At 38.8% G+C, this 288,358-nt stretch overlaps 15 protein-coding genes, 6 non-coding genes and 2 pseudogenes across 22 annotated transcripts; 15 read left to right on the forward strand and 8 right to left on the reverse strand.

The window, feature by feature from the left end:
- Positions 1–13,781: 13,781 nt before the first annotated feature.
- LOC149024662 (cytochrome P450 736A117-like) lies at positions 13,782–17,106 on the forward strand. Its single transcript, XM_089142977.1, has 2 exons — positions 13,782–14,732; positions 16,486–17,106. The coding sequence occupies exons 1-2, from the start codon at positions 13,800–13,802 to the stop codon at positions 17,104–17,106; spliced, it is 1,554 nt and encodes a 517-aa protein (XP_088999103.1). The 5' UTR covers positions 13,782–13,799.
- Positions 17,107–19,862: 2,756 nt separating this feature from the next.
- Positions 19,863–65,983, forward strand: LOC149024663 (Nucleotidylyl transferase superfamily protein). Its single transcript, XM_089144887.1, has 13 exons — positions 19,863–20,011; positions 20,638–20,813; positions 20,917–21,015; positions 21,234–21,318; positions 22,906–22,975; positions 32,850–32,910; positions 32,993–33,046; positions 35,363–35,519; positions 35,664–35,760; positions 59,125–59,234; positions 63,895–64,001; positions 64,917–65,027; positions 65,155–65,983. The coding sequence occupies exons 1-13, from the start codon at positions 19,870–19,872 to the stop codon at positions 65,269–65,271; spliced, it is 1,386 nt and encodes a 461-aa protein (XP_089001013.1). The 5' UTR covers positions 19,863–19,869; the 3' UTR covers positions 65,272–65,983.
- A 12,784-nt stretch (positions 65,984–78,767) lies between these two features.
- On the forward strand, positions 78,768–79,451 carry LOC149024664 (non-specific lipid-transfer protein 2-like). Its single transcript, XM_089142978.1, has one exon. It carries the CDS (start codon positions 78,868–78,870, stop codon positions 79,153–79,155), a length of 288 nt encoding a protein of 95 aa, XP_088999104.1. The 5' UTR covers positions 78,768–78,867; the 3' UTR covers positions 79,156–79,451.
- Positions 79,452–87,926: 8,475 nt separating this feature from the next.
- On the forward strand, positions 87,927–88,589 carry LOC149024665 (non-specific lipid-transfer protein 2 pseudogene; annotated as a pseudogene).
- Positions 88,590–88,765: 176 nt separating this feature from the next.
- Positions 88,766–90,662, reverse strand: LOC149024666 (aerobic coproporphyrinogen-III oxidase (DUF1218)). The gene is made up of 3 exons (XM_089144888.1): positions 90,473–90,662; positions 90,053–90,258; positions 88,766–89,473 (listed from the first exon to the last, which is right to left on the reverse strand). Exons 1-3 carry the CDS (start codon positions 90,563–90,565, stop codon positions 89,119–89,121), a joined length of 654 nt encoding a protein of 217 aa, XP_089001014.1. The 5' UTR covers positions 90,566–90,662; the 3' UTR covers positions 88,766–89,118.
- A 3,814-nt stretch (positions 90,663–94,476) lies between these two features.
- Positions 94,477–96,568, forward strand: LOC149024667 (putative glutamine amidotransferase GAT1_2.1). Its single transcript, XM_089142979.1, has 4 exons — positions 94,477–94,905; positions 95,026–95,759; positions 95,876–96,079; positions 96,181–96,568. The coding sequence occupies exons 1-4, from the start codon at positions 94,818–94,820 to the stop codon at positions 96,427–96,429; spliced, it is 1,275 nt and encodes a 424-aa protein (XP_088999105.1). The 5' UTR covers positions 94,477–94,817; the 3' UTR covers positions 96,430–96,568.
- A 1,197-nt stretch (positions 96,569–97,765) lies between these two features.
- LOC149024668 (kinesin-like protein NACK1) lies at positions 97,766–104,178 on the reverse strand. Its single transcript, XM_089144889.1, has 15 exons — positions 103,942–104,178; positions 102,785–103,146; positions 102,583–102,669; positions 102,387–102,487; positions 102,153–102,269; positions 101,955–102,036; positions 101,782–101,849; positions 101,627–101,686; positions 101,421–101,545; positions 100,270–100,468; positions 100,008–100,118; positions 99,837–99,917; positions 98,760–99,713; positions 98,335–98,657; positions 97,766–98,238 (listed from the first exon to the last, which is right to left on the reverse strand). Exons 2-15 carry the CDS (start codon positions 103,056–103,058, stop codon positions 97,908–97,910), a joined length of 2,913 nt encoding a protein of 970 aa, XP_089001015.1. The 5' UTR covers positions 103,059–103,146; positions 103,942–104,178; the 3' UTR covers positions 97,766–97,907.
- A 5,116-nt stretch (positions 104,179–109,294) lies between these two features.
- LOC149024669 (uncharacterized) lies at positions 109,295–113,396 on the reverse strand. Of its 2 annotated transcripts, XM_089144891.1 has the most exons (7): positions 113,261–113,396; positions 112,596–113,166; positions 112,260–112,468; positions 110,553–110,844; positions 110,365–110,450; positions 110,173–110,264; positions 109,295–109,870 (listed from the first exon to the last, which is right to left on the reverse strand). In XM_089144891.1, exons 2-7 carry the CDS (start codon positions 112,947–112,949, stop codon positions 109,620–109,622), a joined length of 1,284 nt encoding a protein of 427 aa, XP_089001017.1. In that variant the 5' UTR covers positions 112,950–113,166; positions 113,261–113,396; the 3' UTR covers positions 109,295–109,619. The 2 variants fall into 2 exon arrangements, with proteins under 2 accessions (XP_089001017.1, XP_089001016.1); XM_089144890.1 differs by having other exon boundaries at positions 112,596–113,396.
- A 5,528-nt stretch (positions 113,397–118,924) lies between these two features.
- Positions 118,925–119,494, reverse strand: LOC149024670 (uncharacterized). The gene is made up of 2 exons (XM_089143514.1): positions 119,287–119,494; positions 118,925–119,202 (listed from the first exon to the last, which is right to left on the reverse strand). The coding sequence occupies exons 1-2, from the start codon at positions 119,492–119,494 to the stop codon at positions 118,925–118,927; spliced, it is 486 nt and encodes a 161-aa protein (XP_088999640.1).
- Positions 119,495–157,494: 38,000 nt separating this feature from the next.
- On the forward strand, positions 157,495–158,265 carry LOC149024671 (LEAF RUST 10 DISEASE-RESISTANCE LOCUS RECEPTOR-LIKE PROTEIN KINASE-like 1.2). Its single transcript, XM_089143515.1, has one exon. It carries the CDS (start codon positions 157,495–157,497, stop codon positions 158,263–158,265), a length of 771 nt encoding a protein of 256 aa, XP_088999641.1.
- A 1,361-nt stretch (positions 158,266–159,626) lies between these two features.
- On the forward strand, positions 159,627–160,421 carry LOC149024672 (LEAF RUST 10 DISEASE-RESISTANCE LOCUS RECEPTOR-LIKE PROTEIN KINASE-like 2.7). The gene has a single exon (XM_089143516.1). The coding sequence runs from the start codon at positions 159,627–159,629 to the stop codon at positions 160,419–160,421; it is 795 nt and encodes a 264-aa protein (XP_088999642.1).
- Positions 160,422–161,974: 1,553 nt separating this feature from the next.
- Positions 161,975–170,691, forward strand: LOC149024673 (LEAF RUST 10 DISEASE-RESISTANCE LOCUS RECEPTOR-LIKE PROTEIN KINASE-like 1.2). The gene is given in 5 exon segments (XM_089144892.1): positions 161,975–162,839; positions 162,841–162,931; positions 168,963–168,998; positions 169,180–169,473; positions 169,605–170,691. Coding segments are annotated over 5 exon segments (2,028 nt in total). The 5' UTR covers positions 161,975–162,155; the 3' UTR covers positions 170,528–170,691.
- Positions 170,692–176,508: 5,817 nt separating this feature from the next.
- Positions 176,509–177,015, forward strand: LOC149024674 (uncharacterized). The gene has a single exon (XM_089143517.1). The coding sequence runs from the start codon at positions 176,509–176,511 to the stop codon at positions 177,013–177,015; it is 507 nt and encodes a 168-aa protein (XP_088999643.1).
- A 44,878-nt stretch (positions 177,016–221,893) lies between these two features.
- Positions 221,894–222,000, forward strand: LOC149024675 (small nucleolar RNA R71). The gene has a single exon (XR_016171904.1). It is a non-coding gene; the product is annotated as a small nucleolar RNA R71 (small nucleolar RNA).
- Positions 222,001–229,011: 7,011 nt separating this feature from the next.
- LOC149024676 (small nucleolar RNA R71) lies at positions 229,012–229,118 on the forward strand. The gene has a single exon (XR_016171883.1). It is a non-coding gene; the product is annotated as a small nucleolar RNA R71 (small nucleolar RNA).
- A 6,424-nt stretch (positions 229,119–235,542) lies between these two features.
- On the reverse strand, positions 235,543–237,874 carry LOC149024677 (exopolygalacturonase-like). Its single transcript, XM_089143518.1, has 4 exons — positions 237,293–237,874; positions 237,154–237,212; positions 236,150–236,375; positions 235,543–235,761 (listed from the first exon to the last, which is right to left on the reverse strand). The coding sequence occupies exons 1-4, from the start codon at positions 237,872–237,874 to the stop codon at positions 235,543–235,545; spliced, it is 1,086 nt and encodes a 361-aa protein (XP_088999644.1).
- Positions 237,875–242,613: 4,739 nt separating this feature from the next.
- On the forward strand, positions 242,614–242,720 carry LOC149024678 (small nucleolar RNA R71). Its single transcript, XR_016171898.1, has one exon. It is a non-coding gene; the product is annotated as a small nucleolar RNA R71 (small nucleolar RNA).
- A 4,405-nt stretch (positions 242,721–247,125) lies between these two features.
- LOC149024679 (exopolygalacturonase-like) lies at positions 247,126–249,457 on the reverse strand. The gene is made up of 4 exons (XM_089143519.1): positions 248,876–249,457; positions 248,506–248,795; positions 247,733–247,958; positions 247,126–247,344 (listed from the first exon to the last, which is right to left on the reverse strand). Exons 1-4 carry the CDS (start codon positions 249,455–249,457, stop codon positions 247,126–247,128), a joined length of 1,317 nt encoding a protein of 438 aa, XP_088999645.1.
- Positions 249,458–254,275: 4,818 nt separating this feature from the next.
- Positions 254,276–254,382, forward strand: LOC149024680 (small nucleolar RNA R71). Its single transcript, XR_016171881.1, has one exon. It is a non-coding gene; the product is annotated as a small nucleolar RNA R71 (small nucleolar RNA).
- A 6,401-nt stretch (positions 254,383–260,783) lies between these two features.
- On the reverse strand, positions 260,784–263,118 carry LOC149024681 (exopolygalacturonase-like; annotated as a pseudogene).
- Positions 263,119–269,948: 6,830 nt separating this feature from the next.
- On the forward strand, positions 269,949–270,055 carry LOC149024682 (small nucleolar RNA R71). The gene has a single exon (XR_016171916.1). It is a non-coding gene; the product is annotated as a small nucleolar RNA R71 (small nucleolar RNA).
- A 6,447-nt stretch (positions 270,056–276,502) lies between these two features.
- LOC149024683 (exopolygalacturonase-like) lies at positions 276,503–282,839 on the reverse strand. The gene is made up of 5 exons (XM_089143521.1): positions 282,824–282,839; positions 278,253–278,824; positions 277,883–278,172; positions 277,110–277,335; positions 276,503–276,721 (listed from the first exon to the last, which is right to left on the reverse strand). The coding sequence occupies exons 1-5, from the start codon at positions 282,837–282,839 to the stop codon at positions 276,503–276,505; spliced, it is 1,323 nt and encodes a 440-aa protein (XP_088999647.1).
- Positions 282,840–283,973: 1,134 nt separating this feature from the next.
- On the forward strand, positions 283,974–284,078 carry LOC149024684 (small nucleolar RNA R71). Its single transcript, XR_016171936.1, has one exon. It is a non-coding gene; the product is annotated as a small nucleolar RNA R71 (small nucleolar RNA).
- The last annotated feature ends 4,280 nt before the right edge of the window (positions 284,079–288,358 follow it).

Genomic DNA, 288,358 nt, shown 5'->3' on the forward strand with positions numbered 1-288,358 from the left:
CCAACTCTTTGGCTTTTTACCCCTCCATCTAGTCTCTTGGATGCAAGCTACATTAATTTTTCTCCTCATAACATCTATCAATTCTAAGCTCTTACGTTAAAGATCCTATGTTCAAGATGCAATCTAATCCTACGATGGACTAGTCTTTACCACATGAGGGGAACGTACTATCACGATCCGGGGGATGCGACGGGAGGGGAGCCAGCTAACCTGCCACATCACTACACCGGGATAGTGTAGGGTGTTTGGGGGAAGCTAGCATAGCTTTATCATATAAGGTCAAACCATGAAAAAGGTTTGGTAGTTTTCGGTGGGGGATGGAAACCCTCTCCTTCGGGGGGGGGGGGGGGGGAGGGAGGGGGGGGGGGGGGGGGGGGGGCCCGCCAATTAGAAGGAGGGAGAGGGGGGGGGGGGGGGGGGGGGGGGGGGGGGGGGGGGGGGCCGGGGGGGGGGGGGGGTGGGGGTGTGGGGGGGGGGGGGGGGGGGGGGGAAAGAAGAAGGGGGGGGGGGGGAGGGGGGGGGGTGGGGTTGGTGTGATGTGGGTGGGGGGTGGGTTTTGTGTGTTGTGGTGGGGGGGGGGGTAGGTGGTGAGGGGGTGGGGGGGGGGGGGGGGGGGGGGGGGGGGGGGGGGGGGGGGGGGGGGGTGGTGTGGGGGGGGTGGGAGGGAGGAGGGGGGACAAAGAAAGGCGGGGGGGGGGGGGGGGGGGGGGGTGGGGTGTGGGGGGGGGGTTGAACTACATAGTGAAGACTTCCAGTGTGATGACTGTGCATGTCAGGATTAGTCCAAACCTAGAACTAGAGTATCCAGTGCTAGAGATGGAGACCCTGAAGTACAGACATTAGATTTTGAACTAGGACACATATTTGAATAGTTGTAATCTATTTCTTTCTTTCTTTTAACGGGTTGTAATAGCTTTAGAATAATTTAGAGATTAGATCTACCTTCCGCATTGGTCCATAGAGTTATCTTCCGCTATACTCTACAGTTATCTCTTTGATTTGTATCTTCTATTCCTCACTCTGATATTCTTTTATGATCCTTCTGAGATCCTATACTTGATTGTTTCTTAATTTACTTGAATAAAATGATTTGTTCTTACTCTTGATTATATTATTGTGCTATGTGGGTATATGATTGCCCTAAACTTGATCTTCGAGGCTGTGGATTACACCTCCGGGTATTCCAAATAGGGTACTGGCTGGGGGATGTGACACTTTGTCGGTCTTAGACTATCAACAAAAGTTTGAGGAACTATTCTTCTTCGCTCCGGCGTTCATGAAAGCTGATATGGAGAAGGCTAAGAAGTTCTTGAAAGGCTTGAGACCTACCATTAGGACTTACATGGCCATACAACCCATTGTGAGTTATGCTCAAGTTGTGCAATCGGCGAAGAAGATAGAGGAAGGAGAAAGAGAAACATATCAACTGCAAAGAAGTTTGGCCAACAAGGGGCCCAACACTTATGTGAAAGAAATCAAGGAAGGTTTGGTAGGCCTACATCTTACCCCACTCCTTAGTTCCAACCAAGAGAAGCAGGGTTTGGTCATGGAATGAGTGGTGCCCCAACGCACTCAGTTGGAGTCTCATAGCCATCAAGACCTGTCTATTTAAATCCCCGTCCTGTCAATGGTCCTAGGCCAGCAGCTCCACCCACAACAGTTCGAGGTCTAGGGGAACTTATTTGTTTCAGAAAGGGAACCAACCTACTACCACTTTTAGGCCAACTCAGTATCCTCAAGCAAGAAAAGTCTACAGTTTGATAGGGACTGAGATGGACCAGAGTCACGAAGTGGTGACAGGTACACTTCTTATTGCTTCAGTTCTTGTATGTGTTATTTGACACTGGAGCCTCGCATTCATTCATTGCATCGTCATTTATGAGGCGTATTTATTGACCATCTAATAAGCTGAGTCATGAGTTAGTGGTTAGTACACCCAGTCGGTCCATAGTAAAACTTGATGAGGTAGTTGGACCATGTCTTGTAACTATATAAGGGAAGAACCTAGATGCCGAACTTGTGAAGTTAGACATGAAAGACTTTGATGCAATTTTGGGCATGGATTGGCTGGCAACTCACAAGATAGTCATCTCATATTTTGAGAAGAAAGTCCAATTCCATCCTGTTGGAGCCCCTGTTTAGAATTCCAAGGTGATTTAGGAAAGCATTGTGAGAAGACCATAGTGGTGGCTCTTCAAGTCAGGGAGCTAGTTGGAGGTGCTAAACTATGTTCTTCCATAGAAGTTAAGAAAGAAGTGAAACCTATTGAAGACCTTGAGGTAGTGAAGAAACTTCAAGGATGTTTTTCCAATGAATTACCCGGAATACCCCTAGAAAGAGAGTTAGAGTTTGCCATTGAGTTGGTACCTAGAGCTGCGCCTGTATCCAAAGCACCATACAGGATGGCACCTATGGAGTTGAAAGAGCTACAAGACCAACTAAACGAGTTGGAGCTGCACCTGTATCCAAAGCACCATACATGATGGCACCCATGGAGTTGAAAGAGCTACAAGACCAACTAAATGAGTTGCTAGGGAGAGGTTTCATCCAAACTAGTGTATCTCCTTGGGGAGCTTCGGTGTTGTTCATGAAGAAGAAGGATGGAGGCATGAGGCTATGTAACGACTATAGAGAGTTGAACAAGCTCACCATCAAGAATAGGGATCCTCTACCGAGAATTGGTGATTTGTTTGACCAATTGAAGGGAGCTTCGATATTCTCCAAAATTGACTTGAGGTCGGGATACCATCAACTAAGAGTGAAAGCAAGCGACACTTGCAAAATAACTTTTAGGACTAGATATGTTTATTACAAATTCAAGGTGATGCCATTCGGTGTTATTAATGCACCCGCCACTTTCATGGACTTGATGAATAGGATATTTCATGATGCCTTAGATAAATTTATAATAGTCTTTATTAATAACATCTAGATCTATTCTAAGGATGAGAAGGAGCATGCCGAACACTTGAGGTTTGCTTTGCAAAGATTAAGAGAGAAGAAGCAATTTGCAAAATTTTCCAAGTGTGAGTTTTGGCTTTCACAAGTATTCTTGGAACATGTATCTGTGGACGAAATCAAGGTAGACCCAAATAAAGTTAGGACAATGGCGGATAGGGACCAACCCAAGTCTATTACCAAAATTAGAAGTTTCTTGGGACTTGTAAGTTATTTTAGAATGTTCATTGAGAACTTTTTAGGTTATCCACCCCAATGACAAGGTTGACAAGGAAAGTTGGGAAGTTCATGTGGAGTGAATCATGTGAAAAGAACTTCCCAGAGTTGAAGATGAGATTGGCCAATGCACCGATGTTGACTGTGCCTGGTAACTCTGGAGGCTTGACCGTTTGCACTGATGCATTGAAGATCAGTCTTGGTTGTGTCTTGATGCAGCATGGAAAGTGGTTGCTTATGCGTTAAGGCAACTCAAGGAGCATGGGCACAATTATCCCACTTATGACCTTGAGTCGGCAGCGGTGGTCTTTGCTTTGAGGATATGTCGTCATTACCTTTATGGAGAGAAGATAGCCATATACACAGACCATAAAAGCTTGAAGTACTTCTTCACTCAAAAGGAGTTGAATATGAGACAATGTCGGTGGTTGGAGCTAGTAAAGGACTACGATTATGATATTCAGTACCATTCGGGTAAAGCAAATGTAGTGGCTAATGCTTTGAGTAGGAAGAGCACCCGAGAAGTGATTGATCTTAATGCACTCAGCAAGCCTTTGTTGAACTCCATCATGGAGTTGGAGTAAGAGAGTGTTGGACGGTTCCGATGTGATCCTTGCCACTTTGACAGCAAGGCCTACCCTAAGAGACAGGATCATTACCTCACAACCTTTGGATCCATTGTTACAAAAGAAGCTAGATAATATTTCTTTAGATCCTCAAGAGGTAATCAATTTCTCCTTATCTTCTGATAGTGCTTTAATGTATAGGGGAATAATGTGTGTACCGGCGAATGAAGATCCTAGGCATGAAATCTTGGTTGAGGCATATCACTCCGTATTCACCGTGCATCCCAGTAGCACCAAAATGTACAAAGATTTGAAAGAGCATTATTGGTTGGTTGGTTTAAAAAAAAAATGATGTTGGGGAAGCCTTGTGGGAAAAAGAAAATGAAATGCGAGCAAAGTATCCTACCCTCTTTGGTGCCTCAGGTGCATCAAACTCGAGGACGAAATTTCTTTTAAGGGAGGGAAAATGTGAAATCCCTTGGATTTCTAACCCTTTAACCCATGGTTTCATGACCGCGAACCCAAAACTTAGGTGGGCCACAATTGTGGGCCATTCAAGTCGAGCCCGAAGGTTCGGAAGTGGACCTAATGTTGGTGGATGGCCCTAGTGATGACTCGACACCTCTCCTAGAATATAAAAGGAGAGAGAAGGTAAGTTATGAAGGAATTAAAAGACGACTTTGGCACGTCCGTAGACCAACGATTGAGAGTTCGATCAACAAGGTAAATATACCAACCGAAGATGATCGAAAGACCTTTCTTTCAAGCCAAGAATCACTAGAATCGGACCTCGGATGGGGGTCCAAACATGGACGGGTTGAGTGACTGGTTGGGTGACTTGACCGCCTTGACCCAACTGCCCCTCCCCAATGACAGGGTAGAATTAGGATTTTGTGTTTTAAAACCCTATTTTAAGCTCCTATTCACTCATACACTCATTTTATAATGCTAGTATGAGGCTGAGGCTAGGAGAGGAGGAAAAACCAAGGAGAAGAGCGGATTTCATCCACCTGAAGGCGCTTTGTGCCCGGATCGTCGCGAGAACGTTGGAAAAGGTAAGTATCCTTCAAACCCTTTCTTCACTTTGAATGTTGGATTCAATAGTTGAAGCATTTTAGGTGTATTGAATGTTCATAAATAGTTGTATTTGTGCTTCCCTCTAGTTTATGAGTAGTTTGTGCAAATTGTTGCAAACAATTTCGTGTTTTTTTTTTTTTTTTTTTTTTTTTGTGTCTGAGGTTTATCAGGGACTGCTTGCACGCACCTCGATTACATCCTTAGAGGGAGCTTTGTTATCCACAAGGGTCGAACCCATGACCTCTCCACTGAGAAGTATGGATCTTACCACTCTAACAACCCTGCATTGACAATGATTTTGTGTTTTGGCTCTCAAAGATGCCCGTGGGCACTCGTAAGAGCCAAATTTGGGCCTTTTTGATTTAGAACGAATTGGGTCAAACTGATGGTACCTTTAGGACCCTATTGCTGCCAATTAGACATTCCGAAAGTTTTGTTTCCATTTGATTTCGAATCGGTGGCGAAATAAGGACTTTTCACTAAAACTAGGTTGAGAACGGCGGGTTTGAACCCATATGGTAGATTTGGTTTTTGTGGGATGATTTTGGGATATGTTTTGAAACCCAATTGACTTCTAATTAATGTCTATTAATTATCTTACATGATTAGGATTATTGTGAGTATAACCACCGACTCTTGTTGACGAATTTGTTACTTTGTGGAACTTTGGAGAGTTTATACTAACTAGAAAGGTGAGGAATATACTTAACCTTATCTTGCATGTTTAATGACATTAATTAATTTTCATTCTTTATATCTTGCCTTGCTTTAGTATTTATTATCTTGTGATTATGTGTGTGAGCACGAATAAAAGGTAAGAAAGTATGTTTGCATCTATTTTTCAATATTCTTTGAATGATGATATGAGAATGTATGTGAGATTGATTTTGAGACATAGATTCTCTTATATCTATTTACCAACAAGGGTTGTGGGTTCGCCCATTACCCTAGTGAACTTACATGAGTATGCATTTAGACCTAAGTACATGAATGCTAGGTGTTTAGAAGTGTTTGGCTAGATAACCTCATGAGTACTACTATCTTTCCGATAAGGGTATTGAAACCGGTTAACCCATGATGTCAGTGGATGGGTCCTGTGAGTATCAAGCAGGCGCACTACCATCATGAGATGGTAGGGTTGCATATAATAGATAAGGGCTCATGGGCACTCAAGACCAGTAACCAACCCGTGAGAGGATGTGGAGAGTATCCTGTCCATTAGATGTGGATGATTATAGGGTTGAAAAATGGAATCCAACAGATGCCTCCCATTGAGGATCCCATTTCTAGGTGGAAAAGGATACTGAACCGAGTTGGTTGGTGCCATAGGGGAAGTTTATGGACCATATATAGTACAAGACCATATGACCTTGCATTAGGCCTAGAGTAATCCTTGACATGCGCCAGTTCTAATGCCAAACGATGATGTAAGAGAGTGGTGACTTATACCTTAGCCATGGATTGATGTGACTTGACCCAACAACTGCGGAGAACCCAATAGAGGTCTCTTGTTGAAGGAGAGTGAATGAGACTGCCTAAACGAGACTGGTGTACGACTTAATGCGTGTCTACCATAGAGACTTCATGATAGAGTTAGGAGCATAATATCATTATTATTCATATATCATATCATTATCATATTAATTATATTATCGATATTAATGTTATATGTGTGGTGTGAGATCTTGTGAATGAATGTATGATATGATGTTGAGTTGACATCACTGAGTTCTGTTGAACTCATTTATTTTATATGTCTGTTTTTATTAGAATATACCGCAGGTTATGATGACTCCTTCCAAATGGAAAATTCATCGCTGGTAGACTTTTTTGAAGTAGTGACTAAAGAAGATATAAACTCACATGGAGCTTCATGCCCGTGTCAGGACTGTGCTTATGGGGTTGGATTCCATTAGAGAATCAGTTTAGCTTAAATTCCACTACAAACAAATTGTACTTCCTTTAAACTCTGATATCAAATTTTGATTAACTTTAGATAATGGATGATTGTAATATATTGATAATTCAGATTTGAAAACTTTATACTTGAACTTGATTTATTCTTGTCTTTTTAATTATGATATATCATATGTTGTATGGATATGTCATTGAACCTAGGTCTTGCGGTGTATCACCCCCACACGTATTACGGTATGACCAGATCCAATTGGGTGGGGTGTGACAAAGAGCATCTTTTTTGGATTATCACCATCGCTGGGGTTTAGGTCACCACTCTCTCACCACACCATTGGCATGAGAATGGGCACGTGTCAAGGATAAGCTTAACCCAATGCAAGTCATCTACTTAGTCACATCATACTAGGTCCAAATGCCTCCTCTCATGCTTTTCGCCTTCTTGGTTCAGTATCCTTCCCTATCTAGAGTCAACATTTTCTTCTCGGACTATGCTTTCCCTTAACTCTATTGGTCATCCACATATAATGGGCAAGGAGCTCTTATGTCCCCTCATGCTTTTCGCCTTCTTGGGCACGCATGAGCCTAAGCCTATTATATGCAACCCTACAAATGAATGGCCCCACGGCAATGTTGTGTCCCCTCATGCTCGCATTCTCAAGTGTCCACCAACCAAATACCCTTGCCACGGGTCACTTGGCATCAATACCCCACCGATTGGGTGAGAAGAAGGGTCTAACCAAACTCATTAGACCAGTTAGACACTAGTAAGTGAAAAGGCCAAGGGCACAAGAATGTGTCCCAATCACCCCACGAGCCCAAGACGAAACACCCGAAGGCCCAATCACAACACACCACAACAAGATGGGTCAACATACCAACACAAGTCAACAAGTCCATACACACAGTTGATCCAAACAAAACAAATAAATAGATACGAAACAAAGCAAATAACATCCAAACCAAAAAAAGAGAACAAGAGCAACAAGCAACAAGAAGAACAAGGAGGCAAGGAACGCCCACCGCACGAGGAACCGAAAAAGGCAAAGAGAGACACGCCCAAAGCCAAACAGGGCAAAGAAAACAACCAGAGGAAGAGAAAGAAAACAAACGCCAACGAAGGGGGGCCAGGAACCGGGCAACAACCAACAAAACGGAGCAGGGGGGCGCGCAACCCGCCCAACCAACGAGGACAAACCAAACACAGAGCCGGGCAAACACCCAAAAACAGGAAAAGAAACAACAGAACAGACACAAGAGAGACAACAGGCAAAAAGAAAAGACCAACGAACCAAAGGCCCAAAAAACGAAGACAGGAAGACAGGAGGACACCGGAGAAGAGGAAGAAAGAACAAAAAAGAACCAACAGGCGCAAGAGGAACAACAAGAGAAAGAACAGAAAAAAAACAACCAAAAAGAAACGGCAGGAAACCGAGGAGCCCACACCCACCGGGAGGGTCCGAGGAGCTACCCCACGGCTAAACAAGACGTGCAAATCACAAAGCCAAAACACCCCAAAGCTACCAACCGGGCGCGGCGCCCCCCCCCAGACTGCAGAGGAAAGGGAACAGGTTTGGGCCGGTTGCCTCCGTCATCACCGTATTCTTGATCCATCTACCAAGTCCGTCAATCCAAGTTAGATCTTCTTCCAAATTCTAATAGAACTCCCAACTTAGCATCATCTCCATTTAATTCCATTGGTTCATAAACCAATCCAATGGTCTCAACCTGGATGGTCCACAGTTGCCTTCTACCCGCACCCTGGATTTTCAGACATATAATATGGATTTTCGGATTAGAGTTTTGGGGATTTCACAGCCACACTCTCTCACCACGACCATTGGTATAAGAGTTTATGCATGTTAGGGGAATTCCTAGCCTGATGTAGGTTTAGATACCTTTCCTATAAAACCAACCAACTTGGTCCGGTATCCTCGCTTCTAGGGAATGTAATTCTCACGGAATGTCTACTACCTATCATAAAGTACTTATAACCCTATAATCATCCACATATGATAGGACATACGCTCTCGTGTCCACTCACATTGCTATCGATTGTTGGGAGCCCACGAGCCCAACATCTATCATATGCAACCCTACCATGAATGACAGGTAGTTTGATTGTGTCTCCTCATGGGATTGGTACTGACCGACACCCACAACTCTAGCACTGCTATCATGGGCCACTCAACCTCAATACCCATGTTGATAGGGTGACAACATAATAAATGGGAATCAAAGCCACACAACTAGACACATTAAGCAATGCATATAAAGTCTATATGATGTACAAGGGTAACAAGGGCAAGGGACTAACCCACAACCCCATGTAGATAATATCCATGAATGCATGATACCACATGTTCCCATCATAGCATATTCATAATTGATAATAGCAAAGAAAGTAACAAAGATAACATGTATAAATAGCATTTCATAAGTTACCCATGCATGCATGCTTTACAACATTAGTTATAACCACTATAGCACAAACAAGGTATGTTAGCATATTATAGAGCATAAATCGAATACACGAATATATGAAGTTATATTCCTCACATGAAAATTTCTTAGAGAAATTCAAAGAGTCCAAACGCCACGAATTAGGATGTTAACAAGCTACCAAAATCTCTAAGAATACGTGCCTTTAGATTAGGTTCAAGTTGGAAAACAAAGACAAACATTAGATTTGGCCAACCACCACACCAAGGGCGTGGAGGTCGATTGGCCTCACAAAGGCAGCCAACTACCTTGGGACGACCTCTCCAGGTGCTCAAACAACACCTGGGTCCAATGCTTACCCTCTTTGATCCCCTAGTTCCGATGGATTTTGGGTCAATCAAAGGTGTGGAGTTCTTCCTCAATGCATGCCCAATCACTCACAAACAACCACATTTCAAAACATCACACAAATCCAACATTCTCACAAAGTTAGGTCTTCTCTGAGATGTGCTCTGAGATAGAATTCAACATTACAAAGAGGTGAGAATCTTCTTTTTTATTTTTTTTTTTTTTTTTTATTTTTTTTTTTTTTTTTTTTTTTTTTGTAACAAAGGCGCTTTATATATAGGGAAATTGGGGATGGGATATTACATATGCCGCCGGTAAGGATTGAACACACAATTTCTCCACTGAGAGGTGAGATTCTCAACCACTGCACTATCCTTCCATTGTCGAGGTGAGAATCTTATTCCACATGCTAGATTCGACTGGGACCAAGACAAGACACGTCTCTCCTAACTAAATCATAAATACAACAACTAACTCAAATGCCTTCACCCACAAATTAAGGAAATTTAATAGAAAAGGTGAAAAATGTGGTTGGTTACCTTCAACATAACTAACCGGCAATCAATTCAGTTTTTGGCACACGATGTCCACCTTCTTCTCAACTGTCACTTGAGCTCTCACTTCCTTTATGGTTTTAAGCCTTTTAGCAATATAATAAATCCCGTCTATATGGTTAGGGAGTCATTAAATAGGGTTTTTTTTTTTTTTGGCTCAAAACCTGATTTTTCCCTTACTAAACTAGACCAACTGCCTAGGGTGGAGGTCAGTCATTTGATCAATTGCTCCCTCTAATTTTGCATAGAAGTGGGATTTTTTGGCGTGTTTCATTCGGGATACTTGTCTAACCTTGTAGACCAAGATGTCTATCTAGACTTGAGGACCTTTTCATTCTGTTTTCCGTGAGTGAGAAATTCATCTTCCAAGTCCATCCGGTTTCGAACTAGATTTTCTTCCAAAATCCTTCAGAGTGACAAAATCACAATTTCCACCATCCATGTATATGGATTTTAATTTCGATCCAATGATCTCAATCTGGATGGCCCCACAACTGTTTTTTACTGGAACTTCAGGTTCTAGAACTTGCAAGTTAAATTTCGGTTGAGGATCTTAAGGAAATTAACAGAGGTGCTATATCAAGAGTTCCAATAAGCTACATCCTACATAAGCTTAAAGTGGGGGTCATAATCTCACACTTTCCTCATTGGGAGTTGACTTTTGTCTAATCCAATTGATCCATTGCCTTTACTACATTACATCACTACATTGCTAGTTTCTAATGTTCTATCACCTTGTTGTTATCGGATAATGTGATCTTTAGTTAACCAGGGTGTTTATGTTAAGTGGTTAGAGGAAATCATGTTGCGGGAATCACCCAGGCACTCTATACGTATATGTAACTTAATTTTTTTGCCTAATGAAAGCTCCTCTTCTTCTCATTAAAGAAAACAAAAATAATAAAGTAATCCCACATCAACCAAATAGGTGTTTTTTTTCTTCTTCTTTTTTTGGAAACAAAAAATTCTTTAAATTTAAACCTAAGGCCCTTAGGTAAGTTACAACCAAGTTCCTCATAATACAATGACCGGTACAACTGTACAAGAAAGGAGAGGTTAAAGAAAACAGAAGAAATTGGTGTTTTGCTCCGAAAGACGCCAAATGACCAGCGGTGAAATTTCCTTCTCTCAGGTGCGTTGAAATTTCCTTCTACCAAATGGGTGAAAAATTGGTTAAAAAAAAAAAAAAAAAATTTGAAAATCCAATCACCATTTTTGGACCGGCAACCAACTAGTGGTCCGACATCCACTAAAAGTGAAAATTCACCATTTTGGACCGGCAACCAACTAGTGGTCCGACATCCACTAAGTGAAAATTCACCATTTTAGACCGGCAAAAGTAGCCGACATCATTAAGTGGGTGGAAATTTACTATTTATACGAACAAAACTAGTACAATCAATATCAATAAAAAAGAATCTTAAGTAGTGTTAATATAATATAAACTAATGTTCCATTCTCTTAAGCGCCCAATGATTACCATAAGAAACCAAGCTGGAAGTTCCCAGTTATCATAAAAGTATGAGTTTAACCTCTATTTCCCATTGCTACGGTATCCTTCATGTTGCAAACTGTTGTGCTGTTGTCAAGCAAATTTATCCAATTGCCAGCGCTTTCTGCAACCCCTCCAGGTCCCGCTCAAAGCTTCCATGAGAGACAATTGAGACTAAAAAGAAATTATCCTTATTGGAATCTTCTTTCTAAATCCATTATGGAAAATACACTTCAATGTTTTGCTGCTTTGATTGTGGGCTGTGTTACTAATGAACACTCTGTCGACCCAACTCCAGAAAATGATGTTATTGTCATCTCACGATGAAGATTCAATTGAAGAGTTGTTCGAAGAGGATGAAGCATTGAAGATCTCTTCTCCTTGAATGATACGTTTGTTGATATTATTGATCAGGCTTTTGAAGATGACTCAATAATGGTAGATACCTCAGGACTGCTGTGTTCTCCCCCATTTGAGACTGACAAAGGGTTCTTTTTACCACTGCATTTTCCCCTACAAAATGAAGTCCCTCCATTAAACTTAATCCAAATCATGGAACCAATTTTGCAGCCAGTCATTGCATGGCTACTCGCTAGGCTTCGTCACCAGCCTCAAAGGCCTTCCTCCTTAGCCAGTAGTTTTTGAAATTTTATCAGGCCACTTTTCAACCGCTCCTTCATTTCCTTAGCTAAGCCCACAAGCCTCACGCTCTAACCCGTTCTTAGTTCCTAACCTCTGCAGCAACCTTTTAGGCCAAAAAATTGGCCAACGTTGAGCTGTTCTAGTGGTTGAAACCAGCATCTCTTAGTGAAGAGGTCGTGGGTTTGACTCTCAGGCATATTAATATCCCCATCCCCAGTTTAATAAAACCTCCTTTGTACCCAAAAAAATAAAAATAAAAAAGCAAAAAATTGACCCTATTTCTGATATAACCTCAACATAGAAGCTATTGACCAATATCAAAATATTATTGTAAATCTCTACGTTCTGAGAATGAAAAACAATCCTTTCTTGAATCCATAAATATTGGAACCCATCCTATCTTTCCTTACATATGGGATTTTCAGGATACGTCCAATGCAAGATAATGCTTGCTCGAGACCAAGAGACCAAGATCCAGTATATCCAATGTTGATTGATGGGATAATAGCTATTACCCCACCTTCCTTGATGATATCTGCCGTAGGTTGATGGTGGGGGCAATTGTTTTTTTTTAATCAAGTTTGAAAGTACAAAGATATTTTGTTATTTTACAAATAAACTTAATACTTCTCAAATAGTGTTAGTTATTATGGGATTCATATGTAATTTATTACAATAAGAGGACCCATACATAAAAGAACTCATTAATAAATAAGTGAATATGGTGATGTTGGATGTCATTTTATTTAACTTTTCAACCATCATTCCAAATGGAATATTTTTACTAGGTGATTTCTCAAAAAACTCTATGGATCCTTGAAGGTTTTTTTTTTTTTCTTTGGTAAGAAAAATGCTTCCAGGTCACAAATAGGTATGAACGAACTCTAGCCGTAAGTAAATTCAAAGGATCTTTTGTCCTTTGTCTTTATCAATGCTTAACTTTGTCGGCAACTTTATTTATTTATTTATTTTTATTACGACTGAGGTTTATTGTAATTACGCATGCTTTGACGGTTCTACTTGATGATAATTATTTTATAGTGAGACTTTACCTCCGGTCTCTCTCTAAAAGATTTGATACATATAATTTAAGTATAACCTTCGTCATGGAAAATTCAAACTCTAACATTGTACCTTATAGGTAAAAACATTAGTTTTTTTTAGCAATTTAACATTACTGACGATTTTTTTTTTTGAACTCTATCCGTGTACGTGGAAACATTGATTTTTTTTCTTCTACCGCCTTAACAACCCCCGACAGGTTACTTCAATTCCTATCTGAACTTTGAACAGAATGACTCTGTAATTGTTCTGATTCAATGCTGAACGTTAGGTATGAAGACTTCATTATAGCGTTTCGGTATATTTACCCATTCGAAAGCAACTCGGTTGTTCAATTCAAAATAAACAAGCAACCATGAAATGGAAAATACGAGACAATTCGAGTGACGAGTGGCTGAGCAAAAGTCAATCTCGATCCACAGAATGTGATAGAAACTTCACCATGATGGACCAGATTAAATAGCATGTACATTTATCAATTATCGTCTTAAGTTTTGAATCTGTAGAGAATAGAACATCCCTAGGAAAATGCTGCCAACATTAGAGCATCAAGGTTTCTTAGTTCATGTCATCTCCTTCCTTCTGTTTTGCTTTCTCATCCACTTCATCAACCGATCCAGGAAAAAGAAACCTGAATTGCCACCTTCTCCATCAAAACTTCCTATAATAGGAAACCTCCATCAACTAGGCTCCTTACCTCATCGATCACTATTTGCGTTGGCTCAACGCCATGGCCCTCTCATGCTGTTGCACTTCGGCAGCAAACCAACCCTTATAGTCTCATCTGCAGATCTTGCTTGCGAGATCATGAAAACCCATGATCTCATCTTCTCTAGTAGACCTGACTCAAGCATCGCTAGGAGATTGTTGTACGATCACAAGGACCTTGCCTTCGCACCCTACGGCGAGTACTGGCGACAAGCACGTAGGATATGTGTTCTTCAGCTTTTAAGCAGTAAGCGGGTTCAATCTTTCCGGTCAGTGAGGGAAGAAGAAGTGGCGCTTCTGATGGAGAAAATAAGACTTTCATGCTCGTCTTCTTCACCTTCCTTGGTGAATCTTAGTAAGACACTTGAATCTCTAACTAATGACATAATTTGTAGGGTAGCACTAGGAAGGAAGTATGGTGAAGATGTGGAAGGGAAGAGGTTTGGTGAGATGATTCGTGAATTCACCACTCTCTTGGGTGTTTTCAATGTGAAGGACTTCATACCATGGCTTGGTTGGGTGAATCATATCAGTGGGTTGGATGCAAGGGTGGAGAAGAACTTCAGAGAAATAGATTCTTTTCTTGATCGAGTAATAGATGATCATATTCAATTTCAGAGAGGAAAGGATAGGTGTTGCTCTTGTGGTACTGATGGTGAAGGCCAAGACTTCGTGGATTTCTTGCTTGGGATTCAAAAGGATAAGAGTGCTGGAATTGCCATTGAGAGGGCTCACATTAAAGCTATAATTCTGGTAAGTTTTTTCTTTTCATTTTATTTTATTTTATTTTATTTGGAAGAGGGGGGGAGGCTGGAAGTAGCTAGGGGCTGAGAGGCCCATGGTAGAGAGAGATAGGCCTCACCGCTATTGTATGGTGGAGATGTGTGAGCAGACCATGGACTTCTATCATAATTGAAAAAAGATTTAAACTCAAAAGGGTTGCGGAAGATGGGGAGGAAAGAGGTTTGAACTAATTAAGACCTCTTTGATCTTACTGCCCTATATGGGAGGTTGCAATCACTGTGACAGAATTAAATCTACAATTCTATAAGTTCATGTTGATGCTTCTTGTCAATATCTTGTCTCATCAAAAGAATGTTGTCTTCTACACTACTAATATGTGTAGAACATTTTAGTGGAATGAGTTCAAGAGCAACTTACATATACACACCCTAGGTTTAATTTGTAAACCATTACATTTACGTCTCTTTAAAATTTTTTCTATACATTTACATCCCCTATGTTTCTATATATATATATATAACAGTATCCCCATGGATAAAATAATGGGGGTTAAGTAATGTCCTAGAACCTATTGTGTTTTTAAAATTCCCATATTACCCTCCTTTACTTCACTAGATGTATGGAATATCTTTGGGATAGTTACTATTGCTTCATTCACTTCTAACAATTGAGGAGGTAGTGGACTACCTAATTTTCTTTATATTGAAGTGAGAAGTTAAAGATTTTATACATGGGATTGTGCATCTAGTTATTTTTTAGGTACATTTCCAAATCTTTTCTCCGTCAATAAGAAGTTTCAATAAGAGTAAACGTATCCCTTTCTATTTGAATCTAACAGTATTAGGCGCATATACTTGTAATAGGAAAATTTTTAGGGGTGTAAACAGAATAGTTTGCAAACACAAGTGGTGTATATGCAATTTAATCTAATTTACTGAGTTGAGTAACAAAAACATGATGATTCTATAAATAAAATCTAATTAGATTTCATAAAAAACTGTGTTCTTATACCTGAGCGACCCTGCGGCCCATGGTGTACAATATAATATAACGTGGACTAAAAGGGCAACACAGGTAATTGCATCGATAAATTTTCTTATAAAACTTATAGAAACGACCCCAAAAGTTATCAAATCGTGTTAGACCCAAAACCCTAGTAGCAAGCCCATCGTTGAGAAAATTGTGAGGAACAAGTGAACAACTATATGCTCTTGATTTTATGATACCAGATATTACCGAAAATCGATTGTGAAAGAAGTCTAAGAAGTATTGTAATCTTACTCGTAGAATACCAGCGAAATGGTTTGAACCAAGTCTAATTTTTCTAGGGTTTAAACCCCTTGGCTAGGTTTTTGGCATCTTTGCAACTCGGGTTCAACTAAAAACAAGGAATGGATTTGGAAACGAAGATGAATTTTGGAGTTCTTTCTTTCCCCAAACTAAAAACATTGAACGAAACATTATGAAGTGTTAGTTTCGGACTTGGGAAGGTTCGATTTTTCTAAACTTAAGATCATCACTCTTTTGGTTATGATAAGAAAAATATATATAATAAACTAGTTTGTGTTTGTATTTGGGTTTCCAAACCTAACGATTAAATGCAAAGTAACTTGTAAGCATCTTCATATGTTTGGGATTTTTCACTTGCGCATACTCCATCCTATTTACGTTTTGGTGTATTATCACTACTTCTTTCCCTCCTTTTCTTATAGTTTTCATGTTATTTTATTTACATCTTGATTGCCTCCTGTATTTCTTGTAGGACATGTTTGCTGCTGGGACAGATACCACTTATACAGTTATAGAATGGGCAATGGTAGAGCTCCTAAGACAGCCAAAAATCATGAAAGAAGTACAGGATGAAGTGAGGAAAATTGGGAAGGATAAAACAAACATTACTGAGGATGATTTAGAGCAAATGCGGTATCTAAAGTCAGTAATCAAGGAGTCATTAAGATTGCATCCACCAATTCCTTTATTGGTACCACGAGAATCCATGGAGGATGTCAAAATACAAGGATATGATATTCCAGCAAAGACGATCGTGATCATCAATGCATACGCGATAGGACAGGATCCAAGTTATTGGAAAGAAGTAAAACAATTCCAACCAAAGAGATTCTTGAATGCTACTTCTAGGAATATTGATTTCAAAGGCCATGACTTTCAATTGATTCCATTTGGGGCAGGTAGGAGAGGGTGTCCTGGCATTCAATTTGCAGTTTCTGTTAATGAACTTGCCCTAGCAAATATTTTGCAGAACTTTGATTGGACATTGCCTGAAGGAGTAAGTAGCAAGGATTTAGATATGACAGAGTGTTCGGGCATTACAACACATCTTAAAGCTCCTCTTCTTGCTATTGCAACTCCCAATGGTTGCTAGTGATCAGAAGAATTTGATCTAAGTTGTTGCTTGATGTTGAATCTTGAAAGATATCATACCTACTATGTTTTGTGCCTATAAGTTTTCTTGGAAGCATGTAATAATGGTTGATTCCTACTTAATGGTCATGGTTATTTTAGTAATTTTCATTGGCTTTGTATCCTTCAATGGTATTGAGGTACAAATTGAGCTCCTCAACTTCCTAACTTCGTTCACTAGTCATGCACCTAATGGTTTTCCAACTCTTTACTATGCTTTGGAACCGAGCAATGAACACCCTCTCCTAGTACTGGGGGGTGGGGGGACTAATAATTCATGACATGTTTGGCAAAGTTTAGCCTCTAGTCTCTTTTAGTTGATTGACTTATTTCGTGTTTTTATTAGCATAATCAGTAGTTTGATTTTAATTAATTCTCAACACTTTGATCGACTAGATGTTTATAAGTGTATTGGAATTTAATATGTGATTAACTCAATTCAATTCTCATGGGAATGATATCCCTCTTATCATTATATTACTTGGGCGAGCTTGTATACTTGCGATTACAACACAAGTTTTTGGTGATAGGTTCATTTTTTTAATATTATTTTAAATAATTATTGGTCACGTTATTATGCAGTTTGTATCTATTCTGTGCCATTTTTACCCTGGTAGTGAATGCAAATGAATATTAGGTACTTCCTCTTTGAATTTCTATAATTAGGACAATTCATTATTTTTCCTATCCTATTCTACTTTGGACTAATTTATCTATGCTCTTTGATAAGTTAAATATGGAAGAGAGTTTGTAGAACAGTCTTACTTCTTACCAACAGAATTTTGCGGCGGCATAATGGGCGATCGAGAAGGATTCAGTCAAAGATAGGGAAGATTTACCCAAAAAAAAAATAGGGAAGCAAGTTGGGACGCCACCTTAAAGGAGTCCTACTCTAAGTACGAACCACCCAACCCAAGGACGCATGAAGTGCCATGGTCAGGTTTGGCTAGGATTTTCAAGGAATCCAATTGTTTCCGCCCCCAAAACCACCCCACCCCGCCCCCTCAGGCAATTCAACTAATCTCAAATTCTAGGCCCAATGGGGGCCCACCAGTTAATTATTGAAATTCAAATAATTTTTATTCAATGCGACCAAAATAAATTTTGGGTATATCATTATCCCTCCCGACAATTTCAACACCCGTTAAGTTTGATCGTTATATTTCTAAAACCCCAAACACCCTGACAAAATATTTTTTTACCCTAATTTCGTTCCCCTACAATTAAACTACTAATTACCCTCAATTAATAATTTTAATCAAACCCATGTTAAACCTAATTTATCTTTAATTTTTAAAAGCCCAACATACCCTTTTTTTCTTCTTTTTCTTTTTGTTTGTAAAGGGTGATTTAGATACTCAACTCAAATGTTCAAAGTTGAATCTGACATATAAAGATGTGTGAAGGGGAATCATCTTTCTTCATTGGCTAATTGAGCAGCTGAGAAATGAAGGGCCTTATTGAAAATCACCCACCACAACCTCTGCTTATGTTAGAAACCCCCTTCACCCATCCACTAACTCACCTTTCCCTCAATTTTTCTATTCTACTCCCCCAAAGATGAAGAAGACACACTGATGTGATTCTCTGTCAATTAAAGGATAATTTGAATTACTCTTTATATCGCCCAACCCCTGTCTACCTGCTCCCATCATCTTTCTCTAATTATTTGAGATCAAATTAATTATTGTGTAAGAAAACTAAAATAGGTTTGTTACCTGGCCTTTCTTTTACCGGGTTAGCATTCTCTAGAAATTCTGATTCCAGAGAACCTTTTGATGCGTGATTGTGATTCAAAACCATAACCTCTCTTAATTATTTCTTGCAATCATATTCACAAGAGCACAATCCATATAACAAAATCCAAATGGAATTTTAATTAAATAATGAGATCAGCTGTTAAACCTATTGCGCATCAATTCTGAGCCCTTCAATGAACCACAGTTGAAATAAGTCATCTTAGCTTTCTTGTTCACAAAGAAGAGAATGAGTGCGGGCTAAGTCAAGTGGTTGGATAGTAAAGTTAGATTCGAGAACAACACAACCTCAGAGTAGGGTTTTTATAACTACTCGAGCTGAAAACTTTAGAAAGATAGTTGTGGGAGTAAATGAACATTACCAATGATATGCTTAATGTAGCTTACCTGAATGTAAACATTAGAAATACAATTTCCAATATTGTAAATTACCTGTCATTCATGTAATCTATCTCAAGGAAGTGGTTCTCGGAGATAGAACACGTGGATTGGATTAAAACCAGCAGCCAAACATGGGGCTTGTTTTAAAGAAAAACTATTTTTTCCACTTAAGTTGATTATTTGTGCACATGATGTCTTGAGCGGTCGAGATTTAATGAAATTCACGTGACGTGCATCTGATGGTGGGCATTACATCAGATCCGGATCTCTCGTGACCCACCCGGATGCTTCAGTATGCAGCACCACCGAGGGCCGTCAAAACAGGCTCCCAAAGATGAAGGCCCCAACGAACAACCCACCATATACCCGTAAATATGCTTTTTGTTTTTAGAGGTTAGCGTAGTTTTAAAAGCAGAGCTATTCCTCCTTCAAAACTGGGCTCCCAAACTGATGAAGGCCCCCAACGATTACAATCCTCATCCATTATACCTACTTGTAAATTCATGTTGTTTTGAATGTTACATAAATATTCAACTCGGGTTCCTTCTCCTTCTCCTTCTCCTTCTCCTTCCCCAGCGGTTACAGTGATGCAGCTATCTCAGAACTATCATCAAACCTATTGCCACCCGAAGATAACAACACGGCAAGAAATCAAGCAAACCAGCAAGGCAGCACTGCGCTGGACTACGACCTCAAAAGCAACATTCCTTCAGGTTTGGCTGTCAAAAGGTAAGCATCACACACGACTACAGAAGCTCCCTTGTCACCCCCAGCTAGACTCGGAGGCCTGACTCGTGGTGGCTCCCCCAGCTCGTTATGGCTCATCCGACGAATTCAAAAAAACTAGAAATCAATCAGAAAGCACTCTTGGGTTTGCATGTATTTGTAAAATTAATGAAACTTATCCATGAAAGCTAGATTACCAGCAAGTAATTTCTACCATCTTATATGAACGGAAATTGAAGAGAAAAACCCAAAAAAGGGGGTGGAGGGGACGAGTCAAGGATTGCAGGCATTGGTACTGATAATCCGTCTGTCTGACTTATTATTATTTGACCGATTCCAAATAATTTCTTTGTTAATTTCTGTTCTTAGTTATGAATGTACCATAAGATTAGAAAAATACGATTTTTTCTTATTTTTTTAATAAGACAAATATAAAATGAAGTCAATCAATTAATAAAGGAAAGGAGAAATTTTAAAAAACTAAAATGAAATAAAATTTTGTTTAGTATTCAACCGACATTAATATAATGAGATTTACCTGGTTTTGTTCCGAACTCTGAAAAATGGGATTCGGGGAATCCAACATTTGCTGACTAACTCGGCCGCTTTAATCTTTACTGCTGTTGCAGAGTATGATCCGGTCTATGACAGCCAGAAGCTTAAGCGAGGCAGAAAGAATAGAGTGAGGGCGAGTGAGATAGATTATCCAGAAGACATGCCTGACGCTTTGATTCGTCCGCTGATTGAAGCCGTGCACTCGAGTCCAACTCAGGCTGTCCTTTATCTCTCTGGCGGAGCTTCTCAGGTTCTGTCATATTCATTCTGTACTTTTTTTTTCCCCTTTCCCGTTCATTTATTGCTTAACTGTAATTCTATGTTAATCCAAAAAAAATCAAAACCAAAAACAGGCACTTGGGTGGTTGATGTCTGTCCCTGGTGCGTCTAACACAATCCTTGAAACCGTTGTCCCCTATTCCAGGATGTCCATGACTCAGTTGCTCGGCAAGGTATTCCCCTCACCGTGTTACCCACTTGCTGAATTACCATTTCATGTGGTTTTTAATTTGATTTCGTATATGGTCTAATTCGATCGTCGGTTTATCAGATTCTGACCTTAGAATAGTTCTGCACCCAGATTCTCAAATTCTTTTTGCTTTCTAAATTTCGTGATGATTAATTGCGGCAATGAAATTCTGTGTTTCCCTGAATTGGAAGTTGTTTGCAGATTCCTGGCCAGTTCACGAGCCAAGAAACTGTTGAGGAAATGGCATTGTTGGCTTATAATCGTGCGCTGAAGCTCTCTAGACCAGGTTCACTTATTTCTTACTTGAAGGAATTCATTTTTTAGAATGGTTGTAATGTTTCTCAGTTAAACGATGATGTGTTCCGCATTGACATATATTTTCATTTCTCGGGTATTTCCACAAAACGTATTCTGGTTTAAATTGTTGCTCAATAATCCTTTCATTTAATCAATCCATCAATTATGATAAAGGAGTTGGTCGTTAGTGCTTTTCCCAATATTCAAACCTCCATTTGTCAGTAACAACACAATCACAATCTAATAGTTCTTTATGCAAACCCTGAGTTTATTCATTGCTTACTATTCTACAACAATAACAAGAAGCCTTGTCCCAACTAAATGGGGTCGGCTATATGGATTATTGCCTTCTAATCAGCTTTGTTTAAACCATACTAGATACAAAGGCCTAAGTTATGCATATCCTTTCTCACCACTTCCCTTAAGGCTATCTTAAGTTTGCCCCTAGTTCTTCTAATTCTTTCAATTTGGATTAAAATACTTCTCCATACAGGGGGCATTTTACGGCCTCCATTGCACGTGGCCGTCCCACCGCAAACAATTTTCTCGTAGCTTATCATTTATCGGAGCTACTTCCGAACCAGTTCTAATATGATCCTTCCTTATCTTATCCTTCATAGTTTTGCCACTCATCCATTTTAATATCCTTATTTTTGCTACATTGAGTCTATCTATATGATGCTTCTTAACAGTCCAACACTCTGCACCATGCCTCCAAAATAACAGTTGAACACTGTGCTAGCTTTATTTGCAATGCTCTGTTATTTAGGAGGTAAGAGACATAATCGATTCTATGTTCCTTTATTTGTATCATAGTACAATTAAATGGAGTAATGAGGCTATCACTAGGTGTATGGAGTAGTGGAGCTATCTCTCTTTGTCTGTTCAACATTATTTAATGGAATGTCACCTGCTGTATTGTTAATGCTTGGTATCACAGTACGGTTAGATGGAGTAATAGGGCTATCACTATGGTGTATGGAGTAGTGGAGCTATCTCTTTGTCTGTTCAGCATTGTCAAATGGAATGTCACTTGCTGTATTATTAATGCTTGGTCATTCCATGTGTTTCTTGCTTGTATTCTTGTAATGTGTGATATCCTGACAAGCATCATGTTTCATTGAAGCTTTGGGCAAAATCTTTTCTATGATATGCACGCGATTAGAAATTCATTATAATATGCTAACTTGACTTCATGCTTGGATGGAATTATAAGTGTTGGGTGCTAGATACTGGTCCAAAAGCTGGAAAAATCTTCTCCACTGAAATAGTAGAGAAACGTCAGAGAACTTCAAAGTATTCTTGCTATGCATAATAGAAGGGCTTTAGGTAGATAACGTGAAATATTAATAGACAATTTAAGATTTTCTTTTAGAACTTGAATAATTAAACGACTACATTGTGTTGGCTGGAGCTTGAAAAATCGTTATTGTGTTTTGTCTTGACTAATATTAAGCACATACCTATGTCTGGACTCTGGATATCCTACTGTGTGCTTGATAGCATGTTTATGCTTTCTCAAATTATGTTTGACGTTTGAAATTCTAATATGACCTCCATTTATCCTTTTTAATAGGCCATCCGGTTGTTGGTGTGGGTTTCACTGGATCTTTGGCTACCTCGCATCCAAAACTTGGAGATCATAGGTACCTTTATTATTGCTGCCTTTTTCTAATCCTCCTTTGACTGGCATAAATTTTGGTACTTCTCTAATTTAAATCTATTTCGGCCCAATTTTGAATTATTTTGAGTTTGGGGTTATTTTGGGAATTAAACATGTAGGGTTGTGAGGGATCAATTTTTTTATTTAAACCTTGTATGAAATTCGTTTTTGGAATGAAAGAATTTGAAAAAAAAGAGCTCACGTTGCTTTTTCTCTCTCTGTCTCTCTCTTAGCGGAACCAACATTTCCCCCTCTCTCCAGGTAATCTCTCTCTCCTCCTTTCACCCTTGTTTCCCACTAGAAAAATTCCCCTTGCTCTCCTCTACAAAGATCTACTCTTTTTTTTTTTAGTATTTTTTTCTCAAAAAAGACCTAGTTTCTTTCTTGAAAATCTTCTTCTGTTTCCCCAAACCCCACGGTTCTATTTTTCTTGCAGAAATTTTTTTTTTGTTTTTTTTTCTTCCCTCTTTCCCTTATATGGAAGTCTAGTTGTCTTTTGTTAGTCTCCCTTCCCTTCTCTTTGTTTCTTTTCTTTCTCTCCCTCTCTTTTATCACCTACTCTCTTTCCTAGGATATGCCTTTACTTCAAAATTTTTTTTTCTCCTTTCCTAGGATTCACCACTACTCCAAAATATTTTTTTCTTTCTCTTATTTCTATTCCTAGATGTTTTCTAACCCCTGTTTTACAGCCAGGATCAGTAGGTAACATTATCTCTCCCAAAATATTTCTCATTTATTCTTTGGCAGTAGTTTTATTTAAAACAAAAACTTCCCAAGACTCCCTTTACATTGTTAATTGTTGAATTCCTTGTTAGAAATTTGATATTGATTAAGACAATTCTATTTTTCTTTAAGTTTCTTAATACCTGTGCATTCAATTTAGTGTTATGGTGCCAAGATCCCCATCCCCTTTTTTTCCTATTGACTCTTGTTTAGTTTTGCTTACCAAGAAACTTATTGTGTTTATTTATCTACTTTAGCTGTCTTATATGCATGATTAATCAGATTTCAAGTGCTGCAAATTTATTTCTTTACTATCTGTCAAGAATAGGTGTTTAATTCTAAGAGTCTAGTAGCCCACTTTGTAGGTCCCCTAGTTTCTAGGGTTTCTCCTACATCAATTCTGGTATTAGAGCCTGGTTTAAAGTGTCAGTACTGCTGGACTTTTAGGTTTTGAGTTGTTAGAATTGCTAGTTTTTAGTTTAGGTGTCTTTAGGTCAGACTGTATATGGTAGTAACCCGAAGTGGAAACGAATATTCCAATATGACTGGTTCATCAAGAGCCCAATTGACCCCTGACCAATTGACTCAGCTGCTCCAACAAAATGGAGAGATCTTAAAGGCCACTCAAACAACTCAAGAGGAGTTAAATAACCAAAGGGCAGCATAGGCAACCCAAGCCACCACCATTCAGGCCATAGAATGTAATGTTCGGACCCTTGCAACACGACTTACAGCCATAGAGGGACAACAAGAGCAGCATGGACATAATACTCAAGCCAATGGACCTAGGAATGAAAACTACCAAGTGGACCTCAAGAACTTTGACCACCGCCTCGAGGATCTTGATAGAACTGGGGATAATTTCCAAGGTAATGGAAGAGGTAGAGGTAGAGGTCGTGGAGCTTGTGGACATCTTGGTCCTATGCATCATGCAACCTATGAGCATAACAATGCTCTTGACACCCATGATAGAGGGTTCGATATTAGGAGGATAGTCAAGGTAGAGGCCCCATCTTATGATGGCCAAATAGATGCGAAAGTTTTGCTAGATTGGATTAGACAAATGGACAGGTACTTTGATTTTTATAATATGTCGGAAGAGGTTCGCTTTAGGTTTGCTAAGATTAAGCTTACCGGGGCTGCCCAAGATTTTTGGACAGAATTAGAGTACCAAGAGAACAATCTAGGACTTGAGCCAATGACCATTTGGGTTGAGATGCAAAAAAGGCTTAAAAGGGAGTTCTTAACTATCACCTATAGGCTGAACTTGTTGAATGAAATGAACACCCTAAAGCAAGGGAAATTAACTGTGACTGAGTACATGGCCAAATTCAATGAACTTAAGATTAGAAGCCGTACTCGTGAGGATGTTGAGCAGACACTTTCTAGATTTATTACTGGACTTAACTCCAATATCCGGTCACGACTTGCACCCCACTTAGTGCGAGATGTCCCTCAAGCCTTTAGGATTGCTCTAGAACTTGAGACGTCCATGACGACTTTCCTCAAAAGAAGAGCTTTCAGCCCAGAGAATCTAGTATCTGTAGGTCTACCCTTAACACTACCAATTTCCAAAGACCCCTTGTTAATCCACAACACCCAATTGATAACAAGGATAAAGGCATTTTGGGAATTCCCCCCATGAAAGCTGGCCAGCTCCAGTGTTTCAAATTCCAAGGATTTGGACATGTTGCTAGGGAATGCCCCAACAAAAACCTTTATGTTGGAGGGCAAGACCATGTGGATTTAGATCAGGATGACAATCAGGAGCTTGAGTATGAAGACCATAGACCAGATGATGACATATCTGATGAGGATCTTGATATGGTATATGGGTCTAAGCTTGGAGTTATGTGTTGTATGGTATCACAACCCAAAGATACTGATGATTGGCGACGGACTAATATTTTTATTACCTACACTTGCCATCAAGGTAAGAACTGCCGAGTCGCCATAGATAGTGGTAGCTGCATGAATGTAGTTGCTCAAAGTGCTATATCCAGAATGGGGTTCAAACCAAAGGCTCACCCCAAACCATATAAGGTTGCTTGGGTCGATCAGTCTACTATCCCTATAACCCTTAGATGTTTAGTTCCCCTACATTTTGCTGGTTATGAGGACAGAGTGTGGTGTGATATCCTAGAGATGGATGTTGCTCACATCATTCTAGGGAGACCATGGTTATATGATAGGGATGTCACTACCTATGGGAAATCTAACATCTGTATCTTTGAATATAAAGGGAAAAAGATCCGATTGACCCCTAGCGCCCCAAAAGAGTTTAAGGTTGTGGAGCATAAAGGCAATACCATTAAACAAACTCGCTCTAAAACACTTGGCATACTAAATTAGCAAGAATTTGAAGTTGAGTGTAAAGAGTCAGGAGTTGTTTATGCTCTAGTTGCCTTGCAAAGTAACCCAAATACACATCACACATCAGACAAATTTGTTAATGTTCCAAGAAAAGTGCAACCCTTATTAGAGGAGTTTCGGCAATCGTTTCCCGAGGACCTACTAGATGAATTACCACCTATGCGTGTTGTCCAACACGTAATTGATTTAGTCCCGGGGTCCTCATTGCCAAACTTGCCCCATTATCGCATGAATCCCAAAGAACATGCTGAGTTGAAGTAGCAAGTTAATGAATTGCTTCAAAAGGGATTCATTAGAGAGAGTCTTAGCCCTTGTGCAGTACCTGCCCTACTCACGCCAAAGAAGGATGGTACTTGGCGTGTGTGTGTAGATAGCCGAGCCATTAATAGGATCACCATTAAGTATATGTTTCCCATACCTAGGCTTGATGACATGCTAGTTATAATGGCTGGTTCATTAATCTTTTCCAAGATTGATCTTAAGAGCGGGTACCACTAGATTAGGGTTAGACCTGGGGATGAATGGAAGACGGCCTTTAAGACAAAGGATGGCCTCTTTGAATGGTTAGTTATGCCTTTTGGCTTAACTAACGCACCTAGCACGTTTATGAGAATAATGAATTAGGTGCTACAACCATTCAATGGCAAATTTTTAGTGTTTTACTTTGATGACATCCTCATCTATAGTAAAATCCCGTCTTCCCACTTAGATCACTTGCGTCAAGTTTCCAAGTGCTTCAACGAGAAAATTTGTATGCCAATCTCAAGAAGTGCACATTCATGAGTGATCAAGTCATTTTCTTAGGATTTATTGTGTCAGCCCAGGGAGTATCTATTGATCCTGAGAAAGTGAGAGCCATTGTTGAGTGGCCAAAGCCGACTAACATCCATGAGGTGCGAAGCTTCCATGGCTTAGCCACCTTTTATAGGAGGTTTATCTACCGGTTTAGTACCATTATGTCTCTAATAACAGATTGCATGAGAAAGGAGTTTCAATGGACTAAAAGTGTTGAGAAGGCTTTTAAAGAGATTAAGAAGTTGATGACTAAGGCTCCAGTCCTGCGCCTTCCAGACTTCTCTAAAGTCTTCGAAGTTAATTGTGATGCATTTGGCATTGGGATAGGTGGTGTCCTTAGTTAAGAAGGACATTCTGTTGCATACTTTAGTGAGAAGCTTAACGAAGCCAAGCAACGCTATTCCACTTATGACAAAGAGTTCTATGCGGTTGTCCAAGCCTTGCGCTATTGGCGCCATTATCTTTCACCGCAAGAATTTGTGTTATATTCTGATCACTAGGCCCTAAAATACTTGAGTGCCCAAAAGAAGCTAAATCAAAGGCATGCCAAGAGGGTTAAATTTCTACAAGAGTACACCTTTGTACTCAAACATTGACCTAGTGTTTAAAATACTGCTGCTGATGCATTAAGCCGGGTTAATATATACCTCCGCCACACAAATGCTACAAGTCGGGCTAATGTGCTACTTCAAACAATGAGTGTTGAGGTTATAGGATTTGAGCGAATCAAGGGCCAATACCCCACTTGCCCTGATTTTAGTGAGGTATTCACTTCCCTTAGTGGAGATCCTCCTATTAGCTGCTTAGATTACCTTCTGAGAGATGGTTTCCTTTTTAAAGGAACCAAATTATGCATTCCCAGGACCTCACTTCGAGATTTCCTGATCTGGGAATTGCATGCTGGGGGAGTTGCTGGTCACTTTGGTCGAGATAAGACGATTAGCCTAGTAGAGGACTGATTTTACTGGCCAGGACTCAAAAGAGATGTTGCTAGGGTAGTGAGTCAATGTAAGACATGTCAGATTGTTAAGCAACATAAACAGAACACAGGGTTGTATACTCCCTTGCCTGTACCACATGCTCCATGGCAAGACCTTAGTATGGACTTTGTGCTTGGCCTTCCTAGGACTTTGAGAGGTCATGATTCCGTATTTGTAGTAGTAGACCGTTTCTCAAAGATGGCTCATTTCATTCCCTGTTTTAAGACTTGTGATGCATCAATTGTGGCTAAACTCTTCTTCCATGAGGTCGTCAAGTATCATGGGTTGCCTAATACCATAGTGTCCGATAGGGATGTTAAGTTCACTAGTCACTTTTGGCGGACTTTATGGAGAATGATGGGAACCAAACTCCGTTTCTCTTCTGCATTTCACCCCCAAATCGATGGTCAAACCGAGGTTGTTAATAGAAGTCTAGGGAACTTGTTGCGTTGCCTTATAGGAGAGTACCTTACCAGTTGGGATCGGGTCCTTACCCAAGCCGAGTTTGCCTATAATAGCTCTAAGAACCGAACCACTGGTCTGTCACCTTTTGAGGTTTGTCTAGGATACCAGCCCAAGGCTCCTATAGACCTTATTCCAGCTGTGTCTAGCTCTAGGACTTCCCCATCAGCCGAGTCTTTTGCGCAGCACATATCTGATTTACATGCAAGTATAAGACAACAAATAGCACTGAGTAATGATTGATATAAGTCCAAAGCTGATGTGCATCGACGACTGCAAGAATTTCAAGAAGGAGATATGATGATGGTTAGGATCAGACTGCAGCGTTTCACTAAAGGTAAAGCGAGCAAGCTACATGCTCGTAGTGTAGGACCATTCGAGATTCTAAAGAAAATAGGAGCTAATGCGTATGTTCTTAATCTGTCAACTAACATGGGGATTAACAATATTTTTAATATGGAGGACCTTGTCCCTTTCCATGGCACTCCTACTACTGCATCTTTCTATCCAGATGACCTTGACACCCTTCCCTTTGTTTTGATGACCCTGTTGGTAAGACCCCTTCACTCCCTTACTACTTCAGTACCACCTATGCCTAAATTTCACAACAGAGTTGAGACAGTTGAAGAGATCCTTGATGAGAGGGTTACAACTACAAAAGAGGGAGGTTACAGAGAATTCCTAGTTAGGTGGCGGGGACATCCTGAGATCGACAACACTTGGATCACGATGGCGGAGCTACAACGACTTCACCCAGACATCCTACAATACTACCAGAGCCTTTATTCACTGGAGGTGAATTCTTCAAAGTCGAGGAGAGTTGATGAGGACATCAATGAGCAGTTTTGAGTTTACCGGCGATGCCGACGTAGAGATCATCCCACGACAGTATCTATGTGGATCGATGATGAGTTCGGAGGTTATCAGATTGCTAGGATCCTATGGTTTGATGAGAAACACTGCTCATAGGCATTTTGTCATGTTATTTTCCTTAATCTTAGTGGGTTGGGTAGTTGTTTACTATTTGAAATATTTTAATTTCATGTTTGAGTCTTTATGGGCTGGGCCTAGAGTCTATTTTGGCCCAATTTTGAATTATTTTGAGTTTGGGTTATATTTACAACTTAAGTTAGGGTTATTTTGGGAATTAAACATGTAGGGTTGTGAGGGATCAATTTTTTTATTTAAACCTTGTATGAAATTCGTTTTTGGAATGAAAGAATTTGAAAAAAGAGAGCTGATGTTGCTTTTTCTCTCTCTGTCTCTCTCCTGGCGGAACCAACATTTCCCCCTCTCTCCAGGTAATCTTTCTCTCCTCCTTTCACCCTTGTTTCCCACTAGAAAAATTCCCCTTGCTCTCCTCTACAAAGATCTACTCTTTTTTTTTTTGAGTACTTTTTTCTCAAAAAAGACCTAGTTTCTTTCTTGAAAATCTTCTTCTTCTTCCCCAAACTCCACGGTTCTATTTTTCTTGCAGAAAAAAAAAAATTTGTTTTTTTTTTCTTCCCTCTTTCCCTTATACGGCAGTCTAGTTGTCTTTTGTTAGTCTCCCTTCCTTTCTCTTTGTTTCTTTTCTTTCTCTCCCTCTCTCTTATCACTTACTCTCTATCCTAGGATACGCCTTTACTTCAAAATATTTTTTTTCTCCTTTCCTAGGATTCACCACTACTCCAAAATATTTTTTTCTTTCTCTTATTTCTGTTTCTAGATGTTTTCTAACCCCTGTTTTGCAGCCAAGATCAACATGTAACATTATCTCCCAAAATATTTCTCATTTATTCTTTGGCAGTAGTTTTATTTAAAACAAAAACTTCCCAAGACTCCCTTTACATTGTTAATTGTTGAATTCCTTGTTAGAAATTTGATATTGATTAGGACAGCTCTATTTTTCTTTAAGTTTCTTAATACCTGTGCATTCAATTTAGTGTTATGGTGCCAAGATCCCCATCCCCTTGTTTCCCTATTGATTCTTGTTTAGTTGTGCTTACCAGTAAGACTTATTGTGTTTATTTATCTACTTTAGCTGTCTTACATGCATGATTAATCAGATTTCAAGTGCTGCAAATTTATTTATTTACTATCTGTCAAGAATAGGTGTTTAATTCTAAGAGTCTAGTAGCCCACTTTGTAGGTCCTCTAGTTTCTAGGGTTTCTCCTATATCAATGTGACTATGCATCACTTTTTTTTTTTTTTTTTTTTTTGGGGGGGGGGGGTGCAAAGGGACTTATCTTTTAACTTATCCTAAGTCAACTCTAAGTAGCCATTCATTTGTTTAAGGGGACCTACAACAACAACAAAACTAACTGAAGGTAAGTGCAAAAGAAGAAATGTAGAAATAAGATGTGAGAATTGTTAGACTAGAAATTGGAAGTAAGTGGAGAGATGCTAGCACTGAAAGTCAGGGAAAACTTTGCTAGATGGGGTCGGTAACATGGATCCTGGTTCTCCAATAGGCTCTATTAGAGGTCATAGTTGTCACAAGACCTAAACTAGCTATCTGAGTTCCACTGATATTGGACTCATATGGATATATCATGTGACATGATTAGGATATGAATTCCACTGTATGATCCTATTTTTAAGTCCGAATAATCATTGAATTGCTCGAACAGAAGAATGCAAATCACACTCTGAAGGGACATAGTTAATGAATTTCAACATTTTATGGTTGAGAAACTAAAAAGAATGGTTGATATATAATCATCCAAAACAAGAGCTTTGTTCTACCTGGGCAAAGTCTACATGGGACCTTGGCGTCTAAGAGCTTTGTTCAACCTTGGTACCTTGGTCGTTTGCAAGCACCTAGGTGGCACCTTGGCATTTATGAGTATGCGTTGCTTGCCTAATTGGTGTTGACCTGGTAATTTGACCCTTTCAACTCCTTGATTCACCTAGGCCCCTCTACTTTGAAATTCCTGCATGGTGTTTTAGTGAGTTTCAACCATTTGAGGTCATCCTAAAGTGATCAGTGTACCTCCATATCCCACTTTCCAGCACCTTTCCCCAACTGCACCTCCCACACCCCCCACCCCCCCCCCCCAAAAAAAAAAAAAAAAAAAAAAAAAAAAAAAGAAAAAGAAAAAGAGAGAAAAAGAAAAGAAAAGGAAACTCACCGAATTGGCTTACTCTCTTCACATACGGGAGTTTGATATAGGATGTTCAGCTACATAAGAATCATAATTGTTATTTCTAGTTTTTCTGGATTACTGGATGACCAGCTACTATTTCACCAGTTAGTTAGCTTGACAAAGCCTCACCAAATGTACACTGAGGGTCCCCACAGATTAGAGGTTGGTATGCTATGCTTTCCACTTTTTATTCTTTCTTCCAAGCTTTGTCAACACTTAATTTTTGTTTACTTTCTTTTGTTCTCTTCCATTTCGTCAACCAATGATCATTGCTATATCCGAAACAAACTGTATCTTTTGCCAATTGGATACAAGAAAGTGAAGATTTCCCTCCTCAAACATCCTGATAGATGAAGATGTTTCACCTTTAAGGGGGCAAAGGACAGTTTACAAGGGTAAATGCTGGCTGAGGATCACTTAGAATGCATTAGAGTTGATGGAAGCATTTTAAAAGCGCTGTATAATTTGGCTCTATCTGACTTATTATTTGACATGACTAGGGTATACCATGTGACATGACATGATTAGGGTATACCATGTGACGTGAATAATTATAAGATTAATATGAGTTGCTCTTATTTTTTCAGTCTGAATTTTTAATCTTGTACAAGTGACGTGTAATTGATTGTTATGCTTTAAATTATAGCATGGTATCTCATAGATAGATAAAGTTATGAACACTTGATAACGGCTTGCTCTTCCTTGACCCTTTTGAGCAAATGACTATCATTTGGTCTTATTTTCTGTGAAAACTTAAGGAGTACTATGTACTTTAGTTTAAAGGTGCAGCTAGTGCATAATCCTCTCGCAAATGTGCAGTCTGGGGAGGATCAGAATGTATGCAGCCATACACCTGCTTTCCATAGGTTGTTTTGAGACTCATACCTGTGATTACTTGGTCACAATGGGGTGGCATTTACTGTTGCACCATGGATTGCCCTTTTGAAGTATACTTCTTTATACTGCATTTGGTTAAAGAATAACCCACAAATACAGTAAATTAATTTAAGTTGTTTCTTTATTTTATTTTATTTTTTTATCTCAAAAGAATTATTTTTGTAGAAATGATCCCAAACATAAACAGATGTATCTACCATTGCAACTACAGTCAACAGACATGTCTCCTGCTGCTTGCCTTCATTTGCAAAAACCACATGTTATTCATTTCCTTTTCGCAAACTGATGAACACCATTATATGGATTTAAGTATCACACATACTATTGGTGTTGGATTCAAGTGGCTGTGCTGGTTATTCTTGGGACCAGAGTTGAGCTTGATTTCCTATTGTTATGTGCATTCGCATTTTCTTTGGTTGTGTTTTGGCTCCCTTAATTCATTTGTTAAATGAACTTTATCATATATGACACTACTTTTTGTTGGGTCGCGTCATATAGGTTTTACCTATCAACAAGAACATGTGATCGGCATTGGGTTTCTAAAGTTAACTTGTTAAAGGTAGACTGCTGCTGTCTGGATTCTTTGATTTTAAGTTGCACTTTGGGTATTGAGATTTAGATGCTCATCTTTCAATAATTAGGGTTTGCGAACCCGTGAGCAAGAAGACAAGGTTTCAAGTCATCTTTTAATCAAGGTGAGCACACAATACTTGAACCAGATGTTGCTTCTATTTCTTTCAAAAATCTTAGAAGACAGAGCCAAATTATAAAGTGCTTTTAAAATGCTTCCTTCAATTCTAATGTATTCTAGGTGATCTCAGCCAGTAATTCACCCTTATAAACTGTCCTTTACCTTCTTGAAAGTGAAAAACATCTTCATCTACTAGGTGGATTTGAGGAGGGAAAATTTCACTTGCTTGTATCTAATTGGCAAAAGATAACAATTTGTTTGGGATATAAGAATGATCATTGGTTGACAAAATGGTGGAGAACCCCCCCCCCCCCCAAAAAAAAAAAAAAAAAAAAAAAAGAAAGAAAGAAAAAAAAGAAAAGGAAACAAAAATTAAGTGTTTACAAAGCTTGGAAGAAAAGAAGAAAAAGTGAAAAGAATAGCATACCAACTTCTAATTTGTGGGGCCCCTTGGTGTACATTTGGTGGAACCTTGGCTAGCTAATTGGCAAAGTAATAGTTGGGAATCTAGTCACCCACAAAACTAGAAACAACAATTATGATGCTTTTGTGGCTGAACACCGAGTAAACCAATTTGGGTCCACAAACAAGTGGGTTTGATGTTTCAACTAGGTCTCTCTCACTCTGGGTGAGCTGCTTTTTTTTTTTTTTTTGTTTTTTTGTTTTTTTTTGTTTGTTTGGGGGGTGGGGGTGTTTGGAGGGTAGGGGGAACGAAAGTGGGATACAGAGGAACTCTAATCACTTTAGGATGAACTTAGATAATTGAAATTAATTAAACACCTTTACAAGGTGTAAAGTAGAAGGACTTAGGTGATTAAGGCGTTAAAGGGGTTAAATTACCAAGTTGATGCCAATTAGGCAAGCAAGGCGTATTCGTGGATGCCAAGATGCCACCTAGGTGCTTGGAGGGGACCAAGGTGCCTACGTCGAATAAAGCTCTTGGATGCCAAGGTCCCACGTAGATGTTGCCTAGGTTGACCAAAGCTCGTGTTTTTGAATATCAATCATTATTTTTTAGTTTTCTTAACCATAAATATCTAAATTCATTAACTAATGTCCCTTCAGAATTTGATTTGCATTCTTTTGTCTGAGAAATTCAATATTATGGCATTAATTTGTGTATTAGAAGGTTGTTTGTATGATAATGATTCTTTGTAAATGGGGTTGGCTTACATCAGCTTTATTTGAGATCATACTAGATGCAAGGTCTAAGCTATTTATATCCATTCTCACTTCTTCTCCTAAGGTTATCTTAGGTCTGCCCCTAGTTCTTTTAATATCTTCGATCTGGATTAAATCACTTCTCCATACGGGGCATTTAAAGGCCTCTATTGAACGTGGCCATGCCACCTCAATTGATTTTCTTATAGCTTATCATTTATCTGAACAACTCCTAGACCATCTCTAATATGATGGTTTCTTACATTTTCCATCCTAGTTTTGCCACTCGTCCATCTTATCATTCTCATTTGCTACACTAAGTTTATCTATATGATGCTTCTTAACAACCCAACACTCAGCACCATTCAACATATCTATTCATACAATGGTTTAATAGAATTTTCCTTTGTGCATTAAAGGATATGTTGATCACACAAGACCTCGGAAGCACCTCTCCACTTCATCCACGCGGTTTTACTTCTTTGGGAAACATCATCCTTTATGTCAAATTTATTTATTTATTTATTATTATTTTTTTCTATGATAGAGACAAGTTACCTAACAGAATTGCTTTGTGGAATCTCCTCATCATGTTCACCATTTCATCATCTGTCTGGTCACGACCAAAGTTACACACTAGATATTCCGTCTTCATTCTACTTGGATAAAAGCCTTTTGATTCCAAAGCTGCTTTCCATGTTTAACCTGGTAGGAATCCCTACTTGTGTTTTATCTACCACAACATTATCATCAGCCAAAGCAGACATCAAGGAACCTCATCTTGAATGTCTTTGGCTGAATTATCCATTATAAATGCAAATAATATGGGCTTAAAACTGATCTTTGGGGGTAGCCTAAGTGTATCAGGAATTCACCACCTTGTCCCCCAACAATTCATACACTTGTCGTTGTGCCATCATACATATTCTTAAATATGTCCGCGTATTTACTTGCAACACTTTTTAGTGCTTCTTTAACTTCCCGAAATATTCATAGCACAACGTAATTTAGACTTGATCCTTCCGTGTTGAATGTACTATGGGGAATTTATTCTTTGTACTGTTACTATTGCTGAAAAAAGCATGCTTGATTCAATTGTTGTTACCCTATTTTTCTCCTGGCAGTCTATATTTTTATCATCTCATTTTCACTCGTACAGGCTCTTGCAGATGCATGCAAAGTTTCAGCACCATTTGTTTCAGAATTGAATGATTCGGAAGTTCCTGATGAATCTGAGAAACTTTTCGATGAAGATCAAGAACTACAACAACTTTTAGATGGACAGATATGCATGAGAGTTTATCCATTTTCATGTGGTAAAGTCATGCCCTTTATTGGGATTAAAAGTTAAATGCATATGGAGATTCATGGTTTATCTATTATTATTTTTAGCCTGAGCCTGTTTAGTTCAGCTGGGCCCGATTGTTGTGTCTCTTATTTATTTCTTAAATGACTTGCAGAGACAAATGGTTCAAGTTCTGAGAGAAAGATAATCCTCTCTGGCTCATTTAATCCGTTGCATGATGGACACCTCAACCTATTGGATGTTGCGACAAGGTAAAAGGATCTCAATATACCCCCCCCCCCCACAACAAAAAAAAAAAAGGAAAATTGGACAAGCTTATTAAGGTATTCTGGTCAGTCTAGCAACTAGATTCTTGATTTAAATTAAGATTAAGACCATGGTTTCAACCTTGAGATTTTGGTTAGTTTCAACCAAAATCTCGTACACAATTAGACATACCATTTTGGTTGCCAAATGGCCATATTTCGGCCTGAACCTTGGAAGGACTCCTAACTAAACATCTTTAGACATATCTGAACCTCTCTTACATAACATATTCTGCATCTAATTTAGTACTAGAAAATACAACATTTGATAAAACCAATGGAAATGCATTTTAAGAATGAAGAATGATTTGCTATTTAAAACAAGTCTCCAAGTAGTGTTTTCCTCAAACCCTGCGGTTAGGGAATTAGGGGCTGTTTAGGGTTGTTGGGGCTTATAGGGAAGATAGACTAGGTTTGACTGGCCAGGGTTTATGGACGTTTAATAAAATACAAACCTGAACCTGAATGTTTTTGGTTTCAGCTCTAGAGTTTTTGGAGAAGGTGTAGGGCTGTTGCTTAGGGTCGAGTCGGGGGTGATGGAATGAAAACTATACAATGGGAATGGGATTTGGTAGAGGGGATTGGGAGGTCTTAGAACATTAGGGTTGGGGAAGAAGAGAGGCTGCTGCAAGAGAGAGAAGGGGAAATTTTAGGGCTGCAATGGGGTTAGGAGATGGGGAAGGGAGGGATGACACTCACTTGTCGTAGGAGGTTGGAGTATGGAGGCTTTCTGTAGCAGAACTCACACAAGGCTGCTGCTGGGTTTCTCCCCGTTAGAAATCCTAGGCAACTCAATTGAACTCTCTCCTTCTGCTGGAACTCCTTGGCAATATTATTATTCCTCCAAAACTGATTTGGTGACAAGACTAGGATGTATTTATAGCCTTTATTGGAATACTCCTAATAGGACTCAACTTTGGAAGCAAAACAAAAAAGGACTCTTATTTTAAGAAGGAATCCTATTTAAAATAAGACTCCAACTTAACTACTCCTAGACTGACCCAAACAACAAAATATTTGGTTTAGACAAGGAACAAATTTTGGTTGAAATGGAAATTTCGACCTTGCAAAAGGCCGAAATTTCCATGTTTCGGTCGAAATTTCAACCAAAACTGGACATTTTTTCTCAAACTCTTTGAACCTCAATTTCGGGCCTCATATTCACTCAAATTGATTTGGATTCTTGCATACTATCTATTTCAAGCATAATAAACACCATAGAACTACTAGTTTACTAAAAAAAACACTGAAAATGTAACGTCCAACTTTCCGAGTATATAGTACATAAGAGAAGAAGCGAGAATGTTACTAATTACAAGTCTATTCTATTCAATGTATCCCTCTTCCGTCTGCACCCCATACAAATGACAATACAAGTCCCATGATGTTCGCCCCATATAGTTTTGGATGTAATCAACAACTGCATCTCTGTACGTGGCCTCATCCACATGCATAAGATTTCCTGACGGTGGGAAGTTGTGAATCTCCAAACAAGGAACTAGTGGTGGTGGGCCTTGTGGCTGTGGAATAGAGTGGAAGATCTGCTCAACAAATGAAAGAGCACCCTGGCTGTCAGGAGGAGGATAAGTTCCATACTGATTAAGGTCCCAGTGGCTGATTCCGATAGGTGACAATGGGAGGGACACCATAAGCTCCATAGGCTACTCCATAACCATAAGGCTCCACTAGTGGCTGACTGGCCTGACCTTGAATCTGATATAGCCAGGAGGGACACCATATGGTCCATAACCATAAGTTGACCCAGTAGAACCAATACTCTGCACAATAGTATCATATGAGGACTCTGCAGGCCTATGCCATCCGGATCCTCTGGAGGTGGAGGAATCTCTAGAATCATCAATGCTCATTGATCTCATAGATCCCCATCAATCTCTTGGCATCAACTGGATGGTAGGACCCATATGATGGCGTGTCCTCTGTGCTATAGCCATGCTGTCTCCCCTTCCCCTTCCTCGAATATGTAGAGGAAACATTTTGGCCTCGAGATGCAGTTCCAGTATGGTCTGAATCCTGTGTCGCGTGGGTGAATTGACTCTCGCCCGTGAATCTCGATGGTCGTCCTCCCCACCCTTGACTCTCACGTACTGATGATGGTCATGGTGGTGGTGGTGGTCTATCCCTAGGATCAGCTGAATCTTGATCACGAGGTCCAACACCCTCCTTATCCCCTCCATCATCACCGCCATCGTCATCATCACCACCATCGTCGTCATCGCTGGAGGCCTGAGTCACCTTATCCTCAGTGTCGGACCAGACATCAAATCCTCACTCTGGGTGGATGCACTAGGGTGTGGCACGAAGGGACGGGCGGGTGCTACATGTGCACTCCCATCCTGGGCCATGAAGTCCTCCACATCAGCCCCCATCTCCTTTGCAATCCGTCTGCTGGGACGACCTCCCTCCTCATCCAGTAATGGCTCTCCACTGTCCCTGATCTAGTCAACTACTGGGTTATCATCATCATCCATCTCAAATATGTCGGCCAACTCGATATTGTTACTCTCTTTGTCCATCCCCTATCTAATATGATCCTCTCTCAGTCTCATATTATGGTGATGTAGACAAGGTCCTCTAGACGCTTCACACCCAATCGGTTGCGCCTCTTCGAGTGAATGAGGTTGAAGGTGCTTCAGTTTTGCTCACAACCAGTGGCAGAACATGTCTGGGAGAGCACTTTGCTTGCAATCACACTCAAGTGGGGTGAGTCACGTCCAAATTGCAACCACCACTCAGCTGCAACAAACATAGACTCCAAGTCATTTTAATACTTAAATAACTAAATTAAAGATAGAATATAATAATTAAATATATAATGAAATAAATGAATGAACTTACCCTTAGGGCCCGATTCCCGTCCCGATACGGCCATAGAACGACCGAAGCTCCCAGTGGCATCCCTAAATGCCTTTATCTAATATATAAAGAGAAAAAACAATAACTAGTTACTACTTACTAGGTTAATGACTTAGTATAAAACTATGAATTGTGAATATCAAATGATTTAAATCACTATCTCACCTTTATAAGGATGACTGCTTGTTTAGATGGATTCGGTTCCAACTTCTCCACTATAGTTTGGACGACATCCATCAAATCTTGTCTCATCCCAAGATTGTCCTTGTAATGGTACTTGGGATTTAAATAGTATGCTGTGTAAGAAAAAAAATGTCATAAAAGGGAAAGTTAATGCTTAATAATGTGATAACATAATGGAAATTAAATTAAATACTAAACTTAACAACTCACCAGCCTTATGGAATGGATGCTGCAACATAGACGGCCATCTTAGTTCAATGATTTTGAGGACTCTCTTGTTGCCGTGTGGGTGGACCTGAGCAACTTGCTACTTCATCCTCTTTACTGCAATAAATATGTGTGGTAGAGTAGGTTTTCTCTGCTGATCTACCATCCTCAACACATGCACTACAACCTCAAGCATCTTCACCACTATCCTCACATTATGCCAGACTCGATGGTCAACTGTGCTCTCCTTCCTCCCACTGATGAAGATCCCTCCCAGTTAAACCACTCCTTTGATGCAAACATGCTCCTAAGGCTAGTCTTCCTACTCTCAAAGCTCTACAATGATATCCAATTAGTAGCAAATCTAGTTATGCCTGGCCTCATTAACTCACCTTGACACTTGTCCCTCATCATCCTTAATGCATAGGTGTGGTTATAGATGAAGGTGCTAACTTGTCGGGCTTTCTCCATGGTCTTCTTCACAAGCTTGACCTTTCCGATGTCCTTCAACATTAAGTCGATGCAGTGAACAGCACATAGAGTCCAAAAGAGCTTATATCTGTCCATCCATTAAGGCATCAATACAAAGTTATAAAGTGTACATGTAATGTAAATATATGTATTTAAAATAAAAATTAATACTATATGTTTAGATACCTGGAGTTCTCGTGCATCTTCAACCTACCTTTCTTGTAATTGAAGCCATTATCAGTCACAATTTGGACCACATTTTCCACTCCAGCCTCTTTAACCACTTGCTTTAATAATTTATAAATATATTTTGCATCCTTTTTATTACCGGATGCATCTACTAACTTGAGGAACACTGTCCTTCCATCACAATTCAACATGAAATTGATGATGGACTGTCTAGTGGGACCAGTCCAACCATCAACCATCACAATCACTCCATAATGAGCCCACATGGGCTTTAATCTCTTAATATACTCATTTAAGTCCTCTTTATGCTTAGGCAAATAGACATTATATATCTCATATGGAGTGGGGCCCTGTACACCACTCCCAGCCTTGCCTATCTCCTCAATCATATCTCTATAGTAGGGCCCCTGGGCTGTATGTGTTGGAATATTATGGTAATAAGCCCATTTGGAGAAAGCCATCCCCACTTTTTCCTTCACACTCCCCTATAAGTGATTCAATTTTCTCTGTTTATGCTCAGGCCTCGCAAATAGGGCCGGATCATTGCGAAGAATCTCAAGATCCGGATCTGTAGGATATGTTGACGAAGCTCGACCCCTTGTAGGGGCCCATGGGTTAGGAACCTCCTGCCTCACACTCTGAGTCCTCCTCATAGGGACTTGGGAGCCACCTGTGCCTCCCATACCTATTGGCTCTCTAGAGGACCCACAACCCAGACCCTCTGTTGCTCCCTACTCATCATCATCGCCCTCCTGATCTGATCGGCCTCTAGATCAGGGTTACATCCATACTCTCCTGGCTCATCCAGACCATAATCCTCGGGCTCTGGAAGGTCATCTAAGCATGCATCCTCGAACTCCTCCCTCTGTGTTCTTATATCTTTCCTCTTTTGCTTTCCCCCACTAATATATGAGGCAATTGCCCTTTTGACCTCTACGGGCACCTTTGGGCACCCTAATACATTTCCACCAGTTAAATGCATCTTCAGTCTAGTGGCCCCACCTCCTCCTATTTGTTTTTTACAATAATTACACTCGCTCTTCCTTTTAAGTTTTATCAGCTGTTAGTGGCCTCCCGTGTTGCCAAGCTATGTCTGACATCTTTGAAATAGAGTGCCTAATACAAGAAATACACACTAAGTTTCTTGAAAAGCTCCACAATATGCTCCAAAAATGACATACATGCTTCTAATAATAACCTCCTATTTTTAAATATAAATATATATAACTATATAAGTATTTTTTAATATATAAATAATTTAAAAATATATAAAATGCTCACTATCTTAAAAATATCCACAACATGCTCCAAAAATTGCATACATGCTTCCACTAATACTCTGCTATTTTTAAATTTAAAACAGAAATTAATTAGTTTTTTTTTAATTTTTTAATATTTTTTTAATAATTTAAATATATATTAAATACAGTAAAATTACATAATTAACAGAAAAAAAAATTAATTCAACACCATCACAGCAATATGGTGTCTCAACTCTCACATACATTAATTTGAAGCTTATAGTTTTATACATGTACTATACATATACATTTTTAGCAATATACATAATTTACTAAATAATTTTTAATAACAGAAAAATAAAAAAAATAGTAGGAAGAATAAAAAAATTAATTTTGACACTACAAATTCATAGATCAACACTCTAAAGTAAACATACATAAATTTGGAAGCAATCTAAGATGATTTAAGGCACAAACAAAACAAAAATTAAAAAATGAGGAAGTTGGTTACTCACCTTGCAAGATTTGAGAAAATGCACAAATGGAGGAGCAAATCTAGTGTTTGAATGAAATGGAGTTGTAGAAATTAGGTGAAAAGAGGGATGAAAGCAAGAGAAATAAATAAATAAAATAAAAAAAAATTCAAAAAGGGCTTGAAATCTTGGTGGCGATATGGGTTGAAAGCTTGAAAATGAGCTTGAAACAGTACATTTTATAAGCTACAATTGTATCATTTTGGCCCGATATGGTATCGGGCCGAAATATCGTGTCGTATCGACCGATATATCGGTCGATACAACACGATCCAGGACACTTATTGTGCTTGTACATGCATTTCGTTTCGGTTTCAGATTTTGTAGGCATTTCAAGTGATCATATCGCTTGAATTTTGTTCCAGGGGTTTAGATTACGCACAACTCTCCTCTTGCCAGATCTAGGAGATTTGGTGTAATGAGCAAGCCATTCTTGATCTGCTACCTGAACCCGTCAACCATGCGTGGGCTGCATGGCCTTAAGATTTAACCCCTTTTTTGATTGATATTTTGGATAGATGGGGGAATATGCAATTTACTGCCTTTAAAAATTCTTTCCTTTTGAAGTGGTTTTCTAATCTGGCTATCAAAAGTGACAAAAGGGCAGGGGAATATAACATGGAAAAATGTAATGCTAGCAGATCCTTGTACATGTGACTAAGTTCTAGTTTCGAAGTTCTTTCATTGAAATAATAAGAGCAAATTGCACTGGCACCCCAAAATGGAGGTTTTAAAACACTGACACCCCACTTTATGTTTGAAAAACACAGACACTCCAATTCATTAAAGTAATTAAACACATTAGTCCATTTTGTTAGTGAAACAGTTAACCCACTGTTTATTTTTCTTTAATTCCAAAAATGCCCTTACCAAAATTTGAGGAGAAAAAAAATCCAACAACAATGTCTTCATCAAATAACATTCATAGGCAGAAGAATTTATTTATTTATTTTTCTGTAAATGAGAATAAGATTTTTTGGAAGGGTATAATAGCCTTTGCGATAATATAACTGACATTCTAAGAAAATAGGACCTATGATTTGGCATTATCCAACGTTCTCCCTGAGGCGGAGGCGACTCCAGCAAACAGCGGCATCTTTGGGGTCGGGAGGCGGAGATCTGAAATGAACTGCGCCGAGATCTTTCTCCAGTCTCCAAGCCGTTCGGATCTGCGTTTTTTCAGATCTGTAGCATCTTAGATACATCAAGCGTCGTTGCTACAGCTGCTGCTGCTAGGCCTGCTCGTCTCTGCCGTCGGGAGCTCCTTGACTTCTGAATCTCAGACAAGCCAGGGTTCTGAGTAGAAGAAGAAGTTGAAGCCGGCATTTGTCTTCTAGGTTCTGTCCGGCGTTTCTGGAGGCGGAGAGATGCTGGCGGTCCTCCTCCATGCGTCTCTCCGCCTCCTTCCCCTTTCTCTTCCTCTCTTTCCTCTCTCACTCTTCTCCTTGTTTGGCCTTTCCGGAGGAGGAGCGACGCTGGCAGTAATCCGCTATGTCTTTCCGCCTTCTCCTCCTCCTCCCTCTTCTCTTGCTCTTCTCTTCCCTCACCCCCTCTCCACGTCTCCTCTCTGTCTCTGCTGATTTTTGGTCGACCTCTCTAATCTAAGCTCCGTGCTCTCCTCCCTTTTACCTGTTTTGCAAAGGTTAGGTCGAGCTTGATCTCAGATTTGAGATCAGCTCTCTTCCCTCTAATTCTTCTCCTCCCTTTGCTTCTCCTCCTCTCTCTGTTCTCTCCTGAGGTTGGATGAACATGTTCTTCCCTTTGAGTCTCCACTTCTCCTTTTGTTTCTGCAATTCAAACTCCCTCTCCATCTCCTCTCTTCTCTTCCTCTTTCTGCGATTAAAACTCCCTCTCCACCTCCTCTCTTCTCTTCCTCTGGCGACCTCTCTTCGTTCCGGGGAAAAAAAAACCTGGGTCCATTTCAGGTTCATTTGTGTTTGTTGAGGGTTCTAGTCTCTTTGGCTCCTTAGGCATTGGGGGAATTCCTGAGGGGTATCCTTGATGTTCTCTCCAAATCGAGTTCAATCTCAAATTCGAATTAATATCCGCTTTCTATTTCTTCTTCTTCTTCTATCTCCCTTTCTGTTTTAAGCTTGGATTAACTTCGTTGAGAGTTCTTTCCTCTTTGGCTTCTCCAGTGTTGGGGGCATGCTTGAGAGCCTTAGTTGTTGAGCTCTCCGTATCAAATTTGACCTCAATTTCAGATTCTGCTTCTCTCTTTGTTTCTCCTTCTCTTCCCTTCATTTGACGAGGGTTCCATTGTCGGCTTCTTTGGCTTTGGGGGAAAGCCATGTGAGCTATCGTTTTTGAACTCTCCATTTTGTTTTGAGTCTTATTAGCTCTCTTCGTTTTTTTTCTTCTCAATCTTGTGATACTACTTTCCCTTGCGTCCCTTGCCTCTATGGTGCTGCTGGGTTGGTCCTTGTGCTTTGTTACTAGGAAGGCTTCCCAAAGTTCCGATAGATCACTTGTGCTGGGCCCTTTGATCCACTTCCATGGTTGCTTCTAGTCTGGCTATGGATCACTTGTGCTGTGTAACAAGTTTGCTATTATTGTTGCCCTTAAATTGTTGCTTGGCTCATTGTCTCTTAGTTTGCTTCTTTGTTCGACCTTGGGCCTCTTATGCTTGTCTATGTAGTTTGATTTAATTGTTGCTCTTAGTTAGTTGCTAGGCTCAATGCCTCTTAGGTTGCTTGTTAGTTGAGGCATTTTTCTCGCTTTGTCTGAGCTTGTCGCTTGTGCTATTGTATTTTCTTCTCTTTGGTAATGAATTATTTAATCATCCAAAAAAAATAGGACCTATGTGTTTTTCAAATAGAAAGTGGTGTGTCAGTGCTTTAAAGCCTCCATTTTGGGGTGCCAGTGCAATTTGCTCTAATAATAATGATAGGATTAGGCTCCTAATAATACAGGACAGCAACTAAAGGAATTCTGTTTTAAATAGAACTCCTAACTAGACAAGGACTGGTAATTAACTTGACATAGACCAACTCAAATAACAAACAGAACATAGTTGGACTCCGTACGAAATTCTACTTGTAACTAGACCTAATTGGGCCTGATTAAGACTGCCAAAAATGACCAAAATGCCCCTGCTGTTGAAAATTATCCCATGCTGCTGCGCTGGGTGTAGGGTCTTTCAGTGACCCATCATATACTAATTTTTAATATCCTTCCTACCATATTAGGGTTCATTTATTTTAAAGTTAACACACTTTTGTCAACTTCGTAATCCTAATCCTAAAGCTCTATGGTCTGGTTGACTTGCTGATAAGACCCTTCTAATACCTTAGAAAATCAATACTAAAATGTAAGAAATTAACAAGATAGAGCTGGTTTTAATGGTGCCAGTCACCCCCACACCCAAAGGTGTTCCTTAGCCTATGGCTGCCCAAGAACTCCCATAAAATATTCGATAACCTCTCTAGTCTCCACTCACTTGACCCCCTATTTATAGACCCTCAACTAACCCTAATTCTCTCTCTCTCCTCCACATGGCCTCATCCTAAGGTCCTAACCATGGTAGGAGATCTCGCTACCATGAAAAACTGAGATCTCGGTCGAGATATGCCATTTTTTGGGCGTCAACTCGGTAGCCCATCTCTGTGGGTTTTAGGGTCCCAGCTGGGCTAAAACTTGGTATTTAGCTTATCTAATGCGTTTTGAACACACTAGTGGCCTTGGATTTGTGAGAAAAAAGCCCTACGTATGATTTCTAAGTCTACCCATAGTGTTAAACCGAAATGCTGTAGGATTAGAGAATGCAAGGTTATATAACATGTAATATAAAACCATTAAGGCATATAAATGAAAATCAAGTGTATCAAATACATCAAATAACTTAAATGTCATCAAGATAACATTCATATGAGTATTACAATCTTGACATTCGAGAATAGAATGATAAAAGTATACAACCGTTAGAAGTTCTATATAAGTCATTAACGCATAAGTTCATAAGACAAGTAGAGGATGACTGAGCTTTCATTGATGTTGTAGATGTGCTCATGGTGGGAGATCTCGCTCTCGAGCGAGATCTCGCCACTCAAAAAAAGCGAGATCTTGACCGAGATGGCGAGATCTTGGTCGAGATCTACCAAAAAAATGGCGGTAGTCTCGGTGGCCCATCTTAGTGGGTTTTAGGGCTTTGGTTAGGCTGAAACATGGTATTTAGCCTATTTAAGGCCTTTTAAACACATTGGTGGCCTTAGATTTGTGAGAAAATAACCCTAACTATGTCTTCTAAGTCGACCCTATGTGTAAAACCGAAATTCTGTGAAATGCAAGGTTAGAGACTTAGAGACTTAGAGTCTTAGACACAACATGTAATATTGTAATGTAAAGATATCAAGTAATTCAAGTTAACGAGTTATCATTTATCAACTATCAAGTATCAAATACCATAACATTGCACATCAAGTATTCAAGTCAACAAGTGATCAAAGTTCAAACTATCAAAGATTCAAAGTAATAAATTGTTAAAATACTTAAAAGTCTTCAAAATTTTACAACCATAAGAATTAAGAAGATTACAACTTACAACTTACAAGACTAAGACTAAGAGTATCACTCAACATTCTGCATCAATTGATTCTGTACGGTGGCCACATATGACTCCCAAGTCAATCCATCACTGTAGTATGTCACATATTGGTTTATATGGAACTAATATTTCTCCATGTCAGAATACTGGAGGAATAGCACTCTGGGATAATCGTCAATCGTGGGTGGGTGAAAGAGCCATTGTTGTTGATGTTGTTCATATTGTTGTTGAGTATGTGGATTGGGGTTTTTAAACCACTCAGTTAACAACCCACCTTCACTCCCATATGTGTACTCTCCAGGTGTAGGGTCTTGAGGAATAGCATGACCTCCATAAGAAGAATATCCACTATAATCTGACCCGGTGATGTGATCCCCGTATTGGTACCCCGATGACAGGCAAGTGTCCAAACTCTGCTGTTGTGAATCACTCTGACCATGATCTAGGCTCATGCTTCCTATGTTGAATTCAAGATCATGCATGCTCGCGTCATCATTCGTTTGCCCCTCTAGTTTGATCTGCTCTTCCTACTCCTAGCATAAGTCCGAGAGATAGGGGAACTAAGACTTGCATGTGTCGGATGACTCGGACCTGGTGGAGGTGACTCCCTTTGTTGACGCTGACTTCCACCAAAAACACTACCAGCTTGACTACCTCCATAACTCGAACTTGATGGCTGACTTGGGCCACTTGGCCCTTTGGTATCATCGGCATCATCTGAATCCCCACTACTAGTTGTCACCTCAGTTGTTTCAAGTCAACCAGGTGGCTCCCCAAATGGTACAGTTGGTCATTTTGATGCCGCTACAACAGCCTGACCCTCATCAGAAGATACGTGCTCAGCCACAACATCTGGCCCATAGCAGCAGCAATGGTAGGATCCGGCTGCCCTCCTGGCCCATCCAGCACTAGGCCACCTCGATCCCTAACCCACTGATATATGACATCATCTTCCTCGTCTTCTACATGGGGCTCGTGGAATACATCAATCAACTCAATCGGTTCACGATTGTCGTCATCTATATCATCTTGTATGTGCCCTACTCTCAATCTCATGTTGTAATGCACATACACTAAGTCCTCGAGCCTCTTACTCCCCAATCTGTTCCGTACCTTACTATGGATGAGCGAGAAGGTGCTCCAGTTCCTCTCGCAACCAGAGGATAAGCAAGTTTGTGAGAGTATTTTAATTGCTATGTCCCTGAGATTTGGCGCACTAGTTCCATATAGCACCCACCAGTCAGCTGCATAACCAAAACTAAGAATGCATTAGGCAAGTAAATCTTTATATTTATATAACTTATTAGTTATCATTTATAGAGTTATAGAGTTATAGACTTAATGACTTATAGAGTAATGGACTATTTACCAGGATCATTTTTTTGCCTAGTTGCAACTGCAGAAGGCTTTCCAAAACTCCTAGAGGCATCCTTGAACTCCCTGATCTGTACACCAATTCTTCAATTATTGTATTATGTATATGCTTAATGCACTAATGCAAGAAGTTGAAGAAACAATTGAATAAGTTCTCACCTCTCCATTAATTGTCCCTTGCATGACGGGATTTGACACAAGCTTCTCCACCACGTCTTGCACCGCATTCATCAACTTTACATCAAAAGCCCCAGATCATTCTTGTAATGGTACTTTGGGTTGAGGTAGTAAACTTGCATTGTGGAAATAAAAATTTGGTTAGTGACAGTGTGATTTGGTTGTTTACTTGTTTATAAATTATAAGTTATAACTTATAACAAATAAAGAATGTAAATTAAAGTATACAACAAAAACTGAAAAGTGACTCACCAGCCAAGTGCAAAGGATGCATCAAGTGCATCTCCCATCTATTATCGATGATCCTCTCGTAGGATTTGAAGGAGCTAGGGGCAGTGGCTCTAACCAACTCTTTCATTTGCTCGAGGGCAACATATATGTGGGGCATTGTGGGCTTCTTCTCTGAATCCACCATCCTTAAAACAAACACAATAGGCTTTATAATGCCCAGTGTCCTATTCAGCTGCTTCCAAAAGGAATCATCAACAATGGTTTGTTGAGCTAGTACTGCATCATGATGGCTAGATCCACGCCAACCAAACCACTCCTCATTGCAAACATGTGTCGAAGACCCACCACTTTCTCCTGGAAGCTTTTTAGAGCTACATAGTTGGTGGCGAATCTAGTCAATCCGGGTCTGACTAGATCACCCTTACAGTGGTTCCTCATCATCTTCAGCACATAACCATGGTTATAAATAAAATTACTTACCCTTTTAGTCCTCTCAACCACAATATTGATTGACTTTCTTTTCCCCAAGTCCTTCAACATAAGATCAATCGAATGTGTTGTACATGATGTCCAAAAGAGGTGGATCCTGCTGCGATTCTTCCTCATCAACATTTCACCAGCTTTTTTGAAGTTATCACCATTATCTGTGACAATTTGGATAACATTCTTTGGCCCTACCTCGAGGACCACCTCCCTAAGAAGCTTGTAAAGGTAGTCAGCATCTTTGATCTTATCTGAGGCATCCACTGACTTAAGGAAGGATGTCTTTCCATTGCAGCTCGCCATGAAATTAATGATAAACTGTATAATAGGACCAATCCATCCATCAGCCATCACAGTAACATCATATGTACTCCATTTTTCCTTTAATGAACCAATGTATTCATCAACCTCCTGCTTTACCTTGGGTAAATATTTATTCATTACTTCCTAAGCTGTTGGGCCTTTAACCCCTACACCTGCCCTAGCAACTGCATTGATCATCCCCTGATAGTATGGTGTTTTGGCTACATTGGTTGCAATGTTGTTGTAGAGCATGAATTTGTTGATTGCTAACCTAGCTTCCTCCTCCCTACTGCCTTCTCTACCTCCATCAAACATATATGGAATGCTTCTTTGATAGATGTCTTGTTGCTTGAAGAGGGAAGGGGTCTTGGTCAAATGTGGAATCATAATGTCTAGTCTTTCTCCTCCTCCTTTCGGTCCTCTCAGTCTCAATTCCTTGAAAACTATGTCTAGGTGGCATGGATGCCCCTGACCCCGAACCACCTGCTCCACTTGTCTGTTCATATTGCCTCACACTCTCAACATGTAAGGACTGTTTGCTAGCTTCCATTATAGCCTTCATCTGTCTCCATTCGGCTTGTGACTCAACACCCATAACCCTCCTCTTCTCTTCATCGTCGCTTGACTCCTCATCCACATCAAGAATTGGTCTAGATAGCACTGTATCCTCAAATTCCCTTTGCTTTTGTGCCATCTCGTCCTTTTTTTGTTTCCCTCCCCTTAAAGTTGTTGCATTTGCTTTCTGCACTTCATAAAGAACCTTGGGACACTTGGAAACATCTTTGTAACCACCAGCCTAATGTTGCTTTAATCTGGTTGAACCACCATAATTCAAAGTCTTGAGGCAATATTTGCATCGGGATTTCTTCTTGTCGCAGTCAGTGGATCCCCATGTTGCCAAGCAATGTCCTTAGTCCCACTACCAATGCCACCACTCCCATTAGTTGCCATTTAAGATTCAAATGTACAGCACTGAAAGTCTGAAAAACATACATGAATGTTCCCAAATAATCATTAGAATAATTTTTAGATACATAAAAACATGAAAAAACAATTTATAAAACAACAAAACACACACTTTGTTCTAAGATAACATATATACAGTGCTCAAACAAACACGTTTTTATTTTTAAAATAAACTACATAATATGAGCATCATTAAAAAAAAAAAAAACAGATAAATTTTTAATAACATATTATTTTTTATAATTATTTTATGTAAAAATAATTTATAAAACAACAAAACACACACTGTATTATAAGGTAACATATATACAATGCTCAATAAGACATGTTTCTATTTTTAAAATAAACTACATAATATAAGCATCATTAAAAAAATAATAATAATAATAGATAAATTTTTAATAAAATATTATTTTTCATAATTATTTTATTTAATTATTTAAATAAAAAATTAAAAATAAATACAGCAAACACGATAATCAAAATATTAATACATGAGATTATTTTTTAATTATTTAAATAAAAAATTAAAAATAAATACAGCAAACATGATAATCAAAATATTAATACATGAGATTGTAGCCCTCTAAATGTAGTTTAACATAAATAATAATCACATTCATATCATAAGTTTTATTTATAATCTTTAATTTTAATTTTTTAGATAATATATTTTTTAAATAAGAAAATTTTAAAAAAATTAATAACAGAAAATTAGAAATTTTTCCATGAAAGTGTAGATCAAAGCTTGATCATCAACATATATTTATATCACACTCATACAATCATTGTAGAACATTGTATTTGAAAAAATTCGAATTTGAGGGAAAATCTTACATTTCTTGAAGATCACTTGAAATAGGCTTAAATCACTTGAAATATGCTTGAATTTGTTGTTGTAGATGAGTTGATGATGTTGCTATGTTGAGTCCCCAACAAAATCCGGCTAAAATTTGAGTTTTCCGGCCAAAAATGGTTTTCTAGCGAGAGAAGAGTAAGAGAGAGGCTCGACAGAGGTGAGATATGCCACTCTCGAGCGAGACAGGGGCTTTTTAAATCCCCTAAAGTGCTGAAAAAGTGGTCGTTAGCGAGATCTCGCGAGATGGCGAGATCTCGAGTGAGATCTCCCATCTCTCAGATCTCGCTTGAGATCTCGTCTCGCTATCTTTGGATAACGAGATATCTCACGAGATCTCCCACCATGGATGTGCTAAGAGTAGTTGCAAGTGAAACTTTGGCTGAAATCCACAAAAAATTGGGTAAAAATTGAGAGTTCCAGCGAGATATGACGAGATTTGGGGCGAGATATCCCTTTTCGCAGATCCCGCCCTTGATCTCGAGCGAGATATCCCTTTTCGCAGATCTCGCCCTTGATCTCGTCTCGGTTTATGAAAAAACCAAGATATATCGCGAGATCTCGCCGAGATCTCCCACCATGGTCCCTAACACTACCGGCCCCTCGAAAATCACATTATCCTCAAGGTGATGGAATTGTTGAAGTTTAGGCATCTGATGGGTGCCGCATAACCATATTAATTCAACATCATCCTCCCAAGCTGAATCGTGGTGGGAGATCTCGTGAGATATCTCACTATTGTGAGATAGCGAGACGAGAGGGTCAGCGAGACGAGAGGGTCAGTGAGTGGAGAGATGGGAGATCTCGAACCCGTTAACGGGACAATTTTGAGTGCTTTTGGGGCTTTAAAAAGCCCCTGTCTCACTCGAGAGAGGTATATCTCGCCTCTATTGAGCCTCTCGCTGGAGCTTTAATTTTAGCCGGAAAACTCGATTTTTGGCCGGAATTTGTTGGGGAATCAACATAGCAACATCATCAACTCATCTACAACAACAGATTCAAGCATATTTCAAGTGATTCAAGTCCATTTCAAGTGATCTTCAAGAAATGTAAGATTTTCCCCTAATTTGAATTTTTTCAAATACAAGGTTCTGCAATGGTTGTATGAGTGTGGTATATATATATATATATGTTGATGAGCAAGCTTTGATCTACACTTTCATGGAAAAAAATTTAATTTTCTGTTATTAATTTTTTTTTTTTACTTTTTGTATTTAAAAATATATTATCTAAAAAATTAAAATTAAAGATTATAAATAAATACTTATGATATGAATGTGATTATTATTTATGTTAAACTACATTTAGAGGGCTACAATCTCATAATATTTTGATTATCATGTTTGCTGTATTTTTTTATTTAAATAATTAAATAAAAAATTATGAAAAATAATATTTTATTAAAAAACTATTATTATTATTATTTTTAAATGATGCTTATATTATGTAGTTTATTTTAAAAATATAAATATGTCTGTTTGAGCATTGTATATATGTTACCTTATAATACAGTGTGTGTTTTGTTGTTTTATAAATTATTTTTACATAAAATAATTATAAAAAATAATATGTTATTAAAAATGTATCTGTTTTTTTTTTTTTTTAATTGATGCTCATATTATGTAGTTTATTTTAAAAATACAAACATGTTTGTTTGAGCATTGTATATATGTTACCTTAGAACAAAGTGTGTGTTTTGTTGTTTTATAAATTGTTTTTACATGTTTTTATGTATCTAAAAATTATTCTGATGAATATTTGGGAACATCCATGTATGTATTTCAGACTTTTAGTGCTGTACATTTGAATCTTAATGGCAACTAATGGGAGTGGCGGCACTGGTAGTGGGACTCAGGACATTGCTTGGCAACATGGGGATCCACTGACTGCTGACAAGAAGAAATCCCGATGCAAGTATTGCCTCAAGACTTTGAATTCTGGTAGTTCAACCAGATTAAACCAACATTTGGCTGGTGGTTACAAAGATGTTTCCAAGTGTCCCAAGGTTCCTTATGAAGTGCAAAAAGTAATTGTAGCAACTTTAAGGGGAGGGAAACAAAAAAAGGACGAGATGGCACAAAAGCAAAGGGAATTTGAGGATACAGTGCTATCTAGACCTATTCTTGATGTGGATGAGGAGTCAAACGACGATGAAGAGAGGAGGAGGGTTATGGGTGTTGAGTCACGGGCCGAGTGGAGACAGATGAAGGCTGCAATGGAAGCTAGCAGACAGTCCTTACATGTTGAGAATGTGAGGCAATATGAACAAACAAGTGGAGTAGGTGGTTTGGGGTCAGGGGCATCCATGCCACCTAGACATAGTTTTCAGGGAACTGAGATTGAGAGGACAGAAAGGAGGAGGAGGAAGACTAGACATTATGATTCCACATTTGACCAAGACACCTCCCTCTTCAAACAATAAGACATCTATCAAATAAGCATTCCATATATATTTGCTGGAGGTAGAGAAGGTAGTAGGGAGGAGGAAGCTAGGTTAGCAATCAACAAATTCATTCTCTACAACAACATTGCAGCCAATGTAGCCAAAACACCATACTATCAGGGGATGATCAATGCAGTTGCTAGGGCAGGTGTAGGGGTTAAAGGCCCAACAACTTGGGAAGTAATGGATAAATATTTACCCAAGGTAAAGCAGGAGGTTGATGAATACATTGGTTCATTAAAGGAAAAATGGAGTACATATGATGTTACTGTGATGGCTGATGGATGGATTGGTCCTATTATACAATTTATAATTAATTTCATGGCGAGCTGCAATGGAAAGACATCCTTCCTTAAGTCAGTGGATGCCTCAGATAAGATCAAAGATGTTGACTACCTTTACAAGCTTCTTAGGGAGGTGGTCCTCGAGGTAGGGCCAAAGAATGTTATCCAAATTGTCACAGATAATGGTGATAACTTCAAAAAAGCTGGTGAAATGTTGATGAGGAAGAATCGCAGCAGGATCCACCTCTTTTGGACACCATGTACAACACATTCGATTGATCTTATGTTGAAGGACTTGGGGAAAAGAAAGTCAATCAATATTGTGGTTGAGAGGGCTAGAAGGGTAAGTAATTTTATTTATAACCATGGTTATGTGCTGAAGATGATGAGGAACTACTGTAAGGGTGATCTAGTCAGACCTGGATTGATTAGATTTGCCACCAACTATGTAGCTCTGAAAAGCTTCCAGAAGAAAGTGGTGGGTCTACGGCACATGTTTGCAAGTGAGGAGTGGTTTGGTTGGCGTGGATCTAGCCATCCTGATGCAATACTAGCCCAACAAACCATTGTTGATGATTCCTTTTGGAGGCAACTAAATAGGACACTGGGCATTATAGAGCCTATTGTGTTTGTTTTAAGGATGGTGGATTCGGAGAAGAAGCCCACAATGCCCCACATATATGCTGCCCTCGAGCAAATGAAAGAGTTGTAGAGCTGCTGCCCCTAGCTCCTTCAAATCCTATAAGAGGATCATCGATAATAGATGGGAGATGCACTTGATGCATCCTTTGCACTTGACTGGTGAGTCATTTTTCAGTTTTTGTTGTATACTTTAATTCACATTCTTTATTTGTTATAAATTATAACTTATAATTTATAAACAAGTAAACAACCAAATCACTAAGTCACTAACCAAATTTTTTATTTCCATAATGCAAGCTTACTACCTCAACCCAAAGTACCATTACAAGAATGATCTTGGGCTTGATGTAAAGTTGATGAATGCAGTGTAAGATGTGGTGGAGAAGCTTGTGTCAAATCCCGTCATGCAAGGGACAATTAATGGAGAGGTGAGAACTTATTCAATTGTTTCTTCAACTTTTTGCATTAGTGCATTAAGCGTATCCATAATACAATAATCGAAGAATTGGTGTACAGATTAGGGAGTTCAGAGATGCCTCTGGGAGTTTTGGAAAGCCTTCTGCAATTGCAACTAGGCAAAAAAATGATCCTGGTAAATAGTCCATTACTCTATAAGTCATTAAGTCTATACGTTTATAACTTTATAAATGATAACTAATAAGTTATATAAATATAAAGATTTACTTGCCTAATGCATTCTTATTTTTGGTTATACAAGCTGACTGGTGGGTGTGCGCCAAATCTCAGGGACATAGCAATTAAAGTACTCTCATAGATTTGCTCATCCTCTGGTTGCGAGAGGAACTGGAGTACCTTCTCGTTCATCTATAGTAAGGTACGGAACATATTGGGGAGTAAGAGGCTCGAGGACTTAGTGTATGTGCATTACAACATGAGATTGAGAATAGGGCACATATAAGATGATATAGATGACAACAATCGTGAACCGATTGAGTTGATTGATATATTCCACGAGCCCCCCGCAGAAGATGAGGAAGATGATTTCATATATCAGTGGGTTAGGGATTGAGGAGGCCCAATGCTGGATGGGCCAGGAGGGTAGCCGGATCCTACCATTGTTGCTGCTATGGGCCCAGATGCTGTGGTTGAGCACGTATCTTCTGATAAGGGTCAGGCTACTGTAGCAGCATCAGAAGGACCAATTGTACCATTTGTGGAGCCACCTGGTTGACTTGAAACAACTGAGGTGACAACTAGTAGTGGGGATTTAGATGATGCCGATGATACCTGAGGGCCAAGTGGCCCAAGTTAGCCATCGAGTTCGAGTCATAGAGGTAGTCAGGTTGGTCGTGTTTCTGGTGGAAGTCAGCGTCAACAAAGGGAGTCACCTCCACCAGGTCCGAGTCATCCGACACATGCAAGCCACAATTCCCCTATCTCTCGGACTTATGCTAGGAGTAGGAAGAGCAGATCAAACCAGGGGCAGGGGCAAACGAATGATGATGCGAGCATGCATGATCTTTAATTCAATATGGGAAGCATGAGCCTAGATCATGGTCAGACTGATTCACAACAGCAGAGTTTGGACAGTTGGCAGTCATCGGGGTACCAATACGGGTATCACAACACCGGGTCAGATTACAATGGGTATTCTTCTTATGGAGGTCATACTATTCCTCAAGACCCTGCACCTAGAGAGTACACATATGGGAGTGAAGGTGGGTTGTTAAATGAGTGGTTTAGAAACCCCTACCCACATACTAAACAACAATATGAACAACAACAACAAGAATGGCACTTTCACCCACCCATTATTGACGGTTATCCCAGAGTGCTATTCCTCCAGTATTCTAACATGGAGACATATCAGTTCCATATAAACTGATATGTGACATACTACAATGATGGGTTGACTTGGGAGTCATATGTGGCCACCGTTCAGAATCAATTGATGCAGAATGCTGAGTGATACTCTTAGTCTTAGTCTTGTAAGTTGTAAGTTGTAAGTTGTAATCTTCTAATCTTGTTACTCTTGTCTCTTGTACTCTTGTGATCTTGTCAGTCTTGTGACTTGTGAACTTATGGATTATGATTTATGACTTACTAAAAGTCTAAAAGTCTAAAACTTCTTAATTCTTATGGTTGTAAAATTTTGAAGATATTTACAATTTATTATTTTGAATCTTTGATAGTTTGAACTTTGATCACTTGTTGACTTGAATACTTAAATGTGTAATGTTATTGTATTTGATACTTGATAGTTGATAACTCTTAACTTGAATTACTTGATATCTTTACATTACATGTTGTCTCTAACCTTGCATTTCACAAAATTTCGGTTTTACACATAGGGTTGACTTAGGAGACATAGTTAGGGTTATTTTTTCACAAATCTAAGGCCACCAATGTGTTCAAAAGGCCTTAAATAGGCTAAATACCAAGTTTCAGCCCAACCAGAGCCCTAAAATCCACCGAGATGGGCCATCGAGACTACGCCATTTTTTTGGTAGATCTCGACCGAGATCTCGCCTTTTCTTAGTGGCAAGATCTCGGTCGAGAGCGAGATCTCCCACCATGGGTTGAATAACACACCCACTGCCCAAAATCAGACTTAGAGCGAAGCACTTGGTCTAGAAATTTTTGTTGCCGGCAACAAAATCAACCCCCATCTCACCGCTGCAACTCTCATGGAGTCCGCGTGCGGTCTCGATTCTGTGAGTTGAAGACAATGATGCAAATCGAGAAACATTCTTAGTGAAAAACCAAGGGAACAATGCACAATATGCCGAACAGTGGTGTGCTCCGGCAGATTATTTAGGCCAAGCGTTGCGATGCCAGGTCGCACCTCAGTAAATAGTGCCGCTGTTGGAAGAGCTTAATGATTGGAAGCCTGAATTGCACTGGATGTTAATTGAAGGATGAGGGTTTCACTCGCCGTAATCGAGCATGGCATCTCCCCCTTAGTCGCTGCAGCTCCAACGTTGCCGCCTCCCTTTCCATTCTGAAGTCCAGAGGTTGAAGACGATGGTTCGATCGGACCACTTCTTGGGTAAGCCCTTGGTTCCTACTAGTTTTGGGGTTGGGGTTTGGTCCAATTGAGTTATTTGGGTTCAATTTATAGTTGAGAGAGACTAGGTTTTGTTGTGATGAAATGGGCCAGGCCCATAGTGGGTCTTTTGAATTGGTGGGGTTCACCCACTTAAACCCATGAATGGAAAATGATAAGCTAGGTATTGGGTGAATGGAATGGGCTGGTCCCGAGGTGAGTCTTTTGAATTGGTGGGGTCCCAATTCAAACCATGGGTTAAGAGAAATAGGTTGGGCGTGGGTTTGATGGAATGGATTGGGCTTTGGGTAATAAGAATGGAATGGGCCCAAATACTTTTGTTAAGTGGGTTAAGAAATATGGGTGGGACATTGGGTTAATAAAAGGGTGTAATGGATTGGTGATTGGGCTAATGAGGTAGACTGGGCTTGGGGTTAATGAAAGAGGTTGGGCCCAAATAAAGAATTTGTGGGTTAGTAGAATTTGAACCAACCCATTAGCTGGCTGAGTGTAAACCCAACGAACCCCGATCTTCCTCCAGCATCGTCTTCTTCATCGTTGGCAAACAGCAACCCTAGACGCCGCCTGAAAATTACAGCCATTCTTCATCGCCTTCACCCTCATCCAAGGGGGTTTCTCTGGTGCTCGCATCGCCCAATTGATTCTCCATCTTAAGTGATGCTGCCTCTTGCTTTGGCTAGTAACAGAGTCCTCTGCACCTTCATTGATGCCCGCTTTTCGATCGCACTTTGCCCCATCACCAATAGTAACCGCAGAACATGGTTTCTGGTCTCTAAGATGTGTATCGAGCTTTGTGATGAACTTTGGGATGTAGGTTCGAGCAAGCAAGCCTCTCTTGTGCCGTTTACTGCAAGTGTGGCGTGAGACCCCCGTAACATGCCTTCGATCTCTGCTGGCTTTTCTACTTGGCTCTTTTCCCATTGTTTTGGCTTGGGCTTCCAAATATATTACTCCATTAGCATTGTTAATTTCTCCTTGGTTGCTATCCAAAACCGAGTTCACGTCTGCCGCCTGGCTCTTGCTGAAATCAATTTGCAGGGCTTCTCTGAAATTCACCCACTCAAACACTGGCCAAGACCTTGCGTAAACCCAATCCAACGTGTCTCCTTCCAAATGCTGAAGAGCTATTCCGAGCCAATACTCCTGTGCCATTTGTTGTTGCTTGCAGAAAAATTTGACTTCAGTCAACCATTCTTGCGCCTTTCGATCACCAGAAAACAGTGACAAAGCCATTTCACCTCCCTGAATCGTTACAGCTCTGATACCAGTTGATAAGACCCTTCTAATACCTTAGAAAATCAATACTGAAATGCAAGAAATTAACAAGATAGAGCTGGTTTTAATGGGCCAGTCACCCCCACACCCAAAGGTGTTCCTCAGCCTACGGCTGCCCAAGAACTCTCAGAAAATATTCGATACCCTCTCCACTCACTTGTCCCTCTATTTATAGACCCTCAACTAACCCTAATTCTCTCTCTCTCTCTCTCTCTCTCTCTCTCTCTCTCTCTCTCTCCTCCACATGGCCTCATCCTAGGGTCCTAACACTTGCTTTTGATCCATTTAAATTCATGTGCAGCATATCTTTTTGTCAGTATGAGTATCATGTCATAACTTGGTAATGGACCTAATGGTTTTTAGTCTGATATGAAGAGTTGATTATCACGTAGTAAGTCATATCAGCACTTGAAGATAGAGTTTATGCTGCAGCTGGATTCTGGATATGTATAGAAATTACCTGATTCCTTCTTGTAATGGATTGAGTTTACCTGCAATGCAACTGTTTCCTTCCTTAGATATCTAATGCAATTTCTATGGCTGATGCAAACAGGTATCTAGCTTGGCCAACATTCTCTTTTTTCAACTTCATCAGAAGTTGTTCATAAATGATCATAACTTAGTTTTTATTTATTTATTTATTTATTTTTATATATATATATTTTTAAATAAATCATTTTATGCTCATTTTTTCAAAATTTTCCTCCGTAGTCAGGATTATCCTAGTTACTTGTTGACTTGTCGTCAAGGAGACACATTTGTTTTTCTTTCTCTACACGCATACAATAACAGTACAGTCAGTTAGCCTAAATGCTGGATGCTGAATTCATTTACACTGTTTTTAAATAAACAGCCATCGGTTATTGGAAATCCTTAATATGTTAGCATTACCTATGCATATGTCCATTGGAAATGGGAAGACATGTATTACGAGTGACTAATATGTTTCTTCATTATCCAAGTTCATATATGGTACTCATAACCTCTGGTTTCATTTTCTTTTGTAGCATTTGTGGTGATGGCTATCCATGCTTTGAAATTTCAGCAGTCAATGCAGACAAGCCTCCACTGACAGTATCTCAAATCAAAGATCGTGTTAAGCAATTCAGAAAAGTTGGTGAGGCTAATTCTATTCATTTCTTTTGTTGTTTAGATCTATGTAACGACCAAGGGTTCTAAATCTTGGCTTCAACCAGTCTTTGTCCAGCCGGTAATCCGAGATTCCCCGGATTTTGAGTGCCTGGAACTTCTAGAGTAAAACTTGACATATCATAGGCTGATAAAAACTGGTGAAAATTTCCAGAACTGGGCATGTTGAAATTGGTTTAAATTGGTCGAAACTTGGTATTTTTTTTGTTAAAACTGGTTGAAATTATTGGGACTCCTAAATTTTGTCGAAGTATGCTGAAACCTGGTTAATGTAGTACTACATATAGGTTTTTGTCTCAGAAACTTGTGAATCTGAAATATCTCAGTTGAAACTTCAACACTGGTACTCTGGTAATGATATAGTTGTTTCATTTAAGTATTGGAAACACCAACTTCTGGAACTACTGATTGAAACCCTGTTAAATTATTTAGCTTACAGGTTGATGTTTAGAGGTTTTTCCTACATAAGGTAAGACTACGAGGGATAATTGGAGATATTATAGGACCAAGGTTAGGCTGCTCTGGAGGGTTAGATTCATAAAAGAAAAGGTGGAAGAGATTTCTTTTGCACTTTTCTGGTTTAGCAGTTTTGTCTTGGGGGGGGGGCACTGGTCGGTGGACCACAGTTGTAGCCTGAGGTCAATGTTTCAAAACAGCCTCTTAGCAAATAATTGTGGAGTGAAGCTGCATAGGAAAATTGCACCTGCCCCCCAGCGCAAGACTCTGCTTGTGCAAAAGCCTTCGGCACCATGTTCGCCTTAATTTTTTTCTGGTTTAGCCAGAAGGGATAAATCAATAATTTTTTTAGCAGTTCACCTGCTGGTTGATGTATCCTTGTTGAATATTGTCTAATTTAAGGTTTACTCATGTGAAGAAATCAAAGCCACAATGTGATTTCTCAAAGGGAAAGTGATGTCCACATTAGCCTTATGTGCTGGAATGTTACAGGCTAGCATTTTATTTCATAGAATCCCTCTCTCTACATCCCAACTGCCAACCTGTCCATTGTTGCAATCATTCTCTTAACTGCCACTACACCTCTGACGTATTCCTAAATTGAAAGAAGATCAACTGAAGGCCAGTAAACAGGATCTTTAATGAATCAGTTCGAGTAGGTCAGGGTAGGGTGTTCCACTTGGGGACTAGGGTTTGGGTTGATGGTGGGGGTGTCAAGTTGGTATAGGTACAACTAAATCAGGATTGAAGAGAAAGGGTAATTTCAGGCAATTGGCTGGGTAGATGGGAATGAAATTTGGATTGTCTCCCTTCAGCCCTTGGTGTTGGGAGAAGATTTAATCGAAATTTCAGCAGGCTTTAATTGTTAGAATTAGCTGGGAAAATTTCTTGCAAAAAACACCTTGTATATGATCTTTTAGAAGAAAAGAAGAATAGTTGTAGGTTTTTCAAAGCAACCAGCAGCTTTTTTTAATCTGAAAGCTGGTTGATAATCAAAACTTGGTCACAACATGAAGGAGACCGTCAAAGAACATGAAATAAATACCTGAACTTGAACTAGAAACTTGAAAAAATTTCAAACTAGTTGAAGAAGAGCTTTGATTTAAACCTCCTAGGCCTCTGCTATGAAAAGGAAAGCCCCAACCCAATCCTTAACCTATTGGATGACTTAAACTAGCTAAGAAAATGAAATAATAAAGGAATCAGACTCAACATAGGACATTAACTAAACTAATTAATAAATTGCATTGTCCGACTTCTACCATGTTTTAGGCCCATTTATTTGGAAAATTACATAGTAAATCCTATGGATCAAAGACCCAACACATGTATGATCTAACCGTAGACTTATGCCTGAAGAAGGAAGCCCAATTTGGTGATGAATCAGCATCACTTTCTATTTCACTCACTCTTAAGATTCTAAATTTGTCAGTTGGTAGCACCAGTAGAAAGTCAAGCACATTGAACACGAAGTTGGGGTGATGCTGCCTTGATTGGGGAGTCCCAACAAGGCAGCAAACTTCCAAGATCTTCAATGAAATTAGCCCAAAAACCAGATACTCCAACTAGGCTGTAGAGGTTATTTTGGGTATCTCTAGTTGTCAGATTTAAATAAAAATTTAAGATATTGATGCAGAGGTTCTTAGGATGGCATGGTGTGAAAGTTGGCCGAATCTGATGTGGTTTGAGAGTCCCAAACTTTGTAGGAGCTTGAATCCTAGTAGTACTCCTATGGTTAATGGGTCTAGAGGACTTGAATGAAACCATAACTTGGGGGGAATGTAAACCTAATGTATGGGAAAGAAAATCCTTCAAGTTTGAGCCAATTTCAGTGGTGTTAGATTACTGTAGATGTGACATGGAATATCTGAGAAATCTGAAAAGTAAAGAAGAAAAAATGCAGAATAAAGAAAATATTATGGATGGTTTGAGGTCGAAACCTCAAGCTTCTATGGGAGGTCGAATGTTTGGGAAGAAGATGACTCTTCTCCTTTCATTAGGAATTTGAAACACCTAGAAGGTCTATGATTTAAACACCAACCTGATTGAGCTCTGAATTTTAAGCCCCAGATTCATCTCTCATAATGGAGACTCAAAGCTAATGCTAAAAAACAAAATTTGTGTTACCCTAATCTCTTTATTTTTCCATGAGGGGTTATAAATAATGTGGCATAAAGCCTTACAACTTGCAATTTAAAAGGAAAGGACTCTTAAAAATGGAAATAATATATGGAAAAGAACTCTCAAAGTAACTCCCTCACAAACTTTGATAAACTTACGTCCCTTTTAAAACTAACTTGACTCAAACTAAAGGACTGATAACTAACCCATTTAACCTAATTGTTTGACCACTTAGTCACTTAAAAGTGGACCCTGTTTTGGGCCCATTGGGAAGGTCATTGGTAAATAAACCAATGGACAAGGGTTGACCCATCCCTAGGCTTATTCCTAGGGGAAACAAGCCTAGATGGAGGCTGGATCTGCATCATGGGGAGGTGGATCGGTGGTGGTCGTTCCCTGTTTATGAGAGGACAAGGACTCAAAGCTTTTAGCAGGGATTTACCTCACAGAACAAGAACTTGGAGATGATGCCCCATAATGTTCCAACAGGATGGAAGGATATGAAGAAGCCTCAACATGAGGTTGGTGACATTTCACCCATCTAGACAGTGGGATCATGCAAGCATCAGTATCGGTATTCCATTTATTTTCTTTTGTTCCACGGAGAGAGAGGGAGAATGGGGGTCTGTGGTTTATGATCTCTCTTGCCACATTGTGGTTGACCTATATATATAAAAAACAGAATCGAGGCAGCCAGATCAGAAACAGTGAATTCAACTATCAAGATTATTACTACTATTTGATATTTGAAAAAGAAATATTAAATTTCAGGACTCTTCCCATTGAAGGATTTCATATAATTACAGACTTTGTGTCCATGCCAACCAATTTTTCTCATAGACTCTAGTTGACCATTTCTTTTGCTCTCTCTTTAGTTTATCAAACATCTGATCACAGAGAGTGAATGGGGGGGGGGTTGTTGCTGGAGGCGGGTAGCAAGGTGTGGTGGGTTGTTTGGCTATCGTCTCCGAGAAAGGTGTGATTCTGTCTGATAAGCCACTGACGAACCACCTGGGGGAAACCCTGCTAGGCTTTTGGGATGGGAGGATAAAGTTGTCTGGCAGTGGTCACTCATTTGGTGGGGAAGGTGTTGGGTTCAAGGCAGGTAGATCCTGCACCATTGGGTGGCAGATTACTGATGATAAGGTGAATGGATTTGCCATAGGGGATGCATTGAACAGTTGAGATCCACCAAGGGAGATCCGACAATCAATAGATGCTAGATTGTACATTAGGACCATTAGACATTGCTAGCGTATACATGCAAACAGAAGATGGGCTGGATAGTTGCAGTCCATAGAGGCATAACTGACGATTAATAAACACTTGGCTTGTGTCTGGATCCTCTCCGTTCTCAAAATAGTCTTATGATCTTGGCCGGATATGTTATTTCTCCCTTGTTCATATACAATGAAGACAAAATTGATCAATTGATGACCTTCAATTTTGAATGAATTTGCATAAATAAGCTGACTTAACAGGATTGAGGCAGTAAATTAAGCAACTTTGATTTAAAGGGATCCCAGAGGGAAAAGAAGAAAATGCAGAAACCACCATTAGTATGTTGATAAGTATTTCTGAATCAATGATATAGAGCAAAAGAACTGGATTATTAGAGGGTGGTCTAGTTGTCAGATTGTTTTGGATATGACTGTGGGTGTCACTTAAGTTATTACAAGGCCTCTCTCTCACACGTGCATGTGTGCGCATATGCACACAAAATTGGGCTCATTGTGGATCTATCTAGACGACACCTGGTGTGTCGGTGAGCTGTAGCAGTTGGTGTCCATGCATATAGGCATTCATATGTTCAGTTTTTGAGGTTTTCAGTTTCTCACAATTGTTGTATTGGTAAGGTTGCTTATGCTACTGACCACATTGAACTATACAACTATGGGAAAAATTTGCACGCTTGGTATATACTACTGCCAGTGCGAATTGATGGATTTCTCCTTTCATGCTCACTATTTTAAGTGATATGGATCTCCTGTGCACTTGTTCAGTTTGTCTGTGCATATACTGTTATCTAACATTTTAACGTCCCATGGCAGGAAAGACGGTTATTGTTTCTAATCAGCCTTACTTCTACAAGAAAGCAGAACTTTTTCCTGGCAGTGCATTTGTAATCGGCACAGACACTGCAGCAAGGCTTGTTAATGTATGAAACCTCAATCTGCTCAAAATTAATCTTCGCATGAGAATATTGTGTTGTATTTGCAGTTGCATCCCTGAGTATGAGTTTTGAAGTGGATTGAAAAGTGTTGTAGACCTGCATGCTGTACATTCAGGAAGGGGTCAAGTGTATAAAAGGTGTAGTGACTTGTAACGATATACCAGCTCTTGAAGCAATCAGGTCACAGATGAAAGCTTTGGCATGCCTGTAGTACTTATTAAAACCATCAGCTGAGAACCAAAAATAAATGCTATTCAGTTCTTTAAAATGCTAACAAGATGTTTAAGTATCCAGCGCCAATTTTCTGACTAGATGAAGCTTGGGATGAATCTAAAATATTGTCATCTCAAGAATGGGTTTTAAACTTAGGTCAGTGAAAGAGAGGAGAAGGACATCATTTTGTTACCCCTCTTTTTTTTGGGTGAGGCATCTTTTGGATGAGCATTTGGTGGTAGATTAGGTTTTAAGGATTGATCGAACTAGTCCTTTGTCTTCTTGTTTGACTTTCATTTAGTTACAGGGAAAATAAAATACAGACTTGTTCTTCTATTTAACAAGAAAAGAAAGAAAAGAAATAGGAATATGAATTAAGAGGGTTAAGTGAATCAAGAGGTGTTTTTGGATTACATGTTTACACCAATTAATCACATGGTACAGGGAGCCGTTAATGCAAATTTAAATGAAATACTTGTGATCATTGTGAAACTTGTATTTTATTATTTCCTGTCTCATTTAAGCAAAATACTTGTGATCACTATGAAACTTATATTTTATTAATGTTCTAAAGATAATCTTATCTGCGGTTTGAAATCACACATATGCTTCATTTTATTTCTACCTTGTAACTAAGGCAGAATGTTATCTTGGTTTTCTTGAAGTAATTTTTGTATACATTTGCAGCCAAAATATTATGGTCAGGACCATGGGAAGATGCTGGAAATTCTGCTTGGATGCAAAAGAACAGGATGCACATTTCTTGTTGGTGGTCGACATTTTGATGGTGCTTTCAAGGTGTGCTTAACATTTCACTATCTTTCAGATGACCCCTTTCTTCACTTCGATACTCTCCTTGGAACAATTATTTTTTTGGGGTAAATACTCTCCTTGGAACATGACCAAGCTTTGAATGACATTCTAGGTACTTGAAGATCTTGATATTCCAGAGGAGTTGACAGAGATGTTTATTTCAATACCAGAGGAGAAATTCCGCCTGGATATTTCTTCCACAGAAATAAGGAGGAAACTTGGAATGTAGATTTCATTGTTCAAACCCCAAGAACTCCAACATTGTGCATTCTTGTGGATCATGGGCAGCCTGCTTTATTTTCCCATGTAGTACAATAAATAGCTCCACCCTTCTGATAAAAGGTACGAATGGAATCTAGAGCATGAGAAATGAAAGGAAGATTCTCTGTCCTCTCCATTACAGTTGGACTATTGTGAACTTAATTTTGGCTTGACAAATACAAAAATCTGCTTGATTCACCCCGAGAAGAAAAATACTTATCTGTTTGGGATCTCATGATTTATGATTATGGTTATTGAGGAATGAAATGTGAATGGTTGGAGTGAATATCCTGGTGGGCAATTTGTATGGTCTAGATAGTCTAATGCTGCCACACCACTAGGAACTTGTTTCCATATTTAATGGTGCTGAAGTGATGATTTCCCATCCCTCCCCATATTGATGCACCTAATTGGAGTGTTTGTGATGGAAGAAGAGAAATAGTGATTAGTGAATCCCCCAGCACTCATTCCGTTTCAAAGGTCAGGTCCTCACCATGGTGGTGTCATTTGCATGATTCCATGAATAGAATGTCCTCTTGAGCTACTAATATAAGCTTCTGAGTCCAAAAGTCATCTTTCATATTTCTCTGTTATGTAGAACTTTTTTTAGTCTTCTCTTTTTGGAAGAGAGTTGGGATACATGATGAGGGGAAACGCCCCCTGAGGCTTTTTCCTCTTCCCCTTGCTCAATGATGTGCGCTCTCTTTTTTGCTGGGTGGGATGGGTGGGGGTTCCTTCATTGTAGGAGCATGCGCTGAGTCCGGATCATTTTCCCCCGACTTTTGTGCTTACCGACGGCTTCTGACCACAAATTACAGAGAGGTAAGCCATCCACAAATTACAGAGAGGCCCCAGGATTAGGGTGATGTTTTATTTATTTATTTATTTTAAATGTTTTATTACTTTTTACTTGTGGGTGCCATGTAGTTTGTGGTTGTAAAGCCAACAGGGGAGATGATCTTTACTGGCATGCACTAGTCATGATTGGGCGATTTGTCTGATCTTTATTGTTGGAACCTCGTTTTCTGCACCTTCCAACTATTCCGATTGTAAAAGTTGGATCAGAACCAGCTGACATCCTACGGGCTTGAATGGGGAAGATGCAAAGGTGATCTCCTAAAATCTGTCAACTTTTTAATTTTTATTTTTTTACTTCTGTAAACTTTAGATATTATTACCACTAGAGAAGTATAATTGATTCTTTTCTAATTTACTACTAAAAGAGGGAATAACGACTTCAAATGAAGAACAACCATGAATCACCCTGTGTTCAAAGACTCTAAATGATTGGCGGGAAGCAAACTCTGGGTTTATTTTCTTTTCCACGTTAGAGTGACAAAGTTAGGGACGTAATTGCAACTGCCATTTGATTCATGCTTTCACAGACTAACAATTGAAACGACTTAATGATGGAGGTCTGCCACATTTTCCCCCTATTTTCTTGGATTTTTTTTCATCTTTTTTGGGTAAAATCCATGTTTTTGAATCTGCATTGTGGAAGTGTTTGTACCATAAAGGATTTGCAGTGAACCCAGAAAAACAGCAGCAAGGTTGTCTGGGGGGCGATAGATTCTTGGGAACCTAGTTATTTGTAGAACCCCATGGATTAGTCACTGGATAATCTTAAGAGAGAACTGGAGAAAGAAAGAAAATCATATGGGCAAGCAACATCTTGATGCTTAGGTTCTTTCTTCTTTTGGGATCTCAATGCCTAGTTGCATCATGGATTCATGGCAGCAGCATTAAGTCCAATAGTTCAGTGAACAAAACCGGCCAGCAAGAAGAAAAATCCACCTCGAGTTGCTTGGAAGCTTGACTTCTTTATGATCATTTTCCACCATCCTCCATGACCCATTCTTAGAATCTGTGGTTTTCTCTTACTTAGAAAAAGAAAATGAGATTGTGCAAGTAATGAAGTTAGCAATAATCTCACTGAACAGTTTTCTGAGAGAGATAAGAGAGTAAAAGAAACTCTTATTAGAAGGATATACATTCTTTATAGAGCATAACATCAAAAATTACATTTCTACAAAATGCTGCGACTCCACAATTTACTCAGAGAGAATTGGGTTATTCCCCCAGAAGTATTTCTGGAATCAGAGAGAAGAGAAATGAAAGAAGCAGAACTTGAAGTAAATGAAACGAAGTTATTGGAGTGAGTGTTCAAGGGAGATGACTGTTTCTTCAGTCTCCCTTGCGGTTAAGCTTCTGCTAAGAAAGAACAAACACAGATACGTATATATATGGTGGATGGTTCCATGGTAAGAGATCAGATTTCAACCCCCACAAGCTGCACCACAACCAGCAGTACATCCCCCACCATAGACTGTAGGATCGACAGTGTCTTTGTCTTTAGAGGCACCCTCTCCGCAGGAAAAGATAATGGTTGAGAAGACAAAGATGGTCACCAAAACTCCCCAGATGAACACCAAAACAGCAGAGCTTCCACCATCTCCTCTATCCCCAGCCACCAAATATTTCAATTCCCTCACCATCTCCTCAGTGGTTCTTCCTTTCTCAGAGTCAGAGAGAGCTTAGATCGATCCTTGGTGTATGGGTGTGAATTGTGGAGAGAGCTGCCCCCACAAGGCTTCTTATCTCCTCTCTCAATCGCTTTCAATCTATAGAATCGGAGATGGACTCCATTATTATTCCGATTTAGTTATACTGAATCGGTTAAGAAGCAAAAATTTCTACCTGTTTTTTGTTCGAGTCTTCCAAATCAAATCTAATATTAAAAGAGAATTTGGGAGATTGAACATAATATTTTATCAACTATATTCCAAGTTCATTTCTGATTTTACTCAAAATTCTAATGCCCACTCCCACTTGGGTTTCTACCATCTAGAAACACATTGTTCATGAGCTCTTTCAAGTTTGACATTGGACCGTTTGTCAACTCTCCATTCACCCTTATTGGATGGTCGGCTTGGCATATCCAACTGCACATGGAATTAAATCTTTATAATGTTTCAAAAAAAGGGCCTAAAACAATTAAAAAACAAAAAAATCTTTGTATCGATATGAATCAATCAGTACATTCATAAAAAATATTTTTCTTCTTTGGAAAACTGATTATTTATTTGAAATCACACCGATATGGCTGCGTAGTGACTAATGACCGATCCCGAAATCAATCTGGGAATTTCTATCTGATACAGGAAAATTATCCCGAACCCGATCAGACCGGGTTCAAGTCTTCTGGGTCAGGTTGGACCATGGTTGGGACTAGTCTTGACCCAACCACTACAAATGGAGGCAGCTGCTAGACCGTTATGGTCCTTATGGATCACAAATATGATCTTGAATCTTACGGGATGAACAACTACGTTAAAAAAGGTAACTACCATTAAGGTGAGAGGGGAGTCGTGCTAAAGTGGGCAACTATCACGAGCCCGAATATCTAGGGTAAAACCCTAGAATCAAACGGCCACCCAGAAGGATTCTGAACACATCTAACGGTTGGGAATTGAGGTAAAATCTATATAAACCAGTGACTTACTGGCATACGAGGTATCTGAATCATTTTCCTTTACATTTACGTTCATTTTTTGCTTTGTAATTAGTGAGAGCCTTGTGATAAGTCCATTCACTGACTTAGCCTTTGGAGGTGGCCTCCCGACCCCCACGGTCGGGCCATTCTTAGCTTTGTTTTGCAAATCATCTTCACAGGTCTCAAGGCTGAACAGATTTTTAGACGCATCACTATCCAAGTCTAACTGTTGAAAAAATCAAAAAATAAAAACAAAAATTTTAAAAATGACCTTATTTGAAGAAGTTGACTTGGGGAGGCATTACCTGGCCTAGTCCAATCCATAAAGTCTCTTTTTTGAAGTTGTATATTTTCATGTTATGAGTGACTTAATGCCAGGTTCTTTTTTGGCGCATAGTGAGACACTAGAGAGTAGTGATAGCGAGAAAGGTAGAGAAAAGGCTTAAAAGCTTGGCTTCAGAATTCTCAATGTAGTGCAACTACTGTGTGGAGGAGATGGGAGTACAAAGTCAAAATAAATTTTATCACCTATATAAACCAAACCAAACCAAACCCAAATAAAATGAAATAGTATTGGTTAGTTTCTTGTTTACTTAGTTTGTCTGGGTGTGAAAATCTAATTTTAAAAGAACACAGTGGTGCTTTGAGTGGTTTGATCATAATGAAGTCCCTAATAATAGAAAACAGAAAGGAAGAGTGAGGGGTGAGGAAGAGTTCACTATTTTGTAGTGGAAAACTACTCAAAATCCCAAATAAAACCTAAGAATGAAGGGTTAGACCTTTTATATATGTTGCCTATATACATTGAAATAATGTTATAGTAAACCTAATATCCGATTACCAAGAGAGGGGAAAAAAACTAAGATCCAACAATGAAATAATATATTTAATGAATAAAAGGAGATTTGTGAATTTATTAGTGATGGTTGTCTTATCATTGTTCTAATCAATATTCTGTAGGTTCGAATATAGTAAGTCACTTTGTTGTTTATTGGTCTTGCAAAGGTATAACTTGCTGCATAGAGCAAAATTTTAGTGTGTCATGAAGCACTCTTTTTAAATTTTCTCTTTTTGCAGCAAATTGTTGAAAAGAATATACCATAACAATTTTTTTGAAGTGTTTTTTATTGAACAAAAGAACTAATACAAGCAATGGCTTCTGGGGTTGTAACAATTTAGAAGAAAATGATTGAATATATGCCAAAATTTTGGCAGCTTCATCTAGACAAGGAATAAAGTAAAGATTGTTCTGTTTTAGACTCTTACTAATTCCATTCGACTCTTAAAACCTTGGTGATGCTGGTGGTGGTGGTGCAGGTGGGCTGATGGTGGGAGGGATGTGGCTTCTGGCCTAAAGTAGTAGGAACGTTGCTCAATGGTAATATGGTAATAGCAATAATTCAAAGCAAACTCCATTCATGTTAGCTTCGATATATGTATGACCAGCAAATGTTAATGGCGCTTCTATTACCAAACCAAAAAGAACATGTGCATTCATGAATCTCTTCAGATGATTATAACAATGAGACCCATTTAGGTCTTAAAATAAATAATGCGAGTAGGAGAATTGGAGAAGGCAGAAGTTGAAGTTTACAGTCAGGAAATTGCTGATTAATGATGAAAACTTGCTGAAGGAATCTACACGAACACTTGAACGATTGTTATAATCACAAATTTCGTTAGAGTTGAAACGTACCAGAGGTACTTTCTTTAAGGTATTTCGAGCAATCCGGTTTTTGCAATACGGTACCAAATGTGTCATTACCCCCAACCTTTGGGTGCACCCAAGGTTAAGATCAGTCTAAGTCCAGAGAGAGAGAGAGAGAGAGAGAGAGAGAGAGAGAGAGGGAGGAAGAGGAGGAGGAAATTCATATAAAAATTGAACAAGAAAATGGGTTTATATAATTTCCAACAGGGGTGAAAGGATAAGGTCACCTCTCTTTGTAAGGGTCCTATTCAATTGACCTCTCTTAGGAAAAGTACCTCTTTAATGGCATCACCATGATTTCACCCAACTGTGGGCATGGACCCATGACCTAAGTCCCAAGTCATATAGAAATATATATATATTATATATATAAATAATCATGTTTTGGTCAGACTAGGGTTCAAGCTTGGTTCATGTCGCACATGATTTCACACCATACTACATGAATGTGATCCTTAACCCCAAAGATATATTACTATATAAACCAAAAGAACAGCTCTTTATTGTCCGATTTGGAACTAAAGTTTCGTCACAGAAATCATGAGATAAAAGGACATAAATAAAACATATATTTTATATTAAAATAATATACAAAAGCTTTAAACAGTTTTTCAACAATTATATGTGGGATCTTGGTTGTGGCTTAAAAGAGAATCGACAATTTTCCACTTGGTAACATTAAGAAAATCATCTGGTCATCATCCTCATTCCAAGTGGATGAATTCAATGGAGAGTAATAGAGTATAGCTGTAAGTGAAGTGAGGCATTGTCGTTCAGAAAACTAGAGTAGATGGGAAGCAATATAGGACTGTGAAACAGGAGAACTTGATCCCATCATTGGCAATGGAAGTGAAACAGCTGAGAAAACACTTCCGTGATTAAACACTTCCATGATTTCATTTACATTGTTCGTCCTTTCATCGATAATTTGAATTCATCCGTTCATTGAAATCCTTGAGTTAATCGTTATTTCACTGAGATTGCTAATGTCAATATTGTCTTAGTTCTTGGTTTTCCCTTCCACCTTACCAATTATTGCTTTTCTGAGCTCTATCCTTCTCTCTTCCGTGTTTTATTTGAGGGAGAGGGGGTTGGTTTCATTTGAAGTTTAAGTTTCATGACATGGAATCTGTAACCATCTGTCTCCATTGAAACTGGATGAGCATGTAAAGGATTAACATGGCCCCTATGAAGACACACCTGAATTTTTGAATGGCCCAAATTGTATTTTGTGTATTCATAAAAAGAGTAAGGAAAACTTCAAACCATATTTGATAGTAGAGCTCCACTTTTGTTACTGAATTAACAGAGTTCATAACTAGTTGGCTGAACTTATAACCCTGTTTCTGGGATAAAAAATTATGGGAGACATCCAAACAGCTTTTTTAGCGTGCCTTCACGGTTATGTGCGTTGAAATGTTCTAATGTACATAATAAACCCATTGTGCAATTTTCTTGGCATTTTCAGCCATTGTCTAGCTATTAATTGCCCTCACTTATGTTATTATCTGGTATTGAAGGCTAGAGCAGGAGTTTAAATGGCATTCAAGTAATGTAGTGACTAAGAGCACTGGCGTACCTCTTTGGAGACTATCTGGCAGGGATCAAATACCACCCACACAGGTATAACAGTTCAGCTTCTATCTTACACACCACATATCCATTGGAAAGAATTTTGTTCAGTGGTTCATTCTTTTAAAATTGAGTTGTGATTGCCGTGTCTTGCATGTTCAGATTCCAATTGTTTCCCCTACTGAAGCTTCAAAATTGGCTTCTAATTATCAGAAGCAAGGGTTTAGCACCTTGAAGCTTAAGGTAGGGAAAAATCTTAATGCAAAAATAGAAGTTCTTGGAAACTTACATGATAAGGTTGTATTTTTCTAATCCATGTGCCAACCCTTCTAATTTTCTAACGTGGTGTTTTTGTAGAGTCTTTCTGTTTGCCAACCCTTCTAATTTTCTAACGTGCTGTTTTTGTAGAGTCTTTCTGTTAGGACCCTAGGGATGAGGCCATGTGGAATGAGGATTAGTTAGGGTTATTTGAGAAAAAAAAAAAAAAAAAAGCTAAAAAAACAAAAAAAAAAAAAACGGCCTAGAAACCAGAAAAAAGGGAAATTTAGGGTTTTTCCCTCAGTCTCCCTACCCTTTCCTTCCATTGTATCTGCCATATCCCTGTTAACCCCCATTGTGCCTTTTGTGGCCACCCTGAGGAACAGACCCCCCCCCCCCCCCCCCCAAATCTGTTCCTCTCCTGCCCCTTCTCAAAGCCTGTTTGGTCCCTTGCCCTTGCCTCCATCTGTCTCCACAGCAGCGCCCCCTCCCCCTTAACAGGGAATGCCAATGGCTCTTGGATAACATCAGAGGCTCCACCATCCATGACACCATAGCTCATTTGGTGTTTGGTGCCACTATTTCTCACATTTGGTTTGAGCATAATCCCCGCAGATCATCCCCCAAATCTTGCTTTAATGATTAGATTTTGACGGCTATGCAGGGGACGTCAGCTGTAGTATCTCCCCTTCCCCCAAGCCTATTGTTGATACTCCTACAAACAGATTTATTGTTGTTACCCAAGGACTTAATTCTTCCATTTTGAGGTTCTGGTGGCCCTTGAAATTATTAAGGTAACTAGGAAATCAGGCTTGAATCTGATGGTTGGTGGCATGCTTGACACCAGACTTGCCACGGGCTTGCTGGCCATCCATCTTGCTGCAGGTCTTGGCTTTATCCAAGAAATATTGCATTTCATGCTTTTTCATCCTTCTTCTCTTGGTGAGTTTGTCAAAATCGTGTGTGTGAGAGAGAGAGAGAGAGAGAAAGCCATGTGGTTAGTGCAAAAATGTGTATTATTTATCTAAACATCAGTGGTATTTTTCATCTGTTTTCTCCCCCCCCCCCTCTCTTTTTTCTTCCCTCTTTTCCTCCTCATCCTCCTCCTGTCGATTCATCAATCTAGGTACACCCCTTCAATTGTCAGAGGATCCAGTTTGGGGGGTTACGAAGGTATATCCATCTTAATGCTTTTTTTGTGTTTGTTCGTTAGTTTTATCTTTTAATGTCAACCTAATGTGCGATTTTAAATCTAATCTTGAGATCTCTACATTTTGTAGTTTCTTAATGTCAACATTTTTTTTAAATCATGCTTTCTGTTGACATTGCCTTGGCCAATTAATGGTGCTGTTTATAAGCTCACCAATATTAGACATCATGGTGGTTTGCTCCATAGGGACACTATTGCCTGGTGAGTATGTTTTGGAAGTTAATTTTGAGCAGACATACACACATAGCTATGAGGTAGTGCTAACCATTCTTCTGAGTTGTGTTCTGCATCTAATATTTACGTTACAACAATTTATCCAAAAGCTAAATGCTGTTATGGGCCTGTAAGGCTGTAACAATATATATTGACACATCAACACCAACCCCACCAACCCCAACACACACACGGCTCTGTATGTGAGACCATCAGCTGATACCAAGGGGCACAATGCAACACAAACCCCTAGGACTTTGAACACCCAACCTCCTGTATTTGATACATTGTTACAACCTCATCCTTTACCCCCAAAAGCTTGGGCTGTCAAGGGGCTACAAATTTGTAAACATTGTTTATTGACACACATCAACAATTTTTAAAGGTAACTGGTTGTTAGTAAAATGGTATGGGAATTTAGGATCTCGATTTCTGCTCATCATCCTTCTTTGTGGAGCTAAGGTGGCAGCCAGACACATTGGGCCACCTTGCAAATCTTATTTGTAGGTTGACAATTTTAGATTGAACTTGAAAAACATTGTTATTGTTCAAATCATATTTGGAGAAGAGATGTAAAACGTGGGGCATGGATGAATACTATTGCTATGGGGGTCGTGCGATTTGGGATTCCATCAGAGCAGAGATCCTTCTCTCAGGATGGTGCTACAGTCTGCTTTGTCATCAAGGTTTCATAGCATCATTATTGAGGGTGCACAGATCAAACATAGAAGGTCCCTGCAATCATCTCATGTCATTAGAAGCATGAAATGTGCAGATTCTCAGATGAACTGCTCTTTCACCTTTGGAATTCAATACTCTTTAAACTTATATTCTACTCTCTTATGTCTGGGGTTCTTTCTTTGTGTAGGAATTGTGTGTGGGTAGCACTTGTGTGATTCAGAAGAAACATCTCAATACCAATGAAATTTTCACTTCCTGTTCAGCTAACACGGTCATTTGGGTCATATATGGCAAAACAAATTATATATAAATACATAAGAGCTGAATGGGCCTCTGGAGGAACATTATTTTCAGAGAAACAAGGAACTGCATGAAGAACTTGCTTTGAAAACAATGGTCAGTTTCACAAATCCGAAGGTGAGATTGTCAACAGGATTAACTACTGTAATTATTCTTTTCTTCAGTGGGGGATTATTTTTACCTTATGGGAATTCTCCAAAAATTTCCATTAGTCGAGGGAGTTTTCAAATACAATGGTTGAATCATGTCATTGCCTGTTGGGAGAAAAAGGAAAAAAACACCCCAAATCATGTTGTTTTGGATATGCCTCTATCTGTTTCAGTAAATTATAACAGCTGTAAAGGAAATAGTTATTTCCCTACTTTCAATGGTCTGCTGACTGCTTTTTCATGTTAAAGGTCTCCTCACTTGTGACCTAGTTATATCCAGCATCTCCAAACAGGGAGTTGGGGATCAGTTCTCCAAAGTGGTCAATTCATGATTTTTGTAACGGTGGTTATATTTGATGTAGTTATCCATCAATTTGCAAGACAAGTTCTACTCAATTTCTCAAGTGATTTGCAGAAAAGAGACCCTAAACACCAAAAAGCTCAATGAAAAAAACCCTAATTCAGAAAACACCGCCAGAGAGAAAGATTATGTTCCCCTCAAATGGGAGGGGGTCTCAAGAAAAGGGATTTGAACCCGTAGGTTAATTAGTATTACATTGGTCCATCTTGTTGGATGTAACCACTCATTTTTATTCCATACCCAAAGCAAGTTAATTAGATCAGTAGAAATTCTGAAAAATTGTAGAATTAACTTATCTACTGCTATTCAAAATTCATAGTATCTGTCAATTTAGTGTGCTTTTTTTTTTTTTTTTTTTCTTGAAATTACTTTTGATGCCTTCTGCTAAAAAATTTACATTAGACCAGCTGGTTCCAAAGTGGTTGGATCTGGTTTGCATTCAACTGCCTCATCTAGTGACTCTGGTTGCTGCTTTTAGAACTATGGTTTCAGAACTGACTTGTTCACTACAGTATTCAACTTCTGATGGCTTATAGGTTGGAAAACCAGAAGACCTCCATAAGAAGCAACCAACTTTCTCAGCTGTACTCTTTTTTGTCCTTGTGAGAATGTGGAAAACCAAATGATTACAATAATCTAAGCCAGGCCTGCCTTGGCATGCGAGATCCCCCAAGTCAACCAATATCCAGTGGTGGGTCACTCTGAACTGCAGGCATTGACTGCTGCCAATTTTGTTAGGTGAAATCTTCCCCTCCCATGATCTAATCTTCAGGGTTATAAGTGTGTCTTGTAAGAGAAATTCCATAGTTGACATAACTATGCTAATGCATTACAGATATTATATAACTTTAGTGAATCCTTCATTTGTTAAAGAAGCCAGTTATCCAAAAATTGTGGTCTCATTAGATTAATCAAATAAACTATTCCTAGATTCATTACTGCTTTATTTTCCATTGAAAACAATGTGAATAATGATATGCTCATGACAGATCTACCTAGTGCAGCATTTGCTTGTAATTGGGAAAGGTCAATGTGGTGGATGCACATAGAGGGAAAGCTTTAATCATCCTTTCCTCAGTTGCTCTTTGCTTATCATTGTAAGCACTTAGTCACCCAGAGCAAGTAAACCCGTCCAACTATGGATGTGGTTGCTTTTACCTACTTGAGCATTATCTTTTTTTCTGCCACTGAGTGTCAGCCTGAGAGTGGTGGGTCATGGCTTGAAGATGCAATTAGGAGTAGAATTAGATAGTGAACATATCATTATGACACATTGGTTGAATGATGTGTTCACTTCTCTTTGGCAAAAACAGGGCTGGTCCTGTACCTATCTCTTTCTAACCGGAAGCATGAGGTAATATAATTAATTCAAGATTTGGAATCTGATTTTCTGGCTGATCCCTTTTGAAAGTCTAGAGTTTGTACAGATTTCATCCAATTCAAACCGATCCTTAATCAACCAGAAAATACAAATCACTCTTTAAAAGGTCGTGTTATAGTGAAGGATGAAATGAGATTCAACCTAAAATGTTCACTTCTTAGCCACACTGGCTAATTATCTCTACTTCCCTGAGCCTAATTATAATTGTTGGTTTTTACAGGGAGAACAAGAAAGAAAAAAAATAGCTCTGCTATTCACAGTATTAGTAGTTTGCACTATTTGCATCATGTTTTTTTATTGGTACATGTTGGAGAGTCAGTGAAGCCTAATAAAAGCCGCAGGAAAGAAAGGATAGCCTTCATGCCTTGCTCAGCAGTGGTTAACACACACAGCACATAGATTAAAAGCTAGGGGACCATAAAAATAAGGGTGTTATTAACTCACACTCTCCCTTTTTTAGTTTAGATAAACCCTAGCTTTCAAAAAGCAGATACCTCCACTAGTTATTGACACTTGTAATGATATAGTGTTAGCCCAAATGCAAAAAAAATTAAATTACATATGATACTATTGGCTAGGTAGGGGACCTTTTCTTTTCTGGTAAAGCAGAGTATTAAAGCTTTTAGATCAAATTTACCCAAGAGACACAAGTGGTCCTTTACTCTGTTTCTTGTACTCTTCTTTCCCTTGTACTGATAATAACAGGAATCTATCATTGTGTTAGTACTTACCATATAGTATGAGCATGATGATTTACAGTCCTAGGAGAGTCAGGGATATGAGATCAAATGAAACCAGGCATCTGCCTCTGTTTCTGTTTTTCCCCTCTTCACATGTTATGAAGGTAGAGCTCTGTTCATCCTTAACTCATCAAGGTTATGAACTATCCGTTATTAGTTACCTTTTGGAGAGTGTCTTCTGTTCTAGTAGCCAGTGATTGCTGAGAAAATCTGCTAAAATTTCAACCATTTGGAGTCCCCTTCTTTTAGATGGTCAGATCATCAGTACTCTTCCGAAGGTCATAAGCCTGCAACAACATACAACCCGAAAATCAATCGATCTATGATTATTTGTCTACCATTTTCTGCCTGGGAACTGTACTTACTGCATCAGATTGGCTTGTATCCACAAATCATGCCAAACTAGTAAAAGTACTTATGCCTCTGTTTCAATATTTAGTGAATTGGCCCTAATGATTATCCTTCCACAAGTGAATTCCAATTGCATTTGCTATCACTCAACTTTGAACCCAAAATTCGAAGTCAAGTAAGACTATTATTGAGAAGGGAAAAATCAGTAAGAGAAAACAGCAAGTATTAAACGAGTCCTACTCAATTCAAGACTTGTCCAAAGGTGATCATATCTGTCATCACCTCACCGAAAGGAAAAGGAATCAAGTACGCAGAGGCGATAATAACGTTTCACGCTTTAATTTGTTTGAAAACTTACCACCGGTCCCAAAAAATTGTGAAACCGTATCTCCATTGATAATTTGATAATGATGGGAACCAACTAGTGGGCCATTATAATTGACTAAGATCATGTTTCTGTCTCTCTCTCTCTCTCTCCCTCGCTGGATCAAAATTCACCTACCCATCTCCTCTGAGAGTCCTAGATCATATTGACTTTAGCTGCAATGAGACTTGAAATTGATGAGTTCACAACAGAACATCTTCTTTGTCGTCTGATTAAAGAGGAAGATCGATGAAGGAAACAGAACCAGTGGCTCTGCTTGAAGAGAAGAAAGAATACTCATGCCGACACTCTGAGGGTAGGTTAGAGGAGTTCATGGACGACTGTGCTTCATTCCTTAACATCTCTGTGGCGTCACTGGCGTGGGTGGCGAAAGATTAGGGTAATAAACATGGAGCCCATCTCCTTCCCACGCGAGACATGTTCTTGATTAGCCTCACTAGATGGGATTCTTTTGAGAAACATGGTTAATGGCCCACTTCATGATTATTTGATGCTAAAACCTACTTACTGTTTCAGCTTTTTGAGTTTTCCATTTGAAAGAGCATCTTAATTTCAACCTATTAGTATGAAGATGACACGTGTAAAATGACTCACATCCCATGCAATTTTCTTTTGCCTTGGCCGTTGTCCTTCAAGCGATTTTCTTCTCTATAAATAGGGAGGAACCCACTTCCCTTCTGTACCAGCAATCTTCTCAGCTCTCTATCTTCCCACTCTCTTTCTGCTCTCAGCCAGTCTCTGGTTTTTGTTGCTGTCGTGTAAATGAAGATGAATAAGGCATCCTTCCTTGCACTGTCTGTCCTGCTTGTGCTGCTTCTAAATGAAACCCAGGTGTCAATGGCCGTCACTTGCAAGCCAACAGAGCTAGCATCCTGCGCTTCTGCAATCATGTCTGGAGCTCCTCCCAGTAAGCTTTGCTGCACTAAGATTAAGGAGCAGAAGCCATGTCTGTGCAAGTATCTCAAGGACCCAAACCTCAAGAAGTTCGTCAGTTCCCCCAATGCCAGGAAGTTGGCCAACACATGTGGTACCCCATTTCCCAAATGCTAGAGCTACATGGTTGGTCTGGCTCCAAAAGCCTCATCCTTCATATATATTTCGGGTTAAGTAATCAATGGATTTAGCAACTATCATAATGTAATGTGGCAAGGGTGATTATCTCAGATCTCTCTGTGTATAATTCTATGTACTAGTACTTAATTAAGGACCACCAGTGGTGGCGATCAGGAACAGAGCTGGGTATTAAGAAGTGGTTTGCTCCTTTATTTGAGGATTTGTATTTGTTGTAGTCAATGTGGGTCTGTCATCAAGTACTATAAATTGAAGAAATATTGAATAAGTTCTCCCTTTTCTCTTCTGTTTTTTTTTTTTTTTTTTTTTTTTTCTTAGTAGACTGCTTCTTCTGTTTCAATGGAAGGAAGTGCTTAACTGGAACCAATGACCATTAAGGCTGCGTTTGTTTGCAAAGCTGGGGTGGGAAAAAATGAATGGGGAAAAAAATATGTGAGCCCCATGTGCACTGGGGTGGGAGAGAAGAGAAGGAAAGGAAAGGAAAGTGCGGAAAAGTATTAATTGTAGGTTCTACATTTTACTTTTTCTTATTTTTTCACAAAATCTCACACTTTTTGTGGGGTTTTGAAAAGACTTAGGGTGGAAAAGTTGAGTTACCACATCACCAAGGCAAACTTGTCTCTCACTTTCCCACCCTAAGCAACCAAACAATTTACACTTTTGGGAATTAAATGAAAAGTAAGAAAAGTTCGTTTTTTTCAAAAGAAAAGTTTTTTTTTAAGAATTTTCTCATCCCACCTTTATTACAGTAAACAAACGCAACCTCACCTTTATTCCAAACGCAACCTTACGAATCTAAAAGAGAAAAGAATAATTAAGACAAGTTGTACATTTCTGCCTTCAACAATGAACTAAGGAATGGGCCCAATTATATGTGAAGAACCCTATGACTTTTTTTCCTTTTTGGTCAAGTGAACTCTTGGACTTTGTAACCCTACTAAATGGGTCCTAAGCCTCAAAACCAAATCCTCTACCCCCACTGGCCCCATCCCTTCAAATTCCCTCTCATATCCTACATGTAGCCCACCTATGTCAAGGTGGGTTGTGAGAGAAATTTTGGGGACATTGGGGTAGTGAGGGTAGAGGATCTGGAATGCCTGAGCTTCTAGCCAATAGATTCACCAACTCACCCAACCTTTTCTCTTTGGACCCTCTAGTGCGTTGGCATTCCAACGTCAAATCATCCTATTCAGTTAAACTTCCATATCCATTGTCATCAGATAAAGTGGAGATACTCGACACCCAGGCAGCCGTCCTTTCATCCTCCCACACTCACACAAAACCTAACTCGTGTATGTTAGGGAATAGTATATTTCATATATTATTCTTATTATTTTTCATATGTAATATTGTTGTATTTATTAAACTTTGTCTATATAAAAGGGATAACTCACATTGAGTTGGAACGCTGATTCATTCCAAACTTAAAAAGGTAATCCCTTGAGGATTTAGCTGCAATGCATGTAAACCGATCCAACCTCAATTCCAAAAATCCAAGGGCAGTTGCCACAATAAATATTTGCAACTCTAAGAGGAATATAAATATTTTGTATTTAAATAGTAGATGGGAATTTCTTAGGTAAAACAATGGTTCTTAAGCTACATTTGCTTCTCTAGGAAAGAAATTCAATCAAACTGAAGCATATAAAATATATTCTCCTGCTTTATCTTGCACTTCACCCATCAATAATCCACATGTTCATAACACTGTTGCTCTACATCCCCTAAATGGGCTTCCCCCCTCAGCCATTCAGATATCATCTAGCCCCAAAGTTATTAGCCCAAAACCTTCACCACAACGCCAACCCAAAACTAAGAAGCTCAGATCCACTAGGTACTCCCCTTTTCCACCACCATCTTCTTCCCCAGCACCCGTCACCAACACCCAGCAGCATTTTTTAATGATAGGCTCCGTGGTGGCAGAGGACGATCCTCACGGGCAGCCTTAAAGGTCCTCAGTTGGAATGTACAAGGCTTGGGGAGTGCCTTGTCAAGAAGAGCTTTAAAACACCACTCCCATTGTGATCACCCCGATGTTATCTTTTTAATGGAAACTAAATTATCATCTGCATATATGGCTCGATTTCAGAAGTTACTCAAGATGCATGATTTCTTTTGTGTTGATCCAACAGGTCAAAGTGGAGGCCTAGTCGTTTTTTGGAAACACCATATTCAATTGGAGATTCTTGCAGCTAATACCAATATCATTGATGCTAAATACCTGGATACTGATGGTACTGATATATTTATTTCATTTATCTATGGTGACCCGCGGAGAGATCATAGAAAATTTATCTGGGATCAAATCATCAATCTGGGAGCTAATCGCCAGCAGCCTTGGTGCTTAATTGGGGACTTCAACTCACATATCATGTGGAAGGAAAAGCAAGGTGGGGTGGACAAACTCACTTATGATTGCACTGATTTTCAGAATATGATCAACACATGTGATCTAGTTGATTTGGGCTTCAATGGTCCTTCATATACTTGGACAAATAAACGCAAAGGTGCTGCTAATATTCGGGTGCGTCTAGACTGAGCTTTAGTCAATTATTCCTGGCGGACTCTATATCCTGATGCGGCTGTGTTTGTGAAGGTATCTTTTGGTTCAGACCACAACCCATTAATCCTTGATACTAGAGGTGGTAAACGGCACGGCAAGCGACCTTTTCGATTTGAAAACACATGGTTTCGTCACCCCCAATGTAAAGATATTGCTGTCCAGGCTTGGAATACACCTCAAAATGGGCCGATTGATTCCCAACTACAGGGTAAACTGGCACAATGCCAAACAGATTTTAAGAAATGGAATACAAATGTTTTTGGGCATATCCAGTCGAAGATCAAAAAAATGAAAGCTACCTTGGAGCAGCTACAAGGAGTGACCGGGGATTCCTATTCCCAATCAGAAATTGATTACTGGACACACTTACTTGCAGAGGAACTAGCCCGAGAGGAAGAGTTGTGGCGACAAAAATCCCGTCTAGAATGGTTAAAAGAAGGCGATGCAAATACTTCTTATTTTCATGCTTGCACCTTACAACGTAGACAGATGAATAGAATTCTGAAATTAAAGGATGCCAGTGGTGTGTGGAAGACAGCAGAGGAAGACATTGAGCATATATTAGTGCACCACTTCACCGAGGCTTTTACCTCAGAACCCATTGATGAGGCTGCTCTTAATCACCTTCTCTTGACTCTGAATCCGGTCATAACTCCAGCGATGAATGAGCAGCTATGCAAAACTCCTACAGACGAGGAAGTGAAGATGGCACTCTTTGCGATGGCTCCACTTAAGGCACCAGGTCCGGATGGTCTACCCCCTATTTTCTTTCAAAAATTATGGGATCATGTTTATTTGGATATAGTGGGATTTGTATTGCACTTCTTTGAAACTGGGATTCTTAATACAGAGCTTAATGTTTCTTATATCTGCCTCATACCAAAAGTTGATAGCCCTGAATCGGCTGATCAATTTCGTCCGATTAGTTTGGGAGGGGTGGTGGTTAAAATTATCTCCAAAATTTTTGCTACTAGATTGCATAACATTCTAGATGAGGTGATATCCCCCTACCAATCAGCTTTTATCCCTTCCCGTCTTATTTCTAACAATGTGTTTATTGCACATGAGGTATTTCATTACATACGGAAGAAGAAAAGAGGCAAGAAAAAATATTTGGCCATGAAATTAGATATGAAGAAGGCCTATGATCGGTTAGAGTGGAGATATGTGGAGGCCATCTTACTCCGACTGGGCTTTGCAAGGTATTGGGTGAAGTTGGTGATGAGCTGCATTACTTCGGTTTCTCATAGACTTCTAATCAATGGTCATATCAGTGTACCTATTACACCCTCTAGAGGTATTCGGCAGGGAGACCCATTATCACCGGCACTCTTCATCCTTTGCTCCCAAGGTTTGAGTTCACTCATATCCCAGGCTGAGAGACTGCGCTTGATTGAAGGCATTAAGGTAAGACAACGGGCCCCGCAGTTAGCTCATCTCCTGTTTGCTGATGATTGTCTATTGTTTTCTGAGCTTAAATTGGAAGCAGTATGCAATTTAAAAGCTTGTTTAGATATGTATTGCAAGGCAAGTGGTCAGACAATCAATCTCAAGAAGTCTAATCTCTACTTTAGCCCCAACACCCACATCAAATTCAGGAGATGGTTCTCTAGAATATTGAAGATCTCATACACTAAAGGCCCAACAAAATACTTAGGCCTTCCTTCTGTAGTGGGCCTCTCCAAGCAAAAAACTTTTCAAGAGCTCTATGATCGGGTCACACACAAAATGGAGGGGTGGAAGCTGAAACTACTATCTCATGCTGATAAGGATACATTACTTAAATCTGTGATGTTTGCTCTTCCACAATATGCTAGTGCACACTTTAAACTTCCCAAATCCCTTCATGAGCACATTCGAAAGTCATCGGCCAGCTTTTATTGGGGTTGTGTAGAAGCAAGGAACAAAACCCATTGGATTTCATGGGACCGATTGTGTATGCCCAAATGTCAAGGAGGCTTGGGCTATAAGAATTCGGAACATCAAAACCAGGCCTTTCTCACAAAAGTTGCTGCAAGATTGTGGAAACATCCAACTTCTTTCTGGTCCAGTTTTTATAAAGCCATCTATTTCCCCCATGGACAATTTCTTTAAGCCCAAGTTAGATCACATGACTCATGGGCTTGGAAGAGTATTTATACCGGGCTCACTCATCTTAAGAAGCACCTAGTGTGGCAGGTTGAATCAGGCGTTGATATTAGAATTTGGGAGGATGGTTGGCTTCCCTCTTATCCAGACTTTCATTTACATCACCCACGACCGCCGGATTGCACTTTAAACACTGTGGATCAATTGATTGATCCTGAGAACCGTGTCTGGAACATGGAGACTCTCAGCCACTGGTTCCAGGATGAGGATATCCAGGCCATTCGGAAGATTCCTCTATCTTTTATTTCCTAGATCTGATAATCCGATATGGATTGGCTCACCAACAGGTTTGATATCAGTGAAAGCAGTGTACTTACATTTATGTGATGAAACAGCCACTCAGCGCGCCAACAACCATCTTCTTCCCACCATGCCCCGTGGAGATCCATCTCTACAAATACTTGGAAATTCATTTGGCGATGTCCGGTAATTCCTAAAGTGCGGGAGTTCATGTGGCGAATCCTTGCTGATGGTTTGGCCACGGGTCATGCGATGGCAAAAAGGAATTTTAAAGTGGACACCTCTTGTTGCAGATGTGGTGAGGTAATAGAGTCTACTGATCATCTTTTATTTCAATGCAATTTTGCTAAGGTGGCTTGGTTCTCCTGCCCCTTGGGCCTTAGAGAATGGGATCATCAACCTATTACAGTATATGCATGGATCCAATATATCATTGCTCTACCCATAGCGGAAAAGAAGGAGAAGTTGATGGTACAATCGGCATGCCTTTATATGTGTTGGTTCCTTTGGATTGCCAGAAATGATATAATCTTTAGACGGCATCTATGGAATCCTATTGAGGTGGGTCAACAAGCATGGCTTTGGGCTCAGGAATACCATGATGCTTATTCTTCATCCAATTTGGGGTCAACACCTGAGACAAGTAACCAACAACCATCAATGCCTCCAACCTGGACTCCACCCCCGCCGCAAGTCTATAAGATCAACGTGGATGCCGCATATGACAAGCATACTGGCGTTTCCGGGTTGGGTTTTGTCATGAGGGATCACATGGGAACACCTAGTATTGCACTCCACACCGAGATAGCCTTGGCCCTCATGGCCGAGGCTCAGCGATGCGACGGCGTCATATACTTTGGTGAAGGAGTGGACTCGGCAATTTTTGAGTTTGACTGTTCTGAGCTTGTCCGACTACTTAATGGGGATCCTCCACCACCTCCACCGGTGAATATTGGACCACTGATACATGATATTCTGGAGTTTGGGCATTGCTTTCTGCAATGCTCCTTTGTTTATGTTTCTAGGTGGAACAACTTAGTTGCTGACCACCTAGCCTGGAGGGCCAAGTCGTTGGATGGCACGACAAGCCCAATCGTAATTGCCCTTGGCTTTGCCTTCCGATTAATAAATTTTCCCCTCGCCACTTTGGTGTGGGTAACCAAAAAAAAAAAAAAAGAAAGATATTCAAAGGATCTATACAATGACCAAGGAGGAGACAAAAGGTGAAATACAAACTAGATTAAATTATATGGCACCCTCTATATTTGGGGCAAAATTCTTGACCACCTACTTATTGCCTCATAAATTATGTGGCACCCACATGTAAATTACAAGTTACCCATGGTTAACCTTGTTGTTAAAATTAATTATGAAATTATCCAAATGCCCTTACTTTTATTTAAAACATATAAAATGACCAATCTACCCCGTTTTAATTCTCTCACAACCAACCCTTAGGTGAGTGAAGGGATCACCCATCTTCTATCTACACCTCACCGAACCACCACCGCCGGAAACCACCCCAACCCTCCCCTACCGGCGACCACCGCCCTCACTATCCCGCCAGAAAATCCACCCCCTCTCTCTCTCTCTCTCATTCATCTACCACAGAGTGGTAGCGAGCCTCCATGTCAAAATGGGCAATGGCTTCCCTTTACAAGTGGACCTGTGGATCCTTGACTTTATGATAAAATGGAGATGCTGTATGAAAAACACATCTACATCCATCCACTGAAGAATCAAATGATCCTTCTTCCAATAAGTCTGCTTTGAATAAATGAAATCTCTCTTGCACCTTCAAGAGCAAGTAAATGTGTAGTCTTCTTGGATCATCTATGATAGAATTTTTCAAGGGTAATAAGAGTAGCAGACCTTTTTGACTTTTTCCATCAACAAAGGTTGAGATTGTAAATACAAAGGCGGAGCTTTGGCAAGAAATCTAGTGGCGACAAAGAAGAGGAATCTCGCTAGAGATGCAACATATACACCGGGAAACCTTGCCGGTGAATATCGCAATTGCCGTGAAGTCTGGGGAGAGGAAGTGACATATACAATATATCAAATTGTACCCACATAAAGGCTGCAAGTGAGAGCCGCCAAAGCTATTTTGGTTGCCGGACCTGCTCAAATTCTGGTTTTAGTTATGGACCTACCTCTTTTCCAGTTTTTCCCTTTTACCCTTCCTCCTTACCGATGCAAACTACTGTGATTTGCATAAATGCTCCAAGTCTTCCCAACTCATATTTGATCTCAAATTTTGTTATGATTTTCTCTTTCAGCCAAACGTTGAATCACACTCATGAATGTACATAAATCACTGGTTACAATGACACTGATGGGTGATGATGATAAAGTGTTTGTAGTGGAAAATGTGGTCCCAAGCGGGGTCACCGGAGTTGAGGACAATTAACTACGATTTTCTAATTCACAAAAACTTGGTCAAGTTTTTGGGTTTTATTTTGTAAATTTGGTTGCTACTGGGGTTACTTTTTATAAATTCCAAAACTCTTTTATTGCCAAAGGGCATTTAGATAAATTATACTTTAAATTTTAAAGAAATTAAATGGGATAGGGGCATTTGGATAATTTGATAATCTATTTTAACAGCAAAGTTAATTGTGGGTAACTTATAATTTACATGTGAGTGCCATATAATTTATGAGTTAATATGAATGTAGTCAAAAATTTTGCCCCAAATATAGCGGAATGTCGTGTGTTACTCTAAAAACTATGCAGAGCTAACAAGCATGCCTATAGTCAATGACACTACCAATCCCATATAAGTACTTTGTGCCTTTGTGGCGTGGTGCCAACGAAAGGTTTTTGGCGTGGGGCTGAAGAAAGGTTTTCAGTTGTCATTATCCGACTCCAAACCATTGCTCCTAACTCCTAAATCGGTGCCTAACAGGGTTTAAATTTCATTAACAAATTGGAATCTGGTGAGCCCATATTTTGTTTCCCACTGATCCAAATTAGCCGATCCAATAAGACTGTTTCTGCACGATTTTACCTACCGGGCTATGATGCCGATCCTGTTGTTTCGCTAGGTACCCAATTTGAGGTGTGGAGTATTTTATGCAACGCCTAGTAGGGGATGGGTGAAGCCAACAGAGTCCCCAGAAATGGGAGTGAGCCTTGAATGCTGTGCATTTAATGTGCTAGTTGGGATTGAAATTTTGTCCGTCCGTCAGTCTCGCAGGTGATTAAAAGCTAGACGAATAGTCAAGATCGAAATCTCGGTCATTGACAGCAAAGTGGTGCGTATTTACTAAAATTGAACCATAGAAATGGATGTAATCATGGAAGTTTGGAACTGTTAACATAGCGCAGTTGTTAACACAGTTGAGGAAAGAGGATCCACAATTGAAGAGGGAGAGAAGAGGAAGAGGTGGGGCTTGCAGGCCAAACCAAAGCTAGACCAGAACCGAGGTGAAGGGGCCATCCTAGGCAAACTCAAAAACTTGACCCTAAAACATGGTTATGTATTCCTAGAACTGTCATGGTCTCGTGATAAATGTAAGCAATTGCATCAAGATCTTCAATGCGTCTACCTACCCACTGCCACTGCGCATTGAGTTTGCCGTATTCCTTGGGATTAAGAAACAAGGAAGGGCTCCCACCGCGCTGTTGACCAATAGGTTTAATTCATGATCACGTGACCGATGAAACCCCACATAGACATTTCATATTACTCACCATCAGTCATCACTCCCTAAGACCCACCTCTTCAATACACTTAATCTGCCCTGCAAATTGATGTTAGCCTGCTTCCTACCTGTTGCCACTATAAATTGGTGGCGAAGTGCAGTGCAGTTCAGAAACCCAACTTCTTACTTTCTAGTGACTAGTCTTTTTTCTCTGTTTTCGGATTTTAAGCCTTCTTTCCCAGTTGATGTCTTCTGAGAGAATGACGATCAAGGTTCATCAGTTTGCAGCAGCGGTGTGTATCATTGTGATGGTAGTGCTGGGAGTAGGGCAAGCTCCAGTAGAAGCAGTGACGTGCAACGCTCTGCAGCTGAGCTCTTGTGCGAACCCCATACTGTACGGACAGGCACCCAGTAAGATGTGTTGCGACAAGCTCAAGGAGCAGAGGCCCTGTTTCTGCCAGTATCTCAAGGACCCTACTCTCTCCCAGTACGTTAATTCTCCCAACGCCAAGAAGCTACAGAGAGCCTGTGGCGTCCAGTCCGCTCGGTGCTCTTAAATCTTAAGCTCTGGGTTCTCCACACCACCATATTTACATGTATATCACCATCATCACTCTCTGTAACTCCTCCGTCTTATATGTAGTAACCATACTCTCCACCCTCACCCCCTCTGAGCTCTTTAGTCCTATGGGTTAGATGCTCATGGAAATCTCTACTACCTCCTCTGTAATAGAAATATGTTCCAGCATTAATAAGATAACATCTCTCTTATAGTTTTTCTTTCTTTCTTAATGATCTCCACTCAATTCTTGATCAATTATTAAGTAATTCAAATTATTCTGATAAATTCTTTTCTATTATTAAGTCTTTTTATTATAAAACAAGGGTAAGGTTCAAAGAAGCATAATTTTCAAACCTCAAAATCTCTCGGCGCAGCACATTTCACAAGACAAGGTGGGAGCGGTTTGAGAAAGGGAGAGAGAGTTACACAGCCTTTACAGGCAGGGTGGGACAGATATTTCTCAACTTTTGACTCTTTGGCTCTTCCTTTTGGACTTGCAGAGCACTTAAAGCAGTGACACACTGTCACTGAGACTCCTCTCCCACAAATCACCGCTATCCACCACTCGAGCACAATCTATAAAGTATAAAGATAACACAGCAACGCCTTTGATCCCATCATTTCAGGATAATCTTACCTTATAATTTAATTAATTACATTACATACACTTCAATCCTTTCTCTGCTAACTTGTCAAGTCTTTTGGATTCTCCCTGATAAACCCAAACACAAACCCCCCCCAAAACTTATAAATGAAATTCTGGTCTGCTCACTAAGCTAATCTCAAACCTTGGCAAAGTGGTTGTTCACACGAGGTTGTGGGGATTGTTCGAAAGAGTTGGAGTTGTAGTTGGTATTGGTGTCGGTCATCCCAACGGACGCTGCAGACCCAGCAGCAACACCAGTTTCGTTGCGGTGCTTCTGCCAACCACCTGTGTCAGCCCTTGAATGAGCCCAGTAGTAGAGGATGGAACCTGCCAATGACACCAAGGTGAGAGCTGCACCAGCAGCGAACACCCCTTTCCGCAGGGTGGCACAGGTCAAATCCTGAGCGCCAAAGTAACCCCTGTACTTGGTATGGTATGCATTCCTTGCCGACCCAGCTAGTAAACATGCCTCCGCCGTCAGGAAGCTTACCCTGTATTCAACAACCACCAAAACCCAGTACTGCATATCAATCAAAATCTCACTCTGAGACATAAATGCAGACAAAAAAAAAAAAAAAAAAAAAAACCACCACTTAGCTCTCCTCTTTGAGACACAAATACAGAAAAAGATGAGGATTTTGTTGCGTGATTTACGCAGAGATTTTTTTTTTCATAGTGCTAGCCAGTCAATTTCAACAGTGGGCTCCAGCCTCCATACTTAAATTGCGAAATTGGAGATTATTGAATCCGAGAAAACCAAAATCTACAGCCAGTCTCCGACAGGAGTCCGAGATCGAGAGGGCAACCCCAAAAAAAAAAAAAAAGTTTTAAAGAATCCTAGGCTGAAGAGGTAAGTTCCAAAGAGGGGAATCGGCAATTGGATCGGTGACGGCCGGAATCGGTTATCGGAAGAAATGTCCTAAACCTAGAATTTTTAAGTAGATCAATCGGATCTAAAGGATCGAAAAGAACGGAATTGACGAAACCCTATTACTGTTCAGTCGTTCCACATCAAATAACGGAGAGAAACCAACAACTTAATGAGAAATACAAATAAACGAAGAGAATACCAGGAAACGACGAAGAAGAAGATGGCGAAGGTGGTGGAGCCGCCGCCCATGAGACCCCTTCCGAAGCAGAGGCATCTAGTGATCCCGTGAAGTAAACCCTGACTTACAAGTAAAAGCGCAAACGCCGAAAGCCCGTACACCGTCGAAGCATCCGAATCGTAAACGCAGAATGTCCGTTCGTCGTACTCATCCGGCACCACTTTACCCTTTCAGTTTACAAAGGAAGAAAATCACCAAATCAATCGAAAATGAAAATCACCAAATCAATATAAAAACGAAAAAATAAAAGGTTATAAAGTATATCCATAGATTTAGTTCGATCAACCAAAACCCTAATAAGAAGAAAACAGAACTGGAGAAGCTGGAAACTAGAAAGTACACAACACAAAAAACAGCAGCAAGGATAGGTATGTATCTTACCGTACTTCGACGCCGTTCAGCTCCAACGGCGAAGACGAAAGCGATTAAGTGCAAAGAAGTAACCACAGCCAAGACTGAGACGGACATAGCCATGGCCGCAGGTCTCAGTCTGCTTCAGTGAGTGAAAGAGGCGGACACTTCCTCTGCTTTCCCTACAATCAACTTTGTTTTGGAATCGTCCGTTACCTTTTTGTTTTTCTTGCATTTGTTTATTAATCAGCTTTATTTTGTTTTATTTATTTAATTGCAGTGTGTTTTAAAATAAAATAATAATAATAATAATAAATAATTAAAAAATATACAAATAAAAGACAGTTGTTCATCATCTCCGCCCAGCTAGCGCAAACCATCATACATTTACACTCACATAAAGTGTGACACAAGATTTGATCCTCTCAACCATATATGAGCGCGTGAAAGGATGAGAGTACGAATTGCTTCGGTGGAAAGAATCTCCACTTGGACTAGAACCCCGAGATCAAATGAGCATTACAGGTTAGCCAAATAAAAATGTTATTACCATTCAATTCTTTCATATGTTGGGATTTTTGTTTTCTCCCAATAATTGGGGTGCAACTTTAGCCTTAATGCCCTATTGTAAATCTTCTTTGATTATGGCTTATGCTTCAATCCGATCATTTCAACACTCTAAGATAATTGGTAAAAAACACAAACATCTCAAAATTATGTTTATTTGCAGAAGAAAAAAATCTTAAAACTATGTCAATTTGACAATCACACACTAAGATGTTTTTTAAATTGTATAATAGTACATTTTGATAGAAAATTTGGTTAAGTTATTATTAGTTAATATTATAATTCCTAAATTGTCATTCGTCTCTTTATTGAATTTAATGTGTGGTCCTGAGTAAAATAGAATTCTAAATTCAATTTTCTTTCCTTTTCCATGAATTCCTTTTCTATCTTTGTTGTTATTTCATATTATAAAATATATAATAATAAAATTAAGGGTAAAGTCATCATTTTTTCCAACCAATTGACGGTTCTAATAGAGAAACAAGAGACTGCCAATTTAGTATAGTTTTGGAATATCTGTGCTTTTTAGTTTAAGTGTAGTGTTTTTTTTTTTTTAATCTGAGGTTCATCCGGACCAGTTTGCGTACACCACGATTATATACTGGGCGTCGCCCCTAGCCATGAGGGAATTCGAACTTTGACTACCTATGTGAAAGCGTTGGTCTTTTGCCAACTGAGCCACCCCTGGAATTACTTTAGGGCCTGTTTGGTTACATGAGTCTGGAGATTTCAAATATCTAGAGACTTCAAATCTATAGATTTCAAGTCTATGGAGTTATAATTTATAAAATTAGATATTTGGTTGTGGAATGAAATTTGTGGATTCATCCTAAAAAATTATTTGATCGACATGATTTTTGTGAATGTACAAATGTATAGCTTTTTTGAAATCTTTGGATTTCATCCCTTACCCATAAATCTACAGATTCACGTTTTTAGTGTAAAAATGTGAATCTATAGATTTCATGAATCTAGAGATTTTTACAACCAAACGGGTAAAATTCTCAGATTCATGAATCCAGAGATGTGAAATCTCTAGATTCATGCAACCAAACAGGCCCTTAAGTGTTAGGTTGTCGAGGCTAGATTAAGATTTTTTTTTTTTTTTTTAAAACTTTGAATCAGGTCTAGGACTAAGCTAGGTTTAGAAATATCTGGCCCACCAGGCCCATTTTTCAACCTTAGTTGTTATACATCATGTCCAATAAAAGAGAGAAATTTAAAGAGAAATCCCTTTGAAAGAAAGGGAAGGTAACAGCAAGACATCCGTGTTAATACACTAGCAAGACTTTTAGAATATAACCATTGATTTTATCAGATCTAATTAACTATTGAATTTTTTCCCCCACTTAACTTAGAGAAATCAACTATTTTTCCTTTTATTTAATGTACTTCAAATATTTCTTCTTCTTCTTTTCTTTTCTTTTCTTTTTTAACAATTTCTCCCACAATTTCTCTCCTACCTTCTCTCCTTGGGCCAGTTACACTAGGCCGGATGGAGTGGGTCGGATGTCTGTGGTAAAACGAACCCGTGCCGAGTCCAACCCAGAGACCAAACTCTTTGGGCCAATAAGCTTTTCTTTGCTGGACCTAAACCACTGGACACTTTTGTTTCCCAAAGCCCACACACGTTTTCTTCGGCCCTTTAGCCCATAAAGTAAATTCATTTTGGATTTCAATACAAAATTTATTAATTTTTCTTTCTATAATTTGTTGTGGTTATTTCAGATAAGTCTTGCTTTTGGGTCTTCTCCTGTTTTTTTGGAGTCAACCTTCACCCAAATGCAAAAAAAAACCAGCTTACATAAAACTAGAGAAAAACCAATTCAAACCAAATTGAAGTCTTAAACCAAAACAAAACCCATTAATCCTCTAATTGATATTTTTAGGAAGCATTTTATCTAATGATATTCGAAATGGATTATAGAAACCAGACAAAAGCTAAGTTCAACCCGTTAACAAAAAATTGATATTATACATTCTTCTTTTTTTTGGTAAATAAAGGAGGGGATGCAGTAGTGGCGACCTAGTAGGGGAAGAGAAAATATAAATGTTCTTCATTTGTGCTTTTTCTTTCTCATTCATTCCCCATAATTAAGCTTCTGCCTTTGCTTCAGTCTTTTTCAATTGGCCTATACGCAATCAAGCCTTCTACATCAAAATTTAATAGAGAATTAAATAAGGGTTAAAATGCATGTTGATGACCATCTTCATGATCTCATCTTCAACTAGATTTAGGAAATGGGATCCACACATTACATGAGATGCATGCACTCTAATCTCAATTCCAATTTCAAAGTTACTTCTTAATTAACTATGAGTGTTCTATCCCCAACCCCCATCATATGTGGCAACGCAATCCATCTATAATATAATCATAGTTCATTGTGTCGGAGACATAGCCGCACAGGCGAGCGCCAGCCCCATCCGCGACAACAATATGTGAAGCATGAGCCATACCAACATAGTTGTATAATGAATTGTAAACTAGACACCTTACTACTCGGATTTGTGTCTCTTGCATATTTACATAGTTTATATGAATTTTCCAACACCGCCAGTTTTGCCCGCATATAGTTGGACATGTGCCAATTGTAAACTTTAGGTTAGGTGATGTTTTAGGTCAAAATAACACCCCCAATGTGTTTATTGGCCTCAAATTAGGTTACACGTCAAATTTCATGTCAAAATGACTCCAAAACCCGAAACAGGGGTTCGATCATCGAACCCTTGCCAAAAGTGAGCGACTTGGGCATGCGCCCGGGGGACACCACATAGACATGTCGAACCGAAAAAACGATTAGGCGGGTCCTGGGGGGGCATGATGTGGTGATGCCTATATTGTAGCATTGAATAGACACCCACGTAGACTCCATTAAATTTCAACCATACAAAAGAACATGTGTGAACTGAACCATTGTTCAGGATATCAAGAAAATTCGATCCAACTTCATTGAAAGTAGATTTTATGTAATTCCTAGGAATAGCAATTTAATTGCGCATGTCCTAGCTCCGAAAGGCCTTGTCGATTGCAGGCACGACAATTTGGCCGATCTCCACTCCTTGGCTGTGCTCTTCAGCCTCGGCCCCTGAGCCTTAATGAATCTTGCTATCAAAAAAAAAAGAACTGAACCATTCTTTTGTGCGACTGAAATTTAATAGAGTGTACGTGGCGTCCGTCCGAGGCATCACACGCACCAACCCAACAAGATCCGCTTTTGGGGTAGATTAGGATGCCAGCAGAGATACACATGTACCAATGCCTGAGCTTTGGAAATCATCGGCAATGATTCTATCCATTTTGAACTTTGGATATCATCATCTTATCATCCAAATTCATTTCTTAATTCCCAAATTTGAGGAGCTCAATGTGATGAATAAAAAAAATGTGATCAATGTGATCATTGTGATAAGCGCCTCGTCAAGATTGACTGGTCCTAGATAGCAACTCCACCGGCTTGTAGGTATGCTGGGATAACGCTTGAGAAGAGAAGCAAAGCTGGCTTTTTCCGCATTTGTTGTTTCTTCCATGGTTTGTTCACTTCTATATAAAGGCTAAACAAATGCCCAGCTCCTTGGAAAACTCAGAATACGCGGCGTGTGGACGGTGGTGAACCCGTTTACTAGATGAATGCCAAGAGACTATAACAGAGAGCCCAACAACATAACCACCATCGAGCCTTGAACAGATAGAAGACGACGACATCGACAACAACAACAAGAAGAAGAAGAGAAAGACGAGATTTTTGTATATCATTTGATCGTTTGGTATTGATTCCTACGGACTCTTTAACCTTTACAGTCTTCTATGGCTTCTGATCTCTCCACCATTCTTCCAAGGGTCCTCATTGTCTCCCGAAGAACAGTACGCAAGAACAAGTTTGTTGATTTTGTGGGTAAGTTTCGTTTTCTAATTTCTCTTTCTTGATTTCGATTATTTTTTAAGGATTGGAAAACAACAGAATAAATCAATATATGATTTGGGTTCTTGACTTTATTGGATTTGGAATGTTTAGGTGAGTATCATCTCGATCTAATTGTAAATTATGGGGCGGTGCCCGTAATTGTACCTAGAGTCGCCGGAGTTCATACCCTGCTAGACAGCTTCGAGCCAATCCATGGAGTTCTCCTCTGTGAAGGTGAAGACATTGACCCGTCACTCTATGATGATGAGCTTTCTGGCCTTTCACTTGAGGAGTTGGAAGAGATCAGGAGATCTCATGTGAGTGATACGACCATTGACAAAGAGAAGGACACCATAGAACTAGGGCTTGCGAAGCTCTGCCTTGAAAGGAACATCCCTTATTTGGGAATCTGTAGAGGTTCACAGGTCCTTAACGTTGCTTGTGGGGGGTCCCTTTATCAAGATATTGAGAAAGAACTCCCCAAGAATAACGTCCCAGGAAGAGAGACAGTGGCACACATTGACTATGATAACTATGATGGGCATCGTCACAGGGTGAATGTAGTGGAGAATACCCCATTACATACCTGGTTCAGTGATTCTCTTGAGGAAGAGAAGATGGAGATTTGGGTCAACAGCTACCATCATCAAGGTGTAAAGAGATTAGCCCAGAGGTTTGTTCCAATGGCTCACTCTCCAGATGGTTTGATTGAAGGGTTCTATGACCCTGATGCTTATAATCCCCAAGAGGGTAAGTTCATTATGGGACTTCAATTCCATCCTGAACGTATGAGGCGCCCCGGATTGGAGGATTTCGATTATCCTGGTTGCCCATCGGCCTATCAGGTAACTACTGTTAACTGTGCCATTGGTATTGTGAAAGCTATAATCTCAAAACTTACATAGGATTACAGGAGCTGTGTTTGATGGAATGCGACCTGTCATTTTAACTATATGTGCAGGAATTTGCAAGGGCAGTGATTGCTTACCAAAAGAAATTGAATAGCTCAACTAGCATGCCAAAAGGGCTGAAACTTGACAAAGAGTTGGAAAAGAAAAGAAGCATTATCGTTCGAAGTTTCTCCATTGCTAAAGAAATGTACACCGCAGGGCGCGAGTTGCCTGCAGATATGTGTGATCTCGAAGCTGGAGCTGAATTTCTCCAGGTAAATATGGCATCATAGATGCTCTTTCCTTCTCTCCAGTTGTTGTTTCTGGTTTTCTAAATCCTCAAGGAGTTTTTGTGTTTTTTTTTTGTTATTTCCAGTCCAATACAGTTCTGAGTACACAACAAGAGAAAAGGTTGAAACAGATGGGAGCAACAGTTAGGAATGCTCATGCATATAAAGAGAGAATGAAGTTGAATGAGGAAAGGGAAAAGCTAGCCAGGAACGTAATGGGAAAGATGTCAATAGAGCAGCTGTCTGATCTCATGTCCTTTTATCATATGATGGGGACCATCTGTTCAGAGGTTCTAGACAAAAAGGTCCAGGGCCTTCTTTCAACCGAGGATTAATTTTCTGTCTAAGCAAGAATAGCTGTGGAAAGGATACACATACGTTTGATTGATTGTCCTTGCTTTTCATGTATTTGTAGTCACTATTTGTTTCTCCTCTTTAATTTATTGATTCCCTTTTTTTTCCTTCTTTTTTTTTTTGGGTAGAAATTTATTGATTCCTTCTATGTATAGCCAAAGCAATCTGTAAATTCAATATATATCTCCCTCAAACAAAAGTAATCTCACACATAAGGGGGATCCTCTGTTCCAAACATATCACTGCATATAATAAAAAGTTTTCGGAGTTTGGAAGAACTGAGAGGATCTTTCTGTAGGCTTGAGCTTGAAACTAAAGATATTGCAGTACCTAAAATTGGACCAAAAGAAAGTTAAACCCTAATTCTTGCCCTTAATATAGCATGCATGCTTCCTTCTTTCAACAAGAGTAAAATTCTGTCATTTCACCTGTACTAGAAAAAGTTGCAAGACAAGACAAAGCTCATTTTACTTTTTAGGGAGCAACATAAAGCTCAGTTCACCACTTTTGATTAGAGCAAAGATGCATTCAAAATTAAATAGGTTTTTTTTTTTTTTGTTCTTTTTTCTTCAGTTAATGTGATGTCACCTTACTTTTCAGTGGGTAACCACCCCCTCGGATTATTTTGAGGAATCAGAGAAAACCAAAAGAGAACTGAAAATTCTGCACACAGCAAAACATAAAACAAGGAGCTCTCATTTTGTAGCCTTCAACAGTGTGGCAGGACTTACCAAAAAAAAAAAAGTGTGGCAGGACACCAGATTATTCTCCAAAAATGGTGAAACTCTAGTTTGAATCAAACTTATCCTGAACATCTAGCCCATTCTTTTCTCTCACATTTTCTCGAAGATGCAAGTAGATACACAGTGTGGTCAACAAATCATAATAAATCTTACGACTTCCATCCTTGTGATTGTTTCTGCATTGTTCTTCTCTCTTTTGAGAAAAAAATTGTCGATCTCTACTGCACCTCAAAATCAAAGAAATTTTTTCCATATCATTCTAATTTTATTTTTATTTTTATTTTTCTTTAATTTATCAGTCTGGTTGGATATCAAATTTAATCTGTCAGCACTGGCATTTTGCTAAAGGTGAACATGTGAAGAAGGTACTTGAACCACTTGTACAAAGGATGAGGGAAATGTCTCTTACACAGTAAACTATTTTGTTAGAATAGGGATTAAATCTGATGACAATAGTGCCCATCAAAATCCTTCAAACAATTCCTGTGTCTTCCCCACTTTTTCTTATTGCAGTTGTCACTGAAAGAAAGAACACATTTAGAAAGGATAAAACCGAATAACCATCAGAAGGAACTAGAGGGACGAACATATGCACAAATTGGCCAACGCAGATATGGCAGATGACTCCTTTTTGTACAAGGTAATGATTATAGAGGTCTGGATGTTGATTGTGTATTTGATTCTCTTACATTGATCGTGAAAGAAGATCTATTCTCCTACAAGTGCAGAAGATTTGAGATTGGATTCCAACCGAGAGTCCATGGTCTCTTGTCTGCCTGAACCATAAAATTCAACTCAAACATCTCCTTTGATGCCTTCCCACCACCTTCACAGAATCCTACCAGCTTTGCAACTAACTCGGCACTCTCCTCTATATGCTTGGCATCATGAGGATCAACCCATAGCTTATTTATAAGTTGTAGCTTCCTTAGTTTTCCATCCAGTGGGACAGCCCATTTTATGTACAATGCATCTCTTTCATCTGCAGTCAATCGTGTCATCACCCTCTTAGCAAGGAACTCCCTTTCACGCTTTAACTCCTTGATACTGCATAGTCAAATAGAATATGTGAGTCAGATAGTCAGCTGTCCTAAATCTTTCAGTAAGAGAGTTGGTTGACTCTGTGTTTAGGTAGTGTAGTACCTTGAGGATAAAGAGATGGTAGGCTCTTCTCCATAGGGGGCTACGCCTGCATCTCCGAGTCCTAGAAAGTGCTGCTGCATCCAAGTCAAGCGACGAAGCTCAACCTCCAAATAAATCTGATCTGCTGGATCGCCCTTGAATAACAAGTAGAACTGTGTCCTATGTATGACTGACACATGACATGCATCCCATGACTCAATAATTTGCTTCCTTTGCTCCTGAAAAGTGATACTCCATGGGACAGGGGATCCTTGTAGCTCAGATGTGTTCTCATCATTCTCAATATCATATCCAGCTGCTTCATTTGCTTCTAGTTCCAATACCTAACAACATGATGTCAAAAAGGATAAGATGAAATGATCTAATTAGGCGAACAATTACCAGTGACCGAGGATTAAATTATGCACACAGAGGTCAGCACTGACCTGGCAAACGAGCAGCTGCTTCTGGTACTGCAGCTTGGCCACACGTTCTTTCAATTCTGTAACATATGCCCTAATGCTTCTCACATTCTCCTCAGCTGCATTTTGGAACATCTTTTGCATTTTACGCATGTCTACAGAACTCGAATGCTTATAGCAGGGGGTTCCTTCCCTTGATGATGTGTCTCCACCATCTTCACTCTTTGCTGGAGTCACATTCTCAGCTTTCAATGAAGTTTCACTGGATACATTGTCATTGTAATCTGGAGCTTTGTTCTCTGTCTCAAATTCCAATACCTTCCAAGATGATGACAGAGGAGAGCATGGAGATTTTATGAGATTTTGTAGGTTAGCACTGTTATTTGTAGCCAAAGGAAGCATTTTCTTTTTCTTTATCTGACTCTTAGATTTTGAAGTCAACTCACTATTACATAGCTCATTATTACTTGGGAGGGACATCACCAACTTGTCAATAGACTTCTGAACATTTTCGAGCTGCTCCTCAAGATTGGCGATGGTGCTTCCCTGAGAATGAAGTCTAGTGATCTCTTCTTTGAGGTTTGCACTAACACTCTTGTTAGTAGCAACTACTTCTCCCATTTCAACTTGTTTTATTGTTGACCTTACCGCACGCATTTCCTTTACTTCATCTTGCAGTTTGGCAATAGTCTCAGCTGCATCTTGATTACCCAGCCTGTGACAAGCAACCTCCTTTTGTAGCACTTCCAGGGCGCGGTTAGCTTCTTCTCCAAGCTGCACCTGGAGCTGCTCAAGCTTCCGAATTTCATGCATTAGTGTGAAGGGAGCAGTTGAAGATTGCCTCATTGTCTGCCTTCCCATTGTGTTTCTTGCTCTATCGCCACGAGCATATTCCTTCCCATCAAGTTTTGGTGATAATGAACCAGAAAAGTTTAGGCACCTTCCTACTGAGGGGAGTGATTCAAATGGGTTTGAAAGCTGAAGAAAATAAGCAAATATAAGAATTTGTGCATATGTGAGACAGAGGGGGGGGGGGGGGGCAGACAAAGAGAGCGTGTGTGTGGGTATGGGTGTGAGAGAAGACATTCTCATTGACTGCACCTGCATTTTCCTACGCAATTCATCTACTTGGGCTTGAGCAAGATCTCTTTGGCGCCTTAGTTCCTCAATTTCCATCTCCATCTACATGTGGTCCATTGGTAAACAAAATCGATATTCACAGAAAACAGAAGACTGGGAATCAACACCCAAATCCAAGAAGTACACCACAACCTGCTGAATTTTGAGGTCTTTTTGAGTTGATGGGTCAGGAGTTCGGAGCTCTGCTTCAAGTCTGGCTACTTCCTTTTGCAAATTTTTCAAGAGTTGCTTCTCTGAAACAATCTGATTGAATGGAAAATGAGCTCTAAATATCTTCAAAATAATTACTAGAGCAACGCAGACGAGCTAAAACCAGGAGAGGGAAAAAAAAGAGCCAAACCTAGGAGAGGGGAAAAAAGAGCCAAACCTAGGAGAGGGAAAAAAGAGCCAGTACCATGTTTACTTGGGCAGTATTCGTGACTTCCTTTGCACGGGCGGCAAAAGAGAGCGTATTGCGAGATTGTTCCACATGGCCCAGTGCTGGACTCAAGGTACAGATGATAGCTGTACGAGCATTTCCTCCAAGAGAGTGCTGCAATATGCGAGTGAGCTTTGAATCTCGATAAGGTATATGTCCACTTCTTTTTCCAACACTGCACAGTGAACTAATACAGTGTCACCAACAAAATGAAAATAAATGAATCACACAGGACCCAATCAGGGGGATGGGGGGGACCTCACTGAAAAAACTACAAGCATCGTTCATTTGTTAGGTTATCTGGAAAACAGATTCATGCCACACAAAGGAAAAGAAATGTGAAGTCCAGATCAATCATGGCAATCCACCAGTTTCACAACTTAACATGCACCAGTTAGATCTCCAAACGAGTGTTACGCAAAGACATGAAGCTCATTTTCCAACTTAAAGAAAAAACACTTAAGCTGACAATTCCTAATCCTACTCTGCACTGGTTCCGTGTGTGGAATCCATTCATTTTATGCACCTGACTCCTCTCTCAAACAGCTTCCTTTGGCTTTTACTTCAATATATCTATTGGAACATTGCACTTGACTTTCTACTAAAAAAAAAAAACTTGATATTTCTCTTGCTTAAAGTGATTTATTTAGCAAGAACTTGGTAACATCATTGTGGATCACACAGTGATCCAAACAGGAAGAAGAAATGTTTGTTTATGACTTCTCTAAAGAGCTACTCTTAAGGTTTTTTTATTTATTAAACAAGTCAAGGTACTAAATTTGATGCGCTCTTGGTTACTCTTTTCTTATTTAATTTCATTCTTGTATGTTCATTCTTTTTTTTACAGCAAATATATTCTAGCCTCAAGTTTTTTTACAACATACAAGGACAAAAAAGTGAACTATTGCATGGGTAATGTTCAGTGTTGATGATTGAGATCATATTGTTGGCTTTACTTGACCTTTGAGGAAACAAATCATGACATTGGTTCTAGTAGACCACATGGATGAGGCAGCAACATTCCAAAATGAAAATGCAATTCAAAAAACCTAAATAATCAAAATCATTCATATTTCTTATATAAAACAGTTATCCAGTGGATAAACCAACTACTTATCAATTCTTACCTGAGCTTTCTGATTACGGTTGTAAGAGTCATCAAGCTAAGGTTGATATGGCACCCTTCTCTGTGCCTAGCACCATCTGCATTTGTCTGTGAAGCTCTTTCACTTCCAGCAAGGTCAACAAAGTTCTAAATAAGCAATACAAATTATTAGCAATGCTGGAGGAGCATCTTCAATATGTTTGGCACAAGAAGAGCATATGAGTTTACCAGGCTTGCAACAAAAGACTTCACACAACCTGAATTCTCACGAAGTGTACTCTCTATGGTCTGGATTGACAATGAAAAATTAATCATAACAAAATGAACCTCACAGCTGGCAGATAAAATTACAAGAATTAAGCTAAATACCAACATATGCTCACCAGCCTTATTATCTGGTGTGATCGTGAGCTGGCATCATTTAGTGCAGTTTCGCCAACTTGCCTTTGAGCTGTCAAACATATGCTGTATCAGTTATGAGGTATGAATTTATATCACTCTAATCAAAGATGGGATACATACAATGCTAGCTACTATTAATGGTCTGACTTCCTACCTTCACATATACTGATTAACTGCCTCAAGTGCCGATCATTATTTGCTGTCTCTTCTACTAACTTCTCAACAATGATTCCTTTCTATATACAATTATAGGAACAAAACAAATGTTACTAAGGAACAAAATAGACTAAAAACCCCATGTAAACAAATCAAACTTCTTAACCATAGATTAACAAAGGGACATAGATGATACCTCTGGATCGTCTAAAAGCTTAAGATTGCGAGCAGAATCAAGATTCAACAGGTCCCTGACATTCTCATTATAGATTTCCAAACCAGAGATCTTTACTGTAAAATCTCTCTCTGGATTCTGTAGCCCAGAAAGAAGAACTATGTAAGCTAGGCAAGTACAGTCACTCTGGATCTGAATTAAGGTATACACAAATTTCAACTTTGGAAATGGAAAAAAAAATCACTTGACACATACATTTGAGATGTGATCATATATATCATTCACCGCCTTGTCAGTTATTCCTCTCATCGTGAAAGTCTTTCCGCTACTAGTTTGCCCATAAGCAAATATGGTTGCTACAAGAAAAGAGATTAATAAACTATTACAAGCTTGAACATGATCAACTTACTGGCTTAGGAGGCGTATAATGCAAATATTAACTTGTGTATACCATTTATGCCCATTAATGCAGACAAAGCAACATTCTTCACTCCTTCGTAAACAGTATCAGTCAAACAAGCAGGACCAAAGACCTTATCTAACAGGAGAGAAACATCTTGATTCAGTGATTCAGGAACACAAACCAAAACAAACAAATCTCTTATGCTACAATTAGGGGTTGGAAAGAAATGGAGATAGTTTCATGTTCATACCAAAGGTATGGGTTCCCAGTGCAGCAGACCGCTCCTGAGATGGTGGCTTGAATTTTATAGTATGATCATCAACGCATTCCCATGCTACCTGATCTTTAAGTGAGTGTTCTCGTTTGCTTAAAGGTCTCAACCGTACTGTTACAACAATCTTTTCTTCCTTAGCTTTAGACCCACATGGTGTGGATACTGGCGTCCTCTCTATCCTTGAAGCTGGTGTGGATACTGGCGTCCTCTCTATCCTTGAAGTTGGTGTTGTTGGAGTTCGAATTGTCATCTTGATGAGTAGATTTAACACTGGGATACCTTAACGGTTATTTTCTAGAACCAATCACTGGCAAGTACTTCGCATTTGGCTGAAGAAGCTGCAAAATAGAAATAACTACAATGGAAGATTGAGGAGATACTAAGTTGCTAAATATTCTAAATAAAATTAGCATCATTACAGGACCCAAATTTTCTTGGCATCCCGGAAGCAAGGTGCAGAGAAATTACGCAAGAAAAAAAATAAAGGAAACAATTAAACGAATCACTAAAATTCAGAAAAATAGAACAAAACGCTGAATGCTTGATTTTATATTGGCCCTGTGAACAAAGTAGGACCAAAATACAGCTACGTAGCAGAGACCACACATTCCCTCCTACTTAGGAAGCATTAGGTAGTTCGAGATCAGATAAAAGTCCTAAAGCAAAAGGCGGTTTCCCCAGGAAAAGAATTTCAAATATAGAATAAGTTTACATTTCATATTTCTGGATTTAGTCAAATTTGAAGGATCGTTCAAGTATGATCCATTCAAACTTCTTGAACATCTCAAACGTCACTGGTGCTTTTGCTTTCTAGGCTTCTCTCCAAACACTCTCGAGATTTAGAGATGGATTTGGCACAAGTATCAGTGATTCATCAAACCTACATTTCTTGCCTCGTTTCAAGATTCGATTTGGTTACAAAATCAACTGAAAGAAAATCAAAATTGAGAAAAAGAAGAACTTCCAATTTTACGTTTTATTTATGGAAAACGACCGTAACAAGTGACGCCGAACTACTTCTTTACTGAATAGCAAAAGGAAACTCTGAAAACAGATTTCTCTTAAATTTTATTCCATCCGCAGAAACAAAATACTCCTGAAATATCAAAAAGAGGAGGATGAGATGGAGGTACCTGAAGAAATGTCGAAGAATGAAACCCTCTGAAACTGCTCGACTGCTCGGTTACCAAGAACTTGAGATCGGCCGACGCACGGACAACCAGACCTTAGAAATGAAGAAATCTTTGGAAGATAACTAACAAATTGGGATTTAAAAGATCGAAATGCAGATAAAAAGGGGTGACAGGGAGCAAGGACCAAGGGAGAGAGAGAGGAGCGTTACAGGAGACTTTAATCTCTAGGGCTAAAAGAATTTCTATGAATAGATGCAAAAATTAAAATAAAAGCGAAAGAATTGCAAGGTTGTCCAGCCATTTTGAATTCGGGGTGCAACGGCTACTTCTATCCGGGTCGTGGATACGGGTTTCTGCCAAACTCTCGGTTGCAATCGGACTATGGGTCATCAACAGGAACAAAAACCGGCCTATTTATTTTGTTTCATTTGTAAAAATTAGAGAGAGAAAGAATTTGTATTTTACTCCTCTCCTTGGAGAGAATCTCTCCCAATAACTGCCCAATAAGTTATAAAATATTATCACATATAATATTCTAATTCAATGACATTTATTGGATTTATCCTAGTTCTTGGATTAGAATATTTTACGTGGCAAAAGCCTATAACTTATTAGGAGAGCCCTCCTCCAAAGAGAGGAGTCAAACATGAAAGAATCATGCATAAGCATGCCATGCAAATTGGTAATCACACAATCAGTTATTTTCACTTTTTTTATACAAATGCAAATAATGCAATCATCATTTTCGTGTGATCCTGTATTTGAAATCCAAAAACTTCTTATGAACCCTTCTTCGTAATTTTTAATCTCTTGAAGCGTTTTGTAGGAACTATCTGTAAGCTAAATTGGATTGATCTCTAGCCTGTTTGGTTATCTGAATATTAGGATTTGAAATCCCTAGATTCGTGAATGAGAGGTTTATACCTCTTTGGTCGTAAAACATCTCTGGATTCATGAAATCTAAAGATTTCTCTTTTTGGCCTAAAAAGTTGAATTAAATCATTCATGATTATTGGGTTAAATCCATGGATTCTAACATAAGTATAAAATAGATGAAATTTGCGGATTTAGGCGGAGTAACCCAACAGAACTCTACGAACTTCGATAGATTGGAAGTTAACCAAACAAATAATTTTTTAGAACCATAAATCTATAGATTTGAAAACCCATTTCATTTCAAATGTCTAGATTCATGTAACCAAACAAACCCTAAACCAATTTAGAAGTGATAGGGGTCAGCTTAAGCAAGCCCTATATAGACTGCATACAAGGAGCCTCCACCCTTTCCGATTTCCACCCTATTTCTCTTTGCAACCTACTCTACAAATTCATTTATAAGGTCCTAGCTAATAGACTCAAAAAGGCTTTACCTACTCTCGTGAGCAAGAATCAATCGGCTTTTATTTCGGACCAAAGTATTGTGGACAACATCCTCTTTTGTGCGGAAATTGTCCGCAGATTTGATAGATCCACCCATTCCTTGGTTGCGTTCTTTAAGGTAGATCTCCACAAAGCCTTTGACTCTATTCGTTAGGACTTCATTAGTGATGTCCTCTCCCTTATGGGTTTTCCTCCCCCATTCATCCACTGGATTGAGACCTATATCTCTTCTACCCGCTTCTCCATCATTACTAACAGCCCCGACTGGTTTTTTCCCTTCCCAAGTTGGCATTCGCCAAGGATCCCCTCTCTCCCCCTACCTCTTCTCCTTAGCCTTGGAAGTCCTCTCTCACATCCTTCAATCCAAAACTGATCAGCTCCTTATCTCTCCCATCCCCAAGTGCAAGTCCCTTAAACTCACCCATCTTGCTTTTGCTGACGATCTCATGATCTTCTTTAAAGTGGACCATCTTTCCATCTCTTCTATCCTCTCGGCTCTCTCTCAATTTGAATCTCTCTCTAGCCTTCGTGTCAACCTTGATAAATCCACCCTCTTTCTCTCCGGTGTCTCTAATCAGATCTAGAATTCCCTCCTCCAGCTCTCGAGCTTTAAACCTGGTTCCTTTCGTATGGCCTATTTGGGTCTCCAATTCATTCCTAATAGGCTTACCCGCCACCATTGCCTCCTGATGCTAGATTATATTCATAAGAAGCTTTAACTCTGGAAGGGCAAGGTTCTGTCTTTTGAGGGTAGAGTGGTTCTCATTCACTCCGTCCTTCAATCTTCCTATCTCTATTGGTGCAGAATATTCTCCATTCCTAAATCGACCATCCAGGCTATGGAATCCTTGTTTTGTGCTTTCCTTTGGAAAGGGCAGGAAGCCTCCCACTTCATCCACCCGGTTAGTTAATCTTCCATCTATCGGCCTACTTCGAAAGGAGGCCTGGCTATCCGTCGGATCTCTGATGTTAACCTAGCCTGCCTTCTCAAGCTCATCTAGAAAATTGCCTCAAAGCATGGCTCCATTTAGGTTAAGTGGGTTTATTCTTACCTTCTTCATTCTAATTCCTTCTTGACCGCTCTGTTGCCCTCCAACCCTTCTTGGGTATGGAGGAAGATCCTCTCATCCGGCTCTTCCACTTCCTTTTGGCTTAACCCATGGCATCCGATGGGCATTCTCTTTAACCACTTTGGTCTCTGCACTGTCCATGATTTCCGTATCGCCAAGTTCACCCCCTCTCCACTTTCATCTCTAATGGCGGTCCGGTCCCTGGTCCCCCTTCCCTTTCTCACACAGGTTTGGGATTCCCTCCCCCCTCTTTCTAACTCCCCTAATTACCTTACTGTTTGGCTCCCTTCCCCCTCCAAAACCTTTTCCCCCTCCTCAAACCTCACAACCCCAAACCACCCCCCCTAGCCCCCTTTAGTTTGGTTCAAAGGATTCATTCCCCATCACTCCCTTACCCTTTGGAGAGCCCTTAATCTTGCTCTCCCCACCCAATCCTTTCTTATTAGCCGTCACATCCCCACCAACCCCAACTGCATCCTTTGCTGGAATGGTTCGGAAGACCTAGAGCACATTTTCTTTTCTTGCCATTTATCCAGATCCATCTGGGGGAAAGCCCTTGCCACCATTTAACCCCATTCAAGGCGATCTTTTAGGTTTACTCGTGATTGGTCTTAGATTTTAAGAAAATTTTCTAGCACTTTCATATGTGATTGGATTGGTAAGCTAGTGTTCAGTGCTTCCAACCACCACCTTTGGTGAGAGCGAAATCTTGGAGATGGACCTCCAAATCCCACACCATAGACAGGATTTGGAATGCCATCTATTTTTATGTTTCTTCTAGATTGACAGCTATCCCCCCCTACCCCCGGTTGATGATACTCCAAGGAACAGGCTCATTGTTGTCTCATAGGGTCTTAATTCTTCTTTGCAACCTTCTTCTTAAAGACCTTGTTCCCCTTTTTCTCTTTTAATATAATTATTTATTCATCCAAAAAAAAAAAAAAAAACATAGACTCCATACATTTGCCCTAAACCTAATAGAACTACACTCAACCAATTATGATCCATCTAATTTTCATCCTAGTGGGAGGATGAAAGCGAAGAGATTCTTTTTTCATTGCACTTGAAGAGAAAAAAAAATAAGGACCAACTGACACATACAATTGTTGTTGTGAAAAGGTTCAATAAGCTAGCATGGTAGGTTATATTCACATCTCCTTTTTTTGTCCTTTTGGCATAAAATGACCTTACTTTACCCTACTTCTAATACAACCATTCCGTCGCTCCTCATGGGTGTTATTCCCTACTATCATTGGCTTAGAAAATCTTCTCAAAAACCACTAGCTATGGTCGTCTAGCGGTTCCAAGCTTAATCCCATGTCGGTACGAATCCCCTCCACTCTTCTGTTTCTCGCATTGGACAGTTGTGTGATCTTTGACCTAGGCATGGGATCACTACCGACTTCCGTAGGCTATATTATACCTCCAATGGGGCTTCGTTGACAAGGGCTAGTGCTTACGTTAGTAGTTCATTGGGCTAATACTTGCATAACTCAAACTCAAAAGTTTGAAAATCACTAGGAGGGGGGGGGGGGCGCAAGGTCAAGGCAAGGGGGCGCAAGGTCGGGGCAAGTGGGTAGCAGCGAAATTTGCCTCTCTAAGCACACAAATGAACTAAGAGTTGATTATCATGTAATTATACCCAAAAAGAAATAATCTTTTCTAATAAATTATAAAAAGGATATAAGCGACTGTGGGAAGCATTTGATTCGTATGGCTTCAGGTAAGAAAGGGTGACATTGTGAGATCAAGGTTGCGAATCTCTCACAACATGATATTAATCTATATGTATTGAATACAATCAATACAATTCACATCAATTAAGTTCTACCACGATACTAGATAATGACACCTTAAAACTTTGGGTTGAATTGTTCTTCCCAAGCGTAAAGCAATTCTAAGAAAATAATTTACCATTGAGAAAGAAATTGCCATCTGATCCCGTGGCTCCCGCCCAAGCATTGGTATCAGCCATCAATATGAATGTTATATACCCTATTTCAGGAAGAAAAAAACAATTTTGTTCCTGTACTTACAATTGCAATGTAAGTCTATAAACACGAGAAGGAAAACAGAAATTACCATACGATGCTCGAGGTCTCTTATTCAAGAGAAGCTGTCATGGAAGTTCACGCAACTAGAGAAAGAAACCAATCAAAATCAGCTCGGATAGTCATATTACTATATTCCTGTGATTATATTCAGATAGGGTTGGATAATATCCTATATAAGATATCAGAGTGCACACTAAACGTAGATTTTTCACTATCTATTGAAATCCAAGAAAGGGGGCGGGGGAAGCCAAAACCTCCTCTTTTTTTCCCTCTCTCTCTTCTTGAGAGGGTAGATGTTCTGATTGTACATGGCTACGCATCAAGTAAGCGTCAGAATAGACATTACACAATTGTGCCCAACAGAATGCAATTAAAAATATAAATTCCTTTAACCGGACATCAAAAACCAAAACAACTTAATTTCTTTTTCAAGAACAAACAGAATCTCAGTGAAGCCAGGCAGTCATTAAGCAGAAACAGGAGATGCGAAGAACAGGTAAAAGAGAAATAACTTGTGTATCAAAACATCAGTTTCCATTGGCAAACCAAATTGCTTCAACACCGTAAGTTTCACAAGTCCCCTTTCTTTCATTTTCCCCTAAATCCTCTTTTTGGGTGGTCAAACCATGAAAGGTTAGTCTTCAAGAGAGAAAACAAAGGGCAACTCAAATTCAGCCCTCTTATACATCATTAACTTCAAAATCCCCTTGAAAGTTAGCAGCAAATATATATATTTATATATAAGCCAAAAAAAGCATGAAGAAAACTCACGCAACCACCAACTAAACATGTCATAACATTTCTTTCAGGCTTGGTCTACCTCCTCTTGTACAGACTGCCATTTGTAGCTTCACTTACACATTCTTGAGTGCTGTTATGCTCTGTCCTTCCATGGCATCATCAGTTAATTGTATCCTCTTTTTTCTTTTTCTTTTTTTTTCCCCCTCCCTTCTTTTCTTTTTTTTTTTTTTTTTTTTTCCTTTTTTCTTTTTTTTTTTTTCTCCCTTTTTTTTGATCAGTAAGATGGAGCAAAATATCCCAAAAGTACAATCCTGATACGAGGGTTGTGAACTACATCATGAAAATGGCATCCCTCAGTCTGATCTTCTCATCAACCATGGACAATGTCAGGCCTTGCTGAATGGAAGAGGTAATACAACAGTATATTTTCCGCTCACCTCCGACATGTACCATGAGAAGCAAAGAACTGGAAGTCAGGGTGACTTGCCTGAAGCAACCTCAACCAGTTGTCTGCAGCCTGCAAGAGTGAGTTTGCCAATTGACGCTCGCATCCTCCACTGGGAATCCACATTGACCCCTTGAACTTATAAGAGGCTAGCCCAAAAACTGGCAGGGAAATCTTTGGGACACCATCCATCCCATTGGGATAGGTCACGACAGGAGGAGCTTGTCCACCACCAATACCTACAGAGAGACAAAAAGCATACATCAAGCTAACATGAAATCAAAACACCAAAAGGAAAACATGAAAAGCAGTGTCATCAACCAAAATAAACACAGATAAATTGCGCCTGGTAATGATTCGGTGGGGAGAACTTTTTTAGGATTAAGGGGGATTTAATGGAATGTTTTCCAATATGTCACATCATGGTAAATCTTCTGATATCACATGCACAACACCCCCCCCCCCCCAACAAAAAAGAAAAAAAGGAAGAAAGGAAGAAAGTCAAGAAACCATACAATAATGAAAAAAGAGTTATTTTTACCTTGAACAGGTGTAGAGAGCAAATGATACGTCAAAAAACAAGCATCCAGATCTCTTAACGTTGGTCCAGTAGGTATTCTGTATATCGGATACCTGAACAAATAAACAAGAAAGAAAGACAAAAAAAAGAAATCAACACCGGCTACTGTAAAACAAATAGTAGTGGATTTTCTAACAAATATCTGCATCTTACCATGCCACAGAAACCCAACTCTCTGGAAGCAAGTCATAACTTTTAAGTGTCTTAAGTCCAGGAAAGCGACATGCAAGATCTGCAATCTGTACACAGAGAGGCACTTGTTAAAGACACAAACAGCAATCAAAGCAACTGAAAAACAGAGATAAATAGGAAACTGGGGCAGATGAAGAAAAACAACATGCCTTGTCAGCCAAAGGCTCACGACTGTAAGGAGGATCATGTTCAAAAAACTCAAAGAGCAATGTATCTCTTGAATTCCCAGCTTCACCATCATCACTAGAGAAACCTTCTTGGAGAGAAATATGCTTGTCTCCCAAAGACAATCTGTCCATACGAATAGGGACCTCACTAGTTAAATTTCGATGATTCCACAGCTCTCTTGAGGATTTCACGCCCCTTTCAAGTTCACAATCACTGCTTCCATCACTACTTGAATCTCTATAATAATCGCCATCAGTGTCCTCCCCAGATCGCCTAGAGCATAAGAGAAACATCAAATATGTATAGAATCTATAGATGGAATCCAAAATCTACAAAGGAAATCAGGGCAGAATATCTAAAATCGGATCAGGGGAAAAAGAGCAATTACTAAAGATTTCAGGTCTCTGGGGGGGGGGGTTCTGTATGTTATATTCATTAAGCTTCAAGAAACTCCCTCAAAACATTTTTATTAATAAAAAACAAAAAATTTAAAACAAATTGAGACCAAGAGTTCAAGCTGGGTAAAAGAAATTATATAAAACCTTCCTTGGTGCCATATAAGCCAATTACTTGGAGCATTACAGCTTTCAGAAAGCCAGCAAAGCAAAGACTCTACATGATGGAGAAAAAGATTTCTAAGGGCAAGTAAAGCTCTGAATATTCCACACATCTTTTTTGTTCCAGATGGAGAAAGATATCATGGTTAATACCAACCAATCCTTAATCAAAAGAAGGCGTCCAACTTTACACCTTGAATATATCATTATAGTTCGTAAAATTTTCAGCTAATAGATTTGCCAGGCCCACAATTAGATTGCCACCGATAAATGCATGTGTCCTGGGGCACTGGAAAATTGGTTGGAAATACACAAACAAAAGCCAAGTTCTTCAAGATATGACTCAAGCTAGACGAGAAGAAGAAAAAAAACCACATATGGCCACAGAAAGAGGATATGCTTTTGGAAAGAAGTGAAAATAAATGATAACAAAAAAGAAAAATTAAATCTTCATCTGCAACCCACTAACTCCCATTTGAACCAAAATACTGATGAAAAGGGGGGAAACAAATAAATAAAATATTGGATTTTAGCTTGAACAACAGATCAAATTTGTGCACTGACCCATCATACCAAATGGAAAAATTAATTTCAGTTCCAGATATGATGAACATCGTTAAAAAAAATTGTGCAGCTACTGAACACTTTCATTTTGGCAGTTCAAGGCCACAAGTTCCTCATATTTCAAATGAAAAGCATCCATTCTCTTTCCAAGAAAACCAGAATATACATGACTGCCTCACAGCAAACTTTCCTCACGTCAAACAGAACTACAAATACAAAGCCCCACTCTGGTATCCAATAAAAAAAAGACAGGTAAGTTTAACAAAGTAGGGTTTCACTTGTTGCTCCAAAATTAACAGAAAAAGAATAACACCAACATTAACTGACTAAGCGTCAAGAGAAAAACCAACTTCAAGAAACCAGCATTGCATTCGAAACAAACAAAAGCAAAACTTTGGACTCAATGCTACATATAATCAGAACAGTTTTTCTTTTTACGATACACAGTTAAAAAACAGCAAGTGTAAAACAAACTGAAACGCTACACATCAATTCATTTGGTGACCATCAAAGCTGAAAACAGATTAAATTTTATAAGAAATACTCCTATAGGGAAAGCAATAGTACCTTGACTTGGCGGACGACATTGATTCACCATAAATTTGGATGCCGGACAAATAGGGTACATAATATTGAACGACACAATCACTGCCGTTTAGTATCAAAGGCACACCAGCGCCATATGCACTCCATTCCTTAAAAGATTCCCACAGATCGCCAAGCGTGAAGTAGGGCTGAAATTCCACATCACAAGTTCTCCAACCCCTCATCCTTGTCTGAAACCCCCCAAAAAATTAAACTTAACTTAGAACACCAAAAGAAATCGAAAAAGAAAAATAAAGAACTAATTGGCAAGAAGTGAAAAGGAAAATAATAATTGAGATCAAGAAGGGATGTATGGACCTTGGAGAGGTACTGCGCAGGAACAGATGGCGTTGTTGACTCCAGAAAACGATCGAGATTACTGGAAGGATTAATCACTGATTCAGAAGCCGGCATAGCCATAGGCTTCGACGTCTCATCAGATCCCGCTCTGTTTTCCGGCTCTCTGGTATCTGAAACGACGGCCTTGCCTTTCGTCGCCACTGCCGTGTTCACAGGACCGTTACTCCGGTTTCTTTGAACCTGTTGTGGCTGAGTTTGAGTTTGTGGTTGTGATTGTTGCTGCAGATGTTGATAATTCCTCCTTGCTTTCACCGGATTATAAAACCGATCCTCCCCATGGGCACGCCCGAACTGCAATCCCGTTCCCAACATCTCCACAAAAGAAACCCTAATTTATCCCCTTAGAACCCAAATGAGATCGTAGGAGCCTAAATCAACGAAATATTCCGTATAAAGCCAACAGAGACAAATCCAAACACCAGACCAACTGAACTTCCGATTCCAATCGATGATCGGAAGGTCAGAAGCCCTTACTACTTCCAAAAGCTTCCAGAATCAGAATCTTACGAGCGTCTATCAAAACAGAAACCTGAAAAAAAAAGACGAATCAGATGAAACCCTCACCAGGAAGAGGAGATGAGAGAAGATCAGCACCGATCGAGTGAACCCTAACTGAAACCCACAGATCTGATGAGAGCAAAACGCAAATACTATCTTCGTCGTCGTCGCCTGACACAAGAAGGAAACGGAGAGGTGGAAGAAAAACAAGCGGAGAAGAGAAGCGAAGAGCAGTCGGGGTCAAATAAATGCAAAAATGAGGGTGAGGGAGAAGAGATAAAATTAAATTTCTTCTTCTAATTTTTTAATATTCAGACAATAAAATAATAATTATCAAGAAAGATCATAAAAGAGAAATCATAATTAGGATTTTTTCTAATTATTTTTTGGTAAAGATAATTAGGATCTTTTGATTCTTTTCCAAAACCAAAAAAAAAAAAACCAAGGACCTGATGTGGGGCATGAAGGCGTGCTGTGACTGGTTAGGTTTTTGGCATTCGGATTAGAAGGGTAGGCGAAGGATGGAATCGTAATGACGATGAGGACTCAAGACCACGTGTATGGCTAGGATCGAAAGCACTGAGCATCTTATTAATGAGACTAATTTATTTTTATTTATTTTTTTAAACAAATAAACAAACAGCCTAAGAAAGAGCAAAGGAAGCGCCCTATACTCTACTACTACGAAGGGGCTCGACGCCTCGTAGCCGTGAGCTTTTGGACTTGTGGTGAGTGAGTGGACTCAAAACACTGACATGGTCGGTGAGAAACGTGCGTGGGATGACCCGGTCGGTTAAGTCGGCCCAAATCGGTTTTTGCAATTTAATGTTTTCCATCACAATTACATTGTTTAGTTAACCGGGTCCCATACTCCATGTCGAGGCATGGGTTATTGAACCGTCCATATTTTTGGTCCACCCACCCAAATGAACCGGTATAAGCAGAATTGGGATTTGGGAGTGAAGTGAAATCAACCCAAACATTGAGAAGACAGGAATCTTATGGGAGAGTCGTTGTAGATTTTGATCCAGTTTACCGGACAAAACTGTCAAAAGCTGAGGGCACGTTTGATAACGTTCTTAAAACACGTTTCTGGCGTTCTTCTGTTCTTTGGGAACGGAAGAACAGGTTAGAGGCGTTTGATAAAACGGTTTGTTCTTCTATTCTTTAAGAACGGAACAATTAGAAAAGTGTTCTAAAGAACGCTTAGATGTTTTTACCAAAGAACAAAAACGGAAATGATAAAATTGGTTCAAATTGAAGCCTTAGAACAAGTATATCAAACACCAACTTATTTTTCAATCCAAAAAAAAACACTAACATATTTTATTAGTGTTTTAAACATATTTTCAGAACGGATTTATCAAACGCCCAATTTTAAGAAAAGAACGGTCTTTTAGCACAGAAACATTAAAAAACGGTTTTGCATAAGAACTGGTTTCTCAAAACAGAAACGTTACCAAACGCATACTAAAATTCTAAAAAAAGGATCCAGAATTTGGACCGGATCGAGCGCAATTTACGGATCGGACCAAATTTACGGTTTAACATTAACTCCCTAAATATCTACCTTAGCTTTGGATCCTTATCAACCTACCCTAAAGTCAAGAACAAGTTTTTTGCCTAAAGTTTTCTTCTTCCTTTTTTTTTCCTGAAAAAGACCAAGGTTCCAATTGAGGGCCCAATACAATGAATTTGGGTGTATTAAATCACCACCTAGAAGACAATATTTTTCATAGAAAAATAATTTATTGAATAAAGAGTGTTTATAGATATCGGCATCTAAGACTATATAAGTGAATAAGCCAAAGATTTGTAGAAGGCTATATTATTAGAAGCTTCACTTGCAATGCCACTTTTGTCAAAGAGTCTACTACAGTGTTAGCATCTCTAGGGATATAGAAGAGAAAAAAATTTGGTATAAAACTCATCCATTCGTAGGAAAACATGAGTTACACGTGAATAAGCCAAAGATTTGTAGAAGGCTATATTATTAGAAGCTCCACTGGCAATGCCACTTTTGTCAAAGAGTCTACTACAGTGTTAGCATCTCTAGGGATATAGAAGAAAAAAAATTGGTATGAAACTCATCCATTCGTAGGAAAACATGAGTTACATGTGGGGAACAGCCAATGGCTCGTTCAACCACGGAGTGGCAATAGACCAAGTAGTCGCACACGAACATGACAAGGCCGTCTTTGCTAGATTACCAGCCACAGAGTTGGCTAATTTAGGAATATAAGAAGAAATACAAGAATTAAAGTTCAGGGTGAGGTAGCGGATGTCATAGATTAGTGGCTGGGTATTAAGAGGGGGAACTTTCCTTTCATCATATAGGAAGGAAATGAGCTCACTGTTGTCAAATTCCACTTCTAGTAGTTCAATTCTCTGCTCTAGCATCCCCTTCAAGCCTTTCCTCACCGTCATAGCCTTCCCTTCAAGCACATCTCCAGATATCATGGGTATTGATCTAGCCATCTCAATATGACCATCTCAATATGACCTTCCTCATTCCTTAGTATAAATCCCACACCTAACACACTTGTAGCTTTAACCTTTGCAGCATCCACATTCAGTTAAAACCATCATGTTTGTGGTGGAATCCAAGACACTCTTTGCTAAAATTGAGGTTGGTTATGCTTACTTTTCTTTGGTGGCAGCTTGCTATCCATGAATTCCTGTGCATAGTGGATTCTTCTCTCCACCACATCCCAAGGCTGAAAAGTACCTGATCGTGTCGCTAACCAATCAAAAATAAAATCCTATACTAATCTAGCAAGAAGAAAGTACGAGGTCGAACTATGGGGAACTAAAAGGCTAAGTTACTAAGATTGAATTTAACAAAACTAAATTTAAACTAAATCTATTAACTAATGTAAAACTTTAACTGTGAATATGTGAAGATCTTTGGGATTTCGAATCCCCAATGCTTTTCCCTAATCTATATAACTCTACACTTCAATTAGGGATGGTTTTCCTAGATATGCCCTATCTTCGCAAGACTATTGTCCTTCGCGGAAGCTTGGCACGCTTAGTTCGCTGAGTTATAGAACATCTTTGGCCAAACTCAAACACAATCAACTAGAAGATATAGAACAATCAACTTAATGAAATAAGCATGGTTCATCTACATCCCAAAGCAAAGGAACTAGCTACTCATTATTACAAAGTTCATAAAAAAAATAAAGATGAAACATAGGAGGAGAGAGAGAGAGATATGTGGTCTTCTTCTTCAGCAACGAGAGAGAAGAGACCCGCATTCGCCGTCCTCCTTTCTTCTCTGTGGCTGGCTTCTCTTTTATGTCTCCCGCATACAATGAATCCCTTCTCTTTACCCGTAGATTCGACCTTTATTCTTTCGGAATTTGGAAAAACTCAAAACTGGAAAGTTGTAGATATTTTCAATATCGTTCCATAGCATCTTGAATCATTGAAATCCAAGCTCATACGAGAGAGATATGCCCAAAAACTGAAGGTAGGTCTGTTTACCCGATTTTCAGATTTATTACCAATTTTGTTCCTTAGACCTCCACCTATTTCCAATTTGGCTAAGATCTCACTTTTCATGATTTCTTGAGCAGCAAGATTGAATGCCATGATTTAAAATCCACCAATATCTAATATATTTGCCAACTTTACTCCATATTATCTCTAATATCCAAAATCTCTTTATTCCTGAAAAATACACAAAAATACTCAATTAGATCTCTTTAATTAAATAAGTATGGGGAATTAAATCAAATAAATAATGGCAAATGCATGCTTATCAGTACCCTTATTAAACACTCTTTCATTTATTGCCAACCATAGAGTCCACATGATGAAAGAGGCAAGGCATTCAAGCTGCTTACCTTGAGCCTTATTCGCCGCATAAAATTCTTTCCATTGTAGAATCCAATCCGAAATGCTCATATCCATATTATAGCCAAAAGGTGACAGACAGAGGGTTGCCGAACCATGTAGCTTTAGCAAAAGGACAGTGAAGGAGCTCGATTGTCTCAACTAGCCAACCACAACAAGAACAAGATGGATCCATTTGTATTTGTCTTTTTTGGAGCCCCTCCCCACAAGCAGTTCCATTTGCTGCAGCTCGTTATAAGAAGTTCTTGATTTTTGGTAAGGTGTTGCAACTCCATACCTTCTTCCATACTTCTATTGGGACCCTACTCCAAGTATCCACCCTAGACGAAGATGGATGGAGTCTATCCTCCTCATCTTGTAGGTTCATAAAGAGGTGATAAGCTGACCTGATTGAGAACATACCTCTTTTGTCTGCAGCCCATACTAAGTTGTCCTCATGGGAAAGATGGATAGGTTTATGGCGAAGCACTGTTGCTGTGACAATAGGTTCAAAAATCTATTCCACCAAATCCCTCTTCCATCTTCTCTCTACCGAGTTTATAAGTTCCTCCACTTTGTGAATATTCAACCCCAATTGGTTGAAAGGCTTCACAGGCAGATTTCTACTAATCCCTGGGATCCAGTGAGCTGCCCATATATCCACCTTATCACCCTTTCCAATCTTCCATTGTAATGCTTCAAGTAAAACTTTTCTCCCTTCAAGGATGCTTCACCAACCCCACAAAGGATTATGACCTTTCCTTGCTTCCAAAAAAGAAATATGGGGGTAATAGATTGCTTTCATAATCCGTCCAAAAAGTGAATCAGGTTCATGAAAAAGCCTCCATGCAACCTTTGAAAGCAATGCTCTATTGTAAAGGAGCGGGTTTCACAAACCAAGGCCTCCATTTTCTTTTGAGTGTGTGAGTTTCTTCCAAGATAACCAGTGAATACACTTCTTATCTTTGCTGCCCTCCCTAAAAAAATTAGCTGCCATCCTCTAGGTCTTCTTATGGTGACACTTGGGTAGCTTGAAATGTTGGCCTGCATAGTTAGTAGATGGGAGAACAGAGGACATAATAAGGATTTCCTTGCCAACACTAGAGAGCAATTTCTAACCTCAACCATTGATTTTTCCTACTAATCTGTCATTTTATATCATGAAAATTTTTTGTTTTCTTTCCTCCAATCACCACTGGCAAACCCAAGTATTTTGATAGCCCATCTCCATAAGGTAATTTTAGCACTCTTGAAAACCAATGCTTTAGTCTTGGTGGAGTATTTGGGCTAAAGCAAATAGAGGATTTTCTACTATTGATCTCTTGCCCACTAGCTCTGCAGAACCTATCCAACAACATTTTAATATTATGCACTTCTTGCAACCGTACTTCAGAAAAGACCAAGTAGTCATCTGCAAATAGGAGGTGGGACAGCAGTTCACTTCTTCTCCGAGTGTGAATCCCCTGTAGTTCCCCTTGCATTTCTCCTCTCTTTAGAATTGCACTTAGTGCTTGAGTATAGATAACAAATAGCGTCGGGGATAGTGGGTCACCTTGCCGAATTCCTCTCGATGGTTTAATTGTGCATCTGATATATCCATTCATGATAAGGGAGTAGTTCACTAATGTCACTGATGCCATAATAATCCCTACTAAATGATTATCAAATCCCATCCAAATCCAAGAAAACAATGATATATCCATTCATGATAAGAGAGTAGCTCACTGATGTCATTGACGCCATAATAATCCCTACTAAATGATTATCAAATCCCATCCACATCCAAGAAAACAATGATATATCCATTCGTGATAAGAGAGTAGCTCACTAATCCTAAACCCTAATAATCCATACTAAATGATTATCAAATCCCATCTTTAGCATTGTTTTCTCCAAGAAGGTCCATTCCATTCTATCATGGGCCCTCTTTAAATCAATCTTCAATGCCATCATCTAAACTTTCCCTTTTTTCCCTTTTTATATGTAATGAAAGTCTCATGAGCAAGGAATATATTATCAAAGATCAACCTTTCAGGGACAAAGGCTAACTGTTCTTCATCTATGAGATTTGGCAAGAAAGGCTTGATTCTTGTAGCAATCAGCTTTAAGAGGATCTTACTCACCACACCACAGAGACTAATTGGCCTGTAGTAATTCATTCCTTCAGGACACGGGATCTTTGAAATAAGGCACATCAAGGTATTATTGATTTGCTGCGGGATAATACCTGTCAAGGAAGTGTTAGTAATAAAAGAACAGATATCATCTTTCACCAAGTCTCAAAACCTTTGAAAAAACAAAGGTGGGAAACCATCCTCTCCAGGGACTTTAAGTGGAGCCATAGCAAATAAGGCTGCTTGTATCTCCTCCTCTCCAGGGCAAGCACACATGGACAAGTTGTCCTCCTCAGATACAGCTGGAGCAATACAGTCAAGGGCCTTGGTCATGGCTTCCTCATCAACTCGTTGGGATGTAAACAGCTCCTTGTTTGATCTGCAAACAACTGATAAATCCTGCATTCATCAGAGCACCATTCCCCATTGTTCAATTTTACTCTCAATATTCTATTATAGCCTCTTCTCTATAGTGTTGAGGCATGAAAGAACTGAGTATTCTAATCATCTTCCTGCAGCCATTCTAACCTCAATTTTTTCCTCCAAAAGTCCTCTTCACATGCCAGTAGTTCATCTAGTTTTCTAAATATCTCAACTTCTTGATGTTGGGTATACTCTAAGGCATTCATATCTTCAATGGTAGTTAATTGCCTCTTCAAAGCATTTATTGATGTCTGTAAGTGCCCAAAGGTGTATCTATTCCAATGTAACAACCTCTCCTTACTTTGCAAGTTTGTTCAGAAACGGAAGAGAATTACCTAAGGGAGCAAATGTCCATCCTCCCCTAATAACCTTCTCGCATCCTAGACGTCGCAGCCACATAGAGTAAAAATGAAAGGGTTTATCTCCCCTTAAGGGTAGGCTATCTATGTCGACCAAAAGTGGGTTATGATCTGACTTGTTAGTAGCTTGCGAGAACACCTGTGTTTATGGGAAATAAAGGGTCCATTTGCTATTTGAAAAGACTCTGTCAATTCTAGATTTGATATTTTCGATACCCTTTCTCTTATTATTCCATGTAAATTTGGGTCCTTGACATCCCAGGTCCATAAGTCCACATTCTTCCACCACCTCCCTAAAAACACGAATGTCCCTGCCTCCTTCATAGTTACCACCAACTTTCTCTTACCATGATAAAACTGAGTTGAAATCCCCAAAACAAATCCATAGGTTAGACCGATCTTTCCCCACATTTCTCAATTTCTCCCAAACGAGATGTCTATATGCTTTAATAGGGTCTCCATAAACACACATCATAAAAAAAGGACTGGAGGTTAAGCACTGCACATAACAATCAATGATCCCTGTTGTCGCCTGTGAAATTTGTTTATCCACAGTTCCTTTCCACATAAGAAATAGTCCACCACCTGAGTTAATTAGAGGGATCGTAAACAAATTGGGAAAATTAGTAGATCTAGCTATCTTCTGAATTTGCCTATCTTCAATACGGGTCTCCATAAAAATACACAACTCAAGGGATGAGCTTTTTATGAAGCTCTTTAAACCCGAACTATAGAAGCTCCCCCAAGTCACCTACATTTCTAGCTGTAGAATTTTATTGTGTCCCATGGACTTGTACATCGATAGAATCCACGGGTGTGGGCATTAAAAAAATGCTCCAATTGATCTACACTTTCAAGTTCTTGTTCTGTGGCTCTTAAAAACTCCAGACTTCTTTGCTTCCTCTTCTTTAACTTCATATGATGGGTAGATAAGGGTTGTAGCTGCTTATGATCTTGAGGCCGAGAGATACTGTGATTGAGACGCCATTGTCGAGCTGATGCTACTAGTGGAATTCGGTTGGATTCCATACCAGGTTTAGGTGCCATTGGTGATGGCATGTCTCTTGGTATATCAAGAAGCAAATGGGGAATAGAATTGGCGGGAGAGTTTGGGTTTGCATGTTTAAACTTTTGGTTCCTGGGTTCCTGAGGTGGTGAGTTTGGGCTTTGGGTAACATGGAAAATGCTTCGGGAGATTTAAACCTTGAGCCTACAAATATCTCGGATTATAAGTTCAATTTCAAATTTAGAAGAAAAAGAAAGAATTTGCCTGATTAACTATTGACAATCTGATTCCACAACCATATCTTCATTTCATTTCTAATAATGGCTTGAAGGGGTCATATCAAAACAATTGAGGGTTCACCAATAGGGCCAAAGCACATGTGATACCAAACAAGAATGCCAAGACAAGTTCTCCTTTGGAACTTATAATTAACACTGATGTCTCTTGAGCTAGAATCCTTAACCCAAGTTGCATCACAATTCAACTTGTACCAATCATGAGAACTCCACCCTTGATAAGTTACGCTATTATCCTTCTTACTCTCCAACCCATTTGGAGTGTGTTTCCCCTTCATTTTTTGCATCATACATGAATTCATTGAAAGCTGATTCAACATTTCTAACCACATCAATGGAGTTTGCATTCACTCCTTGGAGGAGGTTTTCCCAATGAATGTTAGGATTAGTCATTTTAAATATCTTGATACAAAGGCTAGAATAAATTCAACGAATGCTAGTACATTGAAATATTATACATGGGTAAATCCTATTACTTATTGGGAGATTTCCTCTAAAGAGAATAATCGAATCTACAACACTAGGTTCGATTATTGAAGATCAAGTTATTATGGGCCTTCCACAAATATCCAAAAAAAGAATTCCTTCTGCTGCAAGGTTTTATTTCTTTTGAATAAATAAGCCAATATTATGTAATGTAAGTGAATGTGATATAGCCATTAATGAGGCCAACCATACAGCTCCTGGAAACAATTTCAAAAAAAAAAAGTTGGGGGGAACGCTGGTTTTTGGTTGTTAAATTTTCTTTCCCCCCTCCCTTTCTTTTGGTTCAACCCAATAGTGGGGGGTTTTTTTTTTTTTTTTTGGGGGGGGGGGGGGGGGGGGGCCGTCCTTCTTTTTTTTTTTTTTTTTTTTAAAAAAAAAACAAAATGTGTAGATTGATAATTGAACCACATTATGTCCCGGAAGTTTAGTCTGAATTTGCATCCCCTAAGTATGGTTCCTTCATCAGGACAGTGGATTCTAAAATTTGTACATTTCAGTAAATAATTGCCAAAAAAAAGTCTAATATATATTCATGTAAATTTTTTCAATGGTGTATTATCTCATCTTATATGATCCATGTAAGATGGCGTTAAATATTTTAAAGAAATTTTCATTTGGGCCTTTGACATTTGATTAAAGTTATTTTGGCCAATGATAATAATATTTTGCATTTGCTTCTTTAGGCATTTAAAAAAATAATTTACGAAACAAAATGCCCTTTTGCTTTTTTTTTCTTTTTAATTTACCTACATCTTGAACAAAAGTGGAAAGTACCAATAATTTGGTATTAAAGTTATTTTCTGACTAAATATGCTATTAGATGAAGAAACGAAATATATTAAAAAAATGTGTAAGAATATTATAATCATCAAAATGACAGTGTGTTCTTAGTGTTTTTTTTTCGTAACAGAGAAGACAAATGTAAAATGTTATTTGTCTTTTATCAAAGAGTAAATTGCTTCGACACCCCCAAAACAAAGGCCTTAATGCATTTACACTCCTTTTTACATTTCTTAAGCATAGGTACCTCAAAATTGGACTTACATTAGATAAACTATTCCACTCCTTTAGTATTTTCTGCTAAATCACCATTTGAATTATTTTAGTTCCAAGACTATCCTTGATTGTGTGCTAGATTACAATACTACCCTACTTTATTGACAAGTCTTCTTCTTCACCATTCATTTTCTAAAAACCCTAAAGTACCATTGAAAATCAAAACCATAGCTCTTTCAAATCTAAATGAGGTCGTAAAATTAAAAATCGACAAAAGATTCCATCATAATGTCAATTGGTAGAAATAAAGAGGGACAATTAATTTCTTTCATTTCTTGAGTTCTTGACTGCTCAAACTTGAAGCTCTAGACTCGTTTTATTCCTTTTTTCTTTTTTTGTTACAGTTGGAAAAAAAAGTTTCTTTCAATTTCAGCTTCTTCTTCTGCATGAAGGAGAGAGACACTCGCATCTCTTAAATTTAATATTTTAAGTTTTGCTCACAGTGCCCACTTATTTTGGACTAAAACTCTTAACTGTTCACTTAAGTGAAAAATATTATAGACCGCCAACACTACGCTTTTCAAAAATTGCAAATTACCCATATTTAATTTTCTATTAACTTCAAAATTAAAATGACCATTTTGCCTATGGAATAGAGGAAAATATAAAATTTTTATTTTACCAACTTAACTTTTTAAAATTTACGAAAAAAGGGAAAACAGGCCCCCTAACTGAATACTACTATCCCGACTCAAAAACTACCAACCCAACGCATAATACAGCCCCCTACCGAAGCCGAGACGATGATGTGGCACTATATTTTCCAAAACCCCAAAAACCCATACATCCAATACCTGTCAAGGAGGTACCCAATACGGGGAAAAAAACATAATCCGTTTATTCTTTAATAAAAATAAATAAAAATAAAAAACAAAAAAACAAAAAAAGAAAGAAGAGAAAAAACCAAGAGGGAGGAAGGAAAATCAACCAAATTGAAAACGAATATCACCTAAAAAACAAAAAAAGAAGGGAGGGGAAACAAGGGAAGACAAATTCAAAATAAATGAAGTGGGAAAGACATAAAGGTTTATAAAGGAGAACGATTAATTAGAAGGCAAAAGCAAATCAAACCGCACCGTTATAAGGAAGGGGGAAATATAAAAGGTTTTATTAGTAACCAAATCAAACGGGAAAATTTACGAATAAAAAACCTCCATGGCCGAAAGCCTAAGAGGAACATCTTTACTTAAGGCTTTGAGTAGATCTTCCAACTCAAATTGTTTTCTCCTGACAAATAACATCAACTTACTTTGATTGGTCGCCATTGTTCCATCACTAATTCACTATCTCCACTACCGCCATTGTTGGCATAAATTTTCCTCTCAATTGTAAAGCTCTTCTTGCTCTTTGAGTAGTCACTACCTACTTTGGAGCTTGAATTGTTCTCTCCTGGGCATCTACCTGTAGCAATGAGCGACCATGAAGGACATAATGACTAGTACAACCACATAAATCACCACCACAATTCAAATTACGACGGCTGTTTTGAGTCCCTTTCGAAGTTATGCTTTCTTGGTTGGATCGGCTGAAATGTTTGCAGGCATGGAGCTAGGGTTTGAGGGCACCACCAACTTATCTGAAGAAATTAAAAGAGACACATCGGCAGGGGCAGAGCCAGAATTAAAATGGAAGGGGGGGCGAATAATAAGTCCGGATCACCTCCCCATCAGGCAAGCATTAAGCAACCGCATATATTGTGTGGGCTCATGTGGGACTTACTGTTGGATTATTTTATCATATTTTAATTTAATTATCTCAATAAATTTTTTTTAATAGAACAATTACTTCAAAAATTAGTTCAATACAACTATACAAATATACAATGTTAGAAAAACAATTGGGGGGGCCAACGGAAGAGGGGGGGCGGCGGGGGCCGGCCCGCCCTCGCCGGGGGGGCGCGGCGGGTCCTCTGCCGGTTTGAATCCGCTGAACCAACTAATTCAATTAGTTCAATAATTAATTTAAAAAATCAATTAGGTTGTTGTTTTCTAAAAAGAATAACAGATCTTATAAATGTGAGAAATTCAATTACAGAATTGTTGATGCAACTTTGTTTATTTCTTTTTTTGAGGGTCGACAAACCAAACGATATTTCTGTTCCAATTTCTACCTCTTCTTCTCCCTCTAAATCAAGTTTTTCCTCGCCATAATGGTTCAGTTCTTATTATTATCAATGATATAAGTCGGATCCTAGATGTAGAATAGAAGAATGTAGGCCCCCTTCTTCATCGAGAACAATGAGAATTGTCATGGATAGAACACATTAAAAAAATGAATTAACCAAAATTTCCTTTGTATAGGCAATCAAGAATGCTGCATTAATTTCTAGATTTATGTTCTTAATATTCTGGCATGGATATTTGCAAGAATTGATTGGAACTTTAGCATGGGCTCATGAACTCACACCTTTGGCTAATTTGATTCGATGGAGAGATAAACCAGTGGCTCTTTCCATTGTGCAAGCAAGATTGGTTGGCTTAGCCCATTTTTTGGCTATATGGTTCATCTAGGGGAGAGATCGAGCTTCAAGAAATAGTGAATGGTCTTATCAATACACAATTGTATAACTCCCCTAGAATTTGAATTGCGCTTATATTCATCATTGTAGGAATTGGGTTCAAGCTTTCCCTAGCCATTTCTCATCAATGGACTCCGAACATATACGAAGGAGTTTTGTTCGTTCGAGAAATTCCTATCTCTATATCTATCTCTGAGATGTTTGGATTTTTCAAAACTCCATGGACATGTAGAAGAGAAATGCTACCCCCCACTTGGACCAAGATATAACTTACATTGATCTTAGTAAAAGGTGCTTTAGATGCATGTGGTTTTAAGTTATTGTCTAATAAAAAGGATTTTGGTTATAGTTTTAATTCCTTGCGAGAGTCTAGGACAAGGCAGTACTTGTGATATTTGAGCTTGGGACGCATTTAATTTGGCAGTTATCTTGGATGTTAAATACCATTGGATGGGTTATTTTTTAGTAGCATTGGAAACACATCACATTATGGTAGGGTAATGTTTCACAGTTTAACAAATCCTTCACTTATTTGATGGGATGGTTAAGAGATATCTATAGTTAAACTCTTCACAACTTATCAATGGTTATATCTATCTATATGAATAAGAAATCATTAAGGGGATTCTTATTTGTACAATGGTACTTTGAACTTGGAACAAGCATGAAGAAAATAACGATACTTCTTTATCTTTTGAGTTGTTTTGCCGGATCGGTTGCTCAAGATCTTTGGTCTCTACTCGGACCCAATGAAGAAAATTGGATCACTTCATACTATGGCATAGGAAGATCAAGAAGATCTTTTATCCAACTGAATCCAAAATTGGATCCCATATTATGCAGGGGATTCTTATTTGTACAAATGGTACTTTGAACTTGGAATGAGCATGAAGAAATTAACGATACTTCTTTATCTTTTGAGTTGTTTTGCCGAATCGGTCACTCAAGATCTTTGGTCTCTACCTGGACCCAATGAGAAGAATTGAATCACTTCATAGTATGGCATAGGAAGATATTTTATCCATACTGAATCCAAAATTGGATCCCATATCCAATCAAAAAATTTGTTGAATTTTGATTTTCATTATACTATCATTTGATGGGGTATCATCTAATTTGTCTTCCATTTCCATTGGCCACAAACCCAAACAATAAAAGTGAAATGGAAAGCGTAAGGTCTTGAATTTTAATCTCTATTTTTGTTTATGATATAATTCTAAATGATAAATAAAGAAATGTAAGAAATACGAGTTTCCGTATAAAAAAATCTAATATTCTGAAAATTCAGTATTTTTTTGAATTTTGTTCTTTATTCGAAGGGACCATAAGAGGAAAAAAGATTCTTCATTCCCCACTAAGAAGGGTAGGATCTTAGTTTGGTTTGGATCTTTTTTTAGGAATATCCCCCTTCTTTATTGGCACACATCTATCAAAAGTTTAGTGTTTGAATGAGATAGATAGCTTGTTTCCAATATGGAATTGATATTACAAAGCAAGTTTTTTCGTCTACAGCATCACGACGTCACATGAGTGTGAAAGAGGTTCAATAATTAGTTTTCTTTTTAGAATGGCTATAATTACTTATTTTGGCCTTTTGACCCCATATTGTAGGGAGGATCTCAAAAGATATGAAAGATCTCCTTCCAAGCCGTACATACAACTTTCATCGAATATGACTTTCCACAAAATTCTATATGTATCCATGAGGTCGAGTTCTCATTGTTTTTTTTACTTCATAGTAACTTGGGATCTATTCCCATAGAGATGATAAATTTTTCTATTGTAAATTTAGTGGGATAATTTAATTACATATAGAATTGAGAGAGAAAAGAAAGAATACCTATTACTTAAAGAAAGAGAGAATACCTAGAAAATTTGAGAGAGGGAGAGAGTGAATAATACCTAATAATTGTGGAGATGATTTAGGAAAACTCTAACATGTGGTAGCTTTTTCAAATTTTCCCTTAACTATCTAAGCCATTTGTGGGAGATGTGAGGAAAGAAGAGAGAAAAAAATAAGAATAGAAATGTGAGAGAATAAATAGGGAGAAATTTATGGATAGTGAGTTAGTTTCTAATTAACTTTTAAATTTTTGTTCCTTAAAAGTAGGGGTTTAATGGTAATTGTTGGATAATGATTAAGAATGATATCTAAACATGTCATTTCGTTGGATTGTTTGAGAGGTACCAAAGCTTGAAGTTGGAGCAATTAGTAATGGGTAAGAAAGAGAATCAAATTTTAAAAAACTTGGCAAGTTTTTTGGCCCCGAAACGAACGGTGGTAGGGTAGACCCACAGAGCCTTGCATCTTTTGCAAAGCTTCATAAACCAAATCTCTTAAGTAACCCAATAGGAAGTCTTTTTATCATCTCATTGTTTGATACATTAAGCTCCTTGAGCAACTGAAGGGAGGAGAGATCAGAGAGTTGGCCTAAGAAGAGATTATTTGGAAGATGAAGAATCAAAAGATGGGTAAGGTTGGGGATGGAAGTAGGAATGGGGCCACGAAGATTGTTGGCGGAGAGGTCGACCCCGAGAAAGATGCTGGAAGGCAAGCGGAGGGACGCTGGATTGTTTGAGAGGACAAAGCAGGTTGGAGGAATAATGACTAATGGGTAGATAGGCCGTCAGAGACTCGCAAGTTTTTTTGGCCAAGGACGGTGGTGGGTATGTTTTTCGGCTTGGGAGCTTTTTTGGTAAATTTTAAAAAGTTAAGTGAGGTTTGGTAAAATAAAAAATTTATACTTCCCTTCGTTCCATGGGCAAAATGGTCATTTTAATTTCAAAGTTAAAAGAAAAGTAACTATGAGTAACTCAAGGTATGAAATCTCGCTGGAGTTCACCGGTTCACTACCCGGTGAACCAGGGGAACCGGCGAAATCTCGACGAGATTTTGCCGATATATAAATGGGCTGTAAATTGATATATCATATATGACATCAATCACATCATACTCACACCCTACACGTACCTGCAAAGTAAAATTTAAAAAATTAATAAAGTAAGATGAAATATCCCTGCAATTCTACAAAACGTCAGTCAGTTAATACTCAATACTCATATTTATGTATAATATTTTTTTACCTTTTTACTTTTACAATCCCACGGTTCTCCATGAACCACGTGTGTGCAATACTAAAAAGTAAAAACTCATCTGAACTCTGAAGTTAATATGTCCATTTTCTTGACGGAAGTTTGACGATCTTAGAGGTTACGAAATCATGGTGGGGCTGAAGCATTGTACATATGGACATCGTTGGATCGAATATCACCATTGCTGCTTCTCGTAATCGATTGATCGGACCTTGTAGGAGTCTGATGGGGTTAGTAGGAATAGATCGCCGTTGCAATTCGTTTGCCGGTAATCTTGTGCACCACAATCATTGTCTACTTCCACATAGGCTGTGGCATAAGCAAGGTACGCAAGTTCGCAACTCAAGAGGGATAACGTCGAACACAAGTTTGCATTTTTAATGGAGAACAAGCAATATTCGCTAGTGTTTTGCAGAATCACCGACGATATATGTAAATTAGGATTTTGGTGGCTGTTTTGGTTCACCTGCCACCAAAACTCCCAAAATTCCTCTGTTTCTTTCTCTCTCTTTTTTAAGCTTCAGCTCTTCAATTGTACAGCGAAGGAGAGAGTTTGAAAAAGGGGGGGGTGGGGGGAGGGAGGGGGGGAGAGGGAGAGGGGCAAACACCGGAGAGTTTGGTGGGGAGAAAAAAAAAGGGGGGGGGGGAAAGAACCCTACCCCCCAAAAAAAAACAAACAAAAAAAAAAAAGAAAAAAAAACTACACAAAAAAAAAACACACACACGGAGGGGGTTGTTCTGGGGGGGGTTTTTAAAAATGATTTAAATCGAATTTCAGAGGAACCAAATAAAAATACCGATATTTTTGTAGTATTTTTTAATAAAATAATATTTTAGATTTAAAAATATTTAAAATCTGTGATTGATATTTGTCTTTCCCACATAACGAAAACTGGATGAGCCTTTCCATGTAAAAAAAAAAATATCTTCACTAAAATAAATAATTAAGAGAAAAGAATAATCAACCACACCCACTCCGAAATGAAACCCTTTGCATCATGCCAGAATTGGTCTATTAGAATATTAATTTGGTGGTCGATTTAGCTAAGCCATCAGTTCATCACTAATCTGGTTGTCTGACCACAAAGATTTTTTTACATGGTAAGACTGACCATAAAGATTCTTGAGATAATAAATATTTCAAATTTAATAGTGTGTCACAACCATTGGAGTTATCTGTCTCTTCAACAACCATTCTCAAAATTTTGGTTTCAACTCATTAATCTAATACCTAATCATTCATTCTTTGAGCACCCCACTTTGAATTAGCTATAGGTGCTAGTGTAGTTGTTTCTTATGATATACTCTCCAATCACATCTATTTCTTCTTTTTTTTTTGGATCTAAGGTTCATCCGGGAGGCCAGTTTGCGTGTACCATGACTACATTCTTATGGGAGCTTTTATATAATTAATATAGGCAGGGCTTTGCTCTTGGCCCCGAAGGGATTCGAATCTCGACCTCCTATGTGAAAGCGTTGGTCTTTTGCCAACTAAGCCACCCCTCGGGGTTAACCACATCTATTTCTATCTATTTGTAAAAACAAATAGATGATGCATTTCGAGGGTAAAATTTAATGGCAAATATTAAAACAATATAAAAAGTAAATTTTACGTTAGGGTCTCTTTTTTGTAAGCGACCATTCATTAAAGAAAGAAAAGTCGACACACATTTGCATGAAAACACAAGGTTCACACCGACCAAGGAATGGAAAGGACCACACACATGCAAAGACGGGGTCATCCCGATTAAGGGATGGGTCAAGCCCGACCTTTAGAAATAAGGCTCAACAAATACAACACCAAATAAACACCGCACCCACATGGGGAACAAAATACACGCCTCAACACACCGGCCCAGACAACACCCCTCAAGGCGGCCAACACGCCTCAAGGGAGGACACAAAAATCGTTCGGTTCCGGTGGAACATCAAAGTGCGGATGAGGTTAGACACCCCCATCCCCAAGCTCTGCCGCGAAAGACTTGTATCCAGATTTGGAGTTTCTCGACGGTGTTCACCAATGACCCGCAACCAAAGAAATTGTTTGTTATTAAAAAAAAAAAAAAAAAACGAAAGAAAGCGGAAAAGGAATCAAAGCCAAACCCGGATCGATTGTCCGACAAAAAACAAGAGGCAAGAGGAGACGGAGAGCGGGCGGGGAGAGATGGAGACGAGTGGTGGAAGAGACCGGAGAGACGGAGGTGGGGCCGGAGGCGGAGACCGAGAAGCGAGGAGAAACGTGGACGAGAGGAAGAAAGCGTCGATCGAAATGGAGAAGAAAAAAGGAAAACGCCAACTAGAGAAGAAAAACCAGCGGGGAAGATGGGAGAGATCGACGTGAGAGAGCCCGAAAAATAGGTGAAATGAAATTCGGATCGCGTTCGACCCGAAAGGAAGAAAAGAAAAAAAAAAAAATTCGATCGGATGAGCGGAGGAGGTAGGGAAGAAGATGGGAGGAGGGGAGAGGAGAAAAAACGGGGGAAGGAAAAGCGAGTCTCCGCCTCCCGCGGGATGGTGGATGGAGTTCGGGGTGGGGGGGGGGGGGGGGTTTTGGTTACATTAGGGTCTCTTTAGTGAAGACTAAAATCAGCTAAGGTCTCTTTAGTGGTTTAGATTACGTTTGGGTCTAGAGCCTACTAACATCGTTTGAGAAGTGTTTATTTTATTCCTAAGATGAACAAAATAACTCCCCACCCACTTCTAGCTGCCCACACCCACATTTTCACACAACCAAAGTCAACTTAAACCCCATTTGTAATTCCTCTTCCAATTCGATTGGCCATGGAATAAACTAGAGGCTGCACCATGGGCCTAGTCTAGTTTGATTTTTGCCATGAAATCTAAAGCTCTCTAGGTTAGGATTCTTGCAAAGAGAACCGAGTAATCACTCCCTGATCACCTCTCCTTGCATTGTTAGTTATGTTTTTTTTTTTTATTTATTTTTTTTATCACAGAAAAAAAGATAATATATTACTCGAAATAGTTATGTGAGTTACAAATATGCTCACTACTACCAACAATATTGTTGCTATTACTACTTGCAGCCCATAATGCTAACTTAGTCCAGTTGGATAGAAGTGTTGGGGATTTAAAACTACAAAAAGTTGCTTCATGATAGTTTGTCAAAATACTAATCAATATTGTTGTCAAATGCATCGGCCAGTCTTGTTGACATGGTTTAAGTAGCAAGTCAAAGACCATTTTCAAGTTGCACCAAATTTCGTATGGTCTCATACCCATAGCTGATATTATAGACATGCCCTCTTGAATTGCCCCTAACAATGCCTTCATGTTGTCGTTGCCTTCAATTTTTCTTGTGGTCAGATGATAGATGCTTCCATTTTCTACAATCCCCAGACACCATCTAGCTTTGTTCAGTAGTTTGTTAGATACCCCTGCACATAACAAAGTGGGTAAGTGGATATTTTTTATATGAGCCCTAGATTCATGTTCAAGTATTGGGCATGCGGCATAAGCAAAATCTCCGGTTCAAAATCCTGTCCTACATCAACTGGGTTAGAATGCCACATGTTACTATCATTTATCCATCTTTCAACACTGGTCAGAATGTTAAAGGGGTTGGGTTTTTGTTTTTTAAAGATAACCTTATTTCTCTCATTTCAAATAAAATAACATTGTATTATAAAAATCTGGAAGAACCACTATTTCATTCTTTTGTCTAGCTCTGTGCTAGCCAACATACTCCTGTAGAGATGTAGGATTGAGCATTGGGTCAAGTGTTCAGTTCTTAATTCAATCGTTCTTGCCACCCAAACTCTTTTGGTCCATTCACATGAGAGGAAAACATGCCCGTCCGTCTTTGTCTTGTTGCCGCAAAATTCACACGAAAGGTTCGTCTCTGACCATTGGGATAATATACCCTTAACTAGTAACCCTGCATTCACAAGACGCCAAAAAAAAAGCTTTTAAATTTAGGGTGTAGTGGTAATTTCCAAAAAAAATTCCACCATGGGGTAAACTCATTGTGACCAGTTGGGTATTTTTGTTTCAACAATGTTTGCCCCTTGAGCTTGGCAGAGAACTCGCCATTGGATCCAATTAACGATACCCATTTGTCAGGAACACAGGAAATAGATAATTCAACTAAATCGGAAGAGATGTGTTCGGAGTTTGTTAGGTAAGAGAGATACTCCCTGTTCATTTGAAAATTTTTGACCATTTCAGCCACCGTGAGATCATGGAACCAAATGTTTTCTTTAAGGTGGGTTGTGGCTATGCTTCGGGAATTGTTCCTCCATGGATCAAACCAGAAAGACGTTTCATTTCCATCTCCCACCTTTCTCATGACCATTTGCTCTAGTTGTGGTAAGACACTGCAAATACTTTTCCAGGTCCATGATCCAACCTTCTTTCTTACCTTAGGGTCAAACACACTATACTTAGGAAAGTACTTTGCCTTCAAAGTTGTTGCCCACAATGTTGAAGGTTCATTGATTAACCTCCATCCCTGCTTAAGAAGGAGTGATGAATTGATGTCCTCAAGCTTCCTCATTCCCAAACCCCCCCCCCCAATACTCTTGGGTTGGCAACATTTATCCCAGGATATAAGAGTTAACTGTCTATTCTTATTAGGATTGCCGAGCCAGAATTTCTGACACATGGAATCCAAACCCTTACAGACCGTACTTGGGAATCTGAAGGTCTACATGTGATACAGGGATAAAGGCTGTAACACAGATTTAATAAGGACTTCTCTCCCTGCATAAGAAAGAGTGCTTGCTTTCCATGATGCAAATCTTGCATTGTTAGTTATGGGTTGCAGTGTAACACATGAGAATTGTTAGGAGATGTATAATGTCTTCATGGAGTACATCTGTAACGCCCCAATCTCCATAAAAGGAGAAAGTCGTCATTGATCAAGGATCGACGTTACTTAGGTAGTGAACCAAAATACACTAAGAGGGTTATCCACAGACAATGTGAATAATAAAATCCATCAAAAATACAAATGATCGCAGTGAAAAATATTCAAATATAAATCAAAATGCTTCCATGAATTGCCTCATAATTTTAATGAAATCCAAATAAAGGTCTAGAATCCAAGATTTACAATTAATAGAAAATTTCAATATTTATCTATCCTAAGAGATGTAGTAGACATGATTTTGATCTTCATCCTCTGAATATCCATCATCCATCTGATCAAGTCCATCATCATCAAGTCCATCATCAAGTCCATCATCTAGTAAGTTTCGGGAATAAACTTAGCAAGTACAACCTAACACATATCAACAGTTTCCTTTCTTTTTATATTTGATATTTAATTAAATAGAATCTTATACAAATAAAATTAACTAACATGTATAAATGATAAAATAAAGTCATGACATGCCCAATGAAATGGATGAGACTCAATGATGCTACGAAGATATAAATAAATCACACCCTCACTAGTCTAGGGTCGATAGGATGCCCCATGCCATTACATGGCCTGCGCGCGTTATATAGCCCAACATCCATCTACCCTAACCTAAATGTTTCTAAATTCAATGTATGTTCCATGATACATGGTCTAAGATCGATCGGATGTCCCATGCCGTTATATGGCCGCGCATGTTACACAACCTTAACATACATTCTCATCCAAAACATCTATTAACTAAACATCACACATAATGCTAATATGATCATGCCATTCTTGATGAATCATATGCAAACAATGCAAGATCATATGAAAATGATAAATTTTGGATATATTCCATTATAAAATTGATGCATAATACAATAATAAATAACTCAATAAAACACAAATCTAAAGATACATTCATGTTTATAGAAAAGATTAATAAATTCAAGTGAGAGATTAATTATTAGTAGATCATAATAATTTTATAAAACATAATCTAAAAGAATACATATTTATATACTCAAAGACAAGATACTAATAAATCAAGATAGACAAAATCTAAAATGTATTCATACTCAAAAACAAATTATTAAATCAAAGGAATAAATCATATACTAATAAACTATGTAAATCGAACATCATCTAAAACGTATTCATAATCAAGATAAGTTATAAATTTAAGAAAATAATCAATCACTAATAAGTCATGTAAAACTATAAATCTGATCATAGAAAAAGAAAACAATAACATATTGAAAGTATGAAGATTGTACTTACCGTGGAGAAATCACAAAAAGAACAATCACCCTTAGATAGAGGGCCTTCAATGCTCTAAATTATCTTCTTTTCTCTGCACCCTTGTCTTTCTTTTCTATTTTTGCTTAACCAATATAGGCTCTCAATTCTCTTGTTTCATATACTCATCATTAACTCCACGTTCTCATCATCTTTCTTCTCTCCCCTCAATATTCCTCAAGATTCCTCAATATTCTATATTCCTAAACTCCACCTAAATCCTCCTAAACTCCACATTTCTTTCACCATCAATTTCTCTCTCCTCTCAATATTCCCTCCTCCTACCATCCATTTCTCTCTCCTCAATATTCCGTCCTCCTAACTCCACGATTCCATCAACCATCTCCTCCTAAATTCCCACGTTTTCCTTATTCCCATACTTAGTTTCTCTCAATACTTGATTCCCTCAATATTGGATTCCTCTTTTTATTTGATTACATATTTTCTCTCTCATGCAATATTTGATTTGTCATTTATTCCCTATTTATGCATGCATGAAATCCCCCAGATTCTAAATTTTATCCGGGTGGGATTAAAATAATATCAAAATGTGTAATATAATTTATATAGCTATGAGGCATTTAACCTTGGACCTCTTTTTTTATTCAAGGTGCTTGTTAACCATTTAGCTAATCCTCAACATATGATTGAATTTAGCAAATAAATTCTAGTAACTATGTTAATCCCATACTAGTTCGGCTTTTAACGGTAATTATTTGAATATCAATACAAAAGGCCAAGACTACCCCTATGCTTTAGTTGCGGGTGTTACAACATCTCTGATAGAACTACCGCCCATGCTATTCAAAATTGTTAATATAACCCAAAAGGGGAGTGAATAGGTCACTACTAGACTACTAGTGGACAAGGTGAGTTTTTCAATTAATTGCAAATTCAAGATTAAATTGGTAGATTCAAAATAAATTATACAATTGCAATCAACTACAACACAATAGTTTTATAGTGGTTTGACTTATCAAGTCTATGTCCACTCATCTCTTTGTTTTAAGAAAAATTTCCACTAGTGACTTCCTCCAATACAATGGGCAGAGAATCAAACCCTTAATCTTTGTTGGTTTAAGGCAAGAGCACTTTTCTATAATCTTTGTTTTAATAGAAAAATAGCACCCTCTATAATTTTAATGAACCTAGACTAGAATTACAACACAAATTACAAAGACAAGGAAATGTATTACCTAACCTATCAAGGAGTGTGGCACTTTACCTCTTGAGTGAAAGTGATACATTGGGAATGATTGTTCAAATTGAATGAATTGCAACACTTTTGATTGCCCCAGATGCCTTCAACCACCTCAACCTAGATTTTATGAACTTGGTTTACTTCCTTGGAATGAACTTCAAAGAATGGGTATGGGTGAGATGCAAGAACACAAGTACATAAGAGAGATTTGAGAGCTTGGGAGTGTGTGGGTGGTGTGTAATCAATGCACTTTGTAGAGGCTTTCAAATGGGGATGGTTGTGCTTGGATAGATAGCATTAAAGTCCCATGATCCAACTCCTAATGGCTAGAAGACTATCAGAACTATCAGTTTTGTGACTAAAATGGTGGCCTTTTGAGAAAGCTAGTTGTTCAAATGACCATTGGATAAAAGGTGAGATGCCTGGTCCATAATGATTCGCCGCTATGGCATGAGATGGTGTGCTATATCATCAAATGGACGCAATCTATTTCTTTTGCATCCACATTGTATAAATACTTTGTATGAAAAGGTGAGCTGTTTGAGACCAAATGACAAGCCTTTACTTACCCAAACGGGGAGCCATTTTGGACAGCAAGTGTGTGTGCTTGATTTTTTAGTGGGTTTTGGTCTTCCTAGCCAACCCAATGTCCAAAATGACTCCCCTAACCTGTCCTAGATCAGTCTAATTATGCCATGACTATGATTTGATGTGCAATTATATGATGTTTTTGGTGCGATAAGTCCTTGGTGCACTCCTTCATCTTGAGCTTGATTGGTTCTTTGATTTTTCTTATGCTCCAAGCATCATGTCTTCATATCCCACTTGATTTGGTCTTCTCAGTGTAGCATAAATGAGGATGCTAAAATGGATGAACGGCAAAACTAGAACGGGATAAGATAAGGAATGATCATATTAGAATTGGTCTTGGAGTTACTCCCATAAGTGATAAACTACGAGAAAGTCGTTTGAGGTGACACAACCACTTTCAACGGAGGCATTTAAATGCTCATATACTGAGAAGTAATATAATCCAAATTGAAGGAACTAGAAAAGCTAGGGGTAGACCCTTAACCTTAACAGAAGTGGTGAGAAAGGATATGCATAGGTTAGGCCTTGTATCTAGCATGACCTCAAACAAAGACTGACTGGAGGGCAAGAATTTGTGTAGTTGACCTCATTTAGTTGGGAAAAAGTTTCTTGTTGTTGTTGTTGTTGTTATGAGTGGCTCCATGCCAAGATTTTGATTCATGTTTTTCTCTAGGAGTACAAGATAACCTTGTTAGATTAGATTAAGTTGGCAAGTTGGTGTGGTTTGAACTTCACAAACTATATTCATAGAGAAAGATAGAAGTGAAGAAGAGGGAAAGAGGAGAGAGAGAGAAAAGACATAGAGATATATAGGAACGAGTTTTACATTGTTTTAGTTTTAGCCTTTGGATTTTACTTTGGAAATGTGTCATCCATCTAGAGGAACGGATGGAACAAAACTCAAAAAACCTACCTTCACATCAAATCACTTGACCACAATCCTACACCTTGGAAAGTATCATGCTTTTCTAGTTTATCATCCAAAATTGTCTCCTCCAACTCTTCTTCTAGTTCAGACCCTACCCTCAACCAACAGTTCACCTTGGAGCTTGTTACTTGTTGTACCATTTTGTACAGAGTCCCTCAGCTTGGCAATAAACCAACCGGTCAACTTGGGTTGACCATTTGAACTAGATTGATCCCTCGAGGATCTAGATGAGAAGGATATCTTGTGCATTTGGGCTTCACAAGTTGGGTAGATGCAATAGCCTGGGACACCTCGTCAATGAATATAGATCTCTCTTTTGTCTTATTTGATGGTCCTCATATCTTCACATTCAATGCTCCATGTGTATTGGAAGATATGTTGAATTCAATCATATAAGTTTGAAGCATAATTCCCGTCAAGGTGTCCAGAATTCAGGTGGAGACAAGTCGCATTAGTTGCTCAGCTTTTACAGTGTTAGGTGCGAACATCGTTAGAATGGTCATTGTGCCCTACTAACGTGTCAACCTTGTGGAAAACACAAATTTGCCTAGGATGATCCATTAATCCACATTGTTAAGATTCAGCTATCAACAAGGTTCCAAAAATCACTCTGTGTCGCCATGTCGGTGGCTTGGCGACACCACCTACACGGTGACATATTGCAATATGTCAAGCGACATTTAGAGGGGTGTTGATGAAAATTCGACCCCAAGTTTCAAGGGGGTATTTGGGGTTATTTTAGTTTGAATTTTATTGTGTAGTCTAACTTGAGGCCAATAAATACATTGGGAGTGTTATTTTGACCTAAAACATCATCTAAACTAATGTTCCTAATTGACACATGCTTGGCTGTACATAGGCGAAACTGGAAGTCTGAAAAACTCACAAATTTGTATGAAATCCCACTTGATCGACACAAACAATGTGATAGTTGGCAATAATGAAGCAAGATGTACTCGTAAAGGTCGAAGATCGGAGCAAAATAAGGTTAAAATGCAAGAAACAGGAGAGAGAAGTGACATTGGCGACATATCGACAACATATCAGCGACATTGGCAACATTTGGTGACATATCCACGATATCGATATATCGTGACTTATTGTCAACCTCATGTCCGAGGGGAGTTTCGTGTTGCCCCACTCCGTCATGTCGATATATTGCCGACACTTCAAACCATGGTTATTAATACCCCCAACTACTATCTTATCGGATAATGTACATTTTGCTCCTTTAACATTTATTGTTCATCATCTTCTTAGTTTTCTAAGTCCTTGACCTCATGATAATGTTGTTCCTGAATCTGACTTGAGTTTCAAAGGTGGTTGACTAGCCTTAGAGCTAGCCTACATTCACTCTCTCTTCATCAATGACATTGCAATATGTTTCTTGCCTGTTGTTCTTCAACCAAACACAATGACAATCCTTTTAAACACGTTCTATTCTGATTTGATCCACAAGAACCAATTGGTTTTGTCGTGGATCATTGCTTTCTTAACTCCCAAAAGTTCTCCCATATGCTGTTTGCCTAAACATAGGTTTTGGGGTTTGGGACAACTTTAGCTAGCCTTTGGAACACACACCCCCTTGCCCCCAACATTATGCAATTACACATGTAGTTATGAAACACCATAGAAGGAGACAAATCTTTATCCACTTACGTTTGTGAAATGAAGTATCTTTCTTATCAACTTGTTGTTCTTGAGCGCCCTTTAGCGACCAAGGTAAAACTTATTCCTTTTCATGAGCTCCACTGTCTCTTGGAGAAGCTGGCTAGGGGTGGCCTTTGGTGGGTTATGACATTGGTGATAATGTTGTCCCTTCTAGTGTCCTTAATTATTATTTTTTGCTCAAATCCATATGTATTAGTAAATAGTGATGTTAAAACAACAATTCAGTAGTTGTCAATGGTTTATATTCCATGGGTAGACAACTTGCTGCGAAATTAATGCGTAGTATTGTGCAACGGACGGTTGAGATGGATTTTGCTTAAATTCCAACCGCACAAATTAAACATGTGCTATTAAAGTCACTTAAATGGTTTAACGCGAGTACATGTTCAATCTGTGCAATATGAATTTATGCAAAATAAATAAAAGAAATTTTTACATGAGCCCCCTTTGTTTTCATTGGAAACTGAGTTCACCCCCTTCAAAATTGAAATCTTTCAAAGCCCCCTCCATATTTAACACCATTAGGTTTTCATTAGTTTTAACTTTGATTTGACAATTTTACCCTCATTTGAATAAATTTATTTAAAATCTTATGAAGTTTTTATACGAGCCCCCTCCATTTCAATTAGAAACACTTAACACCTCCTCAAAATCAAAATCTTACAAAGCCCCCTGTCCACACTTCACACCATCTGTTTTCTTTTAATCGTGATATGATTTTGTTTTTTCCCCCACATTTAATAAATTTGTATAAAATCATAAATAATATTTTTAATTTTCATTTTAGAATCCTAAACAATATTTTGATGTCACCATATTACCCCAAATTATATGACCGAAATTTTCCTCCAATTAAAAAAACTCTTGCATGATAATTTTATCACTCTATGGCCAATGTGGTCATATAAACAAATTAATTTGACTTTAATCAGTTTACTGTGTACCTTCACTAATGGTGTGAAGTGTGAAGCTACCTTGTAAGGTTTTGTTTTTGAAGAGGGTGGGCCATGTTTCCAATGGAAATGAAGGGGGATCATATAAAATTCTTACAAAAATTATTTAAGATTTCACAATAAATTTATAAAGTGAAGGTAAAATTGCAAAAGAAAATTTGAAACAAAAGGAAACTTGACAATGTTAAATGTGGAAGGGGATTTTGTAAGGTTTCAATGTTGAAGGGGGTGCGCTAAGTTTGCAATTGAAATGGAGGGGGGTTCATGTAAACAACTCTAAATAATATCCATTTCTACCATCCATTGCACGATGTTGCACATTAATTACACAACACCTCAATAGGGTTTTTCTTTTCCCTCTGCGTTAGGGATCTTTTTCCAACGGCACAAGAACTTCCTCTCAGGGTTTTCGGAGGTCACCGGTTTTTTCTATCAAGTATATACAGATGGGGCTTGGAACAAAACTACTAAGCAGGGAGGTCGTGGAGCTATTTTATGAGACTCGGCGGGATGCTTTATAGCTGCTCGGGCCAAGTGTTGCCATAACTCAACAACTACTGGTGTGGAGGCTGAAGTTATTAGAGATGGGCTTCATTTAGTTTTAAACTCCCATGTTGATAGAGTTATCTTATTTTATGATTGTCAATCTATCATTTTCGTGTTAAATGGTAGTAATATATTCATTGATTGGGTGAGTTTAAGTATTATTGGAGAAATTCAGCAGCTTGTTGCAAATTTCTCTTTTGTTGATTTCAAGTTTATCAGGTCTTCAAACTATGTTGCAGATACTATTGCTCGTAGAACAAATTTTTTTGCTCTTTCTAGGTTTTTGTGATTTGTCCCACCTCATTTTCTATGTGTAACTAATGACTTCTCTTCCAAGTTTATTACCAGGAATATGTTAATATAAGATTGATAGTTTTTTTGGAAATAAAAAATTTACACAGCACCAAAGCAAAGTCACTTGATTAAAGCCTTATATTTGGCTTGTGTCTTCAAACGAATGAAGGTTATGCCTATCTTTTAGGTTAATTAGTGAAACATACAAAATCTCACCCCTAATATGAGGGGACATGGACCTCACTATTTAAAACCATCCAATGTTAGACAGGTGGAATCCAGTGTGGTAATCAACATAATACATTTATTTAAATAACAAAGTTAGTCAAATCCATCTCGTCCCCATCAAAGTTAGATGGATGGTGTTGAATGGAGTGGAGAGACGATAATTACCATCAGGCATCAGCTTCCATTAACGTTGTAGTTCAATTCCATTTGGGGGATGAATTATTGATGTCATAAGGACAAATTTGATGCCATTGTCATTTACAAGCATATCCTCTTAAATTATTATCGTGAAATGTGACACTAAAAAAATTCTCCACCACATATTCAAAGCTTTATCATGTATCATTATTTTTTTTCTTCTCCAAAATAATGTTGATTTAGATTTATAAATCTTCCTTCTGTTGGCCAAAATAAAAAAAAAAAATCAAACTAGTAAGTCTTTTGTATATTCTCTTGATAAGTACCTCTATATTTAACTAGATATGAATAGATAAGGGTAAGAGTTAAAATGTCTTTTTAGCTTAGGCACTGTCTGTTTGTGAAAATAGAGTGAAAAAAAATTGAATAGAGAAAATAAACATGTGAATCCTATATATAATGGGGTGGTGACAGAAAAAGAAAGAAAAAGAAAATAAGAGATTTTATAGAAAAATGTTAAATGTGAATTTTAAAAAAGCATAAGGTGGAAAAATTAGCATATCACCTAGACAATGAACTAAATAAACTACATTTTGAAATTTTATGAAATTAAAATTTTTTTTTTTTAACCCTATTGTTATTCTAACAAACAAACGATTAAATGTATATCAAAAAATGTCACACCCAAATAAAAGGATTTATCGTCACCCTTATTTGTTTGTAGCAACCTGGTCATGGATATCAGTATTAGAGACAATATCAATCATTGTCAACTGAAAAGAAATCAAATTGAATCATACCATATCAAGTTTAAGGCTCTTTTTGGTATCAATCCTCATTCTCTATTATGCCTATTTAAAATAAATAAGTACAAGAATTCATTTTTGGTCAAGAATGAAAAATGGTTTGGTGAATTTTATCGAAAATAAATTATGAAATGGAAAATAAGTTTGGTGGTCAAGTAAAAAATTGTTAAAAATGATAGTAAACAAGTGAGAAAAGAAGGAAAAAGTATGGTTGTTATAAAAGAATGTGTATTGACTATTTTACCCTCATCTTACTTATAGAACTTTAAGTAAACTTACACAAATGAAGATAATGAAATTCTCATCATAATCCATAATGGACAAAAAGTTCATTATGGATTTTGGAGGTTTTTCTATTATTTTAAATAAAAATAAAATTTAAAATAGATGCCAAACAATTTAAAATAATGAAAATTTCTCATAATTGACAATGATAATTGATACCAAAAAGAGCCTAAATGTGGTTAAATATATTGAAATTTCATTGTCAAGTATCAATGATATTCTGAATTCTCATCAAAATCAAAAACGATATAAAAAAAAAAAAAAAAAAGAAAATTTTTAAATGGGATAAACAAACGAGTCATTGGCCCAACCAGATAACCAGACAAGTCAATCCTCAATAGTATGGATAAGGACAGTTCTGAGTTTTCGCGTATGGCAATGTGGGCCCAGTCCGGATTTGGGATGGGCCCATCTGGGACGATAAAATGGAATATTCTATATACTCCTGAGAATAATTCCACACCACATGTGGACAAACTTCCTTGTTTCTCTATCAAATCATTTGGAATGGATTTTTTTTGGGTATAAATTTCATTCATTCAAAGAACAAAGGACCGAGACAAGCTCATGGGGGTTATTAGATGGCTCAGATTCATTGCTCGATTTGAATCGTTTAATTAATCCACATGTAAGTTATTAAAATTTAAGTAAATCATATAATTAAATAAATAGTGAATTAGGACTGTCGCCTGCATCGAGCGGCACATTAATTACATTGCTCCCAAGAAAAATCAAGGACTTGGAGGAGGGGCCATATGACTCACACCGGCAGGAGAGGCTTGTCAGGTCACCTGTTGTGGATCAAGCGGGTGCAAAACATGACTACTTCCTCCCATTGCGTCATAAAAGTCAGGTCAGGTCGGATTTGATCGGGTCAATTTTGATTTCAAATCAAAAGGAAGGTAATCTTGATTTGAGTATATTTCTATTGCATTCCACCCAATTTTGCTTCCAGAAATATTTGTATCACTTGATTCCAGAAGTAGTTAGGATAAATTATTTAATCATTGCATGAATTTTTAGGTCTATGTACATTTTGAAGCTTTCGGCCCTTTGTGATGCCATGAAGATAGTATAATAAGGTTAAAGATGAATAAAATTATTAACAATAAAAAATTTGTAAAATTATTATTAATATTGTCATAGTTTCCTAAAAGGGCAGAAATATTTTAATGACTAACAACTTTTAAACTTTCCTGCTTGATCATATGGGTAGGTGGTTTACCAAAAAAAAGGATTATATGGGTAGGTATGGATATGGACATATATTACACGAATTGACTTAGGGGTATATTGATTCTAAAGGAAAGAGGTAGCAGTGGCTGCACTGGTCTGGTGAGTACATTTATGATGAACAAAAGAAAAACATGTAGGCATCTAAGTAGGTCTGAGCTAATTTTTGAAGAGTTCGGTGAATAAGTAGCCTCACAGGTCAATTATAGGGGAGTTCAGGTCTTTTATCTATAGCCTTAACCACACATTAAGAAGGGGGTTCATCTCTAAGTATTAATAAACTGTACTAGAAGTGTGTCCCCTCCTGGGAGCATCATCCTTTACCAGCGTAAGTAAGGACTCCAACTTGTTTTAGGGGTTTGGTATCCTAACTTGACAAATAGAGTTTAGATTTATTAATTTCCTTGTAATAATTCCATATAACACAATGGGTAGAGGTCCTACCTTTAATGACATGTCTTATGTCTTAGAAGTGGGGCCCACACCCAGTCCAGTGTGAGATGTACAAGGTACCCTCCTTCCTCTAGATTGTAGATTCAAACTCCAAGAGAGAATCTAAGGGGTGGGAGAATAAGAAGGAAGAGAGTAGCCACAATGACTATTACTTGGGCTTAGGCCTAAGGGTGTGCTTCTGTTGCAAAATATATGAAACTGAGTAGGTATGGTGGCAAGCCATTTTAGGAGAATTTTGCTGGATTGGGTTGGGCTGGAAAGTGTTATAAAAAATCGAAATCCTTTTGAGTCCAGAGGCCCACCCATTCAAATTTGACATTTCCTGCCCATTACAACAAACAATTCAGAGGGAAGAGGATGCAACAAAGGGAAATAGTCACAGAACGTCAGCACCAGAATAGAATTGATCATTATGGGGGAGGAGAGCGAGGATTTGAGAAGTATTATTTGATTATGAAAATTGTTGTGATGCGGTTTCACCGTAATACTTGAAACCCGCGTAACTTTTGATTCGAGAAGAGTTATGAAACCCACAACATATCGAAATAAGAGACTTTTTGAGCACTACAATATCCCTACTTGGTAGGCATAGTTTGACTGCAAGATTCCATTGTTTAGTGGGTTTTCGGGTCACTTTGAGTTTTGGAGTCAGATTTGGACTTTTAATTTTGAAACATTTTAGCTTTGTTTTATTTTCTTAATATTTTTCTAATTTTTTCGATATAAATATGCATTACTGTTATCTTTTGTAACGAGTTCTGACTTTTGAATAATAATTTTCAACTTATCAGAGTTCTATGTTCTACACCATACACTACCTCATGTTGTTTCAATTAGATTTAGAGAGAGGGTGTTGCACCTTACGTCTGCCTCTGTAGGAATGATCAATCTCCAGAAGTAGTTTTGGTGATCGCCATCTCCCAAGGTATAATACCGATCATCGTCACTTTCCTTAGAAACAAAAAGATACTATATTTTTTTCTCCAAATAATTGAATGAATAAATAAATATCATATTTGGTTGATTGTGTTTTGATTGGGGAGATGTTCAAAATGACTAATTGTGGATCCTTTTCTTTGGAGAATCATATTAGGTGTTGTTTGTTTATTCATGGTGGAATCTATGAATGTCATAGGCGCAATAGGAGCAGGTGGAGGAGTACTCACCAGACAATTAGCCCAGTGCTGCTGCAGTGCACAAGCTCCAGAGAGTGTAGTGCTCCTTCATATTCCACCTCTTGCATTATAAAACAACTATCTTCCATTGCAATCCTATCACGGTCTAGCAATCCTTTTGAAGTTTTGATTGAGATACAACAACGAGCAAATAGAAGCCGTTCCCAGTAAGATGTGCACTGATATGCACATATTGGCTGTTCCAAATAGCTTACAACACAACCCAGTCCATCCTCACCCCAGAAATGGAGGTTTAGACCTTGGTAAGCGCACCCATATTGGTAACTCCAACTCCTCACGCTGATTCAAGGAAATGTTAGAGACGGAGGATTAGGATCCTTGTCCAAGGGTCCAAAGCAAAGACCTTATTCAAAAAAATTCTAATAAATATTATTTAGGATTTTAAATAAATTTATAAAGTGAGGGTAAAATTATAAAAGTAAATTTGAAACAAAAACAAACTTGATGGTGTTAAATGTGGAGGGGGGCTTTGTAGGTCTCAATTTTGAAAGGGGTGTGTTCGAGTTTTCAATTGAAATAGAGGGGCTCATGTAAAAAACTCTTTAATTATTTACTTTGGGGTGTCTTTGAAAAATTTCTTAATTTGAATATAGGTAAGGAGTTAAAGGGCAATACTATTAAGTCACAAGATATTAAGGGCAATTCAAGATAATTCATCTAACCATGATTTAACCGAATTTGCTAAGGAATGTATTATTGGGTAAATTTAAGAGACATTTTAGTGTGTCAGTCAATATGATATATTCTTGGGGGTGTCTATGCCTTTTACTATCTATGTTGGAGTATTTTCTAAATTTTTTCTAGTAATAATTAAAAAAACCCTTGGAGTTGAACGAATGAGGTGCTATTAGAGAGGCACTTTCACATAGAGAAGCGGCCTTATTATTCCATCCATGGATTTGAGACTAGGGTTGCAACAGGGCTGAGTTGGGCCGAGCTTTTGCAATCCGAAGCCTAGCCCTGTATATTTTAATCTAAGCCCATTCGCACTCTGACCCTAATTCAAGGCCAATGATTGTTGTCCCTAGCCCTAAGCCCTACAAGGCCAAGCCAAGCACATTCCTTCCCTAATTGACCCTGTCTTTGTCTCTGATTGGCCCTATCCCTAGTCCTAGCCTTGATTGGTCTTGTCACTGGCCCTGATTGACCATGTCCGTGGCCCTGTCTCTAGCCTTGATTGGCCTGTCTTTGGCCCTAATTGACCCTATACTTGACCTTGGCCTTGATTGACCCTATCATTGTCCATGTTTATAATTCATTGAGATCAAATATTAGAGACAAAATTAGGACTAGAATTAGGGCCAAAATTAGGGCTATGGTCAGGGCAAAAAATTAGGGATGGGTCCGGACAGACCCGGTGGGCCAAAGAGTAATCCCAGGCTCGCCCTTGGCCCTAATCAGGGACATAATATTTTGGCTTAATTTGTCCTCAGGGTCAAAATCTTGAGTTCAAGCCCTATTAGGGCTCAAGCCGAGCTTAGGGTGGATTAGGGCTGTCAAGGCCAAACTTGCACCCTTATTTGAGACTCTTAATTTGTATGCCTCTAAAACAAACTCTCTCTCCCTCTCCCCCCCCCCCCCCCCCCCCTTGGTCTTTTTCATTTTTAGTAGTGAGCACAACTTGAAGCACCTGAAAATAACCATTATTAGAATGCACCAGGGTTTTGGGATTGATCGTGACAATGAAAGCACGTAATTAACCTAAATTTACAAAATATCTTGAAAGAAAGTACCAATGATATGTCTCGGGCCTAATCTGTTTGTGATTGCAAATTTGCAATGCCATGGAAATTCTCAACATTCAGTGCCATAGTTGTGCTATGTCATCTTTTTCATACTAACATTATCACTCAGGTCAACCATGGACGAGTCCAAAATCCTCTGTACCCAGCTGCTCCATACAACCCTGCTCCCACTCTCACAAGAATGTAGGTCCCATGCTGAATGGTGCAGCTGCGAAACGGACGGTTGAGATTGAAGTAGTTGAAAGAGAAGTCGAACCGTTGAAATGGACCTGCGTGCCATAGCTGTCAACCTCATGTAAGCCGTCCAGGTCAACGATAAATACCTCTCAACCGAACCGATCTGAATTGGGTCGCCTGCAATTTAATCGTTGTGTATTTTCCTCAAAGTTCAAAAAAATAACAATAATATCAATTGATTTGAATTTGATCGCTTACTAAGTTTATGAGCTGAAGTGACTTCGAAGCTTTTGTTGTCTTGCTCTTGGCTTCGGTTGGTCCAATCTCTTCTTTTCGTACGGAGAGGTATTTCCCATACGGATATGCCATAAAATTCGTGGATGATGATATCGAAGTCATTCAAGATCAACCTTAAGAGTAACAACAGATCCACATCTTCTGCAACATCCTTCCCCCAAAGTGTTGAAAGCTGTGTTAGGCTGATGACGGCCGGCCGATGCTAAGCAGTTTGTCTCGCTGCGCTGGGGGAGATCTGGATCCAGTCTAGATTACAGAACCCATCAAGGATTACAAGATTTTCAGTTTCAATCTTCCTTCTTCATTCCCTCTTCGAGCTCTGCCTTCCTCGGCCGGCCGTCATGTCTCAAGAACTTATTCTCCTCCGTCCGTGTTTGCTCTGCGTTTATCTTTTCCTGCTGTTATTGATCATGAACAAAGCCCATTGTGTTTCACTGAACTCATCTAGTGAATGCAGTTCTGCTTTTGATTGCGGCAACGGCATTATCGTCAGCTACCCATTCTGGAGAATCAACCAAATGAAATCCTCTGTTTTCTGCGGTTACCCTGGCTTTGGTATCTCCTGCTTCGAAGACGGCCAACCACCCATCTTACGCCTACCCACTGATTCCTTCTACGTAAGGAGTCTAAACTATTCTTCCAAGACCATCACCCTCGTCGACACCGATTTCTTTGATAATCAATCATCATCATCATCATCATCATGTCCGACCCCAACTACCAACATGTCTATCTCCTACTTTCCCAACGTGAGTTTTACCCCTTCGGATCGTAACCTCACTTTCTTCTTCAACTGCAACACCTACCCAGTAAAAGTAAAAGCCAATTTCTCTCCGATCTCGTGTTTCCCGACCAAGCCCAACATGTCGTTTGCTTTCACGGAGGACGAGCTTCTGAAACTGCAAGGGTCAGATTTGAATTGGGATCACCATTGTGAGTACAACTTGGTGTTGCCGGTGAAGTCAACACCTTATATGAAGAACCTGAGCACTGGCTATGCAAAGGCTTTACAAGCTGGGTTCGAGTTGAAATGGGGAAGAGTCAGAAACTGTGCTGACTGCGAGGATTCCGGCGGATGCTGTGGGTATGATAACGATCCAATGAAGAAAGAGTTCCTCTGCTTTTGCTCCGATGGAGTTCGCATGGGTTCCACCACTTGCCACGCTAGTAAGTTAATTTCCGACCACCCCATCTTTCTCTTTCTCTTCATGATTAATGAATACAACCATTAGACGTTCTCTCTTCCCTTTATCTTAGTAAGTTTCAGCAGCCACCCTAACCCTGCCGGCTACTCCAACTAGCCATGGTGCACAACGTCTCTTCACTTTTAATATAACTTTTGTCAACAAACCCCCACCTGGCACCTGAGATTTTGGAGCTTCACTTCAGTGCTGCACCGTGAAGTCAACGGTGAGATTTTGATCTTGACCGTCCATTTCGATTTATGAACACACCAAACTGGACGGTTGAGATCGAAATTTCGATCTCAACCATCGGCTTCACATGCTGTGCATTAAATGCGCAGCATTAAAGTCACACTAGAGTTTTTGTCTTATTTAATTTTAGGTAATTTTCATCTGAACCCCCTGAGGTTTATTCTATATTATTTTTAGTCCAAATAAAATGGACATTTTGCATCTACACCCCCCTGAGGTATCCAATAAGATCAATTAAGGACAAATTATGAGTTTTATTACGAAAATACCCTCACTTGTAAAAACTAATTTTTATTTTTATATTTAAAGATTTAAAGTTTCTTAATTTACAAAATCAACTCCCAATGGAGAATGACTAATGTTGAGAGGGACTCTTAATTAATCAAACAAGCTTCCAGAGCTCTATCTATCCCCTAAAAATGGTGGAAAAAGGAGAAAAAGTTGCAAGCAAGCAGTAGTCTATCATTTGTTTCATTCATTTTTTGTTCAAGATTTATTTCCGGTGAAAAACGTCCTTTCATCTCCGAATCCAACCTTTGTGACTAAAGATTATCCACCGGTAGATCATCCAGTTGAAATAATTGACCGAATTCGTGATTACCTAGATTGTAAAGACAAGCTAGTTTCAGCGTTGCACATCTCTTCCGATAAACGTAGTGTCCGAGTTAGAACCGAAATAGAGTATAGGAATTTCAGTCTTGATGGTGTTTTTACTTATGAGGAAGAAGATCTTGATGGGTTCTACAAGAAGCTTGTGGAATCTAGGATAAATGGCGTGAAACTGGGGTGAAATGCACAATCATGATGTACGGTCCAACTGGATCCGGCAAAAGTCGCATGATGTTTGGGTGTGGAAAGCAGCCAGGGATTATATATTGAGAACTGAAAGACATTTTTGGTGAGGGAGACGAAGAAAAAGAGAACAATTCAGATGGACAATGTCCCTTTCTCTTTCTCTTCATTCTCTATATGTCTTTTTTAGGGTTTTCTTTTGAAGTTTTTCACATTTTGTTAAGGCTGCTCTTTTTTTTTTTTTTTTCCTTCTTCTTCTTCTTGGTTCCTATGCAGTTGTTGTTGAGCAGAAAATGAATGAAACAAACGATAGACTACTGCTTGCTTGCAGCTTTTTCTCCCTTTTTCACCATTTTTATGGAGATAGATAGAGCTCTGGAAGCTTGTTTGATTAATTAATAGTCCCTCTCAGCATTAGTCATTGATGGAATTGGGAGTTGATTTTGTAAATTAAGAATCTGTAAATCTTTAAATGTAAAAATAATAATTATTTTTTACAAGTGAGGGTGTTTTCGTCATAAAAATCATATTTATCCTTAATTGATCTTATTGGATACCTCAGGGGAGGTAGATGCAAAGTATCCATGTATTTGGACTAAAAATGACATTGACCAAACCTCATGGGGTTCAGATGAAAATTTCCTTTTAATTTTTAATTAATTACAAATTTTCTTTTGATCTGAACTAGAATAATTAAGAAAGGATTAAATGCCAAGTGGTTCCTTAAACCCTAAACCTTAAAACCTAGTTGACATCAGTGGGGATAAATCTATTGAGTTTAGCCTGTATTTGTAGGTTGAGTTTCCAACAGGAAAGATATGGAACACTGGGCAAGATTTCCCCCTTATAGAAAAAAGGTTTGATCAATAGATGCATTGACTTTCTATTTGCAGAAGAGACAATGAGGTGGTTCTGACTTCTGTGGATGTTGGAAATGATTATATACTAGAAAATGTTGAGTTAATGAACATAATAAATATTAGAATTATCTTATTGGTATTATTATTCACTATTAAAAGTAGTGTTCTTGGTGGGTTCATATCCTTTATTTGGATGTATGGGAATAGGTGGAAATAGATCTCCACCTTTAATATAGTCTAAGCTCCACATCAGTGATGTGAGACCTTTTGAGGATACAACCTCTACATTGTATCAGTTGCCGTTTGTCTCTGGCGAGTTCTCTTTTCTCCTTATGCTATGGTTCTTCAGCTTTCGCTCTTCCAAGTTTCTATTCACATAGTTTGTGAATCAAACCCATATTTGAATTGAACTTGGGATACTGATGCAAGTTGATATCAGATAGATTTTTATCCACAATCAGTTAACAATAAGCTCTTTCAAAATTGAGTATTTGCCTCTCTGTTATGGAGTTTCCAGAAATGTCTGCTATCAGACAAACAAAATTTGTGAACGAATGGATCGGATTGAAATCAAAATGGAAAGATTTTACTTGCTGGTCCAATTTTGATTATTTTCTTGTGTTTTTCTGCAAATTTCTTGCTTAATTTCCATGGAGCAAATGGATTCTACTATTGCTGCGTCACCAATTGCTCCTTATTCTGTTTCTGGGGCCTTGCCTGCATTTGTTTCCATTAACAATACTGCTCTGTTGCTTCCTTGAAGCTCATTTCTGCTAATTACTTTCTTTGGCATGCTCAATTTGTTCCCTCTTGCATGGCCATGCATGGTCTTCTTGGTTATGTTGAAGGCACTATCGCTTACTTCTTCTGATGCTGCCAAGTCTTCTAGTTCTAGTTCCACTATTGGTGATCCATCCTTTCTACAGATGCCTTTGTCAAATTTGTTGCCCTCGAAAGTTCAATCAAGCTTTTTTCTCGTTGAGTTTTCTGCTTCATCCATCCTTTGGAGCATTTCTTTCATATTTATGCTTTTTGATAGTGATTCTAATAACCATATCACTACAGAAGTTTCAAACCTAGCTATCTGTGACTCATACCCTGGTGACGACAACATCACCATTGGCAATGGTCAAGTTTTTCCATTACATGCTTTGGTTCTTCTATGTTTTCTCTATTTGGTCGCTCTTTTTTGTGATCTGGTATTTTTTGTGTTCCCTCAATTTGCTATAATCTTCTCTCTATCTCTTGGTTCTATGACAATAGCAACACGTAGGGGTGTAAACGGACCGGATTCGGATCGGATAGTGGTATATCCATATCCACATCCTATTATATTCGGACGGATTCGGATAATATTCTATCAGTTTTCGGACGGATTATGTCGGATTCGGATGAAAATCGGATAATTATTTCCTTAAGTAGATTCTTCTAGATGGGCATGAATATAGATTGAATACAAGTTTTCGACTAACTATTTACATCTTTACCAGTTTATTTGTGAGGGCTAGGTTTTGAAATTTAATAATTTAACAACTTTGGTAGTTATTTTAGTAGAAAATCTAGAAAAATAGTCACATGTTATAGGTAAAATTTATAAAAATAAGAATAATAATTCTAAATAAGTAACTTAATCGGATAATTTTATTGGACGGATAATAATCGCTAAGAAAGGGGTTTACCATATCCGCATCCTATTAATAATCGGACGGATTCGAATACCACTAAACGAATGCGGATGTGAATTCGAAAGCGGAATTCGATTATCCATTTACACCCCTAACAACACGTCTTTTGATTTAACTGGACTCTTTTTTTTCCCCTTGAAGGATGGCCGGACTCATCAGACATTGTATCACGGCCTCTACCTCCTTCCTCTTCATAGAAAAAAGTTTCTATAAGACTATAGTAATAAGGGTCTCTAATCCTTAACACCCTCCCTCAAAGTCAAGAGCCCTTCGAAGAGCTTGAGTTTGGACTGCAAAAGTCAAAATCGAGGACTAGATAGACCTATGGTGAGGAGATCCCCAAGTTGCTCACTGGTAGAGATATAACGGACAAGTAAGTCCTTCTTAGCAACTTTGTTAGGGACAAAATGAAAATCAACCTCAATGTGTTTTGTGCGAGAATGAAAGACAGGATTTGTCGATGAGTTGGTAGCACCATTGTTATTACACCATAAAACATGTGGAAGAGTCTTAGGAAAATGGTACAATACAAAAAAAGAGAGTAGAAAGTGTGATGAACAAGAATGGAATGTAAGCCGAGTGAATCTATTTGAAACTGCGACGCCACAAAAAATAAGAATTAGAGAAATTTTAATCGTTAAATCTCGAAAATACCATATGTAACTATACAAAACTGCGATGCCACAAGTTTCTGGTACGATGGAATTCGCCTGGGTTGGGTTCCAGCACTTGCTACTAGGGGTGCAAGTTTGGCCCTGGCGGCCTTGACCCGCCCTAAGCCCGCCCTGAGCTCGAATAGGGCTTGGGCTAAAGATTTTGGCCCTAAGGGCGGGTTAGAGTCAAAATATTCTGGCCCTGAACTAGGGCCAAGGGCGGGCCTTGGATTATCCGCCCGCCGCCACCCGGCCCGCCCGGCCCGACCGCCGAGGCCCGCCCGCCGAGCCACACCCAACCCGCCCAACCAGCCCAAGGCCGACGCCCCGACGGACGCGACGGCCGAGGCGACACCGACCCCGACGGCCACCGGCGACGCCGAAAGCCAACCGGCCCGAGAGCAAACCGGACCACCACCCCATGGAGATGAATAATTATAAACAATGGGTGGATATTTATCGCAAATTTGAAACAGACATGTTTTGTAGAAAATTAATAAAATAAATTATACCCAACCAATGTAATAAGCATCTATTTGATTTTGCCTTTGATCCTGACCCTAATTTTGGTTCTAATCTTAATATTAAGGGATAATTACTGTTGCCCCCCTGTAGTTTGATTTTATTACTAATGAAACCCTGTTCTTTACGAAATTACTGTTGCCCCCTTCCTTATAATGGTGTTAAGTTGCCGTTAAGTTTGAATATGTAATGTCTAATTTGCCCTTCATTAAAATTAATAAATCAAAAGACGATGCTACCCCATTTATAAAACCAGATTAAATGTCAATTTTAACCTAAACTTCATTTATTTTGAATTAATGAAATGGGCAAAATCCAAATCCGATTTGGTTTCCCACCTTCAAAAAACTTCATCTATTTTGAATTAAAGAAATGAGCAAAATCCAAATCCAATTTGGTTTCCCACCCTCACTACACTTCATTTATTTTGAAAAAATTGTAGGTGATATTCAGTTTCCAATTTGAGTTGAATTCGATTTTCTTTCCTCTCCGGTTTCTATTTGAGTTTTATTCAATCGTTCTTTCTTAATTTGGTGGTTTTTTATTTATTTATTTATTTATTTTTTTTTTTTGAGAATAAAACGGATTATAGTTAATTTTTTTTGTCCACAGTTAATTAAGGGTACTACTGTAACTTGACAAAAGGGTAAATAAGTATAAGGATATTTTGGAGTTTTTGAGAAAATATAAAGATGCCACATCATCAGTTAACTAACGGAACTTAACAGTATGGGGGCAATAGTAATTATAGACAAAGTTAAAGGTTGGATTAGTAATTTTAAAAAGTACAGGAGATACAGTACTAATAAAATCAAAGTACAGGGGGCCAATAGTAATTATCCCTAATATTAATTTGATGATGATCATGTACTACAGTACTAGATTTTTACCCTGATCTTCATACTAACATTGATATGAGTCTTGATTTTGACATTTAGTCACTTTGATCATATTAGACTATAAATTCACTTTTTATATTATTTTTAAGGTAATTTTTATTTTTCCAACAAAGTCATTTTCAGTTCAATAAAATATTGAATTTTTTTTTGACTAAGGCGAGATAATATATTATAAATAATAAAAAAATATTACATAAATAATTAATATCTAACAAATCTATACCCCAACTTCTCATCATGAATATCTAACAAATCTACTGGGATATTTAAAAAAAAAATTATTATTAAAAACATATAGCTATGTTTGTAACTAAAACATCATTTTCTTTAACTATGAAAAAATACATGTTTTTTTTGTTGAATACTAAATTATCGTCGATTTACATGTTAACAAGGTTGAATATGAATTTTTTTGTATTGAATAAAGATATCAATTTATTAAACAGTTGTGAATGAAAACATACCTACCTACGGCTTAAGTTCTTGACTTTGAAGATAAAATTTTCATTTATCAGATTCCTTTTGAATTCTGAATCTCTGATGTTTCTAAGTTTACAAAAAAAGTTTGTGTGACATTCTCTATAATTGACTTGACTTTCAAATATGCCTAAATTTAATTACAATTCTTCTCTCCACTTATTCTATTTCATGAATAATTTTAACTCTTTGCTGCTAGAGAAAAACCAAAGGAAAAAACAGAATAAGAGAGAGAGAGAGAGAGAGAGAGAGAGAGAGAGAGAGAGAGAGAGAGAGAGACTTGGGGGAAAGACAAATTGAAACTCTCTCTTGGGGGAAAGACAAATTGAAAATTTGGAATGAAGTTTGACCATTGTCTTAGAAGTTAGAAATTAATTGAGAATTGAGATAAATCTTTTTCTTTTTCCCTTCGAGCTTACATATAATAACCATAATTTTCATCGAATAGCAAATTAAAAAACTCTAGAAATTTGGATTTCTCTATTTCTCAAAACTCTAAATGGGTATAAATAGTTAAATACATATTGAATATAAGTTTTGGATTATTTGTTGACATCTTTACTATTTATTTTCCATAACTGAGTTTGGAATTTAAGAATTTAATTACTTTAATATGTATTTTAATTACTATCTGTCTTACATTTGATATTTACGACCAAAGATATGGCCAATTAAAGCTAGGGACAAGGCTAATTAGGGTCTGGGCCAATCAGGGTAAGGGCCAATCAGGGCTAATCAAGGCCAACGCATCCCGGCTAGGCCCAATTAGGGCCAATTAGGCCGAAAATGGGCTTGGGGCTTGGCCGGGGCTAATCATGGCCCAGGGCCCGGGAATGAGCTCAAATTATATCATATAGGTTGGGCAGCCCTACTACTTGCTACATTGGTACGTACGTTTTCTCCCACCTCAACTTCCCTTTGTTTATGATACATTAATAGATTCTCTTTTCTCTTGGTGGAACTTATAATAGAGTTTAGAGTGCCTTTGCTTATCTCAGCGGTTGGATTGGAGTCCATGTGCCAACACATTCCAATCCAACCGTTGGGAAATTTTTTTCCAACTTCCAACCTATAACCTTCCTCTTTGTATTTTCTCCATAAAAATTCCTGTACATACATTTTTTGGACTCCAAAAAATAAAAACACTTTTGGAAAACTATTTCCAATTACCATTAGTGGATTTTTTTTTTAAATTTTTTTATTAAATTTCTTAATGAGAAATCATTGTGCCTTGTGACTATGTAGAGATAGTAAGACTAAGAAGGTTTTGAGGTTGAATCACTCTACCTCGATAACCCTCACCATTTTATTCTCTGGGCCTATGGACCAAGTGGTTTTACGTAGGGGTTTAAATGGATAAAATTCGGATCGGATAGTGGTAATACCATATCCGCATCCTATTATATTCGGACGGGTTTGGATAATATCCTAGCTATTGGCTTTCGGACAGATTCAGTCAGATTTAGATGATAATCAGATAATTATTTTCTTAAATAGATTCTTCTAAATGGGTATGAATATAGATTGAATATAAGTTTTTGACTACCCTATTGACATCTTTACCATTTTATTTATAACGTTTATGTTTGAAATTTAATAATTTAGTAACTTTGATATTTATTTTAGTAGAGAATCTAGAAAAATAGTCACATATCTCAAGTAAAAGGTCTATAAAAATAAGAAAACGAATTCAAATAAGTAACTTAATTGGATAATTTTATTTGACGGATAATAACTCGTAAGAAAAGGGCATACCTATCCGCATCTTATTAGAAATTGGACGGATTTGGATACCCCTAAAAGGATGCAGATGCGAATTTAGAAGTTAATTTCGGTTATCTATTTACACCCCTAGTTCTATGATGATTGGTTGCTCCTATTAAAGGAAGACAACATAGATGATTACGTGTCTCAAAAGATTAAAATATTGTGGATGAATTTTACGAACTCTACTTGGGCGACCTATGATAATGATTCTATGTGAAGATGTATCTCTTTACTATTTATCACGATCTTTATATTAGACTATTGACCTGTGAAAAAGTTCATATAAGCAAACTTGGTGCCTCAAAGACAAAGATGTTTAGATGAATGAGCAGGAAAACTCGAGAGGATAAAATAACCTATTATGGTATTAGATCTGAGTTTGGAATTGTTTCATTTCATGATAAACTTAGCGAATCATTAAGACAAAAGTCACTTCAAGGGGACCTCAAATAGATCTTAAGTAATGACATGAAAAGAACTAGAGACAAGTCTAAGATAACATTAAATTGTAAAGAAAGATATGCTTTAACTTACAACCTCTAAGTATGACCTCAAACCTCCCATCCCAGAATAAAGTGTGGCAGCTTGGAATATTTGTGCCATTTGCTCAAAAAAATAGGTTCCCAAGTTACATTAGTCAGTATTACAGAGAAGATCTTTGGTAATTGACTAATAAACAATGAGTTGTCCACAGAATTATTTTAAAAGAAAAAAAGTGTTCAAAAGAATGAATCATGTATCATCATCATAAACGGCCATCTACTATTATGAAGTCTGAAACCATCCCATCTCATGCAATCCCATGTAATGGTTGACTATGGGGAGGGATTCCTCATTCATTTCATGGTTGAAAGGAATGTTAAATCTTAAAATAAGACAATTTTTTTTGTTTTTGAAACCTAATATTAGTGGGACTTAGTGAAGAACATAGGATTCTTTTTGAAATACAAAGCCAAATGCATGTCATTGTAATGCATCATGCAGAGCACAATTCCCTTTTCACCAGATCTTTTTCTGGAGATTACTACTATTAAGGTTTCTGTGATTGGGTCAATGCAGTTCTCTTCTCTTCATCCCTGAGCTTTGAACTCTGCTGACCTCTCAATCCTCCAGCCATCATGCCTCAACAAACTCTCTGTTATCTCATTCTTCTCCTTCTACTGTTAACAATTATGAACAAATCAGATGGTGTTTCCCTGAATTCATCTTCCAGTCTCTCCCATTCATCTTTTGATTGCGGCAACAATGTCACAATCAAATACCCTTTCTGGCCCATCAGCAACCAAACTTCTTCTATCTTCTGCGGTTACCCTTCCTTTGGCATCTCCTGCTTCAACCAACGACCCATCCTTAGCCTTCCACTTGATGTCTACTACGTTAAGAAAATCAACTACACCGCCGACACCTTCACCCTCCTCGACACTGATCTCTACAACAAAATATGCCCCAGGCCAGGCGACAATGTTTCCCTCTCAAGCCTTCCCAACACAACATACACTTCTTCCAATCTGAACCTCACTTTCTTCTTCAACTGCACCAACATCTCTTCACTCTACCACCACCACGTCTCTCCCATACCTTGTTTATCGAATGGTAAGAACAGTTCTTATGTGTTTACGGATGCACAGATTCAACAATTGCCAGGGTCCGATTGGAACATATTGACCCAGTATTGTAAGAAGAGCGTAGTGGTGCCTGTCAATAGTTCATCTAATGTGACAGATCTTGGGAACACCTATGCAAATGCCTTGCAATCTGGGTTTGAGTTGACCTGGGGAATCGACAGAAACTGTTTTGGTTGTGAGAATTCCGGTGGGCGTTGTGGGTTCAATGAAACCGCCAAGCAATTCCTCTGCTTTTGCTCTGATACTACGCTTATGGGTTTCAATTCCACTTGCCCCGTTGGTAAATTTTCTACACCTTCTTTATATGATATGATATAAAAACAGAGTTGCAGTATAATCGATTTAATAGTATAAATTCTACATTTCCCAAATAAATATGTTAGATAAACCATGAGCACCTGGTCCATATATAGGTAGAATTTTTCATGGAAACCTTTAAAATAGCTGGTACAACCTCATTTCATGTAAACCTTTAAATACCCTTGTATGGAAAAATGACTTGGTCAGATGAAAGGAATTGAAAAAGTTTAGGTCAAAACTTAATTTTAAGATAAGTAAACCATGAGAAAGAACGTTATAACTTAGGTTAGTTTTTATCTAATATAATCACAAATACATCTGATTGAAAAGTACAATTCTATATATTCCTTCCCATTTTTTAGAATAAGACTTATTATTATTGTTAAATGCTTATCTCAGATATTAGAAGGCAAGTATCTTGCAACCTCTTGGCCTCTCGATGTGAGTAGGGTCAAGTCAAGTTACTATTCTTATCTTCTAGAATGCTTTTGGCATGCTGTTCCTCTTTATATTAGTCGAAATTACTTTAGTCATGCGCATGACAGTCAAGCGAAATTTCGGACCGTTGGATCCAAAATCTCAACCAAGACGGACCGAGATGTATTGCATGACTGTCTTGAGTATTAATGCGTAGGAATGAAGCAAGGTCGTATATTAGTAATCTTTTCCACCCAAAAACGGTAAATTGATAGTGATGTTTTTTGTTGGATCCAAATATCTTATATATTAGTTTTCATATTTTTATTTAACTCAGATGCTTTAAAGTAGTTGTTTATTGTCTACTTCATGCCTTCATGTACTTAGGATCTTTCTCTATTTAATATTTAAGATCTCTTATATTATATTCTCTATAATATATTTTGCATTTAGGTTCTATAAAAATCATCAAACAAAGGTTGGTCCGTAGGTCCAGCTACTTATAGATGATTATGTGTACTTCTGTCATGTAACATGTAAGTGCAATGAAAATTCAAAGGACAAAAGAATCTAAGGTTTCATATTTACACGTAATGTTTTCAATATATGTAGGAAGTCTAACTTCTGGTCAATCAAGACATAATATGAGGAAGAACTTGGAGTTTGAAATAAAAAATCCAGAAATTAACATTTGCTGTCATTGATTATGATCCATTACGTCTGGTTAATGGTCACAGATCAGAAACAGTAACAAGTAAGTAAAGCCATGAAGCATGAGGACTGAAAATTCAGAAAAAATTTAGGTAAGAAAGGAACTTCACGAAGATAAGGAAATCTTCAGAAGTATAGTTTGACATTTTCCTCTCGGGGGAATAATCCTCACCAATATTCTTTAAAGCAATATGGGCTGATAGCCTCTCCTTTCAGAACAAATTATCTTGCTCTTTCTTTCATTGTTCCAAATGCATCTGATATATCTCCTCCCTTCTCATCTCTTCATCCTTCTTCTCATCATCATCTGTGTTGTCAACAATGTTTCGAAATCGTCATCAAGCTCAATTGATGAAAGGTACTTGAGCTGCAGCAACAAATACAACTGTGGAGACCTCTCCGGCGTAGGTTATCCTTTCTGGGGGAACGGGAGACCTAATTATTGTGGGTTACCTGGGTTCGAGCTCAACTGCAACAATGGGTCTTCTGAGATAGTGATGGCATCACAGAGGTATCGGGTTCTGGAGACACATCTACAACCCCAAACTCTCAGAATAGCAAGAGCAGATTTATGGGAAGACCCATGTCCAGAAAAGTTTTTAAAAACTACCCTTGATTTCAATCTCTTCAATTACAGCGGCTCTAAAACTAACCTCTCCCTCTTCTACCACTGTCCTTCTATGAAGGAAATCTCAACCACTAACAAGATCAAATGCAATTCTGGGGAGGTTTACTTCATGATCTCTTCCAATGGTACTGATCAGTACCCCAGGTTGAAGACATGCAAACACAGCATAGTAGTTCCCATTCTTGAAGCGGATGCTCAACAACTGCTGGTGAAGAAATCTACCCTTCCAGAAACCCTGAAAAGAGGTTTTATGGTGAAATATTCCGATACAAAGGAAACCCACTACTGTGGGAAATGCCTGAACTCGAGTGGAGAATGTGGGCATGACCATTCTTTAAGCCAACCTATCTGCTTTTGCCCTCATGGTCCTTCATCCTGTTATACTGGAACTTCTACTTCCACAGGTACGTACCTCTAACACCTTTTTCTCATAGTTAATTTCTCTATCTAAAATCTTACCAAAAAGTTCCCTTATTATTATTTTTTTTTTGAAAAAAAAAAAAACAAAACAAAACCAACAAACGCTCTAACTCCTCACTATTGAGCCTATAAGATACTTCCTGTTCAGCCTTCTTATCCATCCATCAAATTCCTTCCCCAGCTCCTTCAACCATTCTATTCTTTTGAAGTCATTGAGATTTCTAGGTTTTTCTCATGTTGAACCACAAGTTACTTTGATTATTTCCATTGAACATGAAAAATGTTGAATGAAAATTATTAGTTTTTTTCTTCGTTTTTTAGTAATAGGTGCTTTTTATATATTAGACATGGGATATTAAATAGTATAATCTGGTTTTGTCTTTGGCTCTTTGAAAGGATTTAAACTCTGGCTTTTTATTTGAAAGTGTTGATTTTTACCAACTTAGTCACTCTCAAGATTAATTATTAGTATTTTTCCCATCTGTTATGGTGGCTTTTTGTAGTCCATGATTTAGGCTAGAATTAACCACAAGATTTAAGAGAGATTTAGAGATTTCAAATTTCTAGATTCACAAATGAGAGATTTCATATTTTTTTTGGTTGCCAACCCCTGTTTCGAAGGCTTTGCCTAGACTAACCGGGTTTGACAATGGTTGTAGTGGGTGAATCTCCTAGCGAGGATTTTTTGCATTCACAAGATTTCGATACCGGAACCTTGCTTAAGCGGACTAAGCTGCTTACCACTTGGACCAACCCTCGTTGATAGATTTCATCTTTACTATCAAAAGGGCTAAATATTTGAACTGTAACTCTATAGATGTTTTTTTTAAGATGAATCTATAGATTTCATTCTAAAGATTCAAATAACCAAATAGTTAGTTTTATGAACCAAGTTTCCATAAATTTAAAATCTATAGATTTGTAATCTTTAGATTTTTAAAATCTCCAGACTAAGACATAGGAATTAATATAGATTAAATGGATCTATACAATTTTGTTTGGTAACCGATCCATACGCAATTAACTATAAAAAAATTGCCTGAGTCAAGTCAAAATTTGCCAAACTTGTGTAGACTAATCATATATCATTAATCAAATAATTTGCTTTCTAAAGCAGTTTAAGAATAGGTTAATGATCGGGACCAAGAGAGATTGCAACCCACTCAAGAATCAGTTTATTTATAATCCTAATTAACTTTTTCTCCCTTTTGACTTCTCTTTCTCAATGTTCCATGAAAAGGATGGCTTCAATTAGTAGACAAATGCTTGAAATATGGTTCCTTTGAAGTTTCCCTGAATTTTTATTTTACTCTTTTAATTTATAATAAAATTTTATATTGAGTTTTAGGTATATTATTTGAATTAATAAATAGGAGAGATTTCAAACACTGAAACACATCAATAATATGTACAATATAGTACTGCCACATACCGAAAAAGGAAGGACCAGTTGACAGAGAGGAATCATTTTATATGTAGTTTACAGAAATATAAAATGAAATACTAGTGCTGCGGTGCATGTTACTTCAAAGATTCAAAGGATGATTTTTTTTCTTCTTTTCTTCTTGGTGTTACCCTGTTGAAGCTTATTAGATACAACCCTTCTCAGATGGAGTCTGCTATAAGATCTAAAATTGTATAGCCGAGCAGACAAAAAAGGGTGCCGATAGATTCTTCTTTTATCCTCTGCACTAGCCTGGATTCTTGGATTTCTTGTTTTCTTCTTCCCAAGATGATTCATTCGTGCAGGGATTCTTTCCCTGTATTGATCAACACAGCCCTTCTCATCCTTCTAATCGCAACTCTAACCCAAGAAGCTAAATCGTCTGATCTGAAATACGAAGCTTGCAGACCTTGGAGGTGTGACAAGGGACCAAATATAAGTTACCCATTCAAGCATTCTTCCACTGGAGCTAGCAACTGTAGTCTCGATGGCTTCGAGGTGAACTGCTATGGTGGAAAACCAGGCTTTATGATTCCCCAGAAGCAGCAGAAATACCGCATCAGAAGCATCTCCTACGATGACTACTCCCTTCTTGTGGTTAACACTCAGGCCTTGAGCAGATATTGCTATGTTCCCCTGTATAATGTCTCTCTTGATGGCACTCGTTACAGGATCCACAATAAATCCCAGTATCTCATTTTCTTCTATAATTGCACAACATCGATCTCTGCTGGTAATTCTATCCCGGTTACATGTACGAATGAGCACATTGGAAACAACTCATTCGTCGTATTCGAGCACCATTACAATCAAAGTTCTCCCTATCCGTCATGCAAGTCGGTAGTGAGAGCGCCGGTAGACATGAATCATAGGGGTTACAAGGAATTTTTTGATGCGAGGAACTACTCGCAGTTGTTAAGAAGAGGGTTTCTGCTGGAATGGACTGAAAATGACCATTGCAGTGAATGCAGGAGCAAGCGGTGGCAATTGCGGACAAGAAAACAAAGTGTTCTCTTGTTTTTGCCCTTACGGATCCACTCCCCGAAACTGCTCTACTGCTGCAGGTGAGTGCACCACCTCAGGGATTCTCATCTGCGATTTTATTTTAAGTTACTCTTTCTCTCAACTTTCTGTCTCTGCATTTCATAGTCACTGAATCTTCAAAAAATATTTAGTGGGCTTGATCTCAAATTCCTTCTTTTCGATGGTTCTCAAAATTTTTTGGTGATAACTACAGCGATGATTGGGATCAGACATTTGAGAATGGAAGTTGAAAAGTCAAAAGTCAAAGTTAGATCTTTCATTTGAGAATGGAGCCAATCAGAAGAGACATTATTTTATTTGAATATGGAAGCACGTTCCGACTTTGCAAGTGCCTTACAAAGACATCTGATCAACCTCCTCCCTTGTCATCTCCTCTTCCTTCTTGCCATCATCATCTGTGTTGTGAACAAACTGATTCGAAATTACAGTCAAGCTTAACTGATGTCAAGTTGCAGATACAATGTGGGAACCTCTGTGATACTGATGGTATAGTTCTAGAGGGCCATCTACAACCTAAAACTCTTAGAATAACTAGTACATATTCAGATTTGGGGAGACCCACCAATGTCCAAACAAGTTCCTCAACATTATCCTTGATTTCAATCTCTTCTATTACAGTAAACTAGTCTCCCCCTTTTTTTTCTGTGGAGGAAATCCTCACCTACTAATAAGAGCAAATGCAATTCTAGGAAGGTTCACTTCATGATCTCTTCCAATGGTATTGATGCATACCCTAGCTTTAAGAGATACATAACAGAAACTTCATAGTTCCCATCAGCATGAAATCCAATACTCTGGACAATGCATGAAATAGAGCAGACAATGTAGATAATGCACCTTAGACATCCAACCAGCAGCATGATCTCCTAACGATTGTTTCTTTATCTATATGTTACACTGCAACTTCTACTTCCACAGGTACTTCCTACACCTTTTGAGTATGAGGTACTTCCTTCTCACTCTTTTCATCCATCTTCCCATTTCCTTCGGTCGAGCTCCTTCAGCCATTCTCTGCTTTGAAATCAATCATTGAAGGATTTTAAAGACTCCTAATAAGTTACACTTAACTATTGGATTTGAACCAATGACTCCCACCATATGAAAGCAATACTCTAAACGACTGAGTTAAGTCGGTTATTTATCATCATAAAGAGAAACAAGTGGGATGATAGATTATAGACCCAATATTACCTATCAACAATGCTAATCTTTAGCAGGAAGGAGATCAGAAAGCTATCATATTCGATCATGAAACACTAATCTTAGATAAGATAGTTTAACTGCTTGTTTCTTTCACATTTATGGTCAAGTATGCCCGATGCTTGTTCTTATAAACCAAATATAGCTAATGCCAATAGAGGGCATTGTTAATTCATGGATGGTTTGTTGATAAATATGTAAGCTTTTCTTACAGGTTAAAAGCATTTCATTGGATTAGGCCCAAGACTTAAACGTGCCCAGGTTTAACACCGTTCACTATGCTCCAAACTCACTTTCTCTACCAGAGGACTTCTTTTCCAGTGCTCCCACTTCCCATTCTTAGTTGGCCCTTGGAGTGTTGGACCTACAAACCATCAATGAAAGAAGATAGTTTTCAATTGGAAAAATGATTGATTGAGGAACCTTTTTGCTATCCTCTGCTCTATCGTCTCCTTGTCTCTATTTTCTTAATTCCCCTGTTCTAAACCCATTCCGCCGCTAGACTCGTCGATCGATACTTGTGAAAATGATTTAATGGTGCAGGGACACCTGCCCTGTATTCATTAACATCACCCTTGTCTGTTCATCCTTCCAGTCACATCCCTAATCCTAGAAGTCAAATCATTGAACCCAGAATCCGAAGTTTGCAGACCTACGAACTGCAGCGAAGGACCGAATATAAGCTACCCATTCTGGTGCCCTTTAATCCAAAAAGGCTACTGCAGTGAATGCAAAGCAAAAGGTGGCAACTGCGGACACCACGGCATATTAAATCAGTCACCAAACCTGTTCTATTGTTGCTCCTGCTGCTGTTGCACGTGAGTCCAGCTTCTCATGGATCCTCATCTGCGATTTTCAATTACTCAGTTCTCTCCACTTTTTGTCTCTGAATTTTCTCTTTAGTTCCTAAAATCTGAGGTGGGCGGAGAAGTCTGTAGGATATTTAAGTTATACATCAAAATTAAAGGTAACTGAACTAAATCATTCAAAAGATTCCACAGCTGATTCAAGTAAAGCTTGGATACAACTGTGTTAATTAGTATATACATCGGAATCTCTGGGTCTTCAAAATTTCTGAATGGATTTCTTCTTAGATTTAATTATCAAGAAGATGAATGCGTTGGAGCAGACATTTGAGAATGGATAGTTGAAAGTTGAAAGTCAAAGTTACACCTCCTCTGTGTAAAGATTAGAATATATCACAGAGGTGATATAATAATATTGTATTCGAATGTAATCTCTGCACGGTCTGACTAAGTATTTGGGGACCATGGATGATGGATGGATAGCTATGGAAGTTCCAGTTGAATGGAACACCTGCCTTATGCCATGCCGACCATGCGGACAAGGGAACCACGATGCCCTTCATAGAGTCAAAGCTAAGATCACTCGGGAGCCATTGAGATTGGTGAGCTCTGGTCCTCACCTGTTCCTGTTGTGATTCCCTCTGTTCCACGCAATCTATTCTGATTTATTTTCCATCACTTTGTTTATACTCTTCCTTCCTCTCCATCTGTTTTTCTGAATTGTAAAATGGATGAGCAAACCCAGTTCATGACGTGCAAACCATCTTCGTCGACATGGCCAATGGACTTAAGGATCCTTGCCTTCTGCTTGGTGTTCCTATTACTTTTATCTGTGCCAACAGCTCTATGCGCAGACTGGAGATACGAAGCTTGTAGCAAGAACTTCAGTAGTTGCAAAGAAGGACCCAGTATTACATACCCGTTTTGGATTTCTGGCGAGCAAGAATCCTTCTGTGGTCTCCCTGATTTTCAGCTGACATGCAAGAAAGGGAAGCCCACAATCAATTTATCTACATCTGACTATGTTGTAAGTAATATTACCTACCAAGACCAAACTCTTCGAGTCATTGACGCCAAAGTTCAAGCAGAAAGTGGGTGTTCATCTCAAATTCAGAACCTCTCCCTTAATGGGACACCCTTCCGCTACGGTCCAAACCAGGCAGATCTCTACCTTTACTTCAATTGCAGCCAACCCCTGCCTTCTGAATTTTTAGTTTACAAGATCAACTGTAGTCGCAGCTCGTCCCTGGCGTTACTCAACCATACCTTGTGGGATAAAGCGGAGAATTTAGGGTATTGTAATCCACCGGTAATCGCACCAGTTAACAGAGATGGTAGCGGAGTCGCTGATGTGTCGTCATATAGCACAGAGCTGTTGAAGGAGGGTTTTGATTTGGTATGGAATGCTTCTGGCTGCAGCAGATGCCAACGAAGCGGTGGGATTTGTGGGTACAATGATACAGCTCACAGCTTTCGTTGTATGTGCCGTGATCGCCCACACCTTGCCAAATGCGGTAATTATATCCTCTATCTTGGTTCTCTGTTCTCGTCCTAAAATTTCGTTCTGCTTTTGATTTCACTTACAAAGAAGCAGTGGAAGAGGAAGACTTGATCGAAGAGCAAGAATTGTCGGTCCCTTTCTTTTTCTTTGGGATGGAATCTGAGATTCTTTTTTTAAATAATTATCTTTTCATTCGCAAATTCATCAGAGACCAAGAAAAGTTGGTTTTGCCTTGTCTTCGGTTTCACTGAAGCTACCATGTTCCTCTTAAATCTCAGCTTGAAACCCATTTTTCCTTTTTTTGGGATTGAAATCTGAGCTCAAGTAAAGCATTTTCCCCTTTAAAGCTGCTTAATGTTCAACCATTGGTCGGGTGACCTTTGACCATAAACAGTTGCTGGACTGATCTGACAGGAGTCCCATAAGACTTTTCAAAACGGTGACTTAGTTCACTTCTGATTGCTTAAATACCAATTGCGTGTCTCACTTGTTCTCTGTTTTCTTCCATCTTTGGTTCTCTGTTCTCACCCTAAAAAAATTTCTGCTTTTTATTTTACTAACAAAAGAAGCAAGTGGAAGAGGAGATTAAAGACTTGATCGGAGAGCAAGCACGGTTGGTCCCTTTCTTCTTTTTTTCCTCCTCTTTTAGGGGGTCAAACCCCTTTCTTCTTTCTTTGGGGATGGAATCTGAGATTCCTTTTTCTTTAAATAATTATTATCGTTTCATTCGCAAATTGATCAGGGAGCAAGAACAGTGGGTTTTGTCTTGTCTTCAGTTTCCCTGAAGCTATCATGCCTCTTAAATCTCAGCTTGAAACTCATTTTTTTCCTTTTGGGGATTAACCATGAGCTCAAGTGGAGCATTCTCCCTGTTAAGGCCACTTATTTTCAAATATTCATTGAGTGACCGTTGATCAAAACAGTTGCCTGAAGCCTACCTTTATGGACTGCTCTAATTTTGGAGTCCCAATAGTAGGGGTGTAAATGGATAACTGAAATCCGATTCGGATGATAATCGAATATTTATTTTCTTAAGTAGATTCTTCTAAATGTGCATAAATATATATTAAATACAAGTTTTTGACTACCTATTTAGATCTTTACTTTTTTATTTGTGAGGGAAAAGTATTCGATTAAGTTATTTATTTGGATTTATTATTCTTATTTGTAGATATTTTACCTAAAAAATCAGTGATATATCTTTTCTAGATTTTCTACTAAAATAAGTACCAAAGTTGTTAAATTCTTAAATTTCAAACCTAGCCCTCACAAATAAAATGGTAAAGATGTAAACAGGTAGTCAAAACTTGTATTCAATCTATATTCATGCCCATTTAGAAGAATCTACTTAAGAATATAACTATCCGATTATCATCCGAATCCGACAGAATCCGTCCGAAAACCGATAGGATATTATCCGAATCGGTCCGAATATAATAGGATGCGGATATAGATATACTACTATCCAATCCGAATCCGGTCCATTTACACCCCTACCCAATAGGACTTTTCAAAGCAGTGAATTATTTATTCACTTCTGATTAGATGCAATTAGTAATGAGTCTCTCTCCCTCTGCCCTTAATTTTTGTTCATAATTTTTTGAGTAGGTCACATATGAAGGAATTGTTCCTACACTTGCATTTACCATAGAGGCAAGTCTAGTGCTTCCTGTAGTTTTGGTGTTGCTTCTCCTTCTGCACCTTAATTTTTACATTCCTCTTCACTCAGCTCAGATGGCCCACATTGTACTTCATGTCACCGTGGAAGCCCACAATATCAGCTTCCCCTTCTTCAATGCTAACCCCAAAGATTGTCGAGGATTGAGCAGTATCTATGTGAAAACTGCCTAAAATCCTTTGTTCATCCTTTTGAGGTTATTTGTGTGAGAAACTTTCTAAATATCCGTTCAGTTTCCCAAAAGAGCATACTTTTTATGGTGATTTATGACCATGATAGTAGGTTCCTGCAGTGACTCATATGAATTCTTCAGAACTCTCTGTTACTCCCTACTGAATCTTCGAAGAGCAGACTCCAGATATGCAAGCACTTGATTCCTGTATCAAGATGGCTGTTCATCCTTCAATTTTCCTCATTTCCTGTGTTCCAACCACTCTCTGGAGATTGATCTGGTATTGATTTCTTTGTGTGTTGGATGTTGGGTTTTTCTTGTATGGAGTTACTCTATGAAATGTAAAATGTGTAAGATGATATGTTTTGTGGGATCCATGTAACCCCTAATAGACCTTTGAATGTGCAAATACAGGATAGAAATCAGGACATACACTATGTTGCTTCTGTCTCAGGGCCAGGCAATCTGAGTACAGTCTGCCCTATTGTAGCATTAATATTTCCATTTGTTGACATGTCAGTAGCTCATTATTTGTAAGTAGAACTTATAAAAAAAGGCTCAACAGGCAGGTCTCAACACTCTTTTGTTTCATTATGTTCTAACCAATTTTAGGAGAGAAATGCACACTGATAATTATCCCCACTCATTATTCGTTCAACTAAACAATCTGGTGGTCTTCATGATTTTTTGACAGGGTCCAGTATGAATCTCAGTGTGAAGCTCATAATAGGTACACACTTGTTCTGTGTTTTCTAAATTCTAATTATGAATTTAATTGTGGTACTCATTATCATGTCTCTAAGATGTGTTAAAGTTCTTCACATTTAAAAACTAAATTTCTAAGTTCACCTCTTAAGATTGTTATTTTTTTCCCTACTACTCTTGTTGATAATCTCTTGTATTCTCCTCAGGCTTTAGTTCTCTTGCTGGTGGAATTATCATAGGATGTGGAGCGTTCTTCATCTACAACCGACGCCGCTATCGCAAGGGTGGCTTCTTCAATGCAGCCAAAGCCAGAAGCCTATCTTCTCCTTCCTTCTCTGCAAAGATGCAATCCAATCCAACCTCGACGGAGCTTGAAAATGGAAGTGCCTACTTCGAGTTTGGAGTCCATGTATTTGCTTATCAGGAACTCGAAGATGCTACTAACAACTTCAATTCTGATAAACAACTTGGGGATGGTGGCTATGGCACCGTGTACTATGGTAAATAAGGAGTAGGATCTTGTGTTTTGCTTACTTGGTTATCTTCACCACCCCAGCACACCTTCATTAAATTTATACAGGAAATCATGTGTTCTGCTTGACAAAGCCTCCTCCAATGTTTTTTTTACCAGGCAAGCTCCGGGATGGACGTGAGGTAGCAGTCAAGCGCCTGTATGAAAACAACTACAAGCGTGTTGAGCAGTTCATGAATGAAATACACATCCTTACCCGTTTACGCCATCAGAGCCTTGTCACGCTATATGGATGCACTTCACGACACTGTCGAGAACTCCTCCTTGTTTATGAATTCATACCCAATGGAACTGTGGCTGATCATCTTCATGGTGATAGAAAAACAGAGACTGGGTCTCTCAGTTGGCCTATAAGGATGAACATTGCCATAGAGACTGCAACGGCACTGTCCTATCTCCATGTATCTGATATCATACACCGTGATGTGAAAACCAACAACATTCTCCTTGACAACAATTTCCGTGTAAAAGTTGCTGATTTTGGAATATCCCGTCTCTTCCCCACAGATGTCACTCATGTCTCCACTGCACCACAAGGGACTCCTGGGTATGTTGACCCCGACTATCACCAGTGCTACCAGCTCACAGACAAGAGTGATGTATATAGCTTTGGGGTGGTTTTGATTGAGCTCATATCATCAAAACCTGCTGTAGATATCACTCGGCACCGGCATGAGATTAATTTGTCTAATTTGGCAATCAACAAAATCCAAAGTCAAGCTTTGCACGAATTGGTAGACCCATGTCTTGGATTTGACTCAGATTATACAGTAAAAAGGAAGATTACAGCAGTAGCCGAGTTGGCATTTCGTTGCCTGCAACTTGAGAAGGATATGAGACCTGCAATGGATGAGGTGTTGGAGTGTTTGAAGCAAATTGAGAAGGAAGATCACAGCATGAAGCCAGAGGTAGTTCAAGATGACACAACAGAGTTGTTGAAAAATCCAGTCCCACCAGTTTCCCCTGATACTGTGATCACCAGGTGGATTAGTGAGTCATCCACTCCTAATATCAGTGCTTAAGTTTCCCCTTCTTATTTATGCATCAAAAATACATGGGAGGAATAAGTTATAATTTCATAATCAGATGCAAAATTAGTTGATTGTAATTGTGATTTCAACTTCTTTCCATCTGCTTGTGTTATCCTGTGCAGTACTCAAGGTTACAGTAGTAACATCATTGAACATGACGGATTGAGGGTTTTGTAAATAGCAAAGAAGAGTATTGTCACTTGTGCAGTTGCTTATTTTTGATTTGTAGCATCAGGCATGGTATCTGAGAAGTGTTTTTCTGATCAATGGAAGGTCGTTTGATCAGTAATGGACTTTATACTAGTTAAGGATCCTTTTTATTCTTATATGAAGGAGTATCCAATAATCTAAAATTTTCTTATAACTTTGCTGTAAATTGAAATGATGCATAATTAATTCCCATTTTAGGGACTAAATCATGCTGGGTTCCTATTCAAAGCCAAGAACTGTACATTACATATTTTTTTCTTCATATTCCAGAGAGCCAAAACATTTACTATTTGACCAGAAAGTTATTAGTGGAACCTCTTGCCCATTTAAATAAGTAAAAAGTAACAATTTTTGAAAGTGAATGTGGAAGCTCTAGCCATAATAATTAACTCTTGTATGATTAGTATTTGAACAATTCAAACTTGTTACTATTAAATTTCATTTCGAGTTATCCTAATTCTGACTTAAGGACAAGAAGGAGTATAAAACGAAATGGTTTTAAAGCATGACTCATGTAGCTGATGACTTCAAATAGGTGCAAAGTTTAATTAACAACAAAATGCTAACAAATCATGGAAGAGTATTATAATTAAGGAAGTCATTCTAAATAAAATGAGGAAAGATAGACACATGGATGGTAACGTACCTTACACAACTAGAATCCATATGAAGCTCACAAGTCACAACTACTATGTTGGATTTTAAGAAGGCTAAAGATTTTGTAAAGTCTCCCTCAGATTTCGAAGAAGTTTTTTAAACACTTATTTTTAATTACTGCATGATAGTTTATGTTGTTATATTAATTTATGTCATTTTCTTGACACAATAAAAATTAAATACATAAAACACACCATTTTTTTTCAAAAAAAATATTCTTCTTTTTTTCTCGCCCAAGTCTCGATTTCCTCAAAACATTATTAGGATTGTCAAATCCTCCTTATAAATTTATATTTTTTACAAGCATCACAATCTCTTTTATGTTACTCTTTCTCTCTTTCTTTTTTCTAATAAGATTAGGCTAAACACGTCATCTGAGTATAAAGTCACACTCATTGAGTTTACCTCTCACCCCCTTCCTTCTCTTGAAATTATCAATGCCATGTGATGCGTCCAAAATCTGCTTAGCTCTTAGATCTCCTCGTGATGACCTGCAAAACGAAAGCGTCAGATGTGGCCCGACCGTGGGGGTCGGGAGTCCACCTCCGAAGGCTAAGTCAGTTGATGAACTTAATCACAAATGGCTCTGCTAGAAGCACAGAGCTAAGGAATGAAGAACTGGGAAAGGTGATCTAGATCGTAAGCCGCTGATAGTTTATGTCTATCGGTATGTATCTAAACCTGAGTCTCAGATTGTGTGTTTTTGATCCTCCTCACCTCGTATGGTAGTGAGGTTTATATAGAGTGTACCTTTGAATCTCCTTTGTTGGATGCACTTGAGCCTTCCTCGGGTAGTCGTTGGATCTTAATAGTTAGATCCGTTGAGCAATAGACTTCTACTAGTTTGGACTAGTAGAGGAATCCTGAGATAACCCTTTAGGTTATGCGATGATTATCCCTTCGATAATGATTAGCCGCAGCCGTCAATTCGAGTCTGCCATCATTAGGGTAATTACCCTAATCCATAAGTAGGATTAGGGCGTGCTTGTAGCTGAATCAATTTTCTTCCTCAAGCAAGCCATCTTCGGATCTAGTTCGCTTGGGAGCGAGTCGGTTCCCTCTGTCTTGACCGGGGTCGAGGGTCGAACCAGGTATGAACCCGATTTGACCATTAGTTTACTATTTCTTTCTTTTTTCCTTTTAGTTTTTTTTGGATAAAAATCCATCAGTTTACCTCTTTTTGGATATAAATCCGTTAGTCTACTCTCTTTTTTTTAGAAGTTTTTTCTTTGGATAGAAGTCCATTAGTTCACTCTCTTTTTTCTCAATCATCAGACGAGTCATAGTGACTAAGGGCCCATAGGTCTGGGGAGTAGAGATGTGTGATAGAGACAAAGGTTCAAACCCCATGACTTCGTTGGACTTGTTGCCTCTAGATTAGGGGTGTAAATGGATAACCGAAATTCGGTTCCGAATTCGCATCCGCATCCGCATCCGTTTAGGGGTATCCGAATCCGTCCGATTATTAATAGGATACGGATATGGTATTACCCCTTTGTTACCGAATATTATTCGTTCGATAAAATTATCCGATTAAGTTACTTATTTAAGTTTATTATTCTTACTTTTATAAATTTTACCTATGATATGTAACTATTTTTCTAGATTTTCTATTAAAATAATTACCAAAGTTGTTAAATTCTTAAATTTCAAACCTAGCTCTCACAAATAAAAAGGTAAAGATGTAAATAGGTAGTCGAAAATTTGAATTCAATCTATATTCATGCCCATTTAGAAAAATCTACTTAAGAAAATAACTATCAAATTATCATCCGAAACCAACAGAATCTGTCCGAAAATCGATAGGATATTATCCGAAATCCATCCGAATATAATAGGATGCGGATATGGATATACTACTATCCGATTCGAATCCGATCCGTTACACCCCTACTCTATATAGGAGGCCGAGGGGAAGGGGAAGCTATGGTAATTTACTTTACATAGAAGACTTTCCTTGTATTAATTTAAAAAAAAAAAAAAAAAAAACCTCTTTGCTTCTTATTATGGATTATCTTTTTATTTGCAAAATGAGTTTTTTTTTTTTTTTTTTTTCCTATTAATTCTACAAATCTTTTAATTCTATCAATTGACATGGAAGTGCAAATCTGACCTAATGGCCTTAGTCTGCTAGAATAGTTCATGCGCCAGAATAAAAAGATTTTGATTGATATGCAATTTAAAATATGAATTACTCTGATGAAAATAACTAAAATATTTTAGTGAAAAGGTCATATTGAATTCCTCACAATTATATGTAGAGTTTTTTTTTTAATCCAAAATATACATTTTTGTTACCGCGAGATATATTGGCAGCTGCGGATCATTTGATCGAAATGAAATTTGGAATGGGTATACTTGATGATATGAATCACTTGAAAAATAAATGTATTTGTTCTGTAGCGGATCTCTTACAAGATCAATTAGGATTGGCTCTGGTTCGCTTAGAAAATATGGTTCGAGGAACTATATGTGGAGCAATTCGGCATAAATGGATACCGACTCCTCAGAATTTGGTAACTTCAACTCCATTAACAACCACTTATGAATCTTTTTTCGGCCTACACCCCCTATCTCAAGTTTTGGATTGAACCAATCCCTTGACACAAATAGTTCATGGGCGAAAATTGAGTTATTTAGGTCCCGGAGGATTGACAGGGTGAATTGCTAGTTTTCGGATACGAGATATCCATCCTAGTCACTATGGACGTATTTGCCCAATTGACATGTCTGAAGGAATCAACGTTGAACTTATTGGATCCTTAGCAATTCATGCAAGGATTGGTCATTGGGGCTATCTAGAAAGCCCATTTTATGAAATATTTGAGAGATCAAAAGAGGTACGAATGCTTTATTTGTCACCAAATAGAGATGAATACTATATGGTAGCGGTGGGAAATTCTTTGGCGTTAAATCAGGGTATTTCGGAAGAATAGGTTGTTCCAGCTCGATACCGTCAAGAGTTCCTGACTGTTGCATGGGAACAGGTTCATCTTCGAAGCATTTTTCCCTTCCAATATTTTTCTATTGGGGCTTCCCTCATTCCCTTTATCGAGCATAATGATGCGAATCGGTCTTTAATGATTTTGAATATGCAACGTCAAGCAGTTCCACTTTCTCGATCCGAGAAGTGCATTGTTGGAACTGGGTTGGAACGCCAAGCGGCTTTAGATTCGGGGGTTTCTGTTATAGCAGAACTTGAGGGAAAGATCATTTATACCGATATTGACAAGATCACTTTCTCAAGCAACGGAGACACTCTAAGCATTCCATTGGTTATGTATCAACGTTTCAACAAAAATACTTGTATGCACCAAAAAACCAAGGTTCACCCGGGTAAATGCATTAAAAAGGGACAAGTTTTAGCGGACGGTGCCGCTACGGTTGGTGGCGAACTCGCTTTGGGAAAAAATGTATTAGTAGGCTATATGCCATGGGAAGGTTACAATTTTGAAGACGCAGAGTACTAATTAGCGAGCGTCCGGTATATGGAGATATTTATACTTCTTTTCACATACGGAAATATGAAATTCGGACTCATGTGACAAGCCAAGGCCCCGAAAGGATCACTAATGAAATACCGCATTTAGAAGCCCATTTACTCCGAAATTTAGACAGAAATGGAATTGTGATGCTGGGATCTTGGGTAGAAATGGGTGATATTTTAGTAGGTAAATTAACCCCCAGATGGCGAAAGAATCATCGTATGCTCTGGAAGATAGATTATTACGAGCCATACTTGGCGTTCAGGTATCCACTTCAAAGGAAACTTGTCTAAAATTACCTATAGGTGGAGGGGGTCGAGTTATTGATGTGAGATGGATCCAGAAAAAGGGGGTTTCCAATTATAATACAGAAACAATTCGTGTATATATTTCACAGAAACGTGAAATCAAAGTAGATGATAAAGTAGCTGGAAGACATGGGAATAAGGGTATCATTTCCAAAATTTTGCCTAGACAAGATATGCCCTATTTGCAAGAAGGAAGACCTGTTGACATGGTCTTCAACCCATTAGGAGTCCCTTCACGAATGAATATAGGACAGATATTTGAATGTTCGCTCGGGTTAGCGGGGGATTTGCTAGACAGACATTATCGAATAACACCTTTTGATGAGAGATGTGAACAAGAGGCTTTGAGAAAACTAGTGTTTTCTGAATTATATGAAACTAGTAAGCAAACAACGAATCCGTGGGTATTTGAACCCAAGTATCCAGGAAAAAGCAGAATATTTGATGGAAGAACGGGAGATCCTTTTGAACAACCCGTTCTAATAGGAAAGTCTTAGATTCTGAAATTAATTCATCAAGTTGATGATAAAATCCACGGGCGTTCAAGTGGACATTATGCACTTGTTACACAACAACCCCTTAGAGGAAGGGCCAAGCAGGGAGGACAACGGGTAGGAGAAATGGAAATTTGGGCTCTAGAAGGATTTGGTGTTGATCATATTTTACAAGAAATGCTTACTTATAAATCTGATCATATTAGAGCCCATCAGGAAGTACTTGGGACTACAATCATTGGGGGAACAATACCTAATCCTGAGGATGCTCCAGAATCTTTTCGATTACTCGTTCGAGAACTACGATCTTTGGCTTTAGAACTGAATTTACATATATATCTCTATATATATATATATACATGTAGAGTTTTCTTTTGTGGCCTTCCCCATGAGAAATAGTACTTTGGTATGCTTTTGAATTAAAAGATTGCAATTGTGCCTGCCACTCCACCGGCCAGCATTCCCCTTTTCCGTTAATTATTATTACATAAATAGATTAATAAATAAATAAATAAATAATACGGATAAATAAAGATCCACACCCAAATGACAAATCCGAGAGAAGTGGAAGAGCTTCATGCCTCCATTTAAAAGAAACCAAATTTCCACAGAAGAGTAATGAAGAGAGAAAGAATCCATCCAAAACGTCATTTTCTCTTTCTCTCTCTCTCTCTGAAGCAAAACCCGTTAGAATCCCCATCAACAACTAATTCTTGCAGACATTAAAAGCGAGAACCACCGAGGAAGAAGAACCATATATTCGTTGGAAGCTTCGCTTAAACGAAGAAGACACAAAGGAATCCGAAAAACGGAGGAAAATGGCGACGTTGCAGAAATTCAAGCTTCTCGCTACACAGTGTGCCATCGCCGGAAGTCCTACGCGAAGCCCAACCACCAGCCCTGTAATTCATCTCCGCCGCCGTAAAACCCTACGAATGTTGCTCGGTCGCAGCAGTGCTAGCGGCCGCCGATTGTACCGTCAGGAGGAATCGCCGGATCGGGAACAAGTCGTAAACTCAGATTCGCCTCCTCAAGAGTCTTCAGAGAAGAAGACCAAGGGATTCATGAACCACACTCTTAAGGATTTGTTCATCTCTTCCCCTCCGCCGCAAGAACTACAACAAAACAATCTCAACAAAGCTTCCCACTCCGAGAAGATCAGACGCAGCAGCGACTCGGAAGGGTTTCCATCGGCGATCACCAATCGCGAGGATAGCTCCTCCTCGGCTAGGCGCTTCGCTATTGGATCGTATCGGTTACGGTTACTGAAGAGAGCTTGGCGACCTGCTCTGATTGCAATTCCAGAGTCAAAAGAATCACCTTAATTAGCAATCACCGTCACGGAATTCGGAAGGAAGAGAAATTAAGGGTACGAGCTAATTTGTTAGTTTATTTTACCTAACTCTAACTCTCTGCTCTGTCCTGTGTAATTTTGGTTGGATCGAGTAATGGAGAAGAGAGTTCAAAACCCAAAACGCTGAGAAATTGAAAATCTGGTATGGAAATTTTTTAAAATGTTTTCTGGTTTCAATTATCTCTTCCTCTCTTGGTTTTTTCCTTGGGGTTTCTCTTTTAGAAAGAATTTGTGGGTTTTTGTTATCGAATTTTTTGGAGGCAAAATCCAATTGCAAATTAGATGGAAATGTGGAACTGTCTGTGGAAGGAAGGAGAGTTCTGGCGTGCTGCTGGAAAAATCATGTACAGTGATTTTGTCTTTGATGCGTTTTGGAATTGTTTTGAACCCTCCCCCGTGATAAAGATAGGGGAAGAAAGAGATCTCATCTCATCAAAGGCAGAGAGAGATAAGAGAAGACCAAGCCACAGAGAGTGGGAGACAGTGGTCCCTTTCCTTTCTTTTTTAAGAAAAAGAAAACAAAGAATAGAATCAAAAGGCTATCTATTAGCATTTCCTTTTGTGCACACTCGAGTGATTTCATCATTTCCCTGTTCTCTTCTCTTCTTCACGGTGTGTGATTGAGAGAGAGAGAGAGAGAAAGAAAGACTCATTCAATTTGCTGCAGTAGCACAAGCAAAATCCGCAGAGCATATCAATTATCGAGATTCCAAATTATATTGGCATTAGTTTCTGGTTTCAAATTATTGCTTTCTTAACGGTAATTGCATTGGTTCTGTCAAAATATAGATATGGGTGTCCAGCACCAACGTCTTTCAATGCAATCAACTTTTAAAGTATACCATCTGATACATCCTAATGTTCTAATGTTCCAAATGTCTTAAAGTGTTTCTTTATTGAAGGTTGAATGTTTAATCTCTATTTTGTCCTTTAATAATTAAGAAAGCTAAAGAAAATATTATCCTCATTTAACAAAAAATCATATGAAATAATTTTATATGTATATTTTTTATTTTGGATTAAAAAAAAAAAAACCACCCTATTGATAGTAGGAATTTCTTAAAATTATTGACATCAAATTAGACAATAAATAAATAAAAGTTTATTAGAACTAGAAATTTCTTAAAATTGATAACATTTAACTAGAAAATAAAATAATAAAAATAACTAGGAATTACTATTTTTTTTATTACCAAATTGAAAAGTACATATATAAAATTGAAAATGAGTTTTTTTTTTCTTTTTTTTAACTAAAAAAGAAGATTGTTTAATTAGGTTTAAGTTTTACCTAATTAGTTTGGATAATAATGTAATTTAATATAAAATGTAAATAAGTAATATAAAATCATATGGTTAATTTGAGATTTTTAAATAAATAAAATATGTCATGTGATCATTTAATTAACATAGTTTAACGGTAAGGGGACAAAGTTAGAGGTTGAATTAGTAATTTCAAAAAGTATAGGGGATAAATTAGTAATTAAGCTATAATATAGGGAGACAATGATATCCCTAAATAGTATGATACAACACTCGTTATGAGATAATATGTCTCTTAAAATCACATGAACAATATGATATTCGATACCAATACTTTAAATCCTACCTACAATTTGAATAAAAATTATTTTTCCTAAACCAAAAGAAAAGAATCGTTAGAGGAAAATCCTCCCTAGGGCCTCCTCCAAAAATGAAATGACATGTTTGCTCTGCCATTTACCATGAGAGATGTGGTAGTGCCATTTTTGTGTTTTTTTTTGGGTAAAAAAGTTCATTCAAAAACAAAGATATTACAAACAATGGTATCTGCCTTACAGCGACTCAAAAGCCAAGAATTGAACATATGCGAAAGTTTTGAAAGCTCCATCAAAAGGCAAACCTGGACAAGGAATACAAAGAATTTGCCAAAGAGTTGGGAGTAGTTTTTTTTATGAAATGGCACCACCACTATTTGCTATTTTCCAAAAATAAATAAAAATTAGCTGAGCTTGTATGGGATATAGGCCTTTGGCATAAAAAAAAAAAAAGAGTACGAGCTATAGGTCCATGCATGTACCTAGAGGATCCAACTATGTAGCACACTATCTAACAAGGAACACCCCTCTTGTTGGAGCTTGAGAAAATAGTCATGTCCATAGTGCATTTTTATAAGAATGAATATCAAATCCATTATATATTGGGCTATTTTTGGTATCAATTCTCATTCTCTATTATGTCTATTTAAAAGAAATAAGTACAAGAATTCATTATTGGTCAAGAATGAAAAATGGTTTGGTGAATTTTGTCGAAAATAAATTATAGAATGAAAAATAAGTTTGATATCAGAATAAAAAATTGTTAGTAAATAATAGTGAGCAAGTGATAAAAGAGGAAAAAGTATGATTTTTATAAAAAAATATGTATTGACTATTTTACCCTCATCTTAACCATAAAATTTTAAGTAAACTTGTGCATGAATGAAGAGAATGAAATTCTCACCATAATTTATAATAGACAAAAAGTTTATTATGGATTTTGAATTTTTTATTATTTTAAATAAAAAAAATGAATAGATGTCAAACAATTTAAAATAATGAAAAAATCGGCACCTTTTGATCAATTCTCATTCTCTATTATGCCTATTAAATAAATAAGTACAGAATTCATTATTAGTCAAGAATGAAAATGGTTTGGTGAATTTTATCGAAATAAATTAGAAATGAAAAATAAGTTTGGGTTAAGATAAAAAAATTGTTAAAAAATGATAGTAAACAAGTGAGAAAAGAAGGAAAAAGTATGGTTGTTATAAAAGAATGTGTATTGACTATTTTACCCTCATCTTCCTTATAAAACTTTAAGTAAACTTACACAAATGAAAATAATGAAATTCTCATTATAATCCATAATGGACAAAAAGTTCATTATGGGTTTTAGAGGTTTTTCTATTATTTTAAATAAAAATAAAATTAAGAATAGATGTCAAACAATTTAAAATAATGAAAATTTCTCATAATTGACAATGATAATTGATACCAAAAAGAGCCTTGGTCTACTATCTAAAACCTCCTTAGTTTTATTATTTCTATATGATTTTTTTTTCGATTAAGTAATAATGTATATAAGAAGCTACCATCGTTCTATTAAAAATACATTATTAATGCAAAATAAAGGTAAAATAGTAAAAACAATTAAATCAAGGATAACTAATTAGTTGAAGCCGTACCAAAACCAGCTAATAATATATGTTATCCCAACCACAAATTCAATTTTTGGTCTTAAAGCACTGAAATGATTTATAAGGCTCTACTTCTACCGACCTAACATAAAGTGAAAGCAAAAAGATTATGAGGGATCTTTATGAGAGTAACCACCAATTATTAGAGAGAGTTACATCAAGATTAGGCTCCAGGAGCATTTAGGAGCTATCTTGTGTTTGGTTGTGTCATACACATCTCTCTCTGTTCTTTTTTTTCCTTTGCGTAATTCTGTTATATACATCTCGATGTTTAGTGGTTAGCACATAGACTTTTCCCATCCAGAGATCTTGAAAAGGCTGTCTCTTTAGTCTTTACATTTTTATCTTATGTTGTGAAGTGCTTTCAAAAAGATTGACTACTTCTACAGGGATTTCAAGGCTTTCGGGAGTTAAGATAGCTAGAATTGGCATTGAAATTAACCATCTTTTCTTTGCAGATGATTATATATTGTTCACGCTAGCAACTCTATAAAATGATGTGCTATTCAATCAGATTCTTGAGGAATCCAAAGCCGTTTCGGTGCAACATATAAACAACTCAAAATCTTCGATTGTTTTCAGTAAGGGTGTCCAAACCTTGACAATGAGACAACTTTCCCATTTCTTGCACTTTAATGAAGTTCCCTCTCATGGAGTCTTCCTGGGTTTTCCCTCAAGTATTGGGAAGTCCAAATCTCAGGTTTTCTCTTTTTTATATGATAGACTTCAAGCTAAATTGGAGAATTGGAAAGAAAACCTCCTCTCCTAGGTGGGAAGAAAGTCCTCATTAAAGCAGTAGCTACTACGATTATCGACGTATACTATGTTGAATTTCCCCCTTCCCAAAGAGATGTGTAATAAATTATCTTCGTTGATTGTGATTTTTTTGTGGAAAAATCGAGACACCTCTAGCATCAATTGGATTAAATGGGATATCTGGTGTCAGTCTAAAATGCAAGGGGGTCTGGGTTTTTGCGGTCTTCACTCTTGTAATAAAGCCTCATTGGTGAAGCAAGGATGGAGACTCTTGACCAATCCCAATTCTCTTTAGGGAAGAATTGTTTAGGGGAAATATCTAACCCATTCTTGTTTTCTTGAAGCTTTACCTCCCAAAAGAGCCTCATGGGGATGGAAAAGCATTTTGGTGGGACGAGACCTTTTAAATGAAGGGTTACTTAAAAAGTATAAGTAATGGCTTCACGACAAAAGTTCTCTCGAACCCTTGGATACCCCTTCTCCCCTCTCCCCATCCTTCTATAGCCCTTGGCTTTGGTAGCCCACTGGTTGTAAATGATCTTATCGATTTTCAAACTCAGTTGAAAAATGAACTTGCTTAATACTTGGTTTATTTTGGCTGAACAACAAGCAATTCTTTCTATTTCTGTTTTATCAACTAATGTTGATGATAGATGGGTTGGAAATTTTCAAAGAATGGTTGTTTTCAAGTTAAATCAGGATACCATCTTGCTAAGCACCTCTTCTCACAGGTTCAAAGGACCTCCTCTTCCTCTCCAAACCTCAACTAGAATCGAATTTGACATACCAAAAGTAAGAACTTTTCTTTGGAAATCTGCGCATGACGGCATTTCTACTCAACAATCCCTCTTTGATAGAAACAATAGCCCATCTCCATTATGCTTATAGTGTGCATCTCATGTAGAAATTGTTTACTATGTTTATTTCATTGTGATTTTGTATGAGCTTGTTGGAGTGCTTCCCCTTTAAGAATTGATACTTCTGTATTTTTTGGTAATACTATTCATGATTGGTTAGACTTCTTAGTAGACAAGTTCAGATCATCAGGTATGCTACCACATATATTCTCTTTGGGTCTATAGAAATAAATTTTTGTTTGAGGGTCAATGGCCTTCTCTCTCTAACGCTATTGCATGGCTATACAGGTTACAAAATGAAACACAATGGTGCAATGGAACTTTATCTACAATGGATCCAGACTTCTTGAATACTTCTCATAGATCAGATTCTCATAATTTTGGTACTAAAGGCTTTCACTCCTCTTCGAACTAGCTTCAGAGTATTTTCTAATGCTACTTGGATTCCTGCTTCAAAACATGCTAATAGACATTGTGTCAAATGGAGTCCTATAGGATGTTTTGAGCTAGCAAAGTCAAAGTTTTGTTTTGGTCCCTCAAATTTTATGACGGAGCTTGAGGCTAGTAGGGACTATTTATTGGTTATTTTTGAACTTCGTTTTACTCAGTTTGTCTTCTTTTTTGATTGTCTGATTGCCATCAAGGCTTTAAATGGACAAGCCATCGATATCTATTGGTCAAGTTATGGCTTAGTCCAGGACATCCTTTGGTGCCCTCGTTCTCTTCAATATGTTTATTTGGCCAATGTACCTAAGGGTTGTAATGGTCATGCTGACTTCCTAGACATTGGTACTAAGAAGTTCCAGCTTAGTCGAGTTTGGTGGCCGTCCCTACCATCTGGTTTTGTACATAATACTTTTTCTTCCTCTATTGTCACACTAAAGAATCTATTATAATTCTCTGTTTGCCAAAAACAATAATAATCTTGAAACTGAATGGAAAACCAGCCTAGACCAAACTGAAAAAATTGATTCAAACAAAACCCTTATTGGATTTGTTTTTGTTTGGGATATTACAACTCCAAAACAAATTGAAAATCTAAGGTTGTGTTTGGTTCTGTAATTTCTAGGATTTACATCAAAATCATGATTCATTGGAATTAGGTTTGGTAGGATGATATTCGTAACCCAAAAAAACAAAAGATAAATTTTTTGGTTCTCTTGATTCTGACAAGTGAATCTGTCAAAAAAAAACCCATTTTGTTACTCAAATCCTAGGAAATTGCTTTTGTCTTGCACCTATTGGATTGGAATCTTGGTGGCCAAGACGAATCAAGATTTCGATCCAATGGCACACTGGACCGTCTTGTACATTTAATGCACAATATAAAAGCAATTTTCATTGTTCCTAACAAGTGAATCTATTTTAAAAACTGTTTGGTTACCCTAACTCTATAAGTGGATTCCACCTTATTAATTTGTCATCTTTTAATGAATTATATGTTTAAGAGATCATACACATGCTAACAACACTAAACCATTAGGATGACATACACTATTTAAGGGCAACAATTACGCTTCGCCGCTCCTCTTTCTCTTTTTGTGAATACACTATGTAGTAGTCAAACCCACAAAAGCAAAATGTTTATTTTCCAACCACCGGACTAACATATGACTCGTCTGCCTCTGCAAGCTTTCATTTGCTGGCGATTTGGGATGAGAAAGATCTTTGACGAGAGAACTGAAACCAATAGTAACCTTTAAGTGACTGAGATGCAACAATAGAGAGCTGCGACCGGTGTCTTTGTGTAATCTTTAACTGCAAGTGTTGGGTAAAGCCCTCTTCTTAGTTTCACTATTGAGGGGAAGAAGAATAAGAAGAAACCGCTGCTATAGTCACTGGAAATGCAAATCTAGGGCAAGAGAAATGGTTAAATCGGTGGATGCCTTTTGCTACCTCAATCTTGAATCTTGTCATCAAAGAAGATTGTTGGATCTTGAAGAGCAAAATCAGATCCAAAGTAAGCCCCAACTTTTCTACCTACCATATGTTTGTTGAAATTCCCCATTGAACCTGTATCAAACATGTTTGTTTAATCTCCCTTGTGTGCTCCGACATAATGCCGTGTTGTTTGTCCAGCATTATGTCGTGTTTTTTTGTCTAGCATTATGCCGTGTTTTTTTCCGTCCAGTCTTGTGTTGAGTCCTTCATCATATCTATTTTTTTTTAATACCTTAGGCGGCCTTCAGCGCTCCCTACTTCTACTATAAAACCCAAGAAAGGGGAGAAAATTAAGCAAGGTCAGAAAAGAGAAAAGGTGGAAGCTTCAGAGCATTTTTTAGGAGATACCCTTGTGGACAAGGACCCTCACAAGTCAAAATGAAGATATTAACTTGGAATTGTTAGTTGTTAGGGCTTAGGGGGTGCCAAAACAATTCAATCTTTAAGGGAACTCTCAAAAACCCAAAAGCCTAATATTATGTTCCAAATTGAAAAAGTGTTCAGCAATAAAGGTGGAAGTAGTTTGAAGAAAATTGAAAATGGACAAAACTTTTGCGGTGGACTCGAGGGGTCATTCAGGTGGTCGTTGTTTGTCATGGAATTAGGGAATTGAAGTCAATATACTAACAACAAATAAAGATCTGATTGATTGCCATTTAGAGGCTCGAAGTGGAGAGAAATTCCTATTCACAAGGATATATGGGGATCCCGTAAAACATAAGAGGCATTTAGTGTGTGATAAAATCAAGGGATTGGGGTCTCAGAGGTAGGAGCAATGGGTATGTGCAGGCAATTTTAATACTATCCTATCAAGGCAGGAAAAGGAGGGGGAGAATAAAATGGGAGAAAGAGATATCAGGAAGTTCAAGGAAGTAATAGATGATTGTTCCTTGTTAGATTTAGGGGGCCAAAGTACATGTATTCACTTGGAGAACTAATAGAAGGGGTTGTGACTTGATAATAAGCAAACTGGGCCGAGCTTTTGCTAACTCAGAATGACGTGTAAATCATGAGAATGCTACTATGACAATTAGATCAACAATCGAGTCAGATCATTTACCTTTAATCATCGACTCAATGGGTGCTGTAAGGTGGGGAAGAGGCCTTTCTGATTCGAAAACATGTGCAACACCCAACATGTAAGGATAAAGTCCAAGAAGCATCGGAAACAAAAACATAGAAACTTTTGGAAGAGTTCAAAAGAATATTGTAGGCCTAATGTCTGAATTAGATTTTCTCAGTAGCATAATGTCCTCAGATTGGGTAGAAGCAAAAGAGAAGCAATTGCTATTGACCTTGAAGAACAACTGGCCAAAGAGGAAATAATGTGGCAACAGAAGTCATGAGTAGCATGGCTCCAAGCAAGTGATATGAATACCAATTTCTTCCACTCAACAACACTTCATAGGAGAAGCTACAACATAATATTCAGATTATGCAAAGAGGAAGCGGGTGGACAAACTCTGAGGAGGAAATCACAGACGAAGTGCTAACAAGCTTTCTTGTTGGAAGGGGTGAACTAACAAGCACAACAACAAGTATTGCTAGTGTATCCATCCTATGGTTCTGGCAAAGACGAAAGTGATGAAAACACCTGAAGCACTTGAGATAAAATAAGCACTATTTGCAATGAAACCTTCACAGTCCTCAAGGCTAAATAGATTCCCTTTGGGATTCTTTCAAAGATTTTGGAACCTCATTGAAGAAGATCTCTGTAAGTTTGTTAGAGATGTGTTTAGCGCTAGAAAAGTTAGTACGTCCTGCAATGAATGAGACATTTGTGTGTCTAATCTCAAAGATAAAAAAATCCAAAAAAGTTGAACACTTTTAGCAAATCAGTTTATGTGGGCCTTCAAAGTGATCACAAAAATAATGACGGAGAGACTTAAAGAAATTCTTGGAGCCCTTGATCTCACCATCATAGTTAGAACTTTCTAATCCCCTCAATATCCATCTCTAATAATGTGTTATCAGCTCATGAAGCCTTCCACTTTCTCAAAAGCAAGAAGAAGGGTAATCAATGTTTCATTGGTTTGAAGCTAGATACATAAAGCATATGAGCACCTTGAATGGAGGTTTGTAGAAATGGTGCTATCTCGAATGGGGTCTGACTAGGGAATGTATTTCAACTACATCATATTGCTTCTTGATAAATGGATGTGTGAAAGGGTCTCACATCCACCCAGCCATTATCCATTTACTTGAATACCTAAGGAAGTGATCCATAGTCACAAGATCCGGTTTCAAATTGTTGGAATATGCTCTTGGGGCTTGGGGGAAGGGAAAAAAAAACCTTTCATAAAGGGGGTGGGGGAAAAAAATAATTTTGGGAAAAAGGGGAAACAAAAGGTTTGGGGGGGGTTGCGAAGGGGGGGGGGGGGGAGGGGGGTGGGGGGAAAAAAAAAGGGAAAAAATAGGAAGGAGGAAGGAGGGGAGTGGGAGGGGCCGTTAGCCTATGGCTAACACAAATCACATCACACACCATTCCACATTATAACACAATCACAAGCAAGAATAAATCAAGTGTTCAAATTAAAGGTAAAATGTAAAAAAAAAAAAAAAAAAAAATCAAGAATAAGTCTATTTCTGATTTCTTCTAATATTTCACCTTCTTCTCTCCAAGTGTCTATACACTTGCATCCTCGGATCGATATCCAATTCGTAATCCCAAAGGTGTGTTAGGTGTCTCTATCATTATTGATCGGGGTTGTAAGGGTACTCCATGCTGGCACTTGGATCGTCATGAGCCACGTTCAATTTCCATTGCTTCCTCAGTTGTATAATCAAGGGAAATTATCTCCGAACTCGAGCTTGGGATCTTTTCTTCACTTGTATGGATATCTAAAATCAACAAGCCATGAGGGATGAGCTCTAAAGAACTCAACGTGTAATACAAATGAATATGCATATCCTTCATTCATATAAAAGGTAATAACAATAATATGTTGGCATAGTATGAGGTGTCATGATTATGCAAATACGATGTAATATTGTTCATATACTCTAACCAATGCAGGTCTCTATATAGGTAGACATGCATTAAAATATAACTCGAGCTTCCTCTAGGTAGGTCTTGTTACTCTGATCCCTCAAGGACTGGTTACCTCTATTAGGATCCTAGGTAAGGGGTACAATAACTTCACACCTTGGGTTGGGGTTTAGGTGACCACTCTCTCACCACACCATTGGCATGAATACTGGTGCATGTCAAGGGAAAATCCCAACCGAGTGCAAGTCATCTACTTAATCATATCATTATAGCACCAATCAGCTCGATTCAGTATCATTCCCTATCTAGAGTCAATGTATCATATGGCTCCAACCAACTCGGACTATGCCTTCTCTTAACCCTATTGGTCATCCACAAATAATGGGCGGGAATCTCTCATGTCCTCTCATGGGTTGGTTACTGGTCTTGGGTGCCCATGAGCCCAAGCCTATATATGCAACCCTACCAATGAATGGCCCCCACAATGTGCCCTTGTCCTCTTATGGGTTGGTTACCGGTCTTGAGCACCCACTACATTGTTGCCACGGGTCACTCAACCTTAATATCCCCACCGATAGGTAATGACATGATGGGCTGCCTAACCATGTTTCATTTAGATAACCTAGAGATGTCCCCTAATCTGTATTTCATTTTAAGATTCCTAAGGTAATGGTTAAACCACAACTTAGATCAAGCCCTTATATCGTTCTGACTCGTCACGAACACTTATACTCTAGTAAGCAATCATAAATCCACATTTCAGAACATAGCAAGAATGTAAAAGTCTCTAAATAGTAGAATACAATTTAATACACAAGTCCAATATCACAATAGGAATTAAAGATAATCATAGTTAAATGAATGTTCTCACCTTGCGAATGAGTTGTACATCTTCAAAAGAAACAAAAGATGCCTTATCATGTTCCAATTACTCCTATTTAAACGTTGATTAAAGGTTAGAAACAACCCTAGAAGTTCTATGTCGGAAAAGAAAACAAAAGCCAAACTATCGGGTATGGGCCTCTTGAATAGTAATAGGTATAGGTTGCCTGGGGAGACCCTTTGTCAATTGACCCAAGGGGGGTACAGGTCGCTTGAACAATAACCTACAAAGGACAATGAATCAAGTCAAAGAGAAGTAGTAATACAAGTAGCTATTATGTTTTAATGAAGAAGGTCTCAGATGATTTTCTCCTTCCATAGTTCCTACTTTGCTAAGGTACTTGAGCCAAGCACAATCATAGACTTCAGCTTGAGGAATCAGTCTTTAGAAGCAATACACAAGAAACCAAGTATCTAGATGTAGAAGAATCACAATTGAATGGACTAAAAAACACAGACTTGGCATTTGAACACCAGAAGTAACCCCTTTTGCATTCTCACATAGAGAAGTGCTGTTACCATCACTATTTAAAATTAATATCAATGAGCTCTACTCCTTCGCATGGTACAACTTCATTGCATATGAGGTAGACAATCAAGATCCTCCCCTACGACCTGATCAACTTACCTCCCTTCTATCAAACACAAAAGGGGATGGTTATATGAACATACTTATACAAACCTAGCCAAGGTGAGCTCACCCACAAAGTTTAATTGGGTGGGGAATTGTCAATGAGTCTATATAATTAGATTGGGTAGTATTTTATTGTTGTCACATTATTTTACTTGTTCGGCATATTGAAGTTACCGAATAGTCACATTGGTTCTTATCACAATAATCTAGGTTGATGATGATGGGGTTTCTCACATTTGTCATGATAAGATCCTCAAATATAACATTAGAGACTTTGTTATCTTTTGATGCTGGCCATGTTTTGATTGGGACACCATTATCAGTTTTAGTAAAAGTAGAATTCTTCACTCTGAAACCATTCACTTCCTTTTCATTTTGATACTTCCCAAGGCTTCCCAAACTATGAAACAAAGAACAAAACTTGGTTAAAGTCAATTGAAACAATTTTCATCATCCCTCCTTTTTTTGTTTCTTTCTTTTTCAGCAGGGGAGGGGGGTGGGTGGAAAGGAGGGGGGGGGTTTCAGATTTACCCCAACCGTAGGAGCCTTAATTTAATACTAACGCAGCATATGCTTTCTAGAGCCAAGCATAAACTTGACCTAGTCCAACCCTAGTAGGGTTTTCCCAACAACCACCCAGCCCTAATTCACCTTGATTATCATGCGCCCATTAAGTCATGGAACTTACAAATCCATTGCATCCTAGTTGGGCTAAACCCAAACTTTAATGCACATAATATCATGGAAATAATGAAGCTCATGAGAGCCCATTTATATCAAGCCCATGCTTTATAAATGTTGAACATTTTCACTTGTTAAATAGAAACTTAAAAGATGATTTTGTTTGGTTGGGGTTTTCCTCCATGTAAAGGATGGCCCATTTGGTCTATGAATGGGCAATTCATCTTTCTCTTTAGAAGTTCAAAGAGTGACAAATTGTTTGTTTATTGTCCAAAAAACAGCGAAGGAAGGAATCCCAAAATAGAGAAGAAAGAGTTCGAACCCATTTTTGAGTGTGCCCGGTTTAGATCATGGCATTTTGGATGATGTAGCCCAAGTCTACGGGAAAACCGATGTAGAGAGCATAAGTGACAAGCGCCACCATTAGAGAGATCTCATCCTAGTGGCCCTCCCTTAGGCATGATGTTTCCACTGTCAATGTGTAAGATGACTCTAAAAAAAGGAAGCATGTACTCGAGTGCACTTCTTATCATAGAAAACAGATAAGATCAAGTGGCATTCAATCTAGTATGGGATGTCGTCAAACTTGCTACTTGGCACAATCCATTTCCTCTCACATGGGGTATAAGGGATGTCTAGTATGTGTGCTAGAGTTTGTGTGGAGAAGCGGATGTCGATGTCCTGCACCTTGCTTTCGATCACCAATTATCTGTCTCTTCATCAGCTAGCTCCTCATGGTAGGTCAGGTTGCAATAGAAATACTTGACTAGCTCTGGATAGGGGGCTATGTCAGATGAAGCATGCAACTGTGTCCCAGTGCATCAATTCCATTGGGGATCCTGAACCCTGCTCCCTCCTTAACATGACAGATCATCCGTACTCAATAGGTGCATGCCTGAAGTGGGTAAAAAAGAGTTGCTCCACCTCCTCTGACCCAAAGAGAAATGGCATTTGAGGGCACTTGTGCACGACCCCTAAGAGGTGCCTAATGACCTCCATGGGCAGCCATGTGGATGTCTAACAAAAGAAAATGAAGAAAGAAAGTGAGAAAAGGGGTGGGAGATGTGTGGTTTGTGTTTTGAGGTGTCGTGAGTGGTTCAGCGAAGCTTAGAAACAAAGATTTTCACCAGTCCAAGTCTCTAAGAAAGAAAAGTGAAAAGGGAAGAATTTAAGACAAATCTGAAAAAGTTGTGAGATATGCGAGAAGATTACTTGACAATCACAACAAGAAATGCATGGATCATAAAATCTATGAATTTCTTGTATTGTCCTAACCAATTGGTTCCCCTGGGCTGCTGGGCGGCACTTTGCCAATTGTGTAAATGAAAAGGAAGAAGAAAAGATAAAGCAAACACGAAGATTTAAACGTGGTTTGCATTCAACCCACATCCATGATAACCAAGTTTAATAAGTGCTTTATGCTTTGATTACAAGTCCTATTTAAAGATGATTCATGTTAAAGAATCTCCTTACATAAGGAAAACTTAGAAGGATGGATATCAATAGGAATCTTGGCTTAGCTAGTGTCTCTCTTCCTTCAAATATAAGTTGTATTAGCAGAGATCTAATCTTGATAGATATAAATTTCCTTTCCAATTGAAGATGGATATGTATTAGCAGAGATTTTATTTTGATTGGGGTTTATCTTTTCCAATTGAAGATGGATATGTATCAGTAGAATTTTATCTTGACTGTTGTTTATCTTCTTTCCAATTGAAGATGGATGAGTATCAGCAATGATCTTAGCATAATTGTTGGCGGCTGCCTTTTTTTCAACTAAGTTTGCCATTATGCTTTGTAAGACACGTTGACCCTTGGTTGTATGGATAAACAAGGATTTATCTTCTATTATATGTTGACTTGTGGTAGCATAAATGGTAAAGTGATCATGCTGATCTTTGGAATCTTGATAATTCCCTCTTATATTTAGCTAATCTAAGGGCTCTTGAACATTTTCTCTTATACGCCCCTTCAAACTCAATAGGGATGAAATCAGCTTGAGGTTGGATACCAAAAGATCGAAGCGAGCACGAGATAATGGGTTAGTGAAAAATATCAGCCACTTCATCTTTAGTTTAGATGAAGCAGACACCCAAATTGCCCTTGGCAACTTTATCACTGGTAGGGTAAAAGTTGATTTTAAAATGCTTAGTTTGAGCATGAAACACTGGTTGGCAGTGAGATATGTTGCCCATACATCGTCACACCATACTATTGGACCGGAGGGGAGAAATACATGTAGTTCTTTTATTGGAGGTTGTAGCCAAGTAAGTTCAGCAATGGTATCAGCGAGTGCACCATACTCAGCCTTCATGCTTGATCTAGCCACATAATTCTTGCTTGCTCAAAATCCAAGATATCAAATTGGTTCTTTGAAAAATTGCAAATCCTCATTAGACTTTTGATAATGAGGGAAAATAGCCCTGTCAGCATTAGAATTGGTAGATAACTTCATGTTAGGTTATTTTGTGAAGATAAGGCCATGGTCAATGGTGGCCGTGAGATAGCAAATAATTCAGTTAATGGCCACCCAATGATCGAGAGTTGGGCAATCTATGAATTGACACACTCGATTAACTGCAAATTTGATATCTAGTTGAGTAAATGTGGCATATTGCAAGATGCCTGTACTAGGATACAAAGTAAGATCACTCATTGGAGACTAGAAAAGTTGGATAGTTGGGAAGATGTAGCCATTGGAGTATACATTGGTGTGCAATGAGACATATTTGTCTTGGCCTGTAGATCTAGAACGTATTGGTGTTGTGTAAGAACAAGGCCATGAGAGGCAGGGAGCACATTAATTCCCCATAAATAATGCAGAGGCCCCAAGTCCTTGTTAGTGAAGGTCGATGCCGTGGTGCTGATGAAGTGGGTTAGGGCTGCATCATTATTGCTAGTGAGAATGATATCATCAACATGAATTAACATATAGATCATCGCATCAACGTTGTTGTATATGAAAAGAGAGGTATCACTCTTCAAACTTGAAAAACGATTTTCAAATATAAACAAGCTAAGACAATCAAACCAAGCATGTCGGGCTTGCTTTAGGCCATTAAGTAGCATCAAAGTCAACATACATGATTAGGATGAAGAGGATTGATGAACCCTGGAGATTGTGACAGGGAAACCTCTTCATTGTGAAGTCCGTGGAGAAATGCATTTTGAACATCAAGTTGGCGAATAGCCCAAGATTTTGAAAATGCAAGCGATATGATCATCCGAATGGCAATGTGTTTAACAACGGGACTGAATATTTCATTATAATTGAGGCCTTGTTCTTGGTTGTAACCCTTGACAACAAGGTGTGCTTTGTATCTATGAAGACTTCCATCAACCTTTCTCTTAATACGAAATACCCACTTCCAACCATTGATGTTCAAACCTGGATGAGTTGGGACAAGGGCCCAAGTACCATTGCTTGCAAGAGCATTAAATTCACAATCCATTGCTTGACACTATTCTCGATGTTTGTTTGCAGTAGTGAAGGAGGTGGGTTCAATGGTAAGAGGGGCTGAGGTAGCTACACAAACTTTGGGACGGAGAGTGCCATCTTGTTGACGAGTTACCATGGGATGACACTTGGGAGGAGGTGGAGGAGCTGGTGGGTCAACCACATAGTCATTAGTGGGAATGGGTGTGGCTGCGGAAGGAGAGGGTGAAGTCAATGTACTAGGTGAAGGGGAAATAGGTGGAGAGTATGGTGAGGCGTTGGGAAATGATGATGCACTGGGGGATGGTTGAAGCATGCCAATGTATAATGCACATCCAAATACCCGTAAGTATTAATAAGTTGGATGCACACCAAGCAAATCGAAACTTTGGAGAGACATTTCGTAGGATACGGGTGGGAACCCGACTGATTAAAAAAACTGTTGTAGTTAATGCATATTGCCAAAAATTTTGAAGGTAAAGAGGCATGTGCAAGTAAGCAAGCCCAATCTTTACAATATGACGATGTCAGCATTCTGCACATCCCTCTTGTTCATGTGAATGAGGGAGTGTAACATGAGGTGCAATACAAGCTTTCACAAGAAAGTGAGAGATTGCTCAATACTCCCCGCCCAATCACTAAGAAATCTCCTAATTTTGCTGCTCGAGTTGATTCTCGACCAACACTTTAAATTTTTGAAACACAGGAAAAGCTTTAGATTTAAGGGCAATTGGACGCATCCACATAAACTTACTAAAAGCATTAAGAAACATAACATAATAATGACGTTCTTCTATGGAGGAATTGAAGAAGGGCCTTACGAGCTTGACTAAATTGCTGGTGACAATCAAGGGCCTTATGACCCTTTCATTGCAGACCTGACAATATGTTTCAAGACGAAGGATTAGTACTAGAACCATGGTGAGAGTGGGAGGTACCATTATGGGATGAGTGGCTCGCTAAAAGATCAATGAGATTGGAAGCCAAAACATCCACGATAGCCACGGCCACGTGAACCATTCCAATGAGCATTGCTGCCACCAAGTTGGACTTTCTCTAAACATACTCAATGGACAAAACAGGAAATTGGTGTTGCAAGGCTTCAATGGTTTTAATTTTTCTAGTTCATTCCACTGATCATGAAGAGAGACTAATGTTTTATGTATGTCTAGAGTCCTTTTACAATGCCATAATGAATTTTCCTGGGTCCTTTTATGTTACTACAAAATATCTATTTTCTATAATCTCAACTACAACCCCAGCTTGGCTGCTGGTTGAAGAGCATAAATATCAAAATCTTGATGCCATCTTGATGCGTTCAAAATCTGCTCAGCCCTTAGATCTCCTCGTGATGACCTGCAAAACGAAAGCGTCAGATGTGGCCCGACCGTGGGGGTCGGGAGTCCACCTCCGAAGGCTAAGTCAGTTGATGAACTTAATCACAAACGGCTCTGCTAGAAGCACAGAGCTAAGGAATGAAGAACTGGGAAAGGTGATCTAGATCGTAAGCCGCTGATAGTTTACGTCTATCAGTATGTATTTGAACCTGAGTCTCAGATTGTGTGTTTTTGATCCTCCTTACCTCGTATGGTAGTGAGGTTTATATAGAGTGTACCTTCGAATCTCCTTCGTTGGATGCACTTGAGCCTTCTTCGGGTAGTCGTTGGATCTTAACAGATAGATCCGTTGAGCAATAGACTTCTACTAGTTTGGACTAGTAGAGGACTCCTGAGATAACTCTTTAGGTTATGCGATGATTATCTCTTCGATAATGAATAGCCGCAGCCGTCAATTCGAGTCTGCCATCATTAGGGTAATTACCCTAATCCATAAGTAGGATTAGGGCGTGCTTGTAGCTGAATCAGTTTTTCTTCTTCACAAGCCATCTTCTAGATCCGGTTCGCTCGGGAGCAAGTTGGTTCCCTCTGCCTCAACCGGGGTCGAGGGTCGAACCAGGTATGAACCAGCTTCATTTGATACTTTTGCAGTACTGAGAATACCCCGAGTCAAATCTGCAATATGATTTGCTTTTGTAAAGCTTTTCACTAGCATGTCGTCAACATAAGCTTCAACATTCTTTCCTATAAGCTCTTTGAAGATCTTGTTGACGGCCCTCTGATATGTTGCTCCTGCGTTCTTCAGGCCAAAAGGCATGACCTTATAATAATAGCTTTCACGATCAGTCATGAAAGCTGTAAACTTCTCATCCTCCTTATTCATAAGGATCTGATTATACCCTGAGTAGGCATCCATGAAACTTAAAGTTTCATATCTTGCAGTCGCATCTATCAAGAGGTCAATCCGAGGCAACGGATAGCAATCTTTAGGGCAAGCCTTGTTAAGATCTGTGTAGTCTGTACACATCCTCCACTTCCCATTCGCTTTTTTTACCATTACCACGTTGGCCAACCAAGTTGGGCATTCAATTGGTTCTATGAAACCAGAATTCTTGAGTTTTTCAACTTCGCTACGAACGACTTCATACTTTTCAATGGAGAAATTTCTCCTTTTCTGTATCACTGGTTTCGCCTTAGGATTTATCCAGAGTTTATGCTCTGCGACAGCCCGATCGATTCCTGGCATGTCTTCAGCGGACCATGCAAATACATCTTTATTCAGTTGAAGAAATAACTTCAACTTATCTTTAAATTCTTCCAGCTGTTCAGACCCGATATAAGTAATCTTTTTCTCATCCTCGGTACACAGCTGGATTTGTTCCAGCTTCTCCACTGGTTCAGGTCTTTGCATCTTTGCTTCTTCCGGATCGTCTCGAACTTCTATAGGTAGGGCAGTTATCTTCCTCGGGCCCTCCTTGTCCTTTAAATAGGCAATGTAACATTGCCGAGAGATCCTCTGGTTAGAGGAGACTTGACCAATTCCCATATCAGTCGGGAATTTTATCTTCAGGTGTTTTGTCAAAACAATAGCACCTATCTTGGATAAAGATGGTCGCCCGAGGATTATATTATAAGCTGGCAGTTCCCGAACCACCAAAAAATTGATTCGGACGGTTGTTTCCTTAGGAAAACTTCCAATAGATAAGTCCAACTGGACCGATCCTTCCGCCACTGCAGATGACCCTGCAAAACCATATAGATGTGTGGATGAAGGTTTCATCAATTCCTGATCCACCTTCAATTTTTGATACACTTTGTAAGAAATTAGGTCAGCTGCAGACCCTGTATCAACCAAAACTCTATGCACTTCCCGACGTGCAATCTCTACCTTGATGACTATGACATCATCATGAGGTAAACAAACATCTCTTTCGTCCTCCTCGCTAAAGGTGATAGAATCTTTACCATTCAGCTTTTTTCGCTTCTGCGTCTCTCCGGTTCCAACAAATTTGGATTTTGTTTTCAGACTCCGGAGTGATTCAGGCTCTGGTCCCCCGAAGATGGTAAGGATCGGTGACCGAGTAGCTTCAATCACCTCCTTGCCCTTCTTAGACTTCGGGGCCTCCCTTGATCGTTCTGAACTAACCGGACAATCTCTTTTAGGAGCAGCCGCACGTGGCTCACGTGGCTCCTCCCTCCTTCTGCTAACAAAACTGGACAAATGTCCCTGAGATATTAATCTCTCAATATCTGCTTTCAGATGACGACAGTCATTTGTATAATAACCATAGTCCTTGTGGAATCGGCAATACTTTTCTCGATCCTGCTGCTCTCCGGGTTTCAAAAGAATTTTAGGTGGCCACTTCAAGATATTTTTTCTTTTGATGATATTTAAAATATCAGCCCGAGGAACATTCAATGGAGTATACTCACTTTTACCGGGAGACCTTTGGCGCCAAGCCTGAGATTCTCCAACCCGATCACGGACATTTTTCTTTGGCTTCTGCTTCTGCTCAGGAGCCTTTTGTTCCTTATTGGAGACTTTATTATCTCCTTGGCGCGCATATAGAATCTCCATGACTTCAGCCTGCTTCTGGCATCTCTGTACCAACTCAGCATAAGTCGCAGGCATATCCTGTAGTAATAACTCCAGGAGTTTCTAATTAGTGAGTCCCGTGAATAGAGCAGTTTTGGCTACTTGCTCATCCAAATTTTCTATCTCCATCGTTACTTTGTTGAATCTTTTCAGAAACTCTCTGATTGATTCGTTCTTTCCTTGTCCGACAGTAAACAAGGTTTCTTCCGTTTTCTTGACCTGTATTCCACTCTGGAATCGCCCTATGAATTTGCGCGCCAATTCATCAAAGTTTACGATCCTTCCAGAGGAGAGGTTTGAAAACCACTTTTGTGTTGCTCCAGTTAGAGATGAACCAAAAATCCTGCATAAAATTTCATCAGAATTACCTGAAACTGCCATGGTCTGTTGGTAATAGCCAATGTGAGCTGTTGGATCTCCGGAGCCATCGAATGTAGAAAAGGTAGGCAAACAGAAGTTATAGGGAAACTGATATCCCGCAATTGGCTTAGCAAAGGGGGTCTTCTGAATGACTGAGTAAATATCCTCAGCTATCCTGCCCTTAGCCAACTGCCCTAATTTCTCATTGATGTTGGCCAATTCCTGACCAATTTGGGTTGGGTGATCTTCAGCAATATGATCACGACCTTGATTAACACGATCATCCCGTGCTATCCGATCATCACGAACAGCCCGTCCTTCCCGAACATTCCGCTCGTCGCGAACTGCTCGATCATCGCAAACGGTTCTTCTGACAGTTGGTGAGTGAGTTCTTACCCCTGTATCCAACCTTGTATTTGAATCAGTTGTACTCTCTTGCGGTCTGTCGAACCGATCGTCTCGCCTAGGTTGATCATCAATCCTCCTAGGTCCTCGGTCTCCTTCACAAAAATTATGACCGATATTCCGGTCTTCAGCCAATCTTTGATCACGTGGTAACGCACGTCTCCCTGAATCGCGTTGATCAGGTTCTTGTGGTAAAACCACTCGTCTGGTGAGCAGGCGGAGTGCTTGGCTCACCTCCAAAAGTTGAATCTTTACCTGATCCAATTGATCTTGGAATGTATCAGCAGGATTACGTCCTCTCTGACCATCATCTACCTCGATAGGATTCTGGCTTCCTTGGGGAATATCTGGATTATTCGCTCCAGGGATCTGAACACCGGAATTACGCTGTGCAGCGGCTGCTGATCTAGTCACCATGGCTTTTCAAGTCTTTCCCACAGACGGCGCCAAATGATGCGTCCAAAATCTGCTCAGCCCTTAGATCTCCTCGTGATGACCTGCAAAACGAAAGCGTCAGATGTGGCCCGACCGTGGGGGTCGGGAGTCCACCTCCGAAGGCTAAGTCAGTTGATGAACTTAATCACAAACGGCTCTGCTAGAAGCACAGAGCTAAGGAATGAAGAACTGGGAAAGGTGATCTAGATCGTAAGATGCTGATAGTTTATGTCTATCGGTATGTATCTAAACCTGAGTCTCAGATTGTGTGTTTTTGATCCTCCTTACCTCGTATGGTAGTGAGGTTTATATAGAGTGTACCTTCGAATCTCCTTCGTTGGATGCACTTGAGCCTTCTTCGGGTAGTCGTTGGATCTTAACAGATAGATCCGTTGAGCAACTGACTTCTACTAGTTTGGACTAGTAGAGGACTCCTGAGATAACTCTTTAGGTTATGCGATGATTATCCCTTCGATAATGATTAGCCGCAGCCGTCAATTCGAGTCTGCCATCATTAGGGTAATTACCCTAATCCATAAGTAGGATTAGGGCGTGCTTGTAGCTGAATCAGTTTTCTTCTTCAGCAAGCCATCTTCTGGATCCGGTTCGCTCGGGAGCTAGTTGGTTCCCTCTGCCTCGACCGGGGTCGAGGGTCGAACTAGGTATGAACCCGGTTTGATCATAATTTCTCCGTATCACATCTCTATAAACGGATAAACTGATTTGGCACCTTCCATCATTCAAGATGCTAGACCGCCGTCATATCTCCCTCATACATGAATTAATAAATTACAAATGTCATCCCAACGAATGTTACACCACCCCCAAACTTAATTTCCAGGATTTTCTTGCTTGATCTCACAACTCGTCCATAGAAGTAAGTCAAAAATTGAATATGCTAATCAAAGAACAACGAAATTAGATGCTTTGTAATTCATCATACTCAAGTCTGTTGGGGGATCACAATTCACTGATAAGAATCTGTATGCATAGGAGATGGGAGAGAGTCAATGTTAAGCACCTTCGATTTTCCCACATCACCAACATATGACTTCTTCCTGTGCTCACCACAAACACCTCCACACAGCCTCCTCAGGAGGTTTTGGATGTTGGAACATGGATTCTCTTGGAGCCCCCATGTCCCTCGGAGCTTCTCTCTCCTCACTCATTATTCAAGTTGAATAAAATTTAGGAGAAGATTTATTTTGAAAAAAAAGAGAGAAGAAAGTTAACTAATTATCCTATTAGGATTTATTTTTTTTTGAAATTGTGGAGGAGGCATAAAATTACTTTGAAGATAATTTTTTAAAGGTAGCAAATAAATTATCAAAGCAAATAAATTATCAAAAATATCTGACCAAAAAAAAAAAAAAAACCCCAGTAAAAATAGGTTAAAAAATGATAGGTACTAAGAAAATAAAGGTATTTCAATTAAAAAATAAAGGATAAAATTGTCAAGTTAAATTTTTCACGAAACAGGAATACATGCTATAACTAGTAAATTACCACGTGCAATGCATGTGAGTTACCATGGAATGATGCTTGGGAGGAGGTGGGTCAACCACACGGTCATTAGCGGGAAAGGTGTGGTTGGGGATAAAGAGGTGAAGTCGATGTACTAGGTGTAGGGGAAATAGGTGGAGAGGATGGTGAGGTGTTGGGAAATGATGATGGACTAGGGGATGGTTGAAGCATGCCAATGTATAATGCACATCCAAATACTGGTAAGTGATCATAAGTTGGATGCACACCGAACAATCAAAACATTGGAGAGACATTTTGTAGTATAGATGCATATTGCCAAAAATTCCAAGGTACAGAGACATGTGCAAGTAAGGCTAGCCTAACCTTTACAATATGATGATGTCGGCATTTTGCACATCCCTCCTGTTCATGTAAATGAGGGCATGTAACATGAGTACAACACCAGCTTGGTCAAGAAAGTGAGAGATTTTTGGGTACTCCCCTCCCAATCACTATGAAATCTCTTAATTTTACAGCTCAAATTGATTCTTGACCAACATTTTAAACTTCTGAAAAGCAGGAAAAGCTTCAAATCTAAGGGCAATTGGATACATCCAAATAAACTTACTAAAATCATTAAGAAACATAACATCATAATGCTGTCCTTCTGTACAGGGAATTGGAGAAGGGCCTTATGAGCGTGACTGAATTGCTAGCGACAATTAAGGGCTTTATGACCCAATTGTTGCAAATCTAACAATATGTTTCATTCAATTGATGAAGGATGAGTACTAGAACCATGGTAAGAGTGGGTGGCACAATTGTTGAATGAGTGGCAAGCTAAAAGATCAATGAGATTGGGAGCTGCCACGATAATTGCCAAAAAGTCCACGATAGCCATTGGTTGAGGCGATCCAAATCATCTTTGATTCAGAGCTCTTGAGTCAAAAGCATACCATGAGGATCACCATAAGTAACTGAGATCCCACAAGTGGTGACTAAGCTAACAAACACAGCTTACTCTGATCTAATTAATCCTTTTTTTTTTTTGGGTGAAGAGTAAACTTATTCATTGCGAATAAAATTCCTGAAATCCAGATTATAAGCATCTAGACTAGAATACAAGGAATGGATATCGGCCAAACTAGTTCAGTTGTACAAGTTATGGCCTTGTGTGGGAGAGAATCTACAGCCAAGTTGGACTTTCTCAAAACATAATGGACAAAATAGGAAATTGTTGTTGCAAGGTTTTAATGGTTTTAATTCTTCTACTTCATTCCATTGATAATGAGAGAGATTAATATTTTATGTGTTTTCTAGAGTCCTTTTACAATAAAGTTGCCTAGGTCCTTTTATGTTACTAGAAATATCTATTTTCTAAATTCAAGGGATTGGTTCAATTGCAACACTTGGCCACTGGTTGAGGAACATGAAAATTAAAATTCTGATGCCATCTTTGTAGGTGAATAAACCGATTTTGCCACCTACCATCACTCAAGATGCTAGACCTCCGCCATATCTTCCTCATACATGAACTAAAAAACTATAAACCTCATCCCAACAAATGTTACACCACCCCCGAACTTAATTTCCAGGATTTTCTTGCTCGATCTCACCCAACTCATCCATAGAAGTAAGTCAAAAATTGGATTTGCTAATCAATGAAAAATGAAATTGAATGCTTCCAAATTCATCATACTCCTATTGGGGTATCACAATTCACCAATAAGAACCTGTATGCATAGGAGATGGGAGAGAGTCAATGTTAAGCACGTTCGATTTTCCCACAACACTAGCATATGACTTCTTCCCGTGCCCAACACAAACACCTCCGCTACTAGCCTCCTTAGGAGGTTTAGGATGCTGGAACACAGATTCTCCTGGAGCCCCCATGTCCCTTGGAGCTTCTCTCTCCCCACTTATTATTCAAGTTGAATAAAATTTAGGAGAAGATTTCTTTGAAGAAAAAAAAAAAGTTAACTTATTCTCAATTATGAATTTTTTTTGAAATTGTGGAGGAGGCATAAAATTACTTTGAAGATATTTTTTCAAAAGGTAGAAAATAAATTACCAAGAATATATGACCAAAAAAAAATCAGTGAACAATAGGTAAATAAATGATAGGTGATACGGGAAGCTTATACCTAAGCGGGTGTAACCCGGCCCAACCAGGTACAACCCGATTGACCGGGTGTAACCTGAACTAACCTAGACGGGTCATCTCATTGATACCTCTTCCTATATCGACGGGATACGCCCGAGTGGGGCTCTACAGATAATCGGGACATGGCCGATTATGTTGATCAAAGCGCACATCACGCTCAAACAAATAAGGCAGGCTTCCCCTGTTGAGAAAGTCAACTCTGTCAGCTATCGTGCTGGAACCAATAACGGAAAGGCATAATCCCAGGAGATACGATGACTCCTGTCGGGCGGACTTACCAAAAACACATAAGGTAAGTAACACGGTATAAAGATAAGGGACACATCTCCTTGGTAAGCAATCCAAGACACTCTGAGTATAATCTTGTGTAGCTTCTGCACGAGTCCTTACTCTGTTCATTATCTGACTTTGCCATCGGAGGCGGCTGCCCGGCACACAAGCCGGCTCGCATCTAACCTTTCTTGCAGGACTCATCGTCCCGGATACGAGAGGAGGCTCAGTCGGATCCAGAAGCATAATTGATCTACATCATTTTGGCACCGTCTGTGGGAAACGACAAAATCTTCAAGTCATGGTACAACGAGTTAATGGACGTTCCCGACAAGAGAATATCGAGGATAATCGAACGATCCTCGAAGATACGGTTGACCCCTCAACCCGTATAGAGCAAGAACAGCTTCAGGACAATCTGGTTCTGGAGGACCCAAATGGTGGAGGAACTTCCCGGGGTCCTCAAGAACACGCCATTATGGCCGATATGGACGAGTTAAGAAAGGGAATGCTTGAGATGCAGGGAGTGTTACGTAACTTGGTCCATCAAATTGGAGTCGAACAAGGACCGAGACGCAATACACAGTCGGGAAGACTGGTGAAAGCTTTGAGGACGGCACGAGGATCCTGGGGAGCAAGGCGTATCCCGAGGTTAAAAATCACTCGGGAACAAAAGGAGGACAATCCCGAACGAAGCAAACGCCAAACTACTCCCAATGGAATGAGAATTAGTGCCTTAGATCATCTTTTGATGCCACGTAAGACAGCGTTATTACCCCAAAGAAGTCGACGAGAGGAAATCGAAGATAAGGAGGATCAGGGAGAAAGTCAACCTCATCCGTCACGATCGAGAGTATCAACGTCTCGGGCACATCATCGAGGGAAAGAGGCATCTACCCATCATCGTGGCAAAGAGCATGCCGAATCAGATGAAGACGGAGTACGACAGAATCGGCTTCGAAGGCGGGTAGCAGAGGTCGAGCGCAAGTTGGAGGATCGAGATCATGATGACGATCTGGACGTGGTTGATCGAGAACCTTTCTCAGATGAGATCATGAATATGCCTCTTCCTAGGAACTTCATCATGCCAACATTCACCCCATTCGAAGGGAAAACGAGTCCTAAAGAGCATATAAGCTACTTTAAGTCAGTAATGACTGTACTAGGTCGGGAAGATGAATTGCTTTGCAGAACATTCCCGGCGTCACTTAAAGGACCAGCCATTAAATGGTTCAGCAGCCTGCAACCGGGATCCATTAATAATTTTCGGGAGTTAGCTCAGAAATTCATAGCCCGATTCCAAAGTGCAATCGGGAGCAAGAAGACTTCTGATAGTCTCTTTGGTATTCGGCAAGGAAGAAATGAATCTATTCGGGATTATCTGAAGCAATTTGATGATGTTGCCATCGAGATCGAGGAGCTTGATGACCAAGTAGCGTACAGTGCCCTTTGGAGTGGCATCACACACCAAAGACTTCTGGAAGTCTTGCTAACAGACAAGCCCAAAACATATGGGACGCTGTTACGCAAATGCCAAAAGCAAGCCAGCGTCTATGAAGTAATTAACGCCCGGGTAAAAGCTGATCGGGATGTAGATAAAAGTTCCCCGAATGAAAGAAATCAGGGATAAAAAAGCAAATGGAAGCGCGACCAAGGAAGAGTGAGTTACACTCCTCATAATACCAAGCCATTAGAGATCCTGATGAACATTCGGGACAAGAGTTCATTGAAGTGGCCCAGGAAGCTACGCGCACCACCAGAGGATCGGGATATGACAAAGTACTGTCTATTTCACAAAGATTACAGCCACCACACAGATGGGTGTCGAATTCTGAAGTCTGAAATAGAGAAGCTGATCCAACAAGGTAAACTGGGGGCGTATGTGAGAGAATCGGGAAAGTCCCATACCTACTCACCAGAATCGAAAAAAGGGCCCGATCCCCAAGCCCGAAAGAAATTGTCAAGAAAGCAGACAAGGGAAAGGAGAAGTTGGATAGGGAAGAAACAGGCCCGACGGAATCAATCAGGAAGGCAAAGCAAAAGGCCCGGTTCGTGGGGGCGGTACACTTGCCTAAGAAGAGGCAAAATTCAGCTTGTCCGGAACCCATAACTTTCACAGATGTAGATTTGGAAGGAGTTATAGCACCTTATGATGATGCGATCATAATCAAGGTTAAAATAGCAAACCGGGAAGTTCACCGAGTGTTGGTTGACACGGGGTCATCCGTTGACCTAATCTCATATGAAGCTTTCAAAAGGTTGAAATTGGCTGATGATTTGCTAACCCCTTCATAAACTCCACTATATGGATTCACAGGATCCTCTACAGTGGCAGAAGGAACGATCCATTTGGATCTTAAGATTGAGAAGTCACCCCGAGATACTCTGGTACGGGTCAATTTCATGGTCGTGAAGGAGTTGTCGGCATACAATGTGATTTTGGGACGTCCGATGCTCAATGCACTTGAGGCGGTCGTGTCCCCTAGGCACATGAAGTTAAAGTTCCCGACGAAGGTAGGAGTAGGGGAATGCTGTTCTGATCAATCAGCTTCTCAAAAATGCTACACCAACTACTTGAAGGAAAAGCGTAGGCCAGAAAGTTTGGGAACTGCTATGAATATTGAGGTTTGAGATGATCAGGACGAGGAAAATATGCAGCGGGCGGAGCCCATAGAAAAGTTGGAAAGAATACAACTCAGTCAATCTCTTCCCGAGAGAGGAACGTTTATTGGCTCGGAGCAACCGAAGGCTTCAAGAAAGAGCTTACTCAGTTCTTGTGTGACAATGTAGATATCTTTGCATTGTCAGCAAGTGACATGCCTGGGATAGACAGGCGGGTAGCAGAGCACAAACTCTGGATACAGAAGGATGCTACCCCGGTCATCCAAAGGCGAAGGAACTTTGCGATAGAAAAACATGAAGCAATCAGGGTCGATGTGGAAAAATTGGAAAAGTCGGGTTTCATAGAACCAATTGAATGCCCAACCTGGCTGGCCAATGTAGTTATGGTCAAAAAGGCAAACGGAAAATGGAGAATGTGTACCGACTACACAGACTTAAACAAAGCCTACCCAAAAGATTGCTACCCCCTCTCGAGGATAGATCTTCTGATCGATGCTACTGCCGGGCACGAAGTCCTTAGCTTTATGGACGCTTATTCAGGGTATAACCAAATCCTGATGAGTCAGGAGAACGAGAAACATACTTCATTCATGACAGACCGGAAAGTTACTTCTATCGAGTGATGCCCTTTGGTTTGAAAAATGCAGGGGCCACTTATCAGAGAGCTGTCAATAAAATTTTCCAATGACAGATTGGGAGGAACATGGAGGTTTATGTTGACGATATGCTTGTGAAGAGTTTGGTTTGGGTAAGGCATTTGGCCGACTTGGAAGAAATGTTCGATGTGCTTAGAACGTACCAAATGCGCCTGAACCCTGAGAAATGTGCCTTCGGAGTCTCTTCGGGAAAGTTCCTCGGGTTCATGGTTTCTCAGAGAGAAATAGAGGCTAACCTAGAAAAGATCCAAGCACTGATCGAGATGACACCACCCGTTACGATAAAGGAAATCCAATGTCTAACCGGGAGGGTAGCCGCTTTAAACCGGTTTATATCCCGGGCCAGAGAAAAGTGCAACTCTTTTTTCAAGGCCTTGAAAACCACATCAGGTTCGTGAACAATCACTTGGACGCAGGAATGCCAGCAGGCATTTGATCAACTCAAAACATCTCTCGGGACAACACCTGTCTTGGCACGACCGAAAATCTGGGGAAGCTCTCGTAGTCTATCTTGCGATTTCACCAACGGCGGTTAGTGCAGTGTTGGTCAGAGGGGACATAATCCAGAACCCGGTCTATTATGTGAGTCACGTGCTCATAGATGCGGAGACATGGTACCCGGACATAGATAAGCAGGCATTAGCGCTTCTTGTGGCATCACGAAAGCTAAGGCCCTATTTTCAAGCACACCCGATAACAGTCCCGACCAATTTTCCACTAAAGAAAATACTTCAAAGGCCTGATGTGGCAGGAAGGATGGTCGGGTGGTCGGTGGAGCTTAGTGAATATTAGATCGAGTTCAAACCGAGGATGGCCATAAAAGCTTAGGTACTGGCCGACTTCGTTGTCGAAAGCACCCTACCACAAAGGGAAAATCAAACAGCATCGACTGAAACATCCGACTTGTGGATTCTACACGTTGATGGCTCGAGCAGTGTTTCGGGATCGGGAGCAGGCTTGACCCTCAGTAGCCCTGGCCCTGAGAACTTTACCATTAGCTATGCTATAAGATTCAGTTTCCAGGCTTCAAATAATGAAGCAGAATACGAAGTTGTCATAGCAGGCTTACGGGTCGCCCGAGCTCTTAGAGTTTGGGAATTAGAAGTAAGAAGTGATTCCCAACTAATTGTCAACCAAATCAAGGGAGAATATGGTGCAAAGGTTGAAAGAATGGCTAAATATTTAGTCAAGGTGGGACAGTTCCAGGCTTTCTTCGATTGGGTAACCTACCGACAGATACCCAGAAAAGAGAATGAAAAGGCAGATGAACTCTCCCGTTTGTCCTTGGCAAACTACAAAAATTTGGACTCGGCAGTTTATATTGAAGAACTAAGCATCTCGAGCATCCAAGAGGTAGAAACGTTTGAAATCAATAAGGAGCCAGACTGGACAACACCTCTGATTGAATACATTCGGGATGATGTTCTCCCGACTGATCCGAAGGAAGCAAAAAGAATCAGGAATCAGGCGGCTCGGTTCACCATTATTGGGGACCAGCTGTATAAAAGGTCGTTTCAGGAACCTCTCTTGAGATGTGTCGGGCCATCCCGAGCACGCTATGCCTTAGCTGAAATTCACGAGCAATGTGGGTCGAGGAACTCCCGAGTGTCCTCTGGTCATACAGAACTACGGTGCGAACCCCAACTGGAGAAACTCCTTTTTGCTTGGCATATGGAACTGAAGCCTTAGCTCTTGTAGAGGTGTTGGCTGGATCGTTACGATTTTTGATGAAAGCCAGAATGACCAGGGCCTAAGGGAGAACCTAGACCTTTTGCAAGAAGTTCGAACAAGGGCACAACAAAGGAATCAGTTGTATCAAAAAAGAGCAGCACAACACTACAACTCTCGGGTGAAAAGCCGAAGATACCGATCGGGAGATTTAGTGTTGAGACGAACTGGGGCTTCAGATCCGAGGAATCAAGGAAAGTTAACTCCAACACGGGAAGGACCTTACTTGGTAGACAAAGAAACAAGGCCGGGATCATACCGACTGAAAGACATAGAAGCTGGAAAACCGATTGATCGTTCTTGGAATTTCACCAACTTAAGGAAGTTCTACCAATAGCCCTTATAAGTATCGGGACTATCCCGTTTGCACTTGCGCCTTTTTACAAGGACTTACATCTTTTTCTTAAAAGATAAAATAAATTCGGGTCTAACCCGTTTACGCTTGGGCCTTGAAAAAGGACTTACATCTTTTCTAAAAAAGATAACATTCATTCGGGTCCTTCCCGTTTGATTCCTAGCGCCTTTTATAAGGACTTACATCTTTTCTAAAAAAGATAACACTCATTCGGGTCCTTCCCGTTTGATTCCTAGCGCCTTTTATAAGGACTTGCATCTTTTTCTTAAAAAGATAACACTCATTCGGGTCCTTCCCGTTTGATTCCTAGCGCCTTTTATAAGGACTTGCATCTTTTTCTTAAAAAGATAACACTCATTCGGGTCCTTCCCGTTTGATTATTAGCACCTACTAAGAAGGTAAACATCCTTCCCGACATATTACAAAGGTTTTAACCCGAATCATTACATTTGGCAACAAATGACTAAGACTAAAACAGCAAAATCTTTAAATTCATTCATAAAAGGGATTACATTGCATGGGTTACATAGATCAAAAAGGACTTAAAGCTGGAGGATTCTCAGTCAATCTTTACAGAGGGGCTTCCGGGAAGATTCTCTTCGGTCGTTGGCTCGACAATCCCCTCGAGGGACTCCTGCATTTCCACAGCAGTATCGGTCGGGGAACCTCTACCTCCCTCTTCAACAAGAGTCTTCTCCAGATCATCATCTTCAAAATCTCCAGCCTCTTCCTGAGTTCTTGCATCCTCCTCTTCTTTATCTTCTTCCGCTTCCGCTTCTACTTCGGGAGGGAATTGAGGATGAGGATCAATATAATCGGTAGCCACCGGGAAAGGGAAGAATTCAAGTTCAGGAAGATCTTCCGGTCGGGGAAGCTTGAGCTCATCATATATCACAGGGTCCAGCAGATTCTCCAACTCCTTGGGACGAGAAAATTCTGTCTGTTCCAATGCCTTCTTGAAAGCTACACGCAATCCTCTTTTGAAGGCGGGAGTAGCAATCGCCAACGATAACTTCTTGAACTCCTCGGTCTCAAAGTATGTTTCTAGCACATCTCGCCTAAAGATTTGTGCTCCCGAGGACTTCAGTTCCGCTCACTCGTCCCTCAGCTACGCGTTTGCGTTCCTCTCGTCTTCCAAGAGAGCCTCAGATGCCCTCAATTCCCCAGTAACGCTCCCGAGGTTCTTCTCAAGATCATTGACTTTTCCTTTATATTTGCCTTTACTTTTGGGAAAGTCGTCCCTCTCTTTCTTTAACTTGGCCATTTTTCCTTCGGCCTCCTTCAATTTCTTCTCCGCCTCGTCCGCACGAGCTATAGCGGTACTAGCCCGAACATTTGACTCCCCATGAAGCTGTTCGGCCAATGCTAGTTGATTAGCCTGGTCCCGAGGCCTGCGAAGGGACTCAGAAAAGATATGAACCGCCCTAGCAACGTACCTAAAAAGAAAATGTTAACGAAGAATAAAAAGGAAAAAAGGTGGGAGAAAGCAAAGGATCGGGAAGGCAATTACCGGAATCCTTCATAAAAAAACTCCCTATTCGGGATATTCTTCAAATACACCCGGTCTTCGTTATCGGTAGCTTGATTTAGCCATTGTTCGGCATATCCTGAGTCCGCAAAAACAGAGCTGAAGCCGGGATCTCTAGCTGAGGAGGAAGGCACGACTTCACGCAAGGATTCATCAATACGGACTTTCTTTGGCGGTCGGGGAAGTCCCTCTGCTTTTCGTTTTTCAGCTCCCGAAGCAGGAGCTTTCTTTCTCGGACTTTTGTCAGTCCCGATTGGCGTAACCTTTGAAGAAGCCTGGCTCTTGGGGGTAGCAACCTTTGCAGGTACAGAACCTTGAGCGGGAGCTTTAGTCTTCAAAACCCCGGATGATGAGGCCTTGGTGGTCGGCACGAGTTTTCTTCTTTTGGCCTTGTCCATCTTTCCGAGGGCCATAGTTAACAAATCATCTTCAGAAATGTTATGACTCATTGCAAAACAAAGAAGATATAATCAGGTCAGCACAGCATGAACCCGGGAAAAGCAATAAAAATAAAGGCTTACCTGGGGAAAATCCCCATTTCTGAAGTACAGGCTCATATTCCAGGGAATAACCATGAACTGCGAACTCGTCATCATCCACTTGGTTGATGATCCCGACCCATCTTTCTTCGTCGGGATCCAGATCGACTAGGTAGTTTAACAACTCAATGTCTTCTTTAGACACTTCTTGAAACTGGGTTATGAAAGGTTCGGGAGCAGGAGGTTTAAAGAAAAGAAAGAATCCCTTCCACTTCTTAGTAGTGGACGGGAGAGAATCCTTCAGGATAAAGCTCCCTTGGAAAGAAGAGGAAATCCTCTTTGAAAGAAAAAACCAGCCGCGCTGGGTATGTGGATGCAAAGAATAGAAATGATGAAACATGGCAAAGGTCGGGAAGACTTCCAGGGTATGACTGAAGATGACGAACCCAATCATGATTCGCCAACTATTTGGGCTCAAGTTAGACGGGCTGAGCCCGTAGTGATCCAAAAAATCAATAAAAATATAACGCAACGGAATACGCAGCCCCCGATGAAGGCGTCATAATACAAGGGATAAAATCCCTCTAGAGGACTGTTCACCCTTTGACTATCAGTCGGGAGAATAACCTGATATCCCTCAGGTATACCAAAACTAAACATGAATCTATCTAAATCCTCGGGAAAAAGGGAGCAGAGGTAAAATTCTGGTCCCGAGGAATTCTGGACAAAATCAACGTGCCAGGGACATAAGGGCTCTGACTGGGCCAATGCTAAAGCAGCAGGATCAAGCTTTTTGCGATTGGGCTTACGGGGTGTGGCCCCCCGAAAACCGCTAAGACGTTGAAAAGGTGGACAGGGTGGAGCTTTTGATCTAGATACACGAGATGTAGACGGGACATTTGTTCGAAGAAAAACTTAGAAATATGAAGCGGGAGGATCCCGGGAAGTGGCAGTAGACTCGGGTCTCAAAGCACTCTGGGCAGGAGTGGCGGAATCGGAGGCAGGTGCAGGATTCGAATTTGAACTGTGAGCAGGACCTTCCCGAGACTCAACACTGGGAACAACCTCTACTTCTGTCCCTACTTCGGCCTCTACTTCATCTTGAGTAGGTTGAACAGTCGAGACCTGACTTTCTCTTTTTTCCTTATCCTTACGAAACATCTCATGAATTTCTATGAGGAGCCGAGGATCATCATCTTGGGTGGAACTGCTGCAAGACCCGGATCTCTCCTCGTCTGTGGATTGCTCGTGGAGTTCTTTTAGACGATCCCCGGTCAAGTTATACCTCTTGGTTTGATCACTATCACCCTCACTAGCATACCCCTTGGCTCGATGACGTTTCTCCTGATACACGGGAATGGGAACCTTAGGCTGATGCCTAAAACCCCTCAAGCTCACTTTTGGTCTCTTCGCCTTATACTTCCTCGGGGCCATAAGAAAGAAGGAAACTTACTGCTTGGAGACTTGGAAGGCTTGGAAGGCTTTGAAGATTAAGTCGGGAGCGTTTCTTAGTCGAGAGCAAAAAAAACAATGGAACACAAATGAAGCGGAAGGCCCTTATTTATACTGCCGGAAGGGGCGTTACGTTCTTGGATCGAACGGTTACACCCATTGATGATCGATGGTTACAGAACAGAGACGGTTCATCTCCCCGAGACACTCATGATGAGACTAGGCATAGCAGTTTGACGTGTCACTCTCGGACTGGGCGAGGACCTCGAGGAAAGCCATTATAAAAACGGCTGGTCACTTCATTACAGGCATTTAATGCACCCAATGAGAATACCCCCTAAGTCTCCCGAGAATGTGGAACAACACTCAGGATAAGAGCCTTCTCAGCAATCGGGATAAGCGACAAATGTGGTTATGAACTGCTACATTCTCCAAAGTTATGTAGAGTAATGATCGGGAGAAAGAATCGAGAAAAATGACCTGGGGATTACCCTCAACACTCGGGACAACGTCTAATTGTTACCACAATCATGGATAGCCAGTACTCTCTTAGAAACTCGGACACTGGATGGTCCAACTTCCCAGCTATCCCGAACCTTGCGAACAACGATCGGGATAGGGGGCTTATGATACGGGAAGCTTATACCTAAGCGGGTGTAACCCGGCCCAACTAGGTACAACCCGATTGACTGGGTGTAACCTGACCTAACCTAGACGGGTCATCTCATTGGTACCTCTTCCTTTATCGACGGGATACGCTCGAGTGGGGCTCTACAGATAATCGGGACATGGCCGATTATGTTGATCAAAGCGCACATCACGCTCAAACAAATAAGGCAGGCTTCCCCTGTTGAGAAAGTCAACTCCATCAGCTATCCCAGGAGATACGATGACTCCTGTCGGGCGGACTTAACAAAAACACATAAGGTAAGTAACACGGTATAAAGATAGGGGACGCATCTCCTTGGTAAGCAATCCAAGACACTCTGAGCGGTTTCGCCATCCTGGGTTGTAGGTATTGGAATATGGATCTTTGCCCAATTTAGAGACTCCTTGGGCCAAATGTGTATGCTCCTTAACAAACTCAGGGTCTTGTGTAGCCAAATAGAAATTGGTGACATAATGGTATTGTGTAGCCAAATAGCAATCTCTCTAAAGTTGTTATGGTATGACTGTTCGGCTGTAGTGAAGGTACCACCTTTATAACCACAAACCTGTCTTTTTCCATGGAGTTCTTCAAAGAGGATTGCTGCCCATAATCTGTCACTGGCATCTGTTTGCAAACTGTGGGTACCTGTAGAGCGGATTTCCAATGGAGGGAGCTTCTGGGCAATTTGCTTAATTTTCTTATATATATATATATATATATATATATATATATATATATATATATATATATATATATATTAATTTTCATTATAAGCGAGGCCTCCTCCTTGATTGTAACCCATGACAGCAAGGCGTGCTCTATATTTATGAAGACTGCCATCAACCTTTCTCTTAATACGAAACACCTACTTGCGTCCGATGATGTTCAAACCCAGATGAATTTGGACGAGGGCCAAAGTACCATTTCTTGTGAGAGCATTAAACCCATTTTCGATGGCTTGACGCCATTCTGGATGTTCGTTTGCAATGGTGAAGTATGTGGGTTCAACAATTAGAGGGGCTGAGATAGATACGTAAACTTTGGGATGGTTAGTGCTATCGTGTTGACGAGTTACCATAGGATGATGCTTGGGAGGAGGTGGAGGAGCAGGTGGGTCAACCACACGGTCCTTTGCGGGAATGGGAGTGGCTTAAGGAGAGGGCAAAGTCAATGTACTAGGTGAAGGGGAAATAGGTGGAGAGGATGGTGAGGTTTTGGGAAATGATGATGCAATAAGGGATGGTTGAAGCATGCCAATGTATAATGCACATCAAGATACTGGTAAGTGATCGTAAGTTGGATGCACACCATGCATTCAAAACATTGGAGAGATATTTTGTAGTATGGGGGTGGGAAACTGACTGAGAAAAAAATTGCTTTAGTTAATGCTTATTGCCAAAAATTCCAAGGTATAGAGGCATGTGCATGTAAGGCTAGCCTAATCTTTACAATACGACGAAGTCGGCATTCTGCACCTCCCTCCTTCTCATCTGAAGGATAGCGTGTAACACGATGTGCAATACTAGCTTGGTCAAGAAGGTGAGAGATTGTTGGGTACTCCTCGCCCAATCACTATGGAATCTCTTAATTTTGCGGCTCAAATTCATTTTCGACCAACATTTTAAACTTCTAAAACACAGGAAAATCCTCAGATTTAAGGGCAATTGGATACACCCAAATAAATTACTAAAAGCATTAAGAAACATAGCATAATAATGATGTCCTTCTATATAGGAGAAGGGCTTATGAACATGACTGATCGCTGGCGACAATCCAGGGCCTTATGAGCCATTTGTTGCAGATCTGCCAATATGTTTCGTGCATTAGATGAAGGATGTGCACTAGAACCATGGTGAGAGTGGGAGGCAAAATCGTCAGAGGAGCGGCTGGCTAAAAGATCAATGAAATTCTACCATGATAATTGCCAGAATGTCCACAATAGCCATGGCGACGGGAACCATTTAACGAGCATTGTTGCCACCAAAATGACGTGACCGACTACTGCAAGCCATATTAGCAGTTGCCTGAGGTATATTGAGGAGAGTCGAATCATCTTTGAGTCGGAGCACTTGAGTCAAAATCAGACTACGAATATCACAATAAGTTACAGGGATCACACAGGTGGAGACTAAGCTAACAAACACAACATACTCTGGACCTAATTAATTCTCTTTCTTTTTTTTTTTTTTTTTTTTTTTTTGGTTGTTGTTGTTGTTGTTGAAGAGTAGACTAATTTCATTTCCAAAAAATGCCTAAAATCCAGATTACATGCCTCTAGAATCCAAGGAATGGATATGGGCAAAACTAGCTCTGTCGTACAAGTTAAGGCCTTGCGTGGGAGAGAACCCACAGCCAAATTGGACTTTCTCAAAACAGGAAATTGTTGTTGAAGGGTTTTAATAGTTTTAATTCTTCTACTTCATTCCACTGATCATGAAGAGAGATTAATTGTTTTTTTTATATTTTCTAGAGTGCTTTCACAATGCCATAATGAAGTTGTATGGGTCCTTTAGGCTAATACAATTATCTATTTTTTAAACTCAAGGGATTGGTTCAATTGCAACACCAGCTTGGCCACTGGTTGAGGACCATGAATATTAAATTTTGGATGCCATCTCTGCAAGTGAATAAACTTATTTTGCCACCTTCCATTACCCAAGACGCTACACCTCTAACATATCTCCCTCATAAATGAAAGAAAAAATTATAAAATTCATCCCAACAAATGTTAGTCCACCCCCGAACTTAATTTTCAGGATTTCCTCGCTTGATCTCACTACACATCCATAGAAGTAAGTCGAAGATTGGATCTGTTGATCAATGAACAACGAAATTGGATGCTTTGAAATTCATCATACTCCTGTTGCGGGGTCATAGTTCTCCGATAAGAACCAATATGCACAGGAGATGGGAGAGAGTCAATGTTAGGGAACCTTGGATTTTTCCCACAACACCAGCATATGACTTCTTCCCTTCCACACCACCAGCACCTCCATTACCTGCCTCCTCAGGATGTTTCAAACATTGGAACACAGATTCTCTTGGAGCCCTTATGTCCCTCGGAGCTTCTCTATCCTCACACATTATTCGAGTTTAATAAAATTCAGGAGAAGATTTCTTCGGAAAAGAAAAAAAAAGAAGGTTAACTAAATTTCAAATAAGGATTTCTTTTTGAAATTGTGGAGGAGGCACAAAATTACTTTGAAGATATTTTTTTATAAGGTAGTAAATAAATTACCAAGAATATGTGACCGAAAAAATGAAAAGAAAATAATAGGTAAATAAATGGTAGGTAATAAGAAAATAAAGGTATTTAAATTAAAATAGAGGATAAATTCATGAAGTTAAAATTTTCCATGAAATAGGAATACACGCACTTTGTATAACTAGTAAAGTACTACATGCAATGCAAGTGAGTTTTTGTTGGTTTTTGAATAATTATAGGTGTGTTGATCACTTGATTTCATTTGGTAGTGGCATTTTCGTACAATTTTTTTTTATGACGGCTACTGTAGTATATGGAGTTCGTATGAGACTTGAGATGGTTGATTCTAAGCATGAATATCAAGAGGTTGGGCTTTAGTGGAGATGATTAATTCACTTGATTTCATTTGGTAGTGGCATTTTCGTACAATGTTTTTTTTTATTACGACTATTATAGTATATGTAGTTCGTATGAGAATTGAAATGGTTGATTCTTAGCATGAATATCAAGAGGTTGTGCTTAGTGGAGATGATTAATTACAATTAATACTAAATTGCAAATGAAATATATTTTTCTTTTCCCTTTTCTATAAATAAACGAGTGGATATATTCGTAATGCCATAGCGACGCTTTTCTACTTTTTTTTTTTTTTTTGGTGGGGTAGAGGTATTTTTAGTAGATTTAATTCTCTAATGGGATTTGAGACAGTTTGGATTTATGCATGAATATCAAGAAGATCATAAGTTGGGTTTTAATGGAGGAGATTCATTGCAATTAATATTAATATATAATTAGAGTAAAAGACTAATTAATGAGCAAGTACAATAACAATTTTTTACACAAGTAACCAAACCCTTTTGGCGAGTAATTGAGGGTATTCTAGGAATAAAAATGTTATCATTCTCCATGAGTTCATGTGTTTATAAAAGTAGTATGATAATATGATTTACTTCTGGAAATCGAAGCTTATCGGATGCAAAGTAAAGTGAAATCTAATAATCAACTTCTAAATTATTTGATGTTATTTATATTGTTTCTTAGAGTAATGAATATAAATTATTAGAAAATTTGTTTTTTTAAGTATGAAAATTTCCTTTCCCTTCCTTCAATTTCCTTGCAACCAGACAAATTGACCATCAAAGATTGAATATTTAGTAGGAAATTAAATTTCAATATATTGAACTTTGAATCAAGTCAAAGAGAAGTAGTAATATAGGCAGGTAGTTATGTTTCAATGGAGAAGGTGTCATATGCTTTTCTCCTTCCATAGTTTCTCCTTTGCTGAGGTACTTGAACCAAACACAACTAGATACTCCAGCTTGAGGAATCACTCTTTAAAAGCAATTCATTAGAAGCCAAGTACACAGATGTACGAGAATCAAAATTGAATGGACTCAAAAAGAAGGACTTGGCATTTGAAATCCCGAGGCAACCCCTTTTGCATTCTCATAAACAGAGGTGCTGTCACCCTCACTTGATGTCAAATCAATATCAACGAGCTGTACTCCTTCGCATGGTATGGCTTCACTACATATGAGGGCAACTGCTTCCTTGGTGGCAGATGTACCGTTAATGTTCTTGAAAAGAATGTCTGTGAGCTTCACACGTGAAGGCTGTGCATTGGATAGGGTTAATAAATGCCATTAGTAATCTTAGAGACAAGGTTTACAAAGCCAATATATAATTACCAGACTTCAAGTGAAAAAGACGAGGTAGAGCGATCAGGATCCTCTCCTATGACCTGATCGACCTACCTCCCTTCAATCAAACACAAAAGGGGATGATTAGACGAATATACTTATGCCAACCTAGACAAGGTGAGCTCACACACAAAGTCTAATTGGGTGGGAAGCATATATGTATTAACTTGATGAAAAGAGAGTGATTCTAACAAAGTGCTAATTGTGCTTGGAGAGAGATGGTCAATGACTCTGTACAATCAAATTGGGTCGTATTTTGTTGATGTCACATTATTTTACTCATTGGGCTCATCGGACATACCGAGGAGTCACAGTGGTTCTTGTCACAATATTCTTGGTTGATGATGATGGGGTTTTTCACATTTTTCATGATAAGATCCTCAAAGATAACATTAGAAACTTTGTTGTCTTCTGATGCTGGCCATGTTTTGATCCAGACGCCATTGTGATACCGTTCACTTCCTTTTCATTTTGATATCTCCCAAGGCTTCCCAAGCTGCAAAACAACAAAACAAAACTTGGAGAGAGCCGTTTGAAACAATTTTCATCATCCCTCCTTTTCTTGTTTCTTTTTTTTTGGCGGCGGAGGGGGCTCTCAGATTTAACCCAACCGTAGGAGCCTTTATCTAATACCTAGCCCCTGCATACCCCTGCTAGGGCCAAGCGTAAACTTGACCCAGACCAACCCTAGTAGGGTTTTCCCAACCACTGCCCACCCCTAGTTCACCTTGATTATCATGCACCCATTTAGTCATGGAACTTGCAAACCCATTGCATCCTACTAGGGCTAAGCCCAAGCTTTAATGCCCATAATATCATGGAAATAACAAAGCTCATCAAAGCCCATTTATATCAAGCACATGCTTTATATATGATGAACCTAGCCCACACCTAACTTCAAATACAGGTTTGATCTAATCCTATTTGGGCTCAGGGTGCTTGTGCTAGTTGCTTTTTCTTTGACACCCGTTTATTGTTTCAGATCTGATGTACTAATTACTAGGAGATTTATCAAAGTATTTAGGCATGATTAATATGTCATTACCTAATTCCATGACCTGGCCCACAATTCGCATTGGAGACTAAAATGTTGGAAGTACCGTCTCCGACAGAAACACAATGATCACCGGTTCCAATATTACTGTTAGTAACAGTGATGCCGGATGAGTCGCCGATGTGCACACCGTCGGTGTTTCGGCTCGTCGTCAGGGCTTGGATATTGATATCATGGACGGTAAAGTCACTGCTTTCAACAATACCTATGTGAAAAGCCTTACTGTTGATTAAAGTGATGCCGCTTAATGATCCGCCAGTAATTTTAAAAAGGCACAAGGTCTGCAACAAAAGCGAAAGTTCAAAAAGGGAAACAAATATTATGGATCCAATTGTTTCCATGTAAAAATACAATAACTCACTGATTCAGCCATTTTGCAGTTTGAATTGCTAGTGTGATCACAAATACTGCCCCAAGAGGCTTCTCCTTGACCATCCAGAGATCCAATTCCGAACCCAGTTATATCCAGCTCGTTTAGACTATCAAATGTGATCCATGACTCGGTAGATCCCAAGGAATTTGGAGCTATTAATTTGCCGCTTATCTCAACAGAGGAGATTTCTTGTTTCCACAAGGACCACTAAACGTGATTGAAGTTGGGAGATCACGTAATATTCCTTGGGGAATGACCAAGTATGGAAGATGTTGAATTGGGTGTGGTAGGGAAAAGCTGGATGTCACTTCAACCAGTCATCTCTTATGCCATATTTAGAGACAAGAACTGCCAAATTATCTTGATAAGTGGTTCTGCATCGGCTGATGATAGTGCGATAGGGGATATCACTATAAATTGGTGGAGGTAGGTTGGAGAGTTGAGGTGGTCCAATGTTGTCATCAGAAGGAGACTCGCCACTTGGGGAATTCGGAGGTGGTCTTGAGGACGAAACCCCAGGAGTAAATGGGAAACAGAGATGGAGGACATAATGGATACCTAGGGTGGCTTCAAGGGTCTAGATAAGAAATCTGCTGGAACCTTATGTTTGCCTTTGACATCTTTTACTATAAATGACCATTGGGCCCGTTTTAACAATTGAGAATCTGGAAGCATCCTTGACTTGAATTGGAGTATGTGGGGGGAATGTTGTCATATCCATTTCAATCTGGAGCGTATGACCATTGAGGTGGATCTGAAACTTTTCAATGCCTCTTCTGACAGCAAGGATCTCTCTAGAGTTGTTATGGTATGACTGTTCAGCTGTAGTGAAAGTGCCACCTTTATAACCACAAACCTGTCTTTTTCCATGGAGTTCTTCAAAGAGGATTGCTGCCCATAATTTGTCACTGGCATCTGTTTGCAAACCGCGGGGTACCTGTAGAGGGGATTTCCAACGGAGGGAGCTTTTGGGCAATTTGCTTAATTGTCTTATATTATATGTTGACTTGTGGTAGCATTAATGGTAAATTGATCATTAATCTATGGAATCTTGATAATTCCATCTTATATCTGGCTAATCTAAGGGATCTTTAACATATTCTCTTATATGCCCCTTCAAACTCAACAGGGATGAAATCAGCTTGAGGTTGGATACCAAAATATTGAAGCAAGCACAAGATAATGGGTTAGTGAAAATGTCAACCACTTCATCTTTAGTTTAGATGAAACGGGCACCCAAATTGCCCTTGGCAACTTAATCACTCAGGGTTTCCGCTATCAATGTGTGAGATCACTCTAGCAGATTGAAGCATGCACTTGTCCTTCTTAACAGCAGTGCACTCCTCATCACAGAGAATGGACAAGATCATCTAGTGCTCAATCCAGTATAATATGTCGACGAACTCACAGCCTGGTGCATTCCATCTGCTCTCACTTGGGACGTAAAGAGGTCCAGTATGTGTGCTAGCGGCCATGTAGAGAAGGGAATGTTGATGTCCCACACCTTGCTCTCTATCACCAATCATTTGTCCTCTTCATCAACTAGCTCTGATCGTGTCGCTAACCAATCAAAAATAAAATCCTATGCTAATCTAGCAAGCAAAAAGTACGGGGTCGAACTATGGGGAAGTAAAAGGCTAAGTTACTAAGATTGAATTTAACACAACCTAATTTAAACTAAATCTATTAATTAATGCAAAAACTTAAACTATGAATATTTGAAGATCTTTGGGATTTCGAATCCCCAATGCTTTTCCCTAACCGATATAACTCTACACTTCAAAGTAAATTAGGGATGGTCTTCCTAGATATGCCCTATCTTCGCAAGACTATCGTCCTTCGTTGAAGCTTGGTACGCTTAGTTCGTTGAGCTATAGAACATCTTTGGCCAAACTCAAACACAATCAACTAGAAGAGATAGAACAATGAAATTAATGAAATCAACATGGTTCATCTACATCCCAAAGAAAAGGAACTAGCTACTCATTATCACAAAGATCATAAGAAAAATAAAGATGAAACATAGGGAGAGAGAGAGAGAAATGTGGTCATCTTCTTCAGCAATGAGAAAGATGAGAGCCGCGTTCGCCGTCTTCTTTTCTTCTCTTTGGCTGGCTTCTCTTTTATGTCTCCCGCACACAATGAATCCCCTCTCTTTACACGTAGATTTGACCTTTATTCGTTCGGATTTCGGAAAAACTCAAACTATAAAGTTTTAGATATTTTCAATATCGTTCCATAGTGTCTTGAATCACCACAATCCAAGCTCATACGAGAGAGATATGCCAAAAATACTGAAGGTATGTCTATTTACCCGATTCTCAGATTTATTAACAATTTTGTTCCTTAGACCTCCACCTGTTTCCAATTTGACTAAGACCTCCACCTGTTTCCAATTTGACTGCCATGATTTAAAATCCACCAATATCTAATATATTTGCAAACTTTACTCCATATTATCTCTAATATCCAAAATCACCTTATTCCTGAAAAATACACAAAAATACTCTATTAGCTCTCTTCAATTAAATAAGTATGGGGAATTAAATCAAATAAATAATGGTAAATGAATGCTTATCAAATACCCCCAAACTTGAGTGTTTGCTAGTCCTCGAGCAAAACGAAACAATAAATGCAATACGGGAAATAAATATAGAAAAACCTAACACACTTTCATAGGAATCACGGTTGCACTTAGCATGTGCAACAAGCCTTTAAACCCCTAGGTTACCCTAGTGGACGAGTTGTGTCTCATGAGTGTTTGCAGAGAATATACACACAAAATTCTTTAAGTGCTCTTCTAATTATTCTGGCAATAGTAAGAGTAAAAAGATAGATTTCAAGACAAAGACATTCCATTAAAGATTGAAGGGAATATAGGCACCCCCACACTTAAGCTCTTTACACCCTCTCTTGAGTCTAGCTCTAGGCAAACAATTCAATTGAGAAGTCTCCTCTTATCCCTAGTCTACCAGCTCACCCTCAGATAAGACTAAACTAAGTATCAAATAATACCAAGAACTCAAAATCTAAGCAATATTTACCTTCTTAGACATTTCACCTTTATAAACACATTACTTCACTTCTTTCTTTAATGGTCGCAGTTCTAGTCCGTGCAATTGTTTGACGTGAGGCACGATGTTGGTGACACCGAGACCCGGTTACTAAGGAGGAGGTCTAAATTTTAAACTTCAGTAGGTTCTTTTTTTTTCTTTCACATTATACTTCAATTCACTTCACATTTAAATAATCTAAAATCGGTCTCAACTTGTCACCATAAGCACAAGGCAATACAAGATAACTAGATGGTCAAACCTTTTGGACTACTTGGAGTTCCTATTTTCCGATTCAACCTCAGTCTCAAAATGTAAAACCCATTACTATTCTCTCAAGAGGGTGTTCATTACATCTGATGGGTTTCTAAAACACTTAAACTCTCATTTTGTATCTAATCAAAGAATTAAAACATGTATCATACCAAAGCCAGAAAAAATTGGGCACTTTTCATCTTTGTGACAATGCTCTACCAACTATCAACAAGTCTTACTCGAGTTGACACCCCCCCCCCCCACACTTAAATTTTTCCATCACCTCAATGCATGCAAGATATATAAAAAAAACGTTAGAAGCAAATAGTGGAAAGAGTTTACCCGATGTTTGAAATCATGATAGAGCACACAACAATAAAACCTAACCACAAACAAAGAAAAGAGAAAAAAGAACAAGAAATAACATCTAAACAAATGGGTTGCCTCCTATAAAGCACTAAGTTTAGAGTCTTCAGCCAGACTCAGTGAGATGCAGCCAATGGAGGTGGAGGCTCAAATCTAAATGTGAATGGTGACTTCTCCAAAGAAGTGGAAGAGTCCAACAATGTATTGACTTCCTCAATATTTAGGTTAGATTCCCCAAATGGCAAGTAATGTTGTGGGGGATCATCAATAAACATGTTTGGAATATAATCAACCACTACCTCATCAATAAAGTTAATCACAAAGCACTCTTCATCCCTATTTGAGCTTAAAAATGCATTGAAGATGTTGACCCTATTTGATTAGAGGGATTGGGCTTTGAGTTTCGCCATGAAAAATTGGGGTGGTTTTGCCATGAAAAATTGGGGTGGTTTCGCCATCCTGGGTTGTAGGTATTGGAATATGGATCATTGCCCAATTTAGAGACTCCTTGGGCCAAATAAGTATGCTCCTTAACAAACTCAGGGTATTGTGTAGCCAAATAGCAATCGGTGACATAATGGGATAGGCTAGGTTATAAAGCACATGCTTCAATCTGATTAGGTGGAGAGGAACTTGTAGGAAGTGGAGATGGGGTTTGTTGTCCTGATGATAAGAGATGGTCCAATTTCTTTGGTAGCAAGTCAACCTTAGTGCTCATCTCAATGGTAGGATTGATCTCATAGAGACCACTCATATTTGGTTGCCCAATGGATGGAATCTCAATCCTAGCTGCTGAAGCATGGTGTTGGGAGTTTTCACTAAGGGACTCAAAAAGTTCCCATGCCTCATTCTCATTCTTGTGCATGAAAGTCCCACCACAAGAAGAATCAACCATTTGCCTATGTCGGTCTCTAAGGCCACCATAAAAGCATTGAACCAATTTCCATTTAGGAATAGCATGGTGGGGGCACTTTCTTAGTAATTCTTTTAGTCTTTCCTAGGCCTCATGAAATTGTTCTCCTTCTTGTTGGGAGAAACTCGTTATCACTCTCCTAATGCTATTGGTACGGCCAATGGGGAAGAACTTTTTAAGGAACTCCTGTTGCATTTCTTCCCATTTAGAAATTTTAATATTGTCCAAAAAATGAAGCCAATGCATAGCTTTATCTTTAAGGGAGAATAGGAAAAGAAGTAACCTTAAAGCATCAACTGAAAGGTTTTGACTTTTAACCATGGAGGACACCACTAAAAACTTATCTAAGTGCCTATAAGGCTCTTCATTGGCAAGTCCACAAAAAGATGGTAGCATTTGAATCACACTAGATTTGATCTCATATTGAGCCGCCTCTATTTTAGGCAACTTAATACAGGAAACCGGAGTATATATCGTAGGAATGAATTGCTCACTCAAGGGCCTCATTGGAGGCTCATAGTTTGCCATGGTTCTTTGGCTTCTAAGGTTGGCCAAAGTCTCTTCTAACTCTTAGTCAAGTGGAGTCATCTCAGGGTATAGGGACCGACGACCATGCATGCATACAGAAGAAGAAAAAAAAGAAGAAGCTAAATAAGTAAAATTAAAAGAAAATAACTATAGCAAAAGGGAGAGTTTAGGACGTACCTGAAGCGCAATCCATGTGATCTTTCGAACAAAAGTTACACATGTGGGATCTGAGGGATGGGATTTTTAAAAATTAACCTAAACAACGCAATCTAATGCAAATATTATAGTTGAAAAGTCCTAAATACAAAAATATTATCTAAGAAGAAAAAATAACAACCTAATCTAATTATCGAATTGCTACTCTTGCAGTAACCTATAAAACAAAAGAAAAAGAGATTAGTTAAATAATCAAAGACAAAAATTAAAAATTAAAAACTCTAAAATTTATGCCTAATTGACAAAAATCGATCCTAGCAACCGTGCTTTGGTTCTCCGGCAACGGCGCCAAAATTTGATCGAGTCGCTAACCAATCAAAAATAAAATCCTATACTAATCTAGCAAGCAAAAAGTACGGGGTCGAAATATGGGGAACTAAAAGGCTAAGTAACTAAGATTGAATTTAACACAACCTAATTTAAACTAATCTATTAATTAATGCAAAAACTTAAACTATGAATATGTGAAGATCTTTGGGATTTCAAATCCCCAATGCTTTTCCCTAACCGATAAAACTCTACACTTCAAAGTAAATGAGGGATGGTCTTCCTAGATATACCCTATCTTCGCAAGACTATCATCCTTCGCGGAAGCTTGGCACGCTTAGTTCACTGAGCAATAAAACATCTTTGGTCAAACTCAAACACAATCAACTAGAAGAGATAGAACAATGAAATTAATGAAATAAGCTTGGTTCATCTACATCCAAAGAAAAGGAACTAGCTACTCATTATCACAAAGTTCATAAGAAAAATAATGATGAAACATAGGGAGAGAGAGAGAGAGAGAGAGAGAGAGAGAGAGAGAGAGAGAGAGAGAGAGAGAGAGAGATGTGGTCTTCTTCTTCAGCAATGAGAGAGATGAGAGCCGCGTTCGCCGTCTTCTTTTCTTCTCTGTGGCTGGCTTCTCTTTTATGTCTCCCGCACACAATGAATATCCTCATTTTACCCGTAGATATTACCTTTATTCGTTAGAATTTTTGAAAAACTCAAAACTATAAAGTTGTAGATATTCTCAATATCGTTCCATATCATCTTGAATCACTTCAATCCAAGCTCATACGAGAGAGATATGCCCAAAATACTGAAGGTTTGTATGTTTACCCGATTTTCAGATTTCTTACCGATTTTATTCCTTAGAACTCCACCTGTTTCCAATTTGACCAAGATCTCACTTTTCATGATTTCTTGGGCAGCAAGATTAAATGCCATGATTTAAAATCCGCCAATATCTAATATATTTGCCAACTTTATTCCATATTATCTCTAATATCCAAAATCACCTTATTCTTGAAAAATACACAAAAATACTCAATTAGCTCTCTTCAATTAAATAAGTATGGGGAATGTAAATCAAATAAATAATGGTAAATGCATGCTTATCAAGCTCCTCGTGGTAAGTCAGGTTCCACAATGCAGAGGACCTTGATAAGCTGGTGGAATAGGAAGAGTGGGATGAGTATCTTTGAGGCAGTGTTGAAGGTAACGCGTAATGGAATGGCAAGGGACGAAAAGGGCTACTTTGTGCACAACAAAGAGATTTTGGAAGAACACGTAATATTCTTTGGGGAATGATCAAGTATGGAAGATGTTGAATTGGGTGTGGTAGGGAAAAGCTGGATGGCACTTCAACCAGTCATCTCTTATGCCATATTTAGAGAAGAGAACTGCCAAATTATCTTGATAAGTGGTTCTGCATCGGCTGATGATAGTGCGACAGGGGATATCACTATAAATTGGTTGAGGTAGGTTGGAGAGATGAGGTGGTCCAATGTCGTCATCAGAAGGAGAGTCGCCATTGGGGGAATTCGGGGGTGGTCTTGAGGACGAAACCCCAAGAGTAAATGGGAAACATAGAGGGAGGACAGATTGGATACCTAGGTTGGCTTCAAGGGTCTAGATAAGAAATCTGCTGGCACCTTATGTTTGCCTTTGACATCTTTTACTATAAATGACCATTTACAGAACCATTGCGCTTGTCTTAACAATTGAGAATCTTGAAGCATCCTTGACTTGAATGTGAGTATGTGGGGGGAATGTTGTCATATCCATTTCAATCTAGAGCGTATGACCAATGAGGTGGATATGAAAATTTTCAATGCCTGTTCTGACAGCAAGGATCTCTCTAAAGTTGTTATGGTATGACTGTTCAGCTGTAGTGAAGGTACCACCTTTATAATCACAAACCCGTCTTTTTCCATGGAGTTCTTCAAAGCTGCCCATAATTTGTCACTAGCATCTTTTTGCAAACAGCGGGTATAGAGGGGATTTCCATTGGAGGGAGCTTTTGGGCAATTTGCTTAATTCTCTTATATATATATATATATATATATATATATATATATATATATATATATATATATATATATATATATATATATATATATATATTCATTATAAGCGAGGCCTCCTCCTTGATTGTAACCCTTGATAGCAAGGCGTGCTCTATATGTATGAAGACTGCCATCAACCTTTCTCTTAATACGGAACACCCACTTGCGACCGATGATGTTCAAACCCAGACGAATTTGGACGAGGGCCAAAGTACCATTTCTTGTGAGAGCATTAAACCCATTGTCCATGGCTTGACGCCATTCTGGATGTTCGTTTGCAATGGTGAAGTAGGTGGGTTCAACAATTAGAGGGGCCGAGATAGATAAGTAAGCTTTGGGACGGTTAGTGCCATCGTGTTGACGAGTTACCATAGGATGATGCTTGGGAGGAGGTGGAGGAGCAGGTGGGTCAACCACACGGTCCTTTGCGGGAATGGAAGTGGCTTGGGAAGGAGAGGGCGAAGTCAATGTACTATGTGAAGGGGAAATAGGTGGAGAGGATGGTGAGGTTTCGGGAAAGGATGATGCAGTAGGGGATGGTTGAAGCATGCCAATGTATAATGCACATCAAGATACTGGTAAGTGATCGTAAGTTGGATGCACACCATGCATTCAAAACATTGGAGAGATTTTTGTAGTATAGGGGTGGGAAATGAACTGATAAAAAAATTGCTTTAGTTAATGCTTATTGCCGAAAATTCCAAGGTACAGAGGCATTTGCATTCCATCTGCTCTCACTTGGGACGTAAAGAGGTCCAGTATGTGTGCTAGCGGCCATGTAGAGAAGGGGATGTTGATGTCCCACACCTTGCTCTCTATCACCAATCATTTGTCCTATTCACCAACTAGTTCTCATCGTGTCGCTAACCAATCAAAAATAAAATCCTATGCTAATCTAGCAAGCAAAAAGTACGGGGTCGAACTATGGGGAAGTAAAAGGCTAATTTACTAAGATTGAATTTAACACAACCTAATTTAAACTAAATTTATTAATTAATGCAAAAACTTAAACTATGAATATTTGAAGATCTTTGGGATTTCGAATCCCCAATGCTTTTCCCTAACCTATATAACTCTACACTTCAAAGTAAATTACAGATGGTCTTCCTAGGTATGCCCTATCTTCGCAAGACTATCTTCCTTCGCGGAAGCTTGGCACGCTTAGTTCGCTGAGCTATAGAACATCTTTGGCCAAACTCAAACACAATAAACTAGAAGAGATAGAATAATGAAATTAATGAAATCAACATGGTTCATTTATATCCCAAAGAAAAGGAACTAGCTACTCATTATCACAAAGATCATAAGAAAAATAATGATGAAACATAGGGAGAGAGAGAGAGAGATGTGGTCATCTTCTTCAGCAATGAGAGAGATGAGAGCCGCGTTCGCCGTCTTCTTTTCTTCTCTTTGGCTGGCTTCTCTTTTATGTCTCCCGCACACAATGAATCCCCTCTCTTTACCCATAGATTTGACCTTTATTCGTTCGGATTTCGGGAAAACTCAAAACTATAAAGTTTTAGATATTTTCAATATCGTTCCATAGTGTCTTGAATCACCACAATCCAAGCTCATACGAGAGAGATATGCCATAAATACTGAAGGTATGTCTATTAACCCGATTTTCAGATTTATGACCAATTTTGTTCCTTAGACCTCCACCTGTTTCCAATTTGACTAAGATCTCACTTTTCATGATTTCTTGGGCAGCAAGATTGAATGCCATGATTTAAAATCCACCAATATCTAATTTATTTGCCAACTTTACTCCATATTATCTCTAATATCCGAAATCACCTTATTCCTAAAAAATACACAAAAATACTCAATTAGCTCTCTTCAATTAAATAAATATGGGGAATTAAATCAAATAAATAATGGTAAATGCATGCTTATCAAATACTCCCACACTTGAGTGTTTGCTAGTCCTCGAGCAAAACGAAACAATAAATGCAATACGGGAAATAAATATAGAAAAACCTAACACACTTTCATTGGAATCACGGTTGCACTTAGCCTGTGCAACAAGCTTTTGAACCCCTAGGTTACCTTAGTGGACGAGTTGTGTCTCATGAGTGTTTGCAGAGAATATACACAAAAAATTCTTAAGTGCTCTTCTAATTATTCTGGCAATAGTAAGAGTAAAAAGATAGATTTCAAGACAAAGACATTCCATTAAAGATTGAAGGGAATATAGGCACCCCCACACTTAAGCTCTTTACACCCTCTCTTGAGTCTAGCTCTAGGCAAACAATTCAATTGAGAAGTCTCCTCTTATTCCCAATCTATCAGTTCACCCTTAGATAAGACTAAACTAAGTATCAAATAATACCAAGAACTCAAAATCTAAGCAATATTTACCTTCTTAGACATTTCACCTTTATAAACACATTACTTCAATTCTTTCTTTAATGGTCGCAGTTCTAGTCCGTGCAATGTCTTGGCTCTTAAGCTTTCTAGATGGCCTATGTAACGAGTGTTGGGTCAGCCGTTTTCAATCTAGATGGCCTTAAGGGATTAAGTGTAGAAAACCCCTCGAACTTACTTACCCAAGCCAACTAGGCTACATGGCAAGACTGGACCAAAGACACCCCAATTTTTTGACGTGAGGCACGATGTTGGTGACACCGAGACCCGGTCATTAAGGAGGAGGTCTAAACTTTAAACTTCAGCAGATTTGTTTTTTTTCTTTCACATTATACTTGAATTCACTTCACATTTAAATAATCTGAAATCAGTCTCAACTTGTCACCATAAGCACAAGGCAATACAAGATAACTAGATGGTCAAACCTTTTGGACTACTTGGAGTTCCTATTTTCCGATTCAACCTCAGTCTCAAAATGTAAAACCCATTACTATTCTCTCAAGAGGGTGTTCATTACATCTGATAGGATTTCTAAAACACTTAAACTCTCATTTTGTATCTAATCAAAGAATTAAAATATGTATCTAACCAAAGCCAGAAAAAACTGGCCACTTTTCATCTTTTTGACAATGCTCTACCAACTATCAACAAGTCTTACATGAGTTGACACCCCCCCCCCACACTTAATTTTTGCCATGACCTCAGTGCATGCAAGATATATAAAAGAAAGGTTTGAAGCAAATAGAGGAAAGAGTTTACCCGATGTTTGAAATCATGATAGAGCACGCAACAGTAAAACCTAACCACAAACAAAGAAAAGAGAAAAAAAAGAACAAGATATAACATCTAAACAAATGGGTTGCCTCCTATAAAGCGCTAAGTTTAGAGTCTTCAGCCAGACTCAGTGAGATGCAGCCAATGGAGGTGGAGGCTCAAATCTAAATGTGAATGGTGACTTCTCCAAAGAAGTTGAAGAGTCCAACAATGTGTTGACTTCCTCAATATTTAGGTTAGATTCCCCAAATGGCATGTAATGTTGTAGGGGATCATCAATAAGCATGTTCGGAATATAATCAACCACTACTTCATTAATAAAGTTAATCGCAAAGCACTCTTCATCCCTATTTGAGCTTAAAAATGCATTGAAGATGTTGACCCTATTTGATTAGAGGGATTGGGCATTGAGTTTTGCCATGACAAATTGGGGTGGTTTCGCCATCCTGGGTTGTAGGTATTGGAATATGGATCATTGCCCAATTTAGAGACTCCTTGGGCCAAATGTTTATGCTCCATAACAAACTCAGGGTATTGTGTAACCAAAAAGCAATCGCTGACATAATGGAATAGGCTAGAACATAAAGCACATGCTTCAATCTGATTAGGTGGAGAGGAACTTGTAAAAAGTGGAGATGGGGTTTGTTGTCCTAATGATAAGAGATGGTCCAATTTCTTTGATAGCAAGTCAACCATAATGCTCATCTCAATGGTAGGATTGATCTCATAGAGACCACTCATCTTTGGTTGCCCAATGGATGGAATCTCAGTCCTAGCTGCTAAAGCATGGTGTTGGGAGTTTTCACTAATGGTTTCAAAAAGTTCCCATGCCTCATTCTCATTCTTGTGCATGAAAATCCCACCACAAGAAAAATCAACCAATTGCCTATGTCGGTCTCTAGGGCCATCATAACAGCATTGAACCAATTTCCATTTAGGAATAGCATGGTGGGGGCACTTTCTGAGTAATTCTTTTAGTCTTTCCCAGGCCTCGTGAAATTGTTCTCCTTCTTTTTGGGAGAAACTCGTTATCACTCTCCTAATGCTATTGGTACGGCCAATGGGGAAGAACTTTTTAAGGAACTCCTATTGCATTTCTGCCCAATTAGAAATTTTAACATTGTCCAAAAAATGAAGCCAATGCATAGCTTTATCTTTAAGGGAGAATACAAAAAGAAGTAACCTTAAAGCATCAATTGAAAGGTTTTGACTTTTAACCATGGAGGACACCTCTAAAAACTTATCTAAGTGCTTATAAGGCTCTTCATTTGCAAGTCCATAAAAAGATGGTAGCATTTGAATCACACTAGATTTGATCTCATATTGAGCCGCCTCTATGTCAGGCAACTTAATATAGGAAACCGGAGTATATATCGTAGGAATGAAATGCTCACTCAAGGGCCTCATTGGAGGCTCATAGTTTGCCATGGTTCTTTGCCTTCTAAGGTTGGCAAAAGTCGCTTTTAACTCTAAGTCAAGTGGAGTAAACTTAGGGTATAGGGACTAACGACCATGCATGCATACAGAAGAAGAAAAAAGAAGAAGAAGCTAAATAGGTAAAATTAAAAGAAAATAACTATAGCAAAAGGGAGAGTTTAGGACGTACCTGAAGCGCAATCCACGTGACCTTTCGAACAAAAGTTACACATGTGGGATCTGAGGGATGGGATTTTTAAAAATTAACCTAAACAACCCAATCTAATGCAAATATTACAATTGAAAAGTCCTAAATACAATTATATCTAAGAAGAAAAGATAACCACCTAATCTAATTATCGAATTGCTACTCTTGCAGTAACCTATAAAACAAAAGAAAAAGAGATTAGTTAAATAATCAAAGACAAAAATTAGAAATTAAAAACTCTAAAATTTATGCGTAATTGACAAAAATCAATCCTAGCAATCGTGCTTTTGTTCTCCGGCAACGGCGCCAAAATTTGATCAAGTCGCTAACCAATCAAAAATTAAATATTATACTAATCTAGCAAGCAAAAAGTACGGGGTTGAAATATGGGGAACTAAAAGGTTAAGTAAGTAACTAAAATTGAATTTAACACAACCTAATTTAAACTAAATCTATTAATTAATGCAAAAACTTAAACTATGAATATGTGAAAATCTTTGGGATTTCGAATCCCCAATGCTTTTCCCTAACCGATATAACTCTACACTTCAAAGTACATTAGGGATGGCTTCCTAGATATACCCTATCTTCGCAAGACTATCGACCTTCGCGGAAGCTTGGCACTTTTAGTTCGCTGAGCTATAAAACATCTTTGGTCAAACTCAAACACAATCAACTAGAAGATATAGAATAATGAAATTAATGAAATAAGCTTGGTTCATCTACATCCAAAGAAAAGAAACTAGCTACTCATTATCACAAAGTTCATAAGAAAAATAATGATGAAACATAGGGAGAGGGAGGAGAGAGAGAGAGAGAGAGAGAGAGAGAGAGAGAGAGAGAGAGAGAGAGAGATGTGGTCTTCTTCTTCAGCAATGAGAGAGATGAGAGCCGCGTTCGCCGTCTTCTTTTCTTCTCTGTGGCTGGCTTCACTTTTATGTCTCCCACACACAATGAATATCCTCTCTTTACCCGTAGATATTACCTTTATTCGTTAGAATTTTGGAAAAACTCAAAACTATAAAGTTGTAGATATTTTCAATTCGTTCCATATCATCTTGAATCACTTCAATCCAAGCTCATACGAGAGAGATATGCCCAAAATACTGAAGGTTTGTCTGTTTACCCGATTTTCAGATTTATTACCGATTTTATTCCTTAGAACTCTACCTGTTTCCAATTTGACCAAGATCTCACTTTTCATGATTTCTTGGGCAGCAAGATTAAATGCCATGATTTAAAATCCACCAATATCTAATAAATTTGCCAACTTTATTCCATATTATCTCTAATATCCAAAATCACCTTATTCTTGAAAAATACACAAAAATACTCAATTAACTCTCTTCAATTAAATAAGTATGGGGAATGTAAATCAAATAAATAATGGTAAATGCATGCTTATCAAGCTCCTCGTGGTAAGTCAGGTTCCACAATGCAGAAGACCTTGATAAGCTGGTGGAATAGGAAGAGTGGGATGAGTATCTTGGAGGCAGTGTTGAAGGTAACGCGTAATGGAATGGCAAGGGACGAAAAGGGCTACTTGGTGCACAACAAAGAGATTTTGGAAGAACACGTAATATTCTTTGGGGAATGATCAAGTATGGAAGATGTTGAATTGGGTGTGGTAGGGAAAAGCTGGATGGCACTTCAACCAGTCATCTCTTATGCCATAATTAGAGAAGAGAACTGCCAAATTATCTTGATAAGTGGTTCTGCATCGGCTGATGATAGTGCGACAGGGGATATCACTATAAATTGGTGGAGGTAGGTTGGAGAGATGAGGTGGTCCAATGTCGTCATCAGAAGGAGATTTGCCATTGGGGGAATTCGGAGGTGGTCTTGAGGACGAAACCTGTCTTTTTCCATGGAGTTCTTCAAAGAGGATTGCTGCCCATAATTTGTCACTGGCATCTTTTGCAAACTGCGGGTACCTGTAGAGGGGATTTCCAATGGAGGGAGCTTTTGGGCAATTTGCTTAATTTTCTTTTATATATATATATATTAATTTTCATTAAAAGCGAGGCCTCCTCCTTGATTGTAACCCTTGACAGCAAGGCGTGCTCTATATGTATGAAGACTGCCATCAACCTTTCTCTTAATACGAAACACCCACTTGCGACCGATGATGTTCAAACCCAGATGAATTTGGACGAGGGCCAAAGTACCATTTCTTGTGAGAGCATTAAACCCATTGTCCATGGCTTGACGCCATTCTGGATGTTCGTTTGCAATGGTGAAGTAGGTGGGTTCAACAATTAGAGGGGCCGAGATAGATACGTAAACTTTGGGACGGTTAGTGCCATCGTGTTGACGAGTTACCATAGGATGATGCTTGGGAGGAGGTGGAGGAGTAGGTGGGTCAACCACACGGTTCTTTGAGGGAATGGGAGTGGCTTGGGAAGGAGAGGGCGAAGTCAATGTACTATGTGAAGGGGAAATAGGTGGAGAGGATGGTGAGGTTTTGGGAAAGGATGATGCAGTAGGGGATGGTTGAAGCATGCCAATGTATAATGCACATCAAGATACTGGTAAGTGATCGTAAGTTGGATGCACACCATGCATTCAAAACATTGGAGAGATTTTTGGAGTATAGGGGTGGGAAACAGACTGATAAAAAAATTGCTTTAGTTAATGCTTATTGCCAAAAATTCCAAGGTACAGAGGCATGTGCATGTAAGGCTAGCCTAATCTTTACAATACAACGAAGTCTGCATTCTGCACCTCCCTCCTTCTCATCTGAAGGATAGCGTGTAACACGATGTTCAATACCAGCTTGGTCAAGAAAGTGAGAGATTGTTGGGTACTCCTCGCCCAATCGCTATGGAATCTTTTAATTTTGCGGCTCAAATTCATTCTCTACCAACATTTTAAACTTCTGAAACACAGGAAAAGCCTCAGATTTAAGGGCAATTGGATACGCCCAAATAAATTACTAAAAGCATTAAGAAACATAACATAATAACGATGTCCTTCTGTATAGGAGAAGGGCCTTATGAACGTGACTGATCGCTGGCGACAATCAAGGGCCTTATGAGCCATTTGTTGCAGATTTGACAATATGTTTCGTGCATTAGATGAAGGATGAGCACTAGAACCATGGTGAGAGTGGGAGGCAACATCGTCAGAAGAGCGGCTGGCTAAAAGATCAATGAGATTCCACCATGATAATTGCCAAAATGTCCACAATAGCCATGGCGACGGGAACCATTTAACGAGCATTGTTGCCACCAAAATTACGTGACCAACTACTGCAAGCCATATTAGCAGTTGCCTGAGGTATATTCAGGAGAGTCGAATCATCTTTGAGTCAGAGCACTTGAGTCAAAAGCAAACTACGAATATCACAATAAGTTACAGGGATCACACAGGTGGAGACTAAGCTAACAAACACAGCATACTCTGGACCTAATTAATTCTCTTTCTTCTTTTTTTTTTGGTTGTTGTTGTTGTTGTTGAAGAGTAGACTAATTTCATTGCTAGAAAAATGCCTAAAATCTAGATTACATGCCTCTAGAATCCACGGAACGTATATGAGCAAAACTAGCTCTGTCGTACAAGTTAAGGCCTTGTGTGGGAGAGAATCCACAGCCAAATTGGATTTTCTCAAAACAGGAAATTGTTGTTGAAGGGTTTTAATAGTTTTAATTCTTCTACTTCATTCCACTGATCATGAAGAGAGATTAATTGTTTTTTTTTATATATTCTAGAGTCCTTTCACAATGCCATAATGAAGTTGCATGGGTCCTTTATGCTAATACAATTATCTATTTTCTAAACTCAAGGGATTGGTTCAATTGCAACACCAGCTTGGCCACTGGTTGAGGACCATGAATACTAAAATCCGGATGCCATCTCTGCAAGTGAATAAACTGATTTTGCCACCTTTCATTACCCAAGACGCTACACCTCTAACATATCTCCCTCATAAATGAAAGAAAATATTATAAAAATTCATCCCAACAAAGGTTAGTCCACCCCCGAACTTAATTTTCAGGATTTCCTCGCTAGATTTCACTACACATCCATAGAAGTAAGTCGAAGATTGGATCTGTTGATCAATGAACAATGAAATTGGATGCTTTGCAATTCATCATACTCCTGTTGGGGTATCATAGTTCTCCGATAAGAACCAATATGCACCGGAGATGGGAGAGAGTCAATGTTAGGGAACCTTGGATTTTTCCCACAACACCAGCAGATGACTTCTTCCCTTCCCCACCACAAGCACCTCCATTACCTGCCTCCTCAGGATGTTTCAAAAATTGGAACACAGATTCTCTTGGAGCCCCCATGTCCCTCGGAGCTTCTCTATCCTCACACATTATTCGAGTTTAATAAAATTCAGGAGAAGATTTCTTCGGAAAAGAAAAGAAAAGAAAGTTAACTAAATTTCCAATAAGGATTTCTTTTTGAAATTGTGGAGGAGGCACAAAATTACTTTGAAGATATTTTTTTTAAAAGGTAGTAAATAAATTACCAAGAATATGTGACCAAAAAAATGAAAAGAAAATAATAGGTAAATAAATGATAGGTAATAGGAAAATAAAGGTATTTCAATTAAAATAGAGGATAAATTCATGAAGTTAAAATTTTCCATGAAATAGGAATACACGCACTTTGTATAACTAGTAAAGTACTAGATGCAATGCAAGTGAGTTTTTGTTGGTTTTTGAATAATTATAGGTGTGTTGATCACTTGATTTAATTTGGTAGTGGCATTTTCGTACAATTTTTTTTTTTGACGGCTACTGTAGTATATGGAGTTCGTATGAGACTTGAGATGGTTGATTCTAAGCATGAATATCAAGAGGTTGGGCTTTAGTGGAGATGATTAATTCACTTGATTTCATTTGGTAGTGGCATTTTCGTACAATGTTTTTTTCTATGACGACTATTATAGTATATGGAGTTCGTATGAGAATTGAAATGGTTGATTCTTAGCATGAATATCAAGAGGTTGTGCTTAGTGGAGATGATTAATTACAATTAATACCAAATTGCAAATGAAATATATTTTTCTTTTCCCTTTTCTATAAATAAACGAGTGGATATATTCGTAATGCCATAGCGACGCTTTTCTACATCTTTTTTTTTTTTTTTAAGGGGTGGGGTGGGGTAGAGGTATTTTTAATAGATTTAATTCTCTAATGGGATTTGAGACAGTTGGGATTTATGCATGAATATCAAGAAGATCATAAGTTGGGTTTTAATGGAGGAGATTCATTGCAATTAATACTAATATATAATTTGAGTAAAAGATTAATTAATGAGCAAGTACAATAACAATTTTTTACATAAGTAACCAAACCCTTTTGGCGAGTAATTGAGGGTATTCTAAAAATAAAAATGTTATCAATCTCCATGAGTTCATGCATTTATAAAAGTAGTATGTTAATATGATTTACTTCTGGAAATCGAAGCTGATCGGGTGCAAAGTGAAATCTAATAATCAACTTCTAAATTATTTGATGTTATTTATATTGTTTCTTAGAGTAATGAATATGAAATATTAGAAAATTTGTTTTTTTAAGTATGAAAATTTCCCTTCCCTTCCTTCAATTTCCTTGCAACCAGACAAATTGACCATCAAAGATTGAATATTTAGTAAGAAATTAAATTTTAATATATTGAACTTTGAATCAAGTCAAAGAGAAGTAGTAATATAGGCAGGTAATTATGTTTTAATGGAGAAGGTGTCATATGCTTTTCTCCTTCCATAATTTCTCCTTTGCTGAGGTACTTGAACCAAACACAACTAGATACTCCAGCTTGAGGAATCACTCTTTAAAAGCAATTCATAAGAAGCCAAGTACATAGATGTACGAGAATCCAAATTGAATGGAATCAAAAACACGGACTTGGCATTTGAACACCCGAGGCAACCCCTTTTGCATTCTCACAAACAGAGGTGCTGTCACCATCACTTGATGTCAAATCAATATCAACGAGCTGTACTCCTTCGCATGGTACGGCTTCACTACATATGAGGGCAATTGCTTCCTTGGTGGCAGATGTACCCTTGATGTTCTTGAAAAGAATGTCTGTGAGCTTCACACGAGAAGGCTGTGCATTGGGTAGGGTTAATAAATGCCATTAGTAATCTTAGAGACAAGGTTTACAAAGCCAATATATAATTACCAGCCTTCAAGTGAAAAAGACGAGGTAGAGCAATCAAGATCCTCTCCTATGACCTGATCAACCTACCTCCCTTCTATCAAACACAAAAGGGGATGGTTAGACGAACATACTTATGCCAACCTAGACAATGTGAGCTCACACACGAAGTCTAGTTGGGTGGGAAGCATATTTGTATTAACTTGATGAAAAGAGAGTGATTCTAACAAAGTGCTAATTGTGCTTGGAGAGAGATTGTCAATGACTTTGTACAATCAAATTGGGTAGTATTTTGTTGATCTCACATTATTTTACTCGTTGGGCTCATCGAACTTACCGAGGAGTCACACTGGTTCTTGTCACAATATTCTTGGTTGATGATGATGGGGTTTTTCACATTTTTCATGATAAGATCCTCAAATATAACATTAGAAACTTTGTTGTCTTCTGATGCTGGCCATGTTTTGATCCGGACGCCATTGTCAGTTCCAGTAAAAGTACAACTCTTCACTGTGATACCGTTCACTTCCTTTTCATTTTGATATCTCCCAAGGCTTCCCAAGCTGCAAAACAAAGAACAAAACTTGGAGAAAGCCGTTTGAAACAATTTTCATCATCCCTCCTTTTCTTGTTTCTTTTTTTTTGGCGGCAGAGGGGGCTTTCATATTTAACCCAACCGTAGGAGCCTTAATCTAATACCTAGCCCTGCGTACCCCTGCTAGGGCCAAGCGTAAACTTGACCGGACCAACCCTACTTAGGGTTTTCCCAACAACTGCCCACCACTAGTTCACCTTGATTATCATGCACCCATTTAGTCATGGAACTTGCAAACCCATTGCATCCTACTAGGGCTAAGCCCAAGCTTTAATGCCCATAATATCATGGAAATAACAAAGCTCATCAAAGCCCATTTATATCAAGCACATGCTTTATATATGATGAACCTAGCCCACACCTAACTTCAAATACAGGCCTGATCTAATCCTATTTGGGCTCAGGGTGCTTGTCCTAGTTGCTTTTTCTCTGACACCCCTTTATTGTTTAAGATCTGATGTACTAATTACTAGGAGATTTATCAAAGTATTTAGGCATGATTAATATGTCATTACCGATGCCATGACCTGGTCCACAATTCACATTGGAGACTAAAATGTTGGAAGTACCGTCTCCGATAGAAACACAATCATCACCGGTTCCAATATTCTTGTTAGTAACAAGTGATGCCGGATGAGTCGCCGATGTGCACACCGTCGGTGTTTCGGCTCGTCGCAGGGCTTGGATATTGATATCATGGACGGTAAAGTCACCGCTTTCAACAATACCTATGTGAAAAGCCTTACTTGTTGATTAAAGTGATGCCGCTTAATGATCCGCCGGTAATTTTATAAAGGCGCAAGGTCTGCAACAAAAGCGAAAGTTCAAGAAGGGAAACATATATTAAGGATCCAATTGTTTCCATGTAAAAATACAATAACTCACTGATTCAGCCATTTTGCAGTTTGAATTGCTATTGTGATCACAACTACTGCCCCAAGAGGCTTCTCCTTGACCATCCAGAGATCCAGTTCCGGACCCAGTGATGTCCAGCTCGTTTAGACTATCAAATGTGATCCATGACTCGGTAGATCCCGAGGAAGTTGGAGCTATTAATTTGCCGCTTATCTCAACACGAGGAGATTTCTTGTTTCCACAAGGACCACTAAACATGATTGAAGTAAGAAAGTAGTCACCTTTTGGGACCAAAAGGCTGGATGGTTCAGTAGATTTACATGCAGCGGCCCATGCATTAAGGAAGGCCTTATTATTATTACTTTTCCCGTCGCCAACTGCTCCATACTTGGTGACATCAAACACTGTACCCTGTGAATCATCACCTGGTGGTGGCCCGGAAGCATCTCTCGGTGCAGATGTTGGTGATGGCATTCCAGTCGGAGTTTCACTTTTCGAGGTTCCATTTTTATGTTTTGATTTGAGAAGCCGAGTCTCAATAGTTCTAGCTTTAGCCACCCATAGAAGGAAGCCTAGTAAACATATTAACATCAGAAGCCTGCCCGAATCCATCGTTGATTTCTCCTAAGAAAATAAAGACTCAAAGACAAGTGAGAAAGGCAAACGAGCTAGGATCATAAACAAGGATCAGGCAGAGCCTTAGAGACCTTGCTTGGGACAAGAGGTTTGGTTGATACGAACTCCAACAGATGTCTAGTGGACTCCGTTCAAGTTGTAACGCTTGTGGGAGGGAGTTGATATTTATGCTCTGAATTTCCATCCATATTTGGGCTATACACGTGAATTTAGCGAGAGAGATCTTAACTCACTGTTCTTGTTAATATTAACTGTGCGGTAAGAAATCCACATTCAAATAAGGATCGGCTGCCCTTTTCTTTAGGAAAAAGAATGAGAGGAAAAAAAAGAGAGTAGGTAACATGTGGTTCTTTGGCTTGTTAGTTTGGTTATGCTGTTTCGCAGTTTGTTTTTCTCTCTTTTTGAGTGAGTGGAATAATTTCTTAATGAAGGTTCTTGGTCAGGGGATTCTCCCTCAACTGAGTATACCACTTGATAAGGAACTGGTGAGCGATGGGTGTACTGGGGGAGTTAATGTTGCCAGTTTGAGTGTTTATTTTTCCTTGTAATCCTTTTTATCCCCTTTTCATAAAGATGTTTTATTTATTTTTTGTAAAGAAAAAAAAATAAAAGGATTTATGTTGGTCTATGGTTAGGCTTTATGTCCAGATGATAAATTTAGGAACTTGGATCCGCTACACTGCTGGAAGGTCACCACATAATGGTGTTAAATTTTCAGTTATTGTTGATGAATTTAGGGACTGGGTCCTCTATGGTGCAAAGTAGGTAACCAATCTGGCAATTAGGGGATTACCCCAATATAGAACCACACACGGAAGAAAGTTCCTAAATGTCCACGGAATGATCATTCAACTATTGTATAGAAGAAGCCTTACACATACTTAGTATATTTTTTGGTACGAGACATGTTCAATATTTTATTTGTTTGTTTTAGTGAATATATTAACTTGTTAAATAGAAGGTTAAGATGATTTTGTTTGGCTTGCGTTTCCCTCCGAGGAGGGGATGGCCCATTACTTGAGTTATCCCATGTGGTTTATGGATGGGCAAGTTTGTTTTTCTCTTAAGAGGTCCAAAGGGGGAGAAATTGCTTGTTTTTGTGGATGAAACAATGAAGGAAGAAATCCCAAAATAGAGAAGAATGAGCTCAAGTCCTGTTTTTGGGTGTGCCTCGCGCACATGGCATTCAGGACAATGTAGGCCAAGTCTATCGGAAAGCCGACGTAGAGAGCATTGGTGACGTGCGTCTCCATTGGAGAGATCTTTTCTTGGTGCCCTCCTTTAGGCAGGAGGTTTCCGCTATCAATGTGTGAGATCACTCTAGCAGATTGAAGCATGCACTTGTCCTTCTTAACAGCAGTGCACTCCTTATCACAGAGAATGGACAAGATCATCGAGTGCTCAATCCAGTATAGTATGTCGTCGAACTCACAGCCTGGTGCATTCCATCTGCTCTCACTTGGGACGTAAAGAGGTCCATTATGTGTGCTAGCGGCCATGTAGAGAAGGGGATGTTGATGTCCCACACCTTGCTCTCTATCACCCATCATTTGTCCTCTTCACCAACTAGCTCTGATAGTGTCGCTAACCAATCAAAAATAAAATCCTATGCTAATCTAGCAAGCAAAAAGTACGGGGTCGAACTATGGGGAAGTAAAAGGCTAAGTTACTAAGATTGAATTTAACACAACCTAATTTAAACTAAATCTATTAATTAATGCAAAAACTTAAACTATGAATATTTGAAGATCTTTGGGATTTCGAATCCCCAATGCTTTTCCCTAACCGATATAACTCTACACTTCAAAGTAAATTAGGGATGGTCTTCCTACATATGCCCTATCTTTGCAAGACTATCGTCCTTCGCGGAAGCTTGGCATGCTTAGTTCACTGAGCTATAGAACATCTTTGGCCAAACTCAAACACAATCAACTAGAAGAGATAGAACAATGAAATTAATGAAATCAACATGGTTCATCTACATCCCAAAGAAAAGGAACTAGCTACTCATTATCACAAAGATCATAAGAAAAATAAAGATGAAACATAGGGAGAGAGAGAGAGAGATGTGGTCATCTTCTTCAGCAATGAGAGAGATGAGAGCCGCGTTCGCCGTCTTCTTTTCTTCTCTTCGGCTGGCTTCTCTTTTATGTCTCCCGCACACAATGAATCCACTCACTTTACCCTTAGATTTGACCTTTATTCGTTCAGATTTCGGAAAAACTCAAACTACAAACTGAAGGTATGTCTATTTACCCGATTTTCAGATTTATTACCAATTTTGTTCCTTAGACCTCCACCTGTTTCCAATTTGACTAAGATCTCACTTTTCATGATTTCTTGGGCGGCAAGATTGAATGCCATGATTTAAAATCCACCAATATCTAATATATTTGCAAACTTTACTCCATATTATCTCTAATATCCAAAATCACCTTATTCCTGAAAAATACACAAAAATATTCAATTAGCTCTCTTCAATTAAATAAGTATGGGGAATTAAATCAAATAAATAATGGTAAATGCATGCTTATCAAATACCCCCAAACTTGAGTGTTTGCTAGTCCTTGAGCAAAACGAAACAATAAATGCAATACAGGAAATAAATATAGAAAAACCTAACACACTTTCATAGGAATCACGGTTGCACTTAGCATGTGCAACAAGCCTTTAAACCCCTAGGTTACCCTAGTGGACGAGTTGTGTCTTATGAGTGTTTGCAGAGAATATACACACAAAATTCTTTAAGTGCTCTTCTAATTATTCTGGCAATAGTAAGAGTAAAAAGATAGATTTCAAGACAAAGACATTCCATTAAAGATTGAAGGGAATATAGGCACCCCCACACTTAAGCTCTTTACACCCTCTCTTGAGTCTAGCTCTAGGCAAACAATTCAATTGAGAAGTCTCCTCTTATCCCTAGTCTACCAGTTCACCCTCAGATAAGACTAAACTAAGTATCAAATAATACCAAGAACTCAAAATCTAAGCAATATTTACCTTCTTAGACATTTCACCTTTATAAACACTTTACTTCACTTCTTTCTTTAAGGGTGGATTTCTAGTCCGTGCAATGTCTTACCTCTTAAGCTTTATAGATGGCCTATGTAACGAGTGTTGGGTCAGCCGCTTTCAATCTAGATGGCCTTAAGGGATTAGGTGTAGAATACCCCTCGAACTTACTTACTCAAGCCAACTAGGCTACATGCCAAGACTGGACCAAAGACACCCCAATTGTTTGACGTGAGGCACGATGTTGGTGACACAGAGACCCGGTTACTAAGGAGGATGTCTTAAACTTTCAACATCAGCAGATTCTTTTTTTTTTTCTTTTTTTCTTTCACATTATACTTCAATTCACTTCACATTTAAATAATCTAAAATCGGTCTCAACTTGTCACCATAAACACAAGGCAATACAAGATAACTAGATGGTCAAACCTTTTGGACTACTTGGAGTTCCTATTTTCCGATTCAACCTCAGTCTCAAAATGTAAAACCCATTACTATTCTCTCAAGAGGGTGTTCATTACATCTGATGGGATTTCTAAAACACTTAAACTCTCATTTTGTATCTAATCAAAGAATTAAAACATGTATCTTACCAAAGCCAGAAAAAATTGGGCACTTTTCATCTTTGTGACAATGCTCTACCAACTATCAACAAGTCTTACTCGAGTTGACCCCCCCCCCCCACACTTAAATTTTGCCATGACCTCAGTGCATGCAAGATTTATAAAAAAAAAGTTAGAAGCAAATAGAGGAAAGAGTTTACCCGATGTTTAAAATCATGATAGAGCACGCAACAATAAAACCTAACCACAAACAAAGAAAAAAGAAAAAAAGAACAAGAAATAACATCTAAACAAATGGGTTGCCTTCTATAAAGCGCTAAGTTTAGAGTTTTCAGCCAGACTGAGTGTGATGCAGCCAATGGAGGTGGAGGCTCAAATCTAAACGTGAATGGTGACTTCTCCAAAGAAGTGGAAGAGTCCAACAATGTATTGACTTCCTCAATATTTAGGTTAGATTCCCCAAATGGCAAGTAATGTTGTAGGGGATCATCAATAAGCATGTTTGGAATATAATCAACCACTACCTCATCAATAAAGTTAATCGCAAAGCACTCTTCATCCCTATTTGAGCTTAAAAAAGCATTAAAGATGATGACCCTATTTGATTAGAGGTATTGGGCATTGAGTTTCGCCATGAAAAATTGGAGTGGTTTCGCCATCCTGGGTTGTTGGTATTGGAATATGGATCATTGCCAATTTTAGAGACTCCTTGGGCCAAATGTATATGCTCCTTAACAAACTCAGGGTATTGTGTAGAAAAATAGCAATCGGTGACATAATGGGATAGGCTAGAACATAAAGCACATGCTTCAATCTGATTAGGTGGAGAGAAACTTGTAGGGTTTGTTGTCTTGATGATAAGAGATGGTCCAAATTCTTTGGTAGCAAGTCAACCATAGTGCTCATCTCAATGCTAGGATTGATCTTATAGAGATCACTCATCTTTGGTTGCCCAATGGATGGAATCTCAGTCCTAGCTGCTGAAGCATGGTGTTGGGAGTTTTCACTAAGGGTCTCAAAAAGTTCCCATGCCTCATTCTCATTCTTGTGCATGAAAGTCCCACCACAAGAAGAATCAACCATTTGCCTATGTCGGTCTCTATGGCCATCATAAAAGCATTGAACCAATTTTTTTTAGGAATAGCATGGTGGGGGCACTTTCTGAGTAATTCTTTTAGTCTTTCCCAGGCCTCATGAAACTGTTCTCCTTCTTGTTGGGAGAAACTCGTTATCATTCTCCTAATGCTATTGGTACGGCCAATGGGGAAGAACTTTTTAAGGAACTCCTGTTGCATTTCTGCCCAATTAGAAATTTTAACATTGTCCAAAAAATGAAGCCAATGCATAGCTTTATCTTTAAGGGAGAATAGGAAAAGAAGTAACCTTAAAGCATCAACTGAAAGGTTTTGACTTTTAACCATGGAGGACACCACTAAAAACTTATTTAAGTGCTTATAAGGCTCTTCATTGGCAAGTCCACAAAAAGTTGGTAGCATTTGAATCACACTAGATTTGATCTCATATTGAGCCGCCTCTATTTCAGGCAACTTAATACAGGAAACCGGAGTATATATCGTAGGAATGAAATGCTCACTCAAGGGCCTCATTGGAGGCTCATAGTTTGCCATGGTTCTTTGCCTTCTAAGGTTGGCCAAAGTCTCTTCTAACTCTAAGTCAAGTGGAGTCAACTCAGGGTAGAGGGACCGACGACCATGCATGTAGACAGAAGAAGAAAAAGAAGAAGAAGCTAAATAAGTAAAATTAAAAGAAAATAACTATAGCAAAAGGGAGAGTTTAGGATGTACCTGAAGCGCAATCCACGTGATCTTCGAACAAAAGTTACACATGTGGGATCTGAGGGATGGGATTTTTAAAAATTAACCTAAACAACCCAATCTAATGCAAATATTACAATTTAAAAGTCCTAAATACAATTATATCTAAGAAGAAAACATAAGTTACTAAGATTGAATTTAACACAACCTAATTTAAACTAAATCTATTAATTAATGCAAAAACTTAAACTATGAATATGTGAAGATCTTTGGGATTTCGAATCCCCAATGCTTTTCCCTAACCGATATAACTCTACACTTCAAAGTAAATTAGGGATGGTCTTCCTAGATATACCCTATCTTCGCAAGACTATCGTCCTTCGCGGAAGCTTGGCACGCTTAGTCCGCTGAGCTATAAAACATATTTGGTCAAACTCAAACACAATTAACTAGAAGAGATAGAACAATGAAATTAATGAAATAAGCTTGGTTCATCTACATCCAAAGAAAAGGAACTAGCTACTCATTATCACAAAGTTCATAAGAAAAATAATGATGAAATATAGGGAGAGAGAGAGAGAGAGAGAGATGTGGTCTTCTTCTTCAGCAATGAGAGAGATGAGAGCCGCGTTCGCCGTCTTCTTTTATTCTCTGTGGCTGGCTTCTCTTTTATATCTCCCACACACAATGAATATCCTCTCTTTACCCGTAGATATTACCATTATTCGTTAGAATTTTGGAAAAACTCAAAACTATAAAGTTGTAGATATTTTCAATATCGTTCCATATCATCTTGAATCACTTCAATCCAAGTTCATACGAAAGAGATATGCCCAAAATACTGAAGGTTTGTTTGTTTACCCGATTTTCCGATTTCTTACCGATTTTATTCCTTAGAATTCCACCTGTTTCCAATTTGACCAAGATCTCACTTTTCATGATTTCTTGGGCAGCAAGATTAAATGCCATGATTTAAAATCCACCAATATCTAATATATTTGCCAACTTTATTCCATATTATCTCTAATATCCAAAATCACCTTATTCTTGAGAAATACACAAAAATACCCAATTAGCTCACTTCAATTAAACAAGTATGGGGAATGTAAATCAAATAAATAATGGTAAATGCATGCTCATCTAGCTCCTCGTGGTAAGTCAGGTTCCACAATGCAGAGCACCTTGATAAGCTGGTGGAATAGGAAGAGTGGGAGGAGTATCTTGGAGGCAGTGTTGAAGGTAACGCGTAATGGAATGGCAAGGGACGAAAAGGGCTACTTTGTGCACAACAAAGAGATTTTGGAAGAACACGTAATATTCTTTGGGGAATGATCAAGTATGGAAGATGTTGAATTGGGTGTGGTAGGGAAAAGCTGGATGGCACTTCAACCAGTCATCTCTTATGCCATATTTAGAGAAGAGAACTGCCAAATTATCTTGATAAGTGGTTCTGCATCGGCTGATGATAGTGCGACAGCGGATATCACTATAAATTGGTGGAGGTAGGTTGGAGAGATGAGGAGGTCCAATGTCGTCATCAGAAGGAGATTTGCCATTGGGAGAATTCGGAGGTGGTCTTGAGGACGAAACCCCAAGAGTAAATGGGAAACAGAGAGGGAGGACAGATTGGATACCCGGGGTGGCTTCAAGGGTCTAGATAAGAAATTTGCTGACACCTTATGTTTGCCTTTGACATCTTTTACTGTAAATGACCATTTACATAACCATTGCGCCCGTTTTAAAAATTGAGAATCTGGAAGCAACCTTGACTTGAATTGGAGTATGTGGGGGGAATGTTGTCATATCCATTTCAATCTGGAGCGTATGACCAATGAAGTGGATCTGAAAATTTTCAATGCCTGTTCTGACAGCAAGGATCTCTCTAAAGTTGTTATGGTATGACTGTTCAGCTGTAGTGAAGGTACCACCTTTATAACCACAAACCCGTCTTTTTCCATGGAGTTCTTCAAAGAGGATTGCTGCCCATAATTTGTCACTGGCATATGTTTGCAAACTGCGGGGACCTCTAACAAATGTTAGTCCACCCCAGAACTTAATTTTCAGGATTTCCTCGCTAGATCTCACTACACATCCATAGAAGTAAGTCGAAGATTGGATCTCTTGATCAATGAACAATGAAATTGGATGCTTTGCAATTCATCATACTTCTGTTGGGGTATCATAGTTCTCCGATAAGAACCAATATGCACAGGAGATGGGAGAGAGTCAATGTTAGGGAACCTTGGATTTTTCCCACAACACCAGCATATGACTTCTTCCCTTCCCCACCACCAGCACCTCCATTACCTGCCTCCTCAGGATGGTTCAAACATTGGAACACAGATTCTCTTGGAGCCCCCGTGTCCCTCGGAGCTTCTCTATCCTCACACATTATTCGAGTTTAATAAAATTTAGGAGAAGATTTCTTCGGAAAAGAAAAGAAAAGAAAGTTAACTAAATTTCCAATAAGGATTTCTTTTTGAAATTGTGGAGGAGGCACAAAATTACTTTGAAGATATTTTTTTAAAAGGTAGTAAATAAATTACCAAGAATATGTGACCAAAAAAATGAAAAGAAAATAATAGGTAAATAAATGATAGGTAATAAGAAAATAAAGGTATTTAAATTAAAATAGAGGTTAAATTCATGAAGTTAAAATTTTCCATGAAATAGGAATACACACACTTTGTATAACTAGTAAAGTACTACATGCAATGCAAGTGAGTTTTTGTTGGTTTTTGAATAATTATAGGTGTGTTGATCACTTGATTTCATTTGGTAGTGGCATTTTCATACAATTTTTTTTTATGACAGCTACTGTAGTATATGGAGTTCGTATGAGACTTGAGATGGTTGATTCTAAGCATGAATATCAAGAGGTTGGGCTTTAGTGGAGATGATTAATTCACTTGATTTCATTTGGTAGTGGCATTTTCGTACAATGTTTTTCTTTATTACGACTATTATAGTATATGTAGTTCGTATGAGAATTGAAATGGTTGATTCTTAGCATGAATATCAAGAGGTTGTGCTTAGTGGAGATAATTAATTACAATTAATACTAAATTGCAAATGAAATATATTTTTCTTTTCCCTTTTCTATAAATAAACGAGTGGATATATTCGTAATGCCATAGCGACGCTTAGAGGTATTTTTAATAGATTTAATTCTCTAATGGGATTTGAGACAGTTGCGATTTATGCATGAATATCAAGAAGATCATAAGTTGGGTTTTAATGGAGGAGATTCATTGCAATTAATATTAATATATAATTAGAGTAAAAGACTAATTAATGAGCAAGTACAATAACAATTTTTTACATAAGTAACCAAACCCTTTTGGCGAGTAATTGAGGGTATTCTAGGAATAAAAATGTAATCATCCTCCATGAGTTCATGCGTTTATAAAAGTAGCATGTTAATATGATTTACTTCTGGAAATCGAAGCTGATCGGGTGCAAAGTAAAGTGAAATCTAATAATCAACTTCTAAATTATTTGATGTTATTTATATTGTTTCTTAGAGTTATGAATATGAATTATTAGAAAATTTGTTTTTTTAAGTATATAAATTTCCTTTCCCTTCCTTCAATTTCCTTGCAACCAGACAAATTGACCATCAAAGATTGAATATTTAGTAAGAAATTAAATTTCAATATATTGAACTTTGAATCAAGTCAAAGAGAAGTAGTAATATAGGAAGGTAGTTATGTTTTAATGGAGAAGGTGTCAAATGCTTTTCTCCTTCCACAGTTTCTCCTTTGCTGAGGTACTTGAACCAAACACAACTAGATACTCCAGCTTGAGGAATCACTCTTTAAAAGCAATTCATTAGAAGCCAAGTACATAGATGTACGAGAATCCAAATTGAATGGACTCAAAAACACGGACTTGGCATTTGAACACCCGAGGCAACCCCTTTTGCATTCTCACAAACAGAGGTGCTGTCACCATCACTTGATGTCAAATCAATATCAACGAGCTGTACTCCTTCGCATGGTACGGCTTCACTACATATGAGGGCAATTGCTTCCTTGGTGGCAGATGTACCCTTGATGTTCTTGAAAAGAATGTCTGTGAGCTTCACACGAGAAGGCTGTGCATTGGGTAGGGTTAATAAATGCCATTAGTAATCTTAGAGACAAGGTTTACAAAGCCAATATATAATTACCAGCCTTCAAGTGAAAAAGACGAGGTAGAGCAATCAGGATCCTCTCCTATGACCTGATCAACCTACCTCCCTTCTATCAAACACAAAAGGGGATGGTTAGACGAACATACTTATGCCAACCTAGACAAGGTGAGCTCACACACGAAGTCTTATTGGGTGGGAAGCGTATATGTATTAACATGATGAAAAGAGAGTGATTCTAACAAAGTGCTAATTGTGCTTGGAGAGAGATTGTCAATGACTCTGTACAATCAAATTGGGTAGTATTTTGTTGATGTCACATTATTTTACTCGTTGGGCTCATCGAACTTACCGAGGAGTCACACTGGTTCTTGTCACAATATTCTTGGTTGATGATGATGGGGTTTTTCACATTTTTCATGATAAGATCCTCAAATATAACATTAGAAACTTTGTTGTCTTCTGATGCTGGCCATGTTTTGATCCGGACGCCATTGTCAGTTCCAGTAAAAGTACAACTCTTCACTGTGATACCGTTCACTTCCTTTTCATTTTGATATCTCCCAAGGCTTCCCAAGCTGCAAAACAAAGAACAAAACTTGGAGAAAGCCGTTTGAAACAATTTTCATCATCCCTCCTTTTCTTGTTTCTTTTTTTTTGGCGGCGGAGGGGGCTTTCAGATTTAACCCAACCGTAGGAGCCTTAATCTAATACCTAGCCCTGCGAACCCCTGCTAGGGCCAAGCGTAAACTTGACCCAGACCAACCCTACTAGGGTTTTCCCAACAACTGCCAACCCCTAGTTCACCTTGATTATCATGCACCCATTTAGTCATGGAACTTGCAAACCCATTGCATCCTACTAGGGCTAAGCCCAAGCTTTAATGCCCATAATATCATGGAAATAACAAAGCTCATCAAAGCCCATTTATATCAAGCACATGCTTTATATATGATGAACCTAGCCCACACCTAACTTCAAATACATGCCCGATCTAATCCTATTTGGCCTCAGGGTGCTTGTGCTAGTTGCTTTTTCTCTGACACCCCTTTATTGTTTAAGATCTGATGTACTAATTACTAGGAGATTTATCAAAGTATTTAGGCATGATTAATATGTCATTACCTGATGCCATGACCTGGTCCACAATTCACATTGGAGACTAAAATGTTGGAAGTACCGTCTCCGATGTAAACACAATCATCACCGGTTCCAATATTATCGTTAGTAACGGTGATGCCGGATGAGTCCCCGATGTGCACACCGTCGGTGTTTCGGCTCGTCGCGAGGGCTTGGATATTGATATCATGGACGGTAAAGTCACTGCTTTCAACAATACCTATGTGAAAAGCCTTACTGTTGATTAAAGTGATGCCGCTTAATGATCCGCCGGTAATTTTAAAAAGGCGCAAGGTCTGCAACAAAAGCGAAAGTTCAAGAAGGGAAACAAATATTAAGGATCCAATTGTTTCCATGTAAAAATACAATAACTCACTGATTCAGCCATTTTGCAGTTTGAATTGCTATTGTGATCACAACTACTGCCCCAAGAGGCTTCTCCTTGACCATCCAGAGATCCAGTTCCGGACCCAGTGATGTCCAGCTCGTTTAGACTATCAAATGTGATCCATGACTCGGTAGATCCCGAGGAAGTTGGAGCTATTAATTTGCCGCTTATCTCAACACGAGGAGATTTCTTGTTTCCACAAGGACCACTAAACATGATTGAAGTAAGAAAGTAGTCACCTTTTGGGACCAAAAGGCTGGATGGTTCAGTAGATTTACATGCAGCGGCCCATGCATTAAGGAAGGCCTTATTATTATTAGTTTTCCTGTCGCCAACTGCTCCATACTTGGTGACATCAAACACTGTACCCTGTGAATCATCACCTGGTGGCGGCCCGGAAGCATCTCTCGGTACAGATGTTGGTGATGGCGTTCCAGTCGGAGTTTCACCTTTCGAGGTTCCATTTTTATGTTTTGATTTGAGAAGTCGAGTCTCAATAGTTCTAGCTTTAGCCACCCATAGAAGGAAGCCTAGTAAACATATTAAAATAAGAAGCCTGCCCGAATCCATCGTTGATTTCTCCTAAGAAAATAAAGACTCAAAGAAAAGTGAGAAAGGCAAACGAGCTAGGATCATAAACAAGGATCAGACAGAGCCTTAGAGACCTTGCTTGGGACGAGAGGTTTGGTTGATACGAACTCCAACAGATGTCTAGTGGACTCCGTTCAAGTTGTAACGCTTGTGGGAGGGAGTTGATATTTATGCTCTGAATTTCCATCCATATTTGGGCTATACACGTGAATTTAGCGAGAGAGATCTTAACTCACTGTTCTTGTTAATATTAACTATGCGGTAAGAAATCCACATTCAAATAAGGATCGGCTGACCTTTTCTTTAGGAAAAAGAATGAGAGGAAAAAAAAGAGAGTAGGTAATATGTGGTTCTTTGGCTTGTTAGTTTGGTTATGTTGTTTCGCAGTTTGTTTTCTCTCTCTTTTTGAGTGAGTGGAATAATTTCTTAATGTAGGTTCTTGGTCAGGGGATTCTCCCTCAACTGAGTATACCACTTGATAAGGAACTGGTGAGCGATGGGTGTACTGGGGGAGTTGTTGTTGCCAGTTTGAGTGTTTATTTTTCTTTGTAATCCTTTTTATCCCCTTTTCATAAAGATGTTTTATTTATTTTTTGTAAAGAAAAAAAAAATAAAAGGATTTATGTTGGTCTATGGTCAGGCTTTATGTCCAGATGATAAATTTAGGAACTTGGATCCGCTACACTGCTGGAAGGTCACCACATAATGGTGTTAAATTTTCCGTTATTGTTGATGAATTTAGAGACTAGGTCCTCTATGGTGCAAAGTAGGTCACCAATCTGGCAATTAGGGGATTACCCCAATATAGAACCACACACGGAAGAAAGATCTAAATGTCCACGGAATGATCATTCAACTATTGTATAGAAGAAGCCTTACACATACTTAGTATATTTTTTGGTACGAGACATGTTCAATATTTTATTTGTTTGTTTTAGTGAATATATTAACTTGTTAAATAGAAGGTTAAGATGATTTTGTTTGGCTTGGGTTTCCCTCCAAGTAGGGGATGGCCCATTACTTGAGTTATCCCATGTGGTTTATGGATGGGCAAGTTTGTTTTTCTCTTAAGAGGTCCAAAGGGGGAGAAATTGCTTGTTTTTGTGGATGAAACAATGAAGGAAGGAATCCCAAAATAGAGAAGAATGAGCTCAAGTCCTGTTTTTTTGGTGTGCCTTGCGCACATGGCATTCGGGACGATGTAGGCCAAGTCTATCGGAAAGCCGACGTAGAGAGCATAGGTGACGTGCGCCTCCATTGGAGAGATCTTGTCTTGGTGCCCTCCTTGCAGGAGGTTTCCGCTATCAATGTGTGAGATCACTCTAGCAGATTGAAGCATGCACTTGTCCTTCTTAACAGCAGTGCACTCCTAATAACAGAGAATGGACAAGATCATCCAGTGCTCAATCCAGTATAGTATGTCGTCGAACTCACAGCCTGGTGCATTCCTTCTGCTCTCACTTGGGACTTAAAGAGGTCCAGTATTTGTGCCAGCGGCCATGTAGAGAAGGGGATGTTGATGTCCCACACCTTGCTCTCTATCACCAATCATTTGTCCTCTTCACCAACTAGTTCTGATCGTGTCGCTAACCAATCAAAAATAAAATCCTATGCTAATCTAGCAAGCAAAAAGGACGTGGTCGAACTATGGGGAAGTAAAAGGCTAAGTTACTAAGATTGAATTTAACACAACCTAATTTAAACTAAATCTATTAATTAATGCAAAAACTTAAACTATGAATATTTGAAGATCTTTGGGATTTCGAATCCCCAATGCTTTTCCCTAACCTATATAACTCTACACTTCAAAGTAAATTATGGATGGTCTTCCTAGATATGCCCTATCTTCGCAAGACTATCGTCCTTCGCGGAAGCTTGGCACGCTTAGTTCACTGAGCTATAGAACATCTTTGGCCAAACTCAAACACAATCAACTAGAAGAGATAGAACAATGAAATTAATGAAATCAACATGGTTCATCTATATCCCAAAGAAAAGGAACTAGCTACTCATTATCACAAAGATCATAAGAAAAATAAAGATGAAACATAGGGAGAGAGAGAGAGAGATGTGGTCATCTTCTTCAGCAATGAGAGAGATGAGAGCCGCGTGCGCCGTCTTCTTTTCTTCTCTTTGGCTGGCTACTCTTTTATGTCTCCCGCACACAATGAATCCCCTCTCTTTACCCGTAGATTTGACCTTTATTCGTTCGGATTTCGGGAAAACTCAAACCTATAAAGTTTTAGATATTTTCAATATCGTTCCATAGTGTCTTGAATCATCACAATCCAAGCACATACGAGAGTGATATGCCAAAAATACTGAAGGTATGTCTATTTATCCGATTTTCAGATGTATTACCAATTTTTTTCCTTAGACCTCCACCTGTTTCCAATTTGAATAAGATCTCACTTTTCATGATTTCTTTGGCAGCAAGATTGAATGCCATGATTTATAATCCACCAATATCTAATTTATTTGCCAACTTTACTCCATATTGTCTCTAACATCCGAAATCACCTTATTCCTGAAAAATACACAAAAATACTCAATTAGCTCTTTTCAATTAAATAAGTATGGGGAATTAAATCAAACAAATAATGGTAAATGCATGCTTATCAAATACTCCCACACTTGAGTGTTTGCTAGTCCTCGAGCAAAACGAAACAATAAATGCAATACGGGAAATAAATATAGAAAAACCTAACACACTTTCATAGGAATCACGGTTGCACTTAGCATGTGCAACAAGCCTTTAAACCCCTAGGTTACCCTAGTCGACGAGTTGTGTCTTATGAGTGTTTGCAGAGAATATACACACAAAATTCTTTAAGTGCTCTTCTAATTATTCTGGCAATAGTAAGAGTAAAAATATAGATTTCAAGACAAAGACATTCCATTAAAGATTGAAGGGAATATAGGCACCCCCACACTTAAGCTCTTTACACCCTCTCTTGAATCAAGCTCTAGGCAAGCAATTCAATTGAGAAGTCTCCTCTTATTCCCAGTCTACCAGTTCACCCTCAGATAAGACTAAACCAAATAATACCAAGAACTCAAAATCTAAGCAATATTTACCATCTTAGACATTTCACCTTTATAAACACATTACTTCAATTCTTTCTTTAATGGTCGCAGTTCTAGTCCGTGCAATGTCTTGCCTTTTAAGCTTTCTAGATGGCCTATGTAACGAGTGTTGGGTCAGCCGCTTTCAATCTAGATGGCCTTAAGGGATTAGGTGTAGAATACCCCTCGAACTTACTTACTCAAGCCAACTAGGCTACATGCCAAGACTGGACCAAAGACACCCCAATTGTTTGACATGAGGCACGATGTTGGTGACACCGAGACCCGGTCACTAAGGAGGAGGTCTAAACTTTAAACTTCAGCAGATTCTTTTTTTTTTTTCTTTCACATTATACTTCAATTCACTTCACATTTAAATAATCTATAATCATTCTCAACTTGTCACCATAAGCACAAGGCAATACAAGATAACTAGATGGTCAAACCTTTTGGACTACTTGGAGTTCCTATTTTCCGATTCAACCTCAGTCTCAAAATGTAAAACCCATTACTATTCTCTCAAGAGGGTGTCCATTACATCTGATGGGATTTCTAAAACACTTAAACTCTCATTTTGTATCTAATCAAAGAATTAAAATATGTATCTTACCAAAGCCAAAAAAAATTGGGCACTTTTCATCTTTTTGACAATGCTCTACCAACTATCAACAAGTCTTACTCGAGTTGACACCCCCCCACACTTAAATTTTGCCATGACCTCAGTGCATGCAAGATATATAAAAGAAATGTTAGAAGCAAATAGAGGAAAGAGTTAACCCGATGTTTGAAATCATGATAGAGCACGCAACAATAAAACCTAACCACAAACAAAGAAAAGAGAAAAAAAAGAACAAGAAATAACATCTAAACAAATGGGTTGCCTCCTATAAAGCGCTAAGTTTAGAGTCTTCAGCCAAACTCAGTGAGATGCAGCCAATGGAGGTGGAGGCTCAAATCTAAATGTGAATGGTGACTTCTCCAAAGAAGTGGAAGAGTCCAACAATGTGTTGACTTCCTCAAATTTAGGTTAGATTCCCCAAATGGCAAGTAATGTTGTAGGGGATCATCAATAAGCATGTTTGGAATATAATCAACCACTACTTCATCAATAAAGTTAATCGCAAAGCACTCTTCATCCCTATTTGAGCTTAAAAATGCATTGAAGATGTTGACCCTATTTGATTAGAGGGATTGGGCATTGAGTTTCGCCATGACAAATTGGGGTGGTTTCGCCATCCTGGGTTGTAGGTATTGGAATATGGATCATTGCCCAATTTAGGGACTCCTTGGACAAAATGTTTATGCTCCTTAACAAACTCAGGGTATTATGTAGCCAAATAGCAATCGGTGAAATAATGGAATAGGCTAGAACATAAAGCACATGCTTCAATCTGATTAGGTGGAGAGGAACTTGTAGGAAGTGGAGATGGGGTTTGTTGTCCTAATGATAAGAGATGGTCCAATTTCTTTGATAGCAAGTCAACCTTAGTGCTCATCTCAATGGTAGGATTGATCTCATAGAGACCACTCATCTTTGGTTGCCCAATGGATGGAATCTCAGTCCTAGCTGCTGAAGCATGGTGTTGGGAGTTTTCACTAAAGGTCTCAAAAAGTTCCCATCCCTCATTCTCATTCCTGTGCATGAAAGTCCCACCACAAGAAGAATCAACCATTTGCCTATGTCGGTCTCTAAGGCCATCATAAAAGCATTGAGCCAATTGCCATTTAGAAATAGCATGGTGGGGGCACTTTCTAAGTAATTCTTTTAGTCTTTCCCAGGCCTCATGAAATTGTTCTCCTTCTTTTTGGGAGAAACTCGTTATCACTCTCCTAATGCTATTGGTATGGCTAATGGGGAAGAACTTTTTAAGGAACTCCTGTTGCATTTTTGCCCAATTAGAAATTTTAACATTGTCCAAAAAATGAAGCCAATGCATAGCTTTATCTTTAAGGGAGAATAGGAAAAGAAGTAACCTTAAAGCATCAACTGAAAGGTTTTGACTTTTAACCATGGAGGACACCTTTAAAAACTTATCTAAGTGCTTATAAGGCTCTTCATTTGCAAGTCCATAAAAAGATGGTAGCATTTGAATCACACTAGATTTGATCTCATATTGAGCTGCCTCTATGTCAGGCAACTTAATATAGGAAACCGGAGTATATATCGGAGGAATGAAATGCTCACTCAAGGGCCTCATTGGAGGCTCATAGTTTGCCATGGTTCTTTGCCTTCTAAGGTTGGCCAAAGTCTCTTCTAACTCTAAGTCAAGTGGAGTCAACTCAGGGTATAGGGACCGACGACCATGCATGCATACAGAAGAAGCTAAACAGGTAAAATTAAAAGAAAATAACTATAGAAAAAGGGAGAGTTTAGGACGTACCTGAAGCGCAATCCACGTGACCTTTCGAACAAAATTTACACATGTGGGATCTGAGGGATGGGATTTTTAAAAATTAACCTAAACAACCCAATCTAATGCAAATATTACAATTGAAAAGTCCTAAATACAATTATATCTAAGAAGAAAAGATAACCACCTAATCTAATTATCGAATTGCTACTCATGCAGTAACCTATAAAACAAACGAAAAAGAGATTAGTTAAATAATCAAAGACAAAAATTAGAAATTAAAAACTCTAAAATTTATGCCTAATTGACAAAAATCAATCCTAGCAACCGTGCTTTGGTTCTCCGGCAACGGCGCCAAAATTTGATCGAGTCGCTAACCAATCAAAAATTAAATCCTATACTAATCTAGCAAGCAAAAAGTACGGGGTCGAAATATGGGGAACTAAAAGGCTAAGTAACTAAGATTGAATTTAACACAACCTAATTTAAACTAAATCTATTAATTAATGCAAAAACTTAAACTATGAATATGTGAAGATCTTTGGGATTTTGAATCCCTAATGCTTTTCCCTAACCGATATAACTCTACACTTTAAAGTAAATTAGGGATGGTCTTCCTAGATATACCCTATCTTCGCAAGACTATCGACCTTCGCGGAAGCTTGGCACGCTTAATTCGCTGAGCTATAAAACATCTTTGGTCAAACTCAAACACAATCAACTAGAAGATATAGAACAATGAAATTAATGAAATAAGCTTGGTTCATCTACATCCAAAGAAAAGGAACTAGCTACTCATTATCACAAAGTTCATAAGAAAAATAATGATGAAACATAGGGAGAGGGAGAGAGAGAGAGAGAGAGAGATGTGGTCTTCTTCTTCAGCAATGAGAGAGATGAGAGTCGCGTTTGCCGTCTTCTTTTCTTCTCTGTGGCTGGCTTCACTTTTATGTCTCCCACACATAATGAATATCCTCTCTTTACCCGTAGATATTACCTTTATTGGTTAGAATTTTGGAAAAACTCAAAACTATAAAGTTGTAGATATTTTCAATATCGTTTCATAACATCTTGAATCACTTCAATCCAAGCTCATACGAGAGAGATATGCCCAAAATACTGAAGGTTTGTCTGTTTACCCGATTTTCAGATTTATTACCGATTTTATTCCTTAAAACTCCACCTGTTTCCAATTTGACCAAGATCTCACTTTTCATGATTTCTTGGGCAGCAAGATTAAATGCCATGATTTAAAATCCACCAATATCTAATAAATTTGCCAACTTTATTCCATATTATCTCTAATATCCAAAATCACCTTATTCTTGAAAAATACACAAAAATACTCAATTAGCTCTCTTCAATTAAATAAGTATGGGGAATGTAAATCAAATAAATAATGGTAAATGCTTGCTTTTCAAGCTCCTCGTGGTAAGTCAGGTTCCACAATGCAGAGGACCTTGATAAGCTGGTGGAATAGGAAGAGTGGGATGAGTATCTTGGAGGCAGTGTTGAAGGTAACGCGTAATGGAATGGCAAGGGACGAAAAGGGCTACTTCGTGCACAACAAAGAGATTTTGGAAGAACACGTAATATTCTTTGGGGAATGATCAAGTATGGAAGATGTTGAATTGGGTGTGGTAGGGAAAAGCTGGATGGCACTTCAACCAGTCATCTCTTATGCCATAATTAGAGAAGAGAACTGCCAAATTATCTTGATAAGTGGTTCTGCATCGGCTGATGATAGTGCGACAGGGGATATCACTATAAATTGGTGGAGGTAGGTTGGAGAGATGAGGTGGTCCAATGTCGTCATCAGAAGGAGATTTCCCATTGGGGGAATTCGGAGGTGGTCTTGAGGATGAAACCTGTCTTTTTCCATGGAGTTCTTCAAAGAGGATTGCTGCCCATAATTTGTCACTGGCATCTTTTGCAAACAGCGGGTACCTGTAGAGGGGATTTCCAATGAAAGGAGCTTTTGGGCAATTTGCTTAATTCTTATATATATATATATATATATATTAATTTTCATTATAAGCGAGGCCTCCTCCTTGATTGTAACCCTTGACAGCAAGGCGTGCTCTATTTGTATGAAGACTGCCATCAACCTTTCTCTTAATACGAAACACCCACTTGCGACCGATGATGTTCAAACCCAGACGAATTTGGACGAGGGCCAAAGTACCATTTCTAGTGAGAGCATTAAACCCATTGTCCATGGCTTGACGCCATTCTGGATGTTCGTTTGCAATGGTGAAGTAGGTGGGTTCAACAATTAGAGGGGCCGAGATAGATACGTAAACTTTGGGACGGTTAGTGCCATCGTGTTGACTAGTTACCATAGGATGATGCTTGGGAGGAGGTGGAGGAGCAGGTGGGTCAACCACATGGTCCTTTGCGGGGATGGGAGTGGCTAGGGAAGGAGAGGGCGAAGTCAATGTACTATGTGAAGGGGAAATAGGTGGAGAGGATGGTGAGGTTTTGGGAAAGGATGATGCAGTAGGGGATGGTTGAAGCATGCCAATGTATAATGCACATCAAGATACTGGTAAGTGATCGTAAGTTGGATGCACACCATGCATTCAAAACATTGGAGAGATTTTTGGAGTATAGGGGTGGGAAACGGACTGATAAAAAAATTGCTTTAGTTAATGCTTATTGCCAAAAATTCCAAGGTACAGAGGCATGTGCACGTAAGGCTAGCCTAATCTTTACAATACGACGAAGTCCGCATTCTGCACCTCCCTCCTTCTCATCTGAAGGATAGCGTGTAACACGATGTTCAATACCAGCTTGGTCAAGAAAGTGAGAGATTGTTGGGTACTCCTCGCCCAATCGCTATGGAATCTCTTAATTTTGCGGCTCAAATTCATTCTCTACCAACATTTTAAACTTCTGAAACACAGGAAAAGCCTCAGATTTAAGGGCAATTGGATACGCCCAAATAAATTACTAAAAGCATTAAGAAACATAACATAATAACGATGTCCTTCTGTATAGGAGAAGGGCCTTATGAACGTGACTGATCGTTGGCGACAATCAAGGGCCTTATGAGCCATTTGTTGCAGATCTGACAATATGTTTCGTGCATTAGATGAAGGATGAGCACTAGAACCATGGTGAAAGTGGGAGGCAACATCGTCAGAAGAGCGGCTGGCTAAAAGATCAATGAGATTCCACCACGATAATTGCCAAAATGTCAACAATAGCCATGGCGACGGGAACCATTTAACGAGCATTGTTGCCACCAAAATTACGTGACCAACTACTGCAAGCCATATTAGCTGTTGCCTGAGGTATATTGAGGAGAGTCGAATCATCTTTGAGTCGGAGCACTTGAGTCAAAAGCAGACTACGAATATCACAATAAGTTATAGGGATCACACAGGTGGAGACTAAGCTAACAAACACAGCATACTCTGGACCTAATTAATTCTCTTTCTTTTTTTTTTTTTTTTTTGGTTGTTGTTGTTGTTGAAGAGTAGACTAATTTCATTGCTAGAAAAATGCCTAAAATCCAGATTACATACCTCTAGAATCCAAGGAACGGATATGGGCAAAACTAGCTCTGTCGTACAAGTTAAGGCCTTGCGTGGGAGAGAATCCACAGCCAAATTGGACTTTCTCAAAACAGGAAATTGTTGTTGAAGGATTTTAATAGTTTTAATTCTTCTACTTCATTCCACTGATCATTAAGAGAGATTAATTGTTTTTTTTATATATTCTAGAGTCCTTTCACAATGCCATAATGAAGTTGCATGGGTCCTTTATGCTAATACAATTATCTATTTTCTAAACTCAAGGGATTGGTTCAATTGCAACACCAGCTTGGCCACTGGTTGAGGACCATGAATACTAAAATCTGGAGGCCATCTCTGCAAGTGAATAAACTGATTTTGCCACCTTCCATTACCCAAGACGCTACACCTCCAACATATATCCCTCATAAATGAAAGAAAAAAATTATAAAAATTCATCCCAACAAATGTTAGTCCACCCCCGAACTTAATTTTCAGAATTTCCTTGCTAGATCTCACTACACATCCATAGAAGTAAGTCGAAGATTGGATCTGTTGATCAATGAACAATGAAATTGGATGCTTTGCAATTCATCATACTCCTGTTGGGGTATCATAGTTCTCCGATAAGAACCAATATGCACAGGAGATGGGAGAGAGTCAATGTTAGGGAACCTTGGATTTTTCCCACAACACCAGCATATGACTTCTTCCCTTCCCCACCACCAAGCACCTCCATTACCTGCCTCCTCAGGATGTTTCAAACATTGGAACACAGATTCTCTTGGAGCCCCCATGTCCCTCGGAGCTTCTCTATCCTCACACATTATTCGAGTTTAATAAAATTCAGGAGAAGATTTCTTCGGAAAAGAAAAGAAAAGAAAGTTAACTAAAGTTCCAATAAGGATTTCTTTTTGAAATTGTGGAGGAGGCACAAAATTACTTTGAAGATATTTTTTTTAAAAGGTAGTAAATAAATTACCAAGAATATGTGACCGAAAAAATGAAAAGAAAATAATAGGTAAATAAATGATAGGTAATAAGAAAATAAAGGTATTTCACTTAAAATAGAGGATAAATTCATGAAGTTAAAATTTTCCATGAAATAGGAATACATGCACTTTGTATAACTAGTAAAGTACTACATGCAATGCAAGTGAGTTTTTGTTGGTTTTTGAATAATTATAGGTGTGTTGATCACTTGATTTCATTTGGTAGTGGGATTTTCGTACAATTTTTTTTTTATGACGGCTAGTGTAGTATATGGAGTTCGTATGAGACTTGAGATGGTTGTTTCTAAGCATGAATATCAAGAGGTTGGGCTTTAGTGGAGATGATTAATTCACTTGATTTCATTTGGTAGTGGCATTTTCGTACAATGTTTTTTTTTTTTATGACGACTATTATAGTATATGGAGTTCGTATGAGAATTGAAATGGTTGATTCTTAGCATGAATATCAAGAGGTTGTGCTTAGTGGAGATGATTAATTACAATTAATACTAAATTGCAAATGAAATATATTTTTCTTTTCCCTTTTCTATAAATAAACGAGTGGATATATTCGTAATGCCATAGTGACGCTTTTCTACATTTTTTTTTTTTTTTTTTTTTTTTTTTTTAAGGGGTGGGGTGGGGTAGAGGTATTTTTAATAGATTTAATTCTCTAATGGGATTTGAGACATTTGGGATTTATGCATGAATATCAAGAAGATCATAAGTTGGGTTTTAATGGAGGAGATTCATTGCAATTAATATTAATATATAATTGGAGTAAAAGACTAATTAATGAGCAAGTACAATAACAATTTTTTACATAAGTAACCAAACCCTTTTGGCGAGTAATTGAGGGTATTCTAGGAATAAAAATGTTATCATCTTCCATGAGTTCATGCGTTTATAAAAGTAGTATGTTAATATGATTTACTTCTGGAAATCGAAGCTGATCGGGTGCAAAGTAAAGTGAAATCTAATAATCAACTTCTAAATTATTTGATGTTATTTATATTGTTTCTTAGAGTAATGAATATGAATTATTAGAAAATTTGTTTTTTTAAGTATGAAAATTTCCCTTCCCTTCCTTCAATTTCCTTGCAACCAGACAAAATGACCATCAAAGATTGAATATTTAGTAAGAAATTAAATTTCAATATATTGAACTTTGAATCAAGTCAAAGAGAAGTAGTACTATAGGCAAGTATTTATATTTTAATGGAGAAGGTGTCATATGCTTTTCTCCTTCAATAGTTTCTCCTTTGCTGAGGTACTTGAACCAAACACAACTAGATACTCCAGCTTGAGGAATCACTCTTTAAAAGCAATTCATAAGAAGCCAAGTACATAGATGTACGAGAATCAAAATTGAATGGACTCAAAAACACGGACTTGGCATTTGAACACCCGAGGCAACCCCTTTTGCATTCTCACAAACAGAGGTGCTGTCACCATCACTTGATGTCAACTCAATATCAACGAGCTGTACTCCTTCGCATGGTACGGCTTCACTACATATGAGGGCAACTGCTTCCTTGGTGGCAGATGTACCCTTGATGTTCTTGAAAAGAATGTCTGTGAGCTTCACACGTGAAGGCTGTGCATTGGGTAGGGTTAATAAATGCCATTAGTAATCTTAGGGACAAGGTTTACAAAGCCAATATATAATTACCAGCCTTCAAGTGAAAAAGACGAGGTAGAGCAATCATGATCCTCTCCTATGACCTGATCGACCTACCTCCCTTCTATCAAACACAAAAGGGGATGGTTAGACGAACATACTTAATGCCAACCTAGACAAGGTGAGCTCACACACGAAGTCTTATTGGGTGGGAAGCATATATGTATTAACTTGATGAAAAAAGAGTGATTCTAACAAACTGCTAATTGTGCTTGGAGAGAGATTGTCAATGACTCTGTACAATCAAATTGGGTAGTATTTTGTTGATGTCACATTATTTTACTCGTTGGGCTCATCGAACTTACCGAGGAGTCACACTGGTTCTTGTCACAATATTCTTGGTTGATGATGATGGGGTTTTTCACATTTTTCATGATAAGATCCTCAAATATAACATTAGAAACTTTGTTGTCTTCTGATGCTGGCCATGTTTTGATCCGGACACCATTGTCAGTTCCAGTAAAAGTACAACTCTTCACTGTGATACCGTTCACTTCCTTTTCATTTTGATATCTCCCAAGGCTTCCCAAGCTGCAAAACAAAGAACAAAACTTGGAGAAAGCCGTTTGAAACAATTTTCATCATCCCTCCTTTTCTTGTTTCCTTTTTTTTGGCGGCGGAGGGGGCTTTCAGATTTAACCCAACCGTAGGAGCCTTAATCTAATACCTAGCCCTGCGAACCCCTGCTAGGGCCAAGCGTAAACTTGACCCAGACCAACCCTACTAGGGTTTTCCCAACAACTGCCAACCCCTAGTTCACCTTGATTATCATGCACCCATTTAGTCATGGAACTTGCAAACCCATTGCATCCTACTAGGGCTAAGCCCAAGCTTTAATGCCCATAATATCATGGAAATAACAAAGCTCATCAAAGCCCATTTATATCAAGCACATGCTTTATATATGATGAACCTAGCCCACACCTAACTTCAAATACATGCCCGATCTAATCCTATTTGGGCTCAGGGTGCTTGTGCTAGTTGCTTTTTCTCTGACACCCCTTTATTGTTTAAGATCTGATGTACTAATTACTAGGAGATTTATCAAAGTATTTAGGCATGATTAATATGTCATTACCTCGATGCCATGACCTGGTCCACAATTCACATTGGAGACTAAAATGTTGGAAGTACCGTCTCCGACGGAAACACAATCATCACCGGTTCCAATATTCTTGTTAGTAACAAGTGATGCCGGATGAGTCGCCGATGTGCACACCGTCGGTGTTTCGGCTCGTCGCGAGGGCTTGGATATTGATATCATGGACGGTAAAGTCACTGCTTTCAACAATACCTATGTGAAAAGCCTTACTTGTTGATTAAAGTGATGCCGCTTAATGATCCGCCGGTAATTTTAAAAAGGCGCAAGGTCGCAACAAAAGCGAAAGTTCAAGAAGGGAAACAAATATTAAGGATCCAATTGTTTCCATGTAAAAATACAATAACTCACTGATTCAGCCATTTTGCAGTTTGAATTGCTATTGTGATCACAACTACTGCCCCAAGAGGCTTCTCCTTGACCATCCAGAGATCCAGTTCCGGACCCAGTGATGTCCAGCTCGTTTAGACTATCAAATGTGATCCATGACTCGGTAGATCCCGAGGAAGTTGGAGCTATTAATTTGCCGCTTATCTCAACACGAGGAGATTTCTTGTTTCCACAAGGACCACTAAACATGATTGAAGTAAGAAAGTAGTCACCTTTTGGGACCAAAAGGCTGGATGGTTCAGTAGATTTACATGCAGCGGCCCATGCATTAAGGAAGGCCTTATTATTATTAGTTTTCCCGTCGCCAACTGCTCCATACTTGGTGACATCAAACACTGTACCCGGTGAATCATCACCTGGTGGTGGCCCGGAAGCATCTCTCGGTGCAGATGCTGGTGATGGCGTTCCAGTCGGAGTTTCACCTTTCGAGGTTCCATTTTTATGTTTTGATTTGAGAAGTCGAGTCTCAATAGTTCTAGCTTTAGCCACCCATAGAAGGAAGCCTAGTAAACATATTAACATAAGAAGCCTGCCCGAATCCATCGTTGATTTCTCCTAAGAAAATAAAGACTCAAAGACAAGTGAGAAAGGCAAATGAGCTAGGATCATAAACAAGGATCAGACAGAGCCTTAGAGACCTTGCTTGGGACGAGAGGTTTGGTTGATACGAACTCCAACAGATGTCTAGTGGACTCCGTTCAAGTTGTAACGCTTGTGGGAGGGAGTTGATATTTATGCTCTGAATTTCCATCCATATTTGGGCTATACACGTGAATTTAGCGAGAGAGATCTTAACTCACTGTTCTTGTTAATATTAACTGTGCGGTAAGAAATCCACATTCAAATAAGGATCGGCTGCCCTTTTCTTTAGGAAAAAGAATGAGAGGAAAAAAAAGAGAGTAGGTAATATGTGGTTCTTTGGCTTGTTAGTTTGGTTATGCTGTTTCGCAGTTGTTTTTCTCTCTTTTTGAGTGAGTGGAATAATTTCTTAATGAAGGTTCTTGGTCAGGGGATTCTCCCTCAACTGAGTATACCACTTGATAAGGAACTGGTGAGCGATTGGTGTACTGGGGGAGTTGTTGTTGCCAGTTTGAGTGTTTATTTTTCTTTGTAATCCTTTTTATCCCCTTTTCATAAAGATGTTTTATTTATTTTTTGTAAAGAAAAAAAAAATAAAAGGATTTATGTTGGTCTATGGTCAGGCTTTATGTCCAGATGATAAATTTAGGAAGTTGGATCCGCTACACTGCTGGAAGGTCACCACATAATGATGTTAAATTTTCAGTTATTGTTGATGAATTTAGAGACTGGGTCCTCTATGGTGCAAAGTAGGTCACCAATCTGGCAATTAGGGGATTACCCCAATATAGAACCACACACGGAAGAAAGATCCTAAATGTCCACGGAATGATCATTCAACTATTGTATAGAAGAAGCCTTACACATACTTAGTATTTTTTTTGGTACGAGACATGTTCAATATTTTATTTGTTTGTTTTAGTGAATATATTAACTTGTTAAATAGAAGGTTAAGATGATTTTGTTTGGCTTGGGTTTCCCTCCAAGTAGGGGATGGCCCATTACTTGAGTTATCCCATGTGGTTTATGGATGGGCAAGTTTGTTTTTCTCTTAAGAGGTCCAAAGGGGGAGAAATTGCTTGTTTTTGTGGATGAAACAATGAAGGAAGGAATCCCAAAATAGAGAAGAATGAGCTCAAGTCCTGTTTTTGGGTGTGCCTTGCGCACATGGCATTCGGGACGATGTAGGCCAAGTCTATCGGAAAGCCGACGTAGAGAGCATAGGTGACGTGCGCCTCCATTGGAGAGATCTTGTCTTGGTGCCCTCCTTTAGGCAGGAGGTTTCCACTATCAATGTGTGAGATCACTCTAGCAGATTGAAGCATGCACTTGTCCTTCTTAACAGCAGTGCACTCCTAATAACAGAGAATGGACAAGATCATCCAGTGCTCAATCCAGTATAGTATGTCGTCGAACTCACAGCCTGGTGCATTCCATCTGCTCTCACTTGGGACGTAAAGAGGTCCAGTATGTGTGCCAGCGGCCATGTAGAGAAGGGGATGTTGATGTCCCACACCTTGCTCTCTATCACCAATCATTTGTCCTCTTCACCAACTAGTTCTGATCGTGTCGCTAACCAATCAAAAATAAAATCCTATGCTAATCTAGCAAGCAAAAAGTACGTGGTCGAACTATGGGGAAGTAAAAGGCTAAGTTACTAAGATTGAATTTAACACAACCTAATTTAAACTAAATCTATTAATTAATGCAAAAACTTAAACTATGAATATTTGAAGATCTTTGGGATTTCGAATCCCCAATGCTTTTCCCTAACCTATATAACTCTACACTTCAAAGTAAATTATGGATGGTCTTCCTAGATATGCCCTATCTTCGCAAGACTATCGTCCTTCGCGGAAGCTTGGCACGCCTAGTTCGCTGAGCTATAGAACATCTTTGGCCAAACTCAAACACAACCAACTAGAAGAGATAGAACAATGAAATTAATGAAATCAACATGGTTCATCTATATCCCAAAGAAAAGGAACTAGCTACTCATTATCACAAAGATCATAAGAAAAATAATGATGAAACATAGGGAGAGAGAGAGTGAGATGTGGTCATCTTCTTCAGCAATGAGAGAGATGAGAGCCGCGTGCATCGTCTTCTTTTCTTCTCTTTGGCTGGCTTCTCTTTTATGTCTCCCGCACACAATGAATCCCCTCTCTTTACCCGTAGATTTGACCTTTATTCGTTCGGATTTCGGGAAAACTCAAAACTATAAAGTTTTAGATATTTTCAATATCGTTCCATAGTGTCTTGAATCACCACAATCCAAGCTCATACGAGAGAGATATGCCAAAAATACTGAAGGTATGTCTATTTATTCGATTTTCAGATTTATTACCAATTTTGTTCCTTACACCTCCACCTGTTTCCAATTTGAATAAGATCTCACTTTTCATGATTTCTTTGGCAGCAAGATTGAATGCCATGATTTAAAATCCACCAATATCTAATTTATTTGCCAACTTTACTCCATATTGTCTCTAATATCCGAAATCACCTTATTCCTGAAAAATACACAAAAATACTCAGTTAGCTCTCTTCAATTAAATAAGTATGGGGAATTAAATCAAATAAATAATGGTAAATGCATGCTTATCAAATACTCCCACACTTGAGTGTTTGCTAGTCCTCGTGCAAAACGAAACAATAAATGCAATACGGGAAATAAATATAGAAAAACCTAACACACTTTCATAGGAATCACGGTTGCACTTATCATGTGCAACAAGCCTTTAAACCCCTAGGTTACCCTAGTGGACGAGTTGTGTCTTATGAGTGTTTGTAGAGAATATACACACAAAATTCTTTAAGTGCTCTTCTAATTATTCTGGCAATAGTAAGAGTAAAAAGATAGATTTCAAGACAAAGACATTCCATTAAAGATTGAAGGGAATATAGGCACCCCCACACTTAAGCTCTTTACACCCTCTCTTGAGTCTAGCTCTAGGCAAACAATTCAATTGAGAAGTCTCCTCTTATTCCCAGTCTACCAGTTCACCCTCAGATAAGACTAAACTAAGTATCAAATAATACCAAGAACTCAAAATCTAAGCAATATTTATCTTCTTAGACATTTCACCTTTATAAACACATTACTTCAATTCTTTCTTTAATGGTCGCAGTTCTAGTCCGTGCAATGTCTTGCCTTTTAAGCTTTCTAGATGGCCTATGTAACGAGTGTTGGGTCAGCCGCTTTCAATCTAGATGGCCTTAAGGGATTAGGTGTAGGATACCCCTCAAACTTACTTATTCAAGCCAACTAGGCTACATGCCAAGACTGGACCAAAGACACCCCAATTGTTTGACGTGAGGCACGATGTTGGTGACACCGAGACCCGGTCACTAAGGCGGAGGTCTAAACTTTAAACTTCAGCAGATTCTTTTTTTTTTTCTTTCACATTATACTTCAATTCACTTCACATTTAAATAATCTAAAATCAGTCTCAACTTGCCACCATAAGCACAAGGCAATACAAGATAACTAGATGGTCAAACCTTTTGGACTACTTGGAGTTCCTATTTTCCGATTCAACCTCAGTCTCAAAATGTAAAACCCATTACTATTCTCTCAAGAGGGTGTTCATTACATCTGATGGGATTTCTAAAACACTTAAACTCTCATTTTGTATCTAATCAAAGAATTAAAATATGTATCTTACCAAAGCCAGGAATTAAAATATGTATCTTACAAGGCAATACAAGCCTAATTTAAACTAAATCTATTAATTAATGCAAAAATTTAAACTATGAATATTTGAAGATCTTTGGGATTTCGAATCCCCAATGCTTTTCCCTAACCGATATAACTCTACACTTCAAAGTAAATTAGGGATGGTCTTCCTAGATATGCCCTATCTTCACAAGACTATAGTCCTTCGCGGAAGCTTGGCACGCTTAGTTTGCTAAGCTATAGAACATCTTTGGCCAAACTCAAACACAATCTACTAGAAGAGATAGAACAATGAATTTAATGAAATCAACATGGTTCATCTACATCCCAAAGAAAAGGAACTAGCTACTCATTATCACAAAGATCATAAGAAAAAAAGATGATGAAACATAGGGAGAGAGCCGCGTTCGCCGTCTTCTTTCTTCTCTTTGGCTAGCTTCTCTTTTATGTCTCCCGCACACAATGAATCCCCTTTCTTTACCCGTAGATTTGAACTTTATTCGTTCGGATTTCGGAAAAACTCAAACTATAAAGTTTTAAATATTTTCAATATCGTTCCATAATGTCTTGGATCACCACATTTCGAGCTCATACAAGAGAGATATGCCAAAAATACTGAAGGTATGTCTATTTACCTGATTTTCAGATTTATTACCAATTTTGTTCCTTACACCTCCACCTATTTCCAATTTGACTAAGATCTCACTTTTCATGATTTCTTGGGCGGTAAGATTGAATGCCATGATTTAAAATCCACCAATATCTAATATATTTGCACACTTTACTCCATATTATCTCTAATATCCAAAATCACCTTATTTCTGAAAAATACACAAAAATACTCAATTAGCTCTCTTCAATTAAATAATTATGGGGAATTAAATCAAATAAATAATGGTAAATGCATGCTTATCAAATACCCCCAAACTTGAGTGTTTGCTAGTCCTCGAACAAAACGAAACAATAAATGCAATACGGGAAATAAATATAGAAAAACCTAACACACTTTCATAGGAATCACAGTTGCACTTAGCATGTGCAACAAGCCTTTAAACCCCTAGGTTACCCTAGTGGACGAGTTGTGTCTTATGAGTGTTTGTAGAGAATATACACACAAAATTCTTTAAGTGCTCTTCTAATTATTCTGGCAATAGTAAGAGTAAAAAGATAGATTTCAAGACAAAGACATTCCATTAAAGATTGAAGGGAATATAGGCACCCCCAAACTTAAGCTCTTTACACCCTCTCTTGAGTCTAGCTCTAGGCAAACAATTCAATTGAGAAGTCTCCTCTTTTCGCTAGTCTACCAGTTCACCCTTAGATAAGACTAAACTAAGTATCAAATAATACCAAGAACTCAAAATCTAAGCAATATTTACCTTCTAGACATTTCACCTTTATAAACACATTACTTCACTTCTTTCTTTAAGGGTGGGTTTCTAGTCCGTGCAATGTCTTACCTCTTAAGCTTTCTAGATGGCCTATGTAACGAGTGTTGGGTCAGCCGCTTTTAATCTAGATGGCCTTAAGGGATTAGGTGTAGAATACCCCTCAAACTTACTTACTCAAGCCAACTAGGCTACATGCCAAGACTGGACCAAAGACACCCCAATTGTTTGACGTGAGGCACGATGTTGGTGACACCAAGACCCGGTTACTAAGGAGGAGGTCTTAAACTTTAAACTTTAGCAGATTCTTTCTTTCTTTTTTTTTTTTTCTTTCACATTATACTTCAATTCACTTCACATTTAAATAATCTGAAATCGGTCTCAACTTGTCACCATAAGCACAAGGCAATACAAGATAACTAGATGGTCAAACCTTTTGCACTACTTGGAGTTCCTATTTTCTGATTCAACCTCAGTCTCAAAATGTAAAACCCATTACTATTCTCTCAAGAGGGTGTTCATTACATCTGATGGGATTTCTAAAACACTTAAGCTCTCATTTTGTATCTAATCAAAGAATTAAAACATGTATCTTACCAAAGCCAGAAAAAATTGGGCACTTTTCATCTTTGTGACAATGCTCTACCAACTATCAACAAGTCTTACTCGAGTTGACCCCCCCCCCCCCACACACACACTTAAATTTTGCCATGACCTCAGTGCATGCAAGATATATAAAAGAAAGGTTAGAAGCAAATAGAGGAAAGAGTTTACCCGATGTTTGAAATCATGATAGAGCATGCAACAATAAAACCTAACCACAAACAAAGAAAAGAGAAAAAAGAACAAGAAATAACATCTAAACAAATGGGTTGTCTCCTATAAAGAGCTAAGTTTAGAGTCTTCAGTCATACTCAGTGAGATGCAGCCAATGGAGGTGGAGGCTCAAATCTAAATGTGAATGGTGACTTCTCCAAAGAAGTGGAAGAGTCCAACTATGTATTGACTTCCTCAATATTTAGGTTAGATTCCCCAAATGGCAAGTAATGTTGTAGGGGATCATCAATAAGCATGTTTGGAATATAATCAACCACTACCTCATCAATAAAGTCAATCGCAAAGCACTCTTCATCCCTATTTGAGCTTAAAAATGCATTGAAGATGTTGACCCTATTTGATTAGAGGGATTGGGCATTGAGTTTCGCCATGAAAAATTGGAGTGGTTTCGCCATCCTGGGTTGTAGGTATTGGAATATGGATCATTGCCCAGTTTAGAGACTCCTTGGGCCAAATGTGTATGCACCTTAACAAACTCAGGGTATTGTGTAGCAAAATAGCAATCGGTGACATAATGGGATAGGCTAGAACATAAAGCACATGCTTCAATCTGATTAGGTGGAGAGGAACTTGTAGGAAGTGGAGATGGGGTTTGTTGTCCTGATGATAAGAGATGGTCCAAATTCTTTGGTAGCAAGTCAACCTTAGTGCACATCTCAATGGTAGAATTGATCTCATAGAGACCACTCATCTTTGGTTGCCCAATGGATGGAATCTCAGTCCTAGCTGCTGAAGCATGGTGTTGGGAGTTTTCACTAAGGGTTTCAAAAAGTTCCGATGCCTCATTTTCATTCTTGTGCATGAAAGTCCCACCACAAGAAGAATCAACCATTTTCCTATGTCGGTCTCTAAGGCCATCATAAAAGCATTGAACCAATTTCCATTTAGGAATAGCATGGTGGGGGCACTTTCTTAGTAATTCTTTTAGTCTTACCCAGGCCTCATGAAACTGTTCTCCTTCTTGTTGGGAGAAACTCGTTATCACTCTCCTAATGCTATTGGTACGGCCAATGGGGAAGAACTTTTTAAGGAACTCCTGTTGCATTTCTGCCCAATTAGAAATTTTAACATTGTCCAAAAAATGAAGCCAATGCAAAGCTTTATCTTTAAGGGAGAATAGGAAAAGAAGTAACCTTAAAGCATCAACTAAAAGGTTTTGACTTTTAACCATGGAGGACACCTCTAAAAACTTATCTAAGTGCTTATAAGGCTCTTCATTGGCAAGTCCACAAAAAGATGGTAGCATTTGAATCATACTAGATTTGATCTCATATTGAGCTGCCTCTATTTCAGGCAACTTAATACAGGAAACCGGAGTATATATCGTAGGAATGAAATGCCCACTCAAGGGCCTCATTGGAGGCTCATAGTTTGCCATGGTTCTTTGCCTTCTAAGGTTGGCCAAAGTCTCTTCTAACTCTAAGTCAAGTGGAGTCAACTCAGGGTATAGGGACCGACGACCATGCATGCAGACAGAAGAAGAAAAAAACGAAGAAGCTAAATAAGTAAAATTAAAAGAAAATAACTATAGCAAAAGGGAGAGTTTAGGACGTACCTGAAGCGCAATCCACGTGATCTTTCGAACAAAAGTTACACATGTGGAATCTGAGGGATGGGATTTTTAAAAATTAACCTAAACAACCCAATCTAATGCAAATATTACAATTGAAAAGTCCTAAATACAATTATATCTAAGAAGAAAAGATAAGTTACTAAGATTGAATTTAACACAACCTAATTTAAACTAAATCTATTAATTAATGCAAAAACTTAAACTATGAATATGTGAAGATCTTTGGGATTTCGAATCCCAAATGCTTTTCCCTAACCGATATAACTCTACACTTCAAAGTAAATTAGGGATGGTCTTCCTAGATATACCCTATCTTCGCAAGACTATCGTCCTTCGCGGAAGCTTGGCACTCTTAGTTCGCTGAGCTATAAAACATCTTTGGTCAAACTCAAACACAATTAACTAGAAGAGATAGAACAATGAAATTAATGAAATAAGCTTGGTTCATCTACATCCAAAGAAAAGGAACTAGCTACTCATTATCACAAAGTTCATAAGAAAAATAATGATGAAACATAGGGAGAGAGAGAGAGAGAGAGAGAGAGAGAGAGAGAGAGAGATGTGGTCTTCTTCTTCAGCAATGAGAGAGATGAGAGCCGCGTTCGCCGTCTTCTTTTCTTCTCTGTGGCTGGCTTCTCTTTTATGTCTCCCGCACACAATGAATATCCTCTCTTTACCCGTAGATATTACCTTTATTCGTTAGAATTTTTGAAAAACTCAAAACTATAAAGTTGTAGATATTTTCAATATCGTTCCATATCATCTTGAATCACTTCAATCCAAGTTCATACGAAAGAGATATGCCCAAAATACTGAAGGTTTGTTTGTTAACCCGATTTTCCGATTTCTTACCGATTTTATTCCTTAGAATTCCACCTGTTTCCAATTTGACCAAGATCTCACTTTTCATGATTTCTTGGGCAGCAAGATTAAATGCCATGATTTAAAATCCACCAATATCTAATATATTTGCCAACTTTATTCCATATTATCTCTAATATCCAAAATCACCTTATTCTTGAAAAATACACAAAAATACTCAATTAGCTCACTTCAATTAAACAAGTATGGGGAATGTAAATCAAATAAATAATGGTAAATGCATGCTTATCAAGCTCCTCGTGGTAAGTCAGGTTCCACAATGTAGAGCACCTTGATAACCTAGTGGAATAGGAAGAGTGGGAGGAGTATCTTGGAGGCAGTGTTGAAGGTAACGCGTAATGGAATGGCAAGGGATGAAAAGGGCTACTTTGTGCACAACAAAGAGATTTTGGAAGAACACGTAATATTCTTTGGGGAATGATCAAATATGGAAGATGTTGAATTGTGTGTGGTAGGGAAAAGCTGGATGGCACTTCAACCAGTCATCTCTTATGCCATATTTAGAGAAGAGAACTGCCAAATTATCTTGATAAGTGGTTCTGCATCGGCTGATGATAGTGCGACAGCGGATATCACTATAAATTGGTGGAGGTAGGTTGGAGAGATGAGGTGGTCCAATGTCGTCATCAGAAGGAGATTTGCCATTGGGAGAATTCGGAGGTGGTCTTGAGGACGAAACCCCAAGAGTAAATGGGAAACAGAGAGGGAGGACAGATTGGATACTCGGGGTGGCTTCAAGGGTCTAGATAAGAAATTTGCTGGCACCTTATGTTTGCCTTTGACATCTTTTACTGTAAATGACCATTTACAGAACCATTGCGCCCGTTTTAAAAATTGAGAATCTGGAAGCAACCTTGACTTGAATTGGAGTATGTGGGGGAAATGTTGTCATATCCATTTCAATCTAGAGCGTATGACCAATGAAGTGGATCTGAAAATTTTCAATGCCTGTTCTGACAGCAAAGATCTCTCTAAATTTGTTATGGTATGACTATTCAGCTGTAGTGAAGGTACCACCTTTATAACCACAAAGCCGTCTTTTTCCATGGAGTTCTTCAAAGAGGATTGCTGCCCATAATTTGTCACTGGCATCTGTTTGCAAACTGCGGGTACCTGTAGAGGGGATTTCCAATGGAGGGAGCTTTTGGGCAATTTGCTTAATTCTTATATATATATTAATTTTCATTATAAGCGAGGCCTCCTCCTTGATTGTAACCCTTGACAGCAAGGCGTGCTCTATATGTATGAAGACTGCCATCAACCTTTCTCTTAATACGAAACACCCACTTGCGACCAATGATGTTCAAACCCAGACGAATTTGGAAGAGGGCCAAAGTACCATTTCTAGTGAGAGCATTAAACCCATTGTCCATGGCTTGACGCTATTCTGGATGTTTGTTTGCAATGGAGAAGTAGGTGGGTTCAACAATTAGAGGGGCCGAGATAGATACGTAAACTTTGGGACGGTTAGTGCCATCGTGTTGACGAGTTACCATAGGATGATGCTTGGGAGGAGGTGGAGGAGCAGGTGGGTCAACCACACGGTCCTTTGTGGGAATGGGAGTGGCTTGGGAAGGAGAGGGCGAAGTCAATGTACTATGTGAAGGGGAAATAGGTGGAGAGGATGGTGAGGTTTTGGGAAAGGATGATGCAGTAGGGGATGGTTAAAGCATGCCAATGTATAATGCACATCAAGATACTGGTAAGTGATCGTAAGTTGGATGCACACCATGCATTCAAAACATTGGAGAGATTTTTGTAGTATAGGGGTGGGAAACGGACTGATAAAAAAATTGCTTTAGTTAATGCTTATTGCCAAAAATTCCAAGGTACAGAGGCATGTGCACGTAAGGCTAGCCTAATCTTTACAATATGACGAAGTCCGCATTCTGCACCTCCCTCCTTCTCATCTGAAGGATAGCGTGTAACACGATGTGCAATACCAGCTTGGTCAAGAAAGTGAGAGATTGTTGGGTACTCCTCGCCCAATCACTATGGAATCTCTTAATTTTGCGGCTCAAATTCATTCTCTACCAACATTTTAAACTTCTGAAACACAGGAAAAGCCTCAGATTTAAGGGCAATTGGATACACCCAAATAAATTACTTAAAGCATTAAGAAACATAACATAATAACGATGTCCTTCTGTATAGGAGAAGGGCCTTATGAACGTGACTGATCGCTGGCGACAATCAAGGGCCTTATGAGCCATTTGTTGCAGATCTGACAATATGTTTCGTGCATTAGATGAAGGATCAGCACTAGAATCATGGTGAGAGTGGAAGTGGAAGGCAACATCGTCAGAAGAGCGGCTGGCTAAAAGATCAATGAGATTCCACCACGATAATTGCCAAAATGTCCACAATAGCCATGGCGACGGGAACCATTTAACGAGCATTGTTGCCACAAAAATTATGTGACCAACTACTACAAGCCATATTAGCAGTTGCCTGAGGTATATTCAGGAGAGTCGAATCACCTTTGAGTCGGAGCACTTGAGTCAAAAGCAGACTACGAATATCACAATAAGTTACAGGGATCACACAGGTGGAGACTAAGCTAACAAACACAACATACTCTGGACCTAATTAATTCTCTTTCTTCTTTTTTTTTTTTTTTGGTTGTTGTTGTTGTTGTTGAAGAGTAGACTAATTTCATTGCTAGAAAAATGCCTAAAATCCAGATTACATGCCTCTAGAATCCAAGGAACCGAGATGGGCAAAACTAGCTCTGTCGTACAAGTTAAGGCCTTGCGTGGGAGAGAATCCACAGCCAAATTGGACTTTCTCAAAACAGGAAATTGTTGTTGAAGGGTTTTAATAGTTTTAATTCTTCTACTTCATTCCACTGATCATGAAGAGAGATTAATTGTTTTTTTATATATTCTAGAGTCCTTTCACAATGCCATAATGAAGTTGCATGGGTCCTTTTTGCTAATACAATTATCTATTTTCTAAACTCAAGGGATTGGTTCAATTGCAACACCAGCTTGGCCACTGGTTGAGGACCATGAATACTAAAATCCGAATGCCATCTCTGCAAGTGAATAAAATGATTTTGCCACCTTCCATTACTCAAGACGCTACACCTCTAACAAATGTTAGTCCACCCCAGAACTTAATTTTCAGGATTTCCTCGCTAGATCTCACTACACATCCATAGAAGTAAGTCGATGATTGGATCTGTTGATCAATGAACAATGAAATTGGATGCTTTGCAATTCATCATACTCCTGTTGGGGTATCATAGTTCTCCGATAAGAACCAATATGCACCGGAGATGGGAGAGAGTCAATGTTAGGGAACCTTGGATTTTTCCCACAACACCAGCATATGACTTCTTTCCTTCCCCACCACCAGCACCTCCATTACCTGCCTCCTCAGGATGTTTTAAACATTGGAACACATATTCTCTTGGAGCCCCCATGTCCCTCGGAGCTTCTCTATCCTCACACATTATTCGAGTTTAATAAAATTCAGGAGAAGATTTCTTCGGAAAAGAAAAGAAAAGAAAGTTAACTAAAGTTCCAATAAGGATTTCTTTTTGAAATTGTGGAGGAGGCACAAAATTACTTTGAAGATATTTTTTTAAAAGGTAGTAAATAAATTACCAAGAATATGTGACCGAAAAAATGAAAAGAAAATAATAGGTCAATAAATGATAGGTAATAAGAAAATAAAGGTATTTCAATTAAAATAGAGGATAAATTAATGAAGTTAAAATTTTCCATGAAATAGGAATACACACACTTTGTATAACTAGTAAAGTACTACATGCAATGCAAGTGAGTTTTTGTTGGTTTTTGAATAATTATAGGTGTGTTGATCACTTGATTTCATTTGGTAGTGGCATTTTCGTACAATTTTTTTTTATGACGGCTACTGTAAAATATGGAGTTCGTATGAAACTTGAGATGGTTGATTCTAAGCATGAATATCAAGAGGTTGGGCTTTAGTGGAGATGATTAATTCACTTGATTTCATTTGGTAGTTGCATTTTCGTACAATGTTTTTTTTTATGACGACTATTATAGTATATGGAGTTCGTATGAGAATTGAAATGGTTGATTCTTAGCATGAATATCAAGAGGTTGTGCTTAGTGGAGATGATTAATTACAATCATTACCAAATTGCAAATGAAATATATTTTTCTTTTCCCTTTTCTATAAATAAACGAGTGGATATATTCGTAATGCCATAGTGACGCTTTTCTACATCTTTTTTTTTTTTTTTTTTTTTAAGGGGTGGGGTGGGGTAGAGGTATTTTTAATAGATTTAATTCTCTAATGGGATTTGAGATAGTTGGGATTTATGCATGAATATCAAGAAGATCATAAGTTGGGTTTTAATGGAGGAGATTCATTGCAATTAATATTAATATATAATTAGAGTAAAAGACTAATTAATGAGCAAGTACAATAACAATTTTTTACATAAGTAACCAAACCCTTTTGGCGAGTAATTGAGGGTATTCTAGGAATAAAAATGTTATCATCCTCCATGAGTTCATGCGTTTATAAAAGTAGTATGTTAATATGATTTACTTCTGGAAATCGAAGCTGATCGGGTGCAAAGTAAAGTGAAATCTAATAATCAACTTCTAAATTATTTGATGTTATTTATATTGTTTCTTAGAGTAATGAATATGAATTAATAGAAAATTTGTTTTTTTAAGTATGAAAATTTCCCTTCCCTTCCTTCAATTTCCTTGCAACCAGACAAATTGACCATCAAAGATTGAATATTTAGTAAGAAATTAAATTTCAATATATTGAACTTTGAATCAAGTCAAAGAGAAGTAGTAATATAGGAAGGTAGTTATGTTTTAATGGAGAAGGTGTCATATGCTTTTCTCCTTCCATAGTTTCTCCTTTGCTGAGGTACTTGAACCAAACCCAACTAGATACTCCAGCTTGAGGAATCACTCTTTAAAAGCAATTCTTTCGAAGCCAAGTACACAAATGTACGAGAATCCAAATTGAATGGACTCAAAAACACGGACTTGGCATTTGAACGCCCGAGGTAACCCCTTTTGCATTCTCACAAACAGAGGTGCTGTCACCATCACTTGATGTCAAATCAATATCAACGAGCTGTACTCCTTCGCATGGTACGGCTTCACTACATATGAGGGCAACTGCTTCCTTGGTGGCAGATGTACCCTTGATGTTCTTGAAAAGAATGTCTGTGAGCTTCACACGTGAAGGCTGTGCATTGGGTAGGGTTAATAAATGCCATTAGTAATCTTAGAGACAAGGTTTACAAAGCCAATATATAATTACAAGCCTTCAAGTGAAAAAGACGAGGTAGAGCAATCATGATCCTCTCCTATGACCTGACTAACCTACCTCCCTTCTATCAAACACAAAAGGGGATGGTTAGACGAACATACTTATGCCAACCTAGACAAGGTGAGCTCAAACACGAAGTCTTATTGGGTGGGAAGCGTATATGTATTAACTTGATGAAAAGAGAGTGATTCTAACAAAGTGCTAATTGTGCTTGGAGAGAGATTGTCAATGACTCTGTACAATCAAATTGGGTAGTATTTTGTTGATGTCACATTATTTTACTCGTTGGGCTCATCGAACTTACCAAGGAGTCACACTGGTTCTTGTCACAATATTCTTGGTTGATGATGATGGGGTTTTTCACATTTTTCATGATAAGATCCTCAAATATAACATTAGAAACTTTGTTGTCTTCTGATGCTGGCCATGTTTTGATCCGGACGCCATTGTCAGTTCCAGTAAAAGTACAACTCTTCACTGTGATACCGTTCACTTCCTTTTCATTTTGATATCTCCCAAGGCTTCCCAAGCTGCAAAACAAAGAACAAAACTTGGAGAAAGCCGTTTGAAACAATTTTCATCATCCCTCCTTTTCTTGTTTCTTTTCTTTTGGCGGCGGAGGGGGCTTTCAGATTTAACCCAACCGTAGGAGCCTTAATCTAATACCTAGCCCTGCGTACCCCTGCTAGGGCCAAGCGTAAACTTGACCCAGACCAACCCTAGAAGGGTTTTCCCAACAACTGCCCACCCCTAGTTCACCTTGATTATCATGCACCCATTTAGTCATGGAACTTGCAAACCCATTGCATCCTACTAGGGCTAAGCCCAAGCTTTAATGCCCATAATATCATGGAAATAAAAAAGCTCATCAAAGCCCATTTATATCAAGCACATGCTTTATATATGATGAACCTAGCCCACACCTAACTTCAAATACAGGCCCGATCTAATCCTATTTGGGCTCAGGGTGCTTGTGCTAGTTGCTTTTTCTCTGACACCCCTTTATTGTTTCAGATCTGATGTACTAATTACTAGGAGATTTATCAAAGTATTTAGGCATGATTAATATGTCATTACCTGATGCCATGACCTGGTCCACAATTCACATTGGAGACTAAAATGTTGGAAGTACCGTCTCCGACAGAAACACAATCATCACCGGTTCCAATATTACTGTTAGTAACAGTGATGCCGGATGAGTCGCCGATGTGCACACCGTCAGTGTTTCGGCTCGTCGCAGGGGCTTGGATATTGATATCATGGACGGTAAAGTCACTGCTTTCAACAATACCTATGTGAAAAGCCTTACTGTTGATTAAAGTGATGCCGCTTAATGATCCGCCGGTAATTTTAAAAAGGCGCAAGGTCTGCAACAAAAGCGAAAGTTCAAGAAGGGAAACAAATATTAAGGATCCAATTGTTTCCATGTAAAAATACAATAACTCACTGATTCAGCCATTTTGCAGTTTGAATTGCTATTGTGATCACAACTACTGCCCCAAGAGGCTTCTCCTTGACCATCCAGAGATCCAGTTCCGGACCCAGTGATGTCCAGCTCGTTTAGACTATCAAATGTGATCCATGACTCGGTAGATCCCGAGGAAGTTGGAGCTATTAATTTTCCGCTTATCTCAACACGAGGAGATTTCTTGTTTCCACAAGGACCACTAAACATGATTGAAGTAAGAAAGTAGTCACCTTTTGGGACCAAAAGGCTGGATGGTTCAGTAGATTTACATGCAGCGGCCCATGCATTAAGGAAGGCCTTATTATTATTAGTTTTCCCGTCGCCAACTGCTCCATACTTGGTGACATCAAACACTGTACCCGGTGAATCATCACCTGGTGGCGGCCCGGAAGCATCTCTCGGTGCAGATGCTGGTGATGGCGTTCCAGTCGGAGTTTCACCTTTCGAGGTTCCATTTTTATGTTTTGATTTGAGAAGCCGAGTCTCAATAGTTCTAGCTTTAGCCACCCATAGAAGGAAGCCTAGTAAACATATTAACATAAGAAGCCTGCCCGAATCCATCGTTGATTTCTCCTAAGAAAATAAAGACTCAAAGACAAGTGAGAAAGGTAAACGAGCTAGGATCATAAACAAGGATCAGGCAGAGCCTTAGAGACCTTGCTTGGGACGAGAGGTTTGGTTTATACGAACTCCAAGAGATGTCTAGTGGACTCCGTTCAAGTTGTAACGCTTGTGGGAGGGAGTTGATATTTATGCTCTAAATTTCCATCCATATTTGGGCTATACACGTGAATTTAGCGAGAGAGATCTTAACTCACTGTTCTTGTTAATATTAACTGTGCGGTAAGAAATCCACATTCAAATAAGGATCGGCTGCCCTTTTCTTTAGGAAAAAGAATGAGAGGAAACAAAAGAGAGTAGGTAATATGTGGTTCTTTGGCTTGTTAGTTTGGTTATGCTGTTTCCAGTTTGTTTTTCTCTCTTTTTGAGTGAGTGGAATAATTTCTTAATGAAGGTTCTTGGTCAGGGGATTCTCCCTCAACTGAGTATACCACTTGATAAGGAACTGGTGAGCGATGGGTGTCCTGGGGGAGTTGTTGTTGCCAGCTTGAGTGTTTATTTTTCATTGTAATCCTTTTTACCCCCTTTTCATAAAGATGTTTTATTTATTTTTTGTAAAGAAAAAAAAATAAAAGGATTTATGTTGGTCTATGGTCAGGCTTTATGTACAGATGATAAATTTAGGAACTTGGATCCGCTACACTGCTGGAAGGTCACCACATAATGGTGTTAAATTTTCAGTTATTGTTGATGAATTTAGGGACTGGGTCCTCTATGGTGTAATGTAGGTAACCAATCTGGCAATTAGGTGATTCCCCAATATAGAAGCACACATGGAAGAAAGATCCTAAATGTCCACGGAATGATCATTCAACTATTGTATAGAAGAAGGCTTACACATACTTAGTATTTTTTTTGGTACGAGACATGTTCAATATTTTATTTGTTTGTTTTAGTGAATATATTAACTTGTTAAATAGAAGGTTAAGATGATTTTGTTTGGCTTGGGTTTCCCTCCAAGTAGGGGATGGCCCATTACTTGAGTTATCCCATGTGGTTTATGGATGGGCAAGTTTGTTTTTCTCTTAAGAGGTCCAAAGGGGGAGAAATTTCTTCTTTTTGTGGATGGAACAATAAAGGAAGGAATCCCAAAATAGAGAAGAATGAGCTCAAGTCCTGTTTTTGGGTTTGCCTTGCGCACATGGCATTCAGGACGATGTAGGCCAAGTCTATCAGAAAGCCGACGTAGAGAGCATAGGTGACGTGCGCCTCTATTGGAGAAATCTTGTCTTGGTGCCCTCCTTTAGGCACGAGGTTTCCGCTATCAATGTGTGAGATCACTCTAGCAGATTGAAGCATGCACTTGTCCTTCTTAATAGCAGTGCACTCCTCATCACAGAGAATGGACAAGATCATCCAGTGCTCAATCCAGTATAGTATGTCGTCGAACTCACAGCCTGGTGCATTCCATCTAATCTCACTTGGGATGTAAGGAGGTCCAGTATGTGTGCTAGCGGCCATGTGGAGAAGGGGATGTGGATGTCCCACACCTTGCTCTCTATCACCAATCATTTGTCCTCTTCACCGACTAGCTCTGATCGTGTCACTAACCAATGAAAAATAAAATCATATGCTATGGGGTCGAACTATGGGGAAGTAAAAGGCTAAGTTACTAAGATTGAATTTAACACAACCAAATTTAAACTAAATCTATTAATTAATGCAAAAACTTAAACTATGAATATTTGAAGATCTTTGGGATTTCGAATCCCCAATGCTTTTCCCTAACCTATATAACTCTACACTCACTTTTCATGATTTCTTGGGCAGCAAGATTGAATGCCATGATTTAAAATCCACCAATATCTAATATATTTGCCAACTTTACTCCATATTATCTCTAATATCCAAAATCACCTTATTCCTGAAAAATACACAAAAATACTCAATTAGCTCTCTTCAATTAAATAAGTATGGGGAACTAAATCAAATAAATAATGGTAAATGCATGCTTATTAAATACCCCCACACTTGAGTGTTTGCTAGTCCTCGAGCAAAACGAAACAATAAATGCAATACGGGAAATAAATATAGAAAAACCTAACTCACTTTCATAGGAATCACGGTTGCACTTAGCATGTGCAACAATCCTTTAAACCCCTAGGTTACCCTAGTGGACGAGTTGTGTCTCGTGAGTGTTTGCAAAGAATATACACACAAAATTCTTAAGTGCTCTTCTAATTATTCTGGCAATAGATAGATTCCAAGACAAAGACACTGCATTATGGCTTGAAGGGAATATAGGCACCCCCGCACTTAAGCTCTTTACACCCTCTCTTGAGTCTAGCTCTAGGCAAACAATTCAATCGAGAAGTCTCCACTTATCTTCAGTTTACCAGTTCACCCTCAGATAAGACTTAACTAGGTACCAAATAATACCAAGAACTCAAGATCTAAGCAATATTGACCTTCTTAGACATTTCACCTTTATAAGCACATTACTTCACTTCTTTCTTTAATGGTCGCAGTTGTGGTCCGTGCAATTTCTTGCCTCTTAAGCTTTCTAGATGGCCTATGTAACGAGTGTTGGGTCAGCCTCTCTCAAGCCAGATGGCCTTAAGGGATTAGGTGTAGAATACCCCTCGAACTTACTTACTCAAGCCAACTAGGCTACAGGCCAAGACTGGACCAAAGAGACCCCAATTGTTTGACTCGAGGCACGATGTTGGTGACAACGAGACCTGGTTACTATGAAGGAGGTCTAAACTTTAAACTTCAGCAGATTTTTTTTTTCTTTTTTCACATTATACTTCAATTCACTTCACATTTAAATAATCTAAAATCGGTCTCAACTTGTCACCATAAGCACAAGGCAATACATGATAACTAGATGAACAAACCTTTTGGACTACCTGGAGTTCCTATTTTCCGATTCAACCTCAGTCTCAAAATATAAAACCCATTACTATTCTCTCAAGAGGGTGTTCATTACATCAGATGGGATTTCTAAAACACTTAAACTCTCATTTTGTTTCTAATCAAGGAATGGGTTGCCTAACAACAAACAAAGAAAAGAGATGAAAAAGAACAAGAAATAACATCTAAACAAATGGGTTGCCTCCCATAAAGCGCTAGGTTTAGAGTCTTCAGCCAGACTCAGTGAGATGCAGCCAATGGAGGTGGAGGCTCAAATCTAAATGTGAATGGTGACTTTTCCAAAGAAGTGGTAGAGTCCAACAATGTGTTGACTTCCTCAATATTTAGGTTAGATTCCCCAAATGGCAAGTAATGTTGTAGGGGATCATCAATAAGCATGTTTCGAATATAATCAACCACTGCCTCATCAATAAAGTTAATCGCAAAGCACTCTTCATCGCTATTTGAGCTTAAGGATGCATTGAAGATGTTGACTCTAAGTTTCTTATTGCCAAATAATATGTCCATGACACCTGATCTACAATTGACGCAAGCATTCGTAGTGGCTAAAAAGGGTCGTCCAAGAATGACTGGTGGTAAGTTATTGGTAGTTGTATTGTCCATATCTAGGATAAAAAAAATCAACAGGAAAATATAAATCCTCAACCTTTACCAAAACGTTTTCAAGTAGCCCACGGGGTCGTTTGATTAAGCGGTTTGCCAACTGTAGAATCACATCAGTAGATTTCAAATCTCCTAGACCAAACCTATCATAAACTGAATTGGGTAAAATATTCACACTAGCTCCCAAATCAAGCAATGCTTTACTTATGGATAAATCTCCAATGACACATGAAATTAAAGGTGTACTTGGATCTTTAAGTTTAGGGGGCAGTTGGTTGGAAATTACCGAGCTGACTTGTTCAGTTAGGTGCACAGTTTTAGGTGTTTGAGTCTTCAACTTACGCTTTTGGGTGCACAAATCTTTTAGAAACTTAGCATAAGCTGGGACTTGCTTGATAGCATCTAATAGTGGGAGATTGATACGAACTTGTTGGAATAAGTCAATCATCTCTTGCATCCTAGCATTCTTTCTAGAATCTGGAATTGAGGACTCAAGAGCTTCAGGGAAGGGGGCTTTGGGAGTGTAAGATTTAGTAGTAGGACCCTCTACAATCGGAATGTGCAACCCCATTCAAGGAAATTGATGGGAAATACTCACAGGTGGTGTTTCTTTACAAGGCTTGTGTGCATCATCGCCAGTCTCATGGGTCAAATCAACCTCCTCTCGACTCTCAAGATCAATGGGCAATGGCTTGGGAGTAGGCAAAGGTGCATAATATTCCTTCCCACTATGTGTCACAATAGAGACTGCTTGGACTTGTTCTTTCCTAGACCCAATTTGATGATTAGGGTTACCGATTGGTTGACTAGTTAACTAACCAACCAACCTCCTACTGATGGCATCAGCTAGTTGACCAAGTTGGGTTTCCAATTTGTTAATGGACTGAGAATGTCAATGCAACAATTGAGTGTTTCGCTCTAATCCACTAAGTGCTTTTAGTACCTTATCCTCAAATGATGAATTATGTGAGGGTTGTGGAGATGATGGTTGCTCATTCCTAAAGTATTTTGGTGCATATTAAATGGAGATGGCCTATAAGGTATTTGATTAGAGGGATTGGGTATTGAGTTTCGCCATGAAAAATTGGGGTGGTTTCGCCATCCTGGGTTGTAGGTATTGGAATATGGATCTTTGCCCAATTTAGAGACTCCTTGGGCCAAATGTGTATGCTCCTTAACAAACTCAGGCTATTGTGTAGCCAAATAGCAATCAGTGACACGATGGGATAGGCTAAAACATAAAGCACATGCTTCAATCTGATTAGGTGGAGAGGAACTTGTAGGAAGTGGAGATAGAGTTTATTGTCCTAATGATAAGAGATGGTCCAATTTCTTTTATAGCAAGTCAACTTTAGTGCTCATCTCAATGGTAGAATTGATCTCATAGAGACCACTCATCTTTGGTTGCCCAATGGATGGAATCTCAGTCCTAGCTGCTGAAACATGGTGTTGGGAGTTTTAACTAAGGATCTCAAAAAGTTCCCATGCCTCATTCTCATTCTTGTGCATGAAAGTCCCACCACAAGAAGAATCAACCATTTGCCTATGTCGGTCTCTAAGGCCATCATAAAAGCATTGATCCAATTGCCATTTAGAAATAGCATGGTGGGGGCACTTTCTAAGTAATTCTTTTAGTCTTTCCCAGGCATCATGAAATTGTTCTCCTTCTTGTTGGGAGAAACTCGTTATCACTCTCCAAATGCTATTGGTATGGCCAATGGGGAAGAACTTTTTAAGGAACTCCTGTTGCACTTCTGCCCAAGTAGAAAATTTAACATTGTCCAAAAAATGAAGCCAATGCTTAGCTCTATCTTTAAGGGAGAATGGGAAAAGAAGTAACCATAAAGCATCAACTGAGAGGTTTTGAATTTTAAGCATGGAGGACACCTCTAAAAACTTATCTAAGTGCTTATAAGGCTCTTCATTGACAAGTCCATAAAAAGATGGTAGCATTTGAATCACACTAGATTTGATCTCATATTGAGCCGCCTCTATGTCAGGCAACTTAATACAAAAAACCGGATTATATATCGTAGGAATGAAATGCTCACTCAAGGGCCTCATTGGAGGCTCATAGTTTTCCATGGTTCCTTGCCTTCTAAGGTTGGCCAAAGTCTCTTCTAACTCTAAGTCAAGTGGAGTCAACTCAGGGTATAGGGACCGACGACCATGCATACATACAAAAGAAGCTAAATAAGTAAAATTAAAAGAAAATAACTATAGCAAAAGGGAGAGTTTAGGACGTACCTGAAGTGCAATCCACGTGATCTTTCGAACAAAAGTTACACATGTGGGATCTGAGGGATGGGATTTTTAAAAATTAACATAAACAACCCAATCTAATGCAAATATTACAATTGAAAAGTCCTAAATACAATTATATCTAAGAAGAAAAGATAACAACCTAATCTAATTATCGAATTGCAACTCTTGCAGTAACCTATAAAACAAAAGAAAAAGAGATTAGTTAAATACTCAAAGACAAAAATTAGAAATTAAAAACTCTAAAATTTATGCCTAATTGACAAAAATCAATCCTAGCAACCGTGCTTTGGTTCTCCGGCAACGGCCCCAAAATTTGATCGAGTCGCCAACCAATCAAAAATAAAATCCTATACTAATCTAGCAAGCAAAAAGTACTTAGTCGAAATATGGGGAACTAAAAGGCTAAGTTACTAAGATTGAATTTAACACAACCTAATTTAAACTAAATCTATTAATTAATGCAAAAACTTAAACAATAAATATGTGAAGATCTTTGGGATTTCGAATCCCCAATGCTTCTCCATTACCGATATAACTCTACACTTCAAAGTAAATTAGGGATGGTCTTCCTAGATATACCCTATCTTCGCAAGACTATCGTCCTTCGCGGAAGCTTTGCACGCTTAGTTCGCTGAGCTATAGAACATCTTTGGTCAAACTCAAACACAATCAACTAGAAGAGATAGAACAATCAAATTAATGAAATAAGCATGGTTCGTCTACATCCCGAAGAAAAGGAACTAGCTACTCATTATCACAAAGTTCATAAGAAAAATAATGTTGAAACATAGTGGGAGAGAGAGAGAGAGAGAGATGTGGTCTTTTTCTTCAGCAATGAGAGAGATGAGAGCCGCGTTTGCCATCTTCTTTTCTTCTTTGCTGCTGGCTTCTCTTTTATGTCTCTCCCACACAATGAATCTCCTCTCTTTACCCGGAGATTTTACCTTTATTCGTTCGGATTTTGGAAAAACTCAAAACTAAAAGTTGTAGATATTTTCAACATTGTTCCATAGCATCTTGAATCACTTCAATCCAAGCTCATACGAGAGAGATATATCCAAAATACTGAAGGTATGTCTGTTTACCCGATTTTTAGATTTATTACCAATTTTGTTCCTTAGAACTCCACATGTTTCCAATTTGACTAAGATCTCACTTTTCATGATTTCTTGGGCAGCAGGATTGAATTCCATGATTTAAAATCCACCAATGTCTAATATATTTGCCAACTTTACTCCATATTATCTCTAATATCCAAAATCACCTTATTCCTGAAAACTACACAAAAATACTCAATTAGCTCTCTTCAATTAAATAAGTATGGGGAATGTAAATCAAATAAATAATGGTAAATGCATGCTTATCAAGCTCCTCGTGGTAAGTCAGGTTCCACAATGCAGAGGACCTTGATAAGCTGGTGGAATAGGAAGAGTGGGATGAGTATCTTGGAGGCAGTGTTGAAGGTAACGCGTAATGGAATGGCAAGGGACAAAAAGGGCTACTTTGTGCACAACAAAGAGATTTTTGAAGAACACGTAATATTCCTTGGGGAATGACCAAGTATGGAAGATGTTGAATTGGGTGTGGTAGGGAAAAGCTGGATGGCACTTCAACCAGTCATCTCTTATGCCATATATAGAGACGAGAACTGCCAAATTATCTTGATAAGTGGTTCTGCATCGGCTGATGATAGTGCGACAGGGGATATCACTATAAATTGGTGGAGGTAGGTTGGAGAGATGAGGTGGTCCAATGTCATCATCAGAAGGAGACTCGCCATTGGGGGAATTCGGAGGTGGTCTTGAGGACGAAACCCCAGGAGTAAATGGGAAACAGAGAGGGAGGACATATTGGATACCTAGGGTGGCTTCAAGGGTCTAGATAAGAAATCTGCTGGCACCTTATGTTTGCCTTTGACATCTTTTACAGTAAATGACCATTGGGCCCGTTTTAACACTTGAGAATCTGGAAGCATCCTTGACTTGAATTGGAGTATGTGGGGGGAATGTTGTCATATCCATTTCAATCTGGAGCGTATGACCAATGAGGTGGATCTGAAACTTTTCAATGCCTGTTCTGACAGCAAGGATCTCTCTAAAGTTGTTATGGTATGATTGTTCGGCTGTAGTGAAAGTACCACCTTTATAACCACAAACCTGTCTTTTTCCATGGAGTTCTTCAAAGAGGATTGCTGCCCATAATTTGTCACTTGCATCTATTTGCAAACTGCGGGTACCTGTAGAGGGGATTTCCAACGGAGGGAGCTTTTGGGCAATTTGCTTAATTTTCTTATATTATATGTTGACTTGTGGTAGCATTAATGGTAAAGTGATCATTAATCTATGAAATCTTGATAATTCCATCTTATATCTCGCTAATCTAAGGGATATTTAACATATTCTCTTATATGCCCCTTCAAACTCAACAGGGATGAAATCAGCTTGAGGTTGGATACCAAAATGTTGAAGCAAGCACAAGATAATGGGTTAGTGAAAATGTCAACCACTTCATCTTTAGTTTAGATGAAGCGGGCACCCAAATTGCCCTTGGCAACTTAATCACTCACAAGGTGAAAATTGATTTCAACATGCTTAGTTTTAGCATAAAACACTTGGTTGGAAGTGAGATACGTGGCCCCTACATTGTCACACCATAGTATTAGAGCGGAGGGGAGAAACACTGTAGTTCTTTTAGTTGAGATATTAGCCAAGTGAGTTCAGCAGTAGTATCAATGAATGCACAATACTTGGCCTTCATGCTTGGTTTAGCCACAGATGCTTGCCTTCGAAAAATCCATGATATCAAATTGGTTCCATGAAAAATTGCAAATCCTCTTGTAGATTTTTGATAATCAGAGCAACCAGCCCAGTCAGCAACAGAATAGGCAGATAACTTAACGCAAGGTTGTTTTGTGAAGATGAGGCCAATGTCAACAGTGGCCGTGAGATAATGAATAATTCAATTTACGGCTGCCCAATGATTGAGAGTTGGGCAACGCATGAATTGACACATTTGATTAGCTATGGATTTGATATCTGGACAAGTAAATGTGGCATATTGCAAGGCGTGTGTACTAGGATACAAATTAAGATCACTCATTGGAGTACCAAAAAACTTGGATAATTGAGCTGATGAAGCCATTGGAGTATACACCGGTTTGCAAAGAGACATATTTATCTTGGCCGGTAAATCTAGAATGTATTGGCATTGTGCAAGAACAAGGCCATGAGAGGTAGGGAGCACACTAATTCCCAAGAAATGATGTAGAGGCCCCAAGTCCTTGTTAGCGAAGGAAGATGCCATGGTGCTGATGAAATGGGTTAGTGTTGCATCACTATTGCTAGTGATAGTGATCTCATCAACATGAATTAACATATAGATCATCGCATCAACCTTGTTGCATATGAAAAGAGAGGTATCAGTCTTCAAACCTATAAAACCATTTTCAAATAGAAAGCAACTAAGATGATCAAACCAAGCATGTGGGGCTTGCTTTAGGCCATTATGTGAGCGTTCGAGTCAACATACATGGTTAGGACGAAGAGGATTGATGAACCTTGGAGGTTGGGACATAAATACCACTTCATTAAGAACTCCATGGAGAAATGCATTTTGGACATCAAGTTGGCCAACAGCCAAAGATTTTGAAAATGAAAGGGATAAGACCGTTCGAGTGGTAGTGGGTTTAACAACGGGAATGAATGTTTCATTATAAGCGA

Source organism: Hakea prostrata, chromosome 2 (assembly GCF_041222555.1).
Source record: "Hakea prostrata isolate BN-2017 chromosome 2, UWA_Hpros_2, whole genome shotgun sequence".
Classification (NCBI taxonomy): Eukaryota; Viridiplantae; Streptophyta; class Magnoliopsida; order Proteales; family Proteaceae; genus Hakea; species Hakea prostrata.

What these genes read in the sequence shown, in the direction of transcription:
- LOC149024662 (XM_089142977.1), top strand. Translation starts at nt 13,800, where the DNA reads ATGCTGCCAACATTAGAGCATCAAGGTTTCTTAGTTCATGTCATCTCC. An exon ending in ACATTAAAGCTATAATTCTG is followed by an intron (nt 14,733 to 16,485) that starts GTAAGTTTTTTC and finishes TATTTCTTGTAG; the next exon opens with GACATGTTTGCTGCTGGGAC.
- LOC149024663 (XM_089144887.1), top strand. Translation starts at nt 19,870, where the DNA reads ATGCAGCTATCTCAGAACTATCATCAAACCTATTGCCACCCGAAGATA. An exon ending in TCAGGTTTGGCTGTCAAAAG is followed by an intron (nt 20,012 to 20,637) that starts GTAAGCATCACA and finishes CTGCTGTTGCAG; the next exon opens with AGTATGATCCGGTCTATGAC. An exon ending in CTATTGGATGTTGCGACAAG is followed by an intron (nt 35,761 to 59,124) that starts GTAAAAGGATCT and finishes TTTCTTTTGTAG; the next exon opens with CATTTGTGGTGATGGCTATC.
- LOC149024664 (XM_089142978.1), top strand. Translation starts at nt 78,868, where the DNA reads ATGAAGATGAATAAGGCATCCTTCCTTGCACTGTCTGTCCTGCTTGTG.
- LOC149024666 (XM_089144888.1), bottom strand. Translation starts at nt 90,565, where the DNA reads ATGGCTATGTCCGTCTCAGTCTTGGCTGTGGTTACTTCTTTGCACTTA. An exon ending in CTGAACGGCGTCGAAGTACG is followed by an intron (nt 90,259 to 90,472) that starts GTAAGATACATA and finishes GTAAACTGAAAG; the next exon opens with GGTAAAGTGGTGCCGGATGA. An exon ending in TTCTTCTTCGTCGTTTCCTG is followed by an intron (nt 89,474 to 90,052) that starts GTATTCTCTTCG and finishes TGTTGAATACAG; the next exon opens with GGTAAGCTTCCTGACGGCGG.
- LOC149024667 (XM_089142979.1), top strand. Translation starts at nt 94,818, where the DNA reads ATGGCTTCTGATCTCTCCACCATTCTTCCAAGGGTCCTCATTGTCTCC. An exon ending in CAAGTTTGTTGATTTTGTGG is followed by an intron (nt 94,906 to 95,025) that starts GTAAGTTTCGTT and finishes TGGAATGTTTAG; the next exon opens with GTGAGTATCATCTCGATCTA. An exon ending in GTTGCCCATCGGCCTATCAG is followed by an intron (nt 95,760 to 95,875) that starts GTAACTACTGTT and finishes CTATATGTGCAG; the next exon opens with GAATTTGCAAGGGCAGTGAT.
- LOC149024668 (XM_089144889.1), bottom strand. Translation starts at nt 103,058, where the DNA reads ATGACAATTCGAACTCCAACAACACCAACTTCAAGGATAGAGAGGACG. An exon ending in AGCTTTTAGACGATCCAGAG is followed by an intron (nt 102,037 to 102,152) that starts GTATCATCTATG and finishes AATTGTATATAG; the next exon opens with AAAGGAATCATTGTTGAGAA. An exon ending in ACCATCTCTTTATCCTCAAG is followed by an intron (nt 98,239 to 98,334) that starts GTACTACACTAC and finishes TTGACTATGCAG; the next exon opens with TATCAAGGAGTTAAAGCGTG.
- LOC149024669 (XM_089144891.1), bottom strand. Translation starts at nt 112,949, where the DNA reads ATGTTGGGAACGGGATTGCAGTTCGGGCGTGCCCATGGGGAGGATCGG. An exon ending in ATGTCGTCCGCCAAGTCAAG is followed by an intron (nt 110,845 to 112,259) that starts GTACTATTGCTT and finishes CTTATGCTCTAG; the next exon opens with GCGATCTGGGGAGGACACTG. An exon ending in GTGAGCCTTTGGCTGACAAG is followed by an intron (nt 110,451 to 110,552) that starts GCATGTTGTTTT and finishes CTCTGTGTACAG; the next exon opens with ATTGCAGATCTTGCATGTCG.
- LOC149024670 (XM_089143514.1), bottom strand. Translation starts at nt 119,494, where the DNA reads ATGCAGGATTTATCAGTTGTTTGCAGATCAAACAAGGAGCTGTTTACA. An exon ending in TAAAGTCCCTGGAGAGGATG is followed by an intron (nt 119,203 to 119,286) that starts GTTTCCCACCTT and finishes CTTCCTTGACAG; the next exon opens with GTATTATCCCGCAGCAAATC.
- LOC149024671 (XM_089143515.1), top strand. Translation starts at nt 157,495, where the DNA reads ATGAACAAATCAGATGGTGTTTCCCTGAATTCATCTTCCAGTCTCTCC.
- LOC149024672 (XM_089143516.1), top strand. Translation starts at nt 159,627, where the DNA reads ATGCATCTGATATATCTCCTCCCTTCTCATCTCTTCATCCTTCTTCTC.
- LOC149024674 (XM_089143517.1), top strand. Translation starts at nt 176,509, where the DNA reads ATGGCGACGTTGCAGAAATTCAAGCTTCTCGCTACACAGTGTGCCATC.
- LOC149024677 (XM_089143518.1), bottom strand. Translation starts at nt 237,874, where the DNA reads ATGGATTCGGGCAGGCTTCTGATGTTAATATGTTTACTAGGCTTCCTT. An exon ending in GGCATCACTTTAATCAACAA is followed by an intron (nt 236,376 to 237,153) that starts GTAAGGCTTTTC and finishes TTTGTTTTGCAG; the next exon opens with CTTGGGAAGCCTTGGGAGAT. An exon ending in AGAACCAGTGTGACTCCTCG is followed by an intron (nt 235,762 to 236,149) that starts GTAAGTTCGATG and finishes CCCAATGCACAG; the next exon opens with CCTTCTCGTGTGAAGCTCAC.
- LOC149024679 (XM_089143519.1), bottom strand. Translation starts at nt 249,457, where the DNA reads ATGGATTCGGGCAGGCTTCTTATTTTAATATGTTTACTAGGCTTCCTT. An exon ending in ACTGCAAAATGGCTGAATCA is followed by an intron (nt 248,796 to 248,875) that starts GTGAGTTATTGT and finishes CTTTTGTTGCAG; the next exon opens with ACCTTGCGCCTTTTTAAAAT. An exon ending in AGAACCAGTGTGACTCCTCG is followed by an intron (nt 247,345 to 247,732) that starts GTAAGTTCGATG and finishes CCCAATGCACAG; the next exon opens with CCTTCTCGTGTGAAGCTCAC.
- LOC149024683 (XM_089143521.1), bottom strand. An exon ending in ACTGCAAAATGGCTGAATCA is followed by an intron (nt 278,173 to 278,252) that starts GTGAGTTATTGT and finishes CTTTTGTTGCAG; the next exon opens with ACCTTGCGCCTTTTTAAAAT. An exon ending in GGACCAGGTCATGGCATCAG is followed by an intron (nt 277,336 to 277,882) that starts GTAATGACATAT and finishes TTTGTTTTGCAG; the next exon opens with CTTGGGAAGCCTTGGGAGAT.